The following is a 288,358-nucleotide window of genomic DNA, read 5'->3' on the forward strand; positions in this document are numbered from 1 at the left end:
TGCTGGATTTGGTTGCAAAGATCATGCTGTTGGTGACATTCTTGGAATCCACTTTAAGGTCGTCAAAGTAGCCAATGTCTTTCTATTGGCCTTTTGCAAAGGCAAGAAGAAAAGACCAAAATCATAAGTTTTGATGATGCAAACATGGTAGTAACAAGCTTTCACATTCAAAAAAAAAAAAAAAGTACATTAGAGAGAGAAATTGTCTTTCACCAAATACAAAAATAAATCTTTCCATAAGAGCCATTAGGGTAGAACCTGGATTATATCCTAACCTTAGGGTTTTGCCAATGACCCCAAAAAATGTTCTTTATATAGCAAACTTCTATGAAAGTTGAAAGGGTAAATTATTATATCTCAAAAAAGCTATTTCTGTGAGGAGTTAAGATGACATAATCCAGGTAGATTGCTTCCTGGGGATATAATTTTCCTCAGGAATAGAGCATAGAGAGTAAGAGAAATAGAAGTTAATACATTCCTTTGATGGTGGCTCTCAAATAACAAACTTTTCAACGGAAGTGTTGGTAATGGCTAAATAGCAGCCAGTCCATGGATAATCATTTGATAAATGACTGTAATTTTAGTATTGTAGTGAACATTGCTATGAACCCAAGAGGTAGAATGTGAGTCCTAGGATAAGCAAATCTATGCTCCGGAAGCATTTCAAGTAGGGTTTCTAGAATTTCGTGCTCATCCTTAGAGATTCTTAATGAAGTAAGTGAGGTATTGTTTAGTGACTATTACCACAGTCATAACTTGGAGATACAGATAATTCACTCAATTTTCTGTATGCTAGAGAAAGTCTTCCTAGTACAAGTTTCAGAAACTTAAACTTAACAGATGTGACAAGAAGCACCCCTTCTTGGTACCCCTGTAATCCAGCCGTCAGTGTATCCTATTAACAAGAGTGTATGAGTCATAATAGTTCTGATCCTAATGCTGAGGATCAAGTTCTGATCATGGCAGGTAAAATAATTACCAGTTATAATTTAAAAGGCAATGTATGCTCTAGTTACTCTAAATTCCATGGGAAAGATCAATTTAGTTTTTTTGTATTTTACTAACAGTTTCTGTAAAGACATTTTTCCCCCATGAAATTAAAGAGTTAAAAGAGATAATTACTGTTGAGGCAGAAAATGAGCTTTGCTTCTCCACAAGAAGGTAACCCCTCAAGAAGCTGTCCAGTCTCTAGGAAAAGCGCTAACACTTCGACAAGCTCCTTTAGGCCTAAGGAGAGCAAGTCCGATGAGGTGATGACAGAGGTGCTGGCTGAAATGCTGAGCTCAGCTCATTGCAATTTCAGATTTTTGAGTCTCCCTGTTTCGAAAAGGAGTTTATTATTTTCTTTCATCTTTAATTCATTTTTTAAAAATCCTCAACTGTATACACAAACTTGGCAAACCAGTGAATCGTAAACACGAAGGAAATCCATAAAGGCCATCTAGCATGTTTCTTTGCTTCTGAGTAAAACCAAACTTCAAACTTAGGTCCACCTTTTAAAATGTATCTCTAGGGGTGCCTCGATGGCACAGTTGGTTGAGCAGCTGACTCTTGGTTTTGGCTCAGGTGGTGATCTCAGGGTGGTAAGATCGAGCCCCACCCCCCACCGTGGGGTTCCATGCTTAGCAGGGAGTCTGCTTAAGGCTCTCTCTCCCTCTGCCCCTCCCCCCACAAATAAATAAATAAATCTTAAAAAAAAAATAAAATGTATCTCTAAGGAAGGCTTTTCCCTAACTGCTCCCCACCGCCCCTCCCCAGACTAGGTTAGGTTTCTCTAGTGTATACTTCCACAGCATATAGTATCTCTCTTTCAAAGCTCATACCATAAAACCAGATAATTACTCGACTCTCAGTTTAAGATGGCTGACTAAACTCACACTGTTGCCTCTCTTCTCTCCCCAAATCCTGCTGAGATGATGGAAGAAATACAGCAATACAAAAAAATCTACAACAGAAAGGGCAACTGTAGGCCAGAAAAGTATGGAATTTCCAGATTTAATCCAGGTAGGAGAAAACTTGTGGAGGCATGGAACCAGAAACTCCATGTAAGTGAAAAAAGAGAAACTTCCAAACAAATTTTCCCACTAGACATTGGGAATAAGCCCTGATCAGAAGTAGCTGGGGCTAGTAGGAAACTGAGTCTGAGAGGCAGCCAGCACATAGTTAAGGGTCTGGGAAATATCTGCATCAGCTTGCAACTCTCAGAACCGCTGACATGGCCTCCGCCCGGGGGTAAAGCCATATATATGTTTTTAAATAGCCAAATAAAATTAGAGTTCTGATGAGAACACTCCCACTGTAAACACTGGGACTAGAGAAGATAGGCAGTAACCCCCCATAACTGACAACTAGCTTGAGGGACGGGGAGCTGCCCTCACACCGAGGACAAGGTACACAGCCACCATAAAGAAAAGAGCCCAGGGGCACCTGGGTGGCTCAGTCAGTTAAGCGTCTGCCTTGGGCTCAGGTCATGATCTCGGGATCCTGGGATCCAGCCCCAAGTGGAGCTCCAGGCTCAGCAGGGAGCCTGCTTCTCCCTCTGCCCCTCCCCCTTTCCCCACCCCCCCCCGCTCCTGCACACTCTCTCTTTCAAATAAATAAATAAAATATTAAAAAAAAAAAGAGCCCACTTGGTCACCCTCAGTCCCCTGGTCCTCCCCTTCCTCCTAACCACCACAGCTGTCTCCTATAATAGGAATCTGTGTCCACTGCCAGGAGACCAAACATCTTCAAGCATGCAACTGCCAATATAGATCTTTTTACAAATATAAACAGACAATAAAAAACTGCCAAACATTGGAATAAAACCACATTATTTCATTTTGTTATATTATTTCATTTCATTGGATCAACCTCTGAGAAAATAGTGTTAATACAGGAAATGAAAGACAATTTTAAAAGTATATAATTATTATCCTAAGAGAAATTAAGAGAGTACTACACCCATTAAAACAGAATAGGCTACTGTGAAAAAGATCAATTATAGTTTTTTGAAAGTTAAAAATGCCATTGTCTAAATTTAAAACATTTCAACTTTTTTTCATATTAAAATTAAGATTTTCCTGTGACTACTAGAGAAGTTTAGCATATTTTTTGTATTCTTTGACCATTTATAGCCCCATTCCTGTGAAATGCCTGTTTATGTTTTTTGCCCATTTTCCCCTCTTGGGTCATTTGGGTATATTCTCTATATTGATATGTTGCTTGATATATATGGGGCAGATACTTTTCTCTCAGCCTGTTACTTGCCTTTTAACTGTCTTTCAACATTCAAGAATTTAAAAATTTTATACAGACTAATCTGTAATTATTTTCTTAAAAGTAGTGGGCTTTAATTCCCCTTAAGAGTGTCTTCTCCAACCTCAATGTAATAATGAAACTCTGCTACCTATAAAAATTAAAACCATCTGATCTCCCTAAACATTTTACAGTTTCCTAATCTGTAAACTGGAAATAATATCTTCCTTACAGGGTGGCTGTGAGAATAATTAAGAAAACACATGTAAAATATCTAGGACACGCAGATACTCAGTAGGCTTAGCCATGGCAGCCTTATTGTGGAGATAAGAAAATTGAGAGCAACGAAATAATGGGAACCTGCCAAGATAAAATACACATCATAATGCAGCCTCCCAAGTCACTGATTCAGGGAAGCCAGACTAAACCGCCTCTCCTTAGCCTCTGTTATGGACTCGGGCAGTTGGCTTTCCTTTGCTATGACTTTATGTTAAACGACTACACAGACACACTGAAAATAGCTTACCCATCCCCCTGTTCAGTGAGGATGATGCCTTCTATGGTTGGAGTCTGCTTTGTCATTCCCTTCTCTTCTACCTCCCACTTGCCTACCATAGAGTATTTACGGCTTTGTCTTTCCGTCTTCCTCACATTGTCATTTTCACCTCTGCCCTGGCTTCAAATCTATCAGTCCACCTACCATGTCCTAAAGCCTGGGACATTGATGGACATGTCACCAGTGAAGAAGGATCCAGGACTGGCGAACTCCACGGGGAGGAAGGAACACTTCTGACTCTTCTCTGTCCCCTAATTCCTAAGTGTCTCATCTCACCCTCTATCCCATAAATTACTTCAACAACCTCCTTGCCTCTCACCTTCCTACCCACCTCCACTTCCCCCCCACACGCATATCCTCCATTCTGTTGCCTTAAGAATATTTCTGAAGCCAAATCTGATCATATCACTTTCTACTTAAAACGCTTTTGTTGCTCTTTTCCTCACTAGCTATTTGGCACTAGGAAAATACTCACCTTCATTTGGTCACTTTTTCCTTTTGAAGAATAGGCATAATAATGGTGATCCATTGCTTTTAATATCAAGTTAAGTATCTTAACCTGGCTTATAAACCCCTGTATGATCTCCAGCTTCATCCTAGCCATTCTCTCTCTTCTATTTCTAGGTCCAGTCATCCCTGTCCCCTTTCCATTCCTAGAACACAAAACGCTCATTCTTAACACTGTAATAATGCAACACCTTTCCCTATGGAAGATTACTCTTCCCTCTGCTCCTAGTGCCCTTCTATACACCCTCATTGACCATTCTTGTTTATACTTCAACATTCAATTTCCTCCTGAACTATGTTTCGAGTACATAATAGTCTCTGAATAAAGATTTGTTGAATGAATAACTTACCAAATATTGAGAATCTGCTATATTTATAATCTAGCATGTTAATAATTTTATGCACATTATCTCATTTAATGCTCATGAAGTTCCTACGAGGTCAATATCATTATTCTCATCATGGGATGTTAAAACCAAGTCTGAGAACGCTTGAGTGACATGTCCATGTGTATACAGCTATACAGTTATAGGTGGAAGAGCTGGTATCCTAATTCAGGTCTGTGTGACTCTGAAGACCAAGTATGGAGTGACATAAAAGGTCAAGCAAGAACACGAAGGAAGAAGTAATAGTAAAATCAAATCTCAAACATAAAGCTCTCAGAGGCTGCATAGGGTTTCAGAAGCAGCACCAAATCCTTAAAGCTGGGCTTTTTCACCAACTCCGGAGAGAGATGCCAAGCAGTAGGTTTTTCTTGGCTGGGAAAGAGGTGTGGCAAACATTCCAGACAACCCTCTCCCACAATCACTCTTGTCCCACAGCATCTCTAGCATGAGAAATTGGGAATTAGAAAGCTCTAAAAAGAAATTCCTTCTTAAGAAATGTTTCTTTTTTAGGGCACCTGGGTGGCTCGGTTGTTAAGCGTCTGCCTTCAACTCAGGTCATGATCCCAGGGTCCTGGGATGGGGCCCCGCATCAGGCTCCCTGCTCCGCGGGAAGTCTGCTTCTCCCGCTCTCCCACTCCCCTTGCTTGTGTTCCCTCTCTTGCTGTCTCTCCCTCTGTCAAATAAATAAATAAAATCTTTAAAACAATTAAAAAAAGAAATGTCTCTTTTTTAACAAGAGATATTATCCTGACATACAAGTTTACTAAAAAAAAATCACACTATTAGAGTAGAAATATTGTAGATATAAAGGATAAGCTACTGAAGCATCCACCTCCAGGACTTGGGACAGTCTAATTTGTAGTCAGAGCACACTGAAGAGACTGTTTTAGTGTGTTATACATGGTCATAGATTATAGGTATAGAAATAAAACATGGAACAAATATAGGTCTCCATCTCCTCAAAAGGTTTGAGTGCCTTTATTCTCTGTTCATCATAAGAAAATACTTTACAAATAGTCACATGTTTGTGGTACTGTTAAGCTTGCTGGAAGTTTCTGTAAATAGTACGTATCAAATAATTCTGTAATGGTTTTGTCCTCAGACGATGCTGATTTCAAAGAGCAAAGAAGGTAACTTTCCCTGATGCTGGATGTAATGATGAATAGAGCTTAAAGAGAAGGAGGAGCAACAATTCGATATGTATTAATGATGGAACGGTCCAAACACAGGGACTGGGAGTGAGGCACTCAAAACATAACGGATAAGTAGATCATGAAGTGGGAGGCAGAACGATGGACAGAATACAGTACAATTTGTGGTGTGTATGTGTGTGTTTTAATCGTGTGTATGTATTTTCATTTCTAAACCAAACAGGAATGCACAAGGTTGCCCAGAAATGCAAGGCTCAGGTGTTTGGGGCACAGTCAAGCTCAGCCAAGCTACCTTGGATGCAGTCTAGCAGAAGCAGGCCTGAAATAAATATACAACATTTGGAAAATTGAGGCTTAAATAGCCCCACTGTGGCCCACCTGGAGAGAACCTAATGGCCCATATGAGAGCCAAGAAAAGAGGAATAGGAAAACTGAAAAAGACATGGGCATTATGGTGCCAAGGAAAGTGAGAGCTGAAAATCAAAAATGTATCTCCATTCAGGAGCCAGCTCCCAAGGTCAGTAAGTCTCTGTCTCTGTCAGGCCTTTCCAGAATAGCTGGAGGCTTTTCAGACCATCATAGCTAGGGCAACATCCTCCACTTGTCTCTACTTGCTCTGGAGCAAGTTTCTAATGATCACTTGGCTTCCCATACATCTTGACCGCAGACAAAATATGTCCTAATCAGCAGAAGGAGGGTGGAATGAGAGGTGATCCTAGCCTACCTTGCAGTTATATGTCTTACTATATTTAAATAAATGAAAAGAAAGTCACTTGTATACAGACAAGATAATAGTTCTGAAAGAGTTTTTGTTTCCAAGCATTTCCTTCTCTCTATTCATTGGCTCAGAGAAGGTATGTGATAGCAGAAAACAGAGGAAAAAATAGAAACTTTTGAGGTTTGTGTTTCAAAAGCTAGCTACGTAGAATTAAAAACAAAAAGGGGGCAATCATAGCGAGGTTCAAGAACAGTAAGAGCAGGCCTTCCCTGTCTACCTTCGCTACCAACTAGAAAAGGATTCTCCACATCTGGTGAAAGAAAAGAATTAAAGGAGAAGTGGTAAGAGGATAATAGCAGTGTGACCCTGAGAAAGGGAGTCTGTGCTTTCCTTTTCAGCCTGAGCACTGGGTTGTGCATCAGGGCCAAAAATTATGGAAACCAATAGCAGAAGACACTGTGCCCAACCAACTGAGTAGAACTGGGTAGAACCCTAGCATAATACCAGAGAAGAAATATCTCTGTGGTCTGGGTAGGCAGATAGCCTCAACATCTAACGTCAAGCTATCGTGATGGGGCAGCAACAGAACGAGTCTCATGCGTCCAAGGAAGGTAAAGAAAGAGTTGAGTGGGACGCGCTAGATTTGAAGGCTTGCACAGATGGCAACAAGAGATGTTTCCATGACCAATCGCGTGGACCAATTAGGGAGGAATAGATTTTCTCCTGGCCTCCTCAAGGGAGACCAGATTTCTCCCTGTCCTACATTACCACCACCAATGCTTTGGAACCATTTAATCCATGTAACCATATGAACTTGCATAAACCATATAAAGTCAGAACTCTGCAATAATACCATGTACAGGAGGGGGCTGGAATCCAAGCTGGCAGAGATATGTTTCTGCCATCTTGATGGAATGGCTACTCAGAATATAAATTTAGCTGAGCTACATAATAATAAAGTTGACATATTTCCTGGGCACCTAAATGTGTGGCCTTAGATTAATACCTCCTATACATATTGTATACCTCAGCTTCCCATGAGTTTGAGAGGTTAATCCAAAGCTATTTACATGCAGTGTGCCATTGGAATGTCAATTTCCCCATCAGTTGAGTAAGGATTTTAATATCCATCATGTGGGGTTAATAAGAGGCTTCGATGTGACATGTATGTGTAATGCCAGGCCCAATGTCAATGCTCTATAAATACTATTTCCCTCATTCCAATATCATCACTTCTATTGACATCCAAAGAATATTACAATTTCTAAGTTTATAGCTGGTTAGACATTAATTATATTTTAAGTTGGCTGCTTCATGATGGCATCTTAGCATCTTAATCTCATCAGTAAAATGTCTTCAAATCACATGGATTACTTCTGGGAAGGGTTTCTATGGCCGGTTAGTCCCACCCACAGTGTGTGGTTTCCAGTAAGCTTCAATCAAAGACAGTGTCCCCTCCCTGACCTGAGCATGCTGTCATTTCCCAGTCCTTTTGCCACAATCATCTTGGAGTCCATCTTTTGGCATGTTAACTTTCTGTCCCTTATACATAAGATAAGCCATGGCCTGCTTGATCCAGGTCCAGGAAATGTGTGCTGTTCCATTGCAGAACATCTCTTCCTGTAGCTAGATAAGGAAAAAAGAAGGGTATCAGTGCAAGCCCTTTCTTTGCAATTATCACCATTTCATTGACCAAAATGAAGGCTCGGAGATGCTCAGTGATTTCCCTGGTATCCAGGAACTAGTAAGAGATAGAGCAAAACTGGAAGCTAAATCTGGAAGGCTCCAAAGCTCATGCTCTTTTCACCACACAACCACACGTGGAGGAAAGGATGTGAAGAACAAGTATGATTTGTACCTAAAATGATGGTTGATTGGAGTACATGGCTAGTAATTAGGGGTATTTGCAGTTGTCACCAAAAAACATGCGTGTGTTTAGATAGTAGGATGTAAAGTCAGAAAGAGAGTATTCAAATGTCTTTCATTGGGCTACCATCAAAACTGGGGCTGACATTTAGCTCTGTAACAGTAAAAATAATGATAACAATGCTTTGTGTATGTCTAGTACTCAGCTTTTCTAAGTACTTTCACATCCATTATATGATTTAATTCTTACAACATTCCTGGCAAGATGTGCAGGAAAAGCATCATTATTCCCATTCTTATGAAAAGGAAAACAGGCACAGGCTTATCCCACATGCCCTAGCAATCTCAGAAACACAGAGTTGAAGTCCCAAACGATGTTTGCAATATTTGTGGATACTCTGAGTGATGGCAGGAGATATGGAAGGGTGGGACCTCCGTTTCCTTGAAGTAGGGAATGAGGTGTACCAGCCAGGGGCTCAGCAGAAAACAGATGACTTGGTGAAGCTGGATCACTTGAGGAGATTGTAATAAAGGAACTATTTACAAAAGAGTGCTCAGGGTGCAAAGAAACCACCAGACACAGTGAAGTTCTCCAGTTTGCTTCAGTCCAGGGACATAAATACCTTCATCTTATTCTCCTCCCCCTTCCCTCTGATCAGTTGCAGTACTTCCTGTTAGCCAAATCCAAATGAAAGTCAGAGGCAAGGATACCTATTGATGTGGTCAAAACAGTTCAGCCTCATGAGGCACAGAACAGGAAGCAAAGAGGTAGAGTGGATCTGGAAGAGCCAATGAAAGATATCCTGCATATGAGGCTCTCCACTAAGGGTTGAGGCCACACTAGAACGGTGTGTCAGTAAGGCTTCAGCTTACATGAAATGACTAAACAAGAAAGAGGAGTTACCGGACAGGCTTTAGGTGCAGTCAAATCAGGAGTCTTGCATTCTGGGAGGGTATGAGACCTGTCCTCCTCGGTGTGCCAGCTGTGTACTCAGGCTGCCTTACCACATGGTGGCAAAATGGCTGCAGCAGTTCCTGGTGCTTCATCTGCACACCACATTGACTAGAGAAAGAGAGGGACCATGTTTCAGAAGTCCCAGTGAAAGCCCTAAGACTCCTTGCAATTGGCTATCTTGGGTCATATACTCAATTATGAACCAAACATTATGGCTGAGATATGGAAAGCACCAATTGGCTTAGCCTAGGTCAAGTGCTGCACACCCCTAGATAAAGAAATGAAATGGCTTTCTATAAACCACATAGATTCTGGAACAGAAATTAGAGTTTTGTGGGGTGGCTAAAGAGGCCACCAGGAAGTATCCGCCCAGGTAGGATTGCCGACCTGCCACTGTCAGTAAAGGGAGAAGCCAACTAGGGCTAAGGAGTTTTTCAGTCCAAAATGTAATCAAACAGCAGAAACCTAAAACAGATTAAATGGACAAGGGTTTATTTCAGTCAATGAAGCAACAGTGGATAGGCCACCAAGTGCTGTAATAGTGGCTCAATGATGCCCTGTGGTACTTATACTCCTTTCTTCTAGTTAGAACCTCATGGTCAAAAAATGGCTGCTGCTCATTCAAGTTCAAGGCCGGAAAAAGGAAAAGAGGCAAATGACAGTCTAAAAGGAAAAAAGTGTTCTCTTAGAGAGCTAGTGCCTTTCTGTTGGCAAAGGGAAACTCTTTACATCATTGCTAGAACTATACTGTTCAGCCACCTCTTAGCTGCAAAGGATGCCTGGGAGTAGGGAATTGTTGTGTCCCAGCCTGAGTCGTAGATGATGGGAGAAGGAGGTGGGGAATTGTTTTGGAGAGCTCAACAATGGTCTCTGCCACAGGAATGATTGCCTAACAGCCCTGAAGACCCAGCTGAGGCTGGAAATCATAAATCTGTGGTGGAGCCAATCAGCAGGGAATTACCCACTCTACAATAAAACTGGTTAACTGGAAAAAATGACAGTTTTATACTAAATTTCACAATTCTGCTAACTCAAGAGAACTATGGGCCAAGCTTTCCTAGCAAAGAGGGAAGTGAAGCCAACCACATAGACAATTCAAGAAAACTGCTGGAACAATGGTGCTATCTTGTTTCCAGAAAAATTAAGAGCTTTTCTGAATAAATTTCTAAGCCAAAGCCTATAGTCTATATCATATACCAAAGCTAATACTGGTTATTTTTCCAGAGAAGCTCATCCAATGAGGGAGAACCTTTCCATCAAGCTTTAAAGACCATTAGCAAAGTTTCAGTACTTGTCTAGATAAACCTAAACAAAATAGTTCATACTCTATTTAGGCAGGAATTCAAAAGGAATCCCTTAGTAGGCAGGTTCTCCACTTTTTTACGTTATCATTGAAATACAAATTTTTTTTCTTTTATAAACATCTAGAACAGGGCCATATACAAAGGTGTATCTAATTAAATATAGCTTAATTAAATGAATTCTGTGCATATGATTAAATAATCCAAATATAACTTTGCTCTGACCTTAAGACCCACAGTGAAAAATTTACAAATTCAACTCCCAGACTTGAAGAAACATATCGACCTTCTCTAGGTGTTCTCTAGGAGCAATTAAGAGAATTTACCCCCCACATAACACACCACAGTGTTCCCTCAAGTCCTTCATCACACAGCAGCTGCTGTCCCCACAATTTTCTTCCTGTCTCTCCTACCTACCTATTCCTGGAGAGACACCCATGTCCTTATTTATGTAGAACTTTTCACCCCCTTTCTAGGCTCCCTTGCGTCCAAATCTTGTCACATTCTTCCACCAGGACATCAAAGGCTCTGTCTGTCTTCCCAAGCAGGAAAGGACCTTCTTTCTTAAACAAAAGAGTAGGGAGAAAGACTGACAAAGGTCAAATCCTAGCAATGCCAAACTCTAGGCAAGCCCTTAATATAGCTTCCTGGAAAGTACTAGTAACTTCCCACCTTTAAGAAATTATAAAACTATTGGAGCAAAAACATATTAATGATTAATTTTCACATGACACCGTACGGCAAAAATAACAAACGTCACAGATTTTGCAGATTTTCAGTGTGAAACAGAAGAGGGAAAGGACAAAGGGACGATAATGATTTAAAAGATATGAAGCAAGAACGATCGTTAACATTTTCGTTAGCAGACCATGTGTAACTGGAAAGGGACTGCTGGAAATATGGATTTTAAGCTCTTGAATAAAAGAAGTATGTTGTTCTATTACAAAATGAAACGGCTCCCACTGTAAATATATAAATTATGCTTCATATAGCATGTGAACTAGTAAAGTTGCTTTGTGGTTTGTGAATATCCTTAAATATATTAATAACTGACAGGTAAAGTGAAATTATTTCCATATCAAAACAAAGAAATGATTAGTGCAGTTATTTTTTTTTAAAGATTTTATTTATGTATTTATCAGAGAAAGGAGAGAGAGCACAAGCAGGAGGAGTGGGAGGCAGAGGGAGAAGCAGGCTCCCCGCTGAACAAGAAGCCCAATTTTGGACTCGATCCAAGGACACCGGGATCGTGACCTGAGCCGAAGGCAGATGCTCAACCAACTGAGTCACCCAGGGGTCCCAGTAGTGCAGTTATTAAGCCGACCACCAAGTCCATCAGTGACTGCTTCCAATCTCTGCGATGTTTATTAACAACGATGAGTGATGAATACCTGTATTCAGGTTTGGGTTCTTCAATTTACAAGCCATGTGATTTTGGTCCAGCCCTTTAGCTTTTTCCCTGTCTCTGCTTCTTCATCTGTTAAACTGAGAAGATAATATTTGTCCTATGTCTACTTCTCCAGGTGCAGTGAGGATCAGTCTAGGTAATGCTTGTGACAACATTTTGGGAATTGTGAAGTACGATTGAACCCAAAGTACTACCTTATCACTAATAATAGTGATAGGTAGTACTTACTGTCTATTCACAGAGCATCTTGCAAGATGATGCCAGGCACATAGGATATACAATAATATGTATGATGTTCACTCTGAAATACTTAGCCTTAGTCTCACTCTCTAGGACAGTACACCATGCTCCTTGGAATATTAATTAGTAGATCTAATACAGTTATCATTTAGTGAGAGCTTACAAGGCACTAGTCTAAACACTTTAAATACCTTGAATCATTTAATGCTCACAAGAACCTGATAAGGGAGGTAGCGTTATCATCATCTCTATTTTACAGTAGAGGAAGCCCAGACTCAAAGAGTTTAAGTAACTCACCCAATCCCAGTTCACGAGGGTATCGAGTGGTAGAACTTGGAACGGATGCAGCTGATAGACTCGACATGCCATGATGTCTCCTTGTGGTTAAACCAGTGATGCATCTATATACACAGGCAACAAATAATGTGTTGACTGAATGAACAAAATAAACCCCCATGTTTCAAGTAGTTAGAACATTATAAAAGATTCCTACGACATTTATTATTATTTTCTAAATGAGGAAAGGGAAAGAAGACTTTGTCTTACCTGTACTAACTGTCATCATCAAGAAATGATCTTTCAAGGGACGCCTGGGGGGCTCAGTCGTTAAGCATCTGCCTTCGGCTCAGGTCATGATCCCAGGGTCCTGGGATCGAGTCCCACATCGGGCTCCCTGCTCAGTGAGGAGCCTGCTTCTCCCTCTCCCTCTACTGCTCCCCCTGCTTGTGCTCTCTCTCTCTCTCTCTGACAAATAAATTAAAAAAAAAAATCTTAAAAAAAGTGCTTTCTCTTTAAAAAGAAAAAAGAGATGATCTTTCAAAAGCAGACTTTTCCAAATAGATACCTAACTCTTAAAAGACTAGATTAAAAAACCTTTTATTTATTTTGATGAAAATTTTATAAAATATGCCAAAAAAAAAAAAAGGTTTGAGGGTCAGTGGAGTAGGGATGGCTATTTGATTCCCCCTCCAAGAAATGAGTTGGTTTGTCTTCTAAATTATCCTTTCCACTGTCTGAGTACATTTTTGTGTGTGTGCTACTCAATTTCCCTGTGTCTAATATCTGTAACTGTGACGTATCTCTGCTGCTTTCCCCCTTTTTCTCTCTCTTTGCTCTTCTTTCCCCATAGATCATCTATTTCTTCTTTTCTCTATGCTTCCATTTGAAAATCTTGCTTTTTAGAGGCAGAATGCACCTTTTCACTAAACTATCAAAGTAAATAATCACAATGAATTAGACACGTTCCTGATATTTATTTGTCTTTCCACTCAATTTCCTCATTGCTTCTTGCCTGAGATCTGTCCCACTGGCAACAAAGACTTTTTTAGGGGGCCTAAGTCCTAATTAGACAAAAATGGGCCACCAAGCATTTCCTGGCAATCCCTCCAGATTTCATTACTTTCCTTTCCCGCTCTCTAGAAGGACCATCACACATTTTCTCCTCAGACATTTGATGCCTCCTCCTCCATCTCAGCTGGTGATCTCACCTCCAATTTTTCTGAGCAGGGAGAAGCAGCACAAGTGCCCTGCCTGATCTCCCCCCACCAAATACATTAACATGCCGGTGTCCATACCCATATGCCCTCTCTGTTTGCTCTCTATGCTGTGTTCTGGGCTATTCTTTTTTATGATCTCGCAAATCACCAATTCTCCCATTAACTATCTTCTAATTCATTTGTACTCCATGACTGTATTTTTCATTTACAAATTTTTGATCACCTCTTTTGTGTTTCCTTTTTGTTTTTATTCCATAATTTCTTGTTCTTTCTAGTAGAAGTTATGCCTTTATCCCTTTGATCATCTCAATCATATTTATATTAGAATCTTATCAAGCTGCCGCAGAGATAAAACTGAGTTCATCTATAATCAATTCACATTCTAATTGTCGATTCTGTTGGCTTTCTTTCTGAGCATTAAACCTGTCCACGTGTTCTGGAATTTGGGTTTGCAAACTCATATGGAAGCATTTGGAAACTTTTAACATTTTTCTCCCTATCTCTCCCTATGCCTTCAGCCATGAGCTCACCCCGCTCTGTCAGCAGACCTTCAATCAAAAGCCAAGTCTTATAGTAGCAGCTTGGAATTCCTGCCCTAAGATGATATCGTGAATTCCACAGATCCAATCACAGAACAATTAGGCAGCTTGGCTCAATTTTTGATTGTAAGATTGTAACTAGGTACCTCCATCTCCCTAGGTCCGCGGCTTTCTAGAAGTCACGTGTCTAAGTAAAAATCATCTGGAGTTTTAATTTTTTTCAGGCTCAGATTTGAGAAGGAAGGGGTTTTCGAACTGTAAATTTGGATCCAGTTTCTCATGGAGCAATTTTAGTGTCTTCTACCCCTCAGGAGCTGAAATTCTGGCCAGTACTCTACACTTTCTGGGTTTCCATAAACTTTGTGGCTTCAGCCTACTCCTTTGGCATTTTTGTTCTCTTTCCATCTAGGAGGTATTTGTCTTGTTTGTGAACCCGGATTTATCTTCCTCGTTTCTCCCTTTAGGTTTGATCTACGATTGTCATATGTTTGGATCAGAGTGGGTTATCAAAGCTTGAACTCAGTGAGCTGTCTTAATCTAAAATTGTACCGATATACTCTATCTTCTTTTTCATTTCTATCATAAGCCAACCTCCTCATTTGTGCATTGCATTTTAGGCGCCTTGTCTTCTTAAGGACTTGGCTCCTGTAATTACTCCCCCTTTTTCTGGAATCATCTGTTTCTTCTTCTCCCCTGGGCCGCTCCCATCTCATACAGGTAAGCTGAAATATCACCTATTTCATTTAAAAAAAAAAAAAGGCAACAAATCTCTCCTTAGACTCCACATTCCCCTCCAGCTACTTCCCATTTTTTTTCTGCTCTTCTTTATGCCAAAACTCTCTGAAAGAGTTCTCTATATTCACTGCCTTCACTTTCTCATTCCTCCTTCTTCCAATCAGGCATCATGTCTGAGACTGCATTAAAAAGAGAATGCTTTGCTCATGTGAAGTTTGAGTTGCCAAGTAGGCATCCAAGCAAAGATAATAAGTAGTCTTGAGGCTCAGAGAAGAGTGCAAGGCTGGGAATATTAATATGGGATCTTTCAATATATTGATGTTATGGCAGAGATTATTAGATGCTTATCAAAAATTCTTTCTCCTCTGCCTCCTTAATACAGAATTCAATTTTTAGCTAAGCTTATTGCTGCCTGGAATAAAAGCCTCCCTTGCAGGGAGATGTAAACACATGACTAAGTCTAGCCATTGAACTAATGAGATAAACAGGCAAAGGGTGGGGAGCATCCCCAAAAGTCTCCTTTAAAAGAACGGATCTGCTGGGAGGGGCCCCTGCCTCTTTTCCTTCTTTCTGGAATGTGTATATAGTGCCTAGAGCTAAATCAGTGATCTCAAATCATACAGTGGGGCATGAGAATGATAGCCACATGCTGGAATGAAGGAACAGAAAATCACAAGTAGCCTGAGTCTCTGAGGACCTTGTGGATCTGCCTCTTCAGCTATGGACCGACTCCTGACTCCCACTGTGTGAGAAAAATTAACTCCCACGTGTTTAAGCTATTGTAATCACTGTTATCAGCAGTGGAACACAATTCATTAGGGAACAGATGGCATTGAAAGCCATGGAACTGGAAGAGAACATCTAGGAAATGAGAGGAGATAGAGAACAGAAGAGGACTGCACCACAGCCTATGGAACTTGAACAACCAGAGGAAGAGGAAGAGGATCTAGAGGAGAGGATCTAGAGGAGAGGATCTAGAGGAGGATCTAGAGGAGAGGATCTAGAGGAGGATTAGAGGAGAGGATCTAGAGGAGAGGATCTAGAGGAGGATCTAGAGGAGATCAACAAGGTAACAGGAGAATGAGGCCAATGTGGTGTCCTGGAAGCAAGTGAAGAAAATGTTTGAAGTAAAGAACAGTCATTGTCAAACGTTCTTCATGGGTCAAGGAAGGTAGAACTGAGAATAATTGACCATTGGATTTCACAGCATGGAGCTCATGAGTGACCTGGACAAGAGCAAGTTTGGAGGACTGATGGGGAAAAGTCTGATTTGAATGGGTGTAGAGAGAACGAGAGGACAGGAAGACAGAAAGTGTAAGCAACTTGTTAAAGTACTTTTGTTTCAGAGAAGAGTGGAGAATTGGAACCATAACTGGAGAAGTAGGCTCAAAATAAGTTTTTGTTCATTTGTTTTAAGCTGAGAAAAATAACAGTGCCTTTGATGCTTACAGGAATGATCTAATTTAATGATGCAGGAATGAGGTGGAATTGTCGGTGTGTTTTGTTTAAATCAAGTTGCTTTCTGAGCTTAACTCTAATAATCGCTTTAATTAACACTTTATTATGTTTTCATAACTAGTCATCATGTAGTTCATTCTTCCTGGTTCTTTTATATTTAGTATGGTAAAAAATAATAATAAACTTAATGTATTTTTAAAAAGGGTATATACAATACCAGAAAAGAATTTTAAAAAGAATGCTTGATAAAAATATTGAAATATATCCTAATTCAACCTTATTTGGATTACATCACCTAGATGCTAAGTGCTGCAAGTAAATACATACATACATAAATCCCCAATGTATTAGGAGAAAGCATGAGTTGAAGGTAAAAACAAAAAACAAAAAACAGAGAGAGAGAGAAGTGCAGCAATTTTACTTTAAGGTATGCTTTGTATTTAAGGATAAGCACTTTGACATACAATGTAAAGGCATGATTCTGAGTTTGTCCTTCCTGTAGGAATTACAACGAAAATAAATAAATAAATACAATTTTAAAATAAAATTACTGTCTTAAAAAAAGTACTTAAAGTGCTACCCAGTCTTAGATAAGAATGGAGATGACTAAAATGTGAATGTTGAGCCTTAAGTATTTATAATGTTACATGGAAACTGGAACCAAATCAAGGACTAGAAAGTGGATTCTTTAACTTGACAATGGATGCTTGAAGTATCAGGCTCTCAGGGAAGGAACTAGGGTGACCCCTGCTGGGAGGATGAAGTGACGGTCTCTCTGGAAAGAGGAGTGATGGAAATAGGAAGTTGCAAATTCAAAAACTTAAGTGGAGGAGGATTTAGAATGAGGAGAGAAAAACAATAAGAGATACGTGATCATGAATGACTGTCTGAAGTAATTAGTCTACGAGAAAAATTAAAGCAAAAACAGGGAAAAAGTCATAGCACGAAAAGAATCATAGTACATGAAATTCCCAGTGGGTAAATTAACATGGAGGTTTTGGTTCCAGACCTCGTGAAAGGGCATCTGCAAATCCCCTAAGAGCTCACAGACCCTACACAGGTCAAGACACCTTGCTAGGAGAAGATAATAGTCTCTAAGGTGTGCCAATGGTCAGTCATGATGCACAAAATCTCTTCAGAAACTCATAATTTCAAAGAAACATTGGGGTTTAAAAAAATATCTGAGAAGGGAAAAAAAGTCTGAGGAGAGGAGAGGAGACAACAAGAGGAATGACAACAGGAGGGCTGGGGAAGACTGGAAAAGGTGACGAGTTTTTTTTCAGTGAGCCACCAGTGATCCTTGCACGATAGTTTATGAACTCCCATGCTGAGTGATTTTAGTTATTTTCTCTCTCACTTCAGACAGTTATACTTAATAGAAAAAGTACAAGGGAAATTGAAATGAGAGAGAGTTCAGTACTATAAGATTAGAGACTTGATAGGTAAGATTGGTAGTTTGGGCTTCGTGACCCGGAGCTACCATGGATGGCTTTTGGCGGATCCACAAACCTGGGGAAAAATCGATTTTGCTTTTATGTCTTACCCAATATTTAGAATTATAGTTAGGTGGGAATATTTTTCTGTACAACTTATATTTTTATTAAAGCACTGTATCATGCCAAGCAAGTGAAAAGCAACATGTAGAGCAATGTTCAGTTTGATGATTTATAATTGTCATCGCTGGCCAGTTATAACATCCACCAGACCTTCCTTTGATATGAATTGGAAATGTGACACATCATTATGATTGTGAACATCTATCTAGCTATAAACCTTGATACCGACTTAAGCTAGGAAATATCAAAACAAAAAATCATTGGGTTTTATTTGTACCTGTGAGCATAATGGAACGAAAACTCAGAAGGCATCTTCAGCAGCAAGATTTTTACCTATGGAAGTAGGAAGCCCAAGGGGTCCCTTATACCCTAAAAACACATTGCACCACCTGTTTCTTTTGCCTGTAAAAGATTCAATTGGAAAATGTTAAAACTTTACCAAAACTGGACTTGATCCCACAAAGTGTAGTCCTGAGTCATCTTACAGAATTGCTCACTGCATTACCAGATAAAAGACCTTGGTGAAACGGTATGTCTTGGAAATGGTTAAGTTGATTTGTGCTTTAGAGGAAAATTTAAACAGAAAAATGCCTCTCGCAAGTGTTCCTATCCCTTCCAAAATTGCTAAAATCTATTCCAGTATTTTGAAGCAGGTCATAAAGGGATTGCCGTTTCTCTTCAAAATGAGAGTATTGACTTCTCCTGGCAGAGACAAGTCCCGGTTCTCATGTTATTGGCATAAGGACAGAATCAAATGAGGATTCCTATTTTGGGAGCCCTTTGGGAAAGTTCAAAGGCCTCCTGTGGCTTTGAAATTGTAAAAACTGCATTTGCCAAACAAAACGTCAACTCAAACAATGGTACGATGGTACGAGCCATAGTTGGAGAGCCAGCAATGCTTGGCAGCACCTCTGGGTTTTCTGTCTTGGTGAAGAAAGAAACTCCACACATCACTAAGATTCATTCCATTCCAGATTGCCTTGCATTCGTGTCAAAGACAAATCCTCAATACATTGTTGTTTACTACCCCAAAAGTCGTCAATCTATTCAACATTAGAGGCTTGAAGTTCTGTTTTTTTCAGTTTTGTTCGGAATGTAGAATACAATTCTCTGCTACAATTCTCTACGATTCCAGAAATCCCCTGGCTGTGTAAAAGGTAAGTCTAGTTGCCCTTAATTGAATTTGAGGTAGATAACTCCTACCTGGCCTTAAGGTGTCAGGTTAAACACTTCTTTAGCATCATATCCTTTTATTGTTGGTACTCATAGAATCATGTACTTTTCCTCCATAGCAATTTTTTATTTGCAGTTGTGATAATTTTATTAGTATCTGTGTTCCCTACTAAACTGTGGGCTCAATGAGACCAGGCCGTTTTCGTCGATCCCTGTCTCTCTGGCACACAGCACAGTCCTGAGCATATAGTGGCCTCAAGATAACTTCAGAAATACATGAATGAACAAGCAGAAAAAGAAGTGGCACAAAAGAATTTTTCCACAGCCTTCCAGGTATATGTGGCCATTTGAATAATGAAGCATGGCTATTCCTATTATAAGTCTTTATCTGAATTAAGCTAATTCTCACAATAATCTTGTCAGGTAGGTACTATTGTTATCCACTGATGAGGAAATCATGGCATATAGAGGCAAGTAACTTGCTTAAGTTCTCATGATTAGTAAGGGGTGGACTCTTGTTCTAAATTTAGAACCCACACTCCTAACTCACTCTTAATTAGAGGAATTGCTTGAAAACTACCTACTCTTTGGATGAAGCTACCTCTCTGGAAGTGAAGAATGGAGGTAGACATTTTCTGCCAGCTAGAATCCAGGGTAGCAATTCTTCTCTGCAGGAAGAAACCTTTCAAACTGGGAAACACCGCAGAACCCTATATGTTGCTTCTGCTCAAAATACCACCTGGAGAGGGGAGCCTGAGTGGCTCAGTTGAGCATCCAACTCTTGATTTCAACTTGAGTCATGATCTCAAGATCATGAGATTGAGCTCCACAAGGGGCTCAGTGCTCAGCGTGGAGTCTGCTTGAGATTCTCTCCCCCTCCCTCTGCTCCTCCCTCGCCCTGTGTGTGTTCCCCACCCTTCTCTCTCTCTCTCAAAACAAAAACAAAAACAAAAACACCTACACAGTGTCAATGAGGCAGATCTTGACAAAGATGACCTCAGTGACTACAAAAAAAGAAATGGTATAAATGGAATCCATCCCACAACATGTTTGAGAATTCTGACATTTTTTTCTGATTTAAGCCAAACTTCACCTGGAAAAGCAAGCAATGGGAATTTTTATTCCATCTGCAATACTTGCCCTTGTACAGGGATTTCATAGCTTACTGCCATGAGAGGTAGAGTTCACATCATAAAATGTTAAGTATGACAAGTGTCACTATGCCAGTGACCACTCTATAAGTTAAATTTCTTACTGAAGTTTTAAAAAGAAAAAAAAGCCATGTACTTTGACATTTCCTTTTAAGCAGAAATTTACCTATTGAATTTTTTTTTATTTTAAGTAACAATCTGGATTTATTTTTTAAAATTTCAAGTATTTGGAGACTATTTTTTCTATAAAAATGTAAGTGAGAAAGATCCCATTACTTGTTTAATAAAATTTCTCTCTCTCTAAGGAGGAAAAACATTGTATGTTATTTTGTATCGGGGTTTATATGCCCTTTTTGGAGTCTGTGACCAAAAAAGAATTCATAATCACCAGTCTCTGGGTTGAAACCATCTTTAAAGACTTTCTAGCTAAAGGGTGAATGTATGGGAAGAGTAGGATGTTGTTGGAAATCTGTGTGGGCATATTCTCCATATGCCCCTCCAGATTTGCTATCTATCCTTCTCATCTCCTCTTGGCTCCCCAGCTTTCTGGCCTCCAGTTAGTTTCTCTACCTAAGGCCACACTCTTGTCTAGCAGCCCTTCTCCTTCAGCTTCCTGCAGCTGACACTTCCCTTTGCCCCCTTAGGCTTGGAGTTGGAAACTATCTCCTGCTAAATCATCATCTTCTGTTTCCCTTAACCTTGACCACATCTCAGTAAATAGTGTCTTCATTACAATCTTTTCAGTGACCCTTTGACTATGTTTTCTATTAGGACCCTGATGGATACAGGCTGCCTCTCTTCTTTCACTTTACCTAGTGAAGAGGATTTTTTAAAAATAGGTGTTTTTTTTTTAAGTGAGATATACCACTGAAGATCCAGTCTATGAAAGAAATAGTTAATAAGCTGAACTTCATTAAAATTAAAAACTTTTGCTCTGCAAAAGACAATGCCAAAAGAATAAGACCATCCACAGAGTGAGAGAAAATATTTGTTAAAGACACCCGATAAAAGACTTTAATGCAATAAATACAAAAATTTGTAAAATTTAACAGTAAGAAAATAAACAACCCAATTTAAAAATGAGCCAAAGGCCTTTAGAGACCCTTCACCAAAGGAGATAAACAGATGGCAAACAAGCATATGAAAAGATGCGCCACTTCACACGTCATCAGAGAAATAAAAATGAAAACAAGATACCTCTATACACCTATTAGAATGACCAAAAGTCAGAACACTGACTACACCAAAGGCTGATAAGGATGTGGAGCAGTAAAAACTCATACGTTGCTGGTGGAATGCAAAATGGTAAAGCCATTTTGGAAGACAGTTTGGCTATTTCATACAAAACAAAACATACTCAGTCTTACCATAGCATACAGCAATCACACTCCTTGTTATTTACCCAAAGGAATTGAAATTTTATGTCTACATAACAACCTGCACATGGATGTTTGTAGCAGCTTTTTCATAATTGCCAAAACTTGGAAGGAACTAAGTCCTTCGGTAGATAAATGGATAAATAAACTGTTGATATCCAGACAATGGAATATTCAGTGCTAAAAAGAAATGAGCTATCAAGTTATGAGAAAATATGGAGGACCTTAAATGCATATTACCAAGTGAAAGAAGCCCATATGAAAAGGCTACATACTACATGGTTCCAACTACATGACATTCTGGAAAAGGCAAAGCTGTGGAGACAATAACATTTTTCAGGGGTTGCCAGGGGTGGGGGAAGGGAGAAATGAATAGGCAGAGCAGAGAGGATTTTAGGACAGTGAAAATACTCCGTATGATAGTTTAATGATAGATATATTTCATTATACATTTGTTCAAACCCATAGAATTTACAAATCCATGAGTGAATTCTAAAGTAAACCATGGGCTTTGGATGATTTGGGGTGATTATGATATATCAGTGCAGCTTCATCTTTGATTTAAAAAAATATATATATATATATACACACACAATTCTGATGAGTGATGTTGATAAGACTATTCATGTGTGGAGACAGGATATGTGGAAAATCTTTATACCTCCTCTCAGTTTTGTTGAAACCCTAACACTGCTCTAAAAAAATAAAGTCTTTAAAATTATTTTAAAAAAAGTGATTTAAGACTAAATTTTGTACTTGCTCTACATTTCTCTCTTCTTTCACTACTTCCTCTTCTCAGTCTAATAGTTTTTGTAACCTGAATGCCCTAAAGACTCCTTGGCCCACCCCTGCTCTCTATACCAACCTGGAGATCTCCAGAAAACCCATTAAACTCCAAAAAGTATTAATAATGTCAATCTTAAAGTTGTTTTTCTGGGCAGATGAAGAAGAGGATTATATTGCCCTTCCACAGAACAATTTCCTCTAAATTCCCTGGCTTTGACATCTCTTTCCCAAAGTTTTTTTGCCACAGGCAACCTTCTCGTCCTCTTATCTGTTTCCAGAACTCGCCTGTCTTTCCAGACGCTTGGCTCAGCCTCTCTCCGGTCTCCTCCCCGCCACATGATTGCACAGCAAAACAAAGACCAAGCAAAACACTGCTCTAACACTGCTCTCCTTCCACCAGATCTCTCCAGATGTTCTGTTCACAGGAAACAGCCTTATAATGCTGTCTGAGAGGAGGTAGAGTAGTTAGACATAATTCAATTCCCATTATTTTGAAAATGATTATTTGGACCCTCTTCACCAAATCATTAAATCTGTAAAGATTGCCTTGATTCCGTGTTTTGCAAGAAAAAGAAAGACAGATATCTTTTTTTAATTTAATTTTTTTAAGACTTTATTTATTTGACAGAGAGACACAGCGAGAGAGGGAACACAAGCAGGGGGAGTGGGAGAGGGAGAAGCAGGCTTCCCGCTGAGCAGGGAGCCTGATAACGGCGGGGCTCCATCCCAGGACCCTGGCATCATGACCTGAGCTGAAGGCAGACGCTTAAGGACTGAGCCACCCAGGCACCCCAGGATACCTTTTTAGGATAAGAAAAGTGATGCATGCTCACTGCAAAAAAAAAAAAAAAAAAAAAAAAAGTCAAACTTTTCAGAAATGCATAACTTACAAATTTAAATTTCCCTTTAATTCTAATATCCACAGATATCCACTTTATTGGCTTGGGGAATGGTCCTCCTGATCTTTATCTTTGTATATACTAATCAATATTATGTTTTTCCTTTTTACTGTTTTTTTTTTAAAGGGACCACACTTTTTTTAATAAGCAAAAGATTTGAACAGATAGGGATAGCAAACAAGCACATAAAAAGATACTCCACAGCGTTAGTTGATAGAAAAATGGAAACTGAAAGCACAATGATTGCAACAACATGGACCTATGGGGTATAATGCTAAGTGAAATAAATCAGAGAAAGACAAATACCATATGATTTCACTTAAATGTGGAATCTAAAAAACAAAACAAACAAATGAAAACAGAAATAGATTCATAAATACAGAGAACAAACTAGTGGTCGCCAGAGGAAGAAGGGGTGGGGGATGGGCAAAATAGGTGAAGGAGATTAAGAAGTACATACGTCAAGTAATAAGCTAAATAATTCTCGGGATGCATATAAATGTTAAATCACTGTGTTGTACACCTGAAACTACTATGAAATTGTATGTCAACTATACTTCAATTAAGACAAACAAAACCACAATGAGATACCACCATGAGCCTATTAGAATTATTAAAATTAAAAAGACTGGCGATATCAGGTGTGGGCCAGGACTCAAAGACTGGATCTCTAATACACTACTGGTAGAATATAAAATGGTATAGTCACTTTGGAAAACAGTCTGACAGTTTCTTCAAGAGTTAAACATACACCTGCCCTATGATCCAGTCATTCCACTCCTGAGTATTTACCCAAAAAGAAATGAAAGCATATGTCCATACAAACTTGTACACAGATGTTCATAGGTTTTCTGAAATAACCAAAAATGGGAAGTAATCCAAATGTCCATCAACATTTGAATGGATAAGAACACATTGTACTATAGCCACACAATGAGATACTGCTCCATAATAGAAAGGAATGAATTATTGATAAAAGCAACAACATGGATGAATAAAATGCTGAGTGAAAGAAGCCAGGCAAAAGGAGTATACAATAATATTTCTATTTTCTTAAAACTCTAGAAAATGCAAACTAATCTACAGTGACAAAAAGCAGATCAGTGATTAGGTAGGAAGGAGAAGCAAAAGAGAGATCATCAAAGTGCACAAGAAAACTTTTTTTTTCATTTATTTTTATTTTTATTTATTTATTTGTTTATTGTAAAGATTTTATTTAATTCATGTTAGTTAACATATAGTGTATTATCAGTTTCAGGGGTAGAATTTAGTGATTCATCAGTTGCATATAAACTTTTGTTGGTGATAGATATTCTCATGATTTTTTTTCTTTTTTTAAAAAACATTTTTTATTTAAATTCAGTCAATTAATATATAATATATTCTTGGGATATTCTCATTATCTTGATCGTGATCATGGTAATGAGTTCATGTTTATAAAGATATGTCAAAACTCATCAAAGTGTACCCATTAAAATATGCAGTTTATCACATGTCAATTATATCTGAATAAAGCAGCTTAAAATGGAGACAAAACAAAATATACAGCTTTGTAATTGATGGTTTTCAGGGAACATATGTGCATGATTTTTTTATATAAAGGAAGTGAGGGGCACAATTAAAATCACTTGTACTGGGGTGCCTGGGTGGCTCAGTCAGTTAAGTGTCTACCTTCAGCTCAGCTCATGATCCCAGGGTCCTGGGATCAAGTCCCACATCGGGCTCCCTGCTCAGCGGGGAGCTTGCTTGTCCCTCTCCCTCTGCCTGCTTCCCCTGCTTGTGCTCTCTCTCTCCCACTCTCTCTCTGTCAAATAAATAAATAAAATCTTTAAAAAAAGATCAGTTGTACTAAAAGAAATGCTCACCAATAATAAGAAACCATCTAGTTCAACAGATAATGTGTTACTAAATCACCCTATTTTTTCGTATTTCACTTGTGAGATCTATAAGTTTTCTTAAAAATAATGACTGGCTTAAGATTGCTAAAAATCAATATTATAAGTGCAAAGGTGAGTTATTCAATAAATTTTGTTGCCATTCTCAGATATTTCTCAATCTCTAATTGGTTTAATTTTATTTCTATCTTAGAATTATTTGGAAAAATAAGTGCTTTTAATATATACTTTTAAGTGCTAATAATTTTGATGCCCATATTTCAAAGTCAAACAGCTCTGAGTTTGAATTATTGCTTTGATGGTAGGTGAAGACTCCTAGTTTTGGTCTGCTCAATTATTAAAAGGGATCACATGATCTACTTGTTAGGGTTTTCAGGAAGAATGAATGTGATAGTCACATAATGTACCTATCCTTTAGCACATGTTCAACAAATGTTACTCCCCTTCCTCTTGTTCTTCCTAAGCAGATTCTTCTATTCCAGCAAATGATCTACTATGTAGGTAATAATAGGATGGCAAATAGGATGATCTGGTAATCTTGGAGTGTCAGATGGGGCCTTAAATTTGAGACTGTTTGGGGAAGGGCTTACACATTCAAAGAGAGAAACTAGACATATCACCCTGAAGATAGTGAAGCTGGTGTGACAACCAGCAACTACCAAGAACCTAGAGATGCATTTCAGAAGAGATTCCTTTCATAGAATTCTTGAGAGTAGAGAACACTGAAGTTGCACAAACCCAAGGCTGCAACAAGATCTCAATGCAAAGCTTAGAAGTAAAAGTTTTTAAGAAAGCTTGTCATGTGTCCCCTGCAGTTGGGGAGCATAGAGGCTGGTGCCTGGATGAACCTAGCACAGAAGGCTGGTGGAAGCAGCCAACAATGTCAGGGCCAGGAGGCAAGACAGGAGAGGGCCTGCTGTTTATACTACCAGTTGCAAATATTTTGAGTTGCAATGAAGCTGGTAACTTTTTTTTTTTTAATTTTAGTTAGTTAACATACAGTGTAATATTGGTTTCTGGAGTAGAATTCAGTGATTCATCACTTACATACAACACCCAATGCTCATCACAAGTGCCCTCTTTAATACCCATCACCCAGCTAGCCCATCCCCCACCCACCTCCCTCCATCAACCCTCAGTTTCTTTTTTTTTTTTAAAGATTTTATTTATTTATTTGACAGAGAGAGATAGCAAGAGAGGGAACACAAGCAGGGAGAGTGTGAGAGGGAGAAGAAGGCTTCCTGCCAAGCAGGGAGCCTGATGCAGGGCTCGATCCCAGGACCCTAGGATCATGACCTGAGCCAAAAGCAGACACCCAACGGCTGAGCCACCCAGACACCCCAACCCTCAGTTTCTTCTCTGTCATTAAGAGTCTCTCATGATTTGTTTCCGTTTCTCTTTTCTCTACCCTCTTCCCACATGTTTATCTGTTTTCTTAAATTCTGCATACGAGGGAGATAATACGGTATTTGTCTTTCTCCCACTGACTTATTTCCCTTAGTATAATACTCTCTAGCTCCATCTGTGTCATTACAAATGGCAAGATTTCATTCTTTTTAATGGCTGAGTAATATTTCATCACACACACACACACACACACACACACCACATCTTCTTTATCCATTCATTAGTCGATGGACATTTGGGCTCTCTCTATAGTTAGGCTATTGTTGATAATGCTGCTATAAACATCGGGGTGCATGTACCCCTTCAAATCTGTATTTTTGTACACTTCAGGTAAATACCTACAAGTGCAATTTCTGGATTGTAGGGTAGTTCTATTTTTAACTTTTTGAAGAAACTCCATACTGTTCTCCAAAGTGGCTGCACCAGTTTGCATTCCCACCGACAGTACAAGAGGGTTCCCTTTTCTCCACATCCTCGCCAATGCCAGTTGTTTATTGTGTTAATAATTTTAGTCATTCTGACAAGTATGAGATGGTATCTCATCATGGTTTTGATTTGCATTTCCCTGATGATGAGTGATGTTGAGCATCTTTTCATGTGTCCGTTAGCCATCTGGATGTCTTCTTTGGAATAGTATCTGTTAGTGTCTTCTGCCCATTTCTTAACTGGATTATTTGTTTTTTGGGTGTTGAATTTGATAAGTTAGAAGCTGGTAACTTTTCATATCAAAATAAAAATTGAAAACAGAATGAGAAGAATTGTCCTAACAAACTAAGGACAAATACATATGCATCTACAAGATGGAAGGGGAGTTTGGAGTTTCATTGGACTTTTCATCAATGTTTATGTAGTTGATACAGACGTGGATAAGAAGCAATTCAGCATTGGGGCACCTGGATGGTGCAGTTGGTTAAGTGTCCAACTCTTGGTGTCTGTTCAGATGGTGATCTCAGGGTGGAGAGATTGAGCCCAGCCTCAGGCTCTGTGCTCAGTAGAGTCTGAGATTTTCTCTCCTTCTCCCTCTGCCCCCCACCCCCCACATGCTCTCCCTCTCAAATAAATTAAAAAATCTTAAAAAAAAAAAGAAGCAATTCAGCATGGATCCTTAGGCGGTTCTAACTGGAGGCAGAAATATTTGAATGTGTTACATAGTGATACCAAAGTTTGTGGTAATAAGAAATAATAAAATGATTCTTTGGAATAAAAATAATATTTGAAGTTAGTGCTACATATATCCCTTACCATAAATAATGTTTGTTCTATATACAAGTATAGGTAAATTGAAACCATAAGGGTTATATCATTGAACTCATAAACTATTAGTTTATCTGAATCTGATACTTTCTATGATCAAAAGCTGTTCTCTGTTCCCAGAACCACTAAATGCCTTGAGATAGACTTACATATAAATCAAAGATTGCTTCTGCTTATTGGTTCCTAGGTTGCTTATTTCTTCACTGCAGATTGAGATCCATTAGCTCAATAACCCTTCGGCACCAAACTCAAATTTTTACATGTCCTGTTGTTTTAAAAATAGCACAATCAAAATTTTAGCCATTTAGTGATTGCCTGCTTTGCATATCCCAAAAATCTTACTGACCTGCTGTTACGTATTGATAAGACCGGGCCTTGCAGAGATAAGACCCCAGGCTGATGCTACCTTCAGAGACTTCTCTCACCAGAGACTCCACGTAAGGCTCTCTCTAATCCCTTTCTCCCATGGAAGTTCCTTTGCCTTCCTCTCCCTCTGAGTGAGGAAGACTCTGAATGGTTTCATGCTGGGAGGGTCTTCCTCTCCAATGTAATCTTGTTCAACAGCTACCCTGTGTGTGACTGCCTCGCTTGGTCATCTTTTTCCTTGATCAGACCCACATCCTTCGAACTCCTCCAGAGACAAATTACAAATTTAGGGGAAAAATTATAAAATGCTGCTGATATAGAACTATAAAAAGAAAAATTGTGAAATACATCTAAAATACATTTATTGTTATCTGAGACTATTAAGGAATGAAATATGCGGAATATTACAAAGATTCAAAAGACACCAGTTTGGGATAGACAACTAAATATGTCTTAAACTTAAATAAATGGTTCCAGGACGCCTGGGTGGCTCGTTGCTAAGCGTCTGCCTTCGGCTCAGGTCATGATCCCAGGGTCCTGGGATAGAGCCGCGCATCGGGCTCCCTGCTTGGCGGGGAGCCTGCTTCTCCCTCTCCCACTGCCCCTGCTTGTGTTCCCTCTCTCGTTGTGTCTGTATCTGTCAAATAAATAAATAAAATCTTTAAATAAATAAATAAATGGTTCCTATTCAGTGGGAATGGACCATGATCTTGGTTCTGTCATTTACTAGTTGTACAAACCTGAGCAAGTTTTTTTTAAAATTTATTTCTGTGGACTTCTAGTTCTGTACCAATAAAATGGAGATAGTCATACTCATTGTGAAGTTATTGTAAATATTATTTGAGATAATAAGTGTAAGGCACTGGCACGTAACAGGTTTTCAGAATTTGTGAGCCCTCTGTCCTAAATAGGGTGGAAACTTGTTTCTTTTTTTCTTTAAAAGTGTTCAAAGTGTTATTACATATGTGATATATGTGATATATGTCAGTTATCTATACAAACAGGCAGTGTTTTCAGCAGTAATTTACTGAAGAAAAAGCTAATGTTTCAAAAGGTAGAGATGATCCAAATCACTCGCTTATGGAGAAGGTTATTCTTACTGTTCCTATTCTCGCCTTAAAAGTCTTTATGCAAACAGTCAAGTGAGTAGAAGAGCTTCCTTCCGGCTTTCACCCACACTCTGGTTTCATTTGGAAGACAATGTGGTCTAGTGGCTAAACAGAACAAAAACTTGGAGCCAGCTGATTCCAATGCAGTGTAGGGAAGGCTAGCTGCCAAGTCACCAACACTGAGACCCTTGACCTTGACCTCCCAAGGCCCAGTCAAACCCATGACAACAAAGTGAAATGGACTAGAGTCAGGTTTTCTTTTCCTGAGAATAAAGCATCTTTTAAAGGGGTCAAAGCAGCTTGAGAATTTAAAAAAAAGAAAAAGAATCTTTCCGCCACGTGAACTCTGAGTGCAGTAGCAAAAAAAAAAAAAAAAAAAAAGAATACAGATGTCATTGCTTCATACCAAAATCCAAATATCAGAATCAGGGAGATGGTACCATCCTTCCCCACATCCTTCATTGCTAGGTTTTTGGTTGAAGCTTCCATTATGCCAAGCAGAACTTTAAATTCTGACGTCTAAAGTGTTGGTTCAAAAAAGAGAAGGTAAGGGATTCCTTACACTCATGAAAGGACCCCCCACCCACTTCAATCCAAACTTTTACCATGTGTGGGAGAGAAGATAGTCTCTATTTTGCTTAGGACCTCACAGTGCATTTCTAAACATTTTTAAGATTTTTGCTTGAAAATGACCTAATCCAAGGCAAAGACCTGGAGAATAATTGCTTTGGGAAAAAGGAGAATGGAAGTTAGTCAGAAAATAGCCTGCATCCTGAAAGAGGTCTCAAGATGTCCAGCTTCTATATGATTTATCCTGCATTTTAGGCCTCAACATTTGGATCAGACTTTAAATCCATCAAGCTGTCAAAACATACACCTGCACATGCAAGATCCAGAAAAAAAACAAAAAACAAAAACAAACAAACAAACGAAAAAAAAAAAACCTCCCACAACACAGGCCCAAGGATCTAATGCCATCTAAAGGCAGCTGCGGGAAACTACAAAGAAAAAAAAAGAATAATATATTCCTGTATTGATTCTATGTAATACCTATTGAAGCCACTGAAACTTTTGTCCAAAAATCCAGTGTAAACAAAATAAAAATACAAATAACTAATCGGGAGGGAAAAAATGTGTCTGTCTGTGTCTCTGTATGTTCAGCATTATAATAAATTGAATAAATGTGATTAAAAGTACATAGGGAAAAGGTTTTTTTTTCTTTAATTCAATACTGCTCAGCCAAGATGTGGAAGCAACCCAAGTATCCAATGACAGATGAATGGATAAACAAAATATGGTATATACTTGCAATGGAATATTATTCTGTTTTAAAAAGAAGGAAATTCTGACACATGCTACAACATGGATGAACCTTGAAGACATTATGCTAGGTGAAATAAGCCAGTCACAAAAAGACAAATATTGTATTATCCCATTGGTATGAGTTACCTAGAGTAGAATGGTGGTTGTTAGGGGTTGAGGAGAGAGAAGAGAGGGACTTAGTGTTTGTATGTTTTAAGATTTTATTTATTTATTTATTTGAGACAGAGAGCGTGCGTGCTGGGTGGGGAGGGCTTGCACATGAGGGAGGGGAAGGGGCGGAGGCAGAGGGAGAAACAGGCTCCCCGCTGAGCAGGGAGTCTGAGGCTGGACTCGATTCCAAGACCCTGGGTTCATGACCTGAGCTGAAGGCAGACACCCAAGCATGCTGGGAGCTAGTGTTTAATGGGCAGAGTTTTAGTTTGGGAAGATGAAAAAGTTCTGGAAGTGGATGGTGGTGATGGTTGGGCAGAATGTAAATACATTCAATGCCACAGAACTATACACTTAAAAATGGTTAATATGGTAAAATTTGTGTCATGTATATTTTACCACAATAAAAAAATATTAGTGCTGGTATGAGAGGGCTGAGATGCATTAATACACTTTTGATGGAAGCATAAAATTGATGTACCATTTCTGGAAAATAATGTGACAATATGTAGCAAGAAATTCTTAAATGTTTATATCCTTTAATTTATTATGTTAGTTCTATGTCCAAGACTCCATCCAAAATATATATGAAACTCATATGCCAGGGATTCATTCAAAGAATGATATACAAGGATGATCATTAAAGCTATCAGACTGGGGAAAATTAGGAAACAGCCGACAAATCCTCTGACAAGGGGAGATAAATTATAGACAATCCATATAGATTGGTGTGTTGCAATTGAATCTTGTTTATGAAGAATACTCAATGACCTGCAGAATTAGATGGAAAAAGGGGGATTCTTGTTTGGTTTATTTTTGTTTGTGTATTTTACAAATGTTCTATTATAAGCATTTCTTACCACTAACTGGAAAAAAATGTATATATGTAAATAATTTGTGACTTGAGAGAGTTGAATTCATTCTCTATTGGAAATGCATTGGCATTGTGTTTAAGAATTTTTAAGGCTTTTGTTGAGATATAATTAGCCTCCTCATTTCACAGATAAAAATTATTAGAATATTCAAATGTATTAAAAATTCACATTATATCTACCACTATGAGAATCTACTGTGAGTGAAATTATAATAAGCATTTAACAGATTAAGTAAATTGTATCTAAAACCACCATTTCTGGGGTCCCTGGCTGGTTCAGTCAGTGGAACATGAGACTCTTGGTCTCAGGGTTGTGAGTTCACACCCCATATTGGGCATAGAGCCTGTTTTAATAAATAAATAAATTAATTAATTAATAAAACCATCTCTCTTAAGCTCCCATTAGGCTTCACGTGAACTTAAAAGCCATGATACGTTTAGATTAACAGAATGCTTATTCTGTTACAATAAATAAAATAAGCACTTGGCCCTATGTCAAAGATAATGTTTTTAAAATATTGATTGCTTTATTCAATTCAGTAAGTATTTACTAAGTCCTATCTGGGTATTAGAGATACAGCAGTGAATAAAACAGACAATCATCTCTGCCTTCTCAGAATTTACCATCTAGTGGGGAAGGGAGAAAACAAACAAAATAAGAAAGTAAAATATGGAGTATGTTAGATCGTGATAAGTGCTGTGGAGAAAAATACAACAAAAAAAGAGAATAGACAGTTTTGGAGGGGAGTAAGCTGGGTAATGAGGGGAGGTCACCTTTGGGGAGATATGAAGGAATTGAGGGAGTAAGCTACATATATTGATATCTGAGTAAAGGTGAAGGGCATTCCAGATACATGCAAAGGCCCTGTGGCAAGACAGTGCCTGTGTTTGAGGAAGAACAGCTAGGAAGCCAGTGTCTCTGGAACAGAACGAGTATGAGGGAAGAGAAGAGATCTGAGAGGCTGAGGGAGTAGGAGCTCATATATGGCCTCATTATAATAACTTTGCCCTTTGTTCTACAAAAATGCCCAGGAAGTCTGGAAACAAAAATAACTATTTCTGTTATTTTATTTTTTACAGGTTGAAGATGTCCTCAATAGTATTTTTTTTTTTTTTAATTTGTATTCATTTACCTGACAGACAGATGGAGAGCACAAGCAGGGGGAGTGGCAGAGGCAGAGGGAGAAGCAGGCTCCCTGATGAGCAGGGAGCCGGATGCAGAACTGGATCCCAGGACCCCGAGATCATGACCTGAGCTGAAGGCAGATGCTTAACCTACTGAGCCACCCAGGTGCCCCAACATTTATCTTATGTATCAGATTTTCTGGACACCAAAAATAAGATAAGAAGTCACTTGGAGGGGCAAGTCCCTTGGATGACATACCTCCATTCCATATGTCTTAACCTACAGGCTAGCCCTGAGATGTTCCCATGGTAAGGGCAAAGGAACCTGGCAGTGAGTAGAAATGTGCCTGCACTTTTTCAAGCCTCTGTTTGAAAGCATCCCATTGGTCAAATGAGTCACATGGCTCAGAAAGGCAGAAAGTCCCACCCCGAATGGGAGGTGCTGCCAAGCCACAAGGGCTGCCAAGCCACAAGGGCACGGCTACAGGGAGGGGTGAAGACATGAGGCCGGTAAGGAACAACACTACTGGTTGGGAGGGAGCTGCTGCTGGTGTCTCTTTTCTTTTTAAGATTTTTAAAAGTTTATTTATTGGAGAGAGAGAGAGAGAGAGAGTGAGCAGGAGAGAGAGAAGGAGCAGGGGGAGGGGCAGAGGGACAAGCAGACTCCCCCTTGAGCAGGGAGTCTGATGCGGGACTCCATCCCAGGAGGCTGGGATCATGACCTGAGCTGAAAGCAGACGCTTCACCAACTGAGCCCCCCAGGCGTCCTGGTGTCTCTCTTTTCTGAGCCAGATGAAAGTCTAGGGACTTGGGCTAGAGAATACCAGTATTTGCAATCCATATTTCTTATGGAAAGTGTGGTTCTCAAAGATGGGCAAAATTCCAAGAAGAAGGTCGATATTCTAGGTCTAGCAGCCAGGGGGAGGATGGCTAAACAGAATCCTCAGGAACAGGTCCTTATTAAAAGGGAGCTTTAGGAAGAGAATGAAAAGTAGGATGGAAACTTTAAAGAAGTTTTGTGAACCAGCATAAATGGCTACGTATTTAGCATCCTAATTCAAAGAAAAGATGTTTAAAATTGAGGCTGAAATTTCTGGCCTGAAGATCAAGTGATCATAGAACAAAAGCTCAGAACAAAACTACAGAGAGATGGAAACCATTAGGGAAACGATAAGAGATTTGAAGGATAGGTCCCAAAGACCCAACATATGAATAATAGTCATGCCACGGGGGGAATGAAAAGAAATAATAGAAAAAAGGGAAAAATTAAACATAGCAGAGGAACATTTTCTTGAGCTGAGGAAAGATATGCAGGCTAAAAGGGCTCACTGAATTCCAGATGGTTTTAATAAGAAATGATACCTATTCTGGTAAACTTCAACGAGATTAAGAAATCATAAAAGTTTCAGTCAGAAAAAAAAAATTTACTTACAAAGAAAGACATACTGCCATCTGACTTCAAATCTGTAATACGAGAAGCTAGAAATTAGTAGGATGACATCTATAGGTTACTATAAACAGAATTGAAACTGTAGGATACTTTACATAGATTAAAACAACAGCAGCAGCAGCAGAAAATGAATTGGCTAACTGGGAAAGAACGTTATAATCAGAGATTCAGAGAATATATCATGCCTGGATTCAATCTGAAAAAAATACTTGGGAAATCACTATAACCAAACAATATGTAAAGTCAGAACAGACGCCTCAATTTGGGTGTTGAGCAAACAAGGCAAAACAACAATGCAGCACATACGTAGAGCTGCATTCGTAGTAGAAGGCTCATGGAAACAGAAGTCTCAAGAGTACAGATCCTCCCATTGCCCACACATCCTGGGGGCAGCACAGAGACTCCTGGCCGAATTAATCTGTAGACAGGAACCCCAGCCCTTGGGCTATGGGGCTTTTAAGCTGCTTTTATGAGGTTAACAACAGCCCCTCCAGCACACCGCTAGGTGTGATCACAGCTGGGACACAATAGTAACGTGACAGGGGCAAGAACTTGGTTCTAGCTCTATCCTACCAGTTCAGAGGTGTCCCCTTATTCCCTGACATGAAATGGGGGGTGAAGTTCTTGCAGCTAGATGATGCCATGAGCTGTTACATGACTCAGGACCTTACCACTCACGGTTGGGGGAGCAGGATTCCCTTCCTTGCTACAGTCAGGATGGAGGAGCATTGGTCCATTGGGCCAACAACTGCCCTTGGCCAGTGCCTTTATGCACTGAGCTGTGATCAGTTTCCATGGAATTTTGCAGAAAGGTAAATTTTTTTTTCCTGAAAGACCATCCTGCAAAGGGGTCAGTCCTGTACAAGTTAACCCCCAGTTCTTAGTGCCTCCCCCAACAGTCCATATCCCCAAATTTGACCTCTACACTTCATACCTTCTCTGTCAACGCTCTGTTTCAACTACTGGGGCAGTGAGGCCAGTCTATTGACTCTGTAGGTGTCACTAGAGGTGATGAGAAATGACCTAGTGTGAACCCCAGGGTGCAGATAATGTGTACTCCAAGTAGACAGAGGAGGCCGTTTATGAGAACAGCCTGGGCCTGAGAGGCACGCACTGTCCAGTCTGGGATGTAAAACAAGTCCAGCATCTGTGTCTATCGTCTGCAGTTCAGAATAAAGGCTAAACAGGACTTAGGACCTTGTTCTCAAGCCTCTTCCAATGACAGGGTACTGTTTGCTGGAGGAAGAGCCATCGTGCATGGTTCTTTACCAGATCTCTCCTATGTTTCATCTACCACTGCTTCCAGGCCCATAACTGGAGTCAAATGCTAGTTTGCCCTAGTAGGAGAATTACAAGGTCTGATCCAGGAGGAGACAGCTCTGTGCTAATAAAAAAAATAACCCAATAAAAGCTGGGCTGGGGCACCTGGCTGGCTCAGTCAGAAAAGCACACAACTCTTGATCTTGAGGTTGTGAGTTCAAGCCCCACACTGGGTGTAGAGATTACTAAAAAATAATAATTTTTTAAAAAGCTGGACTATTATGGGCTCAGGTGTTTCAGAATAAAGGTTGTAGTCACCCAATCAAGAGCATCCCAACCAATCATGGGGCTGGATGAGGACAAAATGATGATAGAATGGGGGGTAAAGGAAGTAATAAATATCACCCTTGACCTTGCAATAGTTACAGAAATAAGGATCATAGCAGCTATGTTTTTTCTTAAAAAAATACACACACACATACACACCAAATTGTTCTTTTTGTTTCAGATTTTTCCCTTTATCTTTGTTGAATGAGAACCAGTAGTGCTGAACTTTACAATCGAGTTCATAGGTCACCAGGACCACAATGGGGGCCCACACCCAGGGACGATTGCTTATCACCTGAAAAACCTTGAGATGGACACAATGGCTGGTAAGGTTTTGTGTTTCTTCCCTCCCCCCGCCCCCTTGCTGGGAAGAAGAGGTCAGTATCTTTCTTTGCATGATGGATAGTTGCTTTATGTTAGGCAGAATGATGAAGTTGCTCTAAGGGTAAGGGTGGTTGCTGAATAGCAAGGTCAGACCTCGAATCCATCCTCTGCCCTTCCTGTGCTCTAATAATCTATATCAGAGGGACCTACGTCTCCTTGTTCCTTTTGCCCTGGCTTCCAGGTAGGTTCAGCCAATGAAAGGCACAGGCAGAAGATTGGCATACAGGAGGAGAGAAGGTCAATTATTCATAACTCAGCACAGGCAGCACCTGTGGAAGTGGCTGTGTCACATTCTTGGTTTCAGTTTCTGCCAAGGAGGCCATCCTGTCCTGGCTCAGTGCGAACAGGTCCCCCCGACTGTAGCCCATTTTCTGGACTTTGGTCAGTCTGCCTCCTCTGGTTGTCTTCCTGCTCTGGGGCAGTGGGAGCGTCCTGGGTTGCTAATTCCTGTGTTGCCTCAATGTCCTACATCTGCCTCCTCAGCTTTTCTGTCACTTGTGTGTGAACCACGTAATTCTCTGAATGAAAATCCCCTCTTGTGAAAGACCTTGAGTGGTGTCTGTTTTCTTGCCCGGGCTTTGATAGATACGATACACATATTTCATTATAAAGTAACTCAAACTCTTGGGGAAGTAAAGTAGGAGTTTTAAAAACTGGGGCGCCTGGGTGGCTCAGTCGTTAAGCGTCTGCCTTCAGCTCAGGTCATGATCCCGGGGTCCTGGGAACCAGTCCCGCATCGGGCTCCCTGCTCACTGGGAAGCCTGCTTCTCCCTCTCCCACTCCCCCTGCTTGTGTTTCCTCTCTCACTGTGTCTCTCTCTGTCAAATAAATAAATATTTTAAAACAAATAAATAAATATAAATAAAAATAAAAATTGAAAGATGCTGGGGCACCTGGCTGGCTCAGCCAGTAGAGCATGTGACTCTTGATCTTGGGGTCGTGAGTTTGAGTCCCATGCTGGGTATAGGGATTACTTAAAAAATAAAAAACAAAAAAGGCTTTTTAAAAAAATTAAAATTGGGGCGCCTGGGTGGCTCAGTCATTTAAGCGTCTGCCTTCGGCTCAGGTCATGATCCCAGGGTCCTGGGATCCAGCCCCACATTAAGCTTCCTGCTCAGTGGGGACTCTGCTTCTCCCTCTCTCTCTCCCTCTGTGCTCTCTCTCTTGAATAAATAAAATCTTAAAAAAAAATTAAAATCAAGATACTAAAATCATCTAAATACTTGAAATATTATTGCATCATCTTTTAAAATTCACAGTTATTAATTTTATAAAGTATAAAAAAGTTGTCTTTTTATAAGCTACAGAGCACTTTAATGTAAGATGGGGTTATTATTTACATAAATATTGCTGAGTATTTTTCTTATAATGTGACAAGGTAATGATCTTTTTAAATTTTAGTCTCTCTCTTTTCTTAAAAAGATTTTATTTATTTATTTGACAGAGAGAAACACAGCCAGAGAGGGAACACAAGCAGGGGGAGTGGGAGAGGGAGAAGCAGGCTTCCTGCAGAGCAAGGAGCCAGATGCAGGGCTCCATGAGGGGCTCGATGCGGCATTTGATGCGGGGCTGGATCCCAGGACCCTGGGATCATGACCTGAGCCGAAGGCAGACGCTTAACAACTGAGCCACCCAGGCGCCCCTAAATTTTAGTCTCTTGATTTACACAATGGATGGAGGTAATTTTTTGATGGATGAAATTCCACAAACCTCCCCAAAGAAGTCTGATTTCTAAAGTTTATATTTGACCAAGCTCTAAATATATTTTTCCAGGCATTTTATTTTTTCTCCTTAAAATTGCATGTGGGGCGCCTGGGTGGCTCAGTTGGTTAGGCGACTGCCTTCGGCTCGGGTCATGATCCTGGAGTCCCGGGATCGAGTCCCGCATCGGGCTCCCTGCTCAGCGAGGAGCCTGCTTCTCCCTCTGACCCTCCCCCCTCTCATGTACTCTCTCTCTCTCTCTCTCATTCTCACTCTCTCAAAATAAATAAATAAATCTTTAAAAAAATAAATAAATAAAATAAAATTGCATGTGAAGTTGCAAATAATCCAGATGTTACTGATTTGTTTATATTTAAGTAATCAACACTGTTTGGCATAAAACATTTGAAGGCCTATGACACTTTTCAAGTATCTTTATCCTTTGAAAACCAAAGTTGAGTATTGCCAATGCTAAGTGAAACTTGAGCTACAAAAGACTCAAATCCAAGTCAGCCTAAGAAATTGTAAATTTGCACAAGCCCAAAGCTAACTGATGTTTTCACATCTGGCTCTTAATATTAAGGAAGAGTTTTGTTTTGTTTTGCTTTTCCTTGTTTTGTTTTTGACCGTTAATTCCATTCTTGTTAAAGGTTCCTATTCAATCACAAATTATATTTAATGACTTATGATTCTGACCAGATGGCTTCAAGATCACACTGCATTTGCATGTAAGAATGTAAGCCAACATATCTGGCCTCTATTCTGAAACAATGTTTTTCTACTCATCAAATGAGATAAGCTGTTGTCAAATAATGCCTATATATTTTTCTGTTACTTATCTATTTTCATGCGCTGATGTACAGCCAAAGATCTTTGAAGAATTCAAGTATACCGAAAGAGGAAAAGACGAACAATATGGCAGAGTGGTTAAACACAAGCTTTTGAGTCCGTGAGACTTGATGTGGATCCTGGCTGTGTTATATCAATGTCTTCCTCTGTAACATGAAGATAAGAATAATAGCTGTCTCGTGGAGTTGTGAAAATTAAGTGAGAATTTTGGGCAGGGTGGTGGACAAGAAGAAAAATTTAAGTGAGAAAACATATGTGAAGAGTTGAGTATACTGCCTGGCACATAGGGTATGTTTAATTAGCTATTACTATTTTAATACATTTTCCAGAACATGTTTTTTCCATGTTAGGAAATCTTTTGATACAAGGTAAAAGACAGATGAGAAGACATTCCTAAATGTGGGTAGAACCAATGAAACTTCTGGGGATTAGTAAATAGTTCTGTTCACCTACACATACTTTTGTTTTGCTTAAATTTATTTATTTTTTCAAATAGTACATTTACATGGTTCAAAAGTCAAAAGGTACTAAAAACTATACAGTGAAAGGACTTCCTCCCATCTAGTACCCCAGTTACCCAGTTCCACTCTTCATGAGACAACCAGTGTTAGTGCTTCCTGGTGAATCCATCCAAAGATATGTTACGCACCTACAAACAAATAAATATGAATATGATCCCGCTTTTTTTAAAAGATTTTATTTCTTTATTTGAGAGAGAGAATGAGAGAGAGGGAGGGAGAGCACAAGCAGGAGGAGGGAGGGAGGGAGGGAGGCAAGGAGGGAAGGAAAGTAGCAGACTCCCCCCTGTGCAGGCTGTATCCCTAGGTCCTGGGAACAGGAGCGGAAGGCAGAGGCTTAACAAACTGAGCCACCCAGGCATCCCCTGGTCCCACTTTTTTACACAAATAATAGCATACTACCCACTTTCCTTATTACACACTTGTTATTTTTGCCTCACAGTATATCTTGTATATGACATTATTTATCAATATAGCTGCCGAGTATTCCCTACTTTATTTTAACCACTGCCCTGTTAATAGAAATTTAGGTTGTTTCCAGGCTTTTGCTATTGAAAATAATGTTACATGTAACCTCATGTATTTATTATTTAGCATATATGCTATACATAGCATATTACTTAGCATCTTTGCTATGCATCTCTGCAGGATAAATTCTGTATATCTGTAGGATAAAAGACATGTTGGGTCAGAGTATGTGTAATTGTAATTTTGACGATTTTTGCAAATGGTTCCCCATAGAGGTTTTACCCCATAGAGGTATAACCTCACAGAGGTTGTATTTTATATACCAACTAACAATGTATCTGGACATTTAAAAATCCACCTTTTGGGGTGAGTACAGACCAAAGGTTCAGCCCATGAGTTGATCTGAATACACTTTGAGCTTCACAGCCTTTTTTTTAGTGATAAGCTCCAGGCAGAAGGATATCTCAGAGAGATTTCTTTTTGTCTCCATGGTGACACTTACCTACTTAGAAGCCTCAAATTATTGTTCCTAGGTTACAACAGTGAAAACGCTGGATTAAAACAGTGTGCCCACTCCAGGTTTTAAATAGGAAAGAGATAAGAAAAATTTACACAGGCAAACAGTGGTACACATACCACAGCATGTGCCTGAGGACTGTTCAATTTAGGCATTTTCTTAGTGTGTATTTGGGGGTGTAATTTTCTGCCCTCTGAAACTGTCTTTAACTCTTCCTTCTGGCTTTTAAGAAAGAGTCTCTAATTTGTTTTCTTTATTAGCAGAACATGGAGAGAGGGTAAGTTGGGAGGGGGCAGGTATGGGTTTGCACTTAATTTTCAGCCTCTCTAAGCAGAGAATTTTGCTATTTTCTGTCATGGCCCTTGATGACTTAAATGCATTTGAATTTCCTTTTTGTTATTAAGAGTTAAGATTGTAATAAACAGTGTTTTCCAAGGACAAAAATGTATCCACTTGTTTAATTTTCTGTTTCATTTCAGTAGTAATCAGAAAAAAAGAATTCAACTGAGCTATTGGAAAATCTCACAGGGCAGAAGTAAACACATACACAATCCTCAGTGTTACTAATCACAGGGAAAAAAAAGTCCCTCTAAAATATCCTTCAAAAACATCAGAGAGGGGGGCGTTTGGCTGACTCAGTCAGAAGAGCATTCAACTCTTGAGTTCGAGCCCCATGTTAGGTATAGAGATTACTTAAATAAATAAATATTTTTTTTAAAAAGTCAGAGAGGTATGTACGTGTGCTCCTATCGCTTGGGGTCGATATGTGAAAATCTGCCCACTTGCCAAAACAATTTAGTTGGCTGTGAATACATGTTTGCAACACTGAACAGTCCATTCGTGAGTATGTGCCCCCCTGCAGATTAGCTGTTTTCTGCATTTGGGTCAAACCATGGGAAGATATTTAAAACAAAAATCTTCTAGAAGGTTTAAGCTTTTAAGCTAGAACTTCCTTCATAGTGTTGATTTTAAATTCCAATTCAACATTAAATGAGGTCTAATTTCATTGGTCCAACTTTATGATGCTCTTCAGAGTGAAGATTTTTATTTATCCTTGCTGTTTCTTGGTACAAAATTAGTCTTTGAGTTCTGGAAAACTTGTAATTTCAGTTAGAACAGAGAGAAAAATAAAAGCAAAACTTAATATATTGTGTGACAATAAATCAGTTATTTACTGTACTTGAGAACCAAAACTTGATCAATATAACAAAGGTTCTGCTTTTCTTCTGTTTTGACATCATAAATACAGTTACTGAAATGTTATCTGACTGCAAGTAATCAATACAGCCCCACAAATCTTTTCAAGCTTCTTTCCGAGAACATATGTAAAGCTGAAATGTGACCTACAGCAAATGAATTGTAATTACTTTATTTACATCAGTAATAGTCCTTTTTAAAAAATCAGCAATAAAACTTTAGCAAGTACATTTTTATGGATAACTGCTCAAAGTATCTTAGGAAAAAAGGGAATTAGTTGGGTCAACTAACCAAAAAACCTTTAAAATTTAAAGAAATTTTGACTTGTGACCTAAAGTCTATTAATCCCACACGCCAAAATGTGGTGATTATTGAGAAAATGTTGTTTCATGTATTTCTTCTTAATGTATGAGCCTAATTTGATATAAAAATTGAAATAATTTCCTTTTTTTTTCCAAACAAAATTTAAACCAAAAGAAGAGAAGGCAATTTGGTCAGGGAATATTAAAACACAACCAACTACCAAGCCTACTTGTTCATACCTGTTTTATATTTTTTTCAGAAAAATAAAACTAGCTTTAAATGGTCACTGGTTTTAAAGATTTTATTTATTTGAGAGAGAGAGAGAGAGTGAGTGAGCACAAGTGGGAGAAGGGCAGAGAGAGAAGCAGACTTCTTGCTGAGCAGGGAGCCCAACGAGGGGCTCAATCCCAGGACCCTGGGATCATGACCTGAGCCAAAGGCAGACGTGTTAACCGACTGAGCCACGCAGGCGCCCCTAGATGGTCACTGGTTTTATTTCAAGACTGTGTGCAGGGCTTCTCTTCACTGCAATACAGAGCGACGTCAAAGGCAAATCAGGCTGATGGGGCCATTCCTAACACTGCCCCCATCCCGTTGTGTGTATACCATTAAACAGACAGGTAAAGAAGATCTATCTTCATATCGAGAAGATTCAGAACTTCTAAAGAAAAAAATGTCTTTAGATGTCCAATGTTTAGTAATGATTATTTGGTACCCTTGGACTCCGCCTAATTATTCTTCCTAAACCATCTCCTATAGCCAAAGAGAAAAGTATGTATAATACACCCCCAGAGGTCTTCCTTTTAAAGTATAAAGTATAAGCATTACAGGTGAAGCACCATAGCTTGGTGGATGAATCTTGGAGTCATTTAAGCCTGCTTCTCCCTCTCCCACTCCCCCTGCTTGTGTTCCCTCTCTCTTCAAATTCTGTCATGTTAATTTAAGCTCGGTATTCTTATATTTAAAATGGAAATAATACTGGGGTGCTTGGGTGGCTCAGTTTGGGAGTCTGACTTTGGCTCAGGTGGTAGTGATCTTGGGTTCCTGGGATCGGCCAGCGGGGGAGGGGCTCCGCCCTCGGCGGGGAGTAGCTTCTCTTTTCTTCTGCCCCTCCCCCAGCTCTAGCTTGTGCGGGCTTGTGCTTGCGCTCGCACGTGTTCTCTCTCTCTCTCTCTCTCAAAATCTTTAAAATGAAAATAATAATTCATAGTGTTACAATTACATAAGATAATGCACATAAAATGTAGTTCTTTAAATATACCAGCGTCTTAATAAATAGAGGCTATTGTTATTATAATATGCTATTTGAATATTTTAGGCACCGTTTACTGTAATATATAGTTAAACAAGACCCCGAAAGGGAAACAGATAACGACATTTGGAGCCCCATGGGACTTCCAGCTATCAGTTAATCAGCAAACCATGTGCATGGCACTGTAATAGATGTGAAGATTACCATCTAATCGGTTAGAGTGCTCTAACTCCAACAATTTTTTTCCCCTTTCCTCCTATTGTTGCCTCCCTCCCCCCCACACACACATATTAATTTCATTGTCTTAGACTGACTTCTTCTATAAGGCTGGAACTATAGTTACCATTAGGTCCAAGTTCACATCTCCCCAGCCTGGCCAGACAGGAAATGACTTGCTCCTTTAACTTTTTTTTTTTTTTAGATTTTATTTATTTGACACAGAGAGAGACAGCAAGAGAGGGAACACAAGCAGGGGGAGTGGGAGAGGGAGAAGCAGGCTTCCTGCAGAGCAGGGAGCCCCATGTGGGACTCGATCCCAGGACCCTGGGATCATGACCTGAGCTGAAGGCAGACGCCTAATGACTGAGCCACCCAGGTGCCCCCTTTTTTTTTCTTAATCAACAAATAATGTATTATTTGTTTCAGGGGTACAGGTCCATGATTCATCAGTCTTACACAATTCACAGCGCTCACCATAGTATTTACCCTCCCCAATGTCCATCACCCAAGCACCTGATCCCTCCCACCCCCCTCCACTCCAGCACCCCTCAGTTTGTTTCCTGAGATTAAGAGTCTCTTACGGTTTGTCTCCCTCACCGGTTTTGTCTTGTTTCATTTTTCCCTCCCTTCCCCTATGACCCTCTGTCTTGTTTCTCAAATTCCTCATATCAGTGAGATCATATGATACCTGTCTTTCTCTGATTGACTTATTTCACTTAGTATAATACCCTCTAGTTCCATCCACATCATTGCAAGTGGCAAGATTTCATTTTTTTGATGGCTGCTTAATATTCCACTGTGTGTGGACTATTAAGATGTGGTATATATATATATAATATTAAGATGTGGTGTATATATATATATATATATATATCACATCTTCTTTATCCATTCATCTGTTGATGGACATCTAGGCTCTTTCCATAGTTTGGCTATTGTGGACATTGCTGCTATAAACATTGGGATGCATGTGCCCCTTCGGATCACTACATATCAGATAAAGAGCTAGTATCTAAAATCTATAAAGAACTTATCAAACTCAACACCCAAAGAACAACTAATCCAATCAAGAAATGGGCAGAAGACATGAACAGACATTTCTGCAAATAAGACATCCAAATGGCCAACAGACACATGAAAAAGTGCTCAACATCACTCAGCATCAGGGAAATCCAAATCAAAACCTCAATGAGATACCACCTCACACCAGTCAGAATGGCTAAAATTAACAAGTCAGGAAATGACAGATGTTGGCGAGGATGTGGAGAAAGGGGAATCTTCCTCCACTGTTGTTGAGAATGCAAGCTGGTGCAGCCACTCTGGAAAACACTATGGAGGTTCCTCAAAAAGTTGAAATAGAGCTACCATACGATCCAGCAATTGCACTACTGGGTATTTACCCCAAAGATACAAATGTAGTGCTCCTTTAACTTCTAAATCAGAAACATCCTAACCAAAGTCTCCAACTGGCTAGAATTGAGTCCTGTGCCTAATCCTGTAACAGTGAGTGTTACTGGCAACTTACTATAAAATCATACATTTAGAAGAGTGGGTGGGAAAGGGAGAGGAGCAGACCCCCCCACAAGGGAATGGCTGCTTTTTCCAAAATGAGAGGGGGCAGGACAGGGCAGACAAAACAATCGATGTGCAACACTAAAGGTGAAGTTTAAAAGTGAGGTAAGTCTGTAATTGTCTAGTTGAAGAAGGAATATGATCAAAGGCTAAAAACCTACACTAAGATGAATAAACCTTTTAAAAACTTGACTTCCCCTTCTAATACACATTTGTGCTGTGATTAATCACTGGTCATAGAGGATGCTTGATATTTGCATAGTTTTGTATTGATAACAGATGGAAAGAGGCAAAATATAGCAAATGATTCATATCATCAGAGTCCAATCAGGAGAGATGAATGACATAGTAATTTGAACAGGGCAAGTTCTACATAAAGAATTATTAAATATAACAAAGGATTAGAGTAATGAGGGATTGTCTAGCAAGAGGTAAAGAGAATGCTAAAGGATATGTGAATAGCAGATGTTGGGAGCAGCCATCACCCACAGGGCTGAGATAGAGCACCAAGGAAGGGGAACTCATTAGTGTTGACATCCAAACTTTGTCAGAAATCTCATGGCCTTATTTCACGGATTGCCAAGTTTGCTAAGGTGCCACACTGGTGAAACTTGCTGGAAATCCACCCCCTGGAGTGGTGGAAGAAGGTGTTCATGGAGAAAGACCTTGCTACCGACACTCAGATGCAGTCACCCAAGAGGCGCCATGAAAAGCTGCTTATGAGGGGCACCTGGGTAGCTCAGTTGTTAAGCGTCTACCTTCAGCTCAGGTCATGATCCCAGGGTCCCGGGATTGAGCCCCGTGTCATCGGGCTCCCTGCTTACGGGGAGCCTGCTTCTCCTTCTCCCCACTGCTCATGCTCTCTCTCCTGTCTCTCTCTCTCTCAAATAAATAGAATTTTTTTAAAAAAGAAAAAAAAAAACAGAGAAAACACTGCCTTAACCTATTTCACTTGATTTTCCTTTACTCTTAATTCTGTTGTCCTGGGAAACTAAGTCTATATTCTCTGTCTCCCTCACCCCACTACCCTCCCCACAAGAAAACACACACACACACATCCCTCTTAGTTTGGGGCGCCTGGGTGGCTCAGTCGGTTAAGCGTCTGCCTTCGACTCAGGTCATGATCTCAGGTCCCTGGGATGGAGAACTGCATTGGGTTCCCTGCTCAGCGGGGAGTCTGCTTCTTCCTCTGCCTGCTCTGCCTGCCACTCCCCCTGCTTGTGCTCCCCCTGCTTGTGCTCTCTCTCTCTCTCTCTCTCTCTCTCTGACAAATAAATAAATAATTGATCTTTAAAAAGAAAAGAAAAGCTCCTTATTGGAAGGTGCCATATGCTATTGGTCCCAAGTGCTGCTGGTCACTGCTAAAACCTGAGGAGGGAAGAGCACCCTGCAGCCAGGAAGAGAAGCCCCTCTCTCCTCCAGCATGCTTGCAACACCTCTAATGACAATGCTTAAGGAGGAAGGAGAAAGTCCATTATTCTAGAGCAAGCAATGAAAGGTAGATTTGGAGGTGCGAGGCAATAAATTAGTAACTGGTACAAAGTATTTATGAGATTTTCTTAAATACTCATCTGGAAGAATACCCTCCATCAGCCTTATTCTGCCATAATTAAATACAACTTAGCCAGAGCAGGAGGAAGACATAAAGTGTCCAGGAGGCTCTGCAAATTCTACAGGTGAAAGGACACGACTTAAAAATGTAAAAGGAAAGGTTGAAAATCCTGCCACTGGAAGAGCTTTATTTGGCTTAGAATAGATGACTGAAGATGGAAATTTGGTAGTCTCTTACTTTGATCTGCAGAGTAGCGTGGAAATACATTACTAGGTGACCTTTAGCTGTACAGATGCAGTAGAAAGTACATCCAAAGTAGATTTGTGTTTTTATAAAAATGTGCTACATACTCTAGGAAAAAGAAACTCAGATGTTTATTTTATATGGAACTTCATTCACTGGTATAGGAGGCTTTATAGGTAGTTGTAGGTGTAGACAGGTTGAAAAACAAGTATGACATGTTCAAACTGAGATGGATTAAAAATTTTTAATTAAGAAGATGATAAGGGTTGAACTGAGGAGCAAAACTTACCAATTTTCCCCCCTTTTTGGTTCAATCTTCCCTTTATAAAGGAAGAAGTGGATGCCCCTCCATGTTACAGCTAGCGGAGCATAGTATTGTATCCATCAGTCCAATGAGGAAATAAAAAGAAGACAAAAGAAAAGGAAAAACACTGGGTATGTTAACAGGGAGATTTTATAGAGACAACTGGTTACTCGAGGGTTGTAGGACTGAAAAAACAAGAGTGGAGCAAGGAGGTAACCCAGAGCTAACAGCAGAAGCAGCAGCTACACTTAGTCTGGGGACACAAAAGGGAAGCTCTTGGGATTACTAGTCACCTCCTCGGAGGAAGAGAACCTCTAGAGCTGGGGATCAGGCATCTGAGAAGTGCTTGCCGCCTGGCTCCCTCCAAGGGGCTGACAGAGCTCGGCCAACATAGTTAGAAAAAACACAGGATCAGGAAAGAAGTCTTCTTCCTCCTCCCACCTTCTAACCTGGCTCTAGAATTGGCAGAATTTAACACCAGCTGGCAAAGGAGTCTGGGAAATGTAATCGGCAAAGTCCCGGTCATAGCATCAATAGAAAAGCTATGAAAGGGTGCGTTTGGGGTTGAAAGACGATAGGTAAATAATCAGTCCTGTGAGCTAGCCAGCTAAAGGGCATCATTTAGGAAATTTTTTCTTGGGGCGCCTGGGTGGCTCAGTTGGTTAAGCATATGACTTTGGCTCAGGTCATGATCTGCAGGTCCTGGGATCAAGCCCTGTGTGGTGCTCCCTGCTCAGCCGGGAGTCCACTTGCCCCTCTCCCTCTGCCCCTCCCCAACTCATGCTCTCTCTCAAATAAATAAATAAAATCCTTAAAAAAAAAAAAGAATTTTTTTTTCTTGAGGCACCTGGGTGGCTCAGGCGGTTAAGAGACCACCTCTTAGTTTCAGCTCAGGTCATGATCTCACGAGTCCCATGTCTGCTCAACAGGCAGTCAGCTTGAAGCTTCTCTCCCTCTGCCACTCTTCCCACTCACATGTGTGTGCTCACACGCACTCTCTCTCTCTCAAATAAATAAATAAATCTTAAAAAAAAAAAAAAAGAGGGCGCCTGGGTGGCTCAGTCGGTTAAGTGTCTGCCTTCGGCTCAGGTCATGATCCCAGGGTCCTGGGATCTAGCCTCCCCCCTGCAGAGCAGGGAGCGTGCTTGTCCCTCTCCCACTCCACCTGCTTGTGTTCCCTCTCTCTCTGTCAAATAAATAAATAAAATCTTTAAAAAATAAAAGAAAGAAAAAAGAAAACAGTAGATTTGGCCACAGGAAATGTTAGTCATTTTATAAAACTGAATCTTGTAGTAGACCTGAAGGCAAATAATAATAAAATGCATTCATTTTAGGCTTTTACAGTTTATTTTAAATACTTATATTCCATTTTATTTATTTGTTTGTAGCAGTCCTACTGAAGTGTAATACACATGCCATAAAAGTCACCCTTTTAAAGTGCACAATTTCAAGTTTTTACTATAGTCATAGAGTTGTGTGAACTTTACTGTGATCTAATTTTAGAACATTTTCATCTCCCCTCCAAAATCATACCTATTAGCACTCACTCCCCATTCTTTCCATCCTGCAGCCAGTAGCACCTGTAAAACTTTCTGTCTCTATGGATTTGCCTATTCTGGACATTTCATGCGAATGGAACTATACGTGTGGATTTTTGTGACAGACTTACTTCACTTAGCAGAATGTTTTCAAGGTTCATTCAGTTTGTGGCATACATCAGCACTTTCATTTTTATTACTAAAAGATATTGCATTAAAGGGCTATATCATATTTTGTTTACTCATTCATCATTGGATGGACATTTGCATTGTTTCTAGTTTTGGCTGTAATGAATAATGTCTGTATGAACATTAGAGTGTAAGTTTTTGTGTGGACATAAGTTTTTAATTTTCTTGAATATATAGCTTAAGTCGAATTGCTAGATGGTGTGGTAATTTCTATGTTTTCCAATCTCTTCAGCAGTGTTTGAGGGATCCCATTTCTCTACATCCTTACCAAAACTTGGGACTGCCTGTCTTTTTGATTGTAACCATCCTAGTGGGTGTGAGGTAGTATCCCATTGTGGTTTTGATCTACATATCCATAATGAATAAGTAGCATCTTTTCGTGTGCTTATTGTCATTTATATAGCTTTTTGGAGAAACAAATAAGGATTGTGTTGAATCTGTAGATCAATTTGCAGAGTATTACCACCTTAACAATATTAAGTCTTCTGATCCATTAACATGTGATATCTTTTGATACATTTGTGTTTTCTTTAGTTTCTTTTTACACCTTTTTTTTTTTTTTTTTAATTAGGCTCCATGTCCAACATGGGGTTTGAACTTAGGGCCCTGAGATCAAGAGTTGCTTGCTCTACTGACTGAGCCAGGCAGGCGCACCATTCTTTAATTTCTTTTTTAAAAAATTTTGACAACTTTATAATTCACATATCACATAATTCACATACTACATAATGAGGCAGTTTCTCAAAATTAGAATGTTTGTGAAGAACGATCTTTGTATACATTAATTTGTTATTGTCCATTGCCACATGGTGGAAAGAAAGCCCAGGGCATTTCTAGAAGATAGATTGGATGCCTCAAGAAGACATGACAGATAAAGATGCAGAGATGATTGGGATAGGAGCCAACATAGCACAGCACTCTCGGAGTCAAAATCAGGGAAATCTGAACTTATTTTGTGGCCCAAAATGAAGAACCTATAAAAAATAAAAATACTCATTGTGTTATTCTGTATTTGTTTTCAAATTATTACTTCAGACATCAGCTTTCAGCCAAGAGGGAATCAGAGGAACTTTATTTACCTTTCCTCCTAAAATAACCAAAAATCCAGACAAAGCATATGAAACCATGGTTTTAAAGACACTCGACATTAGACAACAAAGGACAATAACCACTGAGAGATGGGAAACAGATGATCTGAGTTCTATGATTATCCTAGCTTAAGGTCTTCAGAGAGGGTTCAGGCCATGGTATAAGGAGAGGAAACTCAAGCAAAGCCTAGGGACTCTCTGAGCTGAGGAGATGGGGCACCGAGTCTGGAAATACCAAGGCTGCTACAATTCACTGGACAGTTTACGAGAGAGGAGAGAGCTACACAGAGAAAGAACTATGGTAGATTTGTGGAGTCCCATCTTACTAATGCATGGGTAGAGGGAACTATCCAACATCAAGGAAAGAACTATCTGAGATTAGAGAGAACAATGCCCAGTGTATACAGAGGGCCTGGAATAGTCCTGTATCTCACCAGTCCGACTGGAAAACCTTATAATTCTTGGGACTTTAGGTAAAATACTCAGAAAACTCTTGCCTTGTAGTGGAAATTTAAAGCTAAATGCTGCTTTGATCCCATCTAACAAACCTTAAAAGACCCCCCAGTATTTGAACAAACATTCAACCAAAGAAGATACACAGACAATACAAAAGCATACTTAAGGATGCTCAACATCATTAGTCATTGGGGAAATTCATATTAAAATCACAATGAGAGGTGCCTGGCTGGTTCAGTCCTAAGAGTATTTCACTCTTACTCTTGGGGTCATATGTTCTAGCCCCACATTGGGTTTAGAGATTACTAAAAGAAAAAGTAAACTTAAAAAAAAATCATGATGAGATGCTACTCTTTACCTATTAGAATAGCTAAAATTAAAATGTCTGACCATACCAAGTGTTGGTGAGGATGTGGAGGAAATGGAATTCTTATATACTGCTGGTGGGAATGTAAAATGAAACAACCCACTTGGAAAACAGGTTGGCAGTCTGATTCTGGCACCAATTCCAATGTGTGCTTTTTTCACATCACCAGGCAATTTTCTGATACCAGCTGGATGTCCTATAATTCAACTGAATTCAGACACCATCTACCTGAAGATAATGTCAATCCCAAGGGTTAAGGGCTCAGTCCTACAAGACTGTCACCCACCTGTTCACCCTGATTCTGACACAATCACAAGACCAGGTGTCACTGGTACTTCTGACCAATCTGCTACAGATTGGAGGTTCTAAGGACTCCTCTCCGTGAGTTTGATTAATTTGCCAGAGCTGCTCCCAGAATTCAGGAAACATTTTAATTAGTAGATTACCAGTTTATTATAAAAGGTTAACAGAGGGGGTGCCTGGGTGGCTCAGTCGGTTGAGTGTCCCACTCTTGATTGTGGCTCAGGTCATGATCTCAGCGTCGTGGGATTGAGTCCCGAGTCAGGCTCCATGCTCAGCCCAGAGTCTGCTTCAGATTCTCTCTTTCCTTCTCCTTCTGCCCTCTGCTCTCTCTCTCTCAAGTAAATAAATAAATCTTTAAAAAAAAAAAAAAGGTTAACTGAGGAACAGCTAGATGGAGGAGATGCATAAGGTAAAGGAAGAGAGCACGAAGCTCCCATGCGCTGAGTGTTCTACTCTCCCGGAATCTACATGTGCTCACCAGCCCAGCTCTCCAAACACTGTTCTTTGGGTTTTAATGGAGGCTTCATTACCTGGTATGATTGATTAAATCATTAGCCACTGGTGTTGACTCAATTTTCAGCCTGTCTCCATTCCCCAGAGGTTGGAGTGGAATTAAAAGTTCTAACCTGTTTGTGATTGCTTCCTCCTTAGGTGACCTAGGGACTTTCCAAAAGCCACCTCACTAACATAACAAAGACAATTTTATCACTCTTTTCAGTTAGGGAATTCTAAGGATTTTAGAAGCTCCGTGCCTGGTATTAAGAGGGACAAAGACCAAATGCGTATTTCTCATTATAAATCACAATATGACAATTTCTTAAAAAGTTTATACACACACCTACCATATGACCCAGCTATTACACTCCCTAGTAATTTGCCTCAGAGAAATGTGTTCATAGCAACTTTCTTTTTAACTGCCTAAACTGGAAATAACCCAAGTGTCCAACAACAGGGAAATGGATAAACAATGTATAGCAGGTCAAGACAATAAAATACAACTCAGGAATAAAAAGAAATGAACTATTTATATAAGAATGGCTCAATCTCGAAGTAATTATGCTAAGTGAATGAAATCAGGCAAAAAAGAGTTCATATTGAAAGAGTTCCACTCACATAAGCCTCTAGAAAATGCAAACTAATATACAGTGACTGTTCTAAGCTGAACTATGTACCTCCAAAATTCATCTGTTGAAATTCTAACCCTTAATACCTCAGAATGTAACTGTACTTGGAGATAGGATCTTTAAGGATGTAGTTAAGTTAAAATGAAGTCATCAGTGTGGGCCCTAATCCAATCTAACTGGTGTCCTTATAACTTCCTAGAAGGAAATTTCTACTCAAATGGGTAAAGAGTGATGACCTTGCTGTCTACAGACCATGGGAAAAGACCTCAAAAGAAATGAACTCTAAGCATACTTTGATCTTGGACTTCTAGCCTCCAGAACTATGATAAAATAAATTTCTGTTGTTTAAGCCACCAGTCTGTGGTATTTTATTACAGTAGCCCTAGCAGACTAATGCAGTAACAGAAAGCGTATCAGTAGTTACATGGAGAGTTGAGGGTTGAGAAGGGATGGGGGGTAAAGTGTTACAAAGGGCAATAGGGAATTTAGAGGAATAATGGTTATGTTCACTGTTTTGACTATGGTGATGGTTTCATGGCTATATAAACGTGCATCAAGAGTTACTGAACTGCACACTTTAAATACGTACAGTTTATTGTGTGTCAATTGCATCCTCAATAAAGCCATTAAAATTTATTTTTGCTTAACTTTTATACCACTTTTAAGAGTAGCATATTCCATATCTATTTCAGTTTTGGTTATTATGGTACAATTTTGTATTTTTTATGAACAATGCCTTATTGTATATTCCTATCTAAATTTTAAAATATTGATACTGCATTTTGCAACCATCTTAAGAAACATAATTTTATCTTTAGATATTTTTGTCTGATAGTATTCTAAATTAAATAGTGAGTACAACATTAAGATTGGAGTCTTTTAAGAATTTTTCATGATGATCTAGGACTTATAAACTTGGGAATTTATTTCCTCCTCTCACATTTATTTAAAGGTCCATGATTTCCTTTTCTTGAGCGGTGTACACTGTGCCCTGCCACCATCCCAATTTTCAGATGTTCCCAGACCTGCTGGCTGATCTTTAGAATCCCCTGAGGAAACCGATAAAAGAGATTCCTGTGTCGTAATCCTTGTTACTCTAGCTCAAGAAACCTGAAGTTCAAAAACCTTGTTTTTAATCTTTTTATTTTTTTTTAAGATTTTAATTATTTATTTGAGAGAGAAAGTGCAGAGAGAGAGAGAGAGAGACCGCGCATGTGCACCAGCCTGGGAGAGAGGAAATGGGAGAGGGAGAAGCAGACTCCCCACTGAGCAGGGAGCCGACCCTGGGCTCAATCCCAGGACCCTGAGATCATGACCTGAGTTGAAGGCAGATGCTTATCCATCTGAGCCACCCAGGCGCCCCAACCTAACACATAATCTTGACCAGATAGTTAGACCTCAACTATAGTTTGCATAATTATAAATTTTCATTCTAAATATTTTCCTCATTGAGAGATTTATTGGAAATACATGAAAATATTTAATGAATATTTGTTGAAATATTCATCTAAATATGCAAAAACAAACTTTCTTAGACAGTTGGGAAATACAAAATAATCTTAAATTCTACAAAGCTACCAAGAATTATAATCCCACCGGAGATCTAAAGTTAATACTCTGCAACATGACTTTGTGAGTTTGCTTTGGTGAGGGTGGGAACTAAGAGGTGGTAGTACTAGGAAGGAGGGGTAAGAAAGACTGGAAATGTGTGGGGGTTTATCTAGAGAGATGAGGGACTCTGGCTAGCTGCTCGTATAAGAGCCTTAGTCTACTGTGAGATGGCTTAATCTTTCCAGCTCGGGCATGGTGGTGTGTTCACCTCACGAGGAAGTTGACAGCTATGATAGGAAACTAAACCATAATTTGACTCTTCCAATCATACTGATAATAAGGTTTCAGGACTATGCAGTCCAAGCACTGTGGTTTGGAACTCAGTTTATTCCCTGAAGCTCGGATGGGTGTTCCCTCTCCTCTCCTCTAGGTATTCATATTGGGCCTGAGCAAGGGGCTCATAGCATACACCTGCTTTAGTCTTACAGAGCAGTCAAGCAGCAAAGCACTGGGGTAGTTAACTAAAATGGCCAGTGGAAGATGCCTCCCTCATGTGGGGCCTGGGAGGGGCAGGATGGAAAGGACAAAGCTACTCTAGCTCTTGGGATCTCCAACCAAACTTCTTGCAAGATCCTTCTCTAGGTTTGCTCACCTGGCACTTGCTTGTCAGTTGGCACCAGGGGCACACGCATTTGTCCTCCCTCTCTCCATTCCTCCCTCCTTCCTTCCTTCTCTCCTTCCTTCCTTCTTCTTTTTTTTTTTTTTTTTGGTAAGTTCTTGAATTAATCTGGAGAGGTATTAAGGCAGAGCAAAAAAAATTTTTGAATTAACTACAGAAAAGTGGCTTCCTTTTTCTGTCAGGGCTAGCAGAGTGTGATCTCGAAACACTTTCCTGTGGTAAGAAGAAATATTTGCTGTCTTAGGAGAAGGTGTCCCACCTCCACTATTCATTTGACCCTTTCCATGGAGTTAGGAAAACGTAGAATAACTGAATAATTTGTGCTGTGTTAAAGTATTTTGGATTACTTAAGAGTGTGGTATTAAAGAGTTAAAAGATTCATGAAGGACCTTGTTAAGGCTGATATTTCAAGTTACTACAGAAATGGGCATAAAATCACAGGCTTACGTGCAAAAATCTTTTAAAACCACAAGTCTTTGGGTGTCTACATGTCTCAGTCAGCTAAGCATCTGCCTTAGGCTCAGGTCATAATCCCAGGGTCCTGGGATTGAGCCCCATGTTGGGCTCTCTAACTCAGCAGGGAGTCTGCTTCTCCCTCTCCCTCTGCTGCTCCCCCTTCTTGTGCACGCTCTCTCTCTCTCTCTCTCTCTCAAATAAATAAATAAATAAAATCTTTAAAAAAATGTCTGTTTTAAAGAGTTCTTCACTTCTGGGGTGCCTGGCTGGCTTATTTTGCAAAGCACGTGATTCTTGATCTTGGGGTCATGAGTTTGGGCCACTCTTAGGCATAGAGATCACTTAAAAAATAATGATTAAAAAAAGAGTTCTTCACTTTTGCTGTTCACAAATGCTGTTCCTCAGAGTGAACATTTTCAATCAGATGTGGTTTCTTAAAAAGTTTCAGAAGTTAATATTAACAAGGCCCTTTGAAAGTGAGTTTCTGTAAATTAAGGTCCAGTTTAAAGCCATAGGACCCTTTAACCTTGTCTGAACAGTGAGCTATATTTGGGGATTTGGCATTCAGAGGGTCTGACTTGGATTAGGTCTCTAAATACCTAAAGGATTTCCTTAAACAGGCCCAGGGTCAGATACAACAGGTGTTTCACTTCTAATTTTGGAACCAAAAGCAGCCAGTTGATAGTGAGGCTGTTCTTCACTCATTCAGAAGGAGTGAGAACAGTAATTTTGGCAATACGTCAAACGTAGAAAACACCGGAAATGTGTTATTCTTCTAATACTTCTGATAACAAACCACAGTTTTAGAAGACAACATAGAATTTTGATGACTTCTGATAAAGCCTTCTGTTTTCTTAGTATTTAATAAATTCTTTTAAAAATATTGAAAGTACACTTTAGTGTCAGGTTCTATACTAGAATACTCATTTAAATGATCATGTACACTCTTATTTTGATTATACTATTGTCAGTGAATTAAATTTTTGTAATGGAAAATAAAGACATGGTAGGTACAGTAAAGGTTGTATCTGGTTTCCTTTTCAAAGTATTCAAAGGAATTTTGGAGCTTTAGAAGATGGTATATTACTTTATTAAAAAATATATATGTAAGCACATTTAAATAAGATTAAAATATGGATAAGCTTTAAAAAAATATGCTTTGAAACACAGCCACCCCAAATGAAATTATTATGCATATAAAAGTGAGCAAAACTTTGTATTTGATGACTTTTTAAAAAATTAAAGCAATGTAATCATGAACATTTCCTTTAAAAAAAGATTTATCTATTTATTTTAGAGAAAGAGAGAGAGTGTGTACACAGGGGGTGGGCAAAGGGAAAGAATCTCAAGCAGACTCCCCCCTCCCCTTGGAGCGCACAGCCCATCGCAGGGCTCCATCTCAGGACCCTGAGATCATGACCCTAGAGGAAATCAAGAATGAGATGCTCAATGACTGAGCCACCCAGGTGTCTGAAACATTTCAACTACAAAACAAGGGTTGATAAAATTTCAAATGTGAGTTCCTGGAAATATACATTTCCAATATGGCCTCAAGATATTAAGCAATGCAATCTTAACATGATATATACAGTAGATTCCCCATAAATACATATTGAACATGAGGTTAGCTTTAGAAATTCTTATTGAAGGAATATAAAAATAAATATTAGAAAAGGCATAGTTTTCTTTTGGCACACCAGAAAGTCTGCTCCTTATAAAATTAATCCTATAGAACCTACTCATTTTAGGAATGCAATAATTAAACTCTACAGTTTTGATTTTACTTTGAATTCCTCTGTGGGTTTAAAAGGCAAACATGTTAAGTGTTTTTTTTTTTTACAGAGAGATGGAGAATGAGAGAGGTGGGTAGGGGCAGAGGGAGAGGGAGAAGCAGGCTCCCCGCTGAGCAGGGAGTCCCATTAAAAGGCAAAACATGTTAAAAAAAAAAACAAAAGAAGCCATGTTGTAGGTAGTAGCAAACTTGGTGTAATTCTTTTTGAGTGAAATGAGAAACATATATATGCAAAATAATTATTTTTAAAGAGAAAAAACAATAGGTTTGACTTGAAACTAGATTTTTCTAAAAAGTGATTCCAAAGTGTTTCTCTACAAAATGTACAAAATTTAATATTGGGGCAAGAAATTTATTTAGGTCACAGTAACTTTTGTGTTCTTCAAAAACAGCACAATTAGACATAGACTCTTTAAACATTAAGAATTCAAAATTAGAAGCACCGAGGAAACCGAATCCAGGCGTCATTAACTGCTTGCACCCAAAGTACTGAAAACAAATTTCTAAAACAGAATTTTCAGTAATTTGCGTTGGATTCTCACCATCTGGCCTGCCTTGCCCCCGTTCCAGAGTTTACTTAACTACATGTCTAAACCTATGCTAACCCTACACTTTTCCCTTTTTTTTAAAATTTTTTTTAAGATTATTTATTTGAAAGAGAGAGACACAACGAGAGAGGAACACAAGCAAGGGGGAGTGGGAGAGGGGGAAGCAGGCTCTCTGCTGAGCAGGGAGCCCGACGGGGGCTAGATCCCAGGATCCGGGGATCATGACCTGAACCGAAAGCAGATACCTAACGACTGAGCCACCCAGGCGCCCCTTCCCTTCTCTCTCTTGCCCCACAAGGCCTCAAGACTGGAGTCAAGTTTATGATTACCCATGCATTTTGGGATAATTAAGACACCAGATGAGGTTGTATTTTAGCAAAGTGATTCTGGTGCCACAAAAACACGCTAGATAAATTCTGGGTTCCAAAGCATAACGTGTCATTCATCCTCGAAGGGTAGAAAGTTGAGTTGGAAGCCTCTGCTGGAAGACATGGCAAATCCAGCATGTTATCAAGCAATTACAAGACGAATTTTTTAAGAAAAAATATTCTAACTTGTTTTGACCAGTGATAGCAGTTTGTGCTGGGGTGCGCAGCTAAAAGGGCAGGGTGAACAAAGTCTGTGGCAAAGGCATCATCTTGCCATAGTGAGGGAACTGTACTTCTAATAGGAATCAGCAGTGTACGGTTGATTTATGGACAGCCTGTGTCGTCCTGCACGGTGCCGGTTCCAGGAGACCTTGCCAATTAGCTCTATTTTCTGCTTAAGCCGTTAAAGCCACCTCCATGGAAACGCCAGAAGAGACCGGGGGGAGGGGAGCAGACAGGTGCGCCCTCTGTTTGGGAATACACAAAGGGCCGACCTAGCCGCCGCTGTGTCCCTGGCAACCCACGCACGCAGAGCGCGTGCACTTCTCGCGGCGCCTCGGCGCAGTGGGCGGCCCGGCGGGTGGGGTGGCGCGCGCAAGTCGCCGCGCTTCGGCTCGCGGACAGCCTCGGCCTACCGCGGACGCGGTGCCCGGGAAGCGCGAAGCCAGCTCCCAGCAGCGGCGGCGCCAGTGCTGTAGGGACTTGTAGTCCGCGTGCCTCCCCGGCACCTCCCCCGGGTAGGCCGGTCCGTGCGTCCCCGCCCGCCGCAAGCCGACTTCCTGCCGCTGCCAAAACTACACCTCCCGGCGTCCTCTCCGCTGTGCGGCCGAAAGTGAAAACAAATCTGGGCTGCAAGGGTGCTGCCCTCCGCCGGGCGCCCCCACTCGCTCCCTGCCCCTCCGGCGCCCTCCTGCGCCCTCCTGCGAGGTGGAGAAACGAAAGGCCGGGTCTTTCTCTTTTGGCTTCTTCGGCTCCCAGGGTGGGGAGCGCGCTGGGGACGCAGGCCTCGCTTCCTCTGAGCGGGCCCCGCGCACGCGGGGGGCGGGGGTTTCCTCGGTTCACCCCAGTCGGAACGAGGAAACTTGTAGGGGGCGGCGACCCCCGGATGTGTTCCTGAGCCCGGCAGCGAGGCCGCGGGGAAGTGACTTTTCACGCTTGGGGTTTCTTTAGTTTGCCCCCCGTTGCCGCCGGGCTCGTGGTCTCCCGGGAGGCGGCCGCGTGCGCACAGCCATGCATTAGGCAGGGCTCCCCTATGCGCGCGGGGAGAGCCGCCCGCTGCCTCGGGCCGCCGCCGCCTGCCGCCGCCCGCGGAGCCCGAGCCGCCGCCCGTCCTAGGCCGGGGCGTCGAGGAGCCGGCGGCGCGGCCATGTGGGGTTAGCCCGCGCCGCGTCTGGCCTGCAGTAGGACCGGCAACATGGAGGCGGCCGTCGGCGCTCCCGACGGGGTGGACCAGAGCGGCGCGGGGCCCCGCGAGGACGCGACGCCCATGGACGCCTATCTGCGGAAACTGGGCTTGTATCGGAAACTGGTCGCCAAGGACGGGTCGTGCCTGTTCCGGGCCGTGGCGGAGCAGGTAATGGGGTGGGGAACGGGGGGAGGCTGGGTGGGAAAGCGGCGGCGGGCAGCTGTGCGGGCCGCCCACGACCGGGACAGCGCGTGGTCCGGCTGGCGTCACAGCGGTCCATTGTAACGCAGGAATGGGACGGTGCCCTGGGTTGGAAGCTGTAAATCGAAACTTAAAAACCCATAAATTAACTGGGTGTCGGTGTCGTCCCTCCCGGTGAAGAGGTAATGAGGACAACCTGTGAGGCCTGTTGAGCGCGTGTACGGTTGATTGATTGCTGGGGACTTGGCGAAAGGTTATTTTTCCATTCTGTTCCGCATTCATCTTCTCGGTTTTATAAGCCCAGCGTTCACGCTAGTAAACCAGATGTTTACTGGAGGAGGTGGTGCACCAGGCATTACTCGCAGAGCTTTTTTTTTTTTTTTTTTTGCTATACTGGACTTTGGAATGTGGGGGAGTCTAGCCCGTCGATGTCCGCTTGACTCAAGAGCAGAAAAATGTGCAATTTGGGAAAGTCAGCTTTTTAAAAATATAGAATGTTTCAAAAGAATTGTCTTTGAGTAGATTCCACTCTTTGTTATGCTGTGCAAGGTATGCTAAAAATAATTTATTTCTTAAAAGTCTGGTGTTGGGGATTCTCTAGGCTTTTGACCGAATTTTTCCTTGCTAATGGTCAAATGACTTTCTAACAAGGAATAATTTTTTTCTTTTATAAGAGCCTTTTCCATGTTATATAACACTGTGTAGTTGGTATGCAATCACCACAACCCATCCTATATTGAAAAATAGCTGCTGAAATAGTTGGATAAAAGTTTCACATTACTGCCCTGGTGTGCATTTCATACCTTTCACAGTTTGCTTTCCTTCAGCTTAAGATCTCTTCCTTCTCTTTTCCTGCCGTGGAGTTTTTATGATTTTTTTTTTCCTCACCTTTTTTTGAACGCTAAATAGTTTTTCAAAATTTCTGTTTGTGAGTAAATGTTTTACTTAACATATGTAGACTGGTCTTTTTTTTTTTTTCCCCAACTTCTAAAGGCCAGCCATTTATTTTCTAGAGGCCCTTGTTTTCACATCAGTATCCTAAAATCTTTTTTTCAAGCGAGAAGTTGATTTACCTACTTCAGGTTTGCATTATGTTGCAGGCATTGCCATTCAGACATTCTTTGTATAACTCCCCAAATTCAGCTCTTTTTCAGTTCATTAGATTTCTCTGATTTTTAGAAACTTAGGATGTTCCAGTGTTGTTGTGGGATATGTTCACACACTCCCACCCCAGTCTTTACTATTAGTAGATAAACAGTCTTCCGATTTGTGAATTTTCCGGATCTTCATCTGTCCTGCTTCTGCCTCAGCCTCCCTGGACTCCTCAGCACCTCCGGAAGCAGAGGGAAGGGGTGGAAGTGAATTCAGCCCTTATTTACACATAGTGTTAGCTCTAGCAAGAATTTGCTAAGGAAGGAGGTAGAAACGAATGGAAATAAGGGAAGTATGATGCTTATTTGGCATTGGATTATCCCGATCCTGGTTCATAGTGAAGTAGAAAAGTGTGTCTGGTTTCAGTATCCTGTGCCATAATTGGCAAACTTGATTATACAGAAACCTCTCTTATTGAAGGGGGAAATCTCTATTTTTTTTAAGATTTTATTTATTTATTTGACAGAGAGACAGCTAGAGAGGGAACACAAGCAGGGGGAGTGGGAGAGGGAGAAGCAGGCCTGCTGAGAGAGAGCCCGCTGCGGGGCTCGATCCCAGGACCCTGGGATCATGACCTGAGCCGAAGGCAGGCGCCTCTGGAATCTCTATTTTTAAGTAGAAAGGGGAAAAGTTAGTATCACTAAGAACTAACTCATTGCTCACATCATATAACACCTTTTATTGTATCTCAGGATTTAAATCAGGCATAAGAAAACATCCCTTTCGGGGCGCCTGGGTGGCTCAGTCGTTAAGCGTCTGCCTTTGGCTCAGGTCATGATCCCAGGGTTCTGGGATCGAGCCCCGCACTGGGCGCCCTGCTCTGTGGGAAGCCTGCTTCTCACACTCCCCCTGCTTGTGTTCCCTCTCTCACTGTGTGTCTCTCTGTCAAATAAATAAAATCTTAAAGAAAAAAAAATCCCCTTTGATTATGTGACTATGATTTTTAGTATACTGAGCTTAGAAAGCTTAAATCCATGAATTTTGAGGGAAACTCCTTTCTTAAGTAGACATGGATTAAGGGTGTAGCCTTCATGGCTAAAGGCAAAGTGTATGTGTGTGTCTGTGTATTGGGGTGGGGAGGGAAGTAACACCAACCTCAGGCTTAAAGGGTGTGCTCTATAAAAATACGTACAAAGAATTTATTTTTTTGCCAACAGTTTTTCCAGTAATATAATTTATCATTTCTAAGCAGCCAGAGTAAATAATCTAAATGGCAGTCTTTGGGAGGTAGGGTAGGGGAGAGATTTGAATTAGGAGTAGTCTTTCCCTCCAAATTACCTGATTTAGTTAGGCCCTTCCCTTTTTACACTTTTGAACTTGGGCCTGCAGGAGGCCTGACCTGAATCAGCTCTGTGGCCGTGGAGCTAAAAATAGGGTGCTCTTAGAGGATTTGCTAAAGCGGTGTGTCTTGGCCTTTCCCAGTGTTTATCACTATCTTGTCCCAAGTAAAGATCAGAAAGTCACCTATTTTCTAGGTTATTTTCATGTATATAATTGCAGAGATGTTTGTCTTACCACTTGCATTCTTCCTGGGTGTCCTTGAACTTGCACAAAGTTATACTTTTTTAAACAGTTGTCATTTAACCTTGCTTCTCTTGCAGTGTTTGGCTTTGTAAAGCTCCAGCACTCTGCAATTTATGGAAGTTGCTGAGAATTTTGCTTCTGAGTGACAGGTTCACATTTCATGTGCTAATAAGACTTTTTAAGAGGAGAAAAAGCAGATATGCCTGTCATTGTTTTTGATGGAAAATAAGCTTTATTCAGTTATGTCTGCCACCTGTTGCTAGGTAAATGGCTTTAACACTATCTTCAGTTTGCCGATGGCAGGAAAGCCCTTATCAGACAACACTGGTTTACTCAAATAATACCTTGATTCATAATAGTGTCTAAAGTAGCTTCTGTGGAAGAAGTGTTGCTAAATGTCATTTGTTGAATTGGCAAAAATATTGTGTGGTGGTTTATTTTTATATATGGACATTTCTTCCAGGGCTGGAAGCTTAGACTGTATAAGGATGCTTTTTAATAGTTTCCAAGGTAGCAATGTTCGGTGTACTTTGTTAAGCTAAAAACCAGCTGTATACTGAAAACAGACTTATTGCTAACTTCAGCTAGTACATCTTCAATTTACCGTAATGTAAAGACATAACTAGCTGTCTCCAGACAGTTGTGCCTGTCTGGTTCTGTGAGTATAAAGATTTTATTTATTTATTTATTTTAGAGGGGGAGAGAGAGAGAGAGAGAGAGATGGAGAGAGGGTGTGCTAGTGATTGCAAGTGCATGTGCAGGGAAGGCCGGAAGGGGAGGGTGAGGGAGGGAGAATCTCAAGCTGACTGCACCGACTGCAGAGTCCAGTGAGGGGCTTGATGCCAGGCCCCATCTCATGACCCTGAGATCAGAGATCATGACCTGAGTGAAACCAAGAGTTGGACACTTAACTAACTGAGCCACCCAGGCGCCCCTTTAGTTCTGTGAGTATAAATGAACCTTGGATGTTATCCATAGAGATCTGTAAAATGCAGCTGGAGCCTCTCTTTTCCTGAATTCTCTGCTCACCTGAACATGAGGAAAAATCACTCATTTGGACCTGTAACTCTTAAAGCTACTTTATATTAATATAAACTCTCAAGAGCCTTATTAGTATTTGGACATGTGGTTATTTTAAATGTTTCAGGGTTTTGTCTCCCCCTGCCGCCGTTAACCCTTTAGGGTACCAGGAACATCTTCATTTGAGACACTCAGTAATAGAAAATAATTTTAATCTTTTAAGCTTGATAGTTAAAAGTATTGGATGTTAGCCAGAAGGGTTCTTAAACATTTGGTTATACTAGTTTCTTTCAAACCAAAGCTTCAGCATTTTAGTAAGAGACAAAATGCCCATAAGGTATTCTTTTGTTGAACTAGTTTAACAGAAGAATACAGAGGCTACAAAGTGAGAGGATTTGGATCATCTTTGTAGTGTCTTATTTCAGTTGGTGCTTTAAGATTTTGGACCGGGGCTCTTGGCTGGCTCAGTTGGTAGAGCACATGACTCTTGATCTTGGGGTCAGGGTCGTGAGTTTGAGCCCCATGTTGGGCATGGAGCTACTTAAAATAAAAACAAAAAAAAGATTTTGGGCCTAAGAGCAAGTTTCTAGGCTGTTGGGATGACAGCACACAGCAGCATGTTTGCATCCTGTGTGCTGCTCACTTGGATATTCTTTCAAGAGTTGTGTAAGCCTGACAAGGATTTGGGAATGAGTACCTTAATTTTTCTGAAACCCACAGCGGACTTAAATTTCTACATAAGGCAAGTAATTCCAAATTATTGAGAAAAAGAAATCTAATTCTTATAGGCTTAGTGGATTCCTGTTGAAGTTGCCTATTCTCTTTTCCAGCAAGCATAGGATGAAGCTAAGTACTATGTAGCAGGAATTCTGTTAGCCCTGCTTTGTGAAGAGCAAGGCTGTAAGAGGGCTGGCCAAGAGAGGAAAAGTATGTTAAGTTTACAAAGGTTTCCTCACAGGAGTGACCTAAGGGAGAAATGGTAAGAAGTTCTTCATAGACTGACTTAAGTACCACTGACTATATAGGTCACTTCGTCTGTGGTTAGAGGAAGAGGTGGGAATGAATAAAGATTTAGAAATTACTAAATGGCAAACGGAGAGAGACTGATTTCTATCAGTTTTGAGGTTATTTAGGGTGTGAAAGAAAGTGCTAGCTTGTACTGTAAGTCCTCTTTTAACAAAATGTGTAATAGTGTGTTGCTTTTCCTTTTCAGGTGTTGCACTCTCAGTCTCGCCATGTGGAAGTCAGAATGGCCTGTATTCACTATCTTCGAGAGAACAGAGAGAAATTTGAAGCGGTAATTTGTAATTTTAAACATGGAATGGTGTCTTGACTTGCGTTTATATTTCAGCCTTTAGAAGTGGTCTGGTGGGATTTTCACAGCCTAGATCTTAAATGCAGGTTATGAAAAAAAAAAGAACTTAAAAAAAGAACTGCTTTATTGAATTTAAATCCACTTATATTCAGTTGTGACATTTTTAGGCTTTTTTGTGGTTTTCATTTCTTTAGACATTTAGAAAGCTATGATCGTTAACTGTGGAAGTTGGAAGGATGACCTGGACAGAATCCTTGCATGTTAAGAGTGAGCTTTGTCTGTCATGGTCAGGGAGTTGGGTGTCAGTGAATTAATAGTTTTCTGTGATTGGTAACCCCCTATGAATTTAAAAAATTTCAGACTTGGAGTATAAAAAATATGCTGAGCAAAGCTAATACTGAACCTTTACTTTTATCAGAAGGCATTTATAGATTTTTAATTTTCAGGGTTCATCACTGTGAATCACACATCAGAACACTGTAATTATGTAAATAATGATTAATAGTTGCTAGGATGTTGTATAGCAACTTACTGTAATTTTCTCAGTAGTATGTAGTAGCTGTGAAATAAGATGCCACAGTGGCCTGTTTTCATTTTACGTTGAAAGCTTTATAGGATTTACTAGTTACTGGTTTTATGACCTAGAATTATGTCATTGGACTTTCAATGATATTTTTCCCCTTTGACTGCCAAAAAAACACTGACACCTTGCAAATAACTCAATTCTAAAACTTAGTAGGTAAATAGTTCTTAATTTGGATGTGCTTTTCGCTTGGTGTTCCTGTATTCAAGCCACATGTTACTACTGGTGACATTCTGGGTGCCGTGTTATAAGAAAGTAATGTATTCCAGGAAGGAGAGTTAACCTACTTGATCAGGAGATTCGAGAACTTGTTTTACAAAAAGGAAACTGGTGATGTGGAGGTTAGATAAGAGTGTTAGGGTATAGTACAAAAGGGGGAGGGATGGGGAGAGTGGAGTGCTCTTTAAGTATTTTAAAGAAATTATAAGTGATTAATCATTATTATTGGTCCCAGAGAGTAAAACACTGTTGACAGTAATGGAAATTGCTGTCATTGGTTGAACACTTCTCTCTGCCAGGCATTGTTTAAGTTCTTTGCATATATTTATTTAGCCCTCAACAGTCTTAAGAGGTATGATCAGAGGGTGAAAGTTCCAAGGGGAGAAGTTTCACTTTCCTTTTATAATTTATAGTAAGTGCCTTTAAACAATTCCTGTTGGCCAAAATTGGAAAAGGCGGTCATGGGAAGGAGGGTGGAGGTTTGTGCTTTGTTTACTGACAGTGTTTAGTCAGTCTAGATGGATACTTCCTAATTGAGTAGAAAGGAGAATCTCAGATTGGATGCAGGCTTGTGTCAGAACACTGTGTAGGTCTCTTCCAACTTTAAATGGTTCTGTGGGTTTTTTTTCCCCAAAAGTATAAATAATCACCTAATACAGAATTGTGATTGGTGGGGTATTTAAAATATATGGCTATAAAATGCTGATTGGCAGGATATTTAAAATAATATGGCTGTTTTATTATAAGCTTGTGTTGAAACTTAAGATACTTCTTGGGAATTTGACAGCACACGATCTATAAAAGTATTAATCTCAAAAAAAAAAGCCATGGGTGTTTAAAAGGTTTTTATAGCCTGGAGAGTGTAAAAAGTGTATCAGTTTGCTAAGTTAACTGGGACTATACTTTAAATAGAATTTGATGTTTCAGATGAATGTCTTTTAGAGATTTCGCAGTTAAATTAGTGTGATGGCTAACAAAAATCGCATAGCTTGAATAAACTTTTTAAGTTAAACTATGAAGCAAGCTATCTTAGAAAAATCTTGTTGGTTCTCCAAAATATCTTGCATTATTCTCATCTGTGTTTTTAGTATGACTGACCTAAGAGACAATATACGTATCTGTGATTAGTAAATTAATATTTCTTAGCTAATATATTGTTCTTAATTCTCTGTGTTGGCCATTACCAAAATACTCCTCTAAGTGCTTGTTTTATATATTTCTCTGTTCATAATGTCACTGGCAGTGACCTTGAATTGCCTTCTCCCTCAGTCTGCAAGTCCTTCCTGGGCTCAAGGCCCTCTATAAACAGGTGGCCAGTTGTGCTCCTCTCTCACTCTTTTCTCCCCACCCAGTTGTCCCGTTTCTACTGGCTGGTTGGCTTCTGTCTTCTCAACACAGTGCTCACTGCCTCTTCATGCCACATTGTGCCTGTGCCTGTCCACATCCTGTCCAGGAAATCTTTTCTGATAATGTTTCCTTTTTAAAATTCTTCCATCTGTTTATAATCTTTACTTAATGATTTTTATGTATTTTAATAATTAGGTTGTATGTGTATATATTACTATTACTGATGTTTTCCAGGTTCATGCAAGAACTTAGTAATTCACAGTGAAAGGTTTTTTGTTTTGATGTATTTCTAATAGACTTTTTTTTTTTTTTGCAGTTTATAGAAGGGTCATTTGAAGAGTATTTAAAACGTTTGGAAAATCCACAGGTATGCAGTGATTCTGTAATTCTATTTTTTATATATTGAAGTAATGTATTCAACATTCATTAAAATGCAATATAGTGTATGGAGGGATTACAGCAAATACTTTTTTTTAAATAAACATTTCTTAGTTGCACATTTTATGTAGCATTTAATTGGAAGACAGTTGGAGCTGTGTACTGGATGTTGCCTCAGGACAGAGTCATGCTTTTTTTATTTTTGTCATAATGGCATCTGAATGTAGCATAGAAGACCTCCGATAACGGTGATGATTTTCAGGATGCTGTATTGGTATGGGTATTGGTCTTGGTGGACAGGGTGCAAGATGTGCATGCTTCTTTAGGCCACTGAGAAGATAGGTTCTTTTAAGGAGGTTCCATTTCCCATGATCAGCTTGAGAAGAGGGAAGAGACTGTTGAGAGGAAAAGGATGGCACTTCCCCAAAGTCCCGCTGCCATACTTTCCTCAGTCATGTTGAAGTGAAAAGAATTTTTCTGTTCTTCTGCTTCCAAACTAATACTCTCCCTGTAAAAATCCAAATATCATGAAATGCCACACAGAATGCCTTGTAGAATATTCCATCATCCCCAGAGGTAATCTCTGTTGAGTTTAAAATGACATTAGCCAAGGAAGAAGCTAAGAAGAGGAGTCAGGTAGGGAAGAAAAGAAATAACTTACGTGTTTGATTAACAGTTGGGGTCTCCATTTGAGTCTCTGAAACTAATTTGAGTCCTTGTTGAGTGCCAAGAATTGACAGGCACTCTGGGGATGCAGAGGTAACTGGGATTTGGGTGCTGTTCTCAGGAGTTTACCTGTAGTAGGGAAAAGTGAGAAAGCACATGTCATAAAAAGTCTAAATATGATGCTGTAGGTATTCAGAGTTATATTTTTACCTGGGTAGGCAAAGGAAGAGGTAGTGGGTTGGCATTTGACATCTGAATAGATTCTGAATGAGAAATGTCTAGGGTGAAGGGTAATTCTTGGAAAGGGAAAATTGTGAGCAAGGCAGATTCAGAAAGCAGTTCAATTTGCTTGGAGCATGTGAAGATAGGAGGTAGTGAGAAGTCAGAGGGCAGGCTGTGGGACCAATCACGGAAGAGCCTTCACTGCTAGGCTCAGTAGTTCGGAGCTTATGCTTTAGGCTGGCATTTCTCAGTGTCAGCCATAGACTGCATCAGAATTACCTGAGGTGGTTGTAAATTCCACTATTCCAGACCTGAATCAAAGGCTGTGCCTGGGGAGTGAGAATCTGGTATTGGGAAACCTTTTAAAGTTTTTGAGACAGGAAGTGAGTATGTCACTGCTGAGAACCAAGAATAGTGCTTGGCTTCTTTGTTGGCTGGCTGGATGGATAAAAGAATATTGTGCAGAGATGGTTTGGAAGTGGATGAGACCAGAGGTGGGAAGACCATTTGCATAGTTTTAAAAAAATGGAAAGATGTGCACATTACATGCAGTGTGAAAAAAGGAGTAAGTATTTACTCCAGTTTCAGGGACAGATACCTCTGAAAGTCTTTTCGCTAAATCCACTCCTGACTCCCATTTTTCTTCAGTCGTTTCAGTACTGAGTTTTGCCCACATATCATGGTCACAAATATCATTTTCCTGCAGTTTTTTTTTTCCTCTTACCTTAAAGCCTCTTTGAAGATGAGGATTGTATATTTTATTGCTTTTGGGATTTTCATTAGTTACCTTTCAATTTTGGGTGCTGAACTGATTTTGTGTGTGTGGTTTGAATGTGAAATCCACACTGCATTGTATGTAACATACAGGAAAGATAAACACCAGAATGTTGTTATCTCTAGTAATATTCCTGGTAATTTTTACTCCATTATGGAAAATAAAAGGAAATAACAAAGTCTGTTTATTAACTCCCTCCCCCTTTTTTTAAGTAAGCTCTACCCCCAACATGGGGCTTGAACTCACTGCTCAGAGATCAAGAGTTATATGCCCTACTGATTGAGCCAGCTGGGTGCCCCCTATTGATTAACTTTTTAATCAAGAAAAATCCCACAATGTTTTTTTATAGTAATTTTTGTGTAGCAGTTCAGGCTGTGAAGCTGTGAGGTTCTGAGAAAGGGTGGACATGGTGGGAGTGGAGATAAAGGGGAGAGAGGGAGGAAATGATGTAGTGTGATGTGAACTGAGACTGATTTGGGCCTCTGTAGGAGAGGAAGGAGGAAAGTTGTGGTTTTGAGCACATGGGACAGGGGTCTCCTTCCCTGTGCTGGCTGGCCAGCTTTTTTGTTTTTATGACACCTCCTTCCCTAGTCTGATCAAATTTCTTCTCCAGATGTTTCAGGAAAGTACCTTCTGTTTGTGCCTTTTTTTTTTTTAAGATTTTATTTATTTATTAGAGAAAGTGTGTGCGTGCATGGGCAAGAGGAGGGGCAGAGAAAGAGGGAGAAACACACTCCCTGCTGAGCATGGGAGCCCGGCCATGTGGGGCTTCATCTCAAGACCCTGAGGTCATGACCTGAGCCGAAGTCAGACGCTTAACTGACTGAGCCACCCAGGCGCCCCTTGTGCTTCTTTATTAGCAACAGATATTTATGTCTTTATTCGTTTTTCTTTTTCCCTGGTGTATGGGGTGTATGAAATGAAAAGAGAAACAGTTGATAAACTCTTACACGTTTCACCCAGTTCTTAGAGAAAACATCTTTATTCTTTACTTAGAATGCCAGTGGAGCATTTTGAAAAATGCCTCAAACTTTTGCAAGAATATATTTTTGTCAGGTTTATGGAGGTAAAATCGACAAAGTAAAAATCACCAATTATTTTTTCACCTAAAATTCACCAATTTTAAGTGTATAATTTGATGAGATTTGACAAATGTATACAGTTGCATAACCACCACTGCAGACACATAGGGGACGTTTCCATCACTTCACAAAGACCCCCATGCCCTTTTGCCCTTAATCTCTTTTTCCCCCACCTTCTGGCTGTTGGCAACCACTGATCTGATTTGTAAGTTTTGCCTTTTCTAGACTATATAAATGGAATGATATAGTTTGTAGTCTTATGTATCTGGCTTCTTTACTTAGCATAATGGAAACACTTTTTCATCCATGTTGTTCTTGGGTGTATCAGTGGTTCCTTTTTATTGATGAGTTCATTATAATGGGTGTACTACAAGTTGCTTGTCCATTTATCATTTCATGAATATTTGGGTTCTTTGCAGTTTTAGACTGTTTCACGATTAAAGCTGCTAAGAATATTTGCCTGTAAGTGTTAATGTGGACATACGTTTTATTTTCTCTTGGATTAACACCTAGGAGTGGAATTGCTGTCACAGGGTAATTGTATGTTTAATTTAATGAGAAGCTGCCAAACTCTTTCAAAGTGGCTCTGCCATTTTGCTTTCTCATTGGCAATATATGAAAATTCCAACTGCTCTCTGTCTTTGTTAACGTTCAGTCTTGTCAGCCTTTGAAATTGTAGCTGTTCAGTGATTGTGTAGTGGTATGTCATGGTGGTTTTAACTTGTAGTTATTTCTCTAGTGTTGAACATCTTTTCATGTGCTCATTTGCCATCCATATATCTTTGTTGGTGACATGTCTGTTCATAGATTTTACCCATATTTTGTTATGTTGCTGGTTTTATTGAATTGTAAGAGTTCTTTATACTGGATATAAGTTTTTTATTGATATGTAATTTTCAAATATTTTCTTCCAATTTATAACTGTGTTTTCATTTTCTTAATAGCATCCTTAGTAACAAAAGTTTATTTTTAGTGACTGTTGAAGAACATTTAAATTACATGTTTTTTATATAGTTCACTAGTTAAAACAGATATTGCAGAAATGCTGTACTGTCACCCCCAATAAAGTATATTAAACATCATAAGAAGTGATGAGTAAATAAAATTACAGCCTTAAGGTGGAAGACAATGGTAGAACATTAGGTATTTTATATAACTTAAAATTGACCCTGGTTAGAGAAGACAAGATACTATGATAGCCATTGTTTATTTAACAAGACTACAACAGAATTTGTTCTGAAGATTAAGGACTTCTGGTGCATTATTTGAGAGGTAGTATTTTATTGACATGAGTAGAATAATTTTCCAAAGTGATTTAATGTCTTTTGCATGAAGTAGATGTAGCTTATGTTTATGATTTAAGCAAACTGGTTTGAGTGAAGGATTTCCTTTACCCCAGAATGTTACTTGTAGCAGTTTATGAGAAGCCATGATTGTTAGGCTGAGGCCCATTTTAAGAAATCTATTTTAATATATGGTACCCGTTTCATTTTGAAAACCAGAGCCAACTTTTAAGAACCATTAAAATGAAAAATCTCTGGGGAAAAGATTATCCTTGTCTGAGATCAACACATTGTTTAAAATCTTTATCTCAAATTTCTTTAAAGGAAAAAGTGGCAACATTCGCTTACCATAGCTCATTATTGTTAGTGAGTCTCGGTATTAAGTCTTTATTAATTTCACACGTAGTATAGGAATGCATTCTCATGGTAAAAGATTTAATACAGAATGAAGAGTGGAAATCCTTCATTTTCCCTGATCTTGTCTTCACTGTCGATTTAGGATGTATCCTTCTAGTCCTCATACACCTGCACATACATACACTAAACCTGCCTTTTTGTTTCTCTTACCCAATAGGTTTTTCTTTTTTAAGATTTAATTCATTTTAGAGAGTGAGTGAGACAGCATGCGTATGCGAATGGGCAGGGAGAGGAGCAGAAGGGAGAGTGAGAGAGAATCTCAAGCAGGCTCCGCACTAAGCGTGGAGCCTGACCCGGGGCTCTGTCTCATGATCCTGAAATCATGACCTGAGCCAAAATAGAGTTGGATGCTTAACCGACTGAGCCACTTAGGCACCCCATGACTGACTTCTTATACATGACAGTCTGATCTTTCCAACTCAGTTCGTGTAGGTGTATCTCATTCTTTAGATGATTGCATGGTGTTCCATGTATGGTGTGGATGAACCATAAATTATTTGATTACTTCTTTCATATTAGTGGAATATTCAGACTTTCTTAAAAAAATTTTTTTTTGAACTATTACAGATAGCTACAGTGAACATCCTTGTTTATGTACATTTTTGTGGACCTATGAAATACTTGTTTAGGATAGATTTACAGAATTTGAATTGCTGGGTCAAAGAGTATGTATGGATATTTAAAATTTTGATATATACTGGCCATTTCCTCTAATAGGCTTAAAAACATAAAGTGACTCCTTTAGGGCTGTAGAAGTTCTGTCTCATTTCAGAAAGATTGCTAGGACACTGATCTCTTTGTACTTTTAATCACCCTGAAAATAACAGACCAACTCCTTTTTTAACCTTTGTGATTCCTGAGTTCTCCTATTTACAGCATCTCATTTTCTGGGCATGTACATGTTCCAAGCTATGTTCTGGGTGCTAGGTTAAAGGACAGAGTCTTTGCCTTCAGCAGGTTCTCCACTTAGAGATACCACTCCGTGGTCTTACCATACCAATAGGAACTATCATTTCACCCTGTGTTACTAAGGATTTTTACAACAGAGACTTGGGCTATTTTTTTAAATAGTTTTTTAGTTATATATGTAAGGTCTGTTTTATATAAATGTTTTCATAATATAATATTAATGAGCTTTTTCTAGCTCATTAGATATGTTGTATAAAGATATGTTTTAAGGTATTGTATAGAGGTATATGTATTGTAAAAGTATGAGACACTTAAGTGCCAACTTTTTTTCTTCAATACAGGAATGGGTTGGACAAGTGGAAATAAGTGCCCTTTCTCTTATGTACAGGTAAACACTGTAGTAACATAAGGAAACAAAAACTGAGTGGGAAATTAGTATATTCCATTATACTAAAAAATTGTTAAAATAGCAAAGCAGTTTTATGCCTTAACTGTGAAGCTTTTTTTTTTTTAGATTTTTTAATTGCATCAATTAGATTTTGACATTAAATATGTCAGCATTGAGAAATTATAATTCTCAAAATATTTTCAGGAAGGAATACAGACTTTTTTCAGGCCTATAAACGATATCACTTACAACTTGATAGAGGAATGGCTTCCTACTTTCTCAGGGCTGGTAGCATCAGATGGCCACTAGAACAGAGGCAAAACACCCCATGTTATTATTTTACTACTTTTGTTTGGGAGAGGAGCAGGTGAATGCTTTATTTTTTCTTTCTGAAATAATCTGTATAAAATTCCATCTTCACAATTTCTGTAGTTTTGAAGTCTGCTTTTAGAATTATATCTGAAGTTAACGTGTATGCAAATTATATTTGAAGTTCTACTTTTTAAAAAGGTACTTTCATATAGGTGTTTACAACTTAGTTATTGTATTACTGTCTTTACTGCTCTGTGCCCACCGCCTGGAACATTGCTCGAACATATTAGGCTCTTGATGAATGAATTAACAAATGGTTAAGTCATGAAATACGTTTTCTCAGAAGTAATTGCTCAATTTTATTTTCAGGAAAGATTTTATCATTTATCAGGAACCAAATGTTTCTCCTTCACAAGTAACTGAAAATAATTTTCCGGAGAAGGTAAGAATTTTTCTAAGTGTTTCTAAAGGATTTAAGTAAAAGAACCACTTGCCACCTTGACCTTCTGAGCTCTGATTTTAAGGTGACCTTTTGAAATATTTTTGTATGAAGGTTATAATTTTTTTAAAGTTCCTGTTAATCATTTTTTTTTTTTTTTAGATTTTATTTATTTATTTGACAGAGAGACACAGCGAGAGAGGGAGCACAAGCAGGGGGAGGGGGAGAGGGAGAAGCAGGCTTTGCACAGAGCAGGGAGCCCGATGCGGGGCTCAATCCCAGGACCCTGGGATCATGACCCAAGCCGAAGGCAGGCGCTTAACGACTGAGCCACCCAGGTGCCCCACCTGTTAATTGTTTTTGAGTCATATTTTGTATTTGTTTTTTCTTCCCACACATCACTGTGTTGAACGCTATCAGAACATTATACTAGAGGAAGAAACCTCAGATACTAGTGTATATGATTAACTAGACCGTTTGCATCACTATAAACATTAAGTACTAAAATAACTTGTGAAAATAGATTCTGCCAATGCATCCAAAAATACTTGGGTAATAGTGATATATTTCTCCTTATAAAGATAATTTACTGGCTGAGGTGTTATTATCTAGTCACAAATTGGAAACAACTGAAAAATTATGTGAAGACTAGAAAGAAAAAAAAACCCTCAGTTGATTCATTAAGAGAACCTTGTTTTACTTAGCAGTTTTGGAATCATCCAGGCCAAGTTGAAGTGTTTTGTCATCATCATGCTAATGGTGTTAAGGGGGAGGGGAATTGAGTGAGATACTACCTTTATAAAAAGGACTTCAGAGTTTCTAAGGTGCATGGCTCTGGATTTGGCCTTTCCAATACAGGTTTTGGAATACAACATAATCCAAACAAAATCAGTGTGTATTTCTCGTTGCATAAGTAATTGACTATTTAGAAAGTACTTAAAACTAAAGCAGCAGAAAAAAAAAAAAAGAATAGGTTAGAGGCTCCTGGCTGGCTCGGTCCATGGGCATGTGACTCTTAATCTCAGGGTTTTGAGTTCAAGCACCGTGTTGGGCATGGAGCCTACTTTAAAATAAAAATTTAAAAGGAATAGGTTATAAAAGTTCCCAGAATTTGGCAGGGAAAAAAATTGACCTTGGAAATCAGGAGGACTTGCCTTATCCCAGATAAGATCAATAAAAAGGAAATAATAAAAAAAAAAAAAGAAATTTGCTTTTGATTTTGCCTGTTAGAGGTAAGCATCTTAATAAGGTTTTGGAGTATTTAGTATTTTCTTACAGTCTTTCAGCTGTCTTGTTTTTTAAGTAGCTGAAATTCTGTTGTTTTCATGTATATTGTGTATTTTTTGTGATCCCATAAGCGTTTCCCCAGGTCATTAAGAACTTTTTGATTTAATGGCTGTGTAACATTTCAGCATTGGATATACCATAGTTGACCACATTGAAGCCTTAGGTTGCTTCTAAAATAATCTTTTTAAGTAAGCTCCATGCCCAGCATGGAGCCCAGTGTGGGGCTTGAACTCATGACCCTGAGACCAAGATCTGGGCTGAAATCAGGAGTCGGATACTTAACCGACTGAGCCACCCAGGCGCCCCTAAAATAATCATTTTTTAAAAAAATTTATTTGCGAGTGCATGTGCGAGAGAGAGAGAGGGAGAGAGAGCATGAGCGGGGTGGGGAGAGGGAGAAGCAGACTCCCCACTGAGCAGGGAGCCCGATGCAGGGTTCGATCCCAGGACCCTGAGATCATGACCTGAGCCAAAGGCAGACACTTAACCGACTGAGCCACCCAGGTGCCCCTAAAATAATCATTTTCTATTTGGAAATTATTAGTAATTCAGAGAAATTAGAGATAAAAGTTGCTATGTAAGTGTCATAAATGAAGGACTGAATGGTGTCTTTAATTTTTCCCTTTCAGGTATTACTGTGTTTTTCAAATGGAAATCATTATGATATTGTCTACCCCATAAAGTATAAAGAGAACTCTGCAATGTGTCAGTGTGAGTATCACCCTTGTGTTTGTATAGGAAGTTATATTCCTAAGCATTCCTAAGCTATACAGTATTAATGCAGACAAGTCTGTTTTTTTTTTTTTTTTTAAAGATTTTATTTATTTATTTGAGAGAGAATGAGATAGAGAGCATGAGAGGGGAGAGGGTCAGAGGGAGAAGCAGACTCCCCGCTGAGCAGGGAGCCCGATGCGGGACTCGATCCCAGGACTCCAGGATCGTGATCTGAGCCGAAGGCAGTCGCTCAACCGACTGAGACACCCAGGCGCCCTGTTTTGTTGTATACAAAGATATACTAAGAATCTTAGGTTAGCAAAAGTATTAATACTGTAATAAAAACTTGTTTGACTAGGAAAAGGAGGTAGTAGCTTGAGTTTGACTTGTAAATACAGTTATTTCTTTCCTGCAGCAATTCATTTTGCTATAAAGGATTTGTATGTGTTTTTAAAGTTGCTGGTATAGAGCTTGAAAATCTAAATGAGCAAATCAAGCGTTTGACTTTTTGCCTCTAGAACAGGTTTTCTTAACTTTGACAGTACTGCCACTTTGGGCCAGATAATTCTTTGGAGCTGTTCTGTGCATTATGGGATGTTCAGTGGTATCCCTGGCATGTACCATGTAGAGGGCTCTCTTTTTCATTGCAACAAGCAAAAAATTTCTCCAGATTTTGCCAGGTGTTTCTTGGAAGGATAAAATCCTCTCTCCTTCCCCAGTTGAGAATTACCGCTTCAGTAGTTCCTTTCTACTTTATTCTCCTTTATCATCACTCAAACAGAGCATCAGTGCTGGGCATGTAACAGCTTTTTCCTCTGTTCTTAAGCTAGTGGTGACCAGTAAAGATATTTGTAATGCAATTTTTAAGACTGATGGATCAAAAAAAAAAAAAAAAACAAAACTGATGGATCTGTTTTAAAGTAAGAAAGTGTAGCTGTCTGTATCCTGGGCTGTGTCCTCCTCTTCCAGCTGGTTAAAATCTAGACATTTCAGCTTTGGGAAGGATAGCTCATGAAGCCTACCTTACCTTTGCTTCTCAGTGCCTGTGGTTTGGATGATACCAGGGGTGAAAAAAAGTGGTCTGTGAGAAGGTCTCTTTGGGGACTCATTTAGAGAGTGGGCACCTATTGTTGATGAATTTTTAGTTTCATAAAGATCACTGCAGTATAACCAAATGAGAGTCCTAAACACCATGTGTAATATGTTTTTGAGTATTTGGTAATCTGTATTTTTTGTGTTTTCTAGAGGTTTTTTTAAAGCAAAAAAGTTGATTAAATATGCTTCTTTCTTTCAGTGGCTGCTCAGAATACATTTTATAACAGCTGTTTTTGGAGTCCTTTATGAAAAGCTGTCCTCTTCTAGGAATCTTAAAGTTTCTTAATGTTTTCTTTCCACATCTCTTAAGGTTGGGCAGATTATGTGAACCTCTCTAATTCTCAAGTTTCCTCATCTGTACTGTTAGAATAATAATACTTTGCTGTGCCTGGAATTAAGTATGAACATATATGAAGGCTTTGCACAGTGCCTGGAATGCAGTAATTGCTCAATATGCATGTTTAGCTTTTACTGTCATCATACTTGTTTCACGGTTGTGGTACTTTTTTGTGTTTTAAAAATGGCAGTATCTTATGTAATGATTTTGAATTACAGAGACACAAATTCTAGTTGCTTTCTATCTAGGTAACTTTTCGGTTAAATCGTGTTATTGATCAGAAGATGTTACAGGTGCCCTGCCCTAGTTAGGATTTTTGAAGCCTGGGCAATAGACATTGTCAATTTTGTGTTAAAACGTAAAATTAGTTAATGTTGCATAATGTTTCTCTTATTAATTGCAGCTCTCCTTTATGAATTGCTGTATGAGAAGGTATTTAAAACTGATGTTAGTAAAATATTGATGGGACTGGACACCTCTGAAGTAGCTGATGAAAACAACAGTGAAATATCAGATTCAGAGGATGACAGTTGCAAGTAAGAATGAATTTAAGTCCTAAAATATCTTTATAGTACCCTATAAAGAAACAGTTCAATAAGGAATGTGAGGCATGGAGTTGCCTATGGTATTCCTAAAATACAGCCATCTGCAGTACAAGTTTCTTTTTTACTGATTTTTAGCTAATTTTTATTGGACTGTTTTTGAAAGTTGATGTTTTTGGTTGAAAGGCTCTATTTCTACATGAGCTACAAGTATATGTATGTGTATAATAGACTTAGTCCTGCGTATATGTGTGTATATTTTGAAATTTTAAGGTTAAGCTGTCATTTGTTTACGTACCCAGTGATGAAAAAAATGACCATTTTATTTCCGTGGCTTTCTTTTATTGTTTCCTTACTCAGATAATGCCTTCCTTTTTCTTTTTAGATAATAAAAATCCCAAGTTGGGGTACAAGTATGTGGAGAGCTCTGGGTAATGCCTCTGTTTAGGGTTGTGAACAAGCACCTTTTAACTTAGAGTCTCTCAGGCTTTTCTTTTCCACACAGGATGTGTAGGGTAGTGGTTAAGAGCTTGGGGCTGTGGACAGCCAGATCTGGTTTCAATCCTGGCTTCCTGCCAAACTAACTAGACTTGGGACAAGTTACTTAAGTTCACTAGGAAGCCCTAATTCTATATAAAATTAGGATATATTAGTATTTCCTTGAAGGAGGGAATTTGTAAGAATTTAAAGAAATAATGTGTATAGCCTAGTTTCTAGATACCGTGTCCGACAGGTTTTAGTTTTTATTAACAGTATTAAAACATTTACTCTCTATAAGAACCTACCCTGTTCCATTCCTCGTGAAGATACAAGTATATTATTCCTAGTGTGTGAGAGTATGAAAGTATCCTAGTTGGTGTTACATATTGTGAAACTAGAGAAATGAAATTAAGCCTTAGGATATCTAATTTTTTTTTAAGATTTTATTTATTTATTTGAGAGAGAGAATGAGAGCATGAGAGGGAAGAGGGTCAGAGGGAGAAGCAGACTCCCTGCTGAGCAGGGAGCCCGATGCGGGACTCGATCCCGGGACTCCAGGATCATGACCTGAGCCGAAGGCAGTCGCTTAACCAACTGAGCCACCCAGGCGCCCAGGGTATCTAATTCTTTATTAAATAGTTAAATATTATCTCCTTTTATCTGAAATACCAGGCATTTGTTGAGTTACATTTTTCTGATCCTCATTGAAAATTTGATTGACTACCATTTCTTTGTAAGAGAAATGAGTCAGGTTAGAATCTGGGTCTGCTGTTGTAAACTTAATTCTAGAGTAGACTAACTTTGGACAGATAGCAGTTCTGCTCCATCATTTAATTTAGACACCTCTCTGATTAGGATGTGCCACTGAGCTTAGAGGAAGTTGAGAGAGAGAATGACTAGCTTTTGCTATAACTTATTACTTGTGGTTGGTGTGGGGGGACTTCAGCACATGCCCTTTGGTTACTGCTAATCATTTTAGCAACAGTTGGGTCTGGGATAGCAGTTGGCTGATGAACTAGAGTATGAAGTTAAGGCTAGTAAGCTAGAGAAGTTTACGAGGGAAGGTGTGCTCATTGTAAAGTGCAGTCTTTTTATACTTGGCTAGTGTGTAGCCCTTGAACGTGGAAACCATTTTTTTCTCCAAAGATTGATTTATTTGAGAGCAAGAGAGTGTGCACATGCAGAGGCATGCACGAGTGGGAGGGGCAGAGGGAGAAGGAGAATCTCAGACTCCCGGCTGAGCACAGAGCCTGGTATGGGGCTTGACCTCAAGACCCCAAGATAACGACCAGAGCCTAAGAGTTGGATGCCCAACTGATTGTACCACTCAGGCTCCCCAACATGGAAGCCTTTTTATTTATTTATTTATTTATTTATTTTTATTAAAAGATTTTATTTATTTATTTGACAAAGAGCACAAGCAGGGTGAGCTGCAGGCAGAGGCAGAGGGAGAAGCAGGCTGCCCACTGAGCAGGGAGCCCGCTGTAGGACCTGATCCCAGGACCCTGGGATCATCACCTGAGCCGAAGGCACACGCTTAACCAACTGAGCCACCTAAGCCTTCTGGAAGCCTTTTTGAAATTAACTTTTTGTTGCATTAAGTGTAGTGGGAGTTATGGGTGATTTTTTAGTGTCTCTTAAATATTCCCACATTTAAGGACACAGATTTGGAGATTGTCCTGAAGACTAGAGATTGATTAATTACGGAGGAATTATAGGATGGAAGACCACAGTCTCCTTTCATCTTCCGTTCAACCTGCCATCACTGTGTTCCTGCTTTGCCAGTCTCTTGGCCACCCCAGGGTCTTTCCACTTGCTGTTCTCTCTGCCTGGAATACTGAATAGCTGTATGATTTGCTGTCTCATCACCTTTAATTCTTTATTGGAAAAGGCATCTTAGCAAGTCCTTTCCTCATCTCACTTTTTATTATTCAAGCCTGTGTTTCAACGCTATCATTTCTGTTACCTGGAGCCCACCCCACCCTGGAGATAGCACTTACCATCATTTAACATACTGATTTCTTATTTAGTTTGTGTCTGCGCTCATTGTTGTGGAATATTTTGTTTAATGAAGCCTCATCTATATACTGAAAGAAAATTTTTACATTAAATGTTACGTAAATTCAATTTTCTATGCACCCAAATTTCAATTTTGTTTTTTGATGATGAGCCTTACATAAAGAATTACTGATACAGTTTTTGATTTATATTTTAATGTGCATACATATGTGTGTGTGCATGTGCATGCCCTGTTTGTGTGTGTGTATGCGGGTGTGTGTAAAAATACATCCTTATAATAAAGCTTTTATGAGCTCACTGGAATATAGCTTTGACTTTTTGGAACGTTAACTGTGACTTTGGAGATTTTTATGTGAGGTTAAGATAAGTTAATTGCATAAACACATTTTTGTACTTTTAATTATGGTTATATTTGTTTTGTAGGAGTAAAGCTACCACTACTAATGATGTGAACGGAGTTAAAGCTTTGTCGAGTGATCAGGTATTTTTTTTTTTTTAATGGTTTTAACTAGTTCTTCCACATAAGAAAGCACATGAATTTAGTCTTAATTTTTCTTGTACATTTTCAGTGGGAGTCAGGATCATCTGATTCTGAGCAAATTTTTGGTCACTTCCTAATTTTTTAACTTTTCTGCTTTGTTTGATTTTACTCTTATACGTATCTCAAGCAAAAATGTTTTAAAAGCGTTTCTGTTCTGTGTTGATTGGACTTCCTGACTTTGTTTGTTTAGCACCCGAAAAACAATGGGAACTCTTCTAGCCTCCCTTTGTCTAGAAAGGTTCTTAAGTCCCTCAATCCAGCAGTCTATAGAAATGTGGAATATGAAATTTGGCTGAAGTCTAAGCAAGGTAAGTTAAACAATCTGTATTTTCCATAAATTTGCTTTGTGGCATTTGAAAATAATTAAGTCAACTTGATACTTATACTGATGTTGTTTACAGCTCAACAAAAACGTGATTATTCCATTGCTGCTGGCTTACAGTATGAAGTTGGAGATAAATGTCAAGTAAGTGATTATATAGAGGAAGGAAAGATTTTACTTGAAAATTAAGAAGATAGTTCAAGTTTGAATGTTGTTAATTTGAGATTTCAGAATATACTTTACCACATACACATTTTATTTTTTTTTTAAAGATTTATTTATTTGAGAGACAGAGAAAGAGATAGCACGAGAGGGAAGAGGGTCAGAGGGAGAAGCAGACTCCCCACTGAGCAGGGAGCCCGATGTGGGACTCGATCCCGGGACTCCAGGATCATGACCTGAGCCGAAGGCAGTCACTTAACCAACTGAGCCACCCAGGCGCCCTACCACATACACATTTTAGTAGTTGTAAATGTTTAAGGTTTTGACCCGTTAAAGTTACCAAAATTGTATGTATATAAAACCCATGGCGTCCCATCATGTGATCTTTAAGTATAGTGTCAGTCTTTGATACTACTTGTTTGAAAGCAGTAAAATAACGTCTTAGAGTTTCAGATATTTTCATTACAGTTGGCAGATTACTGAAATCGATTCAAACTTGACATTACAGGCCAGTTTGTCCTTTAGAGGACAGTATAGGCCTGGAAGATTTTCATGGATACGTAATGGTTTTCTGTTGGATTGAGGAAGAGCATGAATAGTAGTGAAGGGAGTTTTGCCATTTATTTTGCGTAAACTATTGCTCTGGACTTAAGTAGCTGATTGTTAAAGGGGAAAGTTGGGTTAGATCAGTTCTCAACTTGGAATGATTTTGCAATCCTCACTCCCCATTTGGCAGTGTTGCAGACAACTTTTGTAGTCAGAACCAGGGAGGTGCTACTGACATCCACTGAGTAGAGGCCAGGGATACTGCTAAATATCGTATGGTGCACACGACACCTCCTCTTACCCCCTAGCAGAGAATTGTCCAGTTTAGTGTCAGTATGCCAAGGCTGGATAATTTCTAAGGTTCCTTTTCTGTTTTTTGCTTATGAAAAAATTGTACTATTTCCAAAACAGAAATAACCTATGTACACAAAAATTTTATTTGGAGATAATTTTCATAAAAAATAGTTTTCATTGAAAAGTGTTGCCTTCTAAAAATTACTTTAAAGTAGGCATTGACAAACATTTTTGCTTGACTTGTGGAGGTAACACTCATTTCCTGTGTGATAAAGGGGTTTGTGAAAAGTATCTGATTGACCAGGATTATATCAGCATCAATGATAGACTATCTTAAGAGAACTTTTAAGTGTTCTCATTCTGAGATATTTGAAAGGAAAGGAAGAAGAGGATATGATTCATTTATGTTCTTCCTTACGGAATTGTCAGAAATGTGCTATAATTACAGAACAGAATTATAGAATCTTTTGTTATAGTGATTTGGAAAACTTGGAATAAAGCAGAAGAGAATCTAGGGTTTAGCGCCTCCCTCCCTCTCACTCCCCCTTAACAGAGAAGATTGCTTATCTTATGCTGCGACACTAAAACTGTTGCTGTTTTAAGTCAAGTATATTTCCTTTGAGGTTGCAGTGCTTTTGGTAAAGTAGATGCTCTTGATAAAGTAGATGGCAAAGCAGATACGTGTGTTAATTTTTTTTCCTTCTTAGGAGTATCTTGTTTCTATACTAGACTATCTCACTTGGATAAAAAATTTAATTGAAATTCTATTATGGAAACTGCTATGACTCAAAGGTGACCTTTGTTTACTCAAGCATGTAAGATGTAGTTTAAACTTTTGATACAGATTAAAATCATCAGAAAGATCTGTTTTATTGCTAGACTGTTGAAGAGAGGAAGGCACACTGTCCTTTTTCGGTTAATGAAGAATGAAACCTCAGGTTTAGGACTTGAATCTATAATAAGAAGTAGGAGGTTAACTTAAAGCAGTGCTGCGTACATTGGGCTCCTAGTGCAGTGATCAGCACGTGCTCTGTTCATTGAGTACCGTTTGACTCTAGGAAGAAACCTAAAGGCTTACTCTTGTCACAATTTGCTATTGGGTAATATGAAATGTATATTAGAGAACACGTGATGGATCTATTTTGTGGGAGAAAAAAGGTCATAGTTACGCATTTTAAGTGTTGGGAAAGTGAGAAGATAATAGTAATTATAATACTAGTTGCTCTCATTTACAGAGTGGTTGCTGTGTGTTAGTCAGTGCCCTTTGTGTATGTCATATGTTCCTCATTCCATCTCCATGAGTCCTATGATGTAGGTACTATTATTAGCTCCATTTTGCATGTGAGGACACTGAAGCATGAAACCAGTAATTTGCCAAAGGTCATCTTGCTGGTAAGTAGAAAAGATGGGCCTAGAATCCTGGTATGTGCAGTGCTGTCACCCTTTGTTCAGAACCGGGTCATGCTGCCTCTCATTTGGAGCCTTGATAGATTGTGTTCCTACTTCTCCCTGAATTACTTACAGAAACAGTTTATAAAACTTTGGAAGTATAAACAAAGAAGTCTTTATTTTAGCTAGAGGTACAGAGGTCTGGGCGGTCAGAAAAATACTATGGTGTACCGTTTTGAACTTGTTTTTTTTTTTTTTTAACAGTATGTAGTCATTTTTTCTTTAATTGAAAACGATAAAAATTTAAATGGTGATTATTAATGCAAAGGAAGCAGGTGACTGATTTTTCTTTCTGGAATTGTTCAGCAGGTTAGGTTGGATCACAGTGGAAAATTTTCTAATGCAGACTTTCCAGGGGTTCACTCGGAGAATGGACCAGTTTTGGTTGAAGAACTTGGAAAGAAGTATGTACTACTCTTCAACTAAGGCATTTACTATCTCTTCCACTTAGCCTATTGTAATCATGTGGATTTCTAAATAGCTCTGTGTATTTGTAAACTAACCAAAGGTATTGCCAATGTGTAGAAAATGTATTCGTTTAGATCTCTTGAAACAGCAGTGTGAGTTCAAATGTGTTTTGCGTGTTAACGCATTTTAAAAACTTTTGTTGTTTCCAGTTTAGAATGTACCATTCTTCATAAAGGCAGTTTGGGAAATTGACTCTATTTTAACTATAAAGTGGGGATCACTGGAGGACAGGGACCATAGTCATTTCTAATTTTCACTTAGTACTGCATTGCATATGGTTGGTTTTCACTAAATGTTTGTCACATGGAGTAGTAAAATACTATGGTTGACTTGCTGTTACACAGTCTTACTTTATAGCACCTTTTGTTTCGATTGCTGCTGTTTTTGTTAGAAAAAAAGGTAGTAAGTCGCGCCTAAACTTTACTAGGGAAAATTTCAAACATACACAAATGTAAAGATGGTACAGTGAACCTCACTATAAGCATCACTCTGTTTCGGCAACTAACAGTGTTTGTCAGTCTTTCTGATCTGTTCTCCCTAACCCCCTTTTTTAAAAATGGGAACGGAATTGAATATTTTAAAGCAAATCCCAGACATCACATCATTTTTTATAGACACATAGATGCTTATATATTTCTCTAACATAATATGGACTCCTCCCTCCCCACCTTAGCTGTAGTACCATCAGCACATCTAACAGAATTAAAGTCATTCCTTTTTTATCCAGTCTTTTGCTAAGGTTGTGTTCAAGGCCTTTTAGTTTTCAGTTTTTTTAGGTCAGAAAATAGGCTTTTTGATTTATGTCATCTCACTTGATTAGAATTACATCTGGATTGCTAAATGCTTTGTACTTTAATTTTTAAATATAAGAACTAAAACTGTAAATTCTTTTATAAGTTAAAAATACTCATGCAGAATACTTAAGTAGATCTTACTAGGAATACTTTGTTGTTATAAATGTTTTTCTTTTGAAGACACTCCCCGAAGAACCTCAAACCACCTCCCTCTGAAAGCTGGAACACCGTATCAGGGAAGAAGATGAGAAAACCTTCCACTTCTGGACAAAATTTCCACTCTGGTTAGGATTATATCAAATTAATCTTCGGGGGAGGGGTGATGGTACTTGGGTTTTTTTTGTTTTTGTTTTTTTGTTAATAAGAAAATCATGCGGTATTTTTGGCTTCTTGTCACAGACATGGATTACAGAGGGCCAAAGAATCCAAGCAAGCCAGTAAAAGCTCCATCAGCACTACCTCCTCGACTCCAGCATCCTTCGGGAGTAAGACAGCATGCATTCTGTAGTCATTCTGCAGGGTCACAATCTCAGAAACCCTCCAGTGAGCACAAAAATCTTAGTAGGACACCCTCACAGATCATAAGGTAACCTCCTTGGATGCAAGGGAAATATAAATTGAGTAGCATTTCTTTTTAAATGCATTACATGCATTTAAATCGTTAAAATTTTTTGTTCATTTATTTGTCTCTAGTATCATATTAAAAGTATTGTTGATAAAATACCATGTGAGGATTTTAGTTCTTTATAATTAAATGCATAATTCTCTTTAAATGAATCAAAGTAATTTTTAGGGTAAGGCATTTTTAGTTTTGAATAACTTTTTTCAAATGATCTTTATAAAGACTTATCCTAGCCAAGTCTTATTCTTGCACTTAATAGTTTTCTGGTAGCTTGTGATTTGTTAAATACTAAATTCCAAATTGCATTTCTGTTCCTTGGTGGGAGATGTTCCCTTTATATAGGAACTTAACCAAAATGGTCAGTTTCCTTTGTTCTGATAAGTTTGGGTTGTTTGTGGTCATGTGCCTCATATTGAATGGGGCTACAAGTTTTATAAGTTAATGTAAATCATGCATATTAGCAATCTGAATGTCCAGAGACCGATGAACTTCAGGATCATAATTTTCCTGTGCAGTGGATTTTATTTTATCCCTAATCTGCCTTTTTGTGGAGTAGTTTATAGCCCTTTGGAGGAACTTTGAGAGGGTGTGTTTTAAGTTGAGGCTGTCCTTCTCACGCAAACTTAGCCATGTCTCTTGGGCACTGGAGCCCTCCTAGGTTACTGTGACCGTTGCCTTCCCCATTCCAAGCTGCTTCTCCCCAGTTGCCTGAGCAACTGTAGCATCAGCTTATGTGCTTGCCAAACTCTGGTCTTTAGTTCCTTTATTTCTGGCTTTTGGGCATTCCCCTTTCTTGGGAATGTACTTAACTTTTTTTTTTTTTTTTAAGATTTTCATTTATTTTAGAGAGCTTGCGAGTTGGGGAAGGGGCAGGGGGAGAAGGAGAGGGAGAGAATCTCAATTCCACTGAGTGGGGAGCCTGACATGGGGCTTAATCTCACAACCCTGAAATCATGACCTGAGCCAAAATCAGGAGTTGGATGCCTAACCGACTGAGCCACATGGGTGCCTCTTAACTTTTTGTCATTAAAGACAGCTTATGTAATGAAGATCTTCAAGACAGAGTTGTAGGTTCCTAGGTTGACCTATGCCAAATACTGTGTTAGTTTTCTGGGGGCTATTGTAGCAAGGTACCACAGACTTCTGGCTTAAAACAGCAGAAATTTATTCTCAGGGGTCTGGAGGCTAGCAGTCTGAAGTCAAGTTGTCAGTAAGGCCATACTCTTTCTGAACACTCTAGGGGCAAGTCTGTTTCGAATCCTCTCCTACTTCTGGTGTTGCCTACAGTCCTCCGTGTTCCTTGGCTTGTGGATGCATCACTCTGGTCTCTGCCTCCATCATCACATGGTGTTCTCCCTGTGTGTCTGTCTCTCTCCTAATAAGGATAGCAGTCATATTGGGTTTAGGCCCACCCTACCCTAGTATGACCTCATCTTAACTTGATTACTTCTGTAAGACCGTATTATAAATAAAGTCCTATGCACAGGTACCAGGGGTTAGGAATTGAATATATCTTTTTGGAATGCACACGTCAATCATAAAAACACCACGACCTTCAGTCCATTATAAGTCCAAAACATTCAGAAGTTTATTTATTCTGATAATTTTTCCTATCCCTATTTTCCCAGTAATCTAATTTCCGTCTGCAGAGGCATCCAGTGTTCATAGATTCTTGTGTATCCCTGTCCGTGTATTTTACATATGCATAAAAAGTACATATGTATTCACAAACCAACTTTCCAAAAGTTCTAACGAGAACAAATGATTAAAAATCAGTCAGAAGAAAGATGTTACCTCATTCCTGAAGGTTGGTGATAGAAACACAATTCTGAGAATTGGCCTGGGTAAAGAGTGGTCAGGGCCTTGCCTTCTTGGCACGCCCGGCAACAGTGTGCAAGGGACATTCAGGGATTGTGGTGGGTTATTGCTCCTAACAGAATTGGAGCCATTAATCAACTGGTTGTGGGTGAAGTCTGTTGTTTGGACATTAGACTCCCCTAAGATCTGGTGGCATCATCTTCAAAGCAGGCAAAGTACTTGAGAGGACTAACTTATTTTGAATATTAACTTTGGAAACCTAAAAATAGGAAGTAAGTATATGAAGGTCATAGGCAGAATTAAGATTTTCCTTAAAGTTCTCACTTTTTTAATAGATTAGAAAAGAAACATTTTTCCCCTTGAACACAAAGGTACTCTTTAGTGTTTTATTTTATTTTATTTTTTAAGATTTTATTTATTTGAGAGAGAGAGACACAGCGAGAGAGAGAGCACAAGCAGGGGGAGTGGGAGAGGGAGAAGCAGGCTTCCCGCTGAGCAGGGAGCCCGATGCGGGGCTTGATCCCAGGACCATGGGATCATGACCTGAGCCGAAGGCAGACGCTTAACGACTGAGCCACCCAGGCGCCCCTGCTCTTTAGTGTTTTAAATATTAAAAATACACATAGACTACTAAATGGCTGATTTTATACTTTTGTTTACCACAAACTGAATTTATGGCCAGTGTTTTTGTGGTGTTGTATTCAATCTCCTAGGAATTGGTAGAATAATCAGACAGTTGTGAAATGTCTTTGTCTTCCTAGGATCTTTTTTATGTGTTAGCTATATACTTGCTGTATAAAAACACTTGATAGCAGAAGGCAGTGGGTAATATATAGACATGAAGCTTCAAAGAATTTTTGACATTGTAACTGATTACATGGGAACCTACTTGGATTTGCAGTTAAGTGTGCCTTCTCCACTGTGGTTGAGAGTGAATTTTACTAGCATATTGAAACAAATTTAGAGACTGCTGATGACTATTTGCAATAAGAGTTTTAAAAAAATCTAATTAAAGTATGGAATTTATAGCTAATAGTCCAGTTGGTTTAAGCCCATTACTTTATCTTGATTTTATTTCTTATATTTAACATGTCAGTTTTGAAGTCTTTTAGGTACAGAATAAAAGAACTGTAATGTTGGGCCTTATGACCTCTCACTTGTTCATTTCTTACTGGTATTGGTCTCTCTCTTTGGAGATAATAAAATATAACAGAAACCAGTGCAGGATTGCCATGTATGCTTTCACCGTGCACGTGCTGAAACGGAGTAATGTCATTGCAGCATGTATCCGCTCCAGCTAACTGCAGATAGGAAGAATTTGACTCTTGCCGTGTGATGGGTGAGGGTGAGGTGTACAGTTTGGGTGATGGGACATGGTGGTGAGGTAGTTTTAGCTTTCAGGAATGCCTGGCACTTACTGAATCCTCTCTGGGGTCTGAGAAAGACTGGTCTAAGATTGTGAGGGTCCAAATTTGCTCTGCCTTTTTTTTTCCCCAACTGGGGTTGACATCTGCCCTGTTGGAATTAGGGTGTGATTTTAAGTGGGACTATATGAGGACATGAAATGGCTATTCTTTATTTTGGAGGTAAAAAAAAAAAATAGATGGTATCATTGTGTCCTCATTTATTTATTTATTTTTAAAAAGATTGATTTATTTACTTTTGGGTGGGGGTCAGGACAGAGGGAGGAGAGAATCCAAGCAGATTCCCCACTAAGCTTTGAGCCGGCCGTGGGCTTGATCTCACGACCCTGAGATCAGGACCTGAGCTGAAATCAAGAGTCGGATGCACTTAGGTGCCCCTATGTCCTCACTTTTAAAAGGAGGATTATATGTCTTGGTATTGTGACCATATAAACACATTAGGGTTTTGGCATAGGCTACTAAACTATGCACAAATTTCTTGTCATCCTTCTCGGACCAAAATTATATTGAGATGATGGCAGTCTTATCTGGGCAGTTCTTATCTAGTCTGGTGTATTTTAATTTTTATGCTTTCTATCTTTCTATCTCTCTCATTGGTATCATCAAAAAGCAGGAGGATAGTCCTGGAGTCTGCTTTGAATGTTGCAGGTACAGAAATGAAATGGGGTACAGAAAATGAGAGTGCTTTTGAGATCCAAACTAATAACTTTCCCTTTTCTTTTGAAAGTGAATTTTATGACAGTATTGGACTATGGCATAAAGAGTATAGTGCTTAAATTTCTGCCCTGATGAAAAGAAAAAAACAATCTGTTATTTCTGTACCACTTAGAAGTAAATTCTATTTTTCTTTTCTTTCTTTTTTTCTCCTATTGTTATCTTGACTCTGTCATGTGGCCTAGGCTACAGGAGCTTCCATTTACTAAACATTTATTAGTCAGTCTGCCAAAAGTTCTATAATGTCACAGTGTAGCTAAATTAGTCAAATATTTGTATTGCAAAAAAAGTTATTTTAGGTACTTAATATACTTTGTCTTTTTTTTCATGACGAGAATGTTTTATTTGACAGAAAACCCGATCGTGAGAGAGCTGAGGATTTTGATCACACGAATCGAGAATCTAACTATTTTGGCCTCTCCCCAGAAGAGCGCAGAGAGAAGCAAGCTATAGAAGAATCTCGTTTACTCTTTGAGATTCAGAACAGAGATGAACAGGCTTTCCCAGCCCTTTCCGTATGTATGAAAAGAGATTTTAAAAGTTGTTTAGAAGTCTCTCCTTAATATAGTGTTTATGTTAAACTATAGTTTCTAATGGTAGACTAGTAATTTTTAAACTGAAAGGTACCTTAAAGATCATGTAGTTGCCCCTCAGTTTCACATTTTTCATGAAGAAGATGAGGTGTGAAGATATTACTTGTTGGCAGAGTTGAGGCAAGTAACTTGGTTAGCTCACTAGTTTAGTATTGTCTCTTGAACCAAAACAAAATACATTTATTTTGTTAGCTAAAGTTATGCAATGGAGGTTCACATTCAGTAAACGAGATACGTCTATAAACTCTTTTCAGTGTCCTTTACTAAACACACCAGGACCTAATTAATAGATACAGAAAGAATTGTCATTCAGAGTGTTTGCTGTCAGAGGTGGTAGTCCATGTAATCCAGTGGCTTTGCCCTCACTGTGTGTGTCAGATCCTGGGCTGTGATGGATACTTCTCTGATGAAAGAAATGTTCTCTACCCTTGGGTCTTTTAATTCTATGGGGGAAGTCAGAAGGGAAGACAGCTCTCATGTAAAGTGAGGTAACTAACTCAGTTTGGGGCACTGGGGCTCCTGTGCCTATGGTCTTGTAAATACCGGTAAGTGTACCAAGTACCGTATGTTTCAGAATGGTGGTTGGACACTTTTTCATAACAGTGGATTAAATAAACAAAATGGAATATTACAGGATGCCACCAGGTATACCAGTATAAAACATTATAGCATCATACACTCAATAATCGGGCCTCTGTGGAATCCTTTAGAGGTGTGAGATGCTCATTTGAAACCACTGATCTGGAATAGTAGTTCAGTCTGGCCACAGAGGTGGAGCTTAGGAATTATTGGAAGATGTACCCAAATCCATGTGTGTATTATGCTAAGTATATTTGTCTCTATGTGATAGATGTTATTTTCCCATAACATAACATTTAGATAATAAAAAAGTACAAATCATTTACACTTGTATCCTAGCTTTTTGTCCTGTTGTTGTTACTGTTGTTGTTGTTATGGTAAAATACAACTAGTGTATGTGAACGGTAAAAAATACAACTAGTGTAATGTGGGAATAAATGAAATTTTTTGATTGTTAAAATGGGTCATCACACTCACCATTTTTAGACCTGTTTTGGACTTGATAGTGACTCAGGTTTGTCTTCTAGAAAACTCCTGTCACAGAGGGCTGAGTTCTTGTTCTCAGCTGTGTGCAACATTTACTCACAGAGGGCTAGAGAAGGAAAGGATTTTCAGTGCTAGTTTAGCTTAGAAACCTGACTTTGTCCCTTTGTTTCCCCAGTTAGAAGGTTGGATCTCATGCAGACCTTAAGGATTTGCTGATGGTCAGCATTTCAGTGGAAAGAATCCTAGTGCACTGTATCTGCTAATTTGCACTTGGGTATTTTTTCCCTCAGAAAGGTCTGTGGCCCTACAATGAGCTTTTGAAGGTTGGTATGAAGGATGCTGTTCTTGGTGCAAAGAATATAAGTGTAATACGTTGCAAGGTAAAGATTTGGTCAGGGTGGCTTCCTGAAGAAGGGGTATGAAGAAGTCGCACTACTAAGTTAGGCTACAGGTCTGATTGCCTAATATTTTTGACTTATTAATAAGCCTGTTGCTATAGACTTTAATTAAACAGGAACGCAGTGTCCTATTTTTTTGTAGTTTTGGAAATATAAAGACATAGGGCTATGAAATTTGAGATTTTTAATCAGATGTACGAAAAGTAAGATGAATTATAAGACTTTTGTTCATACATTTGTGGGTAAATCTTTAAAACAAAGTGTTGGGTTTTCATTTTAAGAGCTCATCAGTCAGTCAGTCAGCTTCTCAGAGTAGCAACCCATGTGTCCAGAGAAAATCGTCACATGTAAGTGACAGAAAAGGAAGCAGGCGGAGAACGGATACTGAAGAACGGAAAGATAAAGGTATGTTATTTCATCATTTGAAAGCAGATGCTAGAGCTCTGTGTCTGGTTTAAAGTCATAGGTTGGGAAAGAATCCTTTCTAAATCATTAAGTAGTGTAACAGTCACATATCTCCCCATTGCAGAGGAACATTGACTCAGGCTAAAGCATATTAAATGTCATTCCAAAAACTGCATTTTTCATTGACTAAACACAGTTGAAATAGTACTTTTGGCTTTGTCTGTCTTCATATTTTGTTGTTCTGTCCACAGACCTGTTTAGTGGCTGATACTGCCCTTTTTTTTTTTGATCTGTTACAGACTCTGTTCATGGACATACTCATTTGGATAAAAAACCCGAGCCAAGCACGTTGGAGGTAAATGTTTTAAATAATAATTACATCTTGCGCCCCCCCCCCCCAAACATAATAAAATAGCAGGAAGAAGTAGAAGGAAAAGCTGGAGATGATTTTATCATTTCATAACTGTTCTGGAAATAGAAAAGCAGAGAAAAAGTGGGGAAAAGATGCTCGTGCTTGAGGAGAATTCACTCACATAACCCATTTCTTTATGATGACCTTTCTGAATCAGTGGAAAGTAGCTTTTACTTTCCATTATTTCCATTATTCTGTAGTAGACTGCGATTTTTAAAGATTTTTGAAACCATATCCCCAGTAAAAACTGCCTAGTAGTGTGATATGATCAGGATGTGCAGGCCAAGTTACCTGTTGAAGATCAGATATAATTGAAAAAATACTTAGTCATGAGAGGGTTCAGTCAGGTGCAGGTAGGGTGAGCTGTATAGGCAACCATGATTCTAGAATGTGGGTCTTTGAAATATAAAATTTCGTTTTTTTTGTTTCCAAAGAATATTAGTGATGATAAATGTGCAAGAGTTTCGTCACCATCAAAGTCAAAGAAATTAGAGTGCCCACCTGCAGAGCAAGTAAGTACATTGTTGTTTTTGACATCGAATGCTTCATTCTCTGGGTTTCTTATGTCTTTAAATGATCATCTAAAAACAGAAAATGGGAAGACTTACTCTAGCATCTTAATTTGGGTGCAGTTGTGATTAATCTATAATTTTTTTTGTTGCTTATTTAGTCCAGAATGTTTTCAGTTTTGTGGATTTTTGTTGTTGTTGTTTGTAAGTAATCCTGAACCCACCGTGGGGCTCAAACTCAGAACCCTGAGCTCAAGAGCTGCATGTGACTGAGCCAGCCAGGCGCCTCCATGAAGTGTTAGTTTTTATAACGCCATTTTTTGGACCTAGAAGCCATACTTCTGAATTGATCTCAAATAAGTTTACATTTGGTATCTTGTGTTATCTTTGTGGTGGGTTGGGTTGGCTTGAAAATTAGACTTTTGAAGGGAAATTACAAATTTCTACTTTTAAGGAGTTGTCTGAATCTTTAACCATTATTTCGTAGAAGGGAGGGAATGTAATGATCGAAGAGGTTAGAAAAATAGACATTTAGAAAGCAGTACCACCAATTTACAAATGTAATGAAGAAGGAACTTCAGTTCTGTTAGACGTTTTGGTGATTCTCATTCTCATACAGGAATAAAGTTCTTAGTCTTTCCTTGCCTTTCAGTTAACATCCTTCATGTCACTTGGAGAGTGTACGGTTTAGGGTATGTCTTTGTGTGAGGAGCAATTCAAAATAACTCAGGAATTTCAAAATGATTTCAGTGATTTTTGCGTTCTTTCCTTAAAAGCATAGTATTCAGGCTGCTTTAGAATTTGTTTATATCTCTTCCAGTGTCTTCTGTGACTTTTGGTAGGCAGTCCCTGGTTAGGATCAAATTTGTTTGTGTGGAATTTTTGGCTACTGTGTTTTTCTTTCATTTCTAAGATCAGAAAGACCACTTACATAGAAACTACAGTTAAGTAAAAGGCAGCTGAGCGTACATTTGGTGTTAAAATTAGTGTTAAGCAAAATGAACTCTTGTCTTTTTCCACCCCCCTCTCTCGAAGAAGCCAGCAGAACACGTGTCTTTGTCACACCCAGCTCCTCCCCTTCTAGTTTCTCCAGAGGTTCATCTAAGTGCTGCCCCTGCGGTGCCTTCTTTACCAACCACTGTGCCGGCCTGGCCAAGTGAGCCTACCACTTTTGGACCAACAGGTTAGCTAAGAATTAAAAAGTTCCTTGAACCAACCAACAAAAGCCCTCCAAGTCAGTGACTTCAGGGTCAATTTATTATTAGTATTATTTAATGTTTTATTTTACTTTTTTAAGTGACCTTTACACCCAGCACAGGGCTTGAACTCCCAGTCCCCCAAGATCAAGAATTGCATGCACTACTACCGACTGAGACTGAGCCAGCCAGGCGCCCCAGAGGTTTCAAATTCTTAATAGCTTGAACTCAGAGCATGGTTAGCTGTGTAGAGCCTCACAGAGCTTTTTGTGGTCCTCTGCTTTGCTCTGCTTCCAGTGTGGGAGGGCCATTTTAATTTGGTATTCATTTGAGATAGACCCTGAGAATCTCAGGAGCAAGATGTTTGAGCTGATTTTCTCCACTGTGTTCAGCACTGATACCACAGTTTGCATTTCCCATCCACCAGCTCTGTGTACCCCCCTGCCCCAGCCATTGAACCTTTTGCCTGGTTCTGTGTCTTGCTCATGTCTGTAAGAGCTACAACTTACTAGAAGACAGTGACTCAAAGCTTGTTTCCTGAGCCCATTTCCTCATCTAGGAGGGTTCTTGGTTGATATAAAAGGTACTACTTTAGATTTCTTATATACCATTTTATCAGCTATGTCAGTTGTACAGCATTCTTTTTTTTTTTCTTTTTTTACCTTTCAGCTTAATGTAACTTTACATTTGTAGGGAGAAATATTTTCACCTTTTTATAGTTTGTGATTCCTTTCCTTCTATTTTGTAGGTGTCCCTGCTCAAATTCCTGTTTTGTCAGTGACACAGACTCTGACCACTGGACCTGATTCTGCTGTGTCCCAAGCTCATTTAACACCCTCTCCAGTTCCTGTGTCAATACAGGCAGTTAACCAGCCCTTGATGCCTTTGCCTCAGACATTGAGCCTTTACCAAGACCCACTCTACCCTGGGTTTCCTTATAATGAAAAAGGAGATCGAGCCATTGCACCACCTTATTCACTGTGTCACACTGGGGAGGACCTGCCTAAAGGTGAGATCCTTCTCTGAGTTCTACCCAATTTTATTTATCGAGTACTGATAGGGGTTCAGTGAGAAATGTGAATAGAAATCAGAGGTTATATTACTGAGTAAGCCGAAGGACTGACTTTGAGAAAGAGAGAAGAGATTTGGCTCTCAGTCATTTACTTTGTGTCAGCTTGGGTTTGATTGGAATATGGTTTTTGTATGTTTAGTAACTGTCCCTCCCCTATGTCATTTTTTTCAAAAACAGCCTAAAACCATTTTGAATTAAATCTTAATGTCACTAACTACATAACTTAAACATTACTGAGTTTTCTCATCACTGGACTGGGTTTTGAAACTACTCCTGTTATGTCATTTATGAAAAAATGATAAGAGAAGAATAAATATAACAATATATTTTTTAAGAATTTCTTTTAAATTTGCCTTTTTAAAGGAATTTTAGTTTGCAAAATTTCCTATCTGTAGAAAAATTGAACAGTCATGGATTTTTGTGGCTAATTTTGTTAGTGGTTTGATGTTTGAGTCTATGGATAACTGGTGAATGTCAAATGAATACCTACTAATCTTTTGTTATTAATGATCATTGTTAGGTTTATGTTGATTTTACCCATATCCCCCCACATTTTTATTTCATAATTTTTAAAACCCCACAGAGTTAAAAAAGAAATATAATGAACACCTGAGTTTCCTTCATACAAAATTAGTTTTAATCAGATAAAAATCTCAGTTTAAGCCATTTTCAGACTTAGGTGTTAGCAAAGACAAAGCATATTGAACCTGGAATTACCCTATAGTAACAGAGCTTGGTTTTGGTTATATTACAGTTTTTATCTATGTTTTATATCACAGGCTAGAGAAAACAATTTCAGTAGGCAAAATTGTTTTTAGAGCTATATATTGTTTGAGGATAGTGGGGCGGGGGAACCTTTTTGATGTATAATTTTAATGAGTGATTATTATGTTATTTTTAGATAAGAACATTCTTCGATTCTTCTTTAATCTTGGTGTAAAGGTATTTATATTTTATCATTTTAAATAAGTGATTTTTAAGGTAATACTGTTTTAAATTGTCAGTATTTAAATAATCTTAACTCTTATCTTGTCGGTGAATGACCTAAAGTTTACTAAATCACATTTTAAGAACTAGGATTTTCAGTGCTGTAGTTTGTTTTTAGTGGTGGTTGAGGCTGCAGTATTTGCTTGCTTTTCCTTTTAATTGGCAATGGCTTAACCCTGTGAGTATATTCAGGAAATAGTCCTCGTCCCCTGGGCAGCCTAGTGAAAATGCCCTCCTTGAGGAATTTAATGGAAGATCTGGGTTTGAAATTCTGTTCCATCACTTTTTAGCTGTATATCCCTGGGCAAGTCATTTAATGTATCTTAACTTAGCTTTTTTCATTTGTGTTATGTGGATAATATTCTTCCATCTGCCTCATTGGGATCAAAGGAAAGAACTTGTGAAAGTTCTCCTATGGAGGTGATGTGTTCACTAGCAGAGCAGAGGTATCCTTTGGGAAGTCGTCAGCCTGGAAATAGCTTGTCATAGAGAGGCTGGAGAGAACTCTGTCCTTGTCAGTGCTGTATTATCTCCTGTTTTGGATTAATTTCTGTGGGTTTTAGAGCATTAAAATATGAAGTAAGGTGCCTTCCTGTATAGGCACTGGTCATTTCATTAAAGGAGACTTAGTTAATTTTATCGTCTATGGTATTTATTGTCTAGTTTTATATTTAACTAGTTAATGTTGGCTTCAGCTAATTGGTTAATTTGCCAATTACTGGTAAATTTTTCTTTATGTTTGGAGTTTAGCTGGCTCTTTGCAGGGGGAAAGATTTGGTTTATTTTGAGTATTTCCCTTCTCTGACTGGAGGTCTAACATTAATCTGTGCAGTTGGAGTGTTCTCAGGGCTCCTGAACCTGTAGAGTCCTAACCTTGGGGATCTTCTACCTCTATACCAGCGTTTTTCTGGTAGAACAGAAAGGTCCAGTCCAATTAACTAGTTGATGTGGGGTCACACAATGAGTTAGGGGTAGAGCCAGAACACGAATGCAGGCCAAGCTAGAGAGCCAGTGATTGAGATATTCAAAGCTGGAGGCTCAAGTGCTTGATGGTGGTTGTTTCTGGGATCTGTATCACCCAAAATTGTTTCCATGCAGTTATATCCAAAGGATGGAGTTAGTGATCCTGATAATCTGTGGGTGAGTTCATCATATTGTCTCCTCATCACCTCAATACCAGGACTTTGGGTGGTTTGCAGGATAGGAATAAAAATGGAATCTTAGAACAGTGACTGACTTTTGTAATTCCTTTCCATGTTACGTATCACAGTGATGAGGTGGTCTCGGCAGGCATGAGAAACTTGAAGTACTCGCTCTAAACCCCCCCCTTTTTGTTAATGTAACTGTTTTTTTTTTTTTTTTTCCTCTTTTAGGCATATAGTTGTCCTATGTGGGCCCCACATTCTTACCTGTACCCTCTGCACCAGGCCTACCTGGCAGCCTGCAGGATGTACCCAAAGGTCTCTGTCCCCGTGTATCCTCCAAACCCTTGGTTCCAGGAAGCTCCTTCTCAGAACGAAAGTGATTGTACCTGTACCGATGCACACTTCCCTATGCAGACTGAGGCCAGTGTTAATGGGCAGATGCCACAGGCAGAGATCGGACCGCCAACATTTTCTTCACCTCTGGTTATCCCTCCATCTCAGGTGTCTGAAAGTCATGGACCGTTGTCTTACCAGGCTGATCTTGAATCTGAAAACGCTGGGCAGCTTCTTCATGCTGAATATGAGGAGTCACTGAGTGGCAAGAATATGTTCCCGCAACCGTCCTTTGGACCGAATCCATTCTTAGGCCCAGTTCCCATTGCACCTCCTTTCTTTCCTCCTGTTTGGTATGGGTATCCTTTCCAGGGATTTATAGAAAATCCAGTCATGCGGCAGAATATTGTTCTGCCCTCTGATGAGAAGGAATTGGATCTGCCCTTGGAGAATCTGGATCTGTCTAAAGAATGTAGTTCAGTTTCCACAGATGAGTTTCAGGAGGCCAGAGGTGAGGGCGCACATTCTGTCCCTGAAGCGAGTGCTAGTAAGCATGAAGGCCGGGCGGAGCAGTCGTCCCAGACACCCAAGGCAGATCTGGCATTGGCTTCCGTCCCTCCTGTAGCAGAGGAAAAGGCCCATCTTCCCACTCAGATTCTAAACAGAGAGAGAGAAACTGTGCCTGTTGAACTTGAGCCTAAAAGGACCATTCCAAGTCTGAAAGAAAAATCAGAAAAAGTGAAAGATCCTAAGACTGCTGCTGCTGTGGTCAGTGGGTCCAACTCTGTGGATAGCAGAGTGCAAAGACCAAAAGAAGAGAGTTCGGAAGATGAAAACGAAGTGTCTAATATTCTGAGAAGCGGTCGATCCAAGCAGTTTTATAATCAGACTTACGGAGGCAGGAAGTACAAAAGTGATTGGGGCTCTTCGGGTAGAGGTGGATATCAGCATGCGAGAGGCGAGGAGTCCTGGAAAGGGCCGCCGAGCAGGAGCCGAGATGAAGGTTACCAGTACCATCGAAATGCCCGAGGACGGCCTTATCGCGGGGACAGGAGGAGATCGGGAATGGGAGATGGCCATCGGGGGCAAAACACTTGACAGTCGATGCTGTGGTATTTTAGGGCAGAAACCTCTTCTTAGGTGGAATGTTTCTGAAGGCTTTAAGAAAATACATTAAAATAAAAACCCAAATTGGAGCTATCTCCTCCCCTCCCCCTTGACCCTCACTCCCATCCTGGACAAGATTTTGGTTATGTGTTCAAGGGGCAAGTCAGTTCCTGGCATTGCCATTTTTCTTTGTTCAGAATCTGTTTATCAGGTAACTGCCCCCATAAAAAGTATAAAATAAGTTTGTTAAAGTATTTTTTATAAACAGCTTATAATATAAAACTTAGATTTAGTGTTTGGTTTTTTCCTTATATAAGTTTAATTTCAGATGTTGGAAATGTGTGCTTTATAGTGTTTACTAAAGTGACAAGAAAAATACCATTTGACACACTATAGATTCCAAAACATAACATTGCACCAAATAGAAATGTATATTTTATTATGCAATGCCTTAGTCATAAACTGGGCTCAAATAATTCTTAGCCTAAAACACTGTTGTCTTTTGAAATGCTTCCAACCCAAAGGCCTTTCATCTCAATATCTGTCAAACTTGAATAATGTCTTCTCTTTAATATTACACATAAGGCAGCCTATTAACCTGTGTCTTAGAAATGTTGTATATAGTTCTTTTAATATTCATAGGGTATATTTTTGAATTTTGGTGAGTATTTGTTGAACTTGAGATCGCATACAAGACAGATGTTTAAGGAATAATAGGAAATCTAATGAAATGGCTGTTTCCACCAAGAATTCCTAGCACTGGTGTAAATATCATGGTGCCTACTTGAAAGAAATGTAGATGCTATGCATTTTGAAAATAATCTGCATCTGTTAAAACTGCAGAAGTTTTTTAATGCCACTTTAACACTAATGCACTGACAAAGATTTAAATATTTTGTGAGAAGAAATGTTAAAAATTTTTAGCTTGACAGGTTTCTATGGAGTTACTGTGTTTTTTCTCTTTGCACCATTGGTTATGTGTATCACTTTACATTTGCATGTTCAACTTGTCACTCGCTTGGAACTGTTGTACAAAAAAAGGATGATTGTGATTCCTAGTTCTTTTCTAGAGGATGCTGCTAGAAACAGGTTGCTTTGCATTTTATGGCTTGGTTACCTTTACGGTAACCTAGCTCTTCTGATCCTGCTTCTTTTCAGTCTTGGCAGTATTCATAGAAATTCCCTTTGCATGTTGCACTCTATTCTCAGTTGGAGATTTAACTCTGAATCAACACAATATTCATGCATCTGTGTTACTCTATAAATGTAGCTTGTGGTTCTTAATTTGTACATACCATTGTGAAAAATCTACCCTTTTATGTTCTCTTTGGATCAGGAAGTTTGAGTGCTATGCAAATAATGTAGTAATTTCTCTCTGCATGCCATTTGTAATATACCTAGCCAAAAATAGATTTTTGTTTTTTAAAGGCAGATTACTTTTAAAGGAAAATACAATTCACTTGAATTTGACAAACTGAAGCAGATGAGTTTTCTGGGTTCTCTGATTACCCACAGGAATGTTTGGATGCCAGCTAGGCTCAGTTGAATCTCCACTGTACTGTAATAATGGTTATTTACCTCTGTGTGTTTTAATTACCTAATGTCTGTGTAACTGCTGATTTGAATAGTGATTAGCATTTAGATGTTTTGTAACATAGGATTTTAGAGAGCACTTTGAAAGATAACATTTTATTATGATGGTGCTAGGTAAAAATTTGTAAAGATGGATGGTTGTGTAGAAAAGAAAAAAATTTCTTGAGAGAACTTGGTAAAAGTTTCTTTTTGTCATCTTCTAAGCTAGAACAATTGGGGAAGGTACTGCCGAAGCCATTTTTTTCTTGGTTAACATCAGCAGGTGTTAACGGAATGAGAAGATTATAGGGTCTCTCCACTTTCAGCTAATGCTTTTTTATGTCACATTAGCTTACCTGATAATTTTTATGAAAACACATTTAGATATAATGACCAGATTTAAAAGTTCAGTATAAGTTTGATCTCAGGAGTCCAAAAGAAATTATTTCCACTGTCTTTCGTTTTATTGACTGAGATTGGATCTCCGTTTCTTCTGGAAATGTCTAAAACGTCGATAGGAAAGAATACCGTTCATTTCTTCACTGTCACTCTGTCTTACCTCAGTTGAGTAACAGAATACTCTCTAATTCCTGCAGGAAATACTGATTTGCTTCCTGTTTCCCATATCTTACCTCCAGGACATGATGGAAACAGTGCTGAAAGAGAACTTTAGTAGATTGTACTTTACGCAGTGACCTCTGGAATAAAAGAACTCTGACTTTTGATATTTAGTTTTAAAATTAGTCTTTGCATGAAGGTCAGTTTTATTTTTTTCCTTTAGTTTTGTTTTAAATGTTTTACTAGTGCAGGGGATTTTGCCTTATGCTGAGGTCAAACTAGGGCCAAGCAAGCTTTTGTCCTTCATTTTAACTGAGTCATAAGGTATGCTAACATGAGATATAATGTTTCTATATAAGAGAAAAACAGAAGCATAGAAGTGAGAATCATTTGTGTTTTGAGTTAGAAATTATGGAACTTCACTGTATTATGATTATACACGTTTTGAAGAACAGATGTTTAGAACGACCAAAGCTCACCTGTTGATTTTTGTTAGTTGCTTTTGCTGAACTTGGTTCCTGACCCTTTCCTTTTAGTGTCGCGTGTATTTCTCAAGTCCAGTTTCCTCTCAGTTACATCTTCAGCCCTTGGTCCATGTACTCACTGGCAGTAGGATGCTAGCATCTGTGCAGTCCTTGTCTTGTTTCCTGGTCACCCGTGTGTTCATTTTCATGGCTGACCTAAGCCCAGATCCTGTCTTGACTTGGCAGGAGTAGGTCTTCCCCAACCACAATGTTGGTAACAGCTTATTTGATGCAAACTATGTATATTTTTGCAGTGTGTTTCCTTTGTGACTCAAGGTTGAATTAAGATGCCTGTGAACTGCAATCTTGCTTATGATTGACTTGGTGCAATAAAGTTCCTTTCTAACCATTTCTGGTTTAGAAAACATTCAGCCATCCTAGAAACTAGCAATATTTATTTATGCCTCATTTATTTTACCTTTGGTTTTAGATGAGGTAACCTTAGTCTTTCACTTATGGGTACTAAGCAAGGTCCATTTTAGTGTAGCTAAAGAGAATGCATATTTGGCTACACGATTTCTGTTTACTGTATTTTGCTTCCTATTTAATGTCTAAATGCTATTGTGTTTTTGTTTAAAATCTTAGTAATGGCTCAGTTCCAGTATGTCAATTTCAAAGAACTAAGGTTTTGCTACTAGTATCAGCCACTTTCCCACTAATTGGGAATTTTTTTCCCCCCTGAAATGTAAGTTTTAGAAAATCTTAGAAGAGGGGTGGGTGCATGTCTTAATGCTGGGAAGCAGCAACTTTGGGGTTGAATTTACTTGAATGGATTAAAAATTGCATTGTTACAGAGCTAGAAGAAAATTTATGTATGAAAAATGATAATAGCCTTACACTGAGTACAAATAATACTTAAAAGCATGTGAAGATGTGATCATTTGTGATGTTACTTGTAAAAAAAAGTATATATACATATCTTTTGAAGTGTTGAAAGGAAAATAGTACTTTATATTCTTTATCATATCACTTTTTGTAAGTGTTGAATATATTCCTGTTTATTTTTCTATGTTCTGTTTTGTAGCCTTAAGAAGTGTTTCAAACATATCTGAATGTATAAAACAAGAGTAAATGCCCTACATGGTGTGATGCTGCATTATATATAAAACTGTGTGCATATATTAAATTTTGTCTCTTGATTCTGCTTGTGATTCTTTGGTTTCAGGGTTAACCAAGTAATATAGCATATAAATTTTAAGAGGAGTTTTAGTAAGCATCTAAAAATGAGATGATTTCCATGGTTTCTATCCAGTCGGAAGATAATTCTAGTATGTGCAACTAAAAGCCACGTGGGATTTATAATCTATGGGGTAGGTACTGTTATTTTCCCTACTTAAACATATATAAAGCTGAGATAGGCCAAGTAATTTGACTAAGGTCAGGCAGCTAATAAGTGGTAGAATTTGGAGTTGGACCTAGCTCTGAGTGGTTTTAGAACTAGTGCTCTCTACCATTTTTTCCAGCATTCATTAAATGAAATGGGATGTGTAGACTAAGAATAATTTACAGATTAAATGACTTTATTTAAAGTTAGCGTTCAGTATAGGCATGTATTTTACTGTGTTTTGCTTTATTATGCTTCGTGATACTGTTTTTACAAGTAGAAGGTTTGTGACAACCCTGCATTGAGCAAGTCTGTTGGTCCCATTTTTTTCAACATTTGCTCACTGTCACATTTTGGTGATTCTTGCATTATTTCAGGCTTTTTCGTTATATTTGTCATGGTGAACTGTGATCAGTGATTATTATGACTTGCTGAAAGCTCAGATGATGGTTAGCATCTTTTAACAATAAAATATTTTTAAGTTAAGGTTATATACATTGTCTTTAGACATAATGCTATTATTGCACACTTAATAGACTACACTGTAAACATTTATATGCACTGGGAAACCAAAAAACTTTGATTCCCTTAGACCCACAGTATCACTGAGGTATACCTCTATTATCTAATGAAGAGAGATCATCCAAAAGTTTCATTTGGAAAATGAGGTAGCAGATAGACTTAAAACACTTCAAAAACCCAAATTTGTTAATGCTTGTTTAATCTACTTAATGGATCTTATCTTAAGAATGACTTTCCCAGGAAGAGAGCCTGAAAAAAAGGCTTCCTTTTCATTACAAGTTGTTTGGTGGAGAGGTGAGCTGGGAACAGGGGTAGCAAGCTGGGAATGTAAGTTGGTTAGACGTGGAAGCCAGTTGTTTGGGATTGCCCAAGCAGGTGAATGAAGTATCACAGAACCTTGGAATGGAGGGAGAGGACGAGACGGGGGAAGCATTTCGCTGTTAGCTGTGTGAGTGCCACTGTCTTTGCCCACGTAGTAGAGAAGCTGGAGTATGAGGAAAGCAAGAAGGGTGTCTTGGTGCTGGGTGGAGCCCTTTCAGAATTGGTTACTTGAAGTGGATGGGATAAAAAAGGTGAAACCAAGTGATTGGAAGTGTTCTCTACAGTTTCTCTTAAAGTTTTCTATAGTTAGAAGGCTTGCTTTCCACTTTTGAGTATTTGTTGTTTGTCTAGGGAATAGTATGAAAATGTAGACTACAACGAAGGAAGTTAAATAGCTTCCTTGCATAAACCCTCAATTTATAAAGCTCTTCTAGAAATGTGAATCATGGCACTCATCAGAATAGTGAAGCTACAGACATTGGTTATAAACATCTTAGAATTTTTTAGATCTGAGTGGATTAGAAATTGGAGCTTCAGAGTCCATCCTTTCTACATACATACCTCCTGTGATTATATTTTTCACATTTAGAAAAAAATCTAGATCAAAGATGTAAATACGGATGAATAGTGTGATTCTCATGGCCTCCTGGCCCTTTCAATATTTTAATTTTTTTCTTTTAAATGAAAACTGGCTTTGGACTAACTGCCTTCCTATGGAGTAGAAAACAAAGTAATGCTACGTACCGACCTAGGGATGTACATATTACTGTGTAACTTGTTGCATATTTCTTAGGAATTCTTTTCTAAATCAGAAGTCAGTAAAAGCATTTAAATCCTTCATAATTTTATAAGGTATATATAATTATATGAGACATTCACAGATTAGGGCCAGAAATGGAGACCGGAAACCAGAGGCACAGACTTGTAGTGGCACTAAGGCTGCAGCCCATGAGAAGGGGTGGATAGACATGGTTGACAATCTGATTAGCTGACAACTGTGTAGGTCTGGGAGAGAGAAACGGGGGTGCATGCAAGGTTGGGGCGTTGGGGGCCGGAACTAACACATCTGCATTAAAGCCAGGAGCATCCCAGTAAAAGGGCAGTCAGAAGAGTAAAAATTCCCTATACCTAAAAATCCCAAACACTGAGCATGTTACCATATCTGTTTGCAAGCTAAGATGAAAAGTCATTCCCAGCTGGTGGTAATACACTTGGGTCACCTGGCAGAAACAAACGGAGAGCCTTTGAAGAGACGGACCTCAGCCAAGGAGGCAAGATTACTTCAACAGGAAACCAGTTTGACTTAAAGTAGCCTAAATAAACAGTTGTATTTCTCTCTCATATAAGAAATCTGGAGGGAAGTGGCAGCTGGGAATTGAGCAGTTTTAACGTGAAGACTAGCAAACTTGTGGCTTTCTTGGCATTTCCATGTGTCACCTTATCGGCACAATAAATCCATAAGCAGCAGTACCAGGTATGTATCTCCTTTTATTAGGAAATCAAGAGGGCTTCCAGAAACACCCCAAGAGACTTCTATTTCGAACTTACTAGCCAGAATTGGGTCAACATGGCCATGCGTAGCTGCAAGGGAGACTAGGAAAATACCGAGGGAGGCTGTCACGATTGGCTTAGCCCATTTATGATCCACCATCCGGGGCTAGGCACATGCTACCCTGTCAAACGGCAACAAGCGAGGTGCTGGTGAGTACAAGGTTGGGTGGGAAGGAAAAGGGGACTGTTTGGCACACCAAACCTCAGAATTTTCAGAGACCAGATTACAAACAATGATGGGTTAAGTAGTGGTTCAACAGGGGTGCCTGGGTGGCTCAGTCAGTCAAGCATCTAACCTCAGCTCAGGTCATGATCCCAGCGTCCTGGGATAGAGCCCTACATAGGGTTCTCCCTCTGCCTGCCACTCCCCCTGCTTGTGCTGTCAAATCTTTAAAAAAAAAAAAAAAACTCTACAGAATAAAAAGCTCCTGAGTAACTAATTCTAGCTGCTTCTCTAGTGGTTTTTGCTCTCTTCGATCCCTACAACGAGCATGGCAAAACCTCAAATTTCTATATTGAAGGCACTGAAAATCCACATGTGCCTGTATTCATCCTTTTCTCACTCCTCTCCATGCCATGCTGACTTCTGCTTCTACATTGCAGATTTCTCATTTGTTACAGGTGCTACTTTTTCTGGGAGCTGCCTCCTCAGCCCTTTCGGACTCTCCAACCCAGAAGTTTCTCTTCCAAACCGCTGGGCGTGCATAATATGCCAGAGCTTGACATAAATGTATCTAAATGTTAATGGATACCAATGAAATTATAGTACCAACTTGAATAGTTTATCCAGTCTTTCTGCTTTCTGGCAAATAGGTTCATTCCTTCAACACAGAAGACAGACTACATGCCAGATGTGAAAATATGCAATTACAAGCCAGAGATAAGGGACTGGGTTTCAAGATGCCATGGTCTAAAATTGTTAATATTGCTGTACACTGGTTGAACATAATGCAGATTATCTCTTTATTGAAGATTTAAAAACTTAAATGATCTCTAAACAGTTGATACATACAAGTATACAAAATTCAAAAGGTAATGGCCATATGTGCATTTATCTCATTTTCTTACCTGTTCTTTAACCAAGTTGTTATTCCCCAAAGGCTTATTGTCTTGAGTATCCTTTTGGTATTTTAATAGTTTGTATATTTTCATATAAATTGTGTATTGTGTTATACTATTTAGAGATATTTTCCAATTAGGACATACTGAGCATTCTTTCTAAATGTAATAGCTAACAACTGCGCTGTTGGTGTATTTTGAGTTGGTATTAATGGATTTTTATAGAAAAACTTTTCTTGTGTTAGCAACTGTAAAACCTTTATTACTATATAAAACTTTAACTAAATCCGCATTTTAAAAACTTCATTTACACGAACAATATCACAACTAATACATATTCTGTCCTCAGTTAAGTAGAGCTGTGTTCTCATCACAAGTGTTTTCTTTAGGGCAGAATATGGAATCAGTAAGTAAAAACATCTTTTGTCTTATTTTATTCAATATACTTGAAATAATCATTCACAAATTTAACCTATCCTTAAAAATAGGCACTACTTATTTTAGTATAATCCCATTTATGTACAAAACAAACTCTTTACATATTCACACTTAGGTTAGGTGCACAGGAAAAAACCATAAAAGGATATGTATTATTAAATGCAAACACTGGTAACCTTTGGGAGGGTAATGTGAGGAAGGATCGTAACGTTTTTATTACATAAATTTCAGTAGGTTTGAATTTTTCACAACATTATGGATTACTAAATTTTTTAAAAGGCCTAATGGGGACCAGTTAAACCATATTTTCTATTCACCGTCTGCATATTAATTAACACTTCTATTGTTTCAAGGAGCTCTAAAAGTCTTCAATAACTTCCAATTCTCCAATTTTGCTTGCCCCATTTATTTATTAAACTCTTTTCCTCACTTGTAGTATAAGTTCGTTCCAGTTCAGTGCATTAGAAGTGTAATTCAAAGTGGTATCACATTACATACCACTGTTCAAACTCAGGAATTCAAAAGATGTGGGTAAGTTTTTAGAGCTCGTGCTCCATAGTATCCAAAACTAGATCATGTCCTCTACATCCAAACATGGAGGTGAATATATTTGGTACCAAGAGGTACTTTATATTGCTATATGGGGACTCGCTTGCATTAATGTTGCCTTTAGGAAAGTGGCTCACTGTCCTTGGCTGCCCATTAGAAATCTGTGGAAGTTTACATAGATGCTTAGGCATCAACTTGAAAGATTTTCAGCCTATACTTTTAAAGGAAGCAAATATTCTTTAAAATGCTTTTCCTAAATCTTGATCAGTGATTGTATACTTGTGTTAAGAATGACATTACTTTGAGTATTATATAGAATCTTATGGAATACTAAAACTGAGTAATTCATAGTAAAGTTAGGGTTTTCTCTGGTGGATGGGGGAAGGGTGTTGAAATGATTTTTGATACTCAAAGATATTCAAAAGCACCAAAAACATTGTAAACAGTGCTTAAGTTGGGAACATGGCCATTTTCCAACGGTGTTTTGTAGTAGATCATCTTCCTTTGAAAGTCTAAACACACTGAAAACATAGTGCAAAGACTGAAAACAAATAACAAATACAATCCTGATGTGTTTATTTATCAAATTTCATTAGTGGAGTCTTATTCGACCGGCTTTTAAAATAAGGGCAGTTTCATTATAAGAGGAGTATTTGGCAAACTCTAAGTACAGAAAGCTTTTTCAAGATTTTTAAAAGGGGGTAACACTGGTCAGCATTTGGTACATGAATATGATGAACACCTACTGAAAATCTTCCCATACATCATGAAAACTTGGAGGTAATTTGTGTAGCTTGAAATGTTTTCACTTTAGAATGTTAGACACAAGAAGGGCCTTATCAAGAACAGAAAAGTGCATTTTCTGTGTTTAGACTACAATTTACAACACAACTGGCTTTTGATGTTACATTAAGTAAATTATACTTCAAGCTCCAGAGTATGTGGGGCATAAAACCTGATTAAAGTTTTATATGACAAAAATCCCAATAAATGTTTCTTTTAAGAAATGGCTTTTCAATATTCTCAGTCTAGTCATCCAAGAAAAAGTAGTTTCCACTCTTCTTTTGTTCTACATCCTAAAAAATAAAACAGAAACAACAAAATCCACACCATTCTCCTCTATGTAGGGTAGACCTTTCACCCACAGCATTGGCTGGTGGTGTTTACAATGGCATCTATACAACCTCTGCACTCACTGTCTGCGTGCGTCTCCACACTCCTGGGTCCACTAAATCAAAGGCAACAGTAGTACCTCTGTTACTCAGCCCTACCACCTGAAAACTTACCTTGGTCCACCTCAAGCAGAGCCCTTTTATATAAAATGGCTTATTTATGTAGGTAAAATTTTGCTATATAAAATACTATTTTCAGCTAAACTATTAAATTCCATTTTCATCATTTTGATTTTAAGTCCCTCCAAAAGGTTAACATTGTCAGTTTGAGAACTGCCTATTACATAAAATGTATATAAAAGTATTTTTTCCTAGTACTGTTTATAGAGTGGCCAGTAAATGATCCATCCATCTATCTGCCTAGGAACTTCCTTTTTTAGGATTAAGGTATGATGACTAAGATGAGTGGGCACAGAGCAATGATGACTAGGTATACCTGGGGCCAGAACCATGGGTCTCTACACAAGAAAATGACAAATACAACATCTGTAACACTTCAGAAGGAATTCTTAGGAAAATTAAGCTGTGCATAAGTGTTGTAGAATTTAGTTCTTCTTTTCTACTTAATGATATGATTTTTAAAATAAAAAGTTTTTAAGCCAGAACTTGTAATCTCATTATCCTGGCCAGAGAGTAAAATAAGTATAAACAAAATACACAGCAAAGTCTAAAGACATCAATACACTGTGTCAGGCGCTTAAGAATACATGATGTCTATTTTGATCTGGTCTCTGCTTTCTAAGAGGTTATAGCTCAGTAGCAAAGCCAGAGTACAAATATGAAAATAATAAAATCTAGTAAATGCTAGTATTAAGGACAAAGGCTAGAGGACCATGAAATGTAAGCAGCATTTTAAGCAGGCACTGCAAGAGACAAAAACACAGAAATGGTTTTTTAGAGTTCACTTTTTTTTCCTGAGTGACCCCAAGAAATTACTGCTTTCTAAAAAAAGCTGTTCCACAGATTACATCAATTGCAGGGGGCATAATTAATAATTTTTATGTACCACAAAGAAAGGAAAACACTGCCAATTAAACTGACAAAATGTTTTCCCATTGTGTACAATTTTATGCTCACTGAAGGAGCTTGTCTGGATTCTTAAAATATTTTAATCAGGTGTTGGCTGTTGTGTATGCACTAAAAGAACAACAGATGAGAGAAAATGGTCATGGTATTTGCAAAAACTTCTTTGTTCCAACAGTGAATTAGTGTAATCTTAAGATATTTAAAATGGCAATTAAACTCAACACAGGCAGCACAACAGTGGGTACAACTCTGAGATAACATGGACGGGTCTGAGTATCCGTAGCAATAGCAACTATATCATAATTCCTACCAGACTGAAGGATGCCATCAGATTTTAATGTGAAAAATATGAATCTTAGAATTAACGAAATGACAATTTTTTTCATGAAACAGCCCTCCAATTTGAAACATGCCTTTCGATTATTTATGAGAAATTATCCACGAGTTTTTCTACCTACCTTAATTGAATTGAGTTTGTTTATTCTTGGCCTATAGTTGTTTGGATCTCTTCTGAATGTAATTTCAAGCTGAGACAAAAATTTATTCATGCCAGCCAAAAGGGTTTGAGGACTAGAGGAAAAATAAGATCTTATCAATTGTGATTAAAATTTATCCCACAAATTTAACTACATTTTGGGATGAAGAGTATTAAAGCAGCACAGTTCCCTCTAGTTCCCCAATCATAAGTTACCTAAATAATAGTCTAATCACAGCATATTATAAATTCTATGTTCAGAAGGGTCTTTGCTTGGACTGTTTAGTTTGTTTGGCTATAATATTTCTGTGCAAAACAAACCCAGTTTAAACTATGTTTCTGATCTGGAAAAAAACATTTAAGAAATACTACTTTAGAAAAACAAAAGGTTAATTAGGAGATTACAGAATTTCCAATCTGACATTTTCAGGGGAGAAGAGAAATTAACAGAAAAGGTAACATTAACATCAGAAATTTGGAACTGGAGTGAATATGTACAGCACAATGGATTGTACTCATTATTCCTTTTTCAATTTCTGTGCTTTATTCATCTTTTTACCCAAACTAATTCTTAAATCATACTAAACTGCATCATACTTGTGGAACATTTTAAACATTTTTGTAAATACACAGGATTGTTATTTGAATTCAGTAAGCTTTATATAGTCTATGAAATTTCCCTCTCAGAAATATGTTCTCAACTGGTAAACAAATTTAAAAATGAAAACAAAGGAATTTGGGGAAGAAGCTAAGTACTTTTACTTTTTGGATGCATTATTCAAATAGCAACTCCATTCCTCTCTTTAATATCAGAAAACATGTTAGAATCACACGAAGTTGCTATTTTTACAGGAAAAAGATGGTGGCATATCAGTAATTCCATATGTTTCAACCTAACATAAGGTGTAAGAAATTTCTCATTAAACTGATTTGAATGTTAGGCTTCTCTATATGTCAAGTGTTCTCATTTGAGCCAATAAAGAAAAATTAGAGAATAAAAGGGGAAACAGTAAAATCATTCATTTTGTCTCTGTTGTAGATCAATACCAGATATTTGGGGTTCACTGTGAGCATTACCCCTAGCAGTGTAAGTTGGGCAAATCAAGTAACCTATGTGCATCTTTATCTGCTGTTTAAGAGCATCAATGGTTTTCAGGGAATCAAAATCCCACATCTGTTTTGAAAATCCAAATAATGAAGATGACAAAAGTTAACTTGCAAGAAAAGGTGAGCGGCCCAGAGGTCTGCATGCTTATCCAACCCTGGGTCAGGAGGTCTATAGTCTGAACACTAGTCTTTCCAGTCCCATCCAGCATTCAACATGAATAATCCTGCGAGTCACACAATCATCCCTAGATTTTCTAGCTACCTCTTTAAAAATTAAAATTCATAAGCTTAAAGGAAAATTTTGACTAATAACTTTCTAATTGTCAGAACTTATAATTAGGCTTCAATGTTTCAGAAAATAGTTTTACCTGTTTGCGACTGTGTTCTTAGATGGAATGCCATCAAAAACGATGACTCGATCTGCTAGATAGGTGGCCATAATGAAGTCATGTTCCACAACAAAGGCTGTCTTCTTAGCATGGAGTATGAAACTAAAATACACGATTTTGAAAATGTTTCCAGTTTTCTATTATCAACTATTCAAATGCTGTATTAAGCACTGCTGTATGCCGGTGCACATAATTAAAACTAATACTCTTAACTGGCGGGACTTTACCGTTTGACAACTCGAGCTGCCATCAATCTTTGCTCAGAATCCAAATACGCAGATGGTTCATCAATTAAATAGACATCAGCAGGCTTGCCCAAACAAAGAGCTAAAGCCACTCGCTGCAGTTCACCACCAGATAACGTCTGCACCTATTTGGAGAAGAAGTTTAGCAAACTATGTAGAGACGTGCAAAGTTTAAAATAATAAAATGAAAATCAGAGTATGTACTTCTTGATCGATGATATTTTCAATTTGCAGAGGCTTCATCACATCAGTCACAAATTGTGGATGAGTGTAAGCATCTCTTATCTTTTCATGTAGCAACTGTCGAACACTTCCCTGTTTTTAGTGAAAAAAGTATTGAAATTTCATTTCAGTACAGAATTCCTCTAATAATCAATATTGACAAAGTTAAGATCCAGAGCAAAAAAAGTGTATCAATTTGCCACTCACAGATATGATAGTATTTTTATGTATATTCATCATCTATAGCATGTTCTGCAATTTTTATTTAAAAACTCATCATGTCCAACAAGTAAAAAAAGCATCTTAAAATCTGAAAGTCGTAAATGATGACTGTTTCAAGAAAGATATCACTTGAGAATAGGAATAATTCTCAAGGTCAGCATGAGTGTGAAGTACCCTCTGGCAATCAGAAAGATAACACAAAATGCATAATGTGATGGGGATGAATCTTAAAATGTCTTGCACTTGTTTCAGGAGAGGGCTGACTGAGTCTGAGAACTTAAAAGCTAAGCTTATATAAAGGATCAACAGTAAAATTTTTATTGTAAGCTAAGCTGTCTCAAATAGGCCTAACAAAGTGGTACTGAGTACAAATATCATACTTTCAATTTCATGGCTATACCACACTGTGTTTATCCATTTATCAGCTGAGGGACATTGAGGTGGTTTTCCACTTTCTGGCTATTACGAATAATGCATTTGTGTGCAAATTTTTGCGTTGAGACAGGTCTTCATTTCTTCTGGGTATGTATCTAGGAGTGGAAACACTGGTTCATATGTAACTCTATATTAATCATATGAGAAACTGCCAAGTTTCTTTTTAAGGTGGCTCTTACTATTTTACATTCCCATCAGCAATGCATGAGGTTCCAATTTATCCATATCCTCACCAATACTTGTTCCTTTTTAAGTCATTCTACTGGGTGTGCAGTATCTCACTGTAGTTTTAATTTGCATTTCCCTAATGACTAATGGTCCTGAGCATCTTTACACATGCTTATTTGGCCATTTGTACATTTTCTTTGGGGAGAAAAAAAAGTCTATTCAAATCCTTTGCCCATTTTTAAACTGAGTTGTAACAGTTCTTTATATAATCTGGATATAAGTACCTTATTATTAAATTGCAAAAGTATTCTATTTTGTAGGTGGCCTTTTACTTTCTCGATGGTGTTATACATAGCACAAAACACATTAAATTGCTGTTGTTGGTTTTTTTTTTTTTTTTAAAGTTAAGCTCTACACCCAACATGAGGCTTGAACTCATGACCCCAAGATAAAGAGTAACATGTTCCACTGACTGAGTCAGCCAGGTGCCCCCACATTAGGTTTTTATTTTGGAAAAAGATGTCAAACAGATTTAAAAACATTTCCTACCAGTGGAAATCAATCAAGGACTGATGTCTTAATACTCTTCCTTAGCCACTTTTTGGTAAAACTATACAGAAAATAATCTGAAGAATTCTGGTGCAGTGAAAGATTAAAACCATAGGCGTATGTGTATAAACTTTCCTTTAATAACCAAATAACAGAATCATAACTCACAGTTGATTTGGGACTGATTTTCTGTGGCTTATAACTGACATTTAGAACTGGCACTTCTCCTGCAAAATAATGCAAATAAAGAAGACACTGAAAATTACCCGTATCTTCAAAGTTTCCTATGTGTGACAGGGTAAAAACAGTCAACAATATACAACAGTACCTCCTTCATCAGGCTTAAGTCTTCCAGCAAGCATTCTGATAAATGTTGTTTTACCAGTACCTGCCAACACAATATATAACAAATGGACTTGAAAGATGCTTCACATTTATAGTAAATCACTATGTACACTCGGGTTTTAATAAGAAATTAGTTTTAAAGATATATACTGACACTAGTGAATTCTGAAGGTTATACAGAAAAATACTTAAAACTTTCATGATTCGGGGTGTCTGGGTGGCTTAAGTCGTTAAACGTCTGCCTTTGGCTCGGGTCATGATCCCGGGGTCCTGGGACAGAGCCCCGCACTGGGCTCTCTGCCCAGCAGGAAGCCTGCTTCTCCCTCTCCCACTCCCTGTGCTTGTATTCCCTCTCTCTGTCAAATAAATAAAATCTTAAAAAAAAAAAAAGACTTTCATGATTCACCTCTAAAGTATCATTTCCAACTAAACTGGGAGGAATATAGACTAATCTCATTAATAACCATCTTAATAAATGGTAGACCTATAAAATACAAGTCTTGGGTTACTTTTTAGAAGACTTATTTAGCTCAAATACCAATACACCATTTATCATTAAGTGGTACAGTAAAGATTGATGCCATCCTTACAAGTCCGTTTATATGAAATTTTAAGTCAAATGCAAGCCAGTTCAAAATTCCTCCATTAGCTAATGACTGATATATTGCAAAATCCTCCTAGGGAATTTCTACAGATTTATAAGCTGAATACAATTCAAATCTTTTTTTTTTTTTTTTTTTTTAAATCTTGAAAGTAATACCAGACATCTGGTACTCAAATTCAACTCACAGCTCTATTTATGACAGCAATCTAATATTGAAAATTCAGGTAATACAACTATTTACAAAGACAGACTGGCCTGAATTTAAAATGAGAGCTCAAATGGAGAAAGTCAAGAAAAAATTTTAAACTAGACTGTTTCTGAATTATCTGTTTTATCCTTTCTCATCTGTTTCTAAGATGGATAAATGTCCTATCAATTTATACACAGAAAAACTAGCTTGGAAAAAATCTTATTTTCACTACAGGTTATTAAACAAAATATATAAAATAGAAACTTGACTGAATGACAATATTAAATCCTACCACATCACAGAATGTGAACTACACTGAGAAATGTATGGATTCAGCCTAGCTCCCAGACCTACAACCGAGTCAAAGTTTTTCATGGAGTAGTTAAAACTAAGTTACTGGATAAACAGATTTTCAAATAAAGGAAATAAGGAAAACTTACCATTTTCCCCCAACATCACCATGATTTCAGAATCTGTAAACTCTCCAGCTACAATTGCTAGCTCAAACTCTCCCATCTTTTTCTTCATTCCAGGATATTTATACATACACATCTTTTTAACTTCTTCTTCATTTGCTGTCTCAGCCACCTTAAAAACAAGTGATGCATCTCTGAATCTCAAGTTTTCTGTCGGAACGTAGCCATCCAAAAAAATGTTTATGCCTGTTGGAAAGTCATTGACAACAGATTAGTAAAGATTAACTAAAGACTAGTTTTTCTCCACAGCAAGAAATTATCATATAAAAGCAAATCCCTAGGCTCTCTTGGGAGCAATCTAAGTACAGATTTCAAATTTCTGTGGATTTGTGGTAACATGCAGTGATAACATGGTGTTTTATGTATCTAATCAAGTTGAAATAACCTATGCATATATATGTGCCTATGTACGCAAAGCATATCTCTTTTCATTATGATATGATTTTTATAAGATTTTTTCCATTAGGTTTTATGCAAAAGAATATGGTGCCATTTCTGCTGTATTTTTAAATCAAAACTTGCAACTTTTATGAAAAAATGACAAGTAGTTAAAAATGGAATATTTTCAGAGTGACATAAAATGATATAGTCTGGGGAATAATTTTTTAAATAAGTTATTAGTATGCATTTTCACATGAGATCCAGATACCACAAACTGAAGTTACAATATATACTGAATTTTTTCAGATTAATTCTGCAGGTTTGTAATATATTTATAGTAATGAACGGACTTCATTTAACATTTTTTTGTCTTCACCATACAAAAATAAACATTCTCTAAACAGATTTTAATAACAAAGAAAATATATTGTACATGAGAATCCCTCCATACTAAAACTGTTAAGATCCACCATGGCAAACACAGAAAGGAAAAACTGGGTTATTTGGAAAAAATGAAAAGATCTGTTTTCAGTGTTTCCTACACTTAAGGCAATAAGAGAAAGATAGTAGCTCAAGCCTGGAAGGTCTTGAAAGAAAGCCTAAGGATGTTATTCATCTCCTCTGGAACTGAGAGCCATTATCAGGGGGTCTAGAACACAGGTTTTCAGTATTTGCTGAAAGAACAAATCAATAGATTCTGCCAAAATCAGCATGGTTTTTTTGGTCTTAAAACTACTTAAAAATTATAAATGTGAGGATAAAAAAATTAAAACCAAAAATTAGATAGGAACATAATTTGAAGGAAACCTTTGTGGCCATTTAATCCAGATACTGAAGTCAGAGAGATAGTCTAATTATACCTAATTTATCAGGTAAGGGAATGAAGGCTCAGAAAAGTGTGACTGCGCAAAAAACCATTAACCAGCCTTTCCATCTCTACTCCAATGTCTTGTCAATTTAAGACAGTTCAAGCTATAACTGCCTTTATAGAGTTCAAAGAGAGCTTTTACATATATGTATAGCATTAATTTCAGTATATTCACGGAAAGCGGAAAATAAGTTCTAATTTACTTGAATTGTTTTAACAGATGGGGAACATCAAAAACTTCACCAGGAACCATTTCTTAAATGGCGTAGCTTTTAGACATGGCATTTATAACGAGAATTGTGAAGAGTGAATGCCAGCTGCCTACAACATTATCAACACAATTCGGGACCTACTACATGGTATAGAGGAAGTAACTCAATGGTTACTTGCTAAATTGAGAATATTGTTTTTTATATCATCTCTTAAGACTATTGGGCAATCGCACAATTTTTCCTCTAACATATGCATATATTTATATCAAATGTACAGGTAAGTGACAGCAATTCCTTCATCTTATCTTAACCGAAAAACTTTATGTACTTTTTCTAAACGAAAAAGCTACCACTGCCTTTTTATGCAAAGTGTATGATGCAATATAAATTTTTTTCCAAGTTTCTTAGTATCTCAAAAATTATCTTTTTGAAGAGATCACTTAAAAAAAAAAAGGGAGCCTGCTCAACCTAAAGACTACATGAGTAATTATTCTTGTAAAATATGGTATTTTTTTCAAAGTATGAACTAGGTGGTCCTTTTGGGTGTTCCTAATTGTTCTAGGTTGTCAGCTGAAGGCACACCTAGAAAGATGAAATATAAAGTAAAAGAGGAAGAAGAAACCACTGGAAGGAAATGGCAAAGAAATTAAAAGGAAAAAAGCATACGAGAGAGAGAATGCACTGACATTTGTTTCAGGAGCCACTTAGTGGTAGGTTAGTTTTTACTTTTGCCTAACTTGCTTAGGTAGAGAAGAGACATGGAAAAGAGAGGCCAGAGAGTCCCTCTTTCCTGAAAGTAGAACGAATAAATGAAAATATACTTACTAAGCTATTAGACTTTGAGTTACTTATTAAACCATACTTAGTAAGCTATCTTATTTTAATATACTTTATTAAACTATCTTATTGGGCTTTTAGACAGTCTTAGCTCTATAAACTTAGGATAGAGATTACAGATAAATTTGAAACATGAAAGCAAGATGAGCACTAAATAAATTTTAAGAGTTTCACTACTGGTATTGGCTTTTCAAAGATAAAGACGACAAATACTACAATGATGCTGTAGAAGCCAAAATATAATAAAAACTTTTAAGATTGCAAAGAGTGAAACTGAGAAAGCATTTCTACCCCCTCCAATAGAAAATTCTCCAAAATGAAATGTTCTGAATAACTGATGGATACCTCATATATATATATATGTACACACACACACACACATTCTGTTGAGTGATTAAATTCCATTAAAATTAGAGTTTTGAATAAATATCAAAGCAACATATAACTATTTAATATCAACAATAATACATTTTCTAAGCATTAGAGTGAAAGAATACAGCACTATGGAAATAGTTTTTCAAGTTACCTTCTCTTACACTAAAAGGCATAGTGACAACACCATAAGCACTTGGTACGCCATATAAACAGCAGATGAAGTCAGAGAGATAGTCTAATACACTTAGATCATGCTCCACCACAATGATATATCTGCAAATCAATATAGATTTTTATTTTTAAATGTAACATAACATATAATGAAATTAAAATTATATTTAATTACAATTTAAACTCTTAGAACAGTGTAAATGTCAGAAAAACAGATACGTTAAAAAAAAATTAAATGTAGAGACAATACTAAACAGAAGCCTTAAAACATTTTCTTTAAAATAAGACTCATTATCAGTCTTCTGTTTCAAATTGTTTTCCTAAACTAAAAGGAAGGGGGAAAAAATTAACAGGAAACAATTTATGGATACATGAAATAAATGTGTTTTGCCAATAAAGAACACATTTTTAAATAAACTTTACCAAGGAGAAACAATTAAAATAGATTTAAATCTGATGTAGCCTAAACTATTACGCTATTCATCTTACAGATTAAGCCCTTCTAGTTGTCCTGTCCCATACGCTAGCTGTAGAAGGGGATGCAGAGAATAATATGACAGGAAGCTTAACTGGAGAATTTTCAGTTTAGCTGGGGAAAACAAGGGATAGAAACAAAACATTACCAAAAAACCTACACAGCCAAGTATGTTCTCTAGATATAAAATCCAGTGACGGTCAGAAAGGAAAAAGGTGTGTACTGGAGTACTATATAAGTGGGATGGGACAGGACACGACTTTTGAAGTGGTAGGTAACAGTATTGCTAGTATACAAACTACCAGGCAAGTAACAGTCATGACACTTTTATGCAGCACTTTATTCCTATTCGAGTTAGTTCAAAACGTTAAAAAAGCAATGTCCTACAGACACCTCAAATTCCAACTTAATTTGTTTCCTGTACAAATATTCTCCATATTTGTATTAATGGAATCGTTACTCCAGTAAAAAAAAAACACAACTTTATTCCCAATGACATACTGTTTAAATTGTCAAGTCTGTCAACTCTTTCTCAACAATGTCTTGTGTGTTCATTTCATCCCTTTCTTTCTCTGCCTAAACTCTAGTTCAGGCTCTCAGATTTCTTTCAGTATTGCTATAGACTTTGAACAAATGTCATTTTTTTCAGGTTCCCAGATATGGCTCTCAGTTGCAAATAAACAAATTAACATCCTGGGATTTGCTTTCAAGACTTTCCAAAACTTCAGGTACTATTTCTCTTCATGTATGTATAAGGCACACTGAAAAATGGTTCTTTCATTGTTTCCTGAACAATCCACTTTTCCATTTCTGTGTGTCTAAGGACTGTTCCTTCTAAATGGTCTCTTGTCTAAATCCTCACCTGTTGAAATCTTACTCAACCCTGTAAGGTCCATCACAAATTCTACCTACTGTAGGAAACACCCCTCCTAGTATGCAAATGAGCTTTCCCCAACTCTTGACCCTTTCTAATTCTGAACTGATACTTGGATTTTATTATTTTTGAGTATTTCTACAACTTGTCCCTAAATTTTATGAAATGTGACTATATAATACATTTTAGCACCTCTATGATTTTTAGTCTTCTGATATGTACCAACGACATGTTTAGTAAGTTTGTTGAATGACAAAATGAAGAATATGCTAATTGGCAATGGGGGAAAATGGTAGGTTTTTAAATAGTATTGTCCAGTAGAACTTTCTATGGTTATGAAAATGTTCTAGTGTCCATATACAGTAGCAAGTAGCTACTTGGAATGTGAAGCATGTGGAATGTGAGTAGTTTGACTGAAGGAATGAATTTTTAATTTCAATTAAAATTAAAATAGCAACATATGGCTACAGGGTACAGCACGGTTCCAGAATAAAAGAATAAGAAAAAAACATCATTTTAGATTAATCTGGCAAGAAGAACCAGACTTTTTAAAGGAGGCTATTAAGCCATCTAGGTATCAGGTGGTAAAAGGAATGAAAAAAAAATAGGGGCAATTTTAATTACGAAAAGAAAATATTAAAAGGAAAAGTTTTTGGGGCGCCTGGGTGGCTCAGTCAGTTAAATGTCTGCTTTCAGCTCATGTCATGATCCCAGGGTCCTGGGATCAAACCCTGCATCTGACTCCCTGCTCACCAGCGAGTCTGCTTCTCCCTTTCCCACTCCCCCTGCTCGTGCTCTTTCTGTCAAATAAATAAAAATCTTAAAAAAAATTTTTTTTCTACCACATTGGTAGTAAGAGGCATCAATAAAAATGGCAAATCACGTAAGTGAGCCAATACTCATCCTGCCTTGGTATCTTTGTTGGCAATGTTCCATTATCTGGAATAACTGTCTACTTTTTACCATTAAAATTTTCATGACTCAGTGTAAGGCAGCATAGTATCATCTAGGGGCTTTTAATTTGCTTTGAAAAGAAGAAAAAAACCAGGTCAAACCTTCTGATATTGCTACCTTTAGGTGGAGCTTACAGAGAGGTTCAAAATGTAAAAAAGATATAGGTGAGCCAATCTACTTTCTGAGGGTTTGGAAAGAAACAAATCTGCAGCATAATGAGAAATCTATGCTGTGAAATTCCTACAATTAATTTTGGGTTACGTGCTGGTTTTTAATCTTACCAAAGATGTTCTTGGAGGCCAAATGCTAAAAAATCTTGTGTATTGGTGTCCTTTCTCCAATCCATGCTCTATTTCTCGTTTTAAGGACATGATCTCTGAAATCTTTTTACAGCATTAAGACTGAACATTGCCTTGACATGTCACAGAATTTCAGGATGCACAGACTTCTTGTCACTTTTTTTCATCAGTCTATCACTTACAAAGAGATTACTTTAATCCTTTATCTATAAATAACACCCAAGACAGTTGTGAAAATGTCTAACTCAATCATTTTCTTCACTTGGTCAATCTAATTTGTTTTGACATGTTATCCCTATTACAATTATGGTTACTGCCCTCTCAAAATACAGGATTATAGTGATTTGCCTGAACATTTACATGTTTTTTAAAATTTTATTTGAGAGAGAGGGAGAATACAAGTAAGCAGGAGTAGGGGCAGAGGGAGAGGAAGAGAATCCCAAGCAGACTCTGCTGAGTATGGAGCCTGAGGCAGCGCTCGGTCCCATGACCCTGAGATCATGACCTGAGCTGAAACCAAGAGTCGGACACTTAACCGACTGAGCCACCCAGATGCCCCCTGAACATTTACATATTAAGATACATGTCACCTGGTTGTAAATTATTTTCCTTTTAGTTTTTATTATGGTTAGAATGTTATGTGATATTTAAAAAAAAATTATGTGTGAAAAGAGATATCTATGATTTTCATAGGGTATATAAAAATATTTTATAAAAAGTGGCTAGGGTTGCAAACCACTGGCTTGACTGCTTGTATGTTCTTTTACCAGACTGTGAAGTCTTTGAATACTGGGACTACATGTTACATTCTTACATTCCTTCAAGAGTCTATCATAATGTCCAGGCCTACATATGAAGTGAAAATTATAGCTACACTTTGGCTCAACTAACAATGTCTCTTTATCATTGATATTTTAAGTTTCATGTCAAAGTATGTATGTGGATCATTTGTACCTTTAGCGATGACCTTGCCATGGCTTTATTTCTCAGACTCCTATTAAAATATATGTAAATCGTCTTCTCATTCCATTCTCTAAACCTCCCTTCTGAACTCAATCTGAGTTCAATCTCATTCTCAATCTGCTGCATTCTGGTAACTTACACAGATCAACTTTTCAAGTTTCTAATGCTCTTTTCTGCTGTCCCTAACCTGTCTGAGCTGTCCAGTGAGCTTTTAATGTCACAGGTGCACTTTTAATTTCTAAATCTGTTTGTGTTTTTTGAATATTTACCTATTGCCTTTTTGTGGTACCATATTCTTATGATTTTGTATCCTTTTATGTTTTTATTTTAGATACTATTATTTTATAGTTATTTTGAGAATGTCACCTTAGACATTCTTAAAGGTCTAATCCTGTTGTCTGTTGTACCTACTGATTAATTTGCAGATGGTTTCCTATTATTATTTGGATCATGAGTCTTTTCTTGTATGAATCCTGTAAGACTAACTAGGGTTGAGGGCTTATCCCTGCAAAGTGGTTTTATATTTGCTTCTGCTAGGTACCATAGGACTAAAGATTCTAGGACCCTCTTTTTATGTTACTTTCTTACTGTGATGAGTTTAGACTCCCCTGATTATATAAATTTTAATTCCATATCCATGTGAGCTGCTGGTCAATGAATATATTTGAAGGGGAGCCATCCCTCTACTTTCAATGAGCTCAGTGAATGAGATATATGCTTCCTTGACATCTTCACATGCTTGTGTTTTGCTGATAAAGCAGTTCTTTGAGTCCTGGCATTTTATGTGATCATCCAATATAAAAGGCTTTGTTTCCTGCTCACGAGTGGTGGTTAAAGCCCAAGACCTATTATAGATGAGCAACATCCCTCAGGAAATCCATATCTTGGTCTCTTCTCTTTATAGTTCTCTCTTTGGTTTTTAACCCTAGGGATTTCTCCTGCATTCTTATATTGGCTATGTATTAAATCAGTCACTGATAGAAAGAGGCATAGAAAATGCTATGCAGGAAAAGATCCCTGGGTTTTGGCCATAGCTTTGCCATGTAGTAAATTTGTAACCTAGAACAAATAACCATTTCTGACCTTAAACTTCTTCATCTACAAAATGGGAACACCACCTAAAGAGTCTTAACAACAAGATTACTATGAGGCTCAAAGGAGAGAATGGATTTAAAATTTCTGCAAATTACAAAGTACCCCATAAACACAGGGTGTTGTTGATTACCTAACGGGTTTTAAGAACTCTCTGGAGTTCAGTAAGACCCTAAATAACCAGAGTTACTCTGGTGATCCTTATAATGTTCTAAATTTTGTGTGTTTGAGTGACTTCTCCATTTGAGGATCTGGTAAAAGCTAATGACCTGCCTCCCAGAAATCCATACAGAGACGCCAGAACTTTCATATCATTTCAGAGTATCTCTAGGCTACCTGGAGACAGGCATGGTAGTAAATAAATCTTGCTAAAAGACCCTCTGTTCTAGATAGAAGAAGGTAATTTCAAGTGGTAGCTCTAAATAATTGAAACAGAAAACATACACATGTATATGACATTGCTGATCTCAGTGTTTAATCTTTAGAAATTTGTATAACTCCCCAATTAAAATAAGAGAGACATATACCAAATCTGTACTTACCTATCTGGATTTATTAGGGATCGTATAGTGATAGCAGCCTTTAAACGCTGCTTGACATCTAGGTAACTAGAAGGTTCATCAAACATGAAACTATGAAAAAGAAAAACAAATAATTTGCAAGACAAATATAATTCTCTCTTACATGATATTTTAAATCCCTGTAATATGGTTTCTGATTTAACAACAATCTCCTCTTACACTAAAGAGAAGTCCACTGCATGAGGGTAAAGAACTTCTGTACTCTGTTCAGAAGTAAAAAGATGAAAAAAAAAATTATGAAAGCAGGGCTGCATATCAAGCCTGGGGAGAGACTCTCAGCTTAGGCTAACTTACAAATTATTATCTCCTCATGAAAGATATTCTGATATAGTCTGAAGTAATTCAGAGAGGTTTCTCTTGATTAGCTGAAATCAGATGCATTAAAACAAGTTTTTGAAAAGGAGGGCACCGCAGAGAATTATAGAATACTTTGTGGAAAAGACCTGGCCTACACTGGATGCCAGAGTAGAAATGTGGAAAAAGATGGGAGCAAAAAATATCTGGAAGAAGAGAGGCACCAGAAAGTAGGAAGCAAACTCCTTCTTCCTTTCTCTCTCTCTCACATGGCATGCCACCCTTTTAGGGTAACCTAAAAGACCTCATATTCTACTTGAGGTATTTAAAAAAACTTGTTGGCCTGTTTTTTTTTTTTTTAATCTTTTTATGTATAAATGTAGTGTAAATAATAAGCAACTGATTATATTAAAAAGTGCTGCAACCTATAAGTTGTAAAGTACTTCTAAATAAATGAGTTAGTCTCCCCTTGCAGGAATAACAGGGAATGGGCAATGGGTGCACAACTGCTTCCATATCTTACCTCAAAAGTAGAACCTTAGATATTATTACTGTTAATTTCTCTCAAAAGCACTGCTTTATTAGCAGTATTATAAATAAAAACTCTAAAATAAGGATTAAGATATACAAAAGGTGTAAAGCAACCTACATATCAGCTTTCTGTATGCAAACGACAGCACAAGCAAATCTCTGCAACTCTCCTCCTGAAAGATCTTCAACATTTCGTTCTTTTAGATGGGTTAAATCTACAAAGAACATACAGGCATTGTGTTCAATGTTTTAAGTTTTATTTTACCCTTCTAGGCAAAATGTATATTGTACATCATTCTGAGTGTGAATGATACCTCAGTTGAAAATTGTGTTAACAGAGAATGTAAATACAACAATTACTAGAAATTTTCCCATTTATTTTAGCAATCTATAAAAAGGTATCTGTCTTTATGAGTTAAGTTCAGGGCCTATTAAAACATATGCACAAAATAAACACTTACCAAGCTGTTGACATACAATTGCTTGTGTCTTTGTTTCATCCTTTCGGTCCAAAATAGACCCCACTGTTCCCTGTCATAATATACCAGAAATAGTTAACTACTATTTTTCTTCAATATTAAAATGAGTTACAAAGTAAACCACGTTTAGTTTGATATATCTCTGATACCTCCACAAATATGTGTAACACATAAATTCCTCCTAAAGAGTAACTGACCTTTGCAGCCTTGGGAATCTGGTCTACATACTGAGGTTTGATAATGGCTTTTAAGTCATCTTCTAGAATCTTGGTAAAGTAATTTTGCAATTCGGATCCACGGAAGTAAGTCAAAATTTCTTGCCAATCAGGTGGATCCTAGAAATATAATTGTCTGAATTTAATAATACACAATAATGCAAAAAGGATGACTTATACAGTTGACTCCTGAACAATATGGGTGAATTTTTTTTGATAATTACAGTAAAGTACCATAAATATATTTTCTCTTCCTTATGATTTACTCAATAACATCTTTTCTCTAGCTGACTTTACCATAAGGATACAGTATATAATACATATATGAAATGTGCAATTGATGGTTCTTGCTAAGGCTTCTGATCAACAGTAGGCTATTAAGTTTTTGGGAAGTCAAAAGTTATATACAGACTTTCAAACGTATGTGTGGGGGTCAGCACACCTAACACCCGCACTTTGGTTAAAGGGTCAACTTTATATCCAAATAGAATCCTCTGGCATATAAAGTTTAGGTGGCTAACAGTTTAAGGAAACTCAGATTTGTCAGTTAAGTAGCATTAACAGATCTTAATTAAAAAGGAGCTTCATCTGTATATAGCTTCTCAGCATTAATTAATGAATAATGTTGAAAATAAGAATATTAAAAAAATTATATCCTCTCCTTCAAAGTTGCATAAAATTGACCTAAAGTATTCATATTCATAAGGTGGTATACATACATCATACTTTCCAAGATTTGGCTTTTGCTTTCCTGCTAAAATTTTTAAAGCAGTTGACTTTCCAATTCCATTAGTTCCAACTAATCCCAAAACTTCACCTGGACGAGGGATAGGCAACCTGTCATAAGTATACAAAAAAATAATAAAACAGGACTTAGGTAGAAAAAGCTACTAATATTAGGATCATGTATTTTAATGCACGTGCACTCCACACACATCCATTAATAAGCTAAGAGATATATGCCAGATATTATTGGCTATTAGAAAAAAAAACAGCCAAGATTAACTAACTGTTAATTGTTAGAAATGCATCCATGACCAATATTACTCCAAATTTTATTTTTCAATTTTTAAGTCCATTCTAAAGTAATTCTCTTTTACATATAAGGCTAAGTTTTAATGTATAACCAAATGCTTTGGGACGAAATTGCATAGCAAGTGCAACCTCACACTGTATTTTTTTTTTTTTTTTGGCCTGCCATTTACTTACAAGGAGAAAAGTGCCACATGAACCAGAAATATTCCACTTCATTCTCCCTGTTGCAGTAGGCTCTTTAAAGCTGGCAGGTTGAGAAATACCTTTTCATTAGTAAATCTAGACTCCCAGATTCAAAATATCAGTGTACAGCAGATTAAAAACCTCAAAGAACTCCTGTGATTTAACAATATGTGTCCAAGTTCAGAGTAATATTCTCTGTAGATGAGAGTAATGGGTAGAGAATAAGTTCCCTTAAAAGTTATTTTGGGGATAAGGGAATTATTAACAATAGTGATTCTCATCCTCATTTGTATACTGGAATCACCTGGGAGCTTTTACAACTTACTGAGGTCTAGATTCTGTATCTGGGGATATGATGTAATTCAACAGGACTGAAACCGAGGTATTAGTTTAAAAAAAAAAAAAAAAAATCCCAGGTAATTCTAATGTTAGCCAGAATGAACCACTGACATATACAGTTTGGTTCTGTATGATGTTACAGTTTTGCATTTCTCTTTAGTGGATGGTTAATACCTTTTCCCATTTTTATATTTCTCTGAAAATTCCAAATGTATTTTACTTTTGACCAAAGTAAAGAGGAATGTTGACTTGAAAATATACCTGTGAAGTTTGAAGGCATTGGCACAATATCGATGTGTTGTTTCTTTTTCCAAGTTGCTTGGTAAATTGACAATTGATAAGGCGCCAAAGGGACATTTCTGTTATTTAAAGTAAAGAATTTTGTGTTAATTTTTAGAAATACACATACGACTGGGGCGCCTGGGTGGCTCAGTCAGTTAAGCATCCAACTCTTGATTTTGGCTCAGGTCATGATCTCAGCATTGTGGGATAGAGCCCCATGTCAGCTTCCGTGCTAAATGTGGAGTCTGCTTGAGATTTTCTTCCTCTGCCCTCCCCCTATTCACGTGTGCTCTAAAATAAATGAATACATCTTTTTTAAAAAAAGAAATATATCTATATGACTAAAATGGATACATTAAGAATTTTTTATAAGCAATCTTCCAAATGTAGGAATTATGGGTGGCCTGGCTGGCTCAGCTGGGAAAGCATACGACTCTTGATCTCGGGGTCATGAGTTCAAGTTCAACATTGGGTGTAGATATTAAAAAAAAAACAAACAAACCCTACCCAAATGTGGGAATTTCACAAAGATATAAAATATTGCTTCACTTTCTTATTTACTTAAAAAATAAAAGTTGGGACACCTGGGTGGCTTAGTCGTTAAGTGTCTGCCTTCGGCTCAGGTCATGATCCCAGGGTCCTGGGATCGAGCCCCACATCGGGCTCCCCGCTCAGCGGGAAGCCTGCTTCTCCCTCTCCCACTCCCCGCTTGTGTTCCCTCTCTCGCTGTCTCTCTGTCAAATAAATAAAATCTTAAAAATAAATAAATAAATAAATAAATAAATAAAAGTTAAGTTCTTTGAAGGCAAGAATCATATTAGCTAATTTTCTCTTAGTGACTGGTGAATTTTTAGACTTCTAATATGTTTTTAATACTTACTGAAAGACCTTACAACAATTGAAGGTTTCTTCCCCCCTGTGTGTTTTTTAACATTATTAGATGAAGCTAAGAGGCAAGATAAAACACGGTTACTGAGTATATCATTCCATATTCAGTTGATAACAGATGCCCTCTCACTACTTCCTTCTTCCTGTCTTTGTATGCTTTCTTTTCTACTTTGTACAGTCCTTTAAGGTCTTTATGGTTAAGGTTTAGTCCTTTACGGATTGTACCTTTTTTTGGGTCTATTCATGTCCCATCATCAGCTAGCATAATATTTGGAGAGAGCAAGGATTAATGTCTTTCCATTGTGGTTTTTAACCATCTCATATGAAAAATATGATTTATATCCCAACTGAGTAAATTCACATTAAAAAAAATTAATTCATTAATTAATTCAAATAACAGTTTATTATCAATCAGATAAATGTCCAAGAAACAAGAATGGCAAGAACTGGAAGGTTATTTAAGAGCATCAATGTGACTAGAAAAATTTCTCAGAGAAATTTATAAAGGTACATCCAAAGAATATAACCCTAGATTAGAGATCTGTTTAGCAGAAATGTTCAAAGATCTGAGGGGATCAATTCAAAAGTCTCTATAGATAAAGATTTCAGTGAATTCCCATTTTATAAGCTATAAGAACACAGAGAATTAAAAAAAAACAACTCTTGGGGCGCCTGGGTGGCTCAGTTGGTTGAGTGACTGCCTTCGGCTCAGGTCATGATCCAGGAGTCCCTGGATCGAGTCCTGCATTGGGCTCCCTGCTCGGTGGACAGCCTGCTTCTCCCTCTGACCCTCCCCCCTCTCATGTGCTCTCTCTCTCTCCCATTCTCTCTGTCTCAAAAAAAAATCTTTAAAAAAAAAAACAACTCTTGTATTCTAATAATGTAATTACCACACTCTAACCAAAACTATTAATTCTTCTTCACACAATGTAGTTTTCTGCCAATGGAGTTACCCCCATTTACAGAAATTTTCTATTATTCTATCAATGTACATAATATGTTTATAGGCTGCAAAGTAATCTAAGCTTCTTTAAATCTACAAGAAAAAAAAATCCATACATTTTGTAAGTATCTTAGGGTTCAGAGGGTATATACTACCCCCACCCCCAAACAGATTCATCACATCAGTATCTTTTCAGCCACTGAAGTATACCCCAAAATTTGGGATCTCATTCTTCTATAGCAATAAAGAAGAAAACAGAGTAGAAGATAATATATTGTTCAAAATCAGATCTCCAGCACCCGCAACACTGACAGGCATATAACAAGATATTAATAAGTGTTTGCTGGCAGGAATATTTCCTGATTATATTTTCAAAACAAGAGAAAACACTTTTAGATACCAACGAAATCTTTCTGGATACTTAACTAAGGATTCAGAAACAAATGTAAAATATACATAAGCCTTATTAGAATCAGTTAACAGGGTGGTATCCATACTCTGGTAAAGTTCCTTTCTAAAAATATTATCTACAATTAAAAATACCTAAATTAAGAATTTAACGTACTGGTTCTTAAATACTGTTTCTGAACTAAATTTGGAAATCTATCATTTTAAAGTTAAAAGCCCTAACCAACTATTCAATGCAACAAAAACTAATTGAGGTATTTTGAAAAATTATACTACTGTGATAACTGCAACAGAAGAATGTATAATATAGCAGAAGCACTTAAGGATTAGGTTAAATTCAAACAATTTTGGCTGTATGCATTTAGGTATGATTTAAAGTTAAATACAGACTTGAAGGAACTGCATGTAATATAACTCACACTTTTTGTATTTACATTTCCAAGTACTTGTAAAGACATGGGAAAGAATGTCCTCCTCATAAAAGGGTGAGGGGAAAAAAAAGGGTGAAAAAAGAGAAATTAATTTTGGTTGGAAATGGCTTTCCAAAGTTGAGTACGGCAAGGATAACTTTTACAATGGGTGGTTTAGTTACTTCAAAAAGCAACAATATTAAATACTAGATTATTGACAGAACACCATTTTCCTAAATTTACATTTTTAATTCACTGCTTTATATTTTGCCTCTTTAAAAATAGTTATAATGTATTCAGAATTTTCTGACTTCTTGAGGTTCCAATTTAATCCCGTAAATAAAATATCACTTACCTTAATACAAATACCACAACCAATACAAAGGGTTTCAGAAATCCATGCTATTTTGCTCTGGGGTGTAACCTCTATGCATAATTTTCCTGGCAAAGAAAAAGAGAGTTACGTTATTTTCCTTGCCATTCTAATTTTCTGAACATTGTCATTTAGGTAATTCTGGTTCTAAATCTCCATACCAAAGCAGATTTTCAAAAACAAAGGCCACACAAAGAAATACAATTGAGACAATATCCTAAAAAAAAAATCAGTGGTTTGTGGGGATTAATTATAATTAGTATATATTAATTTACTACTGGGGAAGAAAATATGCTCATAAAACTATGGCAGATCCTGAAAGCTTTATTTTTTAATTTTTTTAAAAGTTTATTTATTTATTTAGGTAATCTTTACCCCCACTGTGGGGCTCAAACTCATGACCCCGAGATCAAGAGTTGCATGCTCTTCTAGAGCCAGACTGGTGCTCCCGTAAGTTTTATTTTTAAGCTGTCTGACCTGAATATTTAATTCACACTATATGCCTTGGAAATGGTAATGTAAAGAAAGGAATATAATACATTAGTTAAATCAGTGATACTGAAAAGGTATGTAGTCATCCAATATACACACGAAATTAAACTTGACATTAGGGATATTAATAATGGAATTTCTAAATAGCATGGTAGAATATAATAGATGACATCTAAAGTTTCTTTTAAGAATCAAAAAGCTTACACCTCACTAATACAGTAAAAGTAACAACGTAACCCTTAAAGACTACCAATAATTCTGGATTGTTTTAAATTTATTTAATCTTGAAAATACAGCAAAATCTCATGAATCAGCCATTCTTAGTAAGCTATTTATTCTTGCTTTTTAAAATGAGAATACTATCAAAAACGAATATATTAGTCCTTTCTCCATGACTTAAAGTAATTATAGAACTTTTCTAGAACAGTAAGAATCTCAGTAACAAACTGATTTTATAGTCAAAATGAACTTTAAAAAAATGCTGATAAAAATACATTATTCTACCATTAACAAAAATAGGATCATTTGGTCAAAAAGCAGTAAAAGAAATTTAGAACAAAATCTGGTCTTATCCCTATATTTTAAAGAAACTAATAGGAAAAAAGTATATGCCTAGAGAACTATTAAGCCAATTTACTTCTTTTAACCTTCTCTTATCTTTAAATGATCCACAGAACAGCTTACCCATTCGAACCACAGGGCAACTCTTTTTGCACTCCTGCCGACATTTCTTAGGTTTACATTTGTCATGGTTGACAATAGCAATTCTTGTTAATTTATCCGCCATAATTCTAAGAAAGTAAAAATATCCAACTCTTCTATTAAAGAAAAATTAACAAAATTATGGTACAGTCAATGCAATTAGTTAAGAGAAATGAGTCACAGGCATTAAATTATCACTATATTCAGATATGATTATCTGGAACTACTAAAAAAACTAGTAAAAGCAATAAAATAGTACAGTAAGGATGAAAAAACAAAATTTTACATATATACTACTAATCAGAAGATTCATATAAAAAAGAAAAAAACATCATTTTCAATGGTCACAAAAAAGAAAAGATCTAGGAATCAAGTTAACAAAAATATATACATGTGAGGAAACTTTCAAACCATAACCGAGAAACATAAAAGACCTGAACAAACGGAATGACATACTGTCTCAGTTTTTATAATATAGAATAGTCAATACCAGAGATTTCAGCCTTCCTCAAATTTACACATTTAATCCAATTTCAAAGGAAAAAAAAACCAGACAAACCAAAATGAAAGCTCTTATGCAAAAAGAATGGCTAGGAAAAAGAAAAAGAACAAAGGGGATGGGGAAACTATACTTGATGGACAAAAATGATATAATGTCTCCGTAACTAATACTGATACCAGTGTGAGACAGTCCAATAAAACAGAATAGGAGCTGATGTGAAAAATACATAATAAAGATGTCTATTCCCTCCCTCAAATTAAGTATTACTTCATGTCTTATTTGACTATTAATGATGCTACTAATGGTACTTATTATTAAGGTTGTGACCATGATGTTAAGGGGAAAAAATTAAAACTGCATTTCTCTGGGAATTTGTAATATGGCCAAGATGAATTTTATGCTAATAGCATTAATATGAAAAGAAGACTAAGGAACCCTAAGTATAGATGTACTCACTTTTAAAGCTTTTATAAGTCATAATAATTAACAGTGCCATCAATTATGCAACTAAGGTCAAAGTGAACTTAAAAATCTTCTATAATATTGGACTTAGTGACAGACATCAATTTTCTCAGAATAGTGATTAAAGTAAATAATTCCAAAAACTATCTTAAAATTTCAGGTTATTCTAGTATGTAACGGCAGAACCTGAAGCCAAAAGACTACCCACTGACAAAGACAATCTGTTGGCCTTTTCTATCAAGGACTGTGATAATCAATTCTGATTTTTTTTTTTTTTTGACTGACTGCTTCCCTTTGTAGACCTCTGTCTTTCTCACATGCTGCAATACCATTAGTGGAGAGGGATAAGAGAGCAGGTTCCTCAGTGTTGCTCCCGGACTATCTTATCTCTCTCCCTCCTCACTAAAAAGTCAGCTCTTGCCTCTAGATCATCCAACTGCTTTAGTCATTCACTGACCATCAGATCACTCCCTTCCATTTGAGGACTTCTGCCCTTGGCTAATTTTCACTCTTTTACAGCTCCTGTCATAATTCTTAATTTCAGTATGTTCATAAATGATCTATTAATAGCCTGTCTTCTTAGTTCAGTAACCTCTCTCCTTCAGTGATCTTTCTTTCACCTTCCCTCAACCCCTCATTCCTTTGGTGAAATCCTTGACCTTGTTATTACCAATAACTGCAATCCTTTTATAACCTCCATTTCAAATACCCCATTCTCCAACTACCACTCCTATCTTTTCAGTTTACCCCTGTTGTACCCAACAATCCAAAAACCCTTTGAACTCCCCCATTCCCTAGACCTATTGTCATTACCTCTTGATTCTACCACATTTCCACCGTCCCTCAGCTCTTGTATCTTCACGTCTCTCTGTACTAGCTAAAATTTTCTTGTCAATCATTTATACCTTTAACTACAATCCTGGTTACATACAACTCTTCATCTGCACACATAAAGCTGAAAATGGGTAGACAAAAAAGCAAAGCCATGCTGACTAGTGTCATCTCATGTGAACCTTTATGCCAGCCAGCAATCACATTATATATATTTCCACAGTGAAGTCTACTTGTACATTAAAAGACATCTGCTAAGGGGAATATTCTAACAATTCTCTCTCCTGTCTTTCATATCATCAGTTATTCTTTCCATTGGCTCGTTCCTATTAGCATTCAAAACATTCTATTACCTGACCCTATCTTTTCCCATTGCTTTATTTCTCCTTCCTTTTATAGCAAGACTACTTGAAAGAGTTGCCTACGGTCAGTGTTCCAAATTTCTATGTATTTTTTCTGGACTCCATTTCAGACTTAAGTGCCCATCATTCCATCAAAACAATTTATCAGGTCACCACTACTCTATACATGGGTAAAACAATTAACAGTTCTTAATTTACCTGAACACCTATTGCATCTGACACAAATTATGACTTTTTCCTAAAGATAGAAACCCTTTCTTAACTTGGTTCTGGGACACAGCACTAATCTAGTTTCCCTATTTTCTTGGTCACTTTTCCTCATCTTCTAGGCTACTGAAAGTTGAGAGGTGCTCTAATACTCGGTCACATTTTTTATTTATATTCATTCTCTAAGGTATTCTACTCTGATCTCACGGCTTTACATCCTATTTATATGCTGCTAACTCCCAAATTTCTCTCTCTAGCCAGGATACCTCTCCTAACCCTAAACTTGTATATCTATCTACCCGACTACCCAACATCTCTTCCTCAAGGTCTAACATGCATCTCTCAAATTCAATTCCTGATGTCCCCACCAAAATTTGCTTCTCTAGCAGTCTTGCCCATTCTGTTAAATGACAACTCCAATCTTCCATTTACTCAAGCCAAAATCCTTGAAGTTATCTTTTACATGCCACAACAGCAAATTATGTCCAATTTACCTTCATAAATCTGACCATTTCTCATCACTCTGGTCTAAGCCACCATTATTTCTTATCGGCATTACTCTAATAGCTCCCTATCAGGTCTCTCTGCTTTACTCTTACCTCCTTCTACTCTGACTCTTGACAGTTCCTTCTCACTACAGAAGTCAGGATGATCCTTTTTAAGTGTAAGCCAGGATCATCATGTCACTCCTCTACTTAAAGTCCTGCAATGGCTTCCCTACTCATTCTGAGTAAAAGCCAAAGTCCTTAAAATAATTAATGAGGTACTGATCAGCCTCTATTACTTTCTGATGTCATCTCCAACTACTCTAGCTCTTGTTCATTTTGCTCCAGCCATACTGGCTCCTTGCTATTCTTAGCACACGTCAAACATGTTCTTGCTTCAGGGCCCTGACATTTTCTATTCCCTCTGCCTGTAATGCTATTTCCCCTAGTGAGTTACAAGGCTCACTACTTCAAGTCTTTAATGTTTATTTCTTAGTTAGCCTTTTCTAACTATACTACCAAAAAATACACCCAAATGCTTTTCTGTTTTCTTCTTTCCTGATTTGCTTATTCTCTTTAGCTCTTTCTACTATACCGCACAGCATGTATTTCGTATGTATGTGTACATATGGTTTATGTACATATTTATTGTGTATATACATGTATTTATATACTCTTTCTCTGTACACACAGTATTTTTCCCACTCCAAGTAAAAGATACTCCAACATGAGGGCAGGGATTTTTTGTCTGTTCAGCCCAGTGGCTAAACTAGTGCCCAGCACATCATAAAAGCTCAGATATTTCTGCTGAATAAATGAAAAAATGAATTTAGACATAGTAAATAATTTCTTATAGGTTATAGTAACTTCAGAAATACTGTCAATATTTCATAGTAACAGCTATCCACTAAAGTATATCCTGGGGGAAAAAAAAAATCACCCAAGAGGACACTACATATTTATGTAATAAACAGAATTATGGAAACTAATAGATCCACTCTACCCCCTTAAAACCTTTAAAAACTGGTCCAGTTTTCATAAAGACTAGAAGAGAAAGAAATTAAATGACTTTTGAATTGCTACAAAAAAGCTTTCACTCTAAGTGACAACTCCCTGAAAAAGTGAAGTCTTTAGTTATTAAAATAAAGCTGGACACCATACAAATTACCTGGTGAATGAATGTCATGAAGTCCCTTCTAGAGAATAGATCTTTTATAACAAAATTGCTGATGCTGAACTTTATTTCTGCCAAACTACTACAGTGTTTCATCTGATATTTCAAACCATTTTAAAAACCAAGTGACTGAAAGAGATGACTTACAGAAAAATAAAAACATACCAGAGATATTAATAAGCTGATCTGTATAAGAAAGTGATAAATTATAATGCATTTAAGAATAAGGAATATAAATTCTTTGTAGAACTGTTACTTGTGTGAACAATGATGACTAAATTTGTATATTATTTTCAAGAATTGGGGAGGAGGGATCCCTTTTTGTTTTTCAATGAGATAAAGCACAGTAAAACCGCAGGAGGGAGGGAGGGGGTAGTAACAGACTCCTGGAGACGAAGAGGAATTTGAAGATATTTCAGATCTGAAGACAAACTGTTCAAAATAGGTACTCAAACAATGACCCTCACTGTCATTCTTCCAGCTGGGAGTAAAAAAAGAAGTGAGAAGCATTATGGAAAGCAGTTTCAGTCTAAGACCAAAATTATTATAACATCATGTGAAAGCATTTAAAAGAGTGCTGTGAACAAATGACGCCTGATATCACATAAAATATTTTAACCTATGGTTACGGTAAGTTATTAGTCTTATAAAACATGTAAGTTGGGAGTGGTGCACAACTCTTGATTTCAGAGTCTTAAACTGAAGACATTTAGAAGGGACATCCAATTAATACTTTTTCCTCTCAGAAATTGTATTAAATGTTCTTCCTAAGAAAATGTTTTTAATGGGCATAACAAGATTTTTAACACAAAAAAATACCCTTTTGGGACAAATACAGATGAAGAACCCTTGGTTAACATTGACAAAGCATTATTGTCAGGTAGCTGATATAGTACAATTATTTTCAGTATATGAGGCAAATGTACTGAGAAATGCAACACAACCACCACTATCATAAATGCCTAGCTAGCAGTCCCTGTGGAAGAGAAGACAAAACAACAAAAACACCAGCATAACCCCTCCCACACCCCTCCTCATTGTTTTGACAGTTATTTCTCACTCTTATGGACTTTACCACACACACAAAAAGATAAAGTAGGTTTATGTAGTTTATGGGATGTGGGTATTGGCTTTGGCCACCGTGTCTACAAGGTAGGAACCGCTGCACTTCTAATCTCATGCAGTTTATACAAAGACAGGGAAAACAAGTCACCAAGAAGAAAGTGCCAAGTACTATAAAAGCGCACCAAAAAAGCTAGAGGCGTTGAACTGGGAGATTACTTGGGACAACCGAATACACGTTGCTCTATGAGAAAAGTAGAGCGACAACTGCCCATCATTTCTATAAAGACGGGGAACGGGTAAGAAGGATTCGACTTCATGGCGGCAAAATGCCATGACTCATTCCATAATCACCAGAGAAGCCGTGGAAGAAAAGGCCACGACTTCCTATAATCAAATACGCATGTGTGACAATATGTCCATTTCACTGTGTCAGGGTAAGGATGGGGGAAAAAGAGGATGCTTTAAGTTCTGAAGTTGCCTTCTCTGTCCGCTCTCGGGCAAGAGCGTAGTAAAGGGGGAGTGGAGACGGTGGAGTCCGGATCTCTGAGATGGCATCCAAGTCCATTCTGGTAGCCCCTGCGCGGGTGGCAAGCAACAGTGGCCGAGGTCCAGGTCAGCTGGAAGGGAAGAGCGACGTGCCTCCGAACCCTCGGCGGCGCCCCCGCTCTGGCGGTTCCAGCTGTCCCTTCCGAGCCGGCTGCCACGCGCCGCTGCGTTCTCCGCCGCCGACACCGGAGGCCTCACCAAAGGCTCTCAGAGAACGTCCCTACAGTCTTTAAATCGTGTGAGGCCGCAGCCAACGACCAAACTTTCCTTGGCTAGTTACGTACCTGGAGAAAACGATCCCCTCGCCGAGGGGAGCTCAGAGGCCAAATCAGTTCTTCCTTTCACTTCTCACCCACACGGCGTGTTCCTACGGCCACCGGCCAAAATGGCGGCGCTCAGCCACCGCCTCGCGCATGCCTTACGGACGTAGTGCGCGCGCGAGACAGAGAGCGACGGGCGGAGCCCTGGAGCTGGTCCCGCAAGAAGGCGAGAACTGACGTCATTGTGTTGCGACTCCAATTTAACGTCGTTGGGAAAGCCGGGCTGTCCTGAGTGGGAGTGGCACGGAGCCGCAGGGTATCCTAAAAAGCTGGGTTGCGGCAAGCCGGGTCTGTAAGCTGTAAGTGCGTGGGCTTTTTCCCCCCGATGTGGAGAATGGTTCTAGCGTAAGCAGACGCGTTCTCATCCCCATTCTCAGTCCCTTTTTCCGCTCCCGATCTCAAGGCCGCTGGAGAGCCTTTGGCCCATTCTAGCATTTCTAGCAGCGGTATCAAGCAGGACCAACAGAGTCTGGTCCAAATACAGCTGCTGATGGCGATCTTTCGTTGGCCTCAACTTATTCTTAAGTGGGTGGCCAGGAACCCAGGCTTTTCCGAGCTCCGTGTTTTATCCACTGGGTGGCGTCCAGTACCAAGTCGGGCAGTTGAGTTCTGCTCCAGTACAGAGATGAGCTACTTTCTTTTCTTCCTTCCTTTTTTTTTTTTTTTTTGGTACAGTTTGACGTTTTGGAACGTTTGACAACGACAGGATATTCAACTTGTAGTGATAGTCACAGGTTTACTTGTCTCATCCTAGTCCTTAGCTTGCAGAAGGCAAATACTTTAGTTTAGCTTACGACGGCACTTATTCATTTATTCATTCAGTAAATTGCTAATTGAGCATTTAAGTCTCAGGCCTTTCTGAATTTTACAGTCTAGTGGCTCTACTATTATTTAATGAGTATCAAGTGCTGTGTGGAGATTAGGAAACAACTGAGATCTAAAAGGTGTCAAGGAGATGGTATACTGAACTGCTGGGCCAGGTTTATAATAGCATATATAACCATGTTCAGTGTCTGTAACTTTGCACTACCTGAGCTGTTTTACATATTGTTTACTACTGGAGATTTTATTTTCATGCCTGCATAGATTTACCAAGATTAACAAGAAGTAAATTTTGGGGTTTAGAATGGGTCGTTTTTTTCACTTCTATGCTTTGAAACCGTTTTTCTGACATTATCTTCTATGTCATGTAAATGGAACTTTTGACACCTTGGGAGAAGTGATTTTTCTCTGTATCACTTAATGGGTTATTTAAAATGGAGACCTGTATCTCACTGTGGTTTTGTTTGCATTTCTCTGATGATTAGTGATGTTCAGTATCTTTTCATGTTTCTGTTGTGAGATAATCACGTTATGCCTGTCAGAATGGCTAGAATCAAAAAGACAAGAAGTAAGTGTTAGCAAGGCTGTTGGAGAAAAGGGAACCCTTGTGCACTGTTGGAGGGAACATGAATTGGTGCAACCACTGTGGAAAACAGTATGGAGGTTCTTCAAAAAATTAAAAATAGAATTACCATATAATCCACTAATTCCGCTACTGGGTAATTTACCCAAAGAAAACAAAAACACTAATTCAAAAAGATATATGCACCCTTGCATTTACTGCAGTATTATTTACCTGAGCCAAGATGTGGAAGCAACACAAATGTTCATCAGTAGATAAATAGATAAGGAAGATGTACACACACACACACACACACACACACACACACACGATGAAATATCAGCCATAAAAAAGAATGAGGTCTTGCCGTTAGCAACAACATGGGTGGACCTAGAGGGTAGAAGACAAAATGAAATAAATCTGATAGGGAAAGACAAATACCATATGATTTCACTAATATGTGAAATTTAAGAAACAAAACAAAAAAATAGACTCTTAAATACGGAGAACAAACTGCTGGTTGCTAGAGGGTAGGTGGGTGGGAGAATGGGTGAAACAGATAAAGGGGATTGCGAGTAGACTTATTGTGGGGCACCTGGCTGGCTCAGTTGGTGGAGGGTGGGACTCTTGATCTAGGGATTGTGGGTTTGAACCCCACATTGGGTGTAGAGATTACTTAAAAATAAAAATTAAAAAAAAAGAGTAGACTTATTGTGATGAGGACTGAAGAAATGTATAGAATTGTTGAATCATATTGTACACCTGAAACTAATATAACACTGTATGTTAATTATACTTTAATAAAAAATAAATTATTGAAGTAAATTTACATTCAAAATAAGTAAAATGGAAACATATTTACATATTCCTGGAATAAGAATATTTCAATTTAACTTTTCTAAAGAAAAAAAATCATTTGAATTAAGAATTTTTACTCAGAGGGGAGTCTGACTGGCTCATTTGATGGTGTGTGCAACTCTTGATCTCAGGGTTGTGAGTTTGAGCCCCATGTCAGGTGTAAAGATTACTTAAAAATCTTTATTATTTTTTTAAGATTTTATTTATTTACTTGACAGAGAGAGAGAGAGAGTGCACAAGCAGGGGGAGGGGCAGGGGAGAGGGAGAAGCAGGCTCCCCACTGAGCAGGGAGCTGCACATGGGGCTCAACCCCAAGACCCTGGGATCATGACCTAAGTCAAAGGCAGCCACTTAACTGCCTGAGCCACCCAGGTGCCCCTTAAAAATAAAAGCTTTAAAACATTTTTTTTTTACTCAGGGATAGAATTATACAGCATTATAGAATTATAGATCAAGTTGACCCCTGTTACAGGTAAGGAAATAAAACCCAGACCTGCCCAAAGTCTAGGCTAAAGGAGAGGCTGAAGTTAAAACTCTGATCCCATGCCCTTTGGCTACTCTACTGCTTTGCACATCTTGTAAGTCATAATATATTTTAGAAACAAAAACTGAATTCCCAAGATTTTTTAATTATAGTAATTGAGTTATGTTACCTGCATTTGAGAAATAGATGGTTAATATCAAGGGTATATAAGTGATATATTTTGCTATTAAATTTTAATTTTTACCCTTTGTAGAAGATGCTCAGATCCTGGTATAACGTGGACATTCTTGTTTTCTACATAGAATATTTAAAAAATGACCACACCAAACAAGACACCTCCTGGTGCTGACCCTAAGCAATTGGAAAGGACTGGAACAGTACGGGAAATTGGGTCACAAGCTGTTTGGTCACTCTCATCTTGCAAACCAGGTAAATCAAAACAAAACAAAAAAGTTGTTTGTAATAACTACTTAGAGTTTCCTTGCATGCTAGACTGATTTTAATATTCTTTTTTGTTTAGATGCTTGATTTTAATTCTAAAATAAATTTAATTGAGTTTTCATTTGTTATATATCTGTTCCCAATTGCTTTACTAATATCCACTTCGTATTTCATAAGGTCTCTTTTATCCTCCTCTATCTCTGCAATGATTTAGTTATTTGGTGAGCATTTTTTGTTGGCTGTTTCCTAGATGGGGTAAGTGGGTGATACATTTTTTGAGTAATTTGGTATTCCTAAATAATTTTATTTTACTCTTGGTTGGGATAGAATTTTTGGGTGGCAGTCCTTTTCTCAAAAATTTGTGGGAACTATTTCAGCATTTCCTTTTTGTTACAAATAAGAAGGCTTAAGCTTATCTCTCTTTTTTTCTAAGTGACTTGTTCTTTCTTTCTGGAAAGCATTTAAACTTTTTCTACTCTTAAAGTTTAAGACTTTTGCCAGGATATGCCAAGATACATGTGTATCTTTTCTCATCTGTCTAACTTATAATTTGATGGACACTTTCAATCTGTAGACTTAAGCTCAGAGAAAGTTTTTTAGCTTAAGGAACTTTAATTATAATGTTATTGGTTTAATTGTCACTTTTCCTTTGGAAACTTGTTATTTACACATTAAGACTCCTATAGCAATATTCCTAAGCAAACCTCTTTTTTTCCCCTCAAGATTCCTTTAGCTCTCTTTTTATAAGTAATTTTTGAGGTATAGTGTATTTACAATAAAACTTGTCCTTTTTAGGTGTATAGTTGTATGAATTTTAACAAACACATATGATCGTATAACCACCATCACAATCAAATATAGAATATTTCCATTATCCAAAGAAATTCCTTCATGCCCTTTTGTAGTCAGTTTTCTGCCCCCTTCCCAGCTCCTGACAACCTTTGATCTGTTTTGTATCCCTTTGGTTATGCCTTTCCCAGAGTGTAACACATCATACTGTATGTAGCTTTTTGGCTCTGGCTCTTTCACTTAGTATTTGTGATTTTTTTCTATGCTGTTCCGTATATCCGTAGTTTGTTCCTTTTTATTGCTGATTACTATTCCACTGTATGGATGTACTATAGTTTATCTACTCACCAGTTAACGGATATTTAGGTTTGTGGTAACCAGCTTCCAAAATGGTCCCAGTGATCCTTATCTCCTGGTATTCGTGCCCTTGTGTTGACCTCTCCTGCACTGTCAGGATTGGTGTCTGGAACTAGTAGAATATGGCAGAAGTGATAGTGTGTGATTTCTGAGATTAGATTGATAAAAGACATTGTTACTGTGCCTTGTTCTTGTTTGGATCACTCACTCGGGGAAGCCAGCTGCCATTTTGTGAGGAAACAATGGGCGCCGTGGAAAGGTGTGTGTGGCAAGGCACTCTGGCCTCCTGACAGTAGCCCATGAGGAACTGAGCCTCTTGTCAACAGCATATGAGCAAGCCATCTTAGAATGGATCCTCCAGCCCCAGTCAAGATTTCAGATAATTCCTTCAGCTAACTTGACTGCAAACTCCTGAACATCCTTGAGCCAAAGTGCTCAATCAAGCTTCTCCCAACTTTCTATCTCATAGAAATTGTGAAATAATGCATGTTTGGTGTTTTAAACTGCTGTTTTGGGGTAATTGTAATGCAGCAATAGTTAACCAAGATTGTTTCCCATACTAGGTGATTATGGATAGAGCTGCTGTAAGCATTCATGTACACATTTTTGTGTGGGCGTATGTTTTCTTTTTTGGGGTAAATACTTAGGAGTAAAATTCTGTAGAATTTGTAGGAGTAGAATTTGTTTTTATTTCTTCATTCCCAATCTATACCTTTTATTTCCTTTTCCTGTCTTACTGTGTTAGGTAAGACTTCCAATATGATATTGCAGGGGAATGGTGAGAAGGGACATCCTTCTTATTCCTGACCTCAAGGGGAAAGCTCTTAGGTTCTCACCATGAAGTATGGTGTTAGCCGTCGGCTTTTTCATGGATAGATAAAGTTGAGGAGTTTCCTTTCTATTCTTAGTTTGCTGATAAATTTCATGTGAATGGATGTTGGATTTTGTCAAATGCTTTCTCTATTGATATATATTTTTTTCTTCTTTAGCCTGTTGATATGGAGGATTACATTAATTAATTTTGGAATGTTGAACCAGCTTTGCATGCCTGGAATAAATCCTACTTAGTTGTGGTATATAATTCTTTTTATATATGGTTTCTATTTGCTAGTATTTTCTTGAGGATTTTTGTATTTGTGTTCGTGAGAGATACTGTTCTTTCACTTTCTTTGTAATGTCTTTTCTGGTTTTGGTATTAGATAATGCTGCCCTAATGGAATGAGTTAGAAAATATTTACTCTGTTCTGTTTTTTGGAAGAGATTGTAGAGAATTTGTATCATTTCTTCCTTACATGTTTGATAGAAGTCACTAGTGAAACACCTAGCCCTGATGATTTCTTTTGGAAGGTTATTAATTTTTTTTTTTTTAAGATTTTATTATTTGAGAGAGAGAGAATGAGATATAGAGAACATGAGAGGGAAGAGGGTCAGAGGGAGAAGCAGACTCCCTGCCAAGCAGGGAGCCCAATGTGGGACTCGATCCCAGGACTCCAGGATCATGACCTGAGCTGAAGGCAGTCGCTTAACCAACTGAGCCACCCAGGCGCCCTGGAAGGTTATTAATTTTTTATTCAATTTCTGTAATAGATGTAGGACTATTCAGATTATTTCTCCTTGTGTGAATTTTGTTGGATTGTGTCTTTCAGGGAATTGGGTCCATTTTATTGAAGATACTAAATTTGTGGGAATAGAATTGTCCATAATACTCTTTTATGTTCCTTTCTATTATCCATGGAATTAGTAGGGATGGCCCCTCTTTTGTTTCTGATATCAGTAATTTGTGTCTTCTCTCTTTTTTTCTTGGTTAGCCAGGCTAGAGGTTTATTGATTTTGATCCTGACCTTTTCAAAAAAAATAGCTTGTGGTTTCAGTGACTTCTTCTCTTTTAACTTACCTGTTTTCAGTTTCATTGATTTCTGTTCTGATTTTTATTATTTCTTCTGCTTATTTTGGGTTTACTTTGCTCTCCTTTTTCTTGTTTTTTAAGGTGAAAGCTTAGATTACTGATTCTAAATCTCTCTTCTTTTTTAACATACATACTCCATGCTATAAATTTCTCTGTAAGCACTGCTGTCACTGTATTCTACAATTTCTGGTAATTTTAATTTTTTCATTCAGTTTCAAATATTTTACAGTTTCTTTTGATACTTCTTCCTTGATTCGTAAGTTGTTTAATCTCCAAATATTTTGGATTTTCCAGTTATCTTTCTGTTAGTGATTTCTTGTTTAATTCTATTGTGTTCTGAAAGCATATTTTGTGATTTCTTTTAAATTGTTTATATATGATTTATAGGCCAGAATGTGGCCCATTTTTGTGAACATTATACATAAGCATGACAGGAATAGTGTATTCTTGAGAAGCTTTTATATTCTTTTGTCACCGGATAAACTAATCTATAAATGTTAATTTGATCAAGCTGATGGTGCTATTCTGTTCAACTGATTTACTGATTTTCTGCCTGGGATAAAGGCTAAGATTCAGAATTTAAAATTGTTTAGGTATCCTTGTTTTTTTTTATTTTTTTAAGATTTTATTTATTTATTTGACAGAGAGAGATAGTGAGAGCAGGAACATAAGCAGGGGGAGTTGGGAGAGGGAGAAGCAGGCTTCCTGTCAAGCAGGAAGCCCGATACGGGGCTCCATCCCAGGACTCTGGGATCATGACCTGAGCCAAAGGCAGACGCTTAACGACTGAGCCACCCAGGTGCCCCAGGTATCTTGTTTTTGTTTGCCTTGTTATTTTTGGATTTCCTTAGAGACTAATTAAATGGAGTATAAGTTTATAGTTCTTTGGATTGTAATCTCCTGGTATTATATAGGAGCCCTATTGATACCGTGGTAAGTTGTAGGGGGAACAGAAGTGTTCTATAATCCCGTGACTAGATCTTAGTCTTTTAGTGGGCCTGTGTCTATGGCTATGACCTTTACAGGTGCTTCTCACTCCCCCACCCCCTAACTTATGTGAGAGACAGAAAGGCTGGAGGAGTCTAGAGTTGGGTATTTTCCTTCCCCCATGTCAGTTAGGCTCTAGTAAAAGCCATGTTGGTTAGACTCTAAAGTGGTTTTCCTAAAAGTCAGGTCTTTGTTAAAGAGAGCAGAATGCTCTGGGTGTATTTCACAATGATTACTTTCCCTCCTCCCTCTGCAGGAAGCACTGGAGAATTTTCTTTGATCTTTACCCTGAAGGGAACCTGATGGGGCTCCTAGGTAAAATTCATGAAGAGGTAAAGCTCTTTTTAAGGTAGGGCTTCTAGGAGTTTTTATCTCAACCTCGTCCATACTCAGTGGCCAGCAATTAGTCAGTTAGCAATTACTCTTTAAGTTTTCCTACCAGTTGCTGCTTCTGGTAAGCTGTGATTCTCTGTATTCACCTGTTTCTTCAGTTTCCTGGGTGGTGGTTTGCCCTGTGACCTCAATTCTCTGTTGGACCTAAGAAGTATTACTGGTTTTCATTTAGTTAGCTTTTTTGTTGTTGTTGTGAGGATGAGGGTGATACTTTCCAAGTTCTTTACGTGTCAGACTGGAAGCTGGAAGTTGTTCCTTTTCCTTTTAAACTATATATATATCTTTATATTTGAAGTGGATTTCTTATAGACAGCATTGGGTCTTGGTTTTTAATTTAATCTGATATTCTTTATCTTTTCATTGGGAGTGTTTAGATCATTTACACTTTATGTATTGATACCATTAGATTTAATAATACTGTCTTGGAATTTGTTTTCTTTTTTTCTTGTTGATTTTTTTTCCCTCCTTCTCTGTTTTTGGATATACTCAGTATGTTTTATGATTCTGTTTTATCTTCACTGTTGACTTGTTGGTTATATATCCTTTTTGAAATTTTTGAGTGGTTGCCCTAAGGATTACAATATGTATCTTTAATTTTCACAGTTTACCTTCAAGTAGTAGTACACCACCATAGATATGGTGTATGACTCCTTCAGCAGTATACTTCCAGTTTCTCCACCCAGTCCTTTATGCCATTTGTGTCATACATTTTATTTTGGATATTTTTTTAAATTTTTTATTGTTATGTTAATCACCATATATTACATCATTTGTTTTGGTGTAGTGTTCCATGATTCATTGTTTGTTCATAACACCCAGTGCTCCATGCAGAATGTGCCCTCTTTAATACCCATCACCAGGCTAACCCATCCCCCTACCCTCCTCCCCTCTAGAACCCTCAGTTTGTTTTTCAGAGTCCATCATCTCTCCTGGTTCGTCTCCCCCTCTGACTTACTCCTCTTCATTCTTCTTCTCCTGCTATCTTCTTTTTCTTTTTTTTCTTAAAATTTATTTTGGATATTTTAAGCTGCAGAATATATTGTTGCTATTTTTGTTTTAAATGGTAAATTATCGTTTGGAGCAATTAAAAATTAAAAAAATGCTTTTTATGTTTACATTAATTTTTTTCGATTTTAGGAACTTAATTTCTTTGAATAGACCCAGTTCTTCTATCTGGTATCATATTCCTCCTACCTGAAGAACTTTTTTTTTTTTTTAAGTTTTTTTTTTTTTTTTAAAGATTTTAATTTTTTTACAGAGAGAGAGAGCACAAGCAGGGGGATCGGCAAGTGGAGGGAGAGGGAGAAGCAGGCTTCCCGCTGAGCAAGGAGCCTGACGTGGGGCTCAATCCCGGGACCCTGGGATCATGACCTGAGCCGAAGGCAGATGCTTAACCATCTGAGCCACCCAGGCGCCCCTTTTTTTTTTAAGTTTTTTATTTATTTGTCAGGGAGAGGGGAGAGAGCACAAGCAGGGAGAATGGCAGATAGAGTGAGAAGCAGGATCCCTGACGTGGGACTTGATTCCAGGATTCCAGGATCATGACCTGAGCCGAAGGCAGATGCTTAACGACTGCCATCCAGGTGCCCCTGTTTTTCATTTTTTTTTTTAAAGATTTTACTTATTTATTTCAGAGAGAGAGAGTGAGCAAGTGAGCATGTGTGCTCAAGTAGGGGGAGGCGCAGAGGGAGAGAAAGAATCTCAAAAAGATTTGGTGCTGAGTGCAGAGCCTGACATGGGTCTTGATCTCATGAACCTGAGATCATGACCTGAGCCACAATCAAGAGTCAGACGTTTGACCGACTGAGCCACCCAGTCGCCCTAGTCATACTTATTTAAAGTCCCTGTCCAGTAGTTCCAACATTTGGGTCATATCTCAGTGTATTTCTATTGATTGCCTTGTCTTTTGGTAATGTTTGCTTTTCTTGTATGTTTAAGGGTTATAATCTTTTATTGAAAGCCAAATATCTTTTTTTTTTAAAGATTTTATTTATTTATTTGTCAGGGAGAGAGAGAGAGAGACAGAAAGCACAAGCAGGGGGAGTGGCAGGCAGAGGGAGAAGCAGGCTCCCCGCTGAGCAGGGAGCCCGATGTGGGACTCGATCCCAGGACCCTGGGATCATGACTCAACTGACTGAGTCACCCAGGCATCCCGAAAGCCAAATATCTTGTTAGTAGATACTGGGAGGAATGGATGTTACACTTTGAAATGCGTACCTCTTTTCTACTATTGGTCCTTTATTAGGAGTTGACCTGGTTTTTTTGTTTGTTTTGTTTTTTTGGTTTGTTTACCTTCAGTATCTCACAGGGTTCAAATTCGTCTGAATATGTCCAGTGCTTATGATGGGGGCTGTTGTGCCAGAGGAGGTGTTTTTTTGTTTTGTTTTTGTTTTTGTTTTAATTCCAGTTAGTTAACATATAGTGTAATATTAGTTTCAGGTGTACAGTATAGTGATTCAACACTTCCATATATCACCTGGTGTTCATCACAACAAGTGCACTCCTTCATTCCCATCACCTATTTCACCCCTCCCCCTGGTAACCATCAGTTTGTTCTCTGTAGTTAAGAGTGTTTCTTGGCTTGCCACTTGCTCTTTTTTTCCCCTTTGCTTGTTTGTATTTCTTAAATTCCACGTATGTGTGAATTCATATGGTATTTGCCTTTCTCTGACTGACTTAATGTCATTTAGCATAATACTCTCTAGCTCTATCCATGGTAGTTGCAAATGTCAAGATTTCATTTTTTTACGGCTGAGTAATATTCCATTTTGTGTGTGGATGTGTGTGTGTGTATATACACACAGACACCACATCTTCTTTTTTATTTTAAGATTTTATTTGTTTGAGAGAGAGTGAACACACATGCACACAAGCAGGGGGAGGAGCAGAGGGAGAGGGAGAAGCAGACTCCCCACTGAGCAGGGAGCCTGATGTGAGGCTGGAGTCTGATGTGAGGCTCATTCCCTGGAGTTTGGGATCATGACCTGAGCTGAAGGCAGATGCTTAACCGACTGAGGCACCCAGGCACTCCGACACCACCTCTTCTTTATCCATTCATCAGTTGCTGGACACTTGGGCTGTTTCCATAATTTGGCTATTGTGGGTAATGCTACTATAAACATTGGAGTGCATATATCTCTTTGAATTAGTATTTTTTTCTTTGGATAAATACCTAGTAGTGCAATTGCTAGATCAAAGGGTAGTTCTATTTTTAATTTTTTTGAGGAACTTCCATACTGTTTTCCCTAGTGGCTGCATCAGTTTGCATTCCCACCAGCAGTGCAGAAGGGTTCCCCTTTTTCCACATCCTTTCCAGTACCTCTTATTTCTTGTGTTGTTGATTTTAGCCATTCTGACAGGTTTGAGGTGATATTTCATTGTAGTTTTGATTTGTATTTCCCTGATGATCGGTGACATTGAGCATCTTTCATGTGTCTGTTGGCTATACGTCTTCTTTGGAAAAGTGTCTATTCATGTTTTCTGCCCATTTTTAATTGGATTATTCATTTTTGGGTGTTGAATTTACAAGTTCTTTACATATTTTGGATACTAACCATTTATCTGATGTCATTTGCAAATATCTTCTCCCATTCTGTAGATGTGTTGATTTTCGTTGTGTTGATTGTTGTGTTGTGTTTAGTTGCATTGATTGTTTCCTTCACTGTGCAGAAGCTTTTTATTTTGATGAAGTCCCAATAGTTTATTTTTGCTTTTGTTTCCCTTGCCTCAGGAGACATATCTAGAAGGAAGTTGCTATGGTTGATGTCAAAGAGGTTACTGCCTGTGTTCTCCAACCAGAGGAGTTTTTTTTAATGTTCCTCTATTTTCAGTTTTCAGCTATCTCTGTACGCCTGTGCTTCTGAGTGTGTCTCTTCATGCTTTTGCCTTGCCTTCAGCAGTAGAATGCTGTGCCTTGTCACTCAGTGCAAGGGATGAGAGGCAGGGCTTCTCTGTTTTCCTGGTCCAGCTATGATCTTAATCCTTGTGTGCCTGGCCTCCAAGGTAGGACTTTCTCAGCATTTTGGTCCCTCCTACCTATGATAGCCAAAGTCTGCCTTGGATCTGTGGCTGGTCTTTTGTGGGAGAATTTTCTGCTCTATCTCTCCCCACCCCGCCCCAGAGGAAGGACTGTTTCCTGCATCTACCCCAGGTGTAGAGGGTTTTTTCTTTTAATCTTCTCCCAGCAAAGAAGGGTCTGTCCTGGAGTCAGTAGGTTTGATGTTCATCCTCTAGCAGCTTAAGTCCTTTGTTCTGTTGGAGAGAAGGGTTTGGGAAGGAGGGTGGGTCTTTTTGCTTTTCCTGCAGTTGTGGTCAGTTCCTTTCTTCATGTATTTACCATTGAAGTACGCTTTCTAGTCTCCTGCTCTCCTCCAAATCTTTCTGTTCCATATACAGTGAAGGTCCTTGGAAAAGAGTCTGAGAGTCAGTGTGAGTTCCCCTTATATTTGGGACTACCAGCGTTGCTGTACTTTTATGCTAGCCCACACTTGGCCTTTAACAGTTTGTTTAGCAAGTTCTACCTAATATTTTATGTGTTTATTTGGCCGCTGTTCCTCCTCCCATGCTCTACTACAATTGGGACAGGCTATATATCGTTTTTTTCTCCTGAGGTTCAGAGTTGCCCCTTCTTGGATTTTAGGCTTTTTGGTTGCTGTATTTTTTCAAGCTCTTGTGTTTTCAAGAAAAATTATGAGTTTGTGGTTTATGTAGCGTCTTCTAGTTTGAATGGGAGTGATGCCTTTTTCCACCTTCCTACGTCCTGGACTGCTTCAGAAGTTTCTAATATTCTTTATACTATAAAATAGTTCTGTGAATTTGCTCACATTGAACACCTCCCGTTGCTTGATTTAGTAGCATAATTCAACTGGTACCTTACGGTATTAGTAATAGGGTGTAAATCGGTCTCAGTTCATATCCTTTTATGCTGTGGATTTTGCACAGGGCAGCACATCACTGGCTCCCTGAAGATGCCCCACAGCTCTGACATCTTGGAGGTACAGAATCAAACAGTAGTTCCCCCTGCCATTAGAGTGGTGGGATCACTACAAAATGTGTTAAGTATGAAAATCATGCAGTTCATCAGTGTTAGGTCATACATTGTACTTCCATCACCTTGGGTCCCTCTGTGAACTATCATTAGGTGATTATCATTTTATACAAAAAGAGTGAATGACTGCTCTTTATTAATGAGAAACAGGATGAGAAGGTTGTTTAACCTTTGCTTCTCTGTGGTCAGATATTTTTCTTTTCTAGGCAGCAGATAATTGCTAAAGTCTGTAATACTGTTAGAGAGTAAAAGATAAAAAAGAATCTTTACTATCGAGTTCACAATCTAGTGGAGGAATTATAGCTTTAAACTACTCATTATTATGCAGTATAATAATTTATAACTATTATTTAGTGCTTACTAAATGACAGGTCCTGTTTTAAGTACTTTACATGTGTATGCAGTACATATTGTTATTTTTATCATTTTCTAAACGAGGAAACTGTAATACAGAAAGATTAAGTAATTTGGCAATGATCACATAATTAGTGGGAATGCTGTGACTCAAGGCAGTCAGGTTCCATGGTGTCATACTGCTTTCCACTAAATATGGGCTCAGTAGTGGCCCAGAGGAAAAAGTGATTGATTCTGCTTAACAGATCAGGGAAGGCTTCATGGAGATGCTTGTCCTTCATGATGGAACAAGAAGAGGATTTCACCAAATAAGGACATAAACGTAAGGGGCGCCTTGGTGGCTCAGATGGTTAAGTGTCTGCCTTCGGCTCAGGTCATGATCTCCAGGTCCTGGGATCAAGCCCAACAAGCCCCACGTCAGGCTCCCAGCTCAGCGGGGAGTCTGCTTCTCCTCTCCCTCTGCCTCTCCCCCTTCTCATGCTCTTTCTCTGTATCTTTTTGTCTCAAATGAATAAATAAAATCTTAAAAAAAAAAGACATAAAGGCAAGAGGAACAGTATGCACAAAGGTGTCGAGCTTAGACCAAACATAGCTCATTCAAAAATTTAAGTAAAACTAGAACAGAGGGAAGTGGCATAGGTGAAGCTAGCTAGTTAGGTAGAAGCCTGATCATAGAAGGCTTCGTTAAACAGTTGATACTTTATTGTACAGAGCCATTGAAAAATTTTAAGTAGCAGAGTAAAACACTTAGTGTTCACATTTGAGAAGTGTAGAGGATGGATTGAAGTGAAGCAAGGTTAAAAGAAATCATTTAGAGGACATGCAAGAATTCAGGTGAGAAGTGATGTAAGGAAGACTTTTAATAAACTTTCAAAATGTTCATAACTGTTGGAGGTACAAATTTACTTGCCTGTTACAGTGTGGTAGGTGGTATAGAGCTTTGCAAAATTATTCTGTCTTTGGAAATAGTGGTTCAATATTTCACTCAGATTAAAGTTGGAATGTATTTAGTAGATTCAGCTTAGTTGAAGACACATCACAAAACAATTCCACAATTCAGCACAATTGTCAGTCTCTGTCCAAGAGACTGGAAAAACTAAAGGTCAGATTTGTGTGACTACTAGCATTATAACACAATCTTATTACAATAACTTAATCATTTAATTTCATAAGCACTAAATTCATATCATCTTGAGAAACAAAATTAGGGGACAAAGAGGTAAATCTTCTGTGTTTGACTCCATATTTGATACTTTATAAGCCAACAAAAATAAGAATTTGGTGAGGCTGTATTTTGTGAACATCTGATCCATGACATATTTTCCACTCATTTCATATATTTTACCAAGACATTGCTTTTATGAATTAATTTTGAGAGGCATATTTGGATGCTCTTCTGTTTTTCTTAAAAAAAAAATCACTAAATTTTAATTTTTTTAAGTTCATGCCATACCTGACAATTGTGATCATTGAGTAACTTTCTGGTTAAATAGCAATATATGCTCTGGAGAAAATAAAACAGCAATATAATAAATAGATCAAGAAAGCCTTCTCTTGGAAAATGAAATTTGTGCTGAGATCTAAATGTTAAGAAGAATCCACTGTTCAAAGATTTCAGAGAAGAACCTTGCTGACACAGGAAACAGCTAGTTCAAAGGCTCTAAGCTAAATGGTTTGGAATGTTTGAGTTTCAGAAAGAAGTCTAGTGTGGCTAGAGGATGGCAGGTAAGGAAGAAAAGTGGTAGAAGATGAGTTTGGAGACATAATAAGACATGGGCCAAATTATGAATTCTGGTAGAATTTGGAGTTGAAGTAAAATTTGGATATGGAGTACAAACAGGTGCCACTGGAGATGTTAAGCAGGAAAGAGAGATGATCTGATACAGAGGCTTTTTTTTTTTAATTTCTATGGCAGAATTTATTGATTTACTTATTTATTCTTTGAGGGGGAAGGGGCAGAGAGGGAGAAGGAGAATCTTTTTTGTTGTTGTTGTTCTTAAAAAAAATCACCATGGCCACTGAGAATAATGACTGGTGGGAGAGTAATGGTGTAGACCAGTCAAGGAAAGACTAGTACAGTACCTTGTGTCAGATGATGTCGACTTGGCATAAGCTGATGGTGGTTGATATGGAGGGAGATGATGGCTTTGAGATGTATTTTTAGAGGTGGAAAACTCATGACTTACTAAAGGAAAGGAAAGATTCCAGGCTGACTCTTAGGTGTATGGCTGAATAACTCGGTATTATTTCCTAAGTGAGGTGGGGGGAAATAAATGGGTTTTGGTTCAAAAAAAAGTTATGATTCAGATACATTAATTTTGAGATTAGCATTCTAGTGCCGTATTTATTAGGCAATTGAGTATAGAAGCTTGGAGCTCTGGGGGAAGGTCTGGGGTGGAGACACAAAGTTGAGGGTTATCAATACATTGATGATATTCTAAGCCTCGGGACTGGATTGACTCCCCTAAGGAGAGATTGTATTCAGAAAAAAGAGTAAAGTCTCAGGGCACTTCAAGATGTAGAGATCTGGCAGAGCAGCAGGAATAAGAATCAGCAAAGGGAACTAAGAAGTAGCTGCTGAACTAGTTGGAAAACTAGGAGAGTGGGAGATCATGGATAGAAGAGAAGACAGTGTATCAAGAAGTTAGTTAATTCTTCATCTCTCTTTTTTTTTTCTTTCTTTTTTCTTAAATTGAAGTGTCCTTGACATGCAGTGTTATATTAGTTTCAGGTAGACACCATAATGTTTCGACAATTCTGTGTATTACATGATGCTCATTTCGGTAAGTGTAGTTACCATCTGTCAGCATACAGATATGTTATTACAATATTATTGACTACATTCCCTATGCTTTACTTTAATTTTACCCATGAGATCATGACCTAAGCCGAAATCACAAGTCAGATGCTTAACTGACTGAGCCATTTAGGTGCACCACCCCTTTTTTTTGACGAGTCTTGCTAAAGGTTTGTCAATTTTGTTATCTTTTTAGAGAACCAGCTCTTAGTTTCATTGATCTATTGTTTTTTAGCCCATTTCATTTATTTCTGCTTTGCTCTTTATTATTTCTTTCCTTCCACTGACTTTGGGCTTTGTTTTTCTTTTTTTAGTTCCTTTAGATTTAAGATGAGATTGTTTGAGACTTTCTTGTTTCTTGAGGCAGACCTGTATCTTTGTAAAGTTACCTTTTAGCTGCTGTTGCCATTTCCCAAATATTTTGAACTGCTGTGTTTCCATTTTTATTTGTCTCCAGGTATTTTTTGATTTCCTCTTTGATTTCTTTGTTGATCTCTTTGTGGTTTAGTAGCATGTTGTTTAGCCTTCTTGCTTTTGTGCATATTTCTTCATTTCTTTATTATAGCACTTAACACTTTATATTGTAATTTATCTGCTTAAGTTCCTCAGTGCTGGCCAGTAGAACATATTGGACTGTACAGTGAGGTAGCTGCTAGCTATGTGTGAGTACTTTAAATGTGACTAGTGTTGCTGAGGAATCAAATTTTAAATTTTATTTATTTTTAATTAGTTTAAATGTAAATAGTGATAGCATAGATAGTGCATTAGATAGATGAACTCCTCCACGGAGACCGCATGTTCTTTATCTTTGTGTCTTCAGAGTAAAGACAATGCCCTAGTTATAATAATGCCTTAGCAAGTGTAAGAATTTGTGTTAAAAGATATGTTTTAGGTGACAATGGCTGTTTTACTCCTAAAGGCAATCTAAGCTGGGCTAGTCAAATGTATCTCATCTATTGATGTGTTAGTCAGCTCTTGCTGCACTCATGGTGTGTAACAAACAACTGTAATCTCTCAGTGCTATATTATAATAACAAAACTTATTTCTTGCTTGGTTATGACTTGGCTCTAGGTTGTGAATTGGGTCCAGGCCTGCTCCATGTGTTCAGGCATGATGTCTTAGTGGGGTGCCAAAATTTAAAAGGCCAAGCCAGACCTTGCAAGCACATTTAAAACCTCTGTTTGGGGGTGCCTGGGTGGCTTGGTCGGTTGAGTGTTCAGCTTTTGATTTTGGCTTAGGTCATGATCTCGGGGTCCTGGGATGAGCCCTACATCAGGCTCCAAGCCTGGTTCAGAGTCTGCTTGTCCCTCTCTTTCCCTCTGCTTCTCCCCCAATTCATGTGCTCCCTCTCTCTCAGTCTCTCTCTCTCTCTCTCAAATAAATAAATAAAATCTTTAAAAATAAATTAAATTAAACCATTGTTTGTGTCACATTGATTCACATTGTGTTGACCAAAACAAGTCTTGGTTAAGCTCCAATATGACGAGTGCAGAATCAGTTTCTTCCCATGGAGGATGGGTAGAGAAGAGTGGCTATTTACTAAGCAATAACAGTAACTATAGGTGAATGCTGGTTTTCTTTTCCTTAGGGAAGTGGTTCTCATCTGGGGATGATTTTGCCCCATAGGAGACATTTGGTAATGTCTGCAGATGTTTTTGATTGATACAACTGCTGGCATGGGGAGGATTGTGACTGACAGCTAGTGGATAGAGGCCAAAGATGCTGCTAAATATCCTGTAATGCACAGGGCATCCCCTGCCCCTGAAAGAATTATCCAGTGCACACTATCATTAGTGCCCAGGTTGAGAGGACTTGCCATAAAATAGTAGTTCCAAAATTTTAGCATGCATCAGAATCACCTATAGGATTTATTAAAATACAGACTCTCAAAGGGGTTAACTCTGAAAGTTTCTGATGTAGTTCTAGAATTCCTAAATTCCCAGATGATAATGATGCTGCTGGTCCAGGGACCATACTGTGAGAACCACTGCTTTAAGAATCAGTACATCATACAAAAGTTTTTTTCTGGATAATATCATTTGTGTGCTTTATCATGGTACCTGTTAAAGCACTTATCACAAATTGGTCTTTCAGTTCTTTCGTTTGGGCTAGAAGAATCGAGGTATAATACTGAGTGGGAAGCTTTGGAAAAGAAGTTTACTCTATGAGTCATGGCATCGGCACATAAACATATGTTTATAAAATGTTCTGTTTGTGAGATATATTTTGAAGAAGTAGAAGCTGATAATCATACTTAGTACTCCAGAGGTAAAGATTTAGACTGATTGGTTCTTGACGAGATTGCAGAGATTGCACCTACTTAGTTGTACTGTTGTAGTTTCCTAAGCAGTATCTCAGAAACAAATTTAAAATGATTAGTCTTGAGTTACAGGACATCTCTTATTCTGGATAAGTTATTCAGGTTTTTTGTTTAATGTTTATTTTGCTTGTTAAGAACAAACACCATCTTATGAAATTCTTTGAGCTCACACAGGTAAAACTGTGAAATGAAGAGAAAAAAACTAGCTAAATAGCTAAAATAAAGTTAGTGTCAAAAGGTCTTTTAATCATAGAACATTTAATGGTGGAGCTCTTAAGGAAAAGTCGTATAACTGAGTTATCTTCTTTTAGGGAGCTCATAAGCTGGTAAGAAGAAAAAGGTATTTAAAACTTAAGAACTCTTTATATTGGTAGCAAAACAACTTTTTATCTTATAACTTGCAGAAGTAAATATTCTGGATTAGCCCTAAAAATAATGTATAAAGAAAGAACAGAAGCATGGTCTAAGGTAGCACTGTCAATAGGAGTGTAATGCAAGTGCATGTGTAATTTGAATTTTTCTAGTAGCTACATTAAAAAGGATAAATTGGTGAAATTAGTTGTAATATGTTTTTAAACCAATATAAGTAGACTTATTATTAATGAGATATTTTGTATTTCTTACTAGTCTTTAAAAACCAATGTGTATAGCAAATTTAAAGTTGAACTAGCTATATTTCAAGTGTTCAGTAGCCACATGTGGCTAGTGGCTACCATATTGTACAGCACAGATCTAAGAGTTACAGAGTGAGTAATGGAGGAGCTCAGTTTTTGTATTTTAAGAAGATTTTCTTTGGGGCAATAGAAAGCTATTTTTTGAACATTTGCCTTGGTCACAGTCTGAATTCAGACCATCATCACTTGCAATGGCTTACCATGGCTTTCTCCCTTCCTGGCATTGAAGAATCTATCTGAAGACCCTGATCTGATTATTTCCTGATCATATGACTTACCTACTAAAAATTCTTCAGTAGGTTGGTTTATTTTTCAAGACAATTTATACTTCATCTCTTAGTGCACTAGTCTGTATGATCTGACTCCTTTCATATGTCTCTGACTCATTTCCTGATTTAATCCAATGTGTATAGCCTTAGCTTCCAAAAGGACCTACCTTTGTTTCTGATAGATTCCACTTTTCTTTTCCCATGCCATTACATGTTTTTCTCTTTACTGAATGCTCTTTAACCTTGCTCTTCTACCTCTTTACCTAGCTAACTCCTATTACTACTTCAGAATACAATGCAAAAATTATTTTCTCTGGGAAAACCCCTCTCATTCACTAGTATATACTGTAAAGGCAGCATGTGCAAATTTAAGATACAAATCGCAGACTGGGGAGAGCATATTTGGATCACGTGGAACAGACATGGGGTTAATATCTATAATAGAAGAGTTATAAAGCAATAAAAAGACCAAAGTACAGTGAAAATATAGGAGATTATGAATAGGTATTTTCTATGAGAAAAAATATAAATGGTCAATGAAAGTTTGAAATCTAATTTTTCACCTATCAGGTTAGTAAATATGTGAAAGAATGATTGCATTTTAACATGAGTACACAGCAGAGCTGTCCAACAGAAATTAAAGCAAACCACATATGTAATTTAAAATTACCTAGTACCCATATTAAAATTAAAAAAGGTACAATTAACTTTCATAATTTATTTTGTCTCAGTATGTCCGAAATGATTTTAATATCTAATCAATATAAAAACTTATTAAATAGGGGCGCCTGGGTGGCTCAGTCGTTAAGCGTCTGCCTTCGGCTCAGGTCATGGTCTCAGTGTCCTGGGATGGAGCCCCGTGTCGGGCTCCCTGCTCAGCGGGAAGTCTGCTTCTCCCTCTCCCATTCCCCCTGCTTGTGTTCCCGCTCTCGCTGTCTCTCTCTGTCAAATAAATAAATAAAATCTTAAAAAAAAACCTTATTAAATAGATACTTAATGTCTTTATACTATGTCTTCAAAACCTAGTGTAAAGATTTCAGAATACCCTAATTTTTACTAGTTATGTAGAGGAATAGGTGTTTTTGTACATTATTGGTAAAGATGCATTTTGGAGGAGAATTTGGCAATATTTATCAAATTAAAAATTTAAATCACCCAGGGTTCTATTCCTAGAAATCCATCCTCCAGAAATACTAATATGCACTTAAAGATTATAGATAGGTAGATGTTTACTGCAGTGTTGTTTTAACAGGAAAACATTGGAAACAGCCTAAATGTCCTCTAGGGTTTTCGTTAAATAATTATGATATTTCCAGGCAGCGAGATACTGTATAACTTTTAAAAAATGTGGGAGCTGTTTAGGTTAACTGAGTTTTTATATGGGTTAAATAAATATTAATATAATCATGTAAGATACTTAGAATGTGTCTGGCCCATAGTAAATGTGATATCAGTGTTTGCTGCTATTATTATTAATATTATTATTGATACTGAAGAATCTTCTAGATATGTTAAGTGAAAAAGAAATGCAAAGTGTAGAACTTTGTAAGGTATGCCATTATTTGTGTAGAGGGGAAAAAAGATATATGCATTTGCTTATATATGTGTATAGTATCTGTGAAACAGTATGTAAAAAACTGATAATACTGATTATATTTGGAGAGGGAAACTAGATAGTGGGAGGGGGAATAGAGACTTTCCACAATGTTCTTTTTTCTACCTTTGGAATTTGATCCATAATGAATATAGTACTTAGTGAAAAAATTAAAATGTAAATTAAATTTATTTCTCTTAAATATTTTTGAGAAATCCATACTTTACCATTAAGTTATTTCTATAATTAGTATGAATTATATTGATTTTAATCAAGAAAAAATAATACAGGATATTTTTACTTCAGTTATGTAGAATGGCTAGATGATATGAGATTCTGGGCAAATCTAATTTTTGATTAATCAGAAACATTTGGTTTCAAAGTGTGTATGACTTTTGAAAATATTTCTAAGTTGTCCTTCTTGTTGCCATAAGAAAGATATATGGCATATTGGACTTAATAAAATCTGATTTTGCAGGACATGAGGATCATTCTTACTACCACCTTATAGAAAGTGTAAGAAACTGGGTTTGAATATGTGCTGTCTTTAGAGTATATTTAGAAGACATTCTTTAAAAATTAAAGCCAACAACCGAGAACACTTGCCCTAATATAAACTTCTCTGTGCATATTCTAAGAGTTGAGGTCTGGTGAAGAGGATGGAAGAATTCTAGTTAATTTAAATTTTACAGTATTGACCATCCTATCTATCACATTTTCTAGACAAATGTGAATTTTATATTTGGAATATATAGCTCTTTCTTGTTCATGAAAACTTACTGTCACTTGTGTTTTAGGATTTGGAGTGGATCAATTACGAGATGACAATCTTGAGACTTATTGGCAATCAGATGGCTCCCAGCCTCATTTAGTAAACATCCAATTCAGGTAATACATTTTTGGATTTTTTGATTTGTGTAGGTTAACTGGACAAAGTGATCTATTTTATTTACATAAAATTGAAAGAAATATAGAAATTATAGCGAAATGCACTTAACTCTGGTTTTTATAAGCCTTGAGATTATTTTTCTATTCCTTTAGATTGTGTTTTAAGTTTTCTCAGTCTTGTCTTTTGTGAATTCTTTGTAATACTTTACACAGTTCCTTTTACATAGAGATTTCTTAAATGTACTTTTCATGTGATTTATTTTGGAAAAATATGCTTTGCTTATGACCCAAAGCAATGAATGCCTTCCTTAATGCATTGCATTAACTACAACTGGAGTGATAATAGTAAGTTCTTTAGGTATAGTCTATTCATGTAATTCTCAAATTTGTATTTCCATTTGGAAAAAAAATTATTTTAACCTAGAACCTCTAAGGACATTTTCAGGTTTGAAATGCTTACTTTCTCAGGGAAAGGAAAATTACCATATGGTTTTCAATTGCTTTGAATTTATTGAGATAGATGGAAACCAGCTAACTTGATTATCTTGCCCCACTTATATCATCTATTTTAACTTTTTTTTTTTAAAGATTTAATTTATTTATTTTGACAGAGAGAGAGACAGCGAGAGAGGGAACATAAGCAGGGGGAGTGGGAGAGGGAGAAGCAGGCTCTCCGCGGAGCAGGGAGCCCGATGCGGGGCTCGAACCCAGGACCCTGGGATCATGACCTGAGGCGAAGGCAGATGCTTAATGACTGAGCCACCCAGGCGCCCCTATTTTAACATTTTATAGCGTTGTATTTTTAGTTTGTTTTTCTTTTTAAAAAAGATTTTATTTTTAAGTAATCTCTACACCCAATGTGGGGCTTGAACCACAACCCCAAGATCAAGAGTTGCATGCTAAGTGCCATTTTAGTTTGTTTTTCTCACTGAGGGTACAGATCAACAAATTTCTTTTTTTGTTTTTTAAGATTTATTTATTTATTTATTATATTTTTTTAAGGTTTTATTTATCTATTTGACACAGAGAGACAAAGCGAGAAGAGGGAACACAAGCAAGGGGAGTGGGAGAGGGAGAAGCAGGCTCCCCGCCGAGCAGGAAGCCCGATGCGGGACTCAATCCCAGGACCCCGTGACCACGACCTGAGCCGAAGGCAGACACCCAACGACTGAGCCACCCAGGGGCCCAATTTATTTATTTGAAAGAGAGAGTGTGCAAGCGAGCACACAGAGGGAGAGGGAGAAGTAGACTCCCTGCTGAGCAGGGAGCCCATTGTGGGGCTTGATCCCAGGACCCTGGGATCATGACCTGAGTTGAAGGCAGATGCTTAACTGAGTGAGCCACCCAGGTGCCCCAGATCAGCAAATTTCTTATGAAAAAAACAGATAACAAGCATTTTACGCCTTCTGGGCTATCGGGTCTCTTTTGCGACTACTCAGGCCATTATTGCATGAAAGCAGCCATAGGCAATGCACACTGGCCAAACTTAACTATTCTAATTAAACTTTATCTTAAAGGGGTGCCTGGGTGGCTCAGTCATTAAGCATCTGCCTTCGGCTCAGGTCATGATCCCAGGATTCTGGGATCGAGTCCCGCATCAGGCTCCCTGCTCGGCAGGAAGCCTGCTTCTCCCTCTCCCACTCCCCCTGCTTGTGTTCCCTCTCTTGCTGTCTCTCTCTCTGTCAAATAAATAAATAAAATCTTTAAAAAAGTAAATAAACTTTATCTTAAAAAAGTAGGTGATGGGCAGAGTTCACCCATTGGGTAGTAGTATGCCAATTCTTGTCCTTGTGTACTAAATATGTATATACCAGAAATAAAAACAGCACCTTATATTTTTTAAAGACTTAAAATATCAGATACTTTGCTAAAATGCATTACCCGTTCATTTCATTTAACCTTTACAGCTATTTTTATCCTTATTATTTTATTTTATTTTATTTATTTTATTCTTATTTTTGCAAATTTCAAGAACCACCAGTTCTTTATTGGTGAAAACATGAATCCAAATGGCATGATTGCTCTGCTGGACTACCACGAAGATCGTGTGAACCCATATGTGATTTTCTTTAGGAATGGTTTAGAAATGGAAAAATGCTAACGAATTTGGCTATTACTTTGGGTGTGTCACCTGTTGTCATACCTGGCTGTTGCTTTTCATCCACACAACACCAGGACTTAGACAAATGGGGTGGATGTCATCTTGAGCTCTTCATTTATTTTGACCTTGACTTATTTGGAGCAGGGGCATTGTTTTGTTTTGTTTTAATTTTATTTTATTATGTTATGTTAATCACCATACATTACATCATTAGTTTTTGATGTAGTGTTCCATGATTCATTGTTTGTGTATAACACCCTGTGCCCCATGCAGTATGTGCCCTCTTTAATACCCATCACCAGGCCAACCCATCCCCCCATCCCCCTCCCCTGTAGAACCCTCAGTTTGTTTTTCAGAGTCCATCGTCTCTCATGGTTCTTCTCCCCCTCTGATTTCCCCTGCTTCATTCTTCCCCTCCTGCTGTCTTTTTTTTTTCTTAACATATATTGCATTATTTGTTTCAGAGGTACAGATCTGTGATTCAACAGTCTTACACAATTCACAGCGCTCTCCATAGCACATACCCTCCCAATGTCTATCACCCAGCCACCCCATCCCTCCCACCCCCCACCACTCCAGCAGCCAATCTCGTACTTAAAGAAGAGTTCCAAGTACAGTACAGTTTTTTTCCCCCGAATTGTTTCAGAGTAAGTTGCTGATATATGTCTCAACTCTCCAGAATCCTTTCTGTATGTCATTCCTATAAAGAAAGACATTCTCCTACATAACCACAATACATCCTTAGGAAATTAACACTGATATATTTAATTCTACAGCCCCATTCCTGTTCTACCAATTGTGCCAGTAAAGTTGAATCACAGGTTGAATTTGGTTGTCCTTCTCTTTACTCTCCTTTAATCTGGAACATTTCTTCACTTTTTATTTGACTCGGCACTTTTGAAGATTATAGGCCAGTTATTTTAAAGAATGTCCCTTAATTTCCATTTCTTTGATCTTCACGAGTAACTTCAGATTATACATCTTTAGGAAAAGTAGCACAGAAGTGATGTTCTGTGCTTGTCATTCATTGTATCTTACTGTTTGGGATACATGATTTGCATTTTGTCCCATTACTGATGATGTTTACTTCTATTATATGATTAAGGTAGTATCTACCAAACTTCTCCATTGAAAAGTTTCTTTCATTTTATTCAAAATTATTAATATCAGCACGGACTCAGAGTTTACTGTTTTACTTACCTGCTTTAAATCTGTTATTATCATTTGTGTCAGTGCTCAAATTGCCTCAGATTTGGCCAGTGGGAGTCCCCTCCAGTTGACACTATTACCTTTTGATAGTCTCTGTGATTATTGAGCAATTTCTTTTGTTCTGGCACAATATTCTGTGCCCCATTTCTCTAAGATCGGGTGTATTGTAGTGGAGAATAATAGTTAAAAACCAGATCTTGTGAGATGCCTGGATGACTTGGCCGGTTAAGCATCTGACGCTTGATTTCGGCTCAGGTTGTGGTCTCAGGCTTGTGAGATTGAGCCCCACATCTGGCTCCCTGCTCAGCGGGGACTCTGCTCGAGTTTCTCTCTCTCCCTCTCCCCCTCCCCCCCTTGTGCACCCTCTCTCAAATAAATAGATCTAAAAAAGAGAGAGAGAAAGAAACCAGATTGATATATTGAGCACACCCAATACACCCGTTTTTGTATTGGGTGTGCTCATTGCTATGGGATGCTTCTATATCAGAGCCTTCTCAATAAGGGGATATAGGTACATAACATATATACATACATACATAAACATATTTACATCTGTATTTATTTCTCTGTCTTCATACATACACAGATCATAAATTCATACCGACACTTCCAATTCTAATCCAGAGTGAACAGGGTTTAGTCTAGTTTTTTCTCTTTCTATTGATAAACCCCTTCTTCATGAATGAGAACTTGGTTGGTTCTCTTATCCTTCCTTACTTATCTCATTAATCCCCCTGCATGGAAGCAGTCTTCCATTTCTCTCATTGTCCCCTCCCCGACAGGTACCCCTTCACCCCATCTAGGCTCTCAATCTGTCCTGTGCTGTTGTCTTTTCACTCTCTCTGTACTTCCCTATTTGCAGATAACCTGGTCTGGGCCCTGGCATCTTAACATCAGTCACTCCCTTGTGTGGGATGTTCTCTTCAGCTCACTTGGGCTTTGATGTTGCATGCCAGGCCACTTTTCTAACCCTTCTTGGCTCCAGAACTTCACTGCATGGTATAAATGCCCTCTTTTATCCCCCTTTGGGCTTGACACTCCGTAATAGGCTATCTTACAACGTAGATGACTTCTCACTCCACAAAGGCTCTTATATGCTGCATTGGCCCACCTTGTAGTGTGGATGTCTTCATCACCCCACTCAGGCTCTAACACCCCATACCTGGCTGCTCTCCTCTTCAGAAGTTCTGCTCACTTCCATATGGGCTCCAACACTCTGTACTACTCTTGCTCCCCTCCCCCGTGTGAATGCACTCCTCACTTTGAACAGCCTCCAATATCCCGTTTTTATGCATGTGCCTGTCTTGCTTGGTTCTTTCTCATAGCTTTAGGATTAAATCATTCAGAAAGGGAAAGCACTTTTTATATAAAAAATAAAGGAGGTTCTTTTTTATATAAAAGTTTTGTATTTCTTAAAGTGGTTTTTAAAATCAAAATGATATTGAATGCTCGTCCCTGTATTAGTGGATAATAAACTATTATATTTCAAATAGATGAAATAATAATAAATTATAATTCTACACTTAATCTGCATCCCTCTGCCCCCCTTTTCCAAAAAAAAATCAAGCTCAAGATGGGAAAGGAGGACAAAGCAAGAAGTGCAAAATATCTTTAGTAATTTTGGTTGACAGTAAATTTAATCTTAGTTAACAGAGTGATGTGGCTGCTAGAAGAACTAATATGACCTTAGGATGCAGTAATGGAAGCATAAAGCCTAGGAAGACCTGTGTATCCTGTTCTACTTTGGCTTTCCCTTCTAACACTGATAAGGAAAGCTAGAATGTGCTCAGAACAAAGGGGTAGAATGATTAGGGAATTGAAAACAAACCATGTAATAAAAAGATTGGGAACATATAGTCTGCTGAAGACTTTGGGGGCTTTCTTTACATAATTGGAGGGATTTATACTTTGTGGAGGATTAGATTTCTTTTGTGTGACCTCATAAGAAAAAACTGTCCAAAAGATGGGAGTTAGACAGAGACCAATTATGGCTTTATAAGGAAAACTTTTAAAAATCAGAACTGATCAAAGATAATGTAGTGATTTACCTATCAGAAAAATTTTGAATCTCGGTATTTACCTGGTACAGATGGTTAGATCATTTGACCCTCTCAGCTCATTTTTAGCCCTATGGGCTTATGATTCTGATATGTCTAATTAAAATACATTATTTTTTACTTTGCCATATGTTCGCTCTGCTACTTTGTGAAATAGCTTTAAATGTTAGAATATTTCTAAATTCAGGAATAGACACACTAGCAACTGAAGTATCATGTAGGGTTCATGCATTCAACATCAATTTTTTTTTAAAGATTTTATTTATTTATTAGAGAGCAATCAAGAGAGAGGGAGCAAGAGAGCATAAGCTGGGGGGAAGCAGAGGGAGAGAGAGAAGCAGACTCCCTGCTGAGCAGGCAGCCCAGCACAGGGCTCCATCCCAGGATGCTGGGATCATGACCTGAGCCCAAGGCAGACACTTAACCAACTGAGCCACCCAGGGGCCCCTCAACATCACTTTTATTTGGAAAACTTTCATATTTCTGTGCTTTTCTTTAGAGGAATGTACTGTTCTACAGCCATGCCAGAAATTTACAAAGAAATAATCTTCATGAAAATTTGAATAAGATTTAAAACTGTTTACCTGTTAAATAAATGAAGAGAAAAGACTCACCCACCAAAAGAGAGACTCTCAGCAGTTAGGGAAAAAATGCTAAGGCAAAGAGGGGCAGGGTCATATACCCTAAGAAAATGAAATATCCTTTGAGTGGATAATGCTGTAATTAGATGGAAAATAGGGAAGTTTTTTGCCTTTTCTGTTTGTAAAGGCAGTATTCTTGGGAAGAGTTTCAAAATTTGTTCATAATTGTCAAAAAATTAGAGTATAGTTTAATATGGAACATTTAAAGTACACACCAGTTTAAAAGGGTAAGTACTAAAATATTAAGCTGAGCAGGAACAAAATAAAATTTCTGCTTGTGTTTGGTTTGCCTTCATCAAAATTTCTGCAAATTTTATTAAATATGATCTTGCCCTTTTTATCATTATAAAAAATATATGCCATTCATACTTATACACCATTACAATGATTTTCATGTCATGAAGAAATTTATTGAAATAGTAAAGAACAGAAGAATGTTAAGTAAAATACTGGAAGTTATACTGGCTTGTTTTGTTTTGAAGAGAAAGGTTGATAGTTTAACAGTGAGATAAATGATAAATTAAAAAAAATCAGGATTTCCTAGAATCTAGTTGAAGGAGAACATTGGTAGTCATAAATTCCATTATCATTTAAAACATTGAACAAAAAGAACTTTATATATATCAGAATTTCATTCCCTTTTGAGTCTGAATAATATTCTTTTGTATGTATATACCACATTTTGTTTATCCATTCATCCATCAGTGGATGTTTGGGTTGTTTTCACCTTATGGCTATTGTAAATAATGCTGCTGTGAACATGGGTGTACAAATATCTGTTTGAGTCCTGGCTTTCAGTTATTTTTGTGAATATACTCAGAAGTGGAATTGTCTGATCAGTGGTAATTGTGTGTGATTTTTTGAGTACCACCTTACTGATTTCACAGCAGCTGCACCGTTTTACATCCCCCAACACTGTACAAACATTCCAGTTTCTCCAATCCACACCAACATTTGTTTCCTTTCTTTTCTTTTTCCTTTCCTTTCCTTTCGTTTCATTTCGTTTCCTTTCCTTTCCTTTTCTTTTCCTTCCTTCCTTTTTTTTTTTTATTATAATCATCCTAATGAGTGTGAAGTGCTGTCGCATGGTTTTGACTTCCATTTCTTCAGTGGTTAGTGATGTTGAGCCTCTTTTCATGGGCTTATTGGCCATTTGGTATCTTCTTTGATGAAATGTTTATTCAACTCCTTTGTCTGTTTTTGGGTTGGGTTTTTGTTTTCTTGTTGAGTTTTAGGAGTTCTTTGTATATTCTAGATATTAATCCTTTATCAGATATATGATTTTCTGATATTTACTCCCAGTCTCTGGGTTGCCTTTTCACACAAGTTTTTAATCACAACTTTTTAATTTAATTTAATTTCTTTAAAGATTTTATTTATTTATTTGACAGAGAGAGATAGCGAGAGAGAAAACACAAGCAGGGGGAGTGGGAGAGGGAGAAGCAGGCTTCCCTCTGATCAGGGACTGACACGGGCTCGATCCCAGGACTCTGGGATCGTGACCTGAGCTGAAGGCAAACACTTAACGATTGAGCCACCCAGGTGCCCACAAGTTTTTAATTTTAATTTGTGTATTTTACACATTGTGCTTTTGGTGTTATATCTCTTCAATTAGTTTTTAAGTCTTTTTTAAATGTATTTTTCGTTCTGAGTTATTAATATTTTGTTGAAGAATTTTATGTTTCTATTCATAAGGGATATTGGCTTATCATTTCTGTTTATTATTCTTAGTCTAATTTTGTTATTGGATAATACTGGCCCCATAAATAATGAATTGGAAAATGTTTCCTCCTCTGTTGTCTAAGAGCTCAAGTAAAATTTCTATTATTTCTTCTTCAGATGTTTGATGAAATTCGCCATTTAAACCATCTAGTCCCAGCATTTGCTTTGTGTGAAGTTTTTTTTTATAGTCTTATTTCTTTAATTTATTTTCTGTTTTATCTTGAATCAGTTTTGAAAATTTGTGTTTTTAAAAGAATTTGTTTCATTTTATCTAAATTAATTTATTGATGAGTTGTTTCTGATATTCAATTATTTAATTTCTTTTGGAACTGTAGTAATATCTTTTCTTTTATACCTGGTATTGATAACTTTTATCATTTCTCTTTTTGGTGTCTCTGGTCAGACTGGCTAGAGATTTATCAATTTTACTAATCTTTTTTATTGTTGCTTGTTTCAAGTATTTAAATTCTAGTTAGTTATTGTATGGTGTAATATTGGTTTCAGGAATAGAATTTAGTGATTCATTACTTATATATAACACCCAGTGCTCATCACAAGTGCCCTCCTTAATACCCATCATCCATTTAGCCCATCCCCCACCCACTTCCCCTCCATCACTCCTCAGTTTGTTCTCTATAGTTAAGAGTCCCTTATGGCTTGCTTCCCTCTCCTTTTGCCCCCTTCCCTTATGTTCATCATTTTTGTTTCTTAAATTCTACGTATGAGTGAAATCATATGGTATTTGTCTTTCTCTGATTGACTTGTTTTGCTTAGCATAATACACTTAAGCTCCATCCACTTTGTTGCAAATGGCAAGATTTCATTCTTTTTGATGGCTGAGTAATATTCCATCGTGTATGTGTGTGTGTGTGTGTGTGTGTGTGTGTGTGTGTGTGTTTATCTATCTATGCCAAATCTTTTTTATTGTAGTTTTATAAAGTTTTTATTTAAAATGAATTAATTAACATATAGTGTATTATTAGTTTCAGAAGTAGAATTTAGTGATTCATCAATTGCATATAACACCCAGTACTCGTTATTTCAAGTGCCCTTCTTAATACCCATCACCCAGTTAACCCATCCCCTCACCCACCTCCCCTCCAACAGCCCTCAATTTGTTTCCTATAGTTAAGTGTTTCTTATGGTTTGTCTCCCTCTCTGATTTCGTCTTATTTTATTTTTCCCTCCTGTCCCCTGTGTTCATCTGTTATGTTTCTTAAATTCCACATATGAGTGAAATCATGTGATAATTGTCTTTCTCTGATTGACATATTTTGGTTAGCATAATACCCACTAGTTCCATCCATATCATTGCAAAAGGTAAGATTTCATTTGTTTTGATGGCTGAGTAATATTCCATTGTATATACACAACACATCTTCTTTATCCATTCATCTGTCGATGGACATCTGGGCTCTTTCCATATTTTGGCTATTGTGGACATTGTTGCTATAAACATTGAGGTACAGGTACCCTGTGTTTGTATTTTTTTTTTTTTAGATTTTATTTATTTATTTGTCAGAGAGATAGAGAGAGTGAGCACAAGCAGGGGGAATGACAGGCAGAGGGAGAAGCAGGCTCCCCGCTGAGCAAGGAGCCCGATGTAGGACTTGATCCCAGGACCCTGGGATCATGACCTGAGCCAAAGGCAGACGCTTAACCAACTGAGCCATCCAGGTGTCCCACTATGTTTGTATCCTTTGGATAAATACCTAGTAGTGCAATTGCTGGGTCATAGGGTAGCTCTATTTTCAGCTTTTTGAGGAACCTCCATACTGTTTTCCAGAGTGGCTGTACTAGCTTGCATTTTCACCAACAGTGTAAGAATGTTCCCCTTTCTCCACATCCTCACCAACATCTGTTGTTTCCTGACTTGTTAATTTTAGCCATTCTGACTGGTGTGAGGTAGGATCTCATTGTGGTTTTTTGACTTGTATTTCCCTGATGCCGAGTGATGTTGAGCATTTTTTCATGTGTCTGTTGGCCATTTGTATGTCTTCTTTGCAGAAATGTCTGTTCATGTCTTCCACCCATTTCTCGACTGGATTATATGTTTTTTGGATGTTGAGTTTGGTAAGTTCTTTATAGATTTTGGATACTAGCCCTTTATCTGATAAGACACTTGCAAATATCTTCTAGTAATCTGTAGGTTGTCTTTTAGTTTTGTTGACTGTTTCCTTTGCTGGGCAAAAGCTTTTTATCTTGATGAGGTCCTAGTTGTTCATTTTTGCTTTTTTTTCCCATGCCTTTGAAGATGTGTCTAGCAAGAAGTTGCTGTGGCCGAGGTCGAAGAGGTTGCTGCCTGTGTTCTCCTCTAGGATTTTAATGGATTCCTGTCTCACATTTAGGTCTTTCATTCATTTTGAGTTTATTCTTGTATATGGGTAAGAAAATGGTCCAGTTCATTCTTTTGCAGGTGGCTGTCCTGTTTTCCTAACACCATTTGTTGAAGAGACTTTTTTCCATTGGATATTCTTTCCTGTTTTGTTGAAGATTAGTTGACTATAGAGTTGAGGGTCCATTTCTGTGTTCTCTATTCTGTTCCATTGATCTGTGTGTCTGTTTTTGTGCCAGTACCATACTGTTGTGGTGATTACAACTTTGTGATACAGCTTGAAGTTCAGAATTATGATGCCACCAGCTTTAGTTTTCTTTTTCAACATTCCTTTGACTATTCAGGGTCTTTTCTGGTTCCATACAAATTTTAGGATTATTTGTTCTGCCTCTGTGAAAAATATTGATGGTATTTTGATAGGGATTGCATTGAATGTATCGATTGCTCTGGGTAACGTAGATATTTTAACAATATTTGTTCTTCTAATCCATGAGCATGGAAATTTTTTCCATTTCTTTGTGTCTTCCTCAATTTCTTTCATGAGTGTTCTATAGTTTTCAAAGTACAGATCTTTTACCTCTGATTAGGTATATTCCTAGGTATCTTATGGTTTTTGGTACGATTGTAAATGGGATTGATTCCTTGATTTCTCTTTCTTCTGTCTCATTAGTGTATAGAAATGCAACTGATTTCTGGGCATTGATTTTATATCCTGCCACTTTGCTGAATTCCTATATGAGTTTTAGCAATTTTGGGGTGGAGTCTTTTGGGTTTTCTACATAAAGTATCATGTCATCTGCGAAGAGCAAAAGTTTGACTTCTTTGCTGATTTGAATGCTTTTTTTTCTTTTTGTTGTCTGATTACTGAGGCTAGGACTTTTAGTACTATTTTGAACAACAGTGGTGAGTGTGGACATCCCTGTCGTGTGGACATCCCCATCCTGACCTTAGGGAAAAAGCTCTCAATCTTTTCTCACTGAGGAAGATATTCGCTGTGGGTTTTATATATATGGCTTTTATGATATTGACGTATGTTCCCTCTATCCCTATGCTGCAGAGAGTTTTAATCAAGAAAGGATGCTGTGTTTGTGAAATGCTTTTTCTGCATCTATTGTGAGGATCATATGGTTCTTGTCCTTTCTTTTATTAATGTGGTGTATCACATTGATTTGCAGTTGTTGAACCACCCTTGCCTCCCAGGAATAAATCCCACTTGGTCGTGGTGAATAATCCTTTTAATGTACTGTTGGATCCTACTAGCTAGCATCTTGGTGAGAATTTTTACATCCATATTCATCAGGGATATTCATCTGTAATTCTCCTTTTTGGTGGGTCTTTTGTCTGGTTTTGGGATCATGGTAATGCTGGCCTCATAGAATGAGTTTGGAAGTTTTCTATATGCCAGATCTTCTTTATCCATTCATTAGTTGATGGACATTTGGGCTCTTTCCACAATAATTCTATTGTTGATATCAATTTAATTGCTCTTTACTATTAGCTTATTAAGTATGTGTCTTTATTTTAATGTTGTTTTAAAACGTTAGTGGTTCTAAGATTTACAATATGCATATTTAGCTTATCACAGTCTACCTTCAAATAATATTACATTTAACATATAATTCAAGAATCTTAAACTCTTTACTCTCATTTCCCCATTTTCCTTTATGCTGCTGTTGTATGTTCTTTATTTCTCCATTTCTTATAAAGCCCACAACATATTGCTTTAAACAGTTACCTTTAGAAAATTTTTTTATTTTTATTTTTTTAAAAAGATTTTATTTATTTGTCAGAGAGAGAGAGAGAGCACAAACAGGGGTAGTGGCAGGCAGAGGGAGAAGCAGGCTCCCCACTGAGCAAGAGCCCAATGCTGGACTTGATCCCAGGACCCTGGGATCATGACCTGAGCCAAAGGCAGATGCTTAACCGACTGAGCCACCCAGACGTCCCTTTAGAAAAATTTTTAAATGTGAAAAATGTTTTCTATTCACTTACATATTTATTATTTCCAGTACTCTTTATTACTTTTCATAGATTCACGTTTCTATTTGGTATTTCCTTCCTTCTGAAGAACTTTCTTTAACATTACTCATTGTGCAAATTTTTTGGTGATCAATTCTCACAGCTTTTGCTTGTTTGAAAAGTCTCTATTTTGTCTTTATTTTACTTATTTTTTTTAAAGATTTATTTATTTTTGGAGAGAGAGAGAGTGCGTGCAAGTGGGGGGAGGGGCAGAGGAAGAGAGAGAGAGACTTTCCAGCAGACTTCCTGCTGAACGGGAACCGGACTTGGGCTTCGACCCAACAACCCCGAGATCATGACCTCAGCCAAAATCAAGAGTCAGATGCTTAACTGACTGAACTACCTAGGCACCCCTGTTTTGTCTTTATTTTTAAGATATATTTCATCGGGTACTGAATTCTAGGTTGTTTCTTTAACACTTTAAAGATGCTGTTCCATAATTGTTTCTAATAGGAAGTTTGTTGTCTGTCTTACCTTTGTTTCTCTGTATTTAATGTGTCTCCTCATCCTCCCCTGCTGCTTTTAAGATTTTTTTTATCACTATTTTTTTTTTAAGCAGTGTAATTATGACTTATCCTGTTGTGGATTTCTCTGTATTTATCCTTCTTGTAATTCATTGACCTTCATGAATCTGTGGATACTTTTCATTGAATTTGGAAAAATTTTGGCTATAATTCTTTCAAATGATTTCTATCTAACCCCCTTTTTTCCTGGGACTCCAATTACATGTTAGTCTGCTTTATACTGCCTCACAGATCACTGGTATTCTATTTATTTTAATGAGGGATGAGAGCTTTTTGTTTTCTGTGCTTAATTTTGGAGAGTTTCTTATATCATTATGTTCACAGTCTTCTGCAATGTTTAAACTGCTGTTAGTTCCATCCAGTGAATTTTTTATTTCAGATATTTTTTCATGTCTACAAATTCCATTTTTAAAAATATTTTTCATCAATCCACATTGTGCTCATGTTTTCTTTTAATTCTTTTAGCATCTTTATGACAGACTATATTTTCCAGTATGCTCACATTCTTTTCTTTTTTTTAAAAGATTTTATTTGAGAGAGAGCGCACATTAGAAAGCACCAGAGAGAACATGAGAGAGAGCATGAGTGGGGGGGTGGGGAACAGACGGAGAGGGAGAAGCAGATTCCCCATTGAGCAGGGAGCCCAATGATGTGGGGCTCGATCCTAGGACCCCAGGACCATGACCTGAGCCAAAGACAGATGCTTAACCAACTGGAGCCACCCACGTGCCCCACATTACTTTCTGTTGCACATGCCCTTCTACAACTTTGCTACTGCCTAATCAAGAGATGGCATCTATGTCTCCTCACTTGAAACTGGTCAGGCCCTTGTGGATCTGTTACCTGAGAATATGGATGTTATGACACTGTTATTTCTAAGCCTGGGTCATAAAAAGTATACAACTTCTACCTTGTTTTCTCTCTTTTATGTGATTATCTCTCTGATACCTGTCTACCATTTTGTGAGAAAACCCACATCAAATGGAGAAGCCCATGAAGAAACGAACCAAAGGCCGAAGCCTTAGCTACTTAGCTCCCAGCCAATAACCAGCACCAACTTTCCAGCCATAGTACTTAGTTGTCTTGGAAGTAGGTCTTTTAGATCTCAAGTCAAGTTGCCACACCTGATGCTATGTAGACTTTCCTTCTGAGCCCTGCCCAAATTCCAGATTCATAAACAAAATCATGATTATTTTTTAAGCCAAAAGTTTTGAATGATTTGCTGTATACCTGTAGGTATTTATATTTTCTCTCTTAATTCCTTATCTTTTCATTCTGTCACCTCTGTCTTTTCCGTATCTTTATTGACTGTTTTTTTCCTCATTGTGGGTCACATTTTTCTGATTCTTTGTAGTAACTTTTGATTGGATGCTGGATTTAGTAAATTTTGTTGAGTGCTATGTATTGTTTTGTTTTAAAAGAGGATTGGACTTTGTTCTGGCAGGCAGTTAAGTTACTTAAGAATCAACTTGATCTTTTTGAGGGTTGATCTCTTTACAGTGGGACTAGAGTAGCTTTTACTCTCTGGTGGGGTTCAGCAAACTTTTTTTGTAATAGGATAGATAGTAAATATTTTAGGCCTTGCAAACCTTATTTTAGGCTGTTGCAGCTGCTCAAATTTGTTATGCAAAGCAGCTGTAGACAGTAGGTAAATGAATGGGTGCTTCTTTGTTTAAATAAAACTTTATTTACAGGAATAAGTGGTGGGCCACATTTGGCCTGTGAGCACTGTTTTGCTGATCCCTGCTCTAGGGCAGGAGTTCTTTAACTTTTTTGGTTTTAGTACCACTTCAAACTTTTATCTAGGTCTCCAAAGATCTTTTGCTTATTTTTTATATATATCAGTATTTACCATATTAAAATTATAGCTGAAGAATTTTAGAGTCTTTATTCATCTAAAATTAAATAATGATTAACCTATTATATGCTTGGATAAATAACATTTTTTAATGAAAAATAACGGTTTCTTCCAAAACAAAAAATAGTGAGAATAATGTTATTGATTTACTTTTTTAGTGTGAATGTCTTTTGTGTCTGGCATAAGAGAGAACAGCTGGAGTCTTATACGTGCTTCTTCATTAAATCTTTTGCAACATCCCATTTCAGATAGCATTTGTAACACTCCATTGTGTACTTATAAGAGAATGATTCTGAAAAAGGCAAATAACATCTTGGTATTATTAGGAAGATAGTTGTGACCTTGGTGATCCCCCGAAAGGGTCTTGAAGTCCTCCACAGGTCCCCAGACCACACTTTAAGATCACTTATGTTGGGCAAGATTAGCCTCAAGTATGCTAAGGCTTGATCCTTCTGGGATCTCAAATGAATGTGCTAGATATTTGAGGAAGTATTTGTACTCTGCACTTTGGTTGTTGGGAACTCTAGTGATTCCCTACCCTTTGTGACCTCTGGGAATTGTTTAGCTTACTGCTTCCCAATAATTGTTCCTTTCCCAGCAACTGCTGTTCTTTGCTTGTCTTTGTAGAGTTTCACCCTGTGCATGTACAGGACACAGTGCAGACTTTTGGAGTTTTTCCATGGGATAGCTCCTTCCTCAACTTAGTGAGACTGAAAGATTCTCTTAGGCTGTGCCCTCCCTGCATTGCAGTCGAGATTGCCTTCAGTCAGAAAGTGCAGTTGTTCATTCATATCCATTCTCACAGGATTCTTAGTGGTGCCTGCTGATTGTTGTTTCATATGCATTGTCAGCATTTAGTTGTTTATGGTGGGGGGAGGGGCAAGTCCTGTAGCAGTTATTTCTTAGTGTGCAGACATCTCTGATTGTTTGGGTTTTGTTTTTAACCATATCTGTTGAAACAATTACACTGAGGTCTTATATGTCCTATTAAAACGATATTTGTTGTCTTAGCCTTCAGTAAAAACTTTCATTTTAGTATTCTGTTCATGTTGATGAAAAATAACTTTTACACAAAGGGGACATTTTCCACCATTGTATGAGGAACAGAGAAGAATGTAATCATTTATTATATATGTAAACCATTTGTTTGCCTTTTGTTTTAGGCAAGTATGTGGGCTCTTTATGTCTCAGCCTCTTAGTAATAATGTATCTATCTAGCATGTTAACAGGAAATGATGAACAGAATATTATAACTACTTTGTTTTTTAGTTTTAAGTCTTGGACCTCAGGAGTTAGTAGGTACTCTTACATACGGTAGTCATAGAGACATAGATTCAAATTCTGGCTCTGTGCTCTACTAGATATGTAAATGAGACTGGTTGCTTACCCTGAATCTGAGTCCCTGTTTCCTTATCTGTAATATGGGCATGGTAATGCTATATTAAATAGGAATGAGAACTTCTGGTAACAGAGCTGCTGCTGCTGATGATTTTTGTGTGTGTGTGTGTGTGGTAATAGAGTGTCTAATAACAGTGCTTTAACCAAGGTGGAAATTTATTTTCTTTTTCTGTTCATATGAGAAGAACCTGGCAATTCAGGAGTGGTATGACAGCCCCACAGTATATGTATTGTGAACCTAGATTCCTTCTCTTTCCATTCTACCATTCTTAGCTCAGGAGTTATATCCTCAAGGTCACCTCCTAAGTCAAGGTACCTACTGGAATTCTACCTCTCATGTTCATATCCCAAGCAGCAGGAAGGAGTAGGTGAGAGAAGGTAAAAGGGGTATATCTTCCTTTAAAGAAATGTTACAAAATATGGCCATTTTATTCAAATCTTACTGGCCATAACTTAGTCATGTGGTTTTATCAGGCTTTAAGGGAAGCTAGGGAATATAGTCTTTTAGCAGGATATTATGAAGAAGGAAGGGAAAGGGACTGTTAGGTTGGCATCCAGGAGCATCTGTCACTATTGTCTTCTCTTGAAATTTCATGGGTTCCCAGTGAGTTGAGAAATTATCCAGGAGTCAGCAGGTGGAGACCAAAATATTACCCTTGTAAAACTGACAAAGCTGATTCTTGAGAAAGGGGCTTACATCTGTAGTTAAGTATGTTTCCTAATATTGAACCCTAGCATTAAACAGACTTGTCCATCCAGTCCATGAAAGTGCTAGGCCAGGTAGAGCCTGTCCCTATTAAATTTGTGGCATGAAGGAACAAAGTCAATGTGTGTGTCCTGTCAACAGCTCTTTCTCAGCAGAAAGGGAGGGTGGGTGAGGACTAGAGAGGCTGGGAGTGTTACTTATGTCATCAGAAATGGGAAAGTGTTACCCTTTCCCTTCTCCCTTCCTACGATACTTTATCCTAAGAGTTTAGCATGATGTTTGGCATTGAGTAAGCATTCAGTATATGGTGCTTATTATTATAATGATGATTTGAGCAATTTGAGTAGCCACCATGATGTCTCAGAATCTATGCATTTAATCTTCCCACATATGTTGCTGTTTGACGTGTAACATGGTTTCTGTGTAACATTTTTTTTTTTTTTTTACTTCACCATGAGATAAAATTGGTAAATAGTTTTAAAAGGCTGTATAGGTACCTTTTAGAGTAACAGTTTTTAAACTTTTGGTGAGGTCGCAGTTTCATTTGCAAATGTAATGAAATTATGTAGATAGCATAAATTATACATATGCTTTCTGGGAATACATGGATCTTAAGAATTTATGGCAGATAAAATTTAATGAAGTACAAATACCTCCATATTACTGTAAACTGGTATCAATGACTGTTGAATAAGTACAATTAATTAACAGGAAGTTGAGAGTGGTTAAGATCATGTGAGGCAGATGGACAGACACATATTTCAACTCCAACTATGCCCACCTACTAGTTATTATTAACCCGGGTGTTACTGTTTTTCTTGTTTTAAATCAGTAAAATGAAGGTGATAATAGCTTCTATATCCAAGGGAGAGGAGTAAATGAAATAATACATATAAAGCCTTACTTCTGGGCCAGAGTATCTACTTGCTCTTTTTTACTGTTGCTGTTGTTTTTATAGTCATTATTGTTGTTACCCTTCTTTGCCTTTCTGACCTCACTCTGATTATCTTGCAGGTTTCAGTGACTAAGTTATCTTGAATTTCATAACTCGGAGATAAAATTATTCTGAGCAAACAGCTTGGTCCTTTAGATCTCTTTTTGTTTAAAAAAGAAAAGCAAAAGTCCTCAAGAGTAATCTTCATGATCTTTGATCTCTCCATAATAAGAAAGAACTTTCACAGCCTGCTTCTGGCTCATCAGGGAAACGATCTTTTGTGTGCCCTTCAAAATTTCCCCTTCTTCCCTTGCTTCTTCTCATGTCTCCTTCCTGGCCTACCAGAAAGAGAAAGATGTCAGTTTGATACCTCTGGCCTCTTCTGAAAACCTGGTAAGGGTATTTATCCTGTCAGCAGTTCCTGGGTATTTAGTGTTTTACATCTTGATCTGTCTTTATTATTTGAGGAAAAGTCCTTAACTTTCCCCATTCCTTTCTGATGAATAGCTTGGGCTATAGAAGTTTGGTCCCCTCACTAAGAGCTACAGATCCCCTGCTGTTTTTATAGGTTGACTTTTGACACAGACTACTTCTGTTCAAGGAGCTCATTGTTATTAAGTTAGTGCCAGTTTATACCAGAACTTAACTTTTAAAGCACATTTAAATAGACTTCTTAATGGTTTCTTTTGGTTGATGTTTAAAATTGTCTAGTGGTTTTTTTTTTTTCCTAATGACCCAAATAGCACATGCTCAATGTAAGAAAGTATTCAGAAAATATATAAATCATGAAGGAAGCTCTCCCATAGTTCTACTCCACCGAACTAGTCACTTCTACTTTTTTTTATATGATTCTATCTATCTATATATATATAAATATATGTAACATATATACCTATACATACATATAGGTTTATATGCCTTTAAATTTTTTTTTGTTTTCCCCAAAATGCGATCCTTCTGTATGTATACTGTTTTGTATTCTGCTTTTTTCCCTATGTATGTGTGTGATTGTTTTAAATAGTTGTATAGGATTTCATAGAATAGATATAATTTACTTAGCTAATTCCCTATTGAGATGGATATTTAGGTTGTTTATGATTTTTTAGTAATTTAACTGAGGATGGTAAACATTTTTCTGCATCCATTTTTGAGTAGTTGTGTTTTGTTTTTTTTTTTAGTGCATTCTTAGAAGTTTAATTCATGTGTCAAAGGCTGTGTACCTACTAACTGGTTATGAAAGTAACTTTCTCTAATCAAATTTGGGTATTATCAGTCATTTTTAATATTTTTCAGTGTGATAACAAAACTAATGTCTGAGTGTTTTAATTTCTATTTCTTTGATTTTAGAGATTAAACATATTTTCGTGATTTTTGGCCACTTGCATTTTCCTGAGATTAATTTTGTGTTATGTAGTCTTGCTAATCTTCCTAAAATATGTATATTTTAAAAACAGCAGAATTTTATTTCTTGTTTTAAGAGATTATATTTTAAAATTATAGTATTATATATGCTATAAATATACTTATATATTATAAAATTATATTACAAATGATTTTGTTTTTGCTGGACTTAATTTCTTACTTAGCTAGTTATTTTCAAGTATTGACATAGGAAATTAAATAATTAACTAGTAAAGAAAACCAAGCTTGTTAGAATAATTTATTTGTCTAAAATACAAATGAATTGGACTGAAATTATTAATGCTTATTTGCACTTTAAGGTACCTATTTTGGTTTAACTCTTTAATTTGATCACATCTGGTTCTTGACCATGTTCTAGATAAGAGATGCCTATATAAATGTGTATCTGTATTTTTACTTGTTTACTTGTTAAAATGAAAGGAATTGGAAATTGTTGATTGAAGTACTCATTTTAGCAAACTGTGATCAGAAGATGCTTGGATATAATCCTTCCACATGATAAAGAACATGTTTTTATTTTATTGCTTTTAGAAGAAAAACAACAGTGAAGACATTATGTATTTATGCAGACTACAAATCTGATGAAAGCTATACTCCAAGCAAAATTTCAGTCAGAGTAGGAAATAATTTTCACAATCTTCAAGAAATTCGGGTATGTCTTTCACATTTTAAAAAATATGTTATCCTGTTACTCTTGCCCTTTAGAAAATAGTGACATTTGTAGACAGATTAAAATGTTAATACATAAAAGGAAAATTATTATTTAAGAAAACACTTTTAATTTTTTATATTTAAAAATTTTTTTGAATTCTGATTGTCATCTTAGTTTTTTTCCAGTGTTTTATTATGGAAATTTTCAGACATACAGAAAAGCTGAATTGTATAGTGAGCCCCAGTATACTCACCTCCTAGATTCTATAGTTATTAATGTTTTGCTATATTTGATTTATTATTATCTGTCCATCAATTCATCTAATTTTTATACTCATTTCAAAATAACTTGCAGATATTTGTATCTACCATCCCAAATACTTCAGCATAATATATGATAACTGGAGTTATGAATATTTGTTTCAGGTTTATTTTTTAAGGTATAATTTATATGCAGTTTCCACAAATCTTAAATATATTATTTGTGAATTTTCACAAATGCAAACATGTGTAACCCTGACTCCTATTAACATATAGAACATTTTCATTACCCCATAAAATTCCATTATATCCCTTCCCAATCAATCTCCATGTCTATCCTACTCTCAGAGGTGTTGTTCTAATTTTGTTTGCTTATTCATTCATCCATCTATTCATTCATTCATTCATTATATAGATCAGTTTTGCCTGTTCTAGCATGTCATATAAAGGAATCACAGATGGTGTAACTTGTTGTAAGGCTTCTTCCATTCAGCCTAATTTTTTGACAATCCATCCCTGTTGTTGCATGTAGCAGTACTTCATTTTTTTATATTCCTGACTTACACTCCATTGTTTGAATATACCCCAATTTATTTATCTGCTGTATAACTTTTTGAAGCTATTAGGATAATGCTTTTGTGACCTGAATGTTATTAGTCCCCAAATATTTACATTTCAGAGATATTTTCAATAAGTTTGAACTTTGTACTTGTAAAGTTCTGGCCCTTCACATTTTTTCTTGTCAGAAAGTCATTGAGCTCAAGTAATCATTAAAATCTTTTAAATTAGGTGATTCTGAGAGATCTGAGAAGCACCTGTGATTTTTGAAAGACTTCCAGCCAATTTGTGGCCTGGACTCTTATTTGACTTAGTGTTTATAAGACCCTGTCCCTACATTTATATTTCTTCCCTGAGTTAGTAATAAAATACTTAGTAAGAATCACATATACTTTCATTGTTTACTCATTAAATGCAGTGTTGTTTCCTTGTGAAATTTGTTTGTGTTGACAAATAAGAATAAGTAAGGACATTGTCGCCCACAGATATTTTGTTTTTTTGTTTTGTTTTTTCATCTCCTTTGAGGTAAGTTTGCAACTTTTTTGAGATGACCACCTGGTCTTATTCTAGTTATCTTCCTTTAATTTTCAGGGATGATCCTATACATTTTCTTGACTACTAATTTGTCTTTGAAAAATCATGCTAAGATATTCTTCTTTTAGTTTAAAAATATTTGTGTGGCCATACTGGTTAATATGTACTTTCCATGCTTGAATAAATTCATAAATAGATTAGTTCTTCATTTTCTTTGTAAGTTTCTTCATTTAACCCAGTGCTTTTTTCATTCAGAATATTTTAGATTCTTTTTATTATAATTACATTGAGCCTTTTGCTAGCTCTTTTAGTCATATGATACATTTAATCAGTGTTTAGCGCTTTAAGGACTTGAGATATACTTTGTTAAACATTTTGTATTTATCACATGATTGGGTTACTCATAGTGAGCAGCCTTTTGGGAGCAGAGCTGGCTTGTTTTGGTTTAAAATTAAAGGTTTATCTTATAATCCCTCAGGCAGGTTGAATTATATGTGACACTGAAAGTTTTGATCCAAGATGTGTGTGGCATATGTTCGAAATGTCCACTAGATGTCACTGTTGTCCTTTAATTGCTAGTCTCATAATCTAGTTAATAAGACCTTAAGTAGTTAGTCTTCGTTGTAACTCGTTTTTCTCAGAGTATATATATTCAAATATTCTTTGATGCATTTTGGGAAATGTACATATTCATACGTGATTTCTAGGTTTATGTACTAAATATATATTTTGTATTCTTTTATAAATTGGACAAAGTTGAAATGATATTTGGACCATTTCAGAATACTTTTAATCTAGTTTTTGCTTCTATTATATCATTTAAGTACTGAAACATTAGCCACATAGAATAAGGGCTTTTTTAGGTAGTCTCTTAATTTTATTCCAAGTATGTTTATATTTCTGTGTAGTGACCACATAGCCTCATGAGACCAGTAATACTAAATATTACCAGGTGATAATGTAAGTTGTTTTCCTGAAAAACTTAATGAACATACTGCTTTTCTGCCACAGTTCTCACTAAGGAACCATAATTTTTGGATTTTGCTTTAAAATATTAGTGCCGCCTTTGCAGCTCAGGATATAAAGTATACTTTCTTTTAATTATACATCTTTCTATGTGATTTATTCTGTTTACCTTTTTTCTAAGTTAAAGAAATAATTTGATATTTTGTTTTTTAAGGGAAGATAAGCAGATCATGCTTTTATTTTCTTACATTACTCCTGTATAGGGATATAAATTGTTATTTTTTAAAAATCTTCTAACTCAGATACTAAGACAAATGATTAAAATAGTGTTAACTTTTATGAGGTTTTTAGAGCCATCGTTTCATTAGTTATAGGACTGATTTAACTGAATGGAAAATCCAACTAAATCTTTTTATATTTTTCCATGGAGGGTTGCCCACGGGAGGGTGTAGTGTGTATTGGAGTGTTTAATGGGTTTTCCTTTTTTACTAGAAATTATGAATTTGTTTACTTGAAACACTCTAAAAACCTATTTTCTGTCATTTTATTATTGATTTGAGTTGGTAACTTTACAAAAATTTAGTTCAGGACAAGAAAAGCTAATGGCTACCCCCTATCTATCAAAAAATTATTCTTTTTCTATCATATGTTTTCCTTCATTTCAGTTATAAAACACACTATTCTATCTTGATCTTTGTAACCTCTGTTGAAAAATCTCTAAGAAGAGATCAGTCCTTCCCTTTACTCTTCTAGAATGCATATTTCAATCTCTATACCTGAGGAGGGACTTATAATGGAAATAAAGTTTAGACTCTCTGCTTATATTATACTTACAAGATACTCAAACTAGGTTTCGTCAAATAGAATGCCTTTGATGCCAAAACTTCTCTTGAATAACGTCCTTGATAACATGATGAATTCATTTATGCCACTCATTCTACTTTTTTGTTTTTAAAATTGTCCATCCTATAGATACTGGGAACCAACAACCTAAGAACATTTCATGAGATGCTTGTGATTTATTGCTTCTACACAAACTACTTTTTTTTAAATTTTTTTTTTTTTTTTACACAAACTACTTCTATGTAGAAGTGAGAACTTAGCATTTCAGATTCTTTATGGCTTTATCTACTCAAAACACTTCATCTCAGTTGTGTTACTTTTGTGCAGGAAGTCATGTTCATCATATTGAGGAAGTTATTCAGCAGAAGTTTTCAAATAAAGATAAATGCTTTTAAAATTTTTATTTATCTATCTACCTATTTAGTTAGGTTTATTTTTTTCAAGTAGGTTCCATGCCCAGTGTGGGGCTTGAACTCACGACCTGGAGATTGAGAGTCCCAAGCTCTGTGGACTGAGTCAGTCAGGCCCCTGGCTTTTAAAATTTTTAAATCATTTGCCTTTAGCATTATGTTTTGGTTTAATGCTGTTTTTTTCCTTTGCCCTCAGAAGGAAAAATATGTGCGAAGGAAATGTTTTGTCATTTAGCGTGAGAAACCAAAGAATATCTTAGATGTAACCATTTTAACATCGTAGAAAACATCTCCAGCTAAAATTCAAGAAAACTTAAAGTCCTTTTCAGTTTGCCAACTAGTTATTTACCTCTTTAAAAACGATTATAGAAATTTTTGTACTTAAATATGAAACTAAAGTGATTTATTAGACGAAGAATGACAGCTCTCAAAATTATTTCTATACAGTTCTGTAAAAAACAACTTGTTAACTGAAGGTTAAGTAGATATTTTCAGCATATGTGAAAGTTGTCCTTTGATTCATTGTTAGCATTTTGCTTCGAAAATTTGTGACTGCAAAAGGATAGAATATTAATGGAGCACAAGATTGTGCACTTAAGTGAATTTTAAGCTTTGTTTTTGTCTTCAGATAATAAAGCTGTTACCAAAAGATTTTTTTTTTTTAAGAGGAAGCTTGAAACAAGTCTTCAGTGTTAAGAGAGTTGTAATGATATTTTCTTTTCTTCCATGTGGGCGAGCCTTTTGGCTCTCTTCCTTGTGTCTTGAATCAGTAGCATGGCTATGGGAGTCCATATTTGGTACTTTGACAAAAGTGGTTAAAAAGTCAGCCCTTCTGTTAGCATAACATTTACTATTATAATTTGAGTTCTGTTAATGTGTGTGGTAGAGTAAGAAGATGCAGACAAAGTCTCTAACTCTATCCAGCGATCTTAAAATCTACTTATATTTACTTTCTGATGAGGGGTCTGTTTTAAACAACTTGATATAAAGTGGAATGATTTAGGCGGTACCTATAAACATAAATTGGTTTGATAGGACAGTGTTTAATTTATTGAACCTTTGGAAAAAAATAGTTTTTGCTGAATTTAGCTAGTTTAAAAGAAAATGTTTTTAAAAATTAGTTTTTATAACTGACCCTGGGACATCTTTGAAATGAGTGTGGAATATTTTGTTGTGATACACATAATTTTTAGGCCAGAAATGTTATCCTCTCTTATCCCTCTCAAAAAGTAACATATGCAATTTTTAAAAAGTTATTCGTGATTATATACATTACTTATTTCCAAAATGGAGTTGAGATGACTATGCATTTGGGGTTATTTCCTTTTGAATCTAAAATGTTACATAGTGGAATATTATGTATATATTTTTAAAGATCTTATTTATTTTGAGAGAGAGAGAAAGCAGGGGAGGGACAGAGGCAGCGGGAGAGAGAGAATCTCAAGCTGACTCCACACTGATGTGGGGACCCATTCGGGGCTCGATCTCCCGACCCTGAGATCGTGACCAGAACCAAAACCAAGAGTGGGACGCTTAACTGACTGAGCCACCCAGGCGCCCCTATATATATTTTTAAGAGATTAATATTCTTTTATCTCTTGTTTTTTTTGTTTGACCACAAAGACTGTAGAGGTATAATCTGGCATACCCGTTACAAGACAGACTCATGCTTTATTCAGTAGATATTTATTTATGAACTGCTAAGTGCCAGGCACTATGTTAGATACTGGGGATACAGTAAAGATAATCACTGTTTCTGCCCTTAAACACTTCATAGTTTGGTGGAAAAGACAGGCAAATAAATAAAAAATTACAATAGAGTCTAGTAAATACACGTGGCGCTGTGGGAACACAATGGAATATTAGGACTAAGCAATGTTTTAAAAACTTTTTCTAAAAGAAGTGATGGTTCAACTGAATCTTAAGGATAAATAGAAAGCCTCCTCAGGTGGGGGATCAAGTGGAGGCATTTTAGAGGGGGCACAGCATATATAAAGGTCTAGAAACAGGAGAGCATGGCATAGTGGCAGAACTGCAAGTAATTTAGTATTTTTGGAAGCTGGGTAGGTATGGAGGAGTGGCAAGAAAGCCTGAAGAAGTGTTTATTCATTCTACACATTTATTGTGATGGTAATGGTAATATGGCCTCTGTTCATAAGGAGTTCACATTCATTCGGGGAACAAATGTATAACTGTTACAGTGAAAATATATAGGCAAAAATCAGATTGTGCTTACTGTCAGACTTCTAAGGAGTTTAAACTTTAAATGAGGAGACATTGATAAAATTTAGTCTTGGCAATGCTGGGGCTGGAGCAATGTGAAGACTGGGTAGGTAGTATCCAGGTGAAAATTATGAGGATTTAACCAAGGCCATGGGAATTGTATTCAAAAGAAAGGGATGTATTTGAAGTAGAATCAGCAGAGTTTGTGACTGTTTGTTACCTAGGGTATACTGGGAGTATGGGTGGGTGTTCAAGTAGGTGGGAGAGGGCATCTAGAATTCTTCTCATGTTTGGCATCTGGTTGTTAAGGAGGTGTACAGAGTTAAGGAACACTGGGGATGGAGAGAAAGGTTAAGCTAATGAGATTAGTTTTTGTCACTGATTTCTGGTATTTTTTCAGATGGAGGGCTTTTCAGGGGGTAGTCAGGTAATTGGATCTGAACCCGAGGGAAAAAGTCTAGGTTAGAGGTGTAGATTTGAGAATTATCAGTGTGTAAGTAGAAGCTTAGGTGTTTGTTCTGATTCATTCAGTGAACGTGTATAGTAGAAAAGAAGACTGCCAGGGCTGGAACTGTGGAAATGCATGCCAGTATTCAAGGGCTGGGAAGAAAAAGATGATGCAATGAGAAAAAGCTGAGAGGAACTGCCAGTGATGAGAAGAAAATCAAGAGACAGTGTTGTCTCAGAAGCTGAGAATGGTCAGGAGTATCCAGTTAAATAGGGACTGAAAGCTTCCTGCCTAAGCCTGTGTTACATGTTTTAATAGGCAATTTATTTAATGCAATCCTGTACTAAGGTGGCTTCTGCAAGTAGTTTAATCACTCTTTGGAGCAATAGTTTCTGCATTTATAGATTGGAGACTAATGAAATTATTTAATAACAGGAATTTAGCTTCTCCTACTCTAGTATTTGGGCCAAGTAAGAAGATTCTGAAGGGGATTCTTGTTTTGTTTCATAATGCTTTGAATGGGAAGGTTTTATACTGTGGATGCACACAAACTTTGAAGTGGATGAGGTACTTTTTTTTTTTTTAAAGATTTTATTTATTTATTTGAGAAAGAGAGAGCACATGAGATGGGGGAGGGTCGGAGGGAGAAGCAGACTCCCTGCCGAGCAGGGAGCCTGATGCGGGACTCGATCCCGGGACTCCAGGATCATGACCTGAGCCGAAGGCAGTCAACCAACTGAGCCACCCAGGCGCCCTGGATGAGGTACTTTTAAGAGCATTGTGCTGTAGAGTCGCTTTTCTCAAGTGCTGTTTTGCAGAGGTTATGGAAGAACTGCACTGTTTCTTGTAGGCAGAGTGATAGTAGTAACAGCCAAGGGCAAAGAAAACAAAAAACAAAATTAAAAACCCTTTATTTAATCGTATGGCAGGATACAATACAACAAAAATATGCACTTATGAAAATGAAAATGCTGTGGTTTCAGAGATACAGATTATCAACCCCTTTTATATAAGGAAAGCCTATTGAGTGAGCATGGCCAGCTGAACAGGGTAGGGGGAGGCACCTGGCTGAGAACTTAGCACAGTGTCAGAAACAGTAGACCTCTAATATAAAGTTGTCAAATAAATATACCAGAAGTCAGTCCCTACGCTTGCCACTGATCCATGCTTGTGTAGTTTGCTTCAAAAAAGATTATTTGGGCAAGCCTGATTCCTTCTCTCAAACATTAAAAAAATTTTTTGTAATTGTGATAAAAAACATAAAATTTACCATTTTCACATTTTTAAGTGTATAGTTCAATAGTATTAAGTGTATTCACATTGTTGCACAACAGATATCCAACATTTTTTTCATCTTGCAAAACTGAAAATCCTCATTTTTCCCTCACCTTAGCTGATAACCACCATTCTGCTGTCTGTTCCTATGTATTTGGCTACTTTAGATACCTCATGTAAGTGGGCTCATACTCTTTGTCTTATTGTGACTGGCTTATTTCACTTAACACAATGTCATCAAGGTTCACCCAGGTTGTAGTAGGATATCTTCCCTTTTTAAGGCTAAATAATATTCTACATTATGTTCATCCATCCATCTGCTGATGGACCTTCCACAAGAGGTGTGAATAACGCTGTTATGAACATGAGTGTGCAAACATAAATATCTCTTTGAGACCCTGCTTTCAGTTCGTTTGGGTATACCCAGAAGTGGGATTGTGGAATGAGGTAATAGTTCTATTTATAATTTTTTGTTTTTTTTCCAGAAATATGACTCACAAGAAATAGGCAAGTTAGCAGCAAGACTTGATACAGAGAGATAGTGATATGGAGGGAGTGGGAAGGTGAAGGGCCATGTGCATTCTGACGTTTTAAAGTTAGAAGAGTAGAGACTATGAGATAGAGGAGGTAGGATGGTGTAGAATGAATAGAGTGGATGCAGGGACACAGATCGACCAGCAGAGAGAAGAATAGAGTTGAACGAATGACTGGTGCTCCCAGTGTTCTTCATTTGCTGACCTCTCTGGTACCTGGTTATTTACTTTCTCCAGGGTTCCCATGGGTATATAAACTTCTTAGTAAGCCCCCTTTCCCTGGAGAAACTTTTGAATGCAACTTTCTTTATTCTTGGCAACTAAAAATGGCCCTGATGAGAACAGAAGGAGCTGCAGCAAATTTTGCTGAAAACTGTCTGCTGAAAAATTTTAGCATAATTTTAAAGTGTATTTTAATTGAGGTCAGCCCACTCAGGACCTTCATTTTTTTTTCTCAATCTCTTATTTTATGCATGGTGAATGAAGAATTAATAATCTCTAAAAATTAGAGGCCAGTAGCAGATTTTTGATAGGATCAGTGCTGTGTTTGGAAGAGAAGAAATCAACACATGAATTTTGATTTAGATTGGATTGACTATCACAGAACTGTTTTTTGAGTCCTCTTGTTCACTGTTATTTGTGTTTGTCACCTCTGCTGTTTATTCAGCACTCTCAGCATGCATGTCACTGTGCTAAGCAGTCACCACTCACTATTTCATTCTGTCTCCAAAACTGAAGTGGTGATCAGATGTTGTTGTTATCCCTATTCAGGGAAAGTTGAGACTTAGGTTACATGGACCTTTTGCTATGTGGCTCACTCTAAATGTGAGAATGTTAGAGCTGAAAGAAACTTTAGAGGTAACCTGTTTCATCAAAAACTTGGTGCTAAGCAGTCAGGCAGGTAATGTAACAGCAAGATTTCATGCCTTTATGCAAAGGGGGCAGCTTCTATGCAGTTTCAGCCTTTATTGCCACATGGGAATGTAGGTCCAGTATTACCAATCTTAAAATTTTTAAGGAGAAAGTGGAAATCTGGATCTGAGTGTGAAATTTCCCTATTTTTAAAATATGCTGGGCAAACAAGGTATGTCCACAGGCTGAATGTGGCTAAAGGACCACAGTTAGCAACTTCTAACAAAGTACAATCCCATTAATTTACAAATGAAACATAGAGGTGGAGTGAACTGCCCAATGTTCCACAGCAAGTCAGTGGTATAGCTGGGAATCAACATGCAATACATATTCCTTCCGTTTTTTTTCCTTAAAATCACATTAGATTATAAATTACCATAATATTTCCTTAAATTTTTCAGAATAATTGAAATGTGGAGCCGAGGAGATGAGCTAGTGACAGGGGATAGATTGACTGTAGAATTTTGAAATGTATTTAAAAATTATTTATTTCCTTGATATATTCTATTGCAAATTGATACTATAATGCCGATGCTTTTGGCATAAACATTTACAAATACTTGCTTTTCTTTCTGTTGATTGCTTTTGCTTAATGATTGTATAAAGAGCTTTAAACAGTGTAATTTGGAGCATAAAATTTCTAAGGAAAAAAGAAAAAAATCTCCAAACCTCTGAATAAAAGAGTGAGAATATTGGAGTGGAAACTGTGGGAATATAAGCCAATTGATTCTTCTCTGGTCATTTTACCTTCATAAGGGAGTTAAGAAAAATCATTCTAGGGTTTGCAGGTTTGGGGGGGTGGTGGGTGGTTTTTTCTCTTGTTTTTGCAGTTATAGTTGATGGTCGAAAACAGAAACAGTAGCTCAGCAATCTCAGCAACATTTTCAGAATAAATCGTCTACTTTGTAATTAGCTTAGAATGATAATTAGCTAATTGAATGGTCCACAGCTAGTCTTGATCTTGGTGCGTAATTAAGTAGGACAGAGGCACTAGGCAGAGGAGATCCCCAAGGAACTCTTGATGAGAAAAGATCTAGATTCAGACTAAGTGGTACCATAACTTTAAGACAGTAGTAGGGAAATTGTCCAGATAATATGTTAGCTCAATTTTTATTGAGCCTAGAGTCTTTTATCTCGTTCCAAATTAATATGGTGTTTACTAAGTAGCTGTGTAAATTTTCTGTTACTTATTTTTGATAATGAAGAGTGTAAGTTCTTGCTGTGGGGGGATGCCTGGGTGATTCAGTTGGTTAGGGGTCCAACTCTTGTTTTCTGCTCGGGACATGATTTCGGGGTTATGAGATTGAGCCCCACATCAGGCTCCCCACTCAGTGGGGAGTCTTGCTTGAGATTCTCTCTCTCCCTCTCCTCCTCCCTGCTGCACGTGCTCTCTTTCTCTCTCCAGATTAATTAATAAACCTTAAAATAAGTTCTTGCTCTGGGTCCTATATATACCATAGGGTCCCATTCTTGGTCACCAGAAAAATAAAATTATCACATGGTGACAGGTACCTCAGGTTGAAAATAGGTAATATCAAGAGAATGAGAAGACAAGCTACAGACTGGGAGAAAATATTTGCAAAAGACACATCTGATAAAAGACTTATCTAAAATATACAAGATACTTTTAAAACTCAACAATAAGAAAGCAAACAAGAGGCCAAAACCCTTAATAGACATCTCACCGAAGAAGATTTGCCAATGGCAAATAAGCATATGAAAATATGCTTCACATCATGCAAATTGAAACGAGATACCACTACAAACCTATTAGAATGGCCCAAATCCAGAACACTTACCATGCCCAATGCTGGCAAGGATAGGGAGCACCATGGGCTCTCCGTCATTGCTGGTAAGAATAGAAAATGGTACAGCCACTTTGGAAGACAGTTTGGTGGTTTCTTACATGACTAAACATCCTAGCCATATGAGTCAGCAGTAGTACTCCTTGGTATTTATTTAAAGGAGTTGAAAACTTATATCCACCCCGAATCCTGCACATGGATGTTTATAGAGCTTTACTAATTATTGCGAAAACTTGGAGGCAACCAGGATGTCCTTCAGTAAGTGAATAGATTAATAAGCTGTGGTACATCCAGACAATGGAATGTTAGCGCAAAAAAGAAATGATCTGTCAAGCCATGAAAAGACATGGAGGAGAATTAAATGCATATTGCTAAGTGAAAGAAACCAATCTGAAAAGGCTGTTTATATAATTCCAACTATGTGGAATTATTTGTATAATTTCAACTATGTGACATTCTGGAAAAGGCAAAACTATGGAGACAGTAGGAAGATTAGGAGCTAGGAGTTGGGGGTGGTAGAAGAGATTAATAGAGCACAGTGGATTTTTAGGGCACTGAAAATACTCTGTAGGATACTATAATGATGGATATATGTCATTATACATTTGTCCAAGCCCATAGACTGCACACCAAGAGTGAACCCTAATGTTGATAAATGAGGGAAGCTCTGCATGTGGTGGTGGGGGGCCAGGAGGCATATGAGAAATCTCTGTACCTTCCTCTCAATTTTGCTATGTATCAAACTGCTCTAAAAATTGTCTTTTTCTAAAAAAAAAAAAAAAAAAACTCTCTATCTCCTTTCCCACCTCTCAGGGAAACAAGTTTTCATAGGATTTGACTGGCATGTTGAACTCATCTGAAATAATTATAACATGCTGGCAACTTCTGTTTTCGCTACTTCTTCCCTAAGACTACGTACTTGCTGCAAAGCAAATGAGATTTTATAAAAATGAGTACCCTAATATTTTTTCTATAGGAAAACATCTCCAATTTTATAATAGAAATTAATAAAATAATTACAACAAACTTAGAGCCCATTACTATTAAAATGCCATTTTAGTGTATTATGTATCTACTTTATTTAGAAAGCAACTTTGAAAATACACATTCTAATTCTGTAAAATGTTTAGACTAAACAGGGTTATTTTACTCTAATTTTAAAAGAAGAATCCCTGTTAACATAAGCTTAAATTCTTTAACTTAACTGAATTTCAGTTTTATATGAGTTGACCTAAGTATTCAGATTCAGTAAACTCCTCTGACGTTGAGGAAAAGGTACTCTGATTATTTAGTAGTAGTGTGTTTAGAGTGTGTTTTTGCTTTTTCTCTCATTTAACTTAATTGTAGTGAATCTAGCCAATCAAAAATGTTGTTTACATAGTTTGTCTCTTTTTATAATAGTCATATACAGTAATAACTGTGGCCTTTGACTTATTCCTCTAATTGCTGTTTCTTTGAGATTCATGAGAAAAATGAATAGCCCTTTATTTTTTTATTTTTAATTTTTTTAAAGGTTTTATTTATTTATTTGTCAGAGAGAGTGGGCACAAGCAGGGGGAGCGGCAGGCAGGGGGAGAAGCAGACTCCCTGCTGAGCAAGGAGCCCGATGCGGGATTTGATCCCAGGACTCTGGGATCATGACCTGAGCTGAAGGCAGATGCTTAACCGACTGAGCCACCCAGGTGTCCTATGAATAGCCCTTTTAAAAAATACTGCATCTGGGGCGCCTGGGTGGCTCAGTTGGTTGGGCGACTGCCTTCGGCTCAGGTCATGATCCTGGAGTCCTGGGATCGAGTCCCGCATCGGGCTCCCTGCTCGGCAGGGAGTCTGCTTCTCCCTCTGACCCTCTTCCCTCTCGTGCTCTCTATCTCTCATTCTCTCTCTCTCAAATAAATAAATAAAATCTTTAAAAAAAAAAATACTGCATCTGTTTTCATTGTCCACTAAGTATACTCATTTTAGATATAATTGCTAAAACCGCAAAACTTAATCTGAAAGTTTTATTTTCCTATGTTTTATGAATTACAGTTAAGAGGTGTTACACACAAAACTTGCGTAAGGAATGACTTTGATGCCAGTAGTTTTAAAAGCTTATTCTTAGATCTCCAGACTGTTCTTCCAAGGGTTGAATTTCCCTTTTTTTTTCCTTTTTCTTTTTAATTGGGAGCTGCTTGAAAGACATGCATCTTCCTTGGTTATTTTAAATATTATATTTTGGCTATATTATTTTGTAAAATTGCTTTTAAAGAAGTTCTCTTTAGTAGCATTCCATAGGCCTACATTGAGACATATAGGAAATTATAAAAGCTGTTATTGTAATTCTGTTAGGAATATTGTTGAGGTTGTAGTCCACTATATCACAAAGTGGTCTGTAAAAATATCCTTCCAATCTGGATTCGGGAAAGAGCATTTTGGTTATGATAACACGCACGCGTGCGCGCGCGCGCGTGCGCGCGCACACACACACACACACACACACACACACACACACTTCCTCAAGACCTTTCAGCTTCAGGACTTTGGTAAATATAAAAAACCTGTTGTGAGGGGGCAGTGGTTGGGTGGGAGGGGTATGGCAACTCTGTTAGTCACCAATAGATGGTATTAGCAGTTGTTTCTGTAGTTAAAAATTTGCACATGTGATTAAATGGACTTAATGATAGCTCTTTGGTTACTAAACTGTTTATAAGTACAAGAACCTCTGTACTGTGTCAGAACCAATAATGATATCCACTTTGCTTTGACTGCCAGGAACCGTGGAGCTGAATTTGTGACCTACTTAATAATTGTGTATGTATTTTTGTGCGGTAATCTTATCCTTCTGTCATTTGTTAAGTAATTTTATGGAATATTTCTTTTTCTTCTTTGTTTTTAGTTTTTATTTAATTTCCAGCTAACATACAGCATTATATTAGTTTCAGGTGTACAGTGTTGTGATTCAACACTTCCATATATCACCTGGTGCTCATCATAGCAAGTGCCCTCCTGAATCCCCATCACCTATTTCACCCCTCCCCCGCGACCTCCCCTCTGGTAACCATCAGTTTGTTCTCTGTAGTTAAGTGTCTGTTTCTTTGCCTCTCTCCCTTTGCTCATTTGTTTTGTTTCTTAAATTCCACATGAGTGAACTCATGGCATTTGTCTTTTTCTGACTGACTGACTTCGTTAAGCGTAATACTCTCTTGCTCCATCCATAGTAGTTGCAAATGGCAAGATTTCATTCTTTTTTTATGGCTGAGTAATATTCTATTGTGTGTGTATATATACACCACATCTTCTTTATCCATTCATCAGTCGATGAACAATTAGGCTGTTTCCATAATTTGGCTATTATAGATAATGCTGCTATAAATATCAGAGTTGCATGTATCCTTTTGAATTAGTATTTTTGTATTCTTCGGAGAAATACCTAGTAGTGTGATTGCTGGATCATAGGGTAGTTCTGTTTTTAACTTTTTTTGTCTTCTGTCAAGTAGTATCATCTTTCGTTTTTAAGTTTTTATTTAAATTCCAGTTAGTTAACATACAGTGTAATATTAGTTTCAGGCGTACATTTTAGTGATTCAGTACTTCCATATAACACCTAGTCTCATCACGTATTTTCAGCTTTTTGAGGAACCTCCATACTGTTTTTCAGAGTCGCTATACCAGTCTTCATTCCCATCAATAGTGCGAGAGGGTTCCCCTTTCTCTGTATCCTTGCCGACACCTGTTGTTTCTTGTGTTGTTGATTGTAGTATGCCATATTTCTTATCAGCTGCCACAAATCTCTGATGGCCTCCGCTAGCACAGGAATAGTATCTGTCTTGATCACCCTTGTGCCTAAGTACCTGGCACATAGGTATTCAGTTAATATTTATGCTTTTTTTTTTTTGGTCTATGCAGTGGCCCTTGTACTGACTCTAAAGATAGTGGAGGGACATTTGTTTTAGCTTTGCTGAAGAAAAGGGCCCAAAGCAGATCAGTTTTTTTGTTTTTTTGTTTTTTATTTTAGTTTTTAAACTGATTCTGCCCTAGCAGCCCCACTTTATGGTATAAGCATGTGGTCTTAGAGATAATGACTAAAGGGAAAGTAATTTACCAGGGAGAATCCAGGAGACTCCTAAGTTACCTCTTATCATGGCCCAAATGTGATGAACTTGGGTAAGTATGATAAGAAAGGCACTTCAGGGAATGAGAACAAACTGAGGAACGAAAAGGAATCTGTCTGTCTTCACTCATCTACCTTAGTATTTTAGGTAGCTGCTTCACATTTAAGATAATAAAAGGATAAAGAAATCAAAATTTTTCTCAGCTAGTTTGTAAAATCTAGTTGTTAAGTGTTAGCTTTATCTGTTTAAACATTTTACTATTTCTCTGAGGAAAATGAGTGAAAGGCATTGAGAAGTGTTCCTTGCTTTAAAATGCTTATTTTCTATGAAGAGTTGGCCTTGTGTTGAGAGAGAATTGTCTAAGGCAAATGGAATTCAAATTTGAAAATTTTCTATTGACTAAGATCAGGATTATCGGTGGCATGGAATTATCATGACTCACTGAACTCCATTTAACTTGAATCTGTAGTCATTTGAAACTTGCTGCTATTCCCCCAGAGTCCTGTTGTACTTGCCATTGAACGCAGAGTTCTCTAACCTTGGCTTACAGGGGCAAAAACCCAGTCTGTTTCATAATCTGCAATCTGGGTTTTAAATATTGTATTCAAAGTGGGACAGAAGGATGAGACCTAAGCCAGAGGAAGGAACATGTTTCTAGATTATTTTTGCCACATGCTGCTTTAATCACAGGTTTTGTAGTCAGATCGGAGTTGCAGTCTTGGTACTGTTAGCTTCTTTATTTTGTGAAATAGGGCAGTTTCTCTGTTCTTTTTGAGCTTCTGTTTACTTTAAAAAATGAGACTCACAGTACCTGTTTTGTTTGGGTGGTTGTGAAGATGAAATGAGATTAAGCTGTGTAAAAACACCTAAAGTATATGCCAAACACATAGGAGGTTTCTCATTCAATATAAATATGTCCTTCCATATGTCTTTTTTCTTTAGTTTTATAATGGCTGCTTGCTTTATCGTTATTCATGACTGCACAAGGTTGGAAAGTGCTAGATAAATGTGTCTTCTCTTTATTAAGTCATACTCCTAGTAATAGAGAGTAGATAGGTTGTCTTGGATTCAATTCCTTACTGCCAGGTCTAAGTGTGAAGTTTTTTTTTTAATTAATGTTGATACTTTGCATTTCAATATCAATTGTTCAGAGTTGTACAGAGCATATATCCCATGCAGGTTTTCTAGTTTTTGTGTTTTATTCTAATGGAATTTCCATCGACAGTGGATTAAATACTACAGATTCAGTTCTTTGAAACCACAGCATCAGCGGCATCAGTATTATGTGGCTTTTAAAAGGGAATACATAGTTTAGCAATTTTAATTTTTCTGATGTGATCCAGTTAATAGCATAAGATCTGTTGGATCACATGTTGATCCATTGTGTCAATATACTAGATCTTTCTTTACAAATGGAGGCAGTAGTTTGCTAACTTGGATACATCCTTTGATTTTGTACTCTGTTACTGAAATTTTTTGTGCTTATGGGATTTATTTTTATTTGATTTCTTTAAAAAGTAAGCAAAGCTGACTTAATATTGATGACTCTGAATTCTACTTCTCAGCCCTTCTACTTTCTTTGCAGAATATATTTTTTTAAACTAATACAATATTTATAGTAATAAACTTATAGAGTAGGGGGATAAATGGACATTTTAAGAAATACCATTTATGTACATCTTAACTGTCATTATTTTTAGTCAAGCCAATGTTTTTATAAAAGCTCTGTTTATCCTAATTGCACAAATATTTTTACAAATATTTCCACCAAGCAGTGAATGAAGCCCTGAAAGTTACTCTAGCCAATCTGAAGGCTCCCATAGCAGGGAAGTTAAGAGTAGTAATTGAATTTTGGGAATGCACACAGGCTTGCTCCTGTTAATAGGCATTTGCTTTTAGGACAGTTTGCCCTAATGATTGAACAAATTGTTTCTGTTTAAAATTGGTAAAGCAAAAACAGAGGTAATCACAAAACAATTTTTGCTAGAATGTTAAGTAGGCTTACTTGATCAAATAGTTTTAAAGAATATTACTGTATGAAAAAGTTATTCAACTTATTTTAAAACTCCTTCTTTGCAAAGAAATTTGATACCTTGATACCTGCAATATTAAGGCAGCTTTTCACTTCTTTGTGGCCTGGCGTAACAAATGATACTTTTGGCTTAGAAATCAGGAGTATTAAGTGTGACAATTTGGATGACTTTGTGTGCGTGTATGTGGCCAGGTTGTTGTACAGGCCTGTGTGTGGAAGATCACATGTACATTCATATATGTGAGAGTGCATTTGGGTTGGAAGTGACATGAAAAAAAATAAATATTGTCTTACTATTAATAAAATTTTGATATGATTATATGGATATCAAAACACCCTTATTCATTCATTCATTTATTCATCTCTTGTTGCTCAGTAATAATTGGATATCATTCTTTTATACAGTGGTTTTAAAGCTTGGCAGTTAGGTGATACTGGGAATGACTGGGCATTATCTCATAGTTTTTAGGCCAAGTGATGTTGAAAGACACAATTTGGCAAACTAGATGGATCTAGTTTTACATCTCTTATTTTTGCCACTTAGTAGCTGTGTGAAACCTCTGAAACCTCAGGTTCCTCATACATAGGGTAGGGATAACAGTGCCCTTTTCATTGGATTCCTGAGATAATTAAAGTTTGCAAAGTACTTGTTCATATTGCCTGCCACATAGTAAACACTCACATAGTGCAAACTCTCTTTTCTTTTGTGTTTTAAAAATTAAATAATATTTGACAACTTAAAGACTTTTGAATATTTGAAGTACAATACGAACTAATTTCCACATAATATCTGGGAGAGCAGAAGTGCTGTTTGCACTTTCGGAGAAAGCTTGATAAGAGCACTGGATATTAAAGGATTGTCATATTGTTTATTTAGTTGTATAAACTAAATGTTTATATGTATACATATAAACCGTAGGCATAATAGCTGATTATTGTTTTTTAAAAGCTTCAACATCTTTGTGGTGAACTTCCTTAAAATAGAAATTATGTAATTGTGTACCATAACTTACAAATTAATTCAATTTGGGCAAAATATAGAGTTTCTATCAAATAATATTCCACCAATTGGGGAAAAATGATATTACTATGGTATGTTATTAAGACAAACTGAAGATCCCATTAGATACTAGTATTGTTATGTTTTTGAGGTTAATTGGCTGCATTCAGTTATGGGTTATGAATGGTCCCACTTGAATAATCCACCAGGCTATCAGGCAGAAAGACCAAGAGTTCACAGGACTAATTGACCTTGTCAGTATAATAGGAACACTTACAAATAAAATTCTCTTTGCCAACAACACTGCAAATGAAAACCCCAGAAGAAACTGTTATGTCCTGTAACTGTCCTGGAATGCTATGATTCAGTTAGCAGACTGTGGTTGGAGGTGGGTCATGGTGAGCAGGAATTGGGGGGAGGGAAATGTAAAGGATAGGAGGGAGAATTTTAGAGGGAAATAAATCAGGCAAAGTGTTAGAGACACACACAGTTTTAGAAATGATTTTAGCCACCTTGGATCTCTATAAGTAATGTCTTTGGATCTCTGTAAGAGTAGTATCTTAAGTTTTTTAAATTTTTTCACCCTTTCTGGTCTGTAAATCAAGCCCTTTTGTACAGATTTGGTAGTTATTATTGCAGTGAGCTCTTTTCTGAAAGGTAAGAACACATCTTTGACAAAGCACAGTGCTGTTAGGAGGATGAAGTGTTGTTTGTCATCCTGCAGTCTTGCTTCGTTTATGTGTTTTACCAATATAAGACAAGTATTGTCAGGGCACCGTTATATCCTTGACTCTAAAATGGATTTTCGTTTTTGTTTGTTTGTTTTTTGGTATAGGTTTAGATTTGTACCAGGGTAGGGGAAGGGAGGAATAGGAATGTTGGGAAGAGGCATAGAATTGACACTCATTCCATGACAAATTTCAACAATTTGTTTCTCTCTCTCTTTTTTGGTAATGATGAAAATCATGTATTTTGTTAAAAAAAAAAAAAACCCAAAGCAATAGATCAATTTTTCTAAAAGCAGATGTTTTCAAATGCTCTAAGAAACGTAGTGAACCAATATCAAGGCTTGGTCTTTAAAGGAAAAATAAAAAGAATGTTAGCTTAAAATTCATTTTAGGTAAATAGATCCCCAGAATAAGCTATGAGAAATTGTGCAGCAGATATCAGCCTTCATTGTAATACTGTAGAAGAGTGATAACATTCCTGTTGCATTTTTTTTTTAAAAGGCATCTTTTACATTGTAAGGAAAAGACAGTCAGGTTGTTAAATGGGCTTCAAAAATAGTAATAAAAAAAGATTTATAATGGAAAGAATTGATGGTATATTTCACCTAGAGTAAGAAACAATGTGTAATAAGGGATTTTGTGGTTTTACAGCTCAGTGCATGTGTTTGAAAGCTGTTCTCTCAGCAACGTGGGTGGCAGGTTATGCTACCATATAATGTATTGTAGTTGGCTCTCCACACTTGTCAGGGTTAGTGTTCAACCATTCGGAAAATTTTCCCATTGTTCTAGCATGTGAACCAAGACTAGTGGTGAATTCCCAATAACTTACAGAAAAAAGGTTTAATTAGAAAGTTTGAAGTTTGATTACATCTTTTTGTTTTAATACAGTGCTATGTATTTTAGTATTTTATCTCTGACTGCAATTATTTCAGTCAAAAAGATACCAAAATCAGAACTTCATCTTTTTCTTTTTTTAAATAGGTTTTACAGAAATTTGTATACTGAATCTTGCTCTTTTTTCTGTATTAACACTCTATTTCCATCTTAAGCATTTTGCTTTAGATGGACCATGGCTCTTGGCAGCTAGTGCATTTTTAGCAAATAATACTGTTTCTAGTAAGAGTTGCAGAGAGAGAAAAAAAAAACTTAGTGTGAGGTCCTTGTAAACTGAACCTTTGGAACATTACTTTATTTCTCCCCCCCCCCCCTTTTGTGCTTCTTCTCTATTTGTGTAATGGTTATAAATTGCATCCTTTGAAAAGAAGAATTAAAAACATTTTGTTTTGTTATTTTTGTAATTGATTTTTTTTCTTTACCTGCTATTTTGAAGATACACAGAGAAATAAGCAATTATAGTATTGAAATTCCATTGTGCCAGCACCTCTAGAGCATAATCCAAAAAAAACAGAAAACCGCCTGCTGGGTTGTCTGCAGTATGCTTGTGTGAACATCAGTGTCTGCTGTTCACACATCATTTTTTTACCAAAAGTTCCTCTTGGAATAAAGACTCTGTGTTTTCTGAGTGTAGTGAAACATTTGTTGGTCCTTACATTTTAAATGTGTGAGGATTTCTGTTTATAGAATAAGTTGTTATAGATGTATATTACATGATTGTCACTGGCACATCAAGAAGTAGAGAAAAGCCTTGTATGTTTATGTACAACAAAAGAATGAAAAACTTTAAATGAAATTATAAGGTATTGAGGGTGAGAAGTAATGAGCTTTTGATATAAAGAAGGATTAATTTAAATACTGACTTTTGCCCTTTAAAATCTATTTTATTTATAAAGTGAAGTGTATCTTGGCTAGAGGGATATAAAAATATCATAAATTTGTCCTGTATTCCACTTGAAATTCAGATACTTAAATATGGTGGCTTCTTGACAACATTAGTAAAATTTTTCAAATGCCCCTGCAAAATTACTCTAATCAAGAAGTGTATTAGAAAGTATATTTATGGATTCCTAGATTGATTTTTTTTGTTTCTAATAATATTCACTTCATTCATTTTTACTCTTACTATGTGGTCGGGTATCACATTAGACAGACAGAAAACTTGCAAAATGTGGTCCAGTGTATTCACAGTCTCTGCCTTTCATCCGGACTCATAAAACATCAAAAAGAAAAAGCATTTACCAGATAATAGGGAACTTCAGTTTTAAATTCGGTTAAATGGAAGTCAATGCCCACAATCTCCCAAACAGTTTCTTTGAATCATTCAACATCATTTGTTTTTTTCTTTGAAACTTTCCGTGTAGAGGCTAATAAGAGTAAATATACACAAATCTTTGCTGATACTGGGTTTTTACCCATATCAACTATTTTTCATCGAGAGATAATTTCAGGTTTGGGTTTGCCTCTGAATTCCATTCTGAATTTCTTGACCAATTAAAATGCTCTTTTACATTTCATAACAATTGCATGAATCTTTTAATTATCATTTCTTCTGATTATTGGGATGAGATTATTGTCTACCTGGGACCAGTTAGTACATTTAGTCATTAGGTCCAGTAGACAATGATGCTTGCTAATCTCTCAAATATTCTCCCCAATTTGCTTTGTCTCAGTTGTCTTAACCTTTCAGTCCCCTAGATGGAAGAGATTGTCATCTATACAAGATATATCTCACATATGCCTCCTGGAAAGGGAAGTAAAAGCACCAAGTCTTTAACATACTAGTTTTCTAAGGGCCTAAGACTCCTGAGTCTCCTGATTGCCACGAAGCCTAATTGCTCACAAGGCAACCTGGCACACTGCCATTTCCCTACTGAGCTGTTTGTTGGTGCTTGTGAATAGAACAAAAATGTCTTTGCTTTTTCTACTCAGTTGCCACTGATTGCAGTTTTAGGAAACAAGTTAACATTTTTCTAAAATTATAGTAATTCACATCAAGATGAAGTCAAACCTCAGAGTATCTGAGCAATAAGTTTATAGTTATTTCAGAACTTTTAAAATCTATATAAAATAAAATTCATTACTTCTTACTCCAAAATATTCATTTTGTATAATATCACCTGAGCTATTCTAGACAGCTGTTCTAGATTTGGATAAACATATAAGTTGAGTTTTTTGAGTTTTTTCGGGTACTTTCATAAACAAAACCTGTTATGTATGTGAATTTTGGGACCAATGGAAATCACAGATCTGGCAAACAAAGTGTATGTGTATGGGCGAATGACTTCAGCTGTTTTGAAACCTGTTATTGAGAATACTAGAGATATTTGCATTTTAATTTTTAAGATAACTGGAGGTGCGTTATGGGTTTTGACCTCTGCCTCGACCTGTAACAAGAATTTCATTTGTTCCCGTTGTCATGCTTTACTTCTAGGTACCATAACTAAGAGGAAACAGTGAGTATTGTGGGACTGTCACACAGTTGAGGTGCTTTCTTATTTTCTTCCCAGTCCCCTTCAGAGTTCCTTATCTCTTTAAAGCATATATAGTAGTATAGCTTTTTGAATTGTCAATATTTATTCACTTGTATTTATCTCAATATATTCTTGTTTTATTTTCATTCCAGACATATTTTAAGACTGCTTTATTACTTTGATGTTCACAGTTTTGGCAGGAAAATTACTTTTAAATCCTGGCTTCATCCTTCACCAGCTAGGTGACCCTCAGCAAACTATATAACCTCTCTGTGAACTTCAGGTTCCTCAGCTATAAGTTCGGGATGTGGTGTTCGGATGATTAAAACAAATGTATGTTAAGTGCCTGGCACATGGTAGTAGCTCAATGATGGTAGTTAAAGGGAGCAAAGCCTTGAAAACTAGTAATGTTTTTATAGTCTGTAAAAGCATCCACTATGCTTTTCCATATAATCTTTTGAAATGGGGTTTAACTACACATAACTATTGGATATACATTTATGCCTTTGAGTGGATAAAGATTCAAGAGAATGGGCTTTGGAATCATCTGCTGGGGTTTGACTTCCTGCTCTGCCACTTCACTGCGAACCTTGAAAAGTTAACTTTCTCTGTGCCTCAGATTTCTTGTGTATAAAATGAAGATGAAAATTGGGCTGTTGCAAGGCTAAAATAAATCAGTACATGTAAAACTTTTAATGCCTGGCAAGGAGTAAGTGCTCCCAACATGTTAGTTGTTGTTAACTAGTATTATCGTCTAGAAAAAGAAAAATCATAAAGCCAGAAAACTTGGACTCAGCCCTAATTACTGAGTGTCTCTTTCATCCACTCCTAAATACTTCCCATTACCTTCTTTCCAGTTGTTTCAGAGCTCCACATCTCCTTAAAGTACAGTTAGGATTATATAGAGCAGTTAGAGTTCTGCTTTTTATCCATTGCTGTCATAGAATTGTGATATCCTGATAGTAACAATTTTAGATGTCTCTTAATCAAATGGAGCTGTTGAGTTTGTCACCTGCTTCTTACAGGTCTTGCCCTAGTTAGCTTTTTAACAGTCCCTTTTGAAGGCAGCTTGATTGTGGGAAGACCTTTTAAAGGAGTCATTGCTATATTGAATGTTCTTTTTAAAGAGTAATTGCAACTCCATGTATCTTTCTTCTTCAACTGGATTTTGTACATAAGCAATTATTTACTTGGTTAAATGATTGATATAGAAGTATTTTATAGTGATTCTTTGGAATCTTAAATTTCTGATTCTCCCATTGTTTTTCAGTGTTTTATGACCCAGTGGTAGGCCATTAGACTGCCAGTTTCCTTAGATACGTTACTGACGTGTGTGTGAAGGCTATCTCTAACCTTTCCTTGTTTCGAGTGTTTGTTTACTATTAAGATTTATGGTGATAGAATGACAGTGTACTTTTTAATTTACTTAAAAATTACTCATGCATGTGAAAAGTCCAAATTTATATATATTTGCATAAGGTTTTCTCAGATCTGCTGTACATACAAATTCTGTTGCATTTTTATTCTGGGATAAAAGATAAATTAATTTACTGTGTAAATGAAATATACATTCAAATATTTTTAAAGCTCACTTAATAACATTATAATTCACTTGGAATATCAAGGACTAAGAAAAAAGCTAAACTTTATATGCAGTATGAGAGGTTCCACACATGTGTGCTGGAGTTTCAGTTGTGTGCTTAGTGCTACCTCATCCCCAGCGTTTATAAAACACTTATACAATTTATATGTGTATATAGCCTATTTAATGTAAGAAATAGACCTTTATGAACATCCCAGAAGCTGGGAGTGTATCCTCTTCCCTTCCCTATCACAGTCCTTTCTCTACTCTTTAGAGGTAACAACTATCCCACCTTTTTATGGTAATTTCTTAGTTTTCTGTAAAGTTTTACCACCTGTGTATGTATCCCTAAGCAATTAGTACCTGTTTTTGAACCCTGAGTGGCTTAGACTTGGTATTGTCAGATTTTGCCCTCTCTTTTTTTGTTTTTGCCAACTTGATGAATCTTAGTCTTTAATTTTCAGTTATGCTAACTTTGAATTTTTTAAGCTTCCTTTTTAAGTTTAATTTTTAAGCCTAAGTGTATTTTTACTACAGTGAACCATATACCTAGGTTAAAGTCTGCAAGGACTGCAATAGCATTTATAGCAACAGCACCTATCTCCCTATCCCACACTCCTGTCCCACTCCGTAGGAGCAATCCTCTTAGTTACTTTAGCCTTTTTTCTTGTATTTGCTTTCATATTTCTAAATAATATATGTACACAGATTTCTATAATAGAGATGTACAACTCTAAATGTGTGGATACCTATCTGTATTTAAAGACATGATCTAATAATATCTTAACTATGAAACATTGGGATTTAGTCGTATAATCCCATTTATTCTCTCTTTTTTTTAATCCCATTTATTCTCATAGACTCCCCTTCTTTTCATCTTCCTAGTACGACTTTTCATGGTATTTGCTGAAATTATGCACATTTTCATTATGACCACATGAGTGTTGTTCATATGTGATTCATGTCGTGTCCTGTTCTTAAATTTCCTTTTCAGGTTTAATTTTATTTTTCTGGAATTAATAGTTGCCTCATTTTTTTCTTAATGTTTAAAATGTTATCAGATATCAGTACATCCCAAAATTCTCTTACAGACCTATAAAATACCTTTTGAAAGGTCATATGTACTCTGTCAGTTCTACATGTTTTTCTTGAAGACCTCCCTCCTGGGCCTCCAGCTCAGCCAGTGTTGTCAGTGTGTCAGTGGAAGTTCAGTTAGAGAAGCAGAGCACTAGGGTGTGTGTGTGTGTGTGTGTGTGTGTGTGTGTGCGTGTGTGTGTGCACGCGTGTATGTGTATGTGTATATATGTATATAAATGTGTGGGGAGGATGGGTGGTGGTATGTAATAGGGGGTTTGATATAGGGATTTTGCCTTACCAAGTAGGAGGTGGTTAAATTTTAAGGCTGTTGCTTTCATGTCTGATGCTGGAGCTTGAAATTCACAGAGTAGGAAGTCAAAAGTGAACACAAATGTAAAGTGGTGGAGAGCAAAGATAAGCTGGAACCCATGAGCGCAAACTAGATGAAGTGGAATCCTCGTTAGTTCTTACTGCCTCCAACCTTGTGATGTGAGCGTTCTGCAGAAAAGAAGCTGCCCTTCGTCATGGAGTAAACGCATTGGTGCCAGAAATCAGAGAATTGTAGGAGGAAGGTGGAGCAGTTGCATGCCTGGCTGCTGGCCCATGACTGCAAGGGGAGCCAGCAAATAGTGGCACCATGTGTGATCTACAAGAGCACCTACCTCAGTTTGGGTGTAAAAAACAAAATGGCTGCTGCTTCACTTCAGCCCTTCAAATCGTGTATGAAAATATTCCTTGTGTCTCATGTACCAGAAACGTGTGAGGAAGAGAATCTTGGGAAATGTAGTTTAGGCTAGCCACGGTGGCACATTACAAAGCCACCACAGGTGGCCATGAGAATGTTCCTCTCAGATCTCTGACTGTGGGGAGTAACTGACTGATGGCCCCAGCTGCTGCTCTCTGAAATCCATCAGCATGTTTGCTTTGTGCTGAGGCCATGCCTCCCACAGGCTGCCCCGAGCCAGTGACCAAGACAGCAGGGGTACTAAAGCAGCTCATTCCTGAGGACTCTGGAGTCCTCTGACAGGCAGCCTTGGCTCAAGGAATCCCCGATGGCCTCGCTGAACTTTCCCTAGAACTGCCCTGCCGTCTAACACGTGTCCACCCAACCTTCCAACCATCCTTCCCTGCCTGTCTCCTTCCCCTGGGGTCAGACCTGCATCACTGACTGCTCTTCTAGCCTCCCGGGCTCCCTCCCTATGTTGTTTCACAAATATTTCCCCTAATACATTTCTGGCATTTCTAATTTCTAACTTCTATGCATGCCTTGGTGTCTCTTTCTCAGAGGACCCAGTCTGACAGCTATCTTCTTAAGGCGTCCTTTTAACATCATCCTGGGAATTTCCTTCCCCTTCTCTTTTGGTAGATCCCTTGTTTCTTGGATCCCAGGTCTTCATCTTTTTGATTTACTTCCTTTTTTGGTGGAATGTATCCTCCACATGGGAGGTAAAATTGTTGAAACCTTGCATGACTGAAAAGCTTGTTTTAATCTCACCCTCGAGGGATGATTTGGCTGGGTATGGAATTCTAGTTTGAAAATAATTTTTCATCAGAATTTTAACCACATTCTCCATTGCCTCATAGTTTTCAGTGTAGAAGTTGAGAAATGTAACACCACTTTTGATTCCTGATGCTTTGCATGTAATCAGTTCTTCTCTGTAGAAACTTTTATAATCTCCCTACCCTTGATGTTCAGAAATTTCATGCTGCTATGCCATGCTTGTGTGTGTGTGTGTGTGTGTGTGTGTGTGTGTGTGTGTGTGTGTGTGTTTCCTTCATTGTGCTGGGTGCTCAGTGGATCCCATCAGTGAGGAGGCACCTGTCCTTTAGTTCTGGGAGGCGCTCTTAGGTTCTTTCATATTTTTCCTCTCTGTTTTCTCTGTTCTTTCTGAGTTCACGTTTATTACCTATGATATCTCCTGCATTGTGCCACTGATTTTCTGTCTCTTTTGTTTTCTCATCTTCCAAGCAGATCGTTAAAATTTTTTAAAAATTTTTGCTCCCATATGTATAACCATAGATATCCATGATGGTATATATCCATGATAGTTGACCCATTTTAAATGACATACAATTAATATCTGTCAGCTCTCTATCTTTGGAATATTTTCAGAGCCAGTTTCCTATACACTGTAAATTTGTTTTTGCATTACTGCAGGTTATATGGCTAAAATATAGATGAGAGACCATTCAGGCTAAGGCTGAAGAGGTAAGCAGAGACCGGATCACACAGGGCCTTATCAACTGTGTTAAGGATTGTGGATTTATTCTTACTGAAGTAAGAAGCTAATGAAAGGTTTTTCAGCTTTACATTTTTATCACATGACTCTGCTGATAATCCAAGCTTAGACTGGAGGAAGACAAGTGACTCTGGCAAGACTAGTTAAGAGGCCATTAGTAATAATCCTGGGTAGCAGATAGTGTTGATTACCTATGCAGCATTCCTCCATCTTTCTTCCCTGCCAACGGAGACCACTTTCCACCATAAAAATAGAAAATGCCTGATTCTCCATTTCCACTTTCCTTTCAGTTAGTGCTTAGACATGTGATCCAGACATGGCCAATGGGAAATCTGATAGCTTCTGGAAAATATTTTCCTTCATAATTAAAAGAGGAGAAAGCCTTTTTGGACATTGTTGTGTGAGAACATGATGCCTGCAGCTGCTGCAGACATCATGGACACACAGAACATGACAGAGCAGAAAGGTCTGGGTCTTTTTTTTTTTAACTTTTTATATTGAAACAGTAAAGCCCATATATCATAAGTGAAAAGCTCACTGAATTTACACAAACTGAGCACACCTACATAACCAGAAACCAAATAAAAATCTTCTTTATGTTTCCTTGTGCTCCCTCAAGGCTAATCATTATTCTGACTTCTAACAGTATAGATTACTTTCATCTGGGTTTTTAAAATCTTTTTTTGTTTTTATTTTGTGATGTTTTACTTTATAAAGATGGAATCATATTGTGTCTATACTTTTTTTTTTTTTTTTTAATGTAAGCTCTACACCCAAACGTGGGGCTTGAACTCATGACCATGAGATCAAGAGTGGCACACACTTCAGGACAAGCCAGCCCCGGTCACCCTGTGCCTATACTTTTTTTGTGTCTGTTTTCTTTTATCCAACATTTTTGTGAGAGTCATCTGTATAGTTGGGTAATTATAGATTGCTTATTCTCATTGGCTGAAGAATACTGCATTTTGTGACTTCATTCCAGTTTATCCAGTTGACTGTCGGTCTGTATTTGGATAGTCTGGCTATTATAATTAGTGTCCTGTGAGCATTTGAGTGTACACTGTTGAATATCTGTATGCATTTCTGTTGGGTATATACCTCTTCGATTTGTAGTGGTTCTTTTAAATATATATATATATATATATATATTTTTTTTTTTTTTTTTTTTCAAGATAGGTGTCCCTTGCTGGGTATAGGCATAATATTTCCCAGTCTGTGGCTTGTTTTTTACACTTTCTTAATTGTGTCTTTTAATGAACAAAAGTTCCTAATTTTAAGAGAGCTGATCAATATTTATTTATTTATTCATTTAAAATTTTTTTTTAGATTTTTTTTTTAATTTATTTATTTGACAGAGAGAGACACAGCGAGAGAGGGAATACAAGCAGGGGGAGTGGGAGAGGGAGAAGCAGGTTTCCCGCTGAGCATGGAGCCCGATGTGGGGCTTGATCCCAGGACCCTGGGATCATGACCTGAGCCAAAGGCAGCTGCTTTAACGACTGAGCCACCCAGGCGCCCCCCCTTTTTTTATTTTTTTTTAGATTTAATATTTATTGATTAGTGCGTTTTGTGTCCTGTTTAAGAAAATTTTATCTACTTTAAAGTTACATGTTTTATTTTCTTCTGGAAGCTTCTGACATTTTACCTTTGACATTTAGATCAAAATCCATCTGGAGCTTATTTTTGTTTATGGTGAGAAATGTAAGCCTCAAGATTATTATGGGTTTTTCCTCCCTCAAATGGAAGCCCAAATTATCCAGCAGCATTATTTGAAGAGACCATCTTTACTGCACCAGAGTGTCATCCCTGACAGTAATCAAATGACTGTAAATGTGTCAGTCTGTTTCTGAAGTCTCTTAGCTGTTTCATTGGTCTATGACTCTGTCTTTGCACTAATTCCATGCTCTTTTAGTTATAAGTTTATATTGACCTTGTAGGCAGTGATCTTGTTAAATTTTCTTATTAATCCTAATCGTTCATAGATCCTTTTGGATTTCTAGATAGGCAGTCATATAATTTACAAATAATATTATTTTTTTCTTCCCTTACCATCCTTTTTCATCCTATCTCCTCCCTCCTTCACCTCTCTCCTTCATTTCTTCCATTTTCCTTGCAGGATTTCTCTGCTTGACACCTCCAGTACAGTGTTAAATAGAAGTGGTGATGATCTTGTTTTGTTTATAATCTCATTGGAAAAGTTTTCAAGATTTCACCATTGTATATGAATGTTGTAGGTTATTTGAAAGATGCTATTTTTCATATTAAGGAAATTGCATTCTGTTCTGATTTGCTAAGAGTTTTAAAATTATAAATGGGTATTGAATTTTTCAAATGCTTTTTTTGCATTTAACAAGATGATTATATGATTTTTCTCCCTTCTATTAATGAAGTCAATTACATTAATTTTCAAATGACAATCTAGCCTTGTATACCTGGAGTAAACCCCATTTGGCTGTGATACATTATCCTTTTTCTATATTTCTTGATATGATTTATTACTAATATTTTGTTCTAGATTTTTTTATTTGTTGTCATGAGAAAGATGGGTCTGTAATTTTTCTTTCTTATGTCCTTACCAAGTTTTGGAAATAAAGTTATGGTGCCTTCATGAAAACAGTTAAAAGTGTTCCTCCTTTTTCTTTTCTCTAAGCATTTTTGCAAAATTGATATAATTTCTTTGAATATTTGGAAGAATTGACTGGCAAAATTCTGGAACTGGTGTTTTATGATAGATTTTAAATTATGAGGCAATTTCCTTAATAGACATAGTTCTGTTCATATTTTCTATTTTAGCTTTGATAATTTTTTTGAAGAATATGTTCATTTTGTCTTTTCATATATATAACTTGTTAAATCAGTTTGATGAATTCTTAATTGCAGATACTTTATTTTCAGCTCTGCAATTTCCATTTAAAAATACATTCCAATTCTCAGATGAAATTCTTTGTCTTTTCATTTATTTTCTTCCTCTTGGCCTCTTATTTCTTAGCCATGTTAAGAGTAGTAATTTTTTATTGATTGCTAGACATTGGGGGGGAAATAAAGTTGTTTTTGCAGCTCCGGATCTGTGCTGTTCATTCAGTATCCATTAGCTGCATGTGGCTTTTAATTTTAAGCATTTGCAATGTGACTAATCTTAATGTTGGACTTTTTGGTACAGCAAAAAAGAGTATAAAGTATCTCATTAACAATTGTTTATATTGATCACAAGTTGAAGTGTTATTTTGTATATACTAAATATAAAATTAATTTGACCTGTTTCCTTTTGCTTTTTAAAAATGTAGTTATTAGAAAATTTTAAATTATGTATGTGGGTCACATTTGTGGCCCACACGATTTTTCTGCTGAGTGGTGCTGCTCTTGATATTTTCTCTCTCTAGAAAGAGTTTTGCTTTTTCCTGGGCTAGACAGATAGATTGAGTAGCTTTACTCCTCTCAGTCTCCAAGTGGAGTTGAGGCTTTGTTCCAATTTGGGTAAGGTTCTGTCTACCTCTGTTCTTTAATACTCCTACATCATAGCTACTCAAGGTTGCTCAAGGCTTTCATCTAGGGGCCTGATGTATTCACTGGGTTCCTTCTCCTTGGCACATCCTAGACTCTAATATCAACTCTGAGAGATTACCAGAAACTCTGCTCTCAGTGACCCCTTGCTTATTCCATCAGCCTCCCATTTCAGGCAGTTTCACAATGTGGCAAATGTTTTAAGGGGAAAAATAAGATGTGTGCTTGAAACTCAGTAATGGCTCTGCATGTTTCTCTGGCTTTAAGAAGCAGCTCTCTGTCTGGGCAAAACCACAGTTCTCAGCATCTTGCCTCATCCCAGAATCTATAAATGCCCCGTCCCCCCTGCCATGGTTGACATGGGTGCAGAAAGACCAGGAACCTCAGAGAGGTTCTTTCCTCCCCAGGATCCTGGCCTCCTCTAGTCCTCTTTGCTTCAGCAGCTCTCTGATAACTCTAAAATAATGATTGTATTTTACCTATCTACTACAAACTACCATTCTCTTCTGTTTTAAAAGAGACACTTTTTAAAGTCCAGACCTTTCTCATGTGGCTTCTATGGTGGAATCTTTCTGTCTTGCCTTGCCTTCCATAGGTCCTTTGCTGATCCCTTCAGAAATTGCCTCTTAAAAAGGAGATATAAAATTTTGAGTCTTCAGCATATAGCCACTTGAAGTATCTGGAGTCATGGGTCTGGATATGATTATAGAGGACAGTTGTGTAGATTAAAGTCTGTTGTGAGACTAGCTTTAGGACAGAACTCTGAGAAATATAACAGTTAAGGAACAGACAAGGAATCTCCAGAAAAAAAAAAAAAGAGAGAGAGAGAGAGAAAGGTAATAGGAATATCTGAAGAAGGTGAAATCGCAGAGGCCATGAGAACATTTCAACAAAGAGGTTGCATCTTGCATCAAATTATATAGAAAGGATAAGAAGTTTCAAACTTCTTATGAGTTCAAACAGTTAAGTCTGGTTAACTCGGCTTCTCAAGTTTCGTTGTTGTCCAAAAATTTTCTGCAGTTTCTTCTTAGCATTTCTTTATACCATTTTGGGCTTTTGATGAAATTATTATTTTTAAATGACATTACTTTCAAATTTATTCAGAATTGTTCATGTAGTTTAGTGGAACACTCTACTAGTTCTTTTATTTTTGTTAAGCCTCTTTTTTTTTTTTTTTTTTTTTTTAAACAGGGCACTTTAAGACCAGTTAAGCTATTTAATCTTAACTCTAGGAACTCATTCTGGAGTAAATTTGTCTGTGTAGAAACTTCTTCTGACTTACTATCCAAAATGAATGTCTTGACAGTCTTTAGCAAGGTGACTGGTTTTGACCTCAAAGTCACCTTCTTACGTAGTTGCCTTCTTCACTAGGGCAAAAGAGCTTGCTTTCCATACTGAGCTTTTCGAGAGTCAGATTCTTTCTTATTAAGCTGCTTTTGTGGTATTCTTACCTTTAGCACATTTGGAACTTCTGAAGTTTCTTTTGGATCATATTAGACTTTTTTTTCCTCTACAAGTAGGTCATCATTGCTGTTAACTGGGTCTATTCCTTCGTAAGTGAAAGGATGGTTAAAATTCCAGAATCTGCTGCTTTGTGTGTTGACAGTTCTCGTTGAGATTCTATAGAATTTTATCAAGTCACAGCTATGGTTAATGAAGGAGGAAAAGATAGAGAATAGAGGACAACTTTCTTGAAACAGCTATCAAGTAGTTATTCCTTATTTCATTAGTTTTCCAGGGATATGTGATTAGCAATCACAAAGGATATATAAACAACTTTGTATTTAATATTTCACATGATTTTTATTGATGAATGACTTTTTTTTTTAATGCAAGCTTTGTTTATGGTGGAGTTAAGCAGTGTATCCTTGGCGGGGTACATCTGCTCTTAAATAAATCATAGCCAGAGTAGAGGTCATTACTTAGGCTGGTGATCGGAAGCAGAAGATCCCAGAGCCAGGCTGAGCGATACCTTCATAGAGAAACTCTAATGGATTGTATTTACATACAGTTTTTACCATTGAAGGCTTTGCATCATAGCAGCTGATACCAAGGAAGGAATATTAAGGAAAGATGGTGGCTCCTGTTCAGAAGTAACTTGGTAGGCTTTGGGCTGGCAGTAGTGCTGATGCTGTGGTCCATTACATGGCTCTTCCTGCCACTAGGTGGAATATCTACTATGTAGGTTGCCTCTAAAACATATTGAAGAAGAAACTAAATTAACTAAATAAGATCACGGTCAAATAATGAAATGAAATGTGGTTTTTAAAAATATTTGTGTATTTGTGGGGCACCTGGGTGGCTCAGTCGGTGAAGCATCTGCCTTTGGCTCAGGTCATGATCCCAGGGTCCTGGGATTGAGCCCTGCATTGGGTTCCCTGCTCGGCCAAGAATCTGCTTCTCCCTTTCCCCCTGCTTGTGTTCTCTCACTCTCTCTCTGTCAAATAAATAAATAAAATCTTTAAAAAAATATTTATTTGAGAGAGCGTGCTCAAGTAGGGGGAAGAGCAGAATGGGAGGAAGAGGGACAAGCAGACCCTACATGAGCACAGAGCCCAACATGAGGCTCAATCCCAGGACCCTGTGCTGAAACCAAGAGTCAGACGCTTAACTAACTGAGCCACCCAGGCGCCCCAAAATGAAACTTGAAGAAATATTTATTTCAAATTAACATTAGGAATTGTCTCAGTTTGTTACATCTGTTTGGGTTAGTTATAAACACTTGTAAAACCCTAGACATTTTTTAACATGGAATTTTCACTAGTCTTATATAAATTTTTCAATATTCATTATTTATCTGATGCCCTATGTATTAGTTTTCTGTTTCTGTGTAACATTTTACCGCAAATTTAGTAGGTTAAAACACACATATCTTTTATCTCACAGTTTCTCTGAGTCAGGAGTCTAGGCATATCCTAGCTTCATCCTCTGCCTGGGCTCTTACAAGGGCTGTAGTCAAGATGTGCCAGGGTTGTGGTCTTATCACAGGCTTGACTTAGGAAGGATCTCCTTCCACGTTCACTCAGGTAGATGTATTTTTAAGCACATAACTTCCAAGTATTTAACTTAGCATTAATAACTCTTGACTTTATTAATTTTTAAATTTATCTTTACCAAGTTACCACTTATTTTCTCTGTAATTTAGAACATTCTCTTAACTGTCTTTAGTAAACCATGTTATGTATTTTGTGTACAAAACTGTGTTTAAACTATAATATAACTTAAAGTTTTAAAAGCCTTAAAACCTTAAATATAAGTAGATATTGTGGTCGGGATCATAAGGTAAAATCATTAGATAAAACCCAGAATTCAGTAATAAACTGTATCAAAGAACTGTTCTGAGAGGGAATTGATTTGGCAAGTTGGGGGTCCCTGGTGAATTTGACCAGATTGGTCAAAGATTGGTTTCAGTGGTGGGGACAAAATTCAGGTTGGAGTGGGAAAATAACTAGCAGGTAAAAAAATAAACCTTTTTAAGGAGTTTTGCAGTAAAAGGGAATAGAGAATTGGGGGGTAAGTGGAGGAGGACACAGAATTAAGAAAGGGTTTTATTTTTTATTTTTATTTTATTTTATTTTATTTTATTTTATGTTATGTTAATCACCATACATTACATCATTAGTTCTTGATGTAGTGTTCCATGATTCATTGTTTGTGCATAATACCCAGTGCTCCACGCAGAACGTGCCCTCTTTAATACCCATCACCAGGCTAACCCATCCCCCACCCCCTTCCCTCTAGAACCCTCAGTTTGTTTTTCAGAGTCCATCGTCTCCCATGGTTCGTCTCCCCCTCTGATCCCCCCCCTTCATTTTTCCCTCCCTACTATCTTCTTTTTTTTTTAACATATAATGTACTATTTGTTTCAGAGGTACAGGTCTGTGATTCAACAGTCTTGCACAATTCACAGCGCTCACCATAGCACATCCCCTACCCACTGTCTATCACCCAGCCACCCCATCCCTCCCACCCCCCACCACTCCAGCAACCCTCAGTTTGTTTCCTGAGATTAAGAATTCCTCACATCAGTGAGGTCATATGATACTTGTCTTTCTCTGATTGACTTATTTCACTCAGCATTATACCCTCCAGTTCCATCCACGTTGTTGCAAATGGCAAGATTTCATTCCTTTTGATGGCTGCATAATATTCCATTGTGTATATATACCACATCTTCTTTATCCATTCATCTGTTGATGGACATCTTGGCTCTTTCCACAGTTTGGCTATTGTGGACATTGCTGCTATAAACATCGAGTGCACGTACCCCTTCGGATCACTACATTTGTATCTTTGGGGTAAATACCCAGTAGTGCAATTGCTGGGTCATAGGGTAGCTCTATTTTCAACTGTTTGAGGAACCTCCATACTGTTTTCCAGAGGGGCTGCACCAGCTTGCATTCCCACCAACAGTGTAGGAGGGTTCCCCTTTCTCCACATCCTCTCCCAACATCTGCCATTTCCTGACTTGTTAATTTTAGCCATTCTGACTTATTTTTAATTTTTAAAATGACAAATATTGTGGCATGTTCAGATGCTGATGACAGTGATCCAGTGGAGAAGAGAAAATGATTTGGAGAGAGAATGTTTATTAGGGAGCAGAGTCTTTGGTTGGGAAAGTCTTTGCAAAGGGATCTGTTGACAAATGGAAGAGCTGGCCTCAGAAAGGTCAGGCGCAGTTATTTTACTGTATAACAGCTGATGGGAAGATGGTATTTTTTTTCTGATTGTCTGTTTTCTTAATGAAATAAGATATTAGCTCAGAGAAAGAAGATTAGAGGAAGTGTTAGGATTTGAGGAGAAGCCTGGAAATAGCTGTCCCAGAGACAGTGAAAGCAAATTTTCTAAAGGGATATAGTAGGAATTTTGCATTGTGCTAAATATACACTTGAATAGACACTTGTCGTCTTGAATTTAAAGTGAGAACCAGTTAGCATGGTTGATTATTTTTCTTCAATAGGTATAGAATAAGCAGAGAGTTGGATTTAACCAGGATTGTTCTTTTCCTTAAAAAAAAAAGAAAAGAAAAGAAAAGAAAAACAGTGAGAAAGGGACATTAAGTGTGTAAAAAGATTGATTATCATGATGAACTATTGGATGTTATTGAGATAAAGTGGGAACTAAGAGTGAATGGATTAATGAACAGTAAGAAAGTAGGGTCCTGGGATCAAGTCCCTCATCGGGCTCCCTGCTCTGCGGGAAGCCTGCTTCTCCCTCTGCCTCTCTCTATCTGTCTCTTATGAATAAATAAATAAAATCTTAAAAAAAAAAAGAAAGTAGATGGAATCAGTAGTGTAGCTATTTTGCTGGGGGTAATACTATTGCCATGGGGATCACTAGAGAAAGCCAGTAACTTAGCATGGAGCTGGGGATATTTTAAGTCAACATTTCAGCTATATTGTAGCCATTGCTCACGATCAAGTACAGAATATGACTGTGGAGGTATAACTAAGGCAGAAGTCAAAATCGTTGGAAGTGAAGAAATTGAGGGGAGCAGAATACAGATTGTTCTAAAAGGATTGTCTCTATGGATGTAGAAATCACCAAAAAGGATGAATCTATTAGTGGAGGAAAGGAGTACTCTCAATGAGATACTAAACTCAGATACTGAAACGTTCTGAAACTTTTACCTCCCCCAGCCACCATCAAATTAAAAATAGCTTTTTAAATAAGATACTTGTTTATTAAGAAAAACATAGGTAGTAAAGTTAGAATAAAAGGAAAATGAATCCATATTCTCATTATAGATATTATCAATTTGTATTTTGATGAATATCCTTAGACTTTTCTCTGTCCACACAAAAATAATCTATAAAAATGTATATAAGATCATATAAAAGTTATTCAGTATTTTGCTTTTTAAAATTAACCAGAGATAGCTGCAAATAACTGCAAGTATATAGTGAGAGATACAGCATTTTTACTTGCTGTAAGGTATTCCAGGATATGGACCATTATCTATTTAACTACTTTGTGTTTTACTATTGCTGTATAACAAATAATCTAAAACTTACTGGTATTAAACAACAGTAATCATTTATTATCTCTCATGATTTCCATTCAGGAATTTGGAAAGAGCCATTTCTCTCTTATAGTCTCTCATGCAGTTACAGTCCTATGTCAGCTAGGCTGACTGAGACTGGAGAATCGTTCCACTTCTAAGGTGGTTCACTCATGTGGCTGGCAGGTTGGGTCTAGGTTTGTCTCCATAGGGATCTCTCCTGGGGCTTCTTGAGTGTCTTCATGTCATGGTAGCTGGTTTCTCCCAGAAGGAATGGCACAACAGACCAAGGCAGAAGCTGCAATGCCTTTTATGACCTATCTGCAAAGTCTCATTGTCACTTTTGACATACTCTTGGTTGCAAAAGCCAACCCTAACCCACTGTAGGAAGAAACTACTTAAGAGCATAAATCACTGGGCTCATCTTGGGGGCTGGCTACCACAAACACCCTTCTATTGGTAGCCATTTAACCTATTTGCAATTACGAATATTATTACATATCCTTGTGCCATTAAGCATTTCCCTGTAGTTCCAGAAGTGAAGTTACTCTGTTAAAGGATAATTATATTTAAAATTTTGATAGGTGTTACCAGATTTCTCTTCTGAAAGGTTATACCTATTTAATTTCCATATAAGTCCATGAAAGTACATTTCCCTTACCCTCACCAGTAATTGGTGTTCTTAATTATTTTAATCTTTACCAACATGATAGATTTTTTTTAATTTAAATTCAACTAGCCAACATATAGTACATCATTAGTTTCAGATGTAGTGTTCAGTGATTCATCAGTTGTGTCTAACACCCAGTGCTCATCACCTCACATGCCCTTCTTAATGCCCATCACCCAGTTACCCCATCGCTCCACCAACCTCCCCTTCCGCAACCCTCGGTTTGTTTCCCAGAGTTAAGAGTTTCTCATGGTTTGTCTCCCTCTCTGATTTCTTCCCATTCAGTTTTCCCTCCCTTCCCCTGTGGTCCTCCACACTATTCCTTATGTTCCACATATGAGTGAAACCACATGATAATTGTCTTTCTCTGATTGACTTATTTCACTTAACACAATACCCTCCAATTCCATCCACGTCAATGTAAATGGTAGGTATTCATCCTTTCTGATGGCTGAGAAATACTTCATTGTATATATGAGCCTCATCTTCTTTATCCATTCATCTGTTGAAGGGCATCTCAGTTCCTTCCACAGTTTGGCTATTGTGGACATTGCTGCTATGAACACTGGGGTGCAGGTGCCCCTTCTTTTCAGTACATCTGTGTCTTTGGGGTAAATACCCAGTAGTGCAATTGCTGGGTTGTAGCATAGCTCTATTTTTAACTTCTTGTGGAAACTCCATACTGTTTTCCAGAGTGGCTGTACCAGCTTCCATTCCCACCAACACTGTGAGATGTTTTATATATATATATATATATATTTTTAAAGATTTTATTTATTCATTAGAGACAGAGGGAGAAGCAGGCTCCCCGCAGAGCAGGGAGCCCGATGCAGTATATATTTAACTTGTATCTATTTAATTATTGAGATATAAATGGAATCATATAGAATGCAGTCCTTTGTGACTAGCTTGTTTCACTTATTTTCAAGGTTCATCTGTGTTATGCATATATCAGTGCTTCATTTCTTTTTATTGCCAAATATTATTCCATTGTATGGGTATACCCTGTTTTGTTTATCCATTCATCAACTGCAGGACATTTAGGTTGTTTGCATCTTTTGACTATTATGAATCATGCTGTTATAAACATCTGTGTACATGTTTTTGGGTGAACATGTTTTTTATTTCTTTGGGATATACATCTGAGGGTAGAATTGCTGGGTTATATGGTAACTATGTTTAATCACTTGAGGAACTGTGAGATGATTTTCCAAGGTGGTGACACCATTTTACACTTCTGTCAACAGTGTTTTAGGCTTTTAATATCACTGCATGATTTGGGGTTTTTTTTAGTTAAACAGAGAAGTGGAGTTTTTGTGTGGTTAAAATATACATAATGTAAAATTTATCATTTTAATCATTCATAAGTACAGTTCTGTAGCATTGAGTGCATTGTTGTGCAACCATCACCACCATCCACCTCCACAACTTTTTTTTTTATCTTCCCAAACTGAAACTCCGTATCCATTAAACACTAACTCCCCATTTCCCTCTCCCTGCAGCCCCTGGCAACCATCATTCTACTTTCTGTCTCTGAATTTGACTACACTAGCTGGGTACCTTATGCGAGTGGAATCATATAGTATTTGTTTTTTTGTGACTGGCACATTTCACTGGCATAATATCCTCAAGAGAACCTTTTTTTGTTGTTGTTATTGTTGTTTCTGTTTTTTTTTCTTAATGTTATTGTTAAGTAGTCTCCATACCAAACATGCAGCTCTAACTCACATTCCTGAGATCAAGAGTCACATGCTCCACCGACTGAGCCTGCCAGGTGCCCCAAGAACCTGAGTTTTTTAAAGGTGGTGTTTGATGCAGACATATATCTTTTATGAACTTACTTTAGACTTTCTGTATAACATCCTGCCATGTCCTTTTTCAAAACTCTTTTTTAGTATATATATAATACTATTTACCTTTTTCCTCTAAAGATTTCAAAATTGAAATTCTATTTTTAATTCTGTTGTTGTTCCTTTTATAATTCCCTTTATATCCTGTGTCTATGTTTATTTATGTGTAGGATATAAAGGAAATTGTATTATGATGAGATTAGTGGGGAATTCTCTCCTACCCATATTTCATTAATTCATGTTTTATTTGTATAAGATAGGAGTTCAGATAAAATTATTACTTCTAAATTATCTTTATATAATGTAAAACACATTATGTTTTTTTAAAAGCATAGTCCCTGGAATCACACTGCCTGTTTGAATCTCAGCTCTGCCATGTACCAGCTGTGTGACTTCACTGAAAGTACTTAACCTTTCTGTCTCGGTTGTCTCATTTGTGACGTCAGGATAATAATATTACCTGCCTCATTGCTAGGATTAAATAATTAATATACTTAATGCACTTAGAGCATTACCTGGCACATAGTAGTGCTAGGTAAGAGCTTGCTGCTATTATCATTAGCATTCTTTTTGAGGAATTATTATTGGCATTTACTTTTTATTTTATAAGCATGTTGATTTATTCTTTTTGACTATTTTTGTTGTTTCTTCCTCACTACTAGTATTTTTATTATAACTTCTTTCTCGAAGTCTTACTATCATGTTTAAATCCTATCTCTTTGTACCTCTGTAATTCTTTTCAGGTGTGATCTGTCTTATTTGCTACTGTATTTTTTGTTTGTTTGTTTTCAGTCCCTAGAATGTTGTTTGGCACATAACAGTTGCTCAGTAAAGATTTGATATGTTTGGAGCCCTTGCATATCTGTTGAGCTCTGGTAAAAAGGTGGGCTAGAGGGAGATTGCATGGCAGGAAGAGAAAAAAGAGGCTTACTTCCTTGTGTTTGTGTCCTGTTTGCTTTCCATCATCCTAGCAGGGTTTCTTCACAGCAGCAGTTCCTTCCCATAGCTATACCCAAGTCCACTTTGCAGTTTTTCTAACACTCACAGTACCAGCCTAGCGAACCCTATGTCAGAAATGTCAGCACCACAAGTGACTTGGCTCCCACTCCTCAAGAGTTCTGTATGCCAGCCCCACAGGGCTCTTCCTTCGGGACATCAACATTAGCCAAACAGCTCCCTCCTGCTACAAAATCTTGATATAATTTTCAGTACACTAAAGCATTTAAGATACCCTAAGAAAATAACATTGAGTCTATCAGAAATAATGGTTACATTTGTCAAAAGCATTCTATTAGTAAGAAGTTGAATTTAGAATCTTAGTTTTTTTTTTTTTGTTCATTGTTGAAGTTCATTATAGTACATTTAACTTGAGAATAGATTCTTCTTTCACCCAGAAGATCTTTCTTCTTCTCTGAACTCTTGTAGTTCTCTGAACTACAAATATCTATTGTCATAGTTTCCTTTACCTGCTATAACAAATTACCACACAGGCAGTAGCTTAAAACAACACAAATTTGTTCTCTTACAGTTCTAGAGGACATAAGTCCAAAAATGGGTCTTATGAATTAAAATCAAGGTGTCAGCAAGCTGCCTTCTTTCCTGGGGATTTCTAGGGGGAAACCATTCCTTCCTTGCCTTGTCCAACTTCTAGAGGTTGCCTACTTTCCTTGGCTTATGGTCACATCACTCCAACCTTTGCTTCCACCATCACATCTCCTCTGTCTCTCCTGCCTTCCTCTTATAAGAGGGCCTTGTGATTACATTATGTCCACCTAGGAAATCCAGGATAATCTTCTCATCTCAGGATCTTTAACTTAATCACACCTGCAAAGCCCTGTTTGCCATGTAAGTTAAAATAACCGCAGGTTTTGGGAAAGGACATGGACATCTTTGGGATTCCATTATTCTGCTTACCCTATCTTTCTTTTATTTAGAATCATTAAATGTCAGAGCTGGAAGGGACACTGGATGATAACTTGTCCAATCCCTTTATTTTATACTTGAGGAAACTGAATGAAACAAATGAAGGTTGTTTGCCTCTGAGCTTGTTTTAAGGTTAGTAAGAAGGCCTTATTCATGTTTTGTATGCTTAAATATACTTAGAGAAATACCTTGAACATTTTAAGTACTCAATAACTATTTGTTACCTGGTTGAATAAAAGGTTAGTGATGGAAACCAGATATATCTGGTCTCTAATTCTTTCATTTTAAGTTAGTGCTAATAGAAGTTTATTTAAAAAACAAACAAACAAAAAAACCACTGACTAAAAATACCACAAGGAGTAAAGATTTCTTCATTCTTACATTCTGTAGTTAAAAGAAGAAGTCATTCAGTCTTAAAAATAATTACCCTTTTTTAGGATTCCTTCTCTTTTTATCTTGTCCACATCTCTACTTTTGTCTACCCACCCTTCTCCTATAAAAAGAATGAATGAAAGAATGAAGAAAGAAGAAGGAGGGAAGGAGGGAAAAGGGAGAAGAGAAAAATGAAAAAGAATGAAAGAAAGAAAAAGAAGAAAAAGGAAGAAAGGGAGAGAGGGAAGGAAAAGAAGATACAGTGGAAGAAGATTCACTTAATTGTTTTGCTAGAATAACTAACTCATGGAATCCAGATTTAGATTCTTTGACACTGCTATTTGGCTGTGCTGATAAGATAAACTTATATTTTTGGTGATGTATATAGTTTATATGTGTTCGATAATTAAGATAATTTAGAAAACAATAATTATCTTTTAAAAACTACTTCATAACTTTAGAAAAACTTTTAGGAACCTAGGTTTATGTTTTGACTTATAATTTTTTTTAAATTTCATTTTATTATGTTATGTTAATCACCATACATTACATAATTAGTTTTTGATGTAGTGTTCCGTGATTCATTGTTTGTGTATAACACCCAGTGGTCCATGCAACACGTGCCCTCCTTAATACCCATCACCGGGCTAACCCATCTCTCCACCTCCCCTCCTCTCTAGAACCCTCAGTTTGTTTCTCAGAGTCCATAGTTTCTCATGGTTCGTCTCCTGCTCCGATTTCCCCCCCTTCATTTTTCCCTTCCTACCATCTTTTTTTTTTAACATATCATGTATTATTTGTTTCAGAGGTACAGGTTTCTGATTCATCAGTCTTACACAATTCACAGCGCTCACTGTAGCACATACCCTCCCCAATGTCCATCACCCAGCCACCCCATCCCTCGCACCCCTCACCACTCTACAAACCCTCAGTTTGTTTCCTGAGATTAAGAGTCTCTTATGGCTTGTCTCCCTCTCTGGTTTCATCTTGTTTCATTTTTTCCTCCCTTCCCCTATGATCCTCTGTCTTATTTCTCAAATTCCTCATATCAGTGAGATCATATGATACTTGTCTTTCTCTGATTGACTTATTTCACTTAGCATAATACCCTCTAGTTCCATCCACGTCGTTGCAAATGGCAAGATTTCGGGTTTTTTGATGGCTGCATAATATTCCATTGTGTGTGTGTGTGTGTGTGTGTGTGTGTGTGTGTGTGTGTGTGTGTATACTTCTTTATCCATTCATCTGTTGATGGACATCTAGGTTCTTTCCATAGTTTGGTTGTTGTGGACATTGCTGCTATAAACACTGGGGTGCATATACCCCTTCAGATCACTACGTTTGTATCTTTGGGGTAAATACCCAGTAGTGCAATTGCTGGGTCATAGGGTAGTTCTATTTTCAACTTTTTGAGGAACCTCCACACTGTTTTCCAGAGGGGCTGCACCAGCTTGCATTCCCACCAACAGTGTAGGAGGGTTCCCCTTTCTCCGCATCCCTGCCAACATCTGCCATTTCCTGACTTGTTAATTTTAGCCATTCTGACTGGTGTGAGGTGGTATCTCATTGAGGTTTTGATTTGGCTTTCCTTGATGCCGAGTGATGTTGAACATTTTTTCATGTGTCTGTTGACCATTGGATGTCTTTGCAGAAATGTCTGTTCATGTCTTCTGCCCATTTCTTGATTGGATTATTTGTTTCTTGGGTGTTGAGTTTGATAAGTTCTTTATAGATTTTGGATACTAGCTCTTTATCTGATATGTCATTTGCAAATATCTTCTCCCATTCTTTCAGTTGTCTTTTGGTTTTGTTGACTGTTTCCTTTGCTGTGCAAAAACTTTTTATCTTGAAGTCCCAATAGTTCATTTTTGCCCTTGCTTCCCTTGCCTTTGGCGATGTGTCTAGGAAGAAGTTGCTGGCTGAGATCAAAGCAGTTGACTTATGATTTTCTTTCCCTTGTTAAGGAAGGATAGTTTGGACTCTTGATTAAAATAAAATTAAGAATTAAAAAAAATTTATCTGGCATTTCTTATTAAAAATCTAGATTTTAGGTTTAGAATATCATCCAGACTAGATAAATCACTTACTGTTGTTCAAGAAAAAAAGCTTTGTTTGATTTTGTTTAATGATTGATTTTCTTTTTGTTAATATTCTTGTAGTTTATATAGACTCTGATTTATTTTTAAATGTGTTTAAGTATATTAGGTATGGTCCTTGAAATAAAGTATACTGGAAGCATAATGTTAGGTTCTTTTTCTACTTATATCACAATGGTCTTCCATTGGCTGTATACATGTATACATGTCTGATTCTAAACTTGTAAGTTATACAAGTTTCTATAAACACTAAGACTGCATACACCTATTTTTATTTTGTCTACTAATATGGTACATGTAGAGTGCTTATTAGCAAGTGTAAAAATGGACCACGATGTAAAAGTGCCAAGTAACTGGTAATGGTTGTTATCATATTGTCATTCTCTCAGTGAGCAAAAAGTTAATTTTAAGTCAACTTTAGAGTGTGTTCATTATAATAAGTTATATTCATTGGGTGAAAACATAATCTGACTTTTGTTTTCTTGGCAGCAACTTGAATTGGTAGAACCAAGTGGCTGGATTCACGTACCCTTAACTGATAATCATAAGAAGCCAACTCGCACATTCATGATACAGATTGCTGTTCTAGCCAATCATCAAAATGGAAGAGACACCCACATGAGACAAATTAAAATATACACGCCAGTAGAAGAGAGCTCCATTGGTAAATTTCCTAGATGTACAACTATCGATTTCATGATGTATCGTTCCATAAGGTGACCTTAACACAGGACAAAAGTCATTAAACATATCTTTGTTTTATCTTGTCAGTAAATATTATATCTGGAATCTTTATTGAAAAAAACATCAGTTACTTTGCAATTTTGTATGCATTGAAGAGTATTTTATTGTAACTTTAATAAATAGATTTTGGGTCATATAATTTTTATTTTCTTTAACATAGAATGAAGCTCACATATTTTACATTATTAAAAAAAGATTTGAAGCCAATCATTAAATTTTTCATTATAACGAAAAACAATTGAACTGAAAATTTTAAGAGATAACACAATTTTTTTTACTAAGTGATTATTTCCTATAGTGAATGTGCATTAGAGTGATGCTTTATTGAATGTTTGGGAACAATACTATGTTTTTTCAATAGATACTGTCTTTAATAGGCCAAAATTCTTCTTCTCTTTTTTTCTTTCTAGAGGAAGCTTATTCTTTTAAAATTGGGCCTTTTAAAAAACAGTATCAAAATAGGCTTAGCATTAGGTATCTTATGAGAACTATTCTGATTTGGAGAATATAGTTATGTGTCTCATAAAGTTTTTTAAATGTATGAGATTGTTCTTTGTATATAAAAATATTTTAAAGGCGCTTAAAATGTGTTTTCTTTCCATAGTTTAAAATGAGTAGATTTGATTCTGTATGCTTTCCCCCCCCCTGTATTTGTTACTTTTTAGGAGGGTAATTATATAGCCACAGAACTTCCCTAGATTGGTTCTTGTTTGGAAAAGATTCCTTGGTGGTTTTTGCATTGCTGGATAGATTGAAGTCTTAAATTGTAAAGTTTTCATTCTTTTTTTTTTAAATTGAAGTATAGTTAACATACAATGTTCTATTTGTTTCAGGTGTATAATAGTGATTTGACAATTCTGTGTGTTACTCAGTGCTCACCAGGATGAGTGTAGTCACCATACAAAGTTACTGCAATGTTACTGACTGTATTTTCTATGCTGTACTTTTTATCTCCAGGACTTACTTATTTTATAACTGAAAGTTTGGATCTCTTAATCCCCTTCACGTATTTCACTCATCCCCCTAATCCCCTTCCCTCTGGCAACCACCAGTTTGTTCTCTTATATTTAAGAGTTTGTTTGTTTTGTTTTGTAGACTACACATATAAATGAAATCAGATGGTCTTTGTCTTTCTCTCTTTGATTTATTTCACTTAGCATAATACCCTCTAGGTCCTTCCATATTGTGAATGGCAGGATCTCATTCTTTTTTTAGGGTAGAGTAATATTCCATCCTGTGTATTTATATAGCACATCTTCTTTATTCATCTGCTGATGGACACTTGGGTTGCTTCCATATCTTGTTAATGCTGCTTTAAAACATAGGGATGCATATATCTTTTTGAATTAGTGTTTTTGTTTTCTTTGGGTAAATACCCAGCAGTGGAATTGCTAGATCATATGGTAGTTCTATTTTTTTTTTAAGATTTTATCTATTTATTTGAGACAGAGAGAGAGAGAGAGCATGAATGAGGGGTAGGGGTGGAGGGACAGGGAGAAACAGACTCCCCACTGAGTAAGGAGCCTGACATGGAGCCCAATCCCAGGACCCCGAGATTATGACCTGAGCGGAAAGCAGACGCTTAACTGACTGAGCCATGCAGGCGCCCCATGGTAGTTCTATTTTTAATTTTTTGAGGATCCTCCATATTGTTTTCTACAGTGGTTGCCACAGTTTACATTCCCACCAGTAATGCAAAAGGGTTCCCTTTTCTCCACATCCTTGTCAACACTTGTTATTTCTTGTCTTTTTGATAATAGCCATTCTGACAGGTGTGAGGTGGTATCTCATCGTGGTTTTGATTTGCATTTCCTGGGTGATTAGTGATATTGAGCATCTTTTCATATATCTGTTGGTTATCTGTATGTCTTCTTTGGAAAAATGTCTATGCAGGTCCTTTGCCTATTTTTTTTTTTAAAGATTTTATTTATTTACTCGAGAGAGAGAGCACGAGAGAGCGGGAGCACAGGCAGGGGGGGAAGTGGTAGAGGGAGAAGCAGACTCCCCGCTGAGCATGGAGCCTGATGTGGGCCTCAATCCCAGGACCCTGGGATCATGACCTGAGCGAAGGCAGACGCTTAACCGACTGAGCCACTCAGGTGCCTCTTTGCCTATTTTTTAATCGGATTGTTTGTTTTTTGGTGTTGGTTGTGTAAGTTCTTTATATATTTTGGATATTAACTCCTTATTGGATATATTATGTGCAAATATCTTCTGTCATTCAGTAGATTGCCTTTTTGTTTTATTGGTGGTTTCCTTACCTGTGTAAAAGCTTTTTATTTTGATGTAGTTCTAATATTTTATTTTTGCTTTTGTTCCCCTTGCTTGAGAAAAATCCATAAATGTGTTGCTAAGGCTGATGTCCCACAGATTACTGCCTGTGTTTTCTTTTAGGCGTTTTATGGTTTCAGGTCTCACATTTAGGTCTTCAATCCATTAAATAGTAAAGTTTAAAAAATAATTATGTGTATGCTTTATTCTTGGCAAGGAGTACTGATTTACATGGATACTCTAAAAAAGGCTTTCATTTTTTCACTTAGTAGAATCTCTGCTGTTCTTTCTATGAATTCCACTTAAAAGAAAAGGGGAGAGAGGGGCACCTGGGTAGCTCATTCGGTTAAGCGTCTAACTCCTGATCTCAGCTCAGGTCTTGATCTCAGGGCTCCATAAAAACAACAACAACAACAAGACAACAACAAGAAAAAAAAAAGGAGAGAATCAACAAAAATAATAGCAATATTCACTAGGTACTATATTGAATGTTTTGCTTTAGCCTGATGAGGAAAACATTCATGTAAACATAAGGTCTTAGTATGAGAGAGAAATCTAATAAAAAGTACAGAAGGTTTTATTAGTAATAATGTTATGACTTGCTAAATGCTTTTTAAAATTTTGCTTAAAAGAAACAAGGAAGAGAACTAATTATCATTTACATGATCCACTCTGTTACCTCCTACTAATAGTTTCCTAAGAGGCTCTTAAAATCAGGAGGGATTAAGAAGAATGTTGAGAAAATCAGTATGTTTTCTATTTCTATTCTTATTCTCTCTGTTTTTATATGCCAGCGGGCTGGCCACCTTGATTAGGCATGGGAAAAATTGGTAGTGGAAGATTATGGAGATAATGGTTCCCTTTTTATAAGGATTATTTAAAATACAGATAGACCATGTATTATAATATTGACAAAGCATAATTATCTAAAATAGTTGCATTTCAGGTGCCTGGGTGCCTTAGTCGGTTAAGTGTCTGCCTTTGGCTCAGGTTATGATCCCAGGGTCCTGGGATCTAGCCCCTCGTCGGGCTCCCTGCTCCTTGGGAGCCTACTTCTCCCTCTGCCTCTGTCTCTGTCTCTGTCTTTCATGAATAAATAAATAAAATCTTAAAAATAAAATAAAATAGTTGCATTTCTCTTTTAAAAGTGCAAATAATATACCTGATAAAGGACTTGTATCTAGAATATATAAAGAATTCTTAAAACTCAACAGTAAGAACACAAACAATTCAATAAAGGAAGCAAAAAATTTGAATAGTCACTTTCCAAGGAAGATATAGGATTAGCACATGAACTTGTAAAAAAATGCTCAGCTTCAATTGACATTAGTAAAATGCAAACTAAAACCACAGTGAGATACCATTTCACAGCTGCTAGACTGGCTAGAATTAAAGACAGTTGCAAGCAATGGCAAAGATGTGGAGGAACTGGACCTCACACTGATGGTGAAGTTGCAATTATATAACCATTTTGTAAAACAGTTCAGTGATTTCTTAACAAGTTAAACATATACCTATTAATATGACCCAGTCATTTCACTTCTTGATGTTTACCCAACAGAAAAGAAAGCATATGTCTATACAAAGAATATATATAGCTTTATTTGTAATACCTGAAAACTGGAACCAACCCAAAAATCGATCAATAGGAGCATATATGAATAGTCATATATCCATATAATAGAATACTGTACTCAGCAATAAAAATGAATGAACGATTAGTACATGCAGCAACATGGGTAAATTTTCATAAAAATTATGCTGAGAGAAGCCATACAAAAGAGAGTACATACTATTTGATTCTTTTTTTTTTTTTAATTCTAGAAAATGCAAACAAATCAAATGACAGAAAGCAGATCCATGGTTGTGTGGGATGGGGAGTTGGGAGAAGTAAGGAGAGATGGACTATTTGGGGGAATGATAGAAATGTTCATTAATCTGATTGTGGTACTGGTTTCACAAGTATATACATATTCCAAAATTTATCAAATTACACACTTTAAATATGTGCAGTTTATTGCATGTCAATTAAACCTCAATAAAAATAGCTTATTCTACCTGTTTCACAGAATAATCATTCAAAGATGCTAGATTTGAAGTAGTTCTATGTCTTACTGAAAGGATCTGAAAATAAAAAACTAAGATTGAAGAGCGATTTTAATAGGTAATGAAACAATGACAGCAAATTCACTCATTCATAATCAGTATTTGTTTTTGAGTATTGGACAAACTGTGGAGTTATAAGATTTAAATTTTTAAATTTCACATGTAAACTAAATGTAAGATACTTTCAAAATCAGCTCAGTAGCTGGGGAAATATTGTCATAAGAAGCTGTATAAAACTGGAATTTTAAAATACAGTGTTTCCAAATCACTAAGATGTACACCTGAAACTAATGTAACACTGTGTGTTAACTATACTCACATTAAAAAATTAACTTTAAAAATTAAAAAAATAATAAAATAAAATACAGCGGTTCATTGAACACTAATAAATGGGCAACTCTAAAAAAGACTAGTAGATATTGGGTATTAAGTTAGATTTAATAAGGAGACCAAGATAAATATGATGCAGACCTTGCTTTCCAGTTGCTTATAATCTATTAGGGGAAATAATCTCTAATGAGCCAAATCAGAAATTAGAGTGGTAAGATCTCTAATTGATGGGTAAGGGTATAGAGGAAGGGAGAGTTGACTTTCTGTTCAGGAAGACAGAGGTGAAACTAAAGAAGACATTTGTGGAGAAAGTGGAATTTTTAAAAGACTATTTGTAATATCTAGTTATTTACTTTTCAAGCCTATTCTTGAATCCATACTATCATTGTTTTTATGAGTAACAATTAATTTGAAACAGATGATTTGTGTTTTAAGAATTAAGTGATGTTTTGTACATTTACTCTTGTTTGAAAGTTTCCAACAATTAAAACACTGACAATCTTGAAAGTAATTTTAGTTACCATGCCTTCTGTTCTTCTAGCCATTATGAGTACTAACTTAGCAATTAATGTAATACACTAGATTAATACACCACAGTATAAATTTTTATGAGTGTAAAATTCTAGTGTTTTAGAAAATTGTTATTGCTCTAAAATTCTTAATAAAATGTTGACTTATATATTATTTTTATTAATTGAATTCTTGGTTACTAGTTTATTTTGTCAATTACCTTTTTAAAATGATAAATTTTGTAGGTGCCTGGGTGGCTCAGTTGTCAAGCATCTGCCTTCGGCTCAGGTCATGATTCCAGGGTCCTGGGATCGAGCCCCGCATCGGGCTCCATGCTCAGCGGGAAGCCTGCTTCTCCCTCTCCCACTCCCCCTGCTTGTGTTCCCTCTCTTGCTGTGTCTCTCTCTGTCAAATAAATAAAATCTTAAAAAAAAAATGATAAATTTTGTAAAATGTGTTACATTAAAGCATTAGGGAAAATAATACTTTGTAGCTGTAATTATACGTGGAACTTTTACCTTGAGCATCTTTTAAACCAAGATTATCTTCTTTTGCCCACATCGTTTGGCTTTCCCCACTTCTATGACTCCCCAGGTGAAAGTGCCCTCTCTCTCTTCCGTGGCTAATCCCATTACCATCGTTTGTCTTCTCTTGTCCTATCTGGTGAATAGAACCAACTTACTATTTTGTACATATAGGCAAAATTACAATTGGACCAATCTAAAAGTGTTCTACTTGCTTGTGAAAACTTTTTCTGGGTGAATTTTTATTTCAGGAAATGGTATTTCACCTCATATATTATTGAAGCTCTAGCATTTACCATCTCAGTTGTTATAATTACTGTGTTTGTGGCCATCAGCTTTCCACTGATAAGAGTTCAGTGATCATCATAAGATATTCTTCCACTCTGCATTTGCTTTTCTGATGTTGAGAGTAAATTATGATTCTCTCCCTGTGGTCTTAGAAATAACTTCCCAAACTGTTTTTATAGACTTTATTCTGAGACTGGCTCTCCTCTTTACTCTGGCATTCATCTATAGCTGGAGATCCAGGTTTTAACAGATCATTTCCTGTTATTACTACAGCAGTATCAAAATACTGATCACTTACCAAGAAGCAAAGAATCCAAAAGACTGAAGCAGAGAGTTCAGCCAGCTGTTTGTTTTTCAACTGTTAAAATTTGTAAGAATCACATGTTAAATGGATATGGCTACAAAATGAACCAGGGATAGCCTAGGTAAAGGGAGAATGGTAAGAAGCCATCCAGCTCTTAAGTTATAACAAGCTCAGGTGTTTACCAAAGACAAAGAAAAGGAATTTGGCTGTTTTAAAGTGCTGTTGTTTTAGGTAGCATTCAGTAACTACTAGGAGATGCAGGTAACCTGTTCTTTGGAAGTTTTATTTTTTTTCTAAGTCATTAGGGCTGTTAATATAAAACCCATTTTTTTTTTCTTAAAATTTTCAATTGTTAGCCTGGCAATCGGGTATGATTTTGACTTCTCTCCTTCATCTTCCCATACTCAGTAATGCCAAGTTCTGCAGATTCTTTCTCCATATTAATTATCACTTTTAGTTTCACTCCATTTGCATCTCTCTAGGCCAATTGCAGGAAGCTCCCAGCTGAACCATTGGTCTTTAGTTTATGCAAAGATAAAATTATCCAAACAATATTCCATCATACGGCTTTCTGTAAAATCTATACTAATTCCACATTACCTATATAAATTTACCTATGTAAGTAAACCCAAAGTCCTTTGGCATCCCTTCAAGGCCATACATCTTCCCTGCCTCTTTTATAACCTTTTCATATGAATTCTCAGACTTTTTGCTCTAGCCCAGCAAATATGCTTGTCTGTTTTATGCACACAACTCCCTTATTCTCATTTTACCATTTTATAGGTAACATCTAATGGCGTTTAATGTCACTGTTCTAACAATTGATACCACTTTCCTAAACAAATTGGCTCAAAAGTCATTCCCTTGAATGCCTTTACTTATCTGATTTTAATCCTGTGTATTTTGGTAATTCTTTTATTCTAAATCCTCTTAGTACTTATGTATTCTGCCAGTACTGTATTAACATATGAATGTCATACCGTGTATGTTGCTAACTCCTGAAGACAGAGTCAGACAAGGAATGCATTATTACAGTTCTCAACATATAGTAGGCATGAAGTAAATATACATTGTTTTTCTAAGATCTTGTATTGACATACTTTAAGCCTTATATCTCATTTTCACAAAATCACTGTGTCAGGGCTATGTTTAATTATGAATAACAAATCCCTGCCACAGGGACTTAAATAAGTTTTTATATTTCTTGTATATTAAAAAGTCTGGAGATCCATGTTTGTTTCATTGGTGCAGCAGCTTCATAACACTGGCTTCCTGAGAATTCTTAGGTCCTTCTCATGGTCAAAAAATAGTTGCTGTCATCCTAACTCTCACATTGGCGCTTGAGAGAGAAGGGAGACGAGTAGCACTGGCCGTATCTGTCTTCCGTTATCCCCAGGAATCTCGTCAGAACTGGGTCATACGGTTGTCTCTACCCAAGAGGCAAGCTTGTCTGGGAAGGCAAGGAGCACGATTGTCATTGTTGCCTTAGGCAAACTACTATTTTCTAGGGTAAAACACATCATCTCCCCAAAAAAACACACACACACACACAAATACAAACAGTATTCTGTCTGTGAGGAAGAAGGGAGACTAGATATGAGTAAACAGTAAGCAGTATGTGCCACACACAATCTTTCTAAGCCTCGACACCCTCATCTGCAAACTGGAAATAATAGTGGTACTCATCTCAGAGGATTAAGTGAGATAATAAATGGAAACGCTTAGCACAGTGTGTGGCAAATAAGTATTTAACAAAAAGTAGCTGGTTTTGTTATTAGTTTGTCTTTGGTTCATGTGGTTTGATCTGAGAAATCTATGGGGAAGACATGGCTGTTTTCCCCCCTCTTCCCTCATGAATTCTGCTGGACTTGGGAAGATAACCGCTAGTTCTGCAATACCGCCTGTGTGGTAACTTAGAACCCCTTTTTAGCATCTGCATTTTATTATCTACCATATACTTATACCCTGCCATGCTAGCAGTTATATAGAATGTTCCCACACAGAGCAGTAGGACCCTCTCAATTCTGTAAATTCTGTTACAGTGGGTGGGGGCTAAGACAGACTTTTTAGTTATTAGCTACATTGTCCTTTTGAGCCCATGCAAAATATCAAAACTTATTTCTTGCATTTTTCAACCTTACCAAAAAGGAAAACATTCTTGATATAACTTTCCAGTGTTGCAAGCTGGAGTAGATGAACAGCCCTGTAAGTTCTTTAAGACACACATTTCCAGAAGCAGGAAGTGAGTATCATGCTAGAAGAGAAGCTCCAGCACACTTGCCATATCTAACTAGTTCTAAGCCAGTCTACTAGACCCTTTATTACTCCTGATCTAGGTCTGAATCCCTTAGCTGCTGGTAGCTACTTCTTGTTGATGTCCTGTCTTGCCCGTTTAGAATTTTATGATAAGCACTATTTTGCTAGCACCAAACTTGTCTCTTTTCAGTATTGTTCTCTCAGGCCACAATGAGTAAGCTTTCTCTGTGTTGATTCACTGAGAAGAAGTTCCTGTTCTAGACTATCTTTAATGACATAACTAATCAAGTTAGTAATACTGTGCCAATGAAGAAAGATAAGTAGTTTGGCTTAGGATCTATACTAAGGCCGGAAAGCGTACATTTTATAAAGATTTACTTAGAAGGGAATAATCCACAGTGTCATTTTTTAATTATTATGGATACTTGATTGCTCATTCCTATCAAACAAAAAAAAAAAAGATGCTTACAATGCTGTGATCAATTATATTACTTCTAGTTCCCAGGAGAAAAATATTGCATCTTTTTTCAAACAACATGTACTATTGAATGCCTTAAATCCCGTGTAGAATACAAATAAGGAGAAAACACATGTCTTACTCAGGAAGAACTTCTGGTCTAGCTGATGATGGCTAGGGACACACAGAGACATTCACACATCCTCAGTATGAAGTAATACTGAGTAAACCAGATACCACCAATGCCTAGTGTAGCTATAAGGTTCTTATGGAAGAGAAAGACACTCATGTATACAAGGTTATCTGAAGAGGCCTCCTTCCTTGGTTCTGTACAACTTGAGAAATAGTGAAGATGAAGGCTGAAATAATTACCTTCTTTCCTGAAGGCTGATGGATGTCTTTTGAAGTCTTAGCTAATTTGGGTTTCTAATAATGAATCCCTAAGATTTATGTCATGGCTCGCTGCACACTGAATGGGGCAGGATGCTCTCTCAAAGAAGGAGGATGGAACGGAGCCATATATTCTCAGTTGTTCTTCCTATATTCACAAATCAGATGTTAACCTCCTCTGGGCCAGTGTGACAGGCTGGAGAGAGGTCCAGAGTAAAGGAATTGAAACTTCTCTACTTGGGAATCATCAGGAGTGGGGAAAAAAGTGTTCCTAAATTTACACTCTAGTTCCAAAACATGCAAATTTAAGTAGAGAGAGATGAAATGGGGAGGCATTTCAGGCATGGAAAATTACAAATTTGTGGAGGAGTGAGGAAGTTATTTTCAGACTGTAGTACAGTGGGGTGCTAACCTGAGTAATCTGTAACATCTTTAAGTTACAGGATGGAAAAAAAGGTAGGGTAGGATGTGGTAAAAGTTTACTCTTATCCTGTTATAACTATGGTTTTATATCCATACTCTTATATATTTCTTACATTTAATGCTATATTAAAACTTCGGAGAAGAAAAGAGGCAATATGGGTAGCCTAACACCCCCTACCATTCATTATAAGTTGTAAAGGAGACTGTGGCATAAAAACCCTAGTTTTTGGAACATTTGTATTCCAAATACCATACTATTATGTAAATTAAAATGTTTAATATTTGTCTAAGATTATCTAATATTATCTAAGATTGAAACCATGGAGAAGGTTATCAGAAGTTTGCCTGGGGTAAAAAGCCGGGTGGAAATCTGTGTTTTTCCGAAGGGCATTCCTTAGAGATTGATGCTTGTGGAATCATAGAAATGTCCACCCAGTTTGGATCCATTGTTCCAGGTTCCCTCTTCCATTCCAGAGATTTAGATAATAAATGGAATTCTTAGAAAAATACACTTGTAAGCAAGACCATCAGAAATCATACACAGCTCCAAATAAGGCTCTCAAGTGGCCATTACAAAAATATTTGAGTTCTTGGAATATGGCATGTTGTGTTTTTAAACAGAATCATCGTTAGTAGGAACACAACTTCATTCCTTTGGGTCCAATTTGTGCTTGTCTTATGTCTAATTGCTTTTGGATTCAAAATAAGAAAGCCTTATTTTAAAACTGAAGAAGGCTTTGAAACAGTATTATTCATACTATAATTCTTTTTAAAGATGTGTCAACTGAAGCATGAGATATACTAGTGATATGAAGAAACAATACAATCTAAGCAGTTTCTTGTTTTAAATAATAGTAACCATTTTGCATATACTCTGTAGCTAGTGAATATAGTAAGAGGAAATATTTTAATGGGAAGATTCTGTATGTGAAATTTTTCTTTATTATTTGCAAGCTAGAAGAAAGTTACTTGGTTGTATAGGAATTAGATGAGCACCTGAGTCCTATCTATGATAATCTTTGGCTGATTTTGTCAGTTTTTTTTTTTTAGCCTTTTTTCTTTTTAGTTGTGTGTGTGAAGCATAATGTATATACAGTAAAGTGCACCAAACACCAGCTTAATGAATTAGGTCAAGGTAGACACCTAGGTACATGCCAAAGATTAGAACACCTCAGTATCCTGGAAGCTCTCTCTGTGTCCCCTCTCAACCACTTTTTTCTCCTAGATCAAGTTCTTCCAGCTTGTTCCTTTTAAACTATTTCAAACATTCTTGGCCTTTTTCACTACTATATACATTTTATATTCAGCTTATTAGCTTACACATAAACACGTACACACACACACACAAACTATAGAATTTTTATTGGGATTACTTTGAATCTATAGATCAATGAGAACAGTTTTCAATATTGATTCTTCTGATTTACAGAAGACTCCATTTGTTTGAGACTTTAATGTCTTTCAATAGTGTTTTATAGTTTTCTTGGGAGACATCTTGTATATTTTTTATAGATTTATTCCTAGGAATTTGATATTTTTGATGCTATTACAAATGATACTTAAAGAAGTTTATTTTGGTAAATTGAAGTAAAATTGATTTTTGTAAATTTATTTTATAATCAGCAACTTTCTAACTTTCCCCTTAATTAAAATAATTTTTCTGTAGATTCTTTTGGATTTTTTACATCTCTAAATGATGCCTCTTTTTTCTTTTCCTTTCCTTATACTTTTATTTTTCTTATTATACTAATTATGCCTCCAGTAATGTATTAAATAGAAGTCTGAGATGTTAAATTGAATGTTGAAAGCAGTCATTCTTCCCTTGTTTCTGATCCCAATGAGAAAGCTTTAAGATTTCACCATTTTATATGATGTTTGCTTAGGTTTTTCCCAAGAATGCTTAGGTTTTTTTTTCAAGAAACCCTTAATAAAATTAATGCTAGTCTTTTCTATTTCTAGTTTACCAAAATTATTTGTTTGTTTTAAAATCATGAATGAATACTGAGGGTATAAAAAGCTTTTCTTGCACCTATTGAAATAACCATATGATTTTTTTCTTTTTTATTATTATGTTGGATTATATTGGTTGATTTTTACATGTTGAATAACCATCTTTCTGGAATAAATCTAACTTGACTATAGGCATTGTCTTTTGTTATGAATCACTGAACTTGGTTTGGTAAAAATTAGTTTAGAAATTTTTCATCCATGTGCACCAATGGTTTTTGCATCGAGTGAGATTAGCCTATAGTATTCCTTTTTGTACTGTCCTTTTCATGTTTTGGTATTGGAATTATTTTGGCTTCATACAATAAATGAGAAAGTTTTTGTTTTCTGGAAGAGTTTGTATGAGCTTAGAGTAATTCCTTAAATGACTTAAAATATTCATTGTGAAGACATAATTATAGGTTTGATTTCTAATTCTAAATAGATGAATTATTTAGATTTTTGTACTTCCTCTTGTGTAAGTTTTGGTAATTTGTATTTTTCTGGGAGTTTATCCATTTTGTCTACATTTCAAATTTATTGGCATAAAGTTATTCATATTATCATTTTATGATCTTTATAATGTCTGTAGGCTCTGTATTATTAGATCTCTCATCATTCCTGATATTGGTTATTTGTGATATCCTTTTTCTTTTTCATTAGTCTCAGCAAAAATGTATCAATTCTGTTAGTATTTTCTATGAAACAAATTTTGGCTTTATCCTTTCTAATGCATGTATTCTATTTCATTACTTTCTGCTCTTAATTATTTTCTTTGGGGCTAATTTGCCTTATTTTTCTAAGTTTTTGAGATGAATACTTAAATTACTGATTTCCAGCATTCTTCTTGTCTAAAATATGCACTTAGAGCTGTAAATTACCCTCTAAGTACAGGTCTGGTTGATCTTATATGTGTTGATACATAATTATCCACTAGCATCTAGTTAGAATGATATCTATTATCTATTAGAATGCTTCTCTTTGACCCATGGGTTATTTAGAAGTACATTTCATCATTTTCTTTCCAAATATATGGAGATTTTCCACGTATCTTTTTAAAAAAAAAAGATTTATTTATTTATTTATTTATTTTAGCGGGGGAGGGTCAGAGGGAGAAGGAGAGAGAGAATCTCAAGCAGACTCCCTGCTGAATGTGGAGTGCGACGAGGGGTTCTGTCCCATGACTCTGAGATCATGACCTGAGCTGAAATCAAGAGTCCAATGCTCAACCGACTGAGCCACTCAGGCACCCCTCAAAATATCTTTAATCATTGATTTCTAGCATAATTACTCTGTGGTCAAAGAACATATTTTGAAATTTGTTGATACTCGCTTTACTAGCCCAGCATATGCTCAATTTTTATTAGTGTTTCATAAAAAATTGTATGTTGCAGTGCTCCATGTATGTTAATTAGATCAGGTTTATTAATTATGCCCAATATTTTATACTCAACTGATTTTTTTTGTCTGCCCATTCTATCAGTTAATAAGAAAGTTGTTTGAAAATCTTCCACATGATTGTGGATTTGTCTACTTTTCCTTATAATTCTGTCAATTTTCTCTTTATATATTGAAGCTATGTTATTAAGTACATACACACTTAGAATTGTTATATCTTTTTGATGAATCACACCATTTATAATGAATGTACTTCTTTGTCTCTAGTATTGTTTTTATTTTTTGCCATAAAAGCTACTTTTCTGATTTAATAAAGCTATACCAATTTTCTTTTGATTGGTGTTGAATGTTACATCTTTTTCCATTCTTTTATTCTTGACCATTTCATATCCTTATATTTCTTATATGTTTTCTGTAAATTGAATATAATTGGGTTTTGTTTTTTACTCAGTTTGGCTTTCTGGGAGGAAGAAATCTATATGGCTTATTTGGAAGATATTGCTTTCAGGGCACCTGGCTGGCTCAGTTGGAAGAGCATGTGACTCTCGATCTCAGGGTTGTGAGTTCGAGCCTCACTTAAAAAAAGGAAGATATTGCTTCTCATTTGATCTTAGCCAAAAGGCCAAGAAGCAGTGGAAGATATTAATTCTCAAACCCATGCAAGTAAACATCTAGGAGAGAGGTGAGAGAAAACTTTAGAAAGGTAGTTTTAGGCCAGATTTTGGAGGGCCTTTTAAAGTCAAGGTAAAAAGTTTGGCTTGTATCTTCTTTCAGGGAACCCTTGAAGAGTTATGAATAGGTAGGTGAGTGATATGTGTTTTAAGAAGGTTAAATCAGTAAGATTCAATTGGAGCAGGAAGCATTGGAGGCAATAAAGATAGGTTCTGAAAGAATCTCAGTAATGTAGCATCTGGAACAACGGTACCTGATAGATAGTAACCTTGCAATGAAATATTTGATGACTAAATGAAAAGCCCAGGTGGTATATATGAGGGGCCAGATAGGAATATGGCAATAGAAGTGGCAAGAAATGACTGGAAATATAAAATATGCAGAATTCTTTGTTTGCTAACATGTGGCTGGGAGGAGATTTAGGTAAAAGATAATGAACAAACAAATATAGATATCATGCTGAAATGTTTATATAGGTATCTATTACATGGGACCTCAGAATAATAAATTAGGTAAGGAGACAATGGTGAATATATTGATTATTAATTTATAAAGTTAAATCTTTATATAAATTTATAGAGTTAAATTACAAATAGTTAAATATAGGAGAAAATTTAAAGGTGAGTATGACATTTTTCTTCACTACCATCTCGTCCAACTTTTAAACTACTGTGTTCATTTTGATGTGTAGACCAGGATCCTCCAGATCCTATACAGGTGCTTTCTCCACATCAATGTTTTTGCAGATACTTTTGACGAAAGAGCCTGAGTTTGCACATTTCCAAAAGGAGGCCATGTTATCCTCCAGTAGCTAACTATTAAGTGCATTTACAACTTTATATTCTTAGGTGGTGCCAAAGTAATTCAGTGGTAAATAATTGAGTATTTCCTGTTTCTGGGTTTGCCCTTATCTTCCCCCAAAACACAATTATTAATCTTTCCTGAATGGCTATTCATCCACTTTTCATTTTTTGTCCATTTTTCATTTTTTGTCTATGTTAAGGAATGCAGATTTGTATTAGTTACTAGAATTTTAGGGAATTTTAGACTAATTAGTTTATATGATAATTCTTTTAGTCATGATTATCTAGTAGTCTCTGTCAGACATTTCTATTGTGTTAATTTCTTGGGTGTTTTAATCTACTATTTTTGTTTTCTCTTTTGCCTTAAATCTTGGGTTATGAATTTATCTATAAAATTCCTGTGCCACTTGAGTTAGTGTTCTTTCAAAATAGTTTTGGATTTACTTCTGTGTGCACTCGTTGGAGATCCTTGGCTTAGGACTTAGTTCTTCATAATCTTTTGACTTGTGGCTTTCTAGACCACATGTGACATAAATTCAATTCTCTTTTTGTTGTGCAGGCCCAGATTATACATTCCCAAGGGATTTATTTTACCCCAGATAAACCAGTTTCCCTATTGTCTATTGTCTTCTTTTGCTGGTGGGGAGATTTTTTTTGCCCCCAACTGAGATTGTAGCCCTTCTAGTTTTATGCAGGGATCTTAATTTCAATTTTCCACCTTGCAAGAGCCAAGTTCTCATGTCCTGTCCTTTGCATTACCTTAAAAGCCAAATTCCTAGGTTGCAACTGTTACTCACCACCCATCATTAAGGCAAATGCAGAGTAGCCTACTCATTTGCCAGTCCTGTTTTTAGTTGCTTCAATATTCCTGGCACCTGGATATTTTTCTTTTATATGGGCTTAGCTGTGCGTTGCTTTATAGTTTGTGTAGTTTTTCTCAGCATTTCCAGCTAATCTAGCAGAAAAGATTTTTTAATGTATAGTCTGCCATATTACTGAAACTCAAATCTTGAATTCTTTCCACATCGATAGAATTTTTTTTCCACATATTTCCAGATAGCCTTGATTTCATTTTATTTTTTAAGGACATTGCATTTCATAGTTGGAGTGGCCTTAAAATAAGGATATTTTCCCTTTTTTGATTTAATTTAAAATTATGATGTTGCTAGACCTTGCCACATCATAAATTCTACTCAGAGGCACAAAAGGAATAATTCATTCTAAATATTGATAGAAGACTAGCCTCTTTATCTTGGTCTGAGAAAGTAACCTTGAGAATGCATCCCATGTGACTAAATAACACCAAATTCAGTATGACGACTACCTTGGGGTCTAGGGGAAAGAGGAATTAGGAATGAGATCATTAGGGGAGGCTTCAGTTACATTTGTAATGTTTTATTTCTTAAGCTGAGTGGTGTATACCCAAGGGTTTATTATATTCTCTACATTTTAAAACTATATGAAATGCTTCATAATAAAAATGATTGCAAAGGGAATTATCACCATAATGAAATTGTACCGTATCTTTTAATTTCACATAACAGAAGCTACATGGGGCATTTGTCAAGTGAAAAGATAGTCTTCCATATTAAAGAAGGAGTAAGTTGTTATTTCAACTACTGTTCACATTTAGCTCTTTCCATATTAGACTTTGTTTCCCCATGCCTGTTAAAAATGTTATATGGCTGACCACATACTCCAGCCTCTCTGGTGATTATGCTACTTCCAACCTGGGCAGTCATTCTAGCTTTACCCACAATAGCCACAGGTTAAATATGAATCATCTTCTGTGCTAAAAAAGGCCCTTTTCAGTGTTTTCACAATCAAATTCTCCACTGATTTTCTTTGTTCACATTCAGTGCAAGCGTTGCTGTTGAGTGATCTTGTTCACACGCATCTTTAATACTGAAGTATGAGAGGAAGGAAGGGCTGGCGTGCAGAAGCATCCAGGTTCTTTCAGAGGTTTACTGAGGCCTGGTGGTCTCCTTGCTGCCTGGCATAGACTCCCTCTTGTCCTCATAGCAACATGAAAAACAGTGAACACTTACCCAGTGCTCTCGCTCTGTGCCAGTCCTTCAGAGGCATTTTTTATGTATTATCATATTAAACCCCTGTAATAATCTCATAGTTATTATTCTCCCCTTCTTAGAATGAAAGAAACAGATTGATTGCTTTGACTAAATCACACAGCTACTAAATGATGAAGTTGAATGTTTGCTGAAGTAACTTTTCTTCCTCTCTCTCCATAAAATACCATCTAGTGTTGATACCACCTTGCAGTAATCAAAAATTTAATATTCCTTAAGCATCAGAAACATTCACGTAGCTGTGATGAAATAAGTAGGGCTTAGCTGATTTGTGTTTAGAAACAGTAGAGAGGAGGGAACTAGAAGGAATAGATGAGCAGTTGAAAGCCAGCTGGCTCATCAGGATGCAGGAGTGGTCGGAGGGCAGAATGTCTGTTAGAATTCAGCTGCCTGAGGCTGTGGTGGAGTACCTATTGATGTTGATGGTATGTGTGGATAAGAGAGGTATGCAGCCTCTGGTTTTACCTTTTCTGTCATACCAAAGACTATTAAAAGGACAATATCGTCCTGGGATTCTCACCTTTGACCTAAACGAATAAAACCTTCCCTCTCACATCACTACTGTGAGGAGAGGGGACGGGGCAGGATGGGGATGCAAGGGTAAAGAAATATGGAAAGGTGGCCAGGCCATATTGCTTCCTATTTCTTTATAGACCTAGCCCATTGCTTTTTAGAAAAAGAAAAGGAAGAATGGAGGGGAGGACTGGAGGGACGGAGAGATGGAAAGCAGGAGAGATGGATTCAATACAGAGAAGAGTATTCACTTATATTTCTGTCTGTGACTTCTTATAGAATAGGGGGGCTTGCATCACTATGTTGTGACTTTACAACTTTGAGAATAAATCAGTGTGATTTAATTTAAACTGAGGCTTGTAAAGAGCAAGGATCTCTTTCCCCCAGTCTTTCTTAGAGAAACTCACATTATCTCTAAACTTTGTCCTGAATTATTGTTTCTAGGTCATACTGAGGCTTGTGTTTAATTATTCTGGCCTCGTTTAAGTAATTCTGGGCCTGAGGCATTTAGACCTTTAGGGCCCTTCATTGGCTTCACAATAAATCATAAATTAGCATAATCTCAATTAAAATAATACTTCATATGTCCAACTTCATATATCCATTGTCATCTAAATGTGGTCTAATCTAAATCCTACTATGAATATAGTATTATAATTATTAATAAGTTAATAATTATTAATAAATTAATAATGTTGGGTCATAGGACTCTGAGGCATGAATAGGGATGTGAGCAGACATTTTCTTTTGCCTTCAGAATTTCACAGGTGTCCAAAAACATTGTAAAGATGTGAGAAGGGGCCAATCTAAGGACAAGTGCCCTGAGGTGGCCAATAAATAGCTCAGCTTGTGTGAATATTTCGCTGCTTTGTAGTTAAAAAATCAGTAATTAAACTGAAATTAGGTCTTGTGGAAAACTGTGAATCTATTTTCTTCAGACTTTCTTAGAAAGACTCAAGTATTTTCAGTGCTCTCCCTGATGTCAGAATTTTGAGCTCTCTGTTCTCTGATCCCTTGAGCAGCTGCTACCTCACTACCCTCTTCCCTTATGTTTCTGATAAGGACAGTTGAAAATTTTACTGGGAATCTTTTATAGTCCTTTTGAAACTTTTTAATAAAAGTTTCTTTTAAAAATGTATTTCATTCTCTGCACACATAAGAGGAAAGTGAATTATTCAAATATTTTCTAAAGCACTTTATTGTTTCTAAGGGCCATTCATGGCCATTGCCTCATTTAGATGCTTAAAGCAATCTTGTCAGGCAGATAAGTCAGGTCTTCTGACTCTTAATCTAGTGCTCTTGCCTTATTTCAACTCATTCCTTAACCAAATGCCAATGAAAAGCTTCTATTTTAATGTGCATTCTTGGGTTTTCATATTATTGCTACTAACTTTTTGAACCTTTATGGAATCATTAGGACTATCACTCTTCATCGGATGGACAATTAATAGTTAATAAATGCTCAGTCTGCTTCCATTAACTGACTGTTTTCTCTTCCTGCCTACGTTCTGGGTCTCAGAAGTGCAGGATCAAGTGTGAATGGAGTTGGTGGAGGCCTTATCACTAAACACACATTTAACTTATTGCCGCTGGATGGTAAGCATGTAATAAATGCCAACTTCAGAGAACATTTCAACATGATACAGAAGGAGATTCTTAATTTGGGGGTCTAAGATCTAAACACCTTCTTCATTTAGTGGGATCTAGGCGTGGCTGCACCCAATTCAAGTCACTTCTTCCTAGAACTTGGGTGCTCTATATTTTCTTGTGTCTTCCCACAAGAGCAGTGTAAGCCCCAAGAATGCAACTGTGATGCCCAAAGGTTGTGAACTCTAACATCACCGTGTTTATTTTTATGAGAATTAGGTCAAGATTAGCCTAAGCAGAGGCACCAAATAACTGAGGATCACAAGCAAAATGGGAAATAAAATGCATTTTATACTGAATCTTTACAGATGGATTTTGCAAAGAACAGTTAATTAACTGTGGGACCAACTGGGGATACATTTTTAATGATTTGCAGGTAGTCTAAAGAAAAGCGAAGTAAAAAATTCCAGCCCTAACTGCTCTTCTAAAATGGGCTTAGAACAATAGCAGTGAATTAAAATAACCTGTGAATTTTTCTAACCAAAATAAAAATACCAGTTATGAAATATTTCTTTTACTCTTTGCCAATTCTTTAATAGTCCGTTAGGTATTTCTAGGAGGTGGAGTAGTTGAGATGAAAATTTGAGCTCAGAAACCTGAAAGGCCAGCATCTTGAGTAAACTTGAGGGGAGATGGGACTGTGGGTGACGCGAGGCTTTTTTTGTGGCAGAGTTGCCCTCAGACTGGGCATGTGTGTTAATTGGATACGTTTTTGGAAGTTCCAGGAATCAGTGAAAAAAGGGACTTGAAGGAACGTAGAAATAACTAGTCTAATCCTACTCTAGCCTAAGAGTAGGCTACTTCCCGGAGGAGGGATTCAGTTCCTTCTGTGTATGACTTAGCTAAAGTGTTCTGTCCATTTCAGACCAAGAGGTAAGTCACTCGGCTTGGTTCCAGAATCTGCTCTTTCAACTCACACCTGCCCTCCCCCATTGGACCCTTGTTATAAAACCAGATGTCTTGTATACTGCCCCTCCTTTCCCTAACCTAGAAATTATTGACCGAATGTGTTGTTTTTCATGTCATTGTTTATAGAGAAAACCAGAGTGGGTATAGGGTCTTTACACTGGATTTCTACTCAGCTCCATAGGCCAACATTTAAGAACATTTGAATCCTCTTTCTGCTGCTTGCACTGGAAATGCTGGGAATTACATGGTCAGTGATTATATGATTAGTAATTAGGTGTCCAACAGTGAAGCTGCATATAGTTTTATTCTTATATATTTTCCCTTAGATTGTACATAGGAGGGATTTTCAACTCCCAGATCCTTTCCACAGCTAGTTTTTTGCTTTGTTTTGTTTTTAAACTCCTTAACTGCAATAAAAATAGTTCATTTACAGGGCCGATCCCTTCTTTTGTGAGCTGGTTTATAACACGGGGATGCTGGCATGGTATTTATACCTACATAGATACGTTTAAAAAGAAGATGCACTCATATGGGACATTATTTCATTGAAGACAGTTTTCCTCTAAGTCATAACTTTTATCTTCTTTTCTTTTTCTGACTACTTCTTTAAATAGCAGCCATTCCTGGTTTCATTCTTTAAATACTCCCCTAAAGGAGTAAAACTAAAATAGGTGCCTTCAGCTTTTCGTGTACCATAGAGATTTTATTTTAGAAAAAAAGGAAAAATCAAATTTCCTTGACGCAAAAATTGGAAAAATGAGATAGAATTATGGAATGTTAGCTCTCAAAATTACTTCGTTAAATGTCTTTATTTAACAAACAGATAAGCCAAAGCCCTATGGGCTCACCGGTTTTCTCACAGGTTGTACAGATGGGTGGTGGGGAAGTCTGTGGGGATTTCTCTCAACTCAGAGTGATTCTGTTTAACCCTGAGTATTTGGTGGGCTCTGGCTTGGAAAGCAGCAAAAGAAGGGAAGCTAAGTAAAAACAACCCATGACAGGTTTATGGCCAGCTTGTTAAGTGAGATCCTTGGCTTGACACTGTATTGCTTTCTTTGCTGGGTGTGGATTGACAGGTATTGATGAAATGTCTTAGATTCTAATTCAAAATGCCTGGTGACAAATTATAGCTCTGACAAGTCGAGGTTATCAGCAAACCACAGGGTGAGTCTGTGGACTGTAGCCTGCAACAGCCATTATAGCGTCTCTAGCAAGCTTCTGTGCTTTAACAGGGATGTACTTGATCTCTTCACCCCCCAAGAGTAGATTAAGTGCTTCAGTAAATATGCCATTAAGATACTTCATTGTACTAAGCCATTAGTACACACCTCAACTGCACTGGAAGCAGAGGGCCTTCAGCCACCCAAGAAGCATTGTAAATGGTCTAGAGGAATGCCTAGTGCTGTGTTTGCTTGGATATTGCATTATTAAATACAGTTTTTCTATTGGTTTGAATAAAACCAGAGTGGAGGAAATAGCAAATTCCTTTCTAGTCTACTCTAAATGAGTCCCTCTGCCACCATGTCCACTTTGTTGTGGTTCTGCCTACATTAATTCCTTGACTTTGTGTGCAAGTCAGACTAGCTTTCAGAGTACCCTTTCACCACCAGCTAAACCCCCTTGGGATTTCATTTCCATTTGAAGAAGCTAAATTGGAAGTGTTTTAGAAATGTTTACCATGGGTATACTATTTATGGCGGTTGTCTGCTGTTTTCTTTCTTACCTTTCTGGGCATAATTCTCATGATAATAGAAACAACATGGTGATTGGATTTTGCCACTGCATGAAACCCAAGATACCATTTAATTCAATCCTTCATTTTAGAGGTGAAGAAATTATAGGCTAAAGATGTGAGGGGGCAGTCATTTGTGATGCCTTTGCTATCTTATTCAGTATCTGTAGCTTATTTTTTTCCTAAAAATTTAAACCTATTTATCCTCTTAAATCCTTAGTTACGATTTGGTTTTCATCACCTTCTAGTGGTTGGTATGATTTGTGTGAGAAAACTTAGGTACAAAGAGATGACTTGGCTAAAGTGAGAGATTGAGGTAAACTAGAGAAAAACCTGGTGTTGAATTTTGGGGTGCTAATCCAGAGAAGAAGCCCTTTTTAAAAAAGCTTGCACTCATTTCTTTTGATATTGAAAAAAAAATTAATCTGCATTTTTCACATTGATTTTTTTGCATAGATTTTTTAAAAATTTTCTTAATTTTTTTGCTTAAGTGTAATTGACACACAATGTTACACTAGTTTCAGATGTACAACATAGTGATTCAACAAGCTTATGCATTATGCTGTGCTCACCACCAGCGTAGCTGCCATCTGTCACCACACAAGGCTATTGCAGTATCATTGACTATGTTCCTTATGCTGTACCCTCTATTCCCGTAACTTGTTCATTCCATAACTGGAAGCCTGTATTTCCCACTCCCCTTCAACCATTTTGCCCAACCCCCCACCCCTCTTCCCTCTGGCAACCATCAGTTTGTTCTCTGTGTTTACAGGTCTGATTCTGCTTTTTGTTCGTTTATTAATTTTTTAAAAATTCTACTTATGAGTGAAATTTTATGGTATTTGTCTTTCTTCAGTCTGACTTATTTCACTTAGCATAATACCCTCTAGGTCTGTCTGTGTTGTTGCAAATGGCAAGATCTCACCCTTTTTTATGGCATAATATTTTATATATTTATGTAAATATAAATATGTATATATAAAATATAAATAAATATAGATAAAATACAAATATATATATATACACATATATATAAAAAACACCTCCCTTATCCATTCATCTATCAGTGGATTCTTAGATTGCTTCCATATTTTGGCTATTGTAAATAATGCTGCAATAAAATAGGGGTGCGTATATCCTTTCAAATTAAGATTTTCATTTTCTTTGGGTAAATAGGTAATAGTGGAATTATTGGATAATATGGTATTTCTATTTTTAATTTTTTGAGGAAACTCCATACTGTTTTCCACAGTGGCTGCACCAGTTTGCATTCCCACCAACAGCATATGAGGATCCCTTTTCTCTACATCTTCATCAACACTTGTTATTCCTTGTCTTTTTTATTTTAGCTGTCCTGACAGATTTAAAGTGATAGCTCCTTGTGGTTTTGATTTGCATTTTCCTAATGATCAGTGATGTTGAGCATCTTTTCATGTGTGTTGGTCATCTGTATGTCTTCTTTGGAAAAATGTCTATTTACGTCCTCTGTCCATTTTTTAATCAGGTTCGTTGTTTTTTGGTGTTGAGTTTTGTAAGTTCTTTATATATTTTGGATATTAACTCCTTATTTGATACATCATTTGCAAATATCTTCGGTAGGTTGCGTTTTGCTTTATTGATGGTTTTCTTTCCTGTGCAAAAGCTTTTTATTTTGATGTAGTCCCAGTAGTTTATATTTGCTTTTGTTTCCCTTGCCTGAACAGACATATCTAGAAAAATGTTACTACAGCCAATGTCAGAGAAATTACTGCCTGTTTTCTCTTCTAGGTTTTTTATGGTTTCAGGTTACACATTTAGGTCTTTAATTCATGTTGAGTTTATTTTTGTGTATGGTGTTGGAAAATGGTCCAGTTTCATTCTTTTACATGTAGCTGCCCAGTTTTCCCAGCACCATTTATTGAAGAGACTGTCTTTTCCCCATTGTACATTATTGTCTCCTTTGTCATAGATTAATTGACCATAGAGCATGGGTTTATTTCTGTGCTCTCTGTTCTGTTCTGTTGATCTATGTGTCTGTTTTTTGTGCCAGTGCCATACTGTCTTAATTACTACAGCTTTGTAGTATATCTTGAGATCAGAACTTGTGATACCTCTAGCTTTGTTTTTCTTTCTGAGGATTGCTCTGGCTATTCCAGGTCTCTTGTGGTTCCATACAAATTTTAGTATTATTTCTTCTGGTTTTTGAAAAATGCTGTTGGTATTTTTATAGGGATTCCAGTGTATCTGTAGATTGCTTTGGGCAATATGGACATTTTAACAATATCAATTCTTCCACTCCAATTCCAGCTTGGAATAACTTTCCATTTATTTGTATCATCTTCAGTTACTTTCATCAGTGTTTTACAGTTTTCAGAGTACAGGTCTTTCACCTCTTTGGTTAAGTTTATTCCTGGGTATTTTATTATTTTTGGCACAATTGTAAATGGGATTATTCTAATTTCTCTTTTTGCTACTTCATTACTGGTGTATAGAGATACTACTGATTTCTGATTATTAATTTTGTATCCTGCAACGGTACCGAATTTATCTCTTCTAGTAGTGTTTTGGAGGAGTCTTTAGGGTTTTCTATGTATAGTATCATGTCATCTGCAGATAGCGATAGTTTAACTTTTTCTTCACCAGTATGGATGCCTCTAATTTCTTTTTGTTGTTTGATTGCTGTGGCTAGGACTTCCAGTACTGTGTTGAATAAAAGTGGTGAGAATGGACATTCTTGTCTTGTTCCAGATTTTAGAGAAAAACCTCTTAGTTTTTCTTCAATGAATGAGATATTAGCTGTAGGTTTTTCATACATGGCCTTTATTATGTTGAGGTATGTTCCCTCCAAGCCCACTTTTTATCATGAATGGGTGAGTTGAGAGTTTTTATCATGAATACATGTTGAATTTTGTCAAATGCTTTTTCTACATCTCTCGAGATGATCATGTGATTTTTATCCTTCCATTTGGTTGATGTGGTATATCATGTTGCTTGATTTGGAAATACTGAACTAACTACCCTTATATCCCTGCGATAAATCTCACTTGATTATGGTAAATGATCCTTTTAATATATTTTTGAATGCAATTTGCTCCCATGTTGTTGAGGATTTTTGCATTTATGTTCATCAAGGATGTTGGACTGTAGTTCTCTTTTTTGTGTGTGGTTTCCTTATCTGGTTTTGGTATCAGGGTAATGCTGGGGTTGTAGAATGCATTTGGAAGCTTTCCTTCCTCTTCTATTTTTTTTTTAATAGTTTGAACAGAATAGGTATTAACTCTGTAAACATTTGGTAGGGGCGCCTGGGTGGCACAGTTGGTTAAGCATCTGCCTTCAGCTCAGGTAATGATCCCAGGGTCCTGGGATCGAGTCCCGCATCAGGCTCCCTGCTCTGCGGGGGGGCCTGCTTCTTCCTGTCTCCTGCTCATGCTCTCCCTCTCTCTCTGTCAAATAAATAAATAAGATTTAAAAAAAAAAAACCCAAACATTTGGTAGAATTCACCTGTGAAGCCACCAGTCTTGGACTTTTATTTTTTGGTAATTGTTGATTTCTGATTCAATTTTGTTACCAATAATTGGTCTGTTCAGATTTCACATTGATCTTTAATATTTCATCAGGTTCAAGAAATACTCTGAGAAGTCAAATATGTCCTGCTGATTTTATAAAAAAACTTTTCAAATGGCTTACCTGGAATGACTCATTGACTTACTAAGTTCGGATAATTTTATGACCTGTTTGTCTTTTGGGGGAAAAGGGTGGTTATGATTGATTTCAGTGAAAGACTTCAGGTTGAATTGATAGAACCAATGATGAATATGAATGTAGAAAAAGTGTTGTTTATGGAAGGCTTCTTTGAAAGGAACCATAGTGGAACTAATCTCCAATAGTGTAAGAGTTTGTCTCCCTCGGCTCTAGAATCATACACAAATCTCTTTGTGTAGCTGATCCTTGAACAACATGGAGGTGAGGGGTGCTGACCTCCCACATAATTGAAAATCTATGTAGAACTTTTGACTCCTCAAAACTTACTGTTGACCAGAAGCTTTACCGATAACATAAGAGTTGATTAATACACATTTTGTATGTTACATGTATTATATACTAGCTTACAATAAAGTAAACTAGAGGGAAGAAAATGTTATTAAGAAAATCATAAGAGAAAATACATTTACAGAACTGTACTGTATTTATTAAAAAGAAATCTGTGAAAGTAGCTCTGTGCAGTTCAAACCCGTGTTGCTCAAGGGTCACGTGTATTCTATAGATTTGAGTCATTTGCTAAATTGGGATCTAATAACTCTTTTATCACTTAAAGCTTTAAAAAAAGAAATGAAACAAAGGCCATTGTTCTTAAGCAAATCCTTTTTTCTGAATTAGCTCTAAGGAAATAATATATCTTATATGAAGAACGAACAGGTTTTAGGAGTGATGTACTTACCAGTATTACTCTCTTTATTCAGAAAAAAAAACATAGTTAATAATAAAGTGATGGGATTGAGGATGATTTTTTTTTACAATAAACATGTTACTTTTATTATTTTATTTAAAAATATCAGAATTAAAATAATATGACTTTTTATAATGATTTTGTTTTCTGATCAGATCACATATTAGCGCTCCCATAAGACCATGTATCATCGTACCATCACTGAATTTCATTTCTATTTAAGTTAATAGTTTCAGAAATCCTTGACACCAGGAATACAGCAATGACTGACAGCCATCTTCTAACCTTGTGAAAATGTTGTATTACTCACTGGTACTGTCTTCTCCACAGAGACCATGTCTTACTTATCTTTGTGTCTCCAGTTCATAGAACAACAATGCACTCAATGACTATCTTTTGAATGAATCTGTTTATTAAATTCTATAATCCTGGTGTACATTCTGAGTTCCTTATGGGTAGGGCAAAATTCCAATTCTAAATGTATATAAAACAGAGTAATGTCCTAATTTGGCATTATTGCTCCATCATATATAACTTGATACAGCTGTTAAATAAATGGGAGGATGCTGCAAGGCATGTAACTGGTAGAGAATGCGCCCTTCTCGATGCTGATGACATGGTTTTATTAATATGAACCACGATTTTCCTTTAGAAGCTGCTGAACCTATTGCCTACTCACTGTCAGAACAGTTTAGCATCAACTGTGCTACAACGAAAACCATTGTATTTGACAGACTTTCTCCAGTATTTAAATGAACAATACTAAGTAACCCCATACAACAGGTCATCTCATTCAGCTATTGGAATGTATATTTTGCAGCTAACTTACGGTGGTGGGTCCACTGGGGATACAATTCTACTTAAAAACAAAACAAAACAAAACAAACCCCCCCCCAAAAAAAAACCCAGACATTCACCAGAGGCCAGGCTGAACTGCTTTTATGGTCAAAGCAGCTCATTGGTAGTTTATAGAGTGCCTGGCTCTCTAGGAACCACCCTCCTCCCTGCTTAGAGAAGGGGATCCTAATCCTTCCTGCCAGCTGCCTTGCTCAAGATTACATGAGTCTTTAGATTCTGAGTAAAGCTGCCAACTGCCTTGACTGGAAAACAGATAAGAGAAACATTCCTGAGAAGCAGTGGTGCAGGCTAGGAGGGAATTGAGCAGAGCTCCTGGAGGGAACTGAGGGAATGAAGTCCAAAGAATAGATACACCCACAAAACAAGTTAGGATAGTGAACAAAGGCTCCCCTGTGCCTGGGTTGAAGTAGTATAACAAGGGGAGACCCCCATGGTGGTGCAGGAGGAGGATGACCAAGGGGTGAGGTCACTGCTTGCCAGGGGATGGTGGCAGAGCGAAGAAGCATTCAGCTTGCAAATCTGTTCCTGCCTTTGCCTCTAGAGTCTTCCTTGCAGGGCTGTACCTTTGTTTCTGCCAGTTGGGCAGCTGACATAAAGGAGCACAGACACCAGTGAGAACGGTTCTAAAACTGTGGAAATACTGTGGGCCCATCAGGGAGATGCTACTCCTGAAGCCGTTGTTGCAAGTATGAACAAAGCCTGGTAATAGAGAACACCAGCCTTCAAACCTTCTCCAGCCCAGATTGTCTTCCGTAGTTCATGGCACAGCACCCTAGGGTGTCAACTGAATACACACCTGAGTATTTGAGCAGAGTCAGTATTACGTTTTGAGAAAATAATTTGGCCCTGTTTATTAGGAAAACCCTGTGTCCTGTTTCTGTTCAGAGGTAGAGAATACCTAGTAGAGAATGTCAGATTCCTAAGAATTTTAAAAATACAAGGTTTGTTCTGCTACATGTGTGGCATTATTTTAATAAACACTATGAAATATTGGCATCTCAGATACCAGTTGAGAATCCAGTTATGAAGTGACAGCAATTTGCTTGCCAAAACATGGCCAAAACATCTGTTAGTTTAAAGAAAGCTGTTAGGGCCGAAGGTCAAATCAACGCTGTAGAAAAACTTTTGTGTTTCGATGGAAAACTAACCTTATCCACAGCATACCCTTCCAGATGATCAGATTCTAGCCCAGTGCATTGTCTTTGCACTATTCTGCCACTCTGTAAGTCGTAGGGAACTAAAAGATCCGTATATTATGTCTGATCCAGCAGTAATTTTAATTTACTTCCTCTACCACATGGAGAAACTAGTTTTGCCCTATTTGCAATGTTCCTTTAATCCTTATGAGTTTGTGCTGTTTTGACTTTTCCTTTGAACTGGTTTATAACCTCTCCCTGGATCCCTCATATCATTTGATTAAAAAAAATTCTTTAACCCATGTTCATTTTAATAGCTGTATGGGAACCATGACTTTACCTTTTTCTGAAACTTATTTTTTAACAACTCTCTTTCCTGCTAGGCTATCGAAGTACTTTTTCTCTACTAGAGGTAAGAAGAAAAACTAGTATTTACATATTTTACCAAATGTTCTTCAAGTGACCCAAGGAATCTTTGAGGTCAGTTCATCAGGAAGAAAATTACTACCGCTCCCCCACTAGCCTGATGTGTTCGTCATTTGCCTTGTTGTTCTGGTGCTTTTTTGGGTGCCTCTGTTCTTATCATGCAAATTCATGTGAGCAGTTCTCTCTCTCTGGGGAGGTAGCTTCAGGGCTTCTGGGCCTCAGGTGAAGTTTGCCAGATCCAACCTCTTTTGGTGCATTGTGGGGCATTGTGAACTGCCCTAAGTTCCTTTTGAAGAAGGTAGGCTATATATTTTTTTTCCAAGTGCTATATGGATTTTATTTTTTTATTATGTTATGTTAATCGCCATACATTACATCATTAGTTTTTGATGTAGTGTTCCATGGTTCATTGTTTGCATATAACAGCCAGTGCTCCACTCAATACGTGCCCTCTTTAATACCCATCACCAGGGTAACCCATCCCCCCATCTCCCTCCCCTCTAGAACCCTCAGTTTGGAAGAAGGTAGACTATATTAATTCATCAAATAGCCCTGCCCCTCCATTTTCCTACTATCAAATAGCCAAAAGATCTTTTTTTTTTTAAAGATTTTATTTATTTATTTGAGAGAGAGAGAAAGTGAGAGAGAGCATGAGAGGGGAGAGGGTCAGAGGGAGAAGCAGCCTCCCCACTGAGCAGGGTGCCCGATGTGGGACTCGATCCCGGGACTCCAGCATCATGACCTGAGCCGAAGGCAGTCGCTTAACCAACTGAGCCACCCAGGCGCCCAAATAGCCAAAAGATCTTAAGGTTGCTCTGATGAAGTACAACATGACTGATTTTATCTAAAAATGACTTTTTCAGGATGTAAGGAACTGTTAAGAACCATAAAGAAAACTGAATTCACAAAGTTAGCTCATGTGTGGAGTATTTTGGGTGTTGTTTTGTGACTTAGTTATTCATATTTGCATTTCACTCAGTGTTTACTGAAGCCTACTGCAAGCTAATAACCGTGTAAGAAACTCAGCTACAAGGACCAAGTAAAACAAAACCTCTGTCTTCAAGGAAGTCATAGGGAAACAACTCACATGTAGAACTAACTATAAAATAGTGTGAGAGACCATCCAGTAGCAGTAGCCAGTGAGGAGACCCTTGTGGACCACCATACCTTTCTTTGATGTGCAGAAAAGGCTGGGCCTTAACTTAGCTCATTGGATGACAGTCCAAAGTGCTGAGCAGCCTAACAAGATTCCAGGTCAATGCCATGCTTTTGGAAAAAAAAAAAAAAAATGGATAGAATGTGCACCTGGAATTGGTGGTATCCGTGCAGAGAAAGCGCAAGATTGAATTTGATGATTTCCTACAATGTCTCCTTTGGCAGAAAATGATGAAATGCCTGAGTTACACCAGGAGGCAGCAGGATAAGCTAAATACACACCTCCACCTCACCACTTGGGCAAGGAGGATCCTAGGCTCTATGCAGAGTTGATGGCTGGAAGCTGATTTTCATGTTCTCTCTTCAGCTGGAAAGTTGACTTACTGAAAACTTCTTTGTGCAAATGTCTAAAAATAAAGGATTGCTCTATCTTATTTAAAAAAAAAAAAGTCATGTGAGATCATGGCTATACTTAGCAGTAAGAACACTATAGGAGAAACAGAATGGGTCCAAAAAGTGAATATAATTGCTTGGTAAAAAAATTTACCTAGAATTTTCATTGAACAGACTTGAGAGTTGTCCAGTCAGTTTACAGATGAGGAGACCAAGTCCCAAAGATGTTATATGATCACAAATCATCCAATAATGCAAGCATGGAGATATATATTAAAGTGTGTGCTCCTACGATGATTGAAGAGTGAATACATTTTACCTCTTAAGCTATAGCTGCTGTTTTTGTCAGTACAGTGAATTAGCCTGCAAGACGTGTTGCTGTATTTCTAGTCAGTCTACTTGTGAATGTGAAGAAGTCATTTGTAAAGGCTTTTGGCAGGCTAATGTGTTAGGCCTGGGGGAGAATTTCTCAGGTTTTGCTGGATATACCATTATCTGAGCTGTTATCTGAGCTGCAATTCTGGGAGGTCTCCCAGGGCTAAAGCAGACAATCTAGCAACTGGGGAAGCTGGGATGGTAATGGTGGTGGAACCCCTAGCAGGGTTTGTCTCCTGGGCTGGCAAGAATTAAATGGAACAAGGGCTACAGCTTTTTTGGCCGGGGTTCAGGACTGGGCTCCTATCCCAACAGGGAGCTAGGGTGAAAACCAGAAGCTGGGCAGGAGGCCAGTCAGATGAAATGGTAGCTCAGTTCCCAGGGGTCTCAATTTACCTCCAGGAACACTGGACAAACTAATTCCAGATTCTGCTCAGTCACGAGAAGGAAGCTTCAAACATATTGACGGACCAAGCTATTCCCCGCTCAGGACTCAGGTGGGGAGCAGTTGGGTAGGGTTGGGACAGTCAGGGATTGACAAGGATGGGCACTAACTTTTATAGATTTGGGGTTTCTTATAAAAATACACCTATTGATAGTAGAAAACACAGATAAAGAGGAAGAGTTAGAATTAACCATGAATTCAAAGACAATTTAAAATCAGACAATATTATATATATTGTTAATTAAACTGATTTTCCACTCAATATTTTGTGTACATTCTTGAAATCATTAAATGTATATTTTTATTAGAAATAATTCTTTTCTTATTACACACATATAATGGATAATTGTGTAAGTGGGTATTATCCCTGTTTGTGTAATTAATCTTAATTTTAATCACAGATTGAATTTAGCAGTTGAGAAGGACATGATAGTCAGCCTGTCACTCTCATTTTACAGATGCAGAAACTGAGGTCCAGTTTGATTCCGTGATTTGCAAGTTTAAACACAGTAGATTTAAACAGAGCCAAGTCTAAAATCACTCCAGCATACTTTATGCGGCACAGTGATATCCTGAATTATTCATTTCACGGGCATATGGCTTGTCTGCCTTGCCAGACTATGCGTTCCTTGAGGACAGAGCTAGTATCATGTGGTGCCTTGCTACTTCAAGTGTGTCTTCAGATCAGCAGTAATGGCATCATCTGGAAGCTAGATAGAAATGCAGAATCGCAGACTCCACCCCAGGCCCATTGAATCAGAATCTACATTTAGCAAGATGCCTAGGTGATTCATATCCACACTAAAGTTTGAGTAGCACCAAAGGAGTGGTCATTAAATACTTGTGGTTGTTACAGTGTTTGGTCCCCATCCTCCCCCACCACTGGGCAAATTCATATGTTGAAACCTAATCTTTGGTGTTACAGTGTTCAGAGGAGGGTCTTTGAGAGATGATTAGGTCGTGAGGGCTGAACCCTTTGTCTGTTCACGAGGAAATGGGTTCTCACCAGGCACCAAATCTGCCAGGGTCTTGATCCTAGACTTTCCAGCCTCCAGATGTGAGAGAAATACATTGTTGTTTATAAGCTAACCAGTTTCTCGTATTTTGTTACAGCAGCCTGAATGGACTAAGACAGGGGCATTAATTGTTTTGTTCAAAGCAATGGAAACTGATCTCAAGTACCTGAAAGAAAAAAATGGGAGTCATGGCATTTGTTGGAAAGAGACTGGTGTGTTATGGAGAATTAAAAACCAAACCTTAGGGATGAAGCTTCGGAGACCTTAGGGATAGGACTTGGTTGACTATGGGGCTCTACGATAAATGTGACTCCCAGGAGCATTGTCTTTCCATTTCAAGTTTTAAATGCCAGGGAGGGAGAGAGAAAGAGAGAGAATACCTTCCCTTGCACCAGGTTTATATTCTCTTCATCAGTGCCCAAGGTGCAGGGTCATGAAGGAGCATGGCCATTGGCATCCATCTCTGTGGCCTTAAGCCATTCCCAGAGATGGAGGATCATTGAGAGGCAGGTACCATCACAAAAATTGCTTGCTGTAATTTTAAAACTGAAGTGATCACATTTTCTGCTGATAATTGGGCATAAAAATCTCAGAAGAACCCATTTTTAGTCTTTTCCCCTCTGTAGCCCTTGTTTCTCTGATTTTCTTTGTTGCAATTTTTCCATTGAGGAGATCATACATTCTAATGATTTCAGCAATTAACACTTTGCTGGTGACACCCAAATGTACTTCCAGCTTGAATCTCTTTTCTGGGTTTGAGCCTCATATCTCCAAATGTTCTCTCACTGCTTAAAGTTCAACATGGCCAAAATTGGGTTCATCATATGTCCCTCCCAATTTCTTTATTTCTATCAAGATGCTACTGTTTTCCATGATAACTAGCATCTATGGCTCCTTACTTGTTTTTTAAATTTCAAATCCTGAACTTCAAAATGTGAACGACCCCCCTTCTATACTGACTACTGACTGCTAACCAGAGTTCAAATCCTCCTCCACTCTCATTTAGATCGTAGTCTGTTACCTGGCCATGCCCCTCCTCCTTTCTAATCATTCTGTCTTACCATTGCCGTGTAGATTGTTCTTAGATTCCACTTGTATCATACTATGCCCACCTCAAAACATACTGAATGCTATTTCAGGATATTTTATATATAGGTCTGAGGTTGTCACCACAAGATAACATTGGTAACTCAGAGATACCTGCTGTCAGTGATCTACTTAAAAATTATTTGAAAAAATTTTTCTAGAAATATTCTATGAGATAGATAGCCAACTCTATTAGACATGAATAGCATAGTGTTGACAGAAAGGAGAGTATGTTAGCATAACCATTAAGCTATTAGAGGAAAAACTATTTCTTCTACTCACACCAGCATTTCTGACACCTAGCCTGTGGGTTTTGTACACCAAGAAATTCTCCAACTCTCTGGACACCAACTGGATGTCCTGTAATTCAATTACAACATTAACTACCTGGAGTTAGTGTAAACCCCCTACGTTAAGGGCTCTGGTCCACAGGACTGCACCCCACTTAAGATGCCAATCGCAAGTCTAGGTGGTTATCTGTGCTTCTGACCAAACGGCTACATATCAGAGGTCCGCATAATCCCTTCCTCAGGTTTGATAATTTGCCAGAATGGCTCGACAGAACTCAGGAAAAGTGCTTAACTTAGTAGATTACTGATTTATTATAAGAGGATACAACTCAACAGCAGCCAGTTGGAAAAGATGCATAAGACAAGGTAGACCACCCTCCCAGCCCACCTAGATGTGTTCAGGAACCTGGACGCTCCCTAAACCCTATGGTCAGGGTTTTTGATGGAGGCTTTATTAAGTAGACATGATTGATTAAATCATTGGCTATTAGTGGTTAACTCCAGCCCCTCTCTATCCCCCTCCCCAGAGATCTGGGGGTGGGGCTGAAAGATCCAACCCTCTAATCATGTGGTTGGTTTCCCTGGCAACCAGCCCCCATCCTGAGCTTTCGAGAGCCCCCAGCCACCAGTTATTTTGTTAGCATACAAAAAGACACATCATTTTGGAGATTCCAAGGGGTATAGGAGCTGTAAACCAGAAAACAGGGACAAAGACCATATGTACTTCTTTTTATATCTCAGTATCACACCTGTTAGGTTTTTTTAAAACTTTTTATTTTGAAATAATTTCAGAGTTTCAAAAAAGTTACAAAAATAGAGACTTTCCCTATGCCCTTTATTCAGCTTCCCCAAATACTAATATGTTATAGCCATGGTACAGTAATCAAAACCAGTAAGTTAACATTGAAACAATATTATTAACTAATTTACAGGCTTCATTCAAATCTTGCCATTTGTCCCACTCAAGCACTTTTTATGGTCCAGGATCCAATCCAAGATTCTGCATTGCATTTAACTGGCATGTCACTTTAGTTTCCTCTAATCTGGGACAGTTCAGGTTTCATTTGTTGCTCATGACTTTAACACTTTTGAAGAGTTCTGGTCAGTTATTTTTGTAGAATGTCTTTTGATTTAGGTTTGTCTGATGTTTCCTCATGTTGAAACATGCAAGCTTTCTTGGAAAGAATACCACCAAAGTAATGTAATATCTTTCTCAGGCATCATATCAGGAGATACATGATGTTGATTTGTCTCATTGTGGGTGATGTTAATTTTGATCACTTGGTTGAGAAGTTGTCTTCTAGATTTCTGCACTTAAATTTACTCTTTCCCCTTTGTGATTAGTAAGTATTTTATAGAAATATGTTGAGACCATGTAATACCCTGTTTTTTACCATAATTTTGCTTATTAATTTTTTAATCCGTTGATTATTCTAGCCTGCAATAATTATTAACTCAGGTATTGCCAAATGGTAATTGTCTTATTTCCATCATTCAACCTACATTTATTCATTGAAATTCTGCTATAAGAAAGAGCTATCTCAGGGCGTCTGGGTGGTTCAGTTGGTTAAGTGTCCAACTCTTGGTTTCCACTCAGGTCATGATCTCAGGGTGGTGAGATCGAACTCCACCTCAGGCTCTATGCTCAGCATGGAGTCTGCTTGAGTTTTTCTCTCCCTCTCCCACTCTCCATCTCCCTCTGTCCTGCCCCATCCTCCCCCTCTCTCTCTCAAATAAATAAATAAATCTTAAAAAGATCTGTCTCTTCTTCCATATTTACTTTTTATTCAATTATTTATATCAGTATGAACTTGTGAATGTTTATTCTATGGGTTATATCTATTACTATCATTACTAATTTCCTGTTCAAGTTGCCCGATATTGAGCCATCAGATTGCCTCCAGAAATTGGCTCCTGTGTCCTTTCAACAAGCTCACATAATTTTGTGGTTGCTGTTGTTATTAATTCCTTACTTTCTGGCAGAAAGTTCCAGCTCATCCTGTATTTCCCCTGCCCTAGTCCTGGAATCAGCCATTTCTCTCCAAAGCCCTCGTTCTTTCTATTGCCATGAGGAGAATGACATTTGAAAACCAAGATCTGGGTACCTGGTGTGTTAATTTCTACTGCAGTGTCATGGCTTCTAGGCCTCTCAGTGGACAGAGCTGGGAAATATATGCATGTATATACATACATATACATATGCATATATGTCTACTTCTATAACATTAATTTTTAATGTGCTTTCTGTGTCCCCAGCAAGGGTTCATAAGTAGGTGACTTGTTAGCTGGATATAGATCACAGATATCTTTTACTGGTTCACTTTGTATTTAAAAAGAAAATATGAAATAATAGAATTTGTTTAGCTGCATAAAACAAACACCCCTTCTCCAAAAATTATTTGAAATGAGGGTTGATTTGTTTTTCATTTTTCTATTATGTAAAAGAAGTTTGGAAGTAGGCAGTTAGGGTGGAATGGGAATGTCATAGTCATCAAGGACCTAGACACCACCCAACTTTGTGCTCTACCATCCCTAACTCATAGCTTCTATTTTCAAAGTCATGTCATGACCTCAGATCATGGTCCGATATGTCTGTCATAGCTCCAGCCATCACATCTACATTTCAGGCTGGAAGAAGGTAGAAAGGAATAAGGGCAAAAGGAGCATCTGTCCCAAGTGACTCAACACTTTCTAGAAGTCACCTGACAACTCTGCTGACATTTCACTGGCTACCCAATCAACCAAAGAGGCCAGGAAGTGTCAACTTTTAATTGGGACATTGTGGCTAGAATAAAACTGGAGTTCTGTTAGTAAGAAAGGAGGGGAGAATGGATGTTGAAAAGGCACAGAAGAGTCTCTTACACAGCACCAACATTTAAAAACCAGAAGGAGAATTCACATAAAATCTGGATTTATGACTTTTCTGGAAAAATTTCAAAATCAGGCATTGCTGAACCCACGTGAGGATGGCACCTGTCAGCTGAAGTGGCCTTCTTTGGATAGAATATAACTTCTCCATAGAGTAGAAATTGTTTACCAACCGTTGAATCTTTTTTGTTGTTATTTCTAGCCATAATAAATATTTTGCCTTTAAACGTGGATTACAGCAAAGCACTTTAAAAGAAAAGAAACAATGGAGAACCTCAATTTCTTCTAGGCTTTAATCATTTTATATTCCCTAGACAAATCCTCCAGATCAGACATTCTTGATTCATGATCTCCTAATATTGTTTACAATATTGCTATGAGAGAGAGAGAGAGAGAGAGAGAGAGAGAGAGAGAGTGTGTGTGTGTGTGTGTGTGTGTGTGTGTGTGTGTATGGCTGTATGTTTAGTGTGTATTCATTTTTCTAGAGAGAGAATTCATAATTTTATTTAGATACTCAAAGGAGTTTTTGACTAACAAAGGGATGTCTTATTCATGTCCCTATCCTAGCACCTAGCACAGAGCCTGTTACAGTATTAGGTCTGCAATAATGTTTTCTTAGATTAAAAAGCTTATTTGTTTATTTCTGAATTCCACTGCATTTATAGTGTTAAGCTGTGAGACGATTAGTACTTAGTTATAGACTATTCTTATATCATCCATTAATTGTTATATAATTCATTAATCATTTCATTTCAGTTTGTCTTTTCCACTAATCTAAATTATAAGGGCAAAGATCATGTCTTATGTTTCTTTTCTCTGTCCCATAGCACCAAACACAGTACCAAGCATCTAGGAAACTTAAAAAAAGTCTGTTAATAATTTATCTCAAAAGCTCATTGACCCAGGAGTTTGATTTCTATATAATTAAACGGCAAATTTGAAGAGTAGGTCCACAAATGACCATTATGATGGAGACCTGAGCTATCCTAATGCAATTTTCAGGTCTTTGCAGGTATGGGGACACAGAAAAATAATAATTATTCTGATTCATGTTTTTTTCACTAATCACATATTCAGTTTTCCATTTATTTAGCAAATATTTGTTGGGATCCTACTACGTATCTGGCACTGTGTAAGGCACTGGAAGAAATGAAAGGATGGTTGTTCCCTCCCATTGAAGAATTTATAGCCTAGTGTAGGACCAGACCTGTAACAGTTAACTGTAATATAATATATTAAGTGCTATTAGAGAAATAGCTACAAGGTGCTATAAAGGAGTGAATAAGTAGCTATAGAAGTCAGGTTAAGCCTTTACAGAAGTGACATTTGAGCATGTTTTGAAGGAATGGGCAAAGAATGAGCATAGGTAAATTTAGATAGAAACTTAGAAACAAGAGAAAGATTTTATATTCATTAAATAAAGGATCCTTAAGTGTGATTGAGAAGAGGCCTGGGTTGGGGATAAATGATGGGAAGTGGGTGATGCAACCAACATTTATCAATTCAATAAATATATATGGCAGACACCATGCTAGGCAATGGGGATGTACTGGTGAATGAGATAGACATAGTCTTTACCTTCTGGAGCTTATAATGTAGCAGGGGGGACAGAAATTAAGCACATGGTGAAATGTGGACATATAATAGGGATAATAGAATAATATCTATTAAATATCTAAATAATAGAATAACATCTGAGAGGGTGGGAGCAGGTATACAAGGAAGGTAACATTTAAGCTGAGCCCTGAAAGGTATATAGGGACTGGAAAGGGGAGGTGGGAAGAGATGGGGAAGAGGACAGGGGAACATTCTGTTAGAGTGCTGGACATCTGAGTATCCACCTGCAAAAGAATTAAGCTGGACCTTTACCTCACATCATATATAAAAACTAACCCAAAATGGATCAATGACCATATGAATATAAGAGCTAAAACCATAAAACTCTTAGAAATAAATGTAGGGGCAAATCTTCATGACCATGGATTTGGCAATTGATTCTCGGATTTAACACTGAAAGCACAAGCAACAAAAGAAGAAATAGGTAAATTAGACTTCATTAAAGGGGCACTTGCATGGCTCAGTTGGTTAAGCATCCAACTCTTGGTTTCCACTCAGGTCCTGAGTGGAACAATATGTGGGATCAAGCCCTGCATCAGGCTCCACGCTCAGTAAGAGTCTGCTTAGATATTCTCTCCCTCTACCCCTTTCCCTGCTCGTGCATTTCTCTCCCTCTCTCTCTCTCTCTCAAAAAAATAAATAAAAATAATTACCTCATTTAAAAAATTAGACTTTATTAAAATCAAAAGCTTTTGTGCATCAAAGGACATTATCAAGAAAGTAAAAAAAAAAAAAAAACAGCTACACAATGGAAGAACATATTCGTAAATACATATCTGACTAGGGTTTTGTATCCAGAATACATAAACAGCCCTTACAACTTAACAGCAAAAAGACAAACAGCCCAGTTAAAAAATGGGACAAAGGACTTGAATAGACATTTCTCCAGAGCAGATATACAAACAGGCAAGAAGCTTTATATGTTCTCCCTCTGTGTATATACATGATGCTCAGAACCATTAGTCATTGGGAAATGTAAATCAAAACCACATGAGATATACCTCACACCCACTAGGATGGTTATAATCTAAATGTCAGATAATAATAAGTGTTGATGAGGATGTGGAGAAATTTGAACACTCATGCATTGCTGTTGGGGATGTGAAATGGTTCAGCTGCTTGGGAAAACAGTTTAGGGGTTCTTTAAAAAGTTAAGAGGTAAGCTACAGAGTTACCCTGTGACTCAATTCCATGCTCAGATATATACCCAAAAGAACTGAAAATAGGTAGTCAAAAAAGTACATGTACCAGCATGTTTTTTGCAGCAGTATTCACAATAGCCAAAAGATGGAGGCGGCCCAAGTGTCCAGTGACAGATGAATGGGTAAACAAATAGTGGTATATACACACAATGGAATATTATTCAACCACAAAAAGTAATGAAGAACTGATACATGCCATAACATGAATGAACCCCCCAAACATTATGTTAAATGAGAGAAGCCAGACACAAGAGACCACATATTATGGTTCCATTTATATGAAGTATCTAGAATATGCAAGTTCATGGAGACAGCATTGGGTGGTGCCAGGAGCTAAGGAAAGGTGGGAATGGGGAGAAACTGCTTAATGAGTAAAAGGCTTTACTCTGGAGTGATAGAAATGTTTTGCAATGGTATAAGGTGGGGGTTGCACAATGTTGTGATTGTACTAAATTCCACTGAATTGTTCACTTTAAAGTGGTTAAATTTCTTTCATGTGAATTTCACCTCAATACATTACGAATTCTGTTATCAGTGGTCTGTAAAGTCCAGGGCAGTGGAAATAGTAGTATGTGTGAGGGCAGGTAGGCTCTAAAAGAATTTGAAGAATTGAAATAAAAGATAATTGTGGCCAAAACATAATAAATTAAATTGAATCACTAAAATGTAGGCTGGAGAGGTAGGCAGAGGCCAGCATTGAGGTGATAATACTAAGGGATTTGTTAATGGGAAATAAGAAGATGAATATCATGATAGAATTCATGTTTGTTTTTCCAATTCAGTTTTTTTTTTAATACCACTCTGCTGTGTAGAAAATAGATTTTAAGGGGTCATGGAGCATTCAAGGAGTCTGATTGGAAGGCTATTTTAGAGATCTAAGCAATAGACAATGGTGGGTAGGTCTAGGATGGAGGCAATGGGAAATAAAGGGTCATGAAGAGATTTGAGAGATATTTAGGAGCTTGATGTTTGATTAGATGTAGGGGTAGAATTGCAAGACAAAATACAGTGTGCTCAGTTAAATTTCAGTATTTAGAAAATATTAATACTAAAAAATGATTCATTGTTTACCTGAAATTAAAATTTAGTTGAAGGTCCTATATTTTTAATCGCTAAATCTGGTAATCCTACATGAGAGATAAAGGACATCTAGGTTTCTGGCACCAGCATTTGGTAGGTGATATCTCTCTTTCCTGAAATAGGGAACATGGAGGAAGGAATCTGTTTTTCTTGGAGGAGGGGACATCACACATTCAATTTGAATTATAACCATGTAGCCCCTAGATTAAGATAGATAGAATCACTCAAGGAGTGTTTGCAGAGTGAAAAGAGAAAAATGTGTAGGATGATATAGGATCATCTATAATTAAAAGATGGTCAGAGAAAAAAAAACCCAGTGTAGGAGACTGAGAAGGGTTCTAAGACTGGAGGATGGGAACCATGATGGTGGTGGTGTGAAAGGCCAAGTCAGGGAGAGTTTCATGGAGGAAGGAGTACTCTATAAGGTAGAAGTTACAGAGAAGTCAAATCAACTGAGGACTGAAAAAAGACCAGCAATGTTGGCAATTAGGAGATTTCGGGAGACTTAAACAAGAACTCCTTTAGTGTGATGTTGTAGGGGGGAGATTGTACAGATCTAAATTTGATGGGTTATGGAATGACCAGGTAAGGAAATAAAAGGAGCTACAAATTTGATAATTAGGGGATTTGTGCTGGAATATCTAGTCAGACAGTGGTGGCAGTAAAGAACATCAATTTTAAATTCTATAAGTTGCCCTCATCTATTTTTTTCTGCAGAGCACTGAAGCAAAAAATTAAGAATCTAATTTTTAAACTATAGACAAATACAAAATGAAGGAGTTTGGTTTTTCAAGATAGTCCTTTTGTTTTGCAGAGGAAGACCACAACTCTTTATATCTGACTCAACTTTGCTGTAACTAGTAGCACTACAGCTGGACCCTAGACAGATACAAAATGTGTTTCCTTTTTCTTTTCTTTTCAAGATTTGCTTTTCAGCTCCAGTGATCTAATATAGTCATTCTTTTGAATATCTGGAGGGTTGATTAACTGTACTTATCACTTTATAATATGTAGGGCAGGTGTGTTTGTGGGTGTATGAGCTAGAGATAGAAGAGTGTGTCTAAATGCTAAGTCAATTAACATTGATTTGGTATATAGTGAAGCATACCATGTTATAAGAAAAATAAATATAACTTAAAGGCAAAGAAACACTAAACACCCAGTTAATTTATGGTGAAGCATACTTAGTTTATGATTTTGGTACATACTTTAACTAGAACACTGTTCTGTGCTCATTTTTATTAAATACTGTAGGTGTTTGCTGGGGCATGAGGTAATAACTTAAATACAATTAAAATGACCATAAAATTAGGGTCTCCACATAGGCTCCCAAGGATGGGTCTGTTTGAGGCTTCTAGTCATCAGCATTGGGTGGTCTGCTATTGGTGCATGATACTTAAATAGAGCCTTTTCCCCCTTAGGTCTGTAAGGTGTTAAGGTGTTTTTATAAAACCCCATAAACCCTTGTTAAACACTTTTTTTTTCATAAAGAAAACTTAAATCTTTATTTCACATGTTTTCTGTGGCACTATTTTGGCATTTTAACAAGTCCTTTAAAGAATCACTCTAATAATTGCATACACCTCTGGGGTGGGGGGGAGGGGTATTTATTCAGGTTTTTTTTACATCAAACTGCCTGACCCACTAAGCAACAAGCACAGTATTTTGATACATTTTAATTTAATAAGAAAAAAGATCAAAAGATTCTCCAGGTGGAGAAAGTTAGGCAAATTTGGGTATTGTATATTAACTGATTGAAAGGAAGGTTTAACTACTGCCTGAATTGACTATGATTCAAATATATTAGATTATTTACTACAGTGAGGGTTTCCCTAAACACTATGGAAGAAATAGCTGCACTTTTACCCACCCTGACACTCCTTATTCCCTTTTTCTGCTTTATGTTTTTTCTCCATAGCACTTATCACCTTTGAACGTAATGTATAATTTATTTGTTGTGTTACTATTTTTTGTGTGTCTAAATGTAAACTCTATTAAGAAGAGACTTTGTCTTTTTGTTCATTGTTGTATATTTAGTGTCTAAGACAGTGCTTGGGACATGATGGTATACAATAACTTTGTTTAATGAAGGAGGGAAGGAAGGAAGGAAGGAAGGAAGGAAGGAAGGAAGGAAGGAAGGAAGGAAGGAAGGAAGGAAGGAAGAAGGAAGGAAGGAATTACATTTCATTTGTGTTCCAAGATACAGTATGAATTCAGCTCTCTCAGAGTCCCGATTTCACCTGCATGTAAGTTTCTCTTACTTAAAGATCTCATTTCTCTCCTTTAATTCCACATCTTGAATCACAAAATCTTTGCATCATTTAGAATAATATTTAAAAAAAAGAATAATATTTGTATGTTATAGGAATCATGTGATGTCAGACCATGGTTTTTTTAATGATGTCATGAGGCAGTATTCTATATAAATGCGTTTGCACTCTAGAATTTCTTCCAAGTAGAAACAGGTGGTTAACTTTTTCTTTTCCTTTCTTTTTTCTTTTTCTTTTTAACTTTAAAAGAAAGAAAACACTTCAGTTCACAGCAATGTTGTATTTGCAGACTTCATTTCTCAAAAATATTTAGCTGGAGAGGAGGATTCTAGGAAGATGGAGTAGGAAGCATGAAAAATCTCTCTTTTCACCTAGACAATAATCACACTGCAGAATCTGTCTGATGTAACTATTTTGGAACCTTGGAGTCTATTGAAGGCTTGCAGCTTCCAAAGGAAGCCTTGGACAGTTCATGTCAATCAATTTCTACTCTTAGCACAGTGGTAGCTCCCCCATCTTCCACTCCCCAGGCCAAGGCAAACATCTAGGCACATGATCCTAGAGCAGCTTACATGCAACTTGCAGGAGCCAGGGTGGGCATTAAGGACCCTTTCCTTTAAATATTGAAGATCTGATATTGAGTTCTGATTGCTGCTTCTAGTCATGGAAGTACAGACACAGAAGTGGCCAGCCATTGTTGCACCAACCCCCTCCATTGTTGTAAGCCTCTACCCTCCTGGCTCAAGTGGCTTCCAGGGAACTGATGAGCTGGCACCCCTGTTCATTGACCTCCCATTATTTTTATCTTTTTCCACTTATGGAAGCCACACATTAAAGACTAGGACATTCAAAAGCAGCTGCATATCCAGGGGAAATTAGAAAGTCATTGCTCATGCCCAGGGAAAGGTGCAGGCTCAGAAAAGACCTGAAAAGACCTTGTTTATATCTCGGGGTGATCCTCAGCAAGGAGATAACTTACAAGGATCAAAACCAAACCAAACCAAACAAACAAACAAACAAACAAAAAACCCCAGGAAATCCTTGAAGAAGAAGAAAATCTGATCTCAAGAGATACCACATTATTAGATTCAAATGTCCATTTTTCAACAAAAATTCCTCAAGGCATATAAAGAAACAAAGCAGTATTCCCCATTCAAAGGGAAGAAATATACAAATAGAAACTGTTCTTGAGGAAGACTGGAAGGCAGGCCTGCTAGACAAAACAACTGTCATAATGATGCTCAAAGAATTAAAGGAAGATGTGGAAAAGTCCAGGAAAAAATGTATGAACAAAATGGAAATATCGCTGAAGAGATAGAAAACCAAAAAGGAAGCCAAAAAGAAATTCTGTAGTTGAGGGCGCCTGGGTGGCTCAGTCAGTTAAGAGTCTGCCTTTGGCTCAAGTCATGACCCCAAGGTCCTGGGATCGAGTCCCACATCGGGCTCCCTGCTGAGCAGGGAGCCTGCTTCTCCCTCTCCTCCTCCCCTTGCTTGTGTTTGCTCTCTCTCTGTCAAATAAATAAATAAAATATTTTTTTAAAAAACAAATTCTATAGTTGAAAAGTATAATAACTGAAGTAGAAAATTTACTAGAGGGATTCAAAGACAGATTTGAACAGGCAGAAGGAAGATTCAGCAAATTTGAAGATAGGACAATTGAAAGTATTGAGTGTGAAAAACAGGAAAAAAAAAAGACAGGAAAAGTGAAGAGAACCTAAGAAACCTGTGGGACACCATCAAGTGGACCAACTTACCCATTGTGGGAGTCCTAGAAATAAAAGAGAGAGAGGGGGAAGGAGAGGTCATGTGAAGAAATAATGGCTGAAAACATCAAAAATTTGATGAAAGACATGAAGATAAACATCCAAGAAGCTCAGTGAATTCCAAGTAGGATGATCAAAGAGCTCCACACCAAAACGCATTTAATCAAATTGCCAAAAAGTCAAAGACAGAGAATCTTGAGAGCAGCAAGGGGAGAGTAAATGGTTACACACAAGATATCCTCAGTAAATCTGCAGATTTGTCACCAGAAACTTTGGAAGCCAGAAGGCAGTGGGCCAATATATTCAAAGTGAAAGAAAGAATTTGTCAACCAGGAATCTTACATGCAGCAAAACTGTTTCTCAGAAGTAAGGGAGAAATTAAGATGTTCCTAAGTAAACAAAATTTGGGAGAGTTCTTTACCACTAGACCTGCCCTGCAGGAAGTCTTAAAGGGAGTCCTGAAGATTGAAATGAAAGGACATTAGATAATAACTTGAAACTGAATGAAGAAAAAAAGTTCTCAGTAGTCTGTAACTCTACTTTTTATTTTCCACATGACTTATGTGAGACTAATACATATTTTTTTAATTTATTGGTCTAAAAGCTAGTGTTAAAGTAACTTTAACTTGTAATTCCACATTTGTTTTCTACATAACTTTAAGAGACTAGTGCATTTTTTAAAAACAATTATTAGTTTAAGTTCTTGGACATACAATGTACAAAGACATAATTTTGTGACATCATTAATTGAAGGGGTGGGGCTAGGGCTATAAAAGGCAGAACTTTTGTATCTTTTTGGAGTTAATCTGTTATAAATTCAAATTACAGTGTTATAACTTTGGGATGTTAAGTGTAATCTCCATGGTATCTACAAGGAAAATAGTTATAGGATATACATAAAAGCAAATTAGAAGGGAATTAAAACATTTCACTCCCCCAAAATGAACTAAATAGAAGAAAGACTATATGCAACAAATGAGGGATAAGAAAGCTATAAGGCATATAGAAAATAAACAGCAAAATGACAGAAGTAAGTGCCTCCTTATCAACAATTACTTTAAATGTAAATAGATTAAACTCTCCAATAAAAAGACATATTGGTAGAATGGATTAAAAAACAGATCCAGGAGCCCCTTGGGTGGCTCGGTCAGTTAAGTGTCCAACTCTTGATTTTGGCTTAGATCATGATCTCAGGGTCATGAGATCAAGGCCTACGTTGGGCTCTGTGCTAAGTGTGGAGCCTATTTGGGATTCTTTCTCTCCCTCTCCTCTGCACCCCTCCAACTTGCACTCTTTCTGTCTCTCTCTCAAAAACAAAACAAAACAGATCCAACTATATGCTATCTACAAGTGACTTACTTTAGATCCAAAGACACAAATTGGTTGAAAGTGGAAGGATGGAAAAGGTATTCCATGCAAATAGTAACCAAAAAAGAGCAGAGGTAGCTATGCTAATATCAGACAAAATAGACTTTAAATCAAAAAAAGGTCACAAGAGACAAAGGAGGATATTATATATTAATAAAAGGTTTAATACAATAAAGATAAAACCATTATAAACATTTATGTATCTAATAATAGACCATCAAAATATATAAAGCAAAAACTGACAGAACTGAAGGGATAGAGAGATATTTCTACAATAATAGTTGGACACTTCAATACTCAACTCTCAATAATGAATAGAACAACCAGACAGAAGATAAGTGAGAAATCAGAGGACTCAAACAACAAAATAAACCAACTAGATCTAATAGGCATATATAGGATACTCTACTCAATAGCAACAGAATACACATTCTTCTCAAGTATACGTGGAATGGTCTCTGGGATAGACATATGTTAGGTCATGTACTTTAAATTTAAAATAGACTTTAAAATATAAATAGATATCATACAAAGTATCTTCTTTGACCACCCGCAGGATGATGTTAGAAATCAATAACAGAAGGAAACTAGAAAATTCACAAATTTGTGGAAATTAAACAACCAGTGGGTCAACCTCAAAGAAAAGATCACAAGGGAATTAGAAAACAGTTAGAGACTGTTAGAGACTGAATGTTTGTGTCCCTCTAAAATTCATATATTGAAAACCCCCAGTATGGCTGTATTTGGAGATGAGACCCTTAAGGAACTAATTAAGGTTAAATGGGGTAAAAAGCATGTGGTCCTAATCTACCAGGATTAGTCTCCTTATAAGAAGAAATACCAGAGAGGGCTCTCTCTCTCTCTCTCTCTCTCTCTCTCTCTCTCTCTCTCTCTCTCTCTCTCTCTCTCTCTCTCTCTCTCTCTCTCTCTCTCTCTCTCTCTCTCTCTCTCTCTCTCTCTCCCTCCCTCCCTCCCTCCCTCCCTCCCTCCCTCCCTCCCTCCCTCCCTCCCTCCTCTCTCTCTCTCTCTCTCTCTCTCTCTCTCTCTCTCTCCCCACACTCACCAAGGAAAGTCCATATGAAGGCACACTAAGGTAAACTGAAGCCAAGAAACTGAACCCTGCTGGACCTTGATCATTCCAGCCTCCAGAATGGTGAGAAAATTAATTTCTGTTGTTTGAGCCACACAGTCTGTGGTATTTTGTTATAGCAGCCTGAGCAGATGCATCTGGTATCATGAAGTAGGCATGCTGTGGAAACAAATACCTAAAGATATGGAAGTGGCTTTGAAATGGGTACTGGGTGAAGGCTAGAGGATTTGGGGGATACATGCTTTAAAATATCCTAGATTTCCATGAAGAGACTATTGGTAGAAATATGGATGTCAGTGGTGATTCTGGTGGGGTCTCTTAAAGAAAGGAAGAGAGCTGGAGAGAAAGCCTCCATTTAAAAAAAAAATAATCATGAATAGAATGTTGGTAGAAATATGGATGTTAAAGACTACTCTCATGAGGTCTCAGATGGAAATGAAGAATGGGTTATGGAAAACTGGAAGAAAGGTGATCCTTCTTATAAAGTGGCAAAGAAGTTGGCTGAATTGTGTTCTAGTATTTTGTGGAAGATAGAAATTGTGAACAATGAAATTGGATATTTAGCTGAAGAGATTTCTAAGCAAAATGTTGAAGGTGCAACCTGGGCCAGGAGCAGAATGTTATAAACTGAATGTTTGTGTCCCCCCAAAATTCATATGTTGAAGCCCTAACTTCTAGTGTGGCAGCATTTGGAGATGGGACCTTTAGGGAAGAAATTAAGGTTAAATGAGGTAATAAAGGTGGGACCCTGATCCAATAGGATTAATGTCCTTGTTAGAAGAGACACCAGAGAGCTCTGTCTGCCACTGCCCCTCCTCCCCACGTGCACAAGAAGACTTTATGTGAGCACAGGGTGAGACAGTGGCAGTCTACAACTCAAGGGGAAAGTTCTTATCAGACACCAACTCTCCTGGTACTTTGATCTCTGACTTCCAGTCTCCAGAACTGTGACAAAAGTAAATTTCTGTTAAGCCACCCAATCTATGATATTTTGTTATGGCATCCCAAGCAGACTAAGACAGAGACAAATGAAAATGACAACATGCCAAAACTTATGGGATGCAGTAAAAGCAGTGCTAACAGAGAATTTATGATTGTAAATACTTATACTAAAAAATAAAGAAGATCTCAAATCAACAACCTTTACAACTTAAGGAACTAAACAAAGAGCAAACTAAACTGAAAGTTAGTAGAAGGAAGGAAATAATAAAAATTAGAGCAGAGATAAGTGAAATAAAGAATAGAAAAGCAACAGAGAAAAATCAGTGAAACCAAAAATTGTTCCTGAAAATAATCAACAAAATTGACAAACATTTAACTAGATTGACTAAGAAGACAGGAAAGAGAAGATTCAAATTACTAAAATAAAAATGAAAGAGGGGACATTACTACTGATTCTATAGAATCAAAAGGATTATAAGAGAGTACTATGAATGATTATATCCCAACAAATTGGATAACTTAGATGGAATGGACAAATTCTCAGAAATGCAAAACCTATTGAGACTGAATAATGAAGAATTAGAAAATCTGAATAAACCTACAACTAATAATGAAGTTGAATCTGTAATCAAAGATCTCCTAACAAGAAAAGCTCTGGACTTGATGGCTTCCCTGATGAATTCTATCAAATATTTAAAGAACTAACACCAGTACTTCTCAAATTTTTCCCAAATATTACAGAGGAAGAAACACTTCCTAACTCATTCTGTAAGGCCAGCATTACACTGATAACAAAGCCAGATAAAGAAGCTACAGGGAAAAAAAATACAAAAGAAAATAACAGGAAAAAAAATTACAGACCACAATTCACAGTGCTCACCAGCGCTGTGAATTGTGCAAGACTGTTGAATCACAGATTTGTACCTCTGAAACAAATAATACATTATATGTTAAAAACAAAAGAAGAAGAAGAAGAAGATAGCAGGAGGGGAAGAATGAAGGGGGGGAAATCAGAGGGGGAGATGAACCATGAGACATGATGGACTCTGAGAAACAAACTGAGGGTTCTAGAGGGGAGGGGGCTGGGGGGATGGGTTAGCCTGGTGATGGGTATTAAAGAGGGCACGTTCTGCATGGAGCACTGGGTGTTATGCACAAACAATGAATCATGGAACACTACATCAAAAACTAATGATGTAATGTATGGTGATTAACATAACAATAAAAAATTTTAAAAAAATTACAGACCAGTATCTCTTATGAACATTGATGCAAAAATTGTCAACAAAATACTAGCAAACTGAATTCAAACAGTATATTTGAAGGATTATACACCATGACCAAGTGGGACTTATTCCTGGAATGAATCATGAAGCATCCAAAGATGATTTAACATATGAAAATCAGCCAATGTAATATACAACAATAACAGAATGAAGGGAAAAAAATTATCATCTCAATTGAGGCAGAAAAGGCATTTGACAAAACTCAACACCCTTTCATGATAAAAACTCTCAACAAACTAGGAACAGAAGGAAACTACCTCAACATAATAAAAACAATATATGAAAAACAGTGAATATCATTCTCGATGGTGAAAGGCTGAATACTTTTCCTTTAAGATTAGGAACAAAGAAAGCACGCCTGCTTTTACCATTTCTATTCAACATAGTAGTAGAAGTCCCAGCCAGAGCAATTAAGCAAGAAAAAGAAATGAAAGGCATCCTAATTTGAAAGGAAGTAGTAAAATTATCTCTGTTCATAGATGGTAAGATCTTATAGTACTCTTTTTCTGCCCAAGGCTCTAGGAAGATACATTTTTATTTCTCTAACTCAGTAAATAGAATTTCTCTAGTCTCTTTTTAGTTACAAAGGAGCCCTCCTAGATACCTGGCCTTACACAGGTAGCTCAGTTTTACCTTCCTGGGGAACAGGATCTATCCTTGAGTTCCCTTCATTTCCCAGGCTTAAAACCCTAGCTTCTAGATGGTAAGGCTCATCACTGGCCCTGATTACCCAATGAGCCCCATATCTTTGGCTTCAGCTTACCCCTAGTATTAAGTTTTCTGGGGTTCCTGTAATAGTACAAAAGACTGCATGGCTAACACAACAAAAATTTATTATCTCACTGTTTTGGAGGTTAGAAGTCTAAGATCAAGGTGTCAGCAGGGTTGGATCCTTCTGAGGACTATGAGAAAGAATCTGTTTCATGTCTCTCACTTAGTTTTTGGTGTTTTGCTGACAATCTTTGGTGTTCCTTGGTGTGTAGGAGCATCCCCCCAGTCTCTGCCTTCACTTTCACATGGTGTTTTTCTGCATGTGAATGTGTGTCCAAGGTTCTCCTTCTTATAAAGATAATAGTCATGTTGGATTAGGGTCCCACCCTACTCCAGGATGACTTTATCCTAACTTAACTAATTACATCTGCAGTGAACCTATTTCTAAATCAGATCATATTCTGAGGTACTGGGGATTAAGACTTCAATATATGAATTCAAGGAAGGACATAATTCAACCCATACGCCCTTCTTTAAGTTTCTTCTTCATTTTTAGCACCTGTACATTTCTTTTTTTAATTTATAACTCAACTATTTAATTTTGTGTTTTTTATTCAGCATAGATACGTATTTGAAGTGAGAGGGTAAGGTCCCATATCAGCACAATACACTCATTGGCTGGAATGTTGTTCTCCCATCACTTAAATAGTGAGAAAAAAATAAAGAGAGAGAGAATCACCAACTAATATTTTAAAAGAAATTAAAATAGGGGCGCCTGGGTGGCTCAGTTGTTAAGCGTCTGCCTTCGGCTCAGTTCATGATCCCAGCGTCCTGGGATCAAGCCCTGCCTCCGGCTCCCTGCTCAGTGGGAAGCCTGCTTCTCCCTCTCCCACTTCCCCTGCTTATGTTCCCTCTCTTGCTGTCTCTCTCTGTCTGTCAAATAAATAAATAAAATCTTAAAAAAAAAGAAAAAGAAATTAAAATAAGGGCATAAAAGAAGAAATAAAACAATTTTAAAAGATGCTATCAATAAAGAAAAGGTAAATTTGAAAAATAACTGAAGAGAACTTTTAGAAATGAAAAATGTAGTCATTGGAAATACAAAACACAATGGATAGGTTAAACAGAAGTTTATGTTATGTTAGGCACAACTGAAGAAGGAATAGTAAACTAAAAGAGATCTGAGAACATAACAAGAATGCAGAAAATAAAAAATGAAAAAAGGTAAGAAAAGAGGGGTTTAAAAACATGGATTTTAATTTAAAATTAATCTGATTTTAATTTAAAAATTAAAATGAGATGTAATATTTGCTTCATGAGAAGTTATAGAAGAGGAGATGGGAGGGACAGAAAGAACTGGTAATTCCCACATATGAAGGGAAAATGCAGAGAAATTTTCAGAAGTGAGAAGGGCATTGATTTATAAAAATGCTGACTGTGGTTAATTCCTGATTATTCAAGAGTTGACAAAATAGAGTCTTGCTTCTTCCTACTGCCTAGGGAGGATCCTTAATTTTGTGTTGGTATTTCTGGGAAAAGATTTGCTGGCCAAGATGTTGAAATAACCGGCTAAGAGGTAAAAAGACTTGTCTGAAGTCTCCTCACATTTTTCTCCATTTCCAAATCACGTTGTCACAATAATACAAATTATACCCTTTTAGTTGTTGGATGATGTATTATCAAAGTGAAATTTAGTGTATTTGTCATACTGAGCAGTTGAATGAATTAAATAATATTATAAATTCAACTATCTCATCAAAGACATTTAGAAAATGTTTAGACTAAAGCTATGACCATACATACTTAGGGTGTGTTTTATAACGCTTAACTAGTATGTGGTTCTTATTCTGAATGTAATACTTGTTTTGAAATTTAAATAATAAACAATATTTTATACATATTTTTGCTTAAAGTCACATTTTGTCATATTTGGCTGCAAAGCGTATGGTAGAATCAGCACAGTGCCCATCCAATGGAAATATGAACAGGACCACACAAAATGGTTCCACTGTGTCATTTTGTTCAATGTGGCTTCACGAAAATAAACTCTTCTCACCACAAAAACTTGCTTGTCATTTCCCACTTTTTAAAATGATCTCTAACTTCATTTCCAGCACCTTATCCCTTTTCTAACCGTTGTCTACTCTAAAGTGACTTGAAAATTTGTTTATTTTGATTTAGAATCCCTCATTCTTCATTTTTACCACATTTCTAGCTATAAAATGCATATTATTAAAACATGTTGAGCTTTTGGGATAGTTTGATGTTGGTAATGTAAGATTTTTGGCTCATTCATTTAGAGTTCTGTGGTATTTGTATTTTTGGTGTATTTTATATTTTTCTATGTGTTTTAACTCTTAAAGATTTTCTTTTAGCACACAATTGAGAACTGACTTAATTCTCCATAACATTCAATTTAAATTTTATTCAGATTTCATTTTTAGTCTGTTTATCAGGTAGTATATTTGCAAGTATTTTTTTAATCCAGGAATCTTAGCTTTCTGAGCTGAGACACGGAATTCAGCTTCAAAACAGGCATGAATTATTTCCACATCTTCTAAATAGGTGGGAGACAGAGTAATAACATAATGTTCCTTGCATAAGCAGAAATGTAAGACGTGGGCAATTATAGTAGAGTCTATTTTGAATCATTCACAACCTACATTTTCTAATGGGTAATACCCTAAGTAGGATACAATGTTCTAATAAGGATTTGGTACAGAATATTGTTGAGGGGAAACTTTAAATGTCTGTCATTTATTTTAATACATTCTTGTATCACATAATTTTTTAATTTGTTTCTCAACTTAAACATATTGAAAATTTGGACCAGGTAATTTTTTGTTGTTGTGGCAAACTTGCGTTGTCTGTAGGATGTGTAGTATATCCGTAGCTTCTATCCACTAGAAGCTGGTGGTACCCTTCCCAATCATGACAGTGAAGAATGTCTCCAGATGTTGCCAAATGTGTCCAGTGGGGCAAAAATCATCCCTGGTTGAGAATGACTGGTTTAGAGCATTAGGTTACTAACCCATTCTGCTCATGGTGAAATCGAGCCCCTTATGTTTCAGTTGTTTTCTTTTGTACTTAAGGTTTACCTGGCAATTATACTTTATTCTGCTTATGATGTATTTATTTTGGTTTAAAAATATACAATTTTGTCTCTTCTTTTTTTATCTCATTTTATAGGAAATTTCCCCATTTCATCAAAGTCATTTAAATTAATCTTTTAAAGATTTTATTTATTTGAGAGAGAGAGAGAGAGCATGGGGGTGGGTAGTGGCATGGGGGAGAGGGTAGTGGCAGAGGGACAAGCAGACTCCCTACTGAGCACAGAGTCCTATGCAGAGCTTGATCCCAGGACCCTGAGATCATGACCTGAGCTGAAATCAAGAGTCAGCTGCTTAACCAACTGAGCCACCCAGGTGTCCCTAAATTAATTTTTAACAGAGTACAAACAACTGCATATTTTTAATTCCTTTATTCTGAACATTAGTAATGATAAGAAATGTAGGGCTTATACCTGTGAAACACAGTATGGAAGGTTTCTCCAAATTGATAATATATCACTGATAGTTGCCCTCTGAATGTAACCCGCATGTCAGTCATTCACTTGTTTAATATACACATGACTCAAAACCTCTTTTTCTAAATGTCTTTAACTTTGTTTTGTAAAACAATCAAAATGCCTTATCAACATCAGGAGAGATTACATCTCTCTTTGGTAGAAGAATATTAATTAAGTCCCTCAAAGTTTCTTTTTCACATGGTCACATCGGTTGCTTGCTAGTGATTGAATGGAATCATTCTTGAATTAAGCAGCAGAGCACTGTATAGTCTATTCTGTTCTGTGAAAATGGAGCATGCTGAGAATGGCCAGGGTGTGTCAATAAATGTCCTTTTTACAAATCATGGATGGGGGGAAGTGCCACTTCTCTTATAGATGTAGAAAACCTTTATGGTTGGGTTTGTGAATAAGCATTATTAAGCATCTTGTCTCCCAGATTTCTTCCTTTTCTCGCCTCTCCTCTCCTCTCCTCTCCTCTCCTCTCCTCTCCTCTCTTCCCCTCCCTTCCCCTCCCCTCCCCTCTCTTCTCCTCTCCTCTCCTCTCCTCTCCTCTACTTTCCTCTCCTTCTTTCTTTCCCACTTACCTCTTTATTCAACTAACAATTATCGATCACTCATTGTATGTCAGGCGTTGAGAGTACAATGATGAAAACAATAGGGACCTTGCCTTCAAGTAGCAGGAAAACTGATATGGGGAGTAGAGTAGAGGAAGACAAGTGAACACTTATTTATACTATAATATGCTAAATGTAGTGATAAAAGGAACACGCCATTATAGGGATATCAAGAAAAGGTGGTGCCAGAGAGTGCTTCTCAGTGTGATGTCTAAACTCAGGATTAAAGGTGGAGTAGGAATTATTCTAGGGAAAAGTGGGAGAGATGTTCTAGGTGAAAGGAGTAGAATGAAAGAAGGCATGATTGGGGAAATTCAAATGGTTCAGTCTAGATGGAAAGTTCTCTGTGACCAGAACAAAATCAAGTAAGAGACACTGAATATGCTAGAAGACCACCCGTGATTTATATAAAAACAGTAAGTGTCCACAGCTTATGACTATTTGTTTATTCCTCCCAGATTTACACTGGTAATGAGAATATCTAAGAATTGCCACATCATTTTTTGAGTGAACATTTCTTAATGGAGACATTAGGTGGTTTTTCTAATGGATTATTAGCAAAAAAACAAAAACAAAAACAAAAACAAGCTGTTGCCTCACATAATGACCCTACTGTCAAGTTGGCTTTAATTTATTCTCATATTTCCTTATGCTTTCAATACCACATTATGCTATTTTATACCAATATTTCAAATTAAGTCATACCTAGTGAAAAAAGAAGGCAGCCACTATGTAACCACTGTTTAAATTCCAAGGAAATTAGTGCTCCCTCTCATTTATTTGTAATAGTTCCAGTCTCTTTTCTTCCTAGGTCTTTTTTTCTTTTCTGATTTATTTTTCCTTCTTTTTTGTACTTTAGAACTCCTGCCTCTATCCTACCATATCTTATATATAATTATAAACTGGACTAGATAGACCACGTTCACTGTTGTCTAAGAGGATAAAGAATTAGATCACAAGACATAAATAATCCTCATGTCTGCTTGGGCAGATGGGCAGATCATTTTTGTGTCAGTTTATTATAAGTTGAGAGCAAAGACTAATTATTGTTCATCTTCATTTAGTAATTAAAAAATTAAACCAAGATATTGATCACTACCTCAAAATAAGCAGCAATTACTATCATACACTTTGCAGATAAGGAAAGAGGTAAAAATAAGGACTTGCAGAGGGTTTGTAGTAAATCAAGGAACCTATCAATAATGAAGCATGATGCACTGAATTGACTCTGAGTGCAGCTTATCAATAATATATAAAATACCCCATTCTGTTTTCCCTCCCTTCCCCTACTGTCCTCTGCTCTGTTTCTTATGTTCTGCATATGATAATTGGGTGAGGGGCATTAAGGAGGGCACATGTTGTGATGAGCACTGGGTGTTATACGAAACTGGTAAATTATTGAACACTATATCTGAAACTAATGATAAGTTGGCTAATTGAATTTAGATAAAAAATAATATATAAAATATTCCAGTTATATTCTTTCAAATTATCCTTATTGTTGAAAAACTGTGGTGCATTCTTTTCCATTTCAATGATGATATGGTAGATATTTCTAGAATTTGCATTGGGAAGATGCAATTTGCCATCTAAAGAAATTCTCCTTGGTATCATAAGCATGTGCTGCAAAGTCTCTCTTGGGAAGAATTAGTTTACATCATTATAGATCAATATCTAAGGCAGCCTGAGAAAAGAGGAGGGATGGCCTAGATTTTGTGATAGGCAGAATTATGGCCTCCCAAAGATGTCCATGTCCTAATCTCAGGAACCTGTAAATCTGTTATGTTCCACGGCAAAGAGGAATTAAGGTAGAAGACAGAGTTAAGGTTCTTAATCAGGTGACCTTAAAATAGGGAGATTATCGTGGATTTGGGTGAGTCTGATATAATCACAGTAGTCCTTAAAAGTGAAAGTGGGAGGTAGAAGAAGAATCAGTGCCAGAGTGTGGTGATATAAGAAAGACCCAATAGCCACTGCTGGCTTTGAAGATGCAAAGAGGCCACGAGCCAAAGAATGCAGGCAGCCTATACAAGCTCAAACAGGCAAGAAATGGAGTCTTGCTTAGAGCCTCCAGAAAGGAATGCAGCCTGTTGACACCTTGATTTTAACCCAGTGAGACCTATTTGAGACATTTGATCTCCAGAACTGTAAGATAATAAATCTCTATCGTTTTAAGCCACTACATTTGTGGTAATTCATTATAGCAGCAACAGGAAACCAATACAGAATTATAGAGAGAAATTTGGGATGAGATGGAGGATTCATCCAAGTGGATTCAGTCATTACACCAATTCTCTTATAATTTAGGGAAAAAAGGTAAGAAGAATTAAAGCATTAAAGTATCAAAGAAGATCTCCTCTATCTAGACATGTGTACCCTTTGGTAATGGCAAAGTCAGACTTGATGTAAACTAAACATACCTGAATAAAGGACTTGTATTTTGCTAAATTCAGTCAACTATTGTCTATTATTTGCTAAATTTCCTATAGTCAGTTATTTTTTTATTGTTCTTTCTAGGGGGAAGAAAAATATAACCATACTCAAACCTATTGATAGCTGATTTTGATGATGCCACAGCAACCACCGGGTCCATCATCACACACTCAGGGCACATTATGAGTTCAATATTTCCTGTTTGGAATTTTTGTCATCCTGAAGTTTTTCTGTACTTTATGGAAGTAGTGTTTTCTAGGATTCTGGTTTAGTGGGAAATGTTAGTAATGTTAGTGCTGTTTACTTTAGAATCCCCAATTTTGGGGGATTCTATATCTATGACATAGACGTGAAGTCCCCTATTACTTAATAGAGCTGGACATACAAACTGACACAGACATTTAGAATAGTCAGTGTCACTTGCCTCAGCTTGTCCATCAGTATTGCTAACATTCACCCCACTAAGTATATGTGCAATCCATGATGTCCTATTTCAATAACAAAGTGAGAACTTTAAGTTATGTGGAGCATATTTATTTCCTAACATATTATCTTTCAGAAAAGAAAAGTATTGGAGAGATTTCTTGCTTGCCACTAGGAAAAAGATATTCTGTTGGCTCTGGACTTGACATAAGGGCACTTTCTGGAATGTCAAGCAGTTATTGATTTCTGCACTTATATATCACAGTAAAAATAAACTCCTGCTTTTTCTTTTAACCACTATTTCTTTGTTTTCATTGCAGAAAATTATTAACCTAGGTTCATGATAGGTATGGTAAATTGATGGAAAAATTGGCTCTGATTCTCTATCCCTCCCTGTAATAATACCCTTTGCAATATAATTTTATAACAGCTTACATTAAGAGATAGAGTCTATTTCCAGCCCACTGAATCTGGGCTGGCCTTGTGACTTGCTTTAGTCAAAAGAATGAGGCATAGCACCAGTTATGAGATTTGGCCTTAGGAGGCCTTGAGCATTTCAAATGTCTCTCTTGGACACCTGTCTCCACCATGAGGCTAAGTCCGGACAAGTTGCTTGAGGATGATAGACCACATGGAACTGAGCTAAGGGTGTCCTGGCCTCCAGGAGCCAGCACCCAGAAGCATAAACAACACCCATAATTGACCTATGGCTCACCAAAGGTGGGGGAAGGGAACCCAGACAAGACCAGAAGAACTGCTCAGCTGAATCCAGCCTAAATTGTTGATCCTAGGAATCTTCAGATAAATAGTGTTGTTTTATGCTATTACATTTGGGTTGGTCTGTGATGCATTCAGTAATAGCTAACTGATGCAGTAGGTTTTATGGTGGTCTGTGAACTCTCTGAAATTTTGCGTAAAACTGGTGTGTATGCATGTTTTTCTGGGAAGAACTTTTAGTGTTTAGCAATTCTCAGACAATTGTGGCCCAGAAAAATTTTACAGATTGTTGCCCTATTGGTTTATTGATAGGCTTAATCACATGCCAGATATCAGACCCATTCACCTATTGAATGAAACTGCACAGATTCTGAAGAAGACAACCTGTTGTGAGAATAAGAGTTAAAAAACAAACAAAACCATTTTGTGTGTTGGGTGTGTGCATGCATGCGTGCCAATACACACTTTGTCCATTGAACTGGAAATCTTTAGGTCTCTTTCCTAAATATATTCTGGTATACCTTGGTATCACCTGTTATGTAGTACTTAAGTCTTTTGTCACTGTTTGTGATTAAATGCTAGAGTAGTAAATTAAAAGATCAATTTCAAATGCTAATATCCCAATTAGATTGCTACTGCAGATTACAAATATGTTATTCTTTGAAGAATTTGCTGTTAAAATACTTTCATAGTCCATGGCTTAGGATAATTTCTTTCAACCCTTGCCAATTCCATCCTCACTCTGTGCTGATAGCCTCCCCTCCTACTTTATAGAGGAAAGATAAATCATCCGGGGGGGGACCTTCTCAAATCTCGTTTAGGGCAACAATTATGTGAACTAAATAAAACCTATAACATATGACCAACTGCTTAGCTAATGTAGCTAATGGAGCCTTTAGCAATGCTTTGTGGTTTTTTTTTAACTGAATTTTTGTTCCCAAGGTTGTAGGATATGTCATTTTTGTCTGATGTCTGTGGTGTCCTTTGGTGAGCTGATGAGGCCAACACACAAGACTTTGCTTGAATGTGTAGTATTTGCTCTGCACTTATCTATCATGTGCCAAGGCTTGAGAGCTGTGCATTTTCCCCAAACTCAGATCTTCTGGCTCGTTGTCAGTCAAGTCATGCCAGAGCTGCTAGCCAACAAAAGCATATAGGGAAAATAAATTTGTCATAGGAAAAGTACAGAAAAGTGATCACTTTCGGGCAGGATCACAGTAAGAACACTGTTAGGCTGCATTTCACTAATGTCAAAAACAAAATGCCTTGCCAAATATCTTTTTTAATTTTTTTTGGCATGTGTCAATTAAAGCACAAGTGTTAAAGCACAAGTGTTTGGATACTTTCACCATATAGTTAGACCCAAATTTAGTTATAATACCACAGACATTTGCAAGAGTTGTCTATCCAGGAACCATATTTTAACCCTCCCCCACACCCTACCCAACTGTGGTTTTGCTAGCCAGCTCCCAGATGTGAGGAGTTGAGAGATGGGGGTCTGGGGGTGTGGGAGGTTTGAATTTCAGTAAAGCATAGCAGGTGTAATGGTGGTCTCAGAGAAACACCTTCTTTCTTTTGACAGAATAACAGGTCCTTTCCCTGAGAAAAGCGCTGGGTTTTCTCCAGCACTTGCACCTTACAACTTCAAATACCACATGGAGAGGATTTCCAGAAGAGTACACCATGGCTGCTGTAAACACCTGGTGGCTAGGAGTGGAGGTTTCTATCAGTTCTTTGTCTCTTCTCTAAGGCAGAACATAATAGTAGTAATGCCTGCCTTCTTTATGGCTCTGAAATTGCTTTGAAATGCATATACAAAGTTAAAAAAGGAGGTAAAGCAATCTACACAAGATTGATGTTCTAGAGATTTAAATACTCTTTTTCAAAGACAACATTGTTTAATCTGTATGCATCGGTCAGATGATAGGAGGTTTTGTCATCCAACGATGTAGAATGGAATAGGAACAGAAATCTGAGGTGTCCTCCACATGCCATATTTGCCACAAAAATAATTTCTGATATTGCTAAAACAGGGACTTGGCAATTTGGCAGGCTCAAATGCTGGTGCTGTGAGAACCAGGCATCTGAGCTTCCTTAGGGAGGTAATCATAGTGGACAAAGGAGGTGGTGCCTACCACCCAGTGAAAAAGAAAACGAACCACACATAAAGTCCATACAATTCACAAGCAGTCATGAGAGTCTCTTTACTGCTTCCATATTCCCTAAGTCACATGTTCTTTTGTTACATCTGCATCCCTTTTTGTCCCCAGCAAGGTGGCCATTAGTGTTCATTTTCACTAGATAGTATCTGTATAAACATTTTGGATTGGCAGGATGGGAGACACTCATTGTGTTTTGCCCTGACCCACATGTTAAGGAAGGCTATGTTTATTACATATTATCCTCAGAAGATGAACATAATTTCGGGATTTCTGCCGTGCTTGTCCTGGGAGGTACATGTTGGAATGAAAAAATCCCACACAAAGAGATTAGGCACAAGTTGAGCTCTGAAGTTGCATGCTCTGTTTCCTTTTATTATTTTTTTTAAAGAAAATGTTCTCAGATTTTCCTCTTGCGTCAACCCAAGATAGCCTTTTGAGCAACTTATAAATTTTCAGCTGCCTCCACCCTCTGTTTTTGGATTGCTTTTGTTTTCTAACTCTTGTGGCCACTTAGTTATTTACTAGTGGTTCAAGAAGTGTCATAAAACAGCAGTTATTTTGTAGATATATGTAATTAGTGACACACACATAAAATATGCACCACATAAATGTATCTCTAAATGGATTCTAAGGTGGCAGGAAGATAGATAATCTATAGTTGGTGTAATGTAGTTAAACTTGTTTTGACAATTTTTTTCTTTAGTAAAGAACTTTTTAAAAAGTTTTTGTAATAGATGAACTTTGATAATTTTTCCTTCCTCCCTCCTTACCTCCCTCCCTCTCCCCCTCTTTCTTTCTTTCTTTCTTTCTTTCTTTCCTTCTTTCTTTCTTTCTTTCTTTCTTTCTTTCTTTCTTTCTTTCTTTCTTTCTTTCTTTCTTTCTTTCTTTCTCTTTCTTTCTCTCTCTTCCTTCCGTCTTTCTTTTCTTTCTTTCTTTCTTTCTCTTTCTTTCTTTCTCTTTCTTTCTTTCTCTTTCTTTCTTTCTTTCTTTCTTTCTTTCTTTCTTTCTTTCTTTCTTTCTTTCTTCTTTCTTCTTTCTTCTTCCTTTCTTAGTATAGTTGGTGCACAATGTTACATTAGTCTACAACTACAACATAGTGAATCAACAAGTTTATAGATTATGCTATGTTCACTTCTTTCTTTCTTTCTTTCTTTCTTTCTTTCTTTCTTTCTTTCTTTCTTTCCTTCTTTCCTTCTTTCTTTCTTTCAAGTATAGTTGGTGCACAATGTTACATTAGTCTACACTACAACATAGTGAATCAACAAGTTTATATATTATGCTATGTTCACTACAAGTATAGCTACCTTCTGTCCTGTTACATCGCTATTACAATATCACTGACTATATTCCTTATGCAGTACTTTCATTCCCATGACTTATTCACTACATAGCTGGAAACCTGTATCTCCCATTCCCTTTCACACATTTTGCCCATCCCCCACCCTCTCCCCTCTGTCAGTCATCAGTTCTCTGTATTTCTAGATCTAATTCACTTTGTTTTGTTTTAACTCATGAGTGAAACCATATGGTATTTGTCTTTCTCAGTCTGACTTATTTCACTTAGTGTAATACCCTCTGGGTCCTTCTATGTTCTCTCAGATGGCACAATCTCATTCTTTTCTATGGCTGAGAAATATTTCATTGTGTGTCTGTGTGTCTGTGTATACACTATATCTTCCTTATCCATTTGTCCATTGATGGACATTTAGGTTGCTTCCATATCTTGGCTTTTATAAATAATGCTGCAGTAGGGGCACCTGGGTGGCTCAGTCGTTAAGCGTCTGCCTTCGGCTCAGGTCGTGATCCCAGGGTCCTGGGATCGAGCCCCGCATCGGGCTCCCTGCTCAGCGGGAGCCTGCTTCCCCCTCTCCCACTCCTCCTGCTTGTGCTCCTGCTCTCGCTGTCTCTCTCTCTGTCAAATAAATAAAATTAAAAAAAAATAAAATAATGCTGCAATAAACATATATGCATATACATATATCTTTTTAAATTAGTGACTTTTGTTTTCTTTGGGTAAATACCCAGTAGTAGAATTGCCGGATCATATGGTAGTTTTATTTTTAATTTTTTGAAGAAACATTCTGTTTTCCACAGTGGCTACACCAATTTACATTTCCACCAATAGTGCATGAAGGTTACTTTTTTTCCACATCCTACCAACGCTTGTTATTTCTTGTGTTTTCCATTTTTGCCATTATAACAGGTATAAGGTGATAATCTCATTGTGGTTTTGATTTGCATTTCCCTGATGATGAGTGATGTTGAGCATCTTTTCATGTGTCTGTTGGTCATCTCTATGTCTTCTTTGGAAAAATGTCTTTTCAGGTCCTCTGCCCATTTTTTAATTGGATTTTTTTTTTTTGGTGTTGAGTTGTATAAATTCTTTATATAGTTTGCATATTAACCCCTTATTGGATATATCACTTGTGAATATCCTCTCCCATTCAGTTGGTTGCCTTTTTGTTTGTTAATGGTTTCCTTTGCTGTGAAAACACTTTTTATTTTAATGTAGTCCCTTGATAATTTTTTCTTAAAAGTATTTTGTGCTGTACAAATACAGTCAAGTATATACATACATTTGAGAGAGAGAGAGAGCATGCAAGTGGGGGTGGGGGAAGGGGCAGAGGGAGAGAGAGAGACTCTTAAGTGGGCTCTACACAGGGCTCCATCTCACAACCCTGAGATTATGACCTGGGCCTAAATCAAGAGTTGGAAGCTTAACCCACTGAGGCACCCAGGCACTCCAAATATAGTCAACTATTTTTATTTTTATTTTATTTATTTTTTAAAGATTTTATTTTATTTGAGGGAGAGAGTGAACGAGAGAGAAAGAGAGAGAGAGCACAAGCTGGGGGAGAGGCAGAGGGAGAGAGAGAAGCAGGCTCCCCACTGAGCAGGGAGCCCAATGCGGGACTTGATCCCAGAATCCTGGGACCATGACCTGAGCTGAAGGCAGATGCTTAATCAACTGAGCCACCCAGGCGCCCCCATAGTTAACTATTTTTAAAATTTACCTTATCTTTATCTCAACTCAGGAGTTATAGAAACTGTGGGGCTCAACTTTTTCCTTGGTTGGGGGGACATTACCTACAGCTTGGAAGCAAGAGTGCAGGCAAAGCTTGAGTCTCCAATACAAACTTAGGTCTCTGAAATGTCACAACTGACTCTAAACTTGATCTGAAATCCTGGGATATAAAAATGTTCATATTTGGGTGCCTGGGTGGCTCAGTTGGTTAAGCGACTGCCTTTGGCTTAGGTCATGACCCTGGAGTCCCGGGATCAAGTCCCACATCGGGCTCCCTTTTCAGCAGGGAGTCTGCTTCTCCCTCTGACCCTCCCCCCTCTCGTGTGCTCTCTCTCTCATTCTTTCTCTCAAATAAATAAATAAAATCTTTAAAAAAAGTTCATATTTATGAAAAGTTGAGAGAATCATATGTTTATAATTTGAGCTGTATTTTAAATCTCACAGAGTTTGATATTTAACAGAATTCTATTGTGAATCTTGTTTTTCTTTTTGTTTGTTTGTTTCTTGAGTTTTTTGGGAAAAGAATTATCTTGGAATCTATTTTGGGTATAGACCCAGACCTTCCTGTACTTTTGCCTTAGGTGATACACACCTCTAATGAAGACTCCCTTCATCTTAGCTAGTAATACCTATATTGTGAGTTCCATTTTCTTACTTATAATAAATACTATACTCTAACATAACTTCTGAAACTTTTCCACTAAATTACCGCCAGTGGTACAGAACATGAACACTAAATTCGTCTGCCCTGGGGACGTCTAGGCCTTAGTCCAAAATGTTCCAAATCATGTTTGAACTTCCTTTGAACATTTTACCTTCAATATTAATTCTGTGTTTATACTATGATTCGTAGTAAGTACTTGCTTATTTTAATTTAAACTATTTTAAATTACTTACCATTGTGTAAAACTGGAGGAATAGGAAGAGTTGTCATGTTCATTCTGTTCCTCTCCAGCACCCACAGCATGGCTTTAAGGCAGTAAACCAGAGTCACGGATCCATGTTCTTCATCCACTCATTCATTAACATATTTAGCAAGCTTTTTGTTTGTTTGTTTGTTTACTCTGTTCAGCATTGTGCAAGGTGTTAGGGAAAAAGAAGGCAGATTCTTTCTTCAGTTATCTAACAATTTAGTGGGAACGATAAACATGGAAACTCATAAGTATAATAAAGTCTATCAGTGCTATGACTGAACTGTGTACAGAGTACATTAGGGCCCCAATGCATTGGGGAAATGGGATCAAGAAAACTTCACAGAGGAGGTCATATTTGAAGAATATTCTGAAGTCGAGTAAAATGTTCAGCAGGAGAAGAAGAAATGGCATTATAGAGGAAGCAGCATGAGCAAAGGCATGGAGGTATGAAAGGGGTTGGGTTTTTGGAGATGTTTCAACATGACTGGTACTTGGGCATGCAATAGGAGGGGAGAGAGAGAAGGTTAGAGAAAAAGGTAGAAGCCAGATTGTGTTGGGCCTTAAATGCCATATTTCAATGTGGAGTCTATCTTAGTAGACAGTCAGGAATCCCCAAAGAGTTTTAGCACCACAGTGGATAATGAATTGGAGAAAGGAAGACTTAAGGCAAGAGGTGGGTTAGGTGACTGTAACAAGAGTCCAGGTGCAAAGTGATGGGAACTTGAATGAAAGCCATAAAAGTGGGTTGAAGATGGAAGGACATAAATGAGAGATATTATAGAGAGGGAATTGACAGAACTTGGTCATCAATTTGATATGGTAGGTTAGGTGAGAAGATAAAAGGGAAGAGAAGCGTTTAAAGTGATTCTGGGTTTTTGACTTGGGGGATGGCAAATAGTGCCTTAACTTAATGCAAGAGAAAGATCACTTTTGTTTATTTGTTGACTGATCCTGGGTGTTTCCTTTCCTTTTCATTTTGGGAATATTAAGTTTGAGGTGTTAAGGCGGGTACTCCTTAACATAGAGCCAGTAAGCAGTTGGCTGTATGTACTGAGAACTTCAGGGAAGGGGTCATATCAAGAAATCGATTAGATTTTCATTCATATGTGTGGTAGGTAGAGCCATAGAAGAAGACGAGGTTCTCCAGAGGGCCGATAAAGGAGGGGAAAGCTAGGAGTCAAAAGAACCTAGGGTATTAGCAATGTTTACGGGACTAGGAAAACAGGAACGTCAAGGGAGTTTATGAAGACATGGGGCAGGGGAGAAAGAGAATTAGGAGAGAGTTATACCTTGGAATTCAAGAAAAGGATATGTTCTAAGAAGAGAGGAGGCAGTAGTATCAAATACAGCAGTGAGGTCAAATAAGATGAAAGTTGACAAGAGTTCACTGACTTTAGCAATTTTAAGAACACAGGTGACCTTTGCAAGAGCATTCCACTGGGGCGGTAGGTAGAGCAGTTGGACTGTAGCAGTATGAAATGTGAGAGGGAGTGAATGGAGAGGGAATAAAGCGCAGGCTATTTTTGAAGTGTTTACCTGAAAAGGAAACAGAAAAGGGTAGAGTAAAACAAATAAATAAAATATTTTTTAAGACGGGAGAACATTGCAAGGATGTATGGCTAAGGGAAAAGAGGCAGTAGAAGAACTGAAAGTATAGGAGAAAGAAGAGCTAATTGATAACGGCAAGATCTTTCTCTGGCAGGGAAGGTATATTAGTTTCCTATGGTTGCTATAACAAATGACCAAGAACTTGGTGGCTTAAAACATCAGAATTTTTTTTTTACAGTTCTGGAAGTCAGAATCTGAAATCAAAGTATCAGCAGGGCCACCTCTCTCTGGAGCCTGGGGTGTTGGGGAGACCCTATCCTGTCTTTTCTAGCTTCTGATGGCTGCTGGCTGTCCTTGGCATTCCTTGACTTGAGACCTCATCGCTGCGATCTTTGTCACCATCGTCACATCCACTTTTCCCCTGTGTGTTTTTGTCTTCTCCTCTTCTGTCTGTTTCAAATCTCTCTGCCTGTCTCTGACAAGGACACTTGTTATTGAATTTAGGACCCACCTGGATAATCCAGGATGATCTCATCATGTCAAGATCCTTAATCACATCCTCCAAAACCCTTTTTTCCAAATAAGGTAACATTCATAGTTCCGGGGAGTAAGCCATGGACATATATTTTTAGGGACTGCCATTGAACCCACTGGAGAAGGGATCAGGAATAGAAGTGAAGGGATAAGTCTGGAACTTGAAATGTGATATGAAGAGACTGGAGAAAAGAAGTTAAGATAAGTATGGAGTTGGGGGGTCAGAAGCCAAAAAATTCTTACTGCAAGGCCTCAGATTTTTCTATGAAGCAGGAAGCAAGGTCATCTGTTCGGAGGAGAGGCAGTGGGGATAGGACTGAGTGTAGGAGAAAAAGTGAAATATTATAAAAGCCATGGGTGTGAGAGGATAAGTGGACAAAGAACAGGTAAAGGGCAAAGGAGCGGGAGCAAGGATGTTGGGGACTATATATTTACAGATCTTACATTTGTAGATTTGACTGTACCTTTATACATCTTTGGTTATATTTTCTGGCAGTAGTATGCAAAAACAACTGCAACAACAAACAAAGCAAAGCAAAGCAAAACAAATGCCCATGAAAATAAAGCAGCAGCCTGCTCACACAGTCTAGACTAGCCCAGCAAATTTGCTGCTTTCTCATCATGAAACCTAGGGAAACACTGATGGTGACTAACGCACAGCCAGGATTAATGTGGGAGAGAGGGAATGAAAGCCTTCAGTCATTGGGAGGTCTATGGGGAGCAGGGCAAATTGAGCTGAATTTTCTTTGGCTTCTGATCTGAAGTTTCTCCAGAAAAGGCTTTTCGAGGAAATGAGAGAAATGCCAAGAAGGGGAGGGTGCTAAATGTGGGGTAGATAAGCTTCTGAACATACTGTACTTGTCTAAATGATCAAACCATAGGAACAAACTTCAGTTTGTAACTTTAGCCTTATTATCACTTAAAAAAATTAACATGCGGATTTTACTGGGCACCTGCCATGTGTTGGCCGCCATATTGCCCTCACTGCGTACTTGGTGGAAATAGCGCCAGCATTTGTCTAAATGACTCCAAGCAAGTTCTAATCTTCCATCTTCCCACTGTGTACCGTGAAACCCATGTCTAAATATCCAACCTGTTTTGATGTGATCAGAAGAAGGGATCAGAGATTTTTCTGGCATCCTTCATGTACAGATGAATGAGTTTAAATGAAATCTTGATATTTGGATTAATGGAACAGAGATAAGAGATGAGCAAGAATTTTATTTTTCAAGCCCATGATATTAATCTCTTGGTTCCTCAAGTTCCAAGCTACAATGATGTGGGTTATACTACACTGTGGTTGCTGGATTTCGTATTATGTATAGTATCCCCCAGGCACTAGGAGCCAAGGGAGTTACTATGTATACCTTGTAGTAGTGCTTCTCAAACTTTAATGTGCATATTAATCTCTTGGAAATCTTGTTAAAATGCAGCTTCTGTAGGTTTGAGGTGGGTCCAAGATTTTTCATTTCAATCAAGCTTTCACATGTTGCTGATGCTGCTGGTCCAAGGAATATATTTTGAATAGCAAGATATTAGACTAGTTAAAAAACTTATAGAATACTTACATGGGACCCCAAAATATGTGGATCAGTAGTCATAACATCAGAAAAAATCATAGATCACAACAAACTGGAAATGTTTCCCATATCTTTTGGGAAGATCCATAATTTTTTAGCCTCTCAACAAGTCTTCATATTGACCATAAATCTAATCAGCTTTCTCTATGGTGAGTATCCAGCAATTAAAAGGAGCCAAATTATCTACTCTAAAGATAGTGTGAAATTTCTTAGTTTTGAGGTTGAAAATGCTCAGTAAGTACATCTCTAAGAATATATAAGGGTTTTCTTTTCTTTTTTCCTTTCCTTTTTAATATTAACCCTCATGAAGAAACTGGACAATGTCTTAAGAAGGAAGAGCTTTCTGTTTTTACAATTAGGATTTCAGTAGTAGTTTGGAGACATTAAAATTTATTTATTTATTTTTAAAGATTTTATTTATTTGAGAGAGAGAGAGAGAGAGCACGAGTGAGGAGAGGAGCAGAGGGAGAGGGAGAAGCAGACTCCCTGCTGAGCAGGGAGCCCAACTTGGGGCCGATCCCAAGACTCTGAGATCATGACCCAAGCCAAAGGCAG

General features: G+C 37.3%; 3 protein-coding genes and 2 pseudogenes across 7 annotated transcripts; 4 read left to right on the forward strand and 1 right to left on the reverse strand.

Annotated features, from left to right (window-relative positions):
- Window positions 1-127, forward strand: part of LOC114208151 (small ribosomal subunit protein uS12 pseudogene) — a 413-nt pseudogene extending 286 nt beyond the window's left edge.
- A 58,328-nt stretch (window positions 128-58,455) lies between these two features.
- Window positions 58,456-101,852, forward strand: OTUD4 (OTU deubiquitinase 4). Of its 3 annotated transcripts, none has more exons than XM_028102226.1 (21): window positions 58,456-59,145; window positions 64,088-64,171; window positions 66,655-66,705; window positions 72,412-72,458; window positions 73,140-73,212; window positions 75,126-75,207; window positions 77,046-77,178; window positions 80,107-80,164; window positions 80,415-80,532; window positions 80,626-80,690; window positions 83,304-83,401; window positions 84,440-84,543; window positions 84,659-84,845; window positions 89,190-89,352; window positions 91,175-91,298; window positions 91,598-91,653; window positions 92,145-92,222; window positions 93,255-93,402; window positions 94,164-94,424; window positions 95,389-95,429; window positions 96,848-101,852. In XM_028102226.1, the coding sequence occupies exons 1-21, from the start codon at window positions 58,987-58,989 to the stop codon at window positions 98,048-98,050; spliced, it is 3,333 nt and encodes a 1,110-aa protein (XP_027958027.1). In that variant the 5' UTR covers window positions 58,456-58,986; the 3' UTR covers window positions 98,051-101,852. The 3 variants fall into 3 exon arrangements, with proteins under 3 accessions (XP_027958027.1, XP_027958029.1, XP_027958028.1); XM_028102228.1 differs by having other exon boundaries at window positions 93,258-93,402; XM_028102227.1 differs by having other exon boundaries at window positions 83,307-83,401.
- Window positions 101,853-107,031: 5,179 nt separating this feature from the next.
- ABCE1 (ATP binding cassette subfamily E member 1) lies at window positions 107,032-135,793 on the reverse strand. 2 transcript variants are annotated; one of them, XM_028102271.2, is made up of 18 exons: window positions 135,677-135,793; window positions 129,741-129,847; window positions 128,547-128,632; window positions 125,522-125,619; window positions 124,423-124,540; window positions 123,686-123,823; window positions 123,471-123,540; window positions 123,128-123,224; window positions 122,146-122,235; window positions 116,927-117,048; window positions 114,067-114,288; window positions 112,816-112,875; window positions 112,656-112,714; window positions 111,096-111,206; window positions 110,874-111,016; window positions 110,626-110,748; window positions 109,134-109,245; window positions 107,032-107,553 (listed from the first exon to the last, which is right to left on the reverse strand). In XM_028102271.2, the coding sequence occupies exons 2-18, from the start codon at window positions 129,841-129,843 to the stop codon at window positions 107,506-107,508; spliced, it is 1,800 nt and encodes a 599-aa protein (XP_027958072.1). In that variant the 5' UTR covers window positions 129,844-129,847; window positions 135,677-135,793; the 3' UTR covers window positions 107,032-107,505. The 2 variants fall into 2 exon arrangements, with proteins under 2 accessions (XP_027958072.1, XP_027958070.1); XM_028102269.2 differs by having other exon boundaries at window positions 129,741-129,874.
- Window positions 135,794-135,911: 118 nt separating this feature from the next.
- On the forward strand, window positions 135,912-221,072 carry ANAPC10 (anaphase promoting complex subunit 10). Of its 2 annotated transcripts, none has more exons than XM_028102345.2 (5): window positions 135,912-136,011; window positions 138,741-138,867; window positions 157,165-157,255; window positions 176,713-176,833; window positions 220,621-221,072. In XM_028102345.2, the coding sequence occupies exons 2-5, from the start codon at window positions 138,753-138,755 to the stop codon at window positions 220,849-220,851; spliced, it is 558 nt and encodes a 185-aa protein (XP_027958146.1). In that variant the 5' UTR covers window positions 135,912-136,011; window positions 138,741-138,752; the 3' UTR covers window positions 220,852-221,072. The 2 variants fall into 2 exon arrangements, with proteins under 2 accessions (XP_027958146.1, XP_027958147.1); XM_028102346.2 differs by having other exon boundaries at window positions 135,912-136,000.
- Window positions 221,073-248,196: 27,124 nt separating this feature from the next.
- On the forward strand, window positions 248,197-250,830 carry LOC114208166 (NADH dehydrogenase [ubiquinone] iron-sulfur protein 5 pseudogene; annotated as a pseudogene).
- The last annotated feature ends 37,528 nt before the right edge of the window (window positions 250,831-288,358 follow it).

Source organism: Eumetopias jubatus, unplaced genomic scaffold, assembly GCF_037043125.1.
Source record: "Eumetopias jubatus isolate StellerSeaLion01/CBP00866 unplaced genomic scaffold, mEumJub1_p1.0 scaffold_2, whole genome shotgun sequence".
NCBI classification, from domain to species: domain Eukaryota; kingdom Metazoa; phylum Chordata; class Mammalia; order Carnivora; family Otariidae; genus Eumetopias; species Eumetopias jubatus.

Bases quoted from the DNA above. Each gene is read 5' to 3' on its own strand.
- OTUD4 (XM_028102226.1), top strand. From the start codon at position 58,987: ATGGAGGCGGCCGTCGGCGCTCCCGACGGGGTGGACCAGAGCGGCGCG. The intron at 84,544-84,658 runs GTTAGGATTATA...TTCTTGTCACAG, and splicing joins TGGACAAAATTTCCACTCTG to ACATGGATTACAGAGGGCCA. The intron at 91,299-91,597 runs GTATGTTATTTC...GATCTGTTACAG, and splicing joins TGAAGAACGGAAAGATAAAG to ACTCTGTTCATGGACATACT.
- ABCE1 (XM_028102271.2), bottom strand. From the start codon at position 129,843: ATGGCGGATAAATTAACAAGAATTGCTATTGTCAACCATGACAAATGT. The intron at 125,620-128,546 runs GTAAGTGATATT...TTTAAATAACAG, and splicing joins GTTGTGGTATTTGTATTAAG to AAATGTCCCTTTGGCGCCTT. The intron at 112,715-112,815 runs GTACTGTTGTAT...ATTATTTTGCAG, and splicing joins ACTTAAGCCTGATGAAGGAG to GAGAAGTGCCAGTTCTAAAT.
- ANAPC10 (XM_028102345.2), top strand. From the start codon at position 138,753: ATGACCACACCAAACAAGACACCTCCTGGTGCTGACCCTAAGCAATTG. The intron at 138,868-157,164 runs GTAAATCAAAAC...CTTGTGTTTTAG, and splicing joins ACTCTCATCTTGCAAACCAG to GATTTGGAGTGGATCAATTA. The intron at 157,256-176,712 runs GTAATACATTTT...TATTGCTTTTAG, and splicing joins TTAGTAAACATCCAATTCAG to AAGAAAAACAACAGTGAAGA.